This window comes from Anser brachyrhynchus (assembly GCF_964034855.1).
Source record: "Anser brachyrhynchus genome assembly, chromosome: 3".
NCBI classification, from domain to species: Eukaryota; Metazoa; Chordata; class Aves; order Anseriformes; family Anatidae; genus Anser; species Anser brachyrhynchus.
The window spans coordinates 73,787,034-74,075,391 of record NC_137696.1 but is presented as its reverse complement, the minus strand read 5'-3'; the positions used below and the strand labels follow the sequence as shown (position 1 = coordinate 74,075,391).

The following is a 288,358-nucleotide window of genomic DNA, read 5'->3' as shown; positions in this document are numbered from 1 at the left end:
ACAATGTACTGAACTCTCAGTTACCTGTGATGGGTAAGAAACAGTGACAAATGAAAAGCTAGCCCAAAACACTGCTCAGGAGACTATTAAACTTTCATCTTTCTCTTTGGAAACCAAAATACTGAACTTGGATGACTAGGTGGTTTCGCATTGTCGTTACTAATTTCTCAAAATTCTCTATACTCAAATGTGCAGAGAATATATCTTCATTGCAGTTCTTGAAACTTACACTAGCCTACCTGATATATCTCTACCAGCTAGTGCGAGGGGTTGGTATCAGTGTAGCCAAAACATCACAAAACTGCACAGGCTGCCTCTGTGATACAGTTCTTCAGCTTTCTCTGTGAGATTGGTAATGGATTCTAGTTTGCTACAGCTCTGGTAGTGGCACCTGAGTTATCTTGTAATGTAAAGCATGCTGTGTCATATCACCCAGATTGAAATCACACCTTTGACTGAAGCAATGAGCAACCATACAGAAAACAGCAATTTCCTAATTTCAAAAATCCTATTTGAAGCACTGGAACACTTCTCAACTGCCTTCATAGCCACAGAAATGTATTCATGTTAAGAGAGCACAGTAAATTTTAATTTTAGAAGGACAGAAGTTTAATTTTACTCATAAAATATAAAAGATAATAAAGTAATGGGTCAGATGTTTTTAGACCTAAGAAACAGCACCATTATGATTTAGATATCTGTCATAAGTTAACTACAAACCAATATTTGACACTCACACTATATTTAAATTACGTTCCTCTAAAGTACATTAAGAATTCAATGTTGAGAATGCAGTTATTCCACAGATCAGGCTAACGAAGGGCCAATGTAATAAACAATTTATAACTTTAAGTATGTTTCCCGCAATAATGTTCCAAAATCCATCCTAAATAAATCTTGTATAATATCTCATTATAACTCATAATTTAGCTGTATGAAGAATTAAAGAATTAAATTATGGTTATTCTCTAATACACTGGATGTTTTATCTTTGCCCTTAAGAATCATTTCATGGCATAATTGATTGCTGGAACCACATATCTTATCTCAAGGATGAATAAGAAAAACTTCACAAAATGATTTTAGAGCTTTGGGACTTGTAAGAGGACGTGATATGTATTTATCAGACCTTCAGAAACCACAAGTATAGAGAAATCTCTTATCACTGTATGAGGCAGGGATTAGCAAACACACTTCTTTTATTAGTATGACAACTGATTAGAGGAAACTCATAGCAACATTGCATGCTCCTGAAGTGGAGTGTGTGTATTCAGGAGTCAGACATGACCATGTATCACTGTGGTGTCAGGTTGAGGGATACTGTCAGGTCATCCTGAAGTTGTTTTATCCTAGCACTGACCATATACAGCAATCTGTGAAGTTACTGGGCTATACAGAACTATAGCTACAAGTGCGATGGGAAATGATCTTGGCATAAGAAGCCTTCCAGCTTTTGGCTAATTCAGTCAATTTGCCACTGAAAGCTAGCCTTGCCAAGCTAAATGAAAATGAGCTAGAATGTTTTAGACTTTAATATTAGCTTTGGTTAGGACTTTTTTTTTTTTTTTAAGGACATTTTTTTTTTCTTGGGAGGCCAGAAACATTTTATTAAACTTCAAAATATAAAAGCAAAAATGAAATGTCCATACAGACCTGAAAAGGATAACAGATCCTAAAAGCATATTTTTTCTCTGAATTTTCTGCTTCCTTCCTCATCTCTTTTATAGTTTCCTGACAAATTGTGTTAATTTACCCAATTCCTTCATCTACTTCTGCTAATATAGAGATGGCAATCCGAACGGGCCTTGCCTTCTGCTAATGCAAACTTAAGTTTCCTAAATTGTTAATGCAACCTAAAGTATTGTAAAACCTCTCAAAGATCATAGGAAAAGGGCAAATAAAGGTATATATGCTACAAATATAAAGGTAAATGTTTGCCAAAACAAAGCCTTTCACTGCAGAACTTCCAAAGGGAGAATATTGTCTTGTTTGTGAATGCACTCCAATGCACATCAATGGCATTTCAGGAATCACAAGTATTGTCCACACCAAAAGGCAGAAAGAACCCAATTAGAAACTGCTGTTTTCAAATGGCCATAGACATTTGATTGCAGCTACCCCAGCTGGCCAGCTGGTTGGAGTACTTGTACACATATCAACAGTGTACAAATACATAATTTAAAGGTTGTGCTGCCACCAGTGTTTGTTTTACAAGACTATATATTAAGGCAGAGGTCATCTTAAAGGCCACCAACAGTAATGAAGTTTAATCTCAGTTTTGGTCTCATGTTTGGCCCTCCAGGAATTTCTCTTCCCACCTCCCCTTCTTTCAGAGAAGGCTGCTGTGAAGTTTGTGATGTAGCAGCTGTCATACCTTATTTCTTCTAAATTCCAGTAGTATATTAATCAGACTAATATTAATTATATTAGTCATATTAATCAGTCATAATTTCAGGGGTCCCAAAGATTTACATTGAGCTATTTCTCATTAACACCATCTCATTAATGGGAAGCAAGGTACAATTTTTGTCAAGTTCTTCAGTTCTAGTGATATTCAAATCCAGAAATTGTCTTTGATTCATTTCTAGAATACTGAATGCTTCAAATGTGTATTTTAGTATTTTCTGTACTTCAATAAGGAAGGACTGAATTCTTCAGTAAAATGTAGCTGTGAAAATTAAAATGCCAAAGTACTTTTCACTGATTTCCCAGCTTTCTTATACTTATCATTTGTCATTTCTCATATTGGATTATTTATTTATTTATTTATGGATTTGTCATTCCTGAAAAGCTGAAGACTGGAAAATAGATTACATTGGTCTGCTGACAGTAAGTGTGAATAGAATGGAAGTCATTTTCACAGACCCCAGCTCAGCATTTTGTTCAAGCACAGTTCCTCCAAACAAACTTTTAAAGCAGGTGACTGAGGCAGGAGTCTGTTGCAGGCTGGAGAACACATCAGCCCAGATATTGACAGACTGAATAGAAGCCATGCAGCTTTCATAGAGAAATGCCAAACTGTATCTCTTGGAACAAGGTTGCACAACTCCCATGTGCAGCATTTTTACCTGCTCCAAGGTCCATTCACTACAAATAGGACTCATACTGAACACTGAGTTGCAGTGGCCATGGGAACACTGAGTGGACAGGAGACTACAAAACTTTTTAAATTAGTAAAATAAAAGCATATAGGACAGCTTAAGGAGCAAATCACTTGAATGAGTCATGTGCTTCTTTTCTATTCCATAAAGGCTAGGGAGGCCCTAATACTTACAGTTCAAAATACAGTTGCAGTGCTCCATAACGTTTTGAAGAATGAAGTATTTAAGAAAAGTGGATGTTCTGCCTTTCTGGTTGAACATTTTTAAGCTATCTTTTGTAATATAACATAAAATGATTTAGTTCTCAAAGAATAACTGAATTACATAAATAAAACATTACATAAAAGATGTCTGAGTACAATTTATGTGAAGTGAATTTCACAAGATCTGGACTATTGTAGAAAATTCAACTCACCTCTTCTTGATCCTTTTATTCTATCTAAACATAAGAATTTATATCAGTTCGAAAAATCTATTACTCTTTCTCATAACTGAATCCATTATTTTACCTCCATGATCCATCAAGTAAAAACAAGCGCAATACATAGCTCTAGCAGAACCTTGAACATAAAAGGCCTCAAGAATAGAATAAGTTAAACCCATCTTACCGTGCACTATAACCAGATATGATAACCTTGACATTTAATTTAAATCAAGTCATAGAAAAGACATCTGACTATAATTGCTATTGGTCATATAAATAAATACATGATTATAAAATGGATTGGACTTGGAAAGGTATAGTTTTGCGTGTTACATTGCCAATAGCACATTGAACTTTGTGATGGTTTATCACCCTTTGCTACCTTCGTCCTCCAGTCTTTCCTGGTAATGGATCCATCTGGCTGAAAAAATACGGAGAGAAAGAGCTGAGAATAAATAAATAAATAACAAAAAAAATAATATAAAAAAGCTTCTTTTTCCACATTACTCTTCATTTCCAGAGCTTTGCACATTACACTGCGTTGATGATTTTTTCTCTTATTTGTTCCCCTGCCATCCCAGGGGTGGTATTACAGCTTGAATTAGAGTGGCAACCTTTCACTAGTCCAACCAGGCCTGGCTTTAGGATCAGACAAAATAAGGAAACAAATGTAAATGTCTGGATTTAAGCCAGAAAGATGAACCAATGGATCTCATGGCAGCATATGTGGTTTTAAGCTTTGCCTCACTTCATTTATGGCTGGTGGCAAAAAAGACTCTACAAGGCACCACAATTTCTCAGGGCAATGCAGTGGAGAAAAATGATCATCCTGGCCCCACCACCTACCTGCCTTTTTTGCCTTTCCTTGATTTCTTCTTCTGCTAAGAAAAGAGGGTTGGCTGGTCACCAGGCACACATCAGTGAGGTGGAAATTTTGTTTAGGCTTAGAAAACAAAGGCTGGCTGCACTCCTTCACCTACACTATGTCACCTTGGGGAAGCCAAATATGCACATATTGCCTCTAAACTGGACAAAATAAACTAATTTATTTGATGTGGTGTATAGAATGAGACACACCAAAGTGACTTTACCTCCTGCTGTCAGCCAGTGCTGCTGCTTATCTCCCATCCTGGGCCAGCACATACTAGAGGCAGCTGGCAGACCCAAACTCCGTTAATAAGCTAGGGCTGTGCAAGCATGCAGAGAGACAGGAGGAGAGGAAAATGAGCAGGATGTAGCAGCAGGGGAAAATGCCTGCCAGCATCATCCCAGCATGCCAGGCTCTGTCACCTGGAGGCCACCACATGGGGGTGCCCGCTCCTTTCAGCTAAGCAAAGACACATCTTGAGGCCACACTTGGAAGTGTAAGTTTGAAACAACTAATTTCGTTTTACAACATGTATGTTATCACACATACACACTCTCAACAAAGAAGTTTGTCTCTCTCCTGGATACCTTTACAACAACAAACAGAAAACAAACAAACAAACAAGCTTCTGGGGTGCTTTATAGGAGAAACGTAGTTTTGGTGTACCATCTCAAGGAGCCCTTCTCTCTGTTTTGACTATAGGAGAAATTAGGGAGACAATCTGTCCAACTTGACTGGACGAACAGCTTTTCTGTTCCCTATATGCTGGTTTAGGCTAATGTTCATTGTGCAGGTGTACTTTCCTCAAAATTACTGGTTTTCCTTCAGTGGAGTGCTACAAAATCCTTTTTACTTCCACCTGAGGGCAGGAGCCAGCACAGAGAAGCTTGGACAAGTTGGTAAAATTTGAAATTCAGAAAATTTTCCCATTTCCCTATTGCTGTTGTAGTTTGTTTGTTTGGTATTATTTTCCTGGCAACTCACCTTGGGAAAAAAAAAAAAAAAAAAAAGTCTCCATTGAAACGCACTTCTGTCCTTTTCAAGGTTATATTTCTTTTATCAGCTTTTTTTTTTTTTTTGAATCATGCATGCTCAGCTTTTATTTGCAACATTCTTAATGTTTCCAGTCTGAAAAATCATCTTAGAAATACTGCTTGAACATCAAGATTGCAAGTTTGATGATGAGTTTGAATAACACCATTCCTATTCTGACTACATAACACATCTCTGTGGGATTTGCTAACCTCATATTGCAACAGTGCTAAACAGAGCTCCTGGCCAGAAGAGAGGTGCGTGGATTGATGGAGGTTTGATAACCGTAAATAATATCTCACTGGGGCCAGGAGCCAGTAGTTATCATTAGCCTAGAAACAAACAGGGGCGGTATTACAGCATGAGACTTTGCCTGGGACTCTCCCAGATCATTCCATGCCAATTCTTATCAGTATGGGTTTGGCAAAGCCATTTAACCTCTTCTTTCAGAGTGGTGATCACTTTCCAAAATCACATGGATGGTATGACAGCTAATTAATTACTGTTGTATTGTGCTTAACAAACGTAATTAGTATAAAGACAGCTACAAGGGAGAAACACTGCACAAAAAAAATGAAGGTGAACAGAGACGGAACACTAAAGAGGCTATAGGTGTGGTCAGACAGAAAGAGGAAGAATAAATAAGGAATAGAACTCTGAATAGACAGTGCATAAAAGATGTGCTTGAAAGAAATATATATATATATAATAATAAAAAGGTATGCTGCCTTCCAAAAGTAGAGGAGGGGAAAAGGAAATTAAAAATTAGAAGCAAGGCACTGAGATGAATGGATCTGAGATATCCAAAGAGAAGAAAAGATGATAAAGAAAAAAGGTAATAAAAACCACCCAGCCTTTAAAGTAATGAATCTTTTAATTTATTTATACCTTTTTTGATATTAGAGGAAAATGGTTGAAAACTCACACTGAGCTCATGCTATGTTAACACAGTAGAGCTCTTAATTCCTGGATTATGTTGTTAAATAATTAACTGATGAATCATAAGTAAATAATTGAAACTTGGTTCTCTAAACCTCACAACTGAGAACATTAAACTGTCACAGTTATATTAAATTTTAGCAAAACTGATATTGAAGTTAATTAGAAAATCTGGAAAAAACTTCTAAAATCTGTAGCTGTGAAGACTGCTAGCAGAAGCATCTGGGCCCCGTTTCCCTGTGGAACAAAATAAAAGGGATCATCAATTATTTAAATCTCCTACATTAATGTTAAATCTAGAGAAGATGGAAGCATGGATTTCTAGTTCTTCTGTGAAATACCTACACCTGCCCTGAGCCTTGTCCTGTTGGAGAAGGCTGTTGATGTATGCAGAAGGATAAGAAGTAGGGGGTCACACTGACATGCTAATGTAGTTTTGATTTCTTTTTAAAATATCCAGAATTCCTAAACTTTAAGAGCTATGAAACAAGTCCTTACACTTCAATAGACAATGATAGATCATAGGTTTCAAGACACTATTTAACATTCAAAACAAACAGCTTCAGGAATCTAATAATAATTGTGTTTATTCTTGTAAAAGAGGAACAGTATACAAACTAGAAAACATCACTCCTGCATCCACAGAACAAAATAATTCCTTTCCCCCCATGAACTTTTTTTTCTTTTTTTTTGTTTTTCCAATACAGCAAAAGCATGTGTACTTTGGGTCTAAGCAAGGCAATTAATCTGGATTCTGCCATCATCATGTTAATGGGATTTTTATTATTTTTTTGTTCCGTAAGAGAACTCTCAAAGCACAGATCCTGCTGTGCAGAGCGATCAAACTCCTCTACAAGCACAAACTGGTACAGTCCAAAAATCTGAGAAAAAGCAAATAATTATTCCCATAAAGAAATTATGAAATGCTGTAGTGTTACTGAGATTAATTTCTTTTTTTTTTTTCATTCTTGTGATCAGATATTTAAAAAATAAATAGAAGGCAGTTTGTATTTGAAAAGCCCCCACCCTTCCAGCTTCCTGATGCTTAGTCTTGCAAAACACTTGCCAGCAGCAAAATCTTGAAGTGTCTTTGAGTGCCAACACTGGCGTGACAATGTACCAGCCCTCCTTATCTTCACTTCATAACGTCTCACTCCACATCTGGTCTTAAATTAATTTCACAGCCACCCCTTCAGTCACATTCATCCACTTTTCCACATCAACCCCCACCTTGGGGTTCACTTGGCGTTGCCATAGGTGTTGGCACTGATGTCATTCTCTATGAAGCTCTCCAGCTGCCAGCACAAGCCCTGGAAGGTGGGCCTCTTGCTGGCCTCCTGGCTCCAGCACAGCATCATCATCTCATAGAGAGCCTGTGGGCAGGACCTGGGCTTAGGCAGTCTGTACCCCTTGTCCAGCATCTGGATCACCTGGTGTCCTGACAGGCCTGTTGATGGTTCAAGAAAGAAGGAATTCATCAGACTTCCAGGGTCTGTATAGGCACGTGTGGCGCCGCATGTCCCTGTCTCCTACCGAGATGAGAAAACGGGGTGCTTTCTCCAACTGCAGCCATGCTAAGGGCAGAGATGGGAGTGGGAAAGCACCATTCCACTGTAAAAGGACACAGAAACCAATGGAGGTGCCCTGATCAGCAGCTGAAAAGCACCTCCAGCACCTCCCAGGCTCCTCATCCCGACTGTTCCGATGCAAGGCATTTCAAATGGGTTTGTCTCGGTGGGAGGCTTCTCCTCCACCACCCGTACTTTGCTTAAATTATTTTGACATCTACTTTACTTAAGCTAAATCTAAGTTGTTCTGCTCTCAGCAGCTCCAAAACCTCCCAAGAAAATCTATCCTGCTTTTGAATTTTCCTTGCATTTGGAAAGTTTTCGATAACATCAACCCTAATTTTCCTCTGGTGCAGTTATCTTGTGGTATCCTGCTCTGTCACCGTGGGTCATGGAGAAGAAGCAATTCCCTTATCTTTGTTGTACCTTTTATGTATTAAGGCTATTGTCCAATTCCCTTTCAATTTTCTACTCTTTAAACTCAATCCTCAGTTGTGTAATCTTTACTTCTTTTTCTTAGATCTCTGAATGATGTCTCCTTTGTACGTTACCCGTTGCCACAATGGTTCAACATAACCTTATCTCTTAACTGATTACAGAGGACAAACTCCTGAAAGTAATATCAAGAAAGCAAATAACCACGGCAAAAAGACATTTTCTTCTGTAAAGTTAAAGGCAAACTATGCCTTTGCCAAGGTATAATGCTATGTATTTACTCAGACAATACCAAAAATCATGGTGCTATGTATCATTTCTACTTGAATAATTTATTTATGTATGTGTGTTTACATATGCACACATATACAGTTCATGTAAGAACAAGTTGAGGATTTGGAGAATTTTTGTTTGTTTGTTTGTTTGTTTTGTTTTTGTGTTTTTTTTTTTTTTTTCTTAAAGTGCTTTCACAGGACGGGAGGATGGGAATTAAAAAGCAAAATCAACTTTTCCTTTTACAGTAAGTACCAGTTTGGGACCCCATGAAATGTAATTTATGGTAAATGCACCAGCCCTCAGGTCTGTTGGGATGCAACATAACTTTTTTTGCTTCAGTCTTGCCCTTGTGTTCTCCTCACTAGCACAAAATGAATCACAGTCAGGCTTTTCATTGATATCTGTTGTTACTGGAGCCACAGGTCTTGAGCATTTCTCAGAGTGCTAGGTATATTGGCTGTTCTCATACCATTAAATGTACTTTTGTGGTTGGTGAAATTTTATTCCTAATACTTGTGATCCTTCTCTTTATGAAATCTTTCCACTGTGTAGTCAAATATGAGGGAATGTGGGAAAATCACCCTCATTCATTTTTTGGATGGCTTCTTCCTGAAGTACCTATGCAGTATTTCATCAACGATAGCGCATTCTTTTATGTGATATCCACACAAAAGAAAGGAAAAACAAGGCAGCAGGCAGGTGAGAGAATGAGACTGCACCTTCAGTACTGTGTTCAGTTTTGGGGCCCTCACTGCAAGAAGGACATTGAGGCCCTGGAGCAGTGTCCAGAGAAGGGCTATGATGCTGGTGAAGGGTCTTGAACACAACTCCTATGAGGAGTGGCTGAGCAAACAGGTTGTTTAGTCTGGAGAAGAGGACACTCAAGGGAAACCTTATTGCTCTCTAGAACTACCTGAAAGGAAGTTGTGGGGAGCTGGGGGTCGGCCTCTTCTTGCAGATAACTTGCAAGAGTTTGGGTTGGAAATTAGGAGAAATTTCTTCTCAGAAAGAGCGGTCAGGCATTGGGACGGGTTGCCCAGGAAAGTGGTGGCATCATTGTCCTGGGGGCCTTTAAGGAAAGGTTGGACCTGGTGCTTAGTGGGTAATATTGGTAGTATAGGGATGGTTGGACCAGATGATCTTGGAGGCCTTTTCCAACCTTAATGATTCTATGATTCTATAAAAAGCCTTCCCCTTTTCCACATTCCAGCAGCTGGCATCTTTGATCTGGTGCTGGAGGGAAATAGGCAGTTGGCTTCTGTGTATGTGAAATGCAGGTTGACTCCAGCAAGAGAAATCTTGAATGGCTGTTGATCACAGCCTTTGGAAAGCTTCCAGGGAGCCTGGGGCAGCCAGAAGGTCTGACCCACTAAATGGGCATCATCTGAACAGCTACCTTTCTGTATTTACAGTTCTAACCCTTTAACATGCCTGTAGTTTGGGCATTAAGCTTTTTAATGTGTCCTGGTTTCAGCTAGGATAGAGTTAATTTTCCTCCTAGTAGCTGGTATGGTGCTGTGTTTGGGATTTAGGATGAGAACAATATTGATAACATGCTGATTTTTAATTGTTGCAGAGCAGTGCTTACACTAAGCCAAGGACTTTTCAGCTTCTTGTTCTGACCTGCCAGAGGGCAGGCTGGGGGTGCAGCGGGAGCTGAGAGGGACTCAGGACAGCTGACCCAAACTGGCCAAAAGGATATTCCATACCATCTGACGTCTTGATGAACAATAAATACAGGGGGGCTGACCGGGGTGGGGGACCAGCTGCTCAGGGGTAGGCTGGGCATCAGTCAGCGGGTGGTGAGCAATTGCATTGTCCATCACTTGGTTTGTACACTTTATTATTATTATTATTATTATTATTATACTTTCTTTTCTGTCCTAATAAACTGTCTCTATCTCAACCCACGGGCTTTCATTTCTTTCTGATTCTCTCCCCCATCCCAGAGATGGAGGGGGTAGGGTGAGCGAATGGCTTCATGGTGCTTAGTTGCCAGCCATGTTAAACCACAACAATACGTCGTTCTAAAAGCAAGAAAACAACTAGAAATCATTCCTTAGGTAAAAATACTTACCTGCATATGGCATCTTTCCATAAGTCATTATTTCATAGACAAGTATTCCAAACGACCACACATCTGACTTAATGCTGAATTTGTTGTAGCAGATTGCCTCGGGGGCTGTCCACTTCACTGGAAGTTTTGTTTCAGGCCTGGTTTCACACATATTTCCATTTTCTACCTGTCATCAGTAAAACAAAGTAAGTCTGATTTAGGATCATCTTTAGCAAAGCACTTAAGCACCTGACCAAGCTAAGCTTGTGCTTAAACTTATCAAACGCTTGCCTTTCATGGTATTAAAGCATGCACTTACTGAAGTCTTTTGTTGAAGTGGGCTTTACAGTTGAGAAGTGCTACTGTTCATTGGAGGCCTTTCCAAAGCATTTATCATTTCAAGTGAGCACACAGCGTTGGAGTGGCTTGTGATTAATTATGACCTGCTACTGTGAGCTCTGAATCTGGTGTGCAAGATCTCAAAAATCTGTCAGAAGTGGCAGTGTAAGCATCCTGCTGACACTAGAGACCAAATGTCTCCATGTCAGGTCTTCAGTAAATAGAGAAGGGAAGAGCTAGAGCTAATGAATTCAGAACCTTTGTTCTGTGATTCATTGTAATGTTGAAGGGCCATTAACTTTGATAACAATTGCTTAAGAAGGTTTCAGGACTGAAGAACAAACTCCAAGTGATTCAAATTAACATTAGCTTACAGTGGCTGCAATTAATTCATGTGAAGTGAAGACGAAATACATATTAAAAAAAAGAAAAATTATTTGCTTGCAAATTTGAGTTAATTTTCCTTACCCATAGAAACATTTCCTTAAAGTTTTATAGCATGGACACCTAAACTTTGTGAACACTTATTCTCTCTTTAATTCCTAAATGTGGTTTAGCGTACATCACCCACACTCAAGCCTTGGTCAGGTTTTCCTCTTACAAATTCAGGCAAATGTATACAAGAATTTCTGTTGGTTTTTTGTTTGTTTGTTTAATTTAGAATGTATCTTTTTCATCTGTGATGTCCTAAAGCTTTGAACTATTGGTTCAAATGTCTTGTGTCTACATATCTATGTCTTGTATCTACACGTTGATATAATTGGCATTTTGACCATAATACTCATCTCTAGAAGCAAGAAATGATTTGATTACGCTAATTAACATTCTGTATTTCACTTCTCTCAGCTACTCATGTGGGATCTTTGCATGTGACCATCCTAGTACTTTGACTCAAGAGACAGAATATTCCTAAGAAAGTCTGCAAAAATGACTCTATAACAGAATATTTTAGTGAAGTTAAATTTTAACAAGCAATGTCAACAGCTGTAAATTATTACCCTTTTTAGTGAGAACAAAGGAGGAATACATATTATAAGCAATCTTCATTTAAAAACATATATTTTTCATGTTAAAGATGTTCAATCTGATCTTATATATAACTAGAAGAATTAAAATTAAGCAAAAAGCACTTTCAAAGCCCCTTGATACCATTGTCAAGCCATTATTTTACAGTTCAGTATATGTAATAAATCCAACTCTGTTATGAACTTCAATATGCTGCTTGAATTAAAAAGAAAAAGTAAATGAGAAGCAGAGGGCTTTCTTCTCTGTTTTTCTTTCTCATAAAAGCATAAATCAATAAAAGCAATAGTAAGACCTCAGAAATCATGGACTACATTTTGAATCCATAAAATATGTCAAATCAAGTCTTTCCAACCCTGTTCAGATCCTTTTTAGAGGTAAGAAATCTCATTTCTAATCCACAGCTCTTTCTAGGGTGACCTTGGTCAGCATTACTTGACATTCCATACCTTTCAAGGGTAGAGATAAAAAAAAAAAAAAAAAAAGAGAATGCAATGGCAATGAACTTAAAACTGCATCAGATTCAAACGTTTGAGAGTTCTCTTTATGAACTCCACAGTTAGTGGTGCAGAGGAATAAGATTATTTTATGATTGCTACCTACACTCCCAAGCATCACAGAGACAAAGGAGAAGTAAAAAAAGGAGAAAATAGCTGTGAATGCATTTTTATCTGCTTTTTCTTACAGGCTCAGGATAGTAATTCCTGCAATCTCTCTTCATGTGCCAGACACTAGTCTTGTGGATAAAGGCTGCAAAGCAAAGGTTTCCTTCCTTGGTGGCTGAGTGGGAAGCCATCTTCCCACCCCGCTGCCATCTTCAGACTAACACAAAGGCACAGGACAGCTTCTAACCTTGCATATGATAACACAAGTAGTGGGTACAAGGAAATGCATTAAGGATTCTTTTCTCTCTGGACTTGCTTTTTTGCCTGAACACACTAATTTAGAGGTTACAGGACATACCTTAGTTGATGTCTTCTGCCTTTTCCCCTAGAGCTGAAGTAGAGCCAATTTACCCTTTCACAACCCACCTTAAAAACTCTTGCAAGTCCAAAATCCGCCACTTTGTAAACACTGTGTTCACCAACAAGAACGTTTCTGGCTGCCAAATCCCGATGGATATAGTTCTGGGTTTCAAGGTAAGCCATCCCAGAAGCCACCTGAGCAGCCATGTCTACTTGTTGTTTCAAGAAGATTTTGGAGCCTGCATCCTCTATTTAAAAAGAAAAAGACAAAAGTAATATAATATTTGTGGTATTCAGATATAAATAGCAGTTGACTTAATTATATAGCCAACACAAATCAAGGCAACCATGCAATGCAATGAAGTAACAGACCAAACAAATGTCAGAGGTTAGTGAATGGCACTACTTTAAGTCACAGAGCTTGTTTCATGATAACCAAGTGACAATGACTGCCCCATCTTGTCGAAAACAGTAGATGCTAAATACAGCAGTTGTTCTAGGTCTAGAAGGATCCGGTGACATATTCTAAAGAAAAAGACATTTATCTACTGTTAGCAATGCAGATATTTGCCTTTCTGAAAAGTGCATAACCCATCCCAAAATGCAAGTAAGAGTTAATATCAGTACTCACTGGATGTAGCCAAAGATGACTAAAGAGGGAAAAGGACAAAATTAGCCCTGCTGCCTGTTCTCTGGTGATTCTTACTAGCAAATACACCACCTGCTGTCAAGTGTAACTCTCATTTTCATTTTACGGTCCACTTGACTGCTTCACACTGGTATCTCTGTTGCTGCTACTCAACAAAAGGACTCCTTGAGCTGCTTTCAAGCTTCCTGCTACTCTTGTAGAACTTTCTGAAGCAATGTTTAAGCCACTCCCACGGCGGTAAGATCAGCTAGTTTCAGAAATAGAGATTTGCTCTCAAAGATTGGCTGTTCAAATGAAGTAGCAAAATAACTTTGCACGGAACAGCTTGCCTCTACACATGAAGAAAAAGCCTCAGGTCCATGAAAACCTGCAGCCATAAATAGTAAGACAGGTACCAATAAGATGTTACTGGGGTATGACACGTTAGAATTCAAATCCAGGGACTTTATGGCATTTTGAGGACAGATAAACTCAGCATAGAATGTATACCCCTAGGTAATCTAGGTACGCCAAATCAGTGTTATAGTCAGGCATTGACACTCAAAGTCTGCAGCACTGAAACATATTTAGATGTCTGTAGCATCTAATACTCAGAATGATTTCAACTTTCTGTTTCAGAATTTTAACAATATCAAAAAGCTAAGTGTTTGCTGCTTCATGTATTGGCAGTTCTCCTTTCTCATTGAGGATGGTGACTCGTCTTCCTTACTGCCTCTGAGTTAAATAAAACGTTTTAGGCTGGCAGTTTTCTGTCACTTATTTTGAATTGATACACAGTGAAAGTGTCTTGGCATTGTTTTGCATAGCTTCCTCCAGTTCTGGCATTTTATCTGACCTACCCTTGCAGTCACCCCTTACAATAAGTGTGAAATTCCATTGTTTGCTAATCTATGCTGCACTCTCCTTGTCTTGAATTTTCTGTTCATCTGGATGTTCTGAGATGAATAGGTAAAAGAAATGAATTTTAAATGATTGTATTTGCTCTGTATATGTATTGTCCTACTTCCTTTTTGAGGCTAAACTCATTGGCATGATAATCTACTGCTGAGATTATTTATTTTTATTGTTGACTCAGAAATTCTTTTCCTCTCTCACACATATGTTTAATAGCTGCCTTGACCTTTAGAAAAGAAAGAGAAAATCAGTCTATGTGAAAATCTATGGCTTAACCATCAAGAAAATCTATCATCAGGCCACAGAATAATATAGTACTCAGAAGTTTTGCAGTTGTGATAACTGGCAGACATCAACATTTACTATTCATCTTACTGGACAAAAATAAATCCACAAATGAAGCTTACGCTGTATTTAACCAGAAAATAACTAAAGATGTACAAGTACCTGTATAGGTATGTGGGTTTTGGAAACTAGCTTATGTGACTCAGTTTAAAAACCCTCTCTTTGTGTTCTTTTTCACACTGCACCTTCACCTGAAGACTGTGAACTACCTCCTTGTTAATGCAGAGAAAGAGACCGACTTGAGCATGGGTTTGTCCTTGCTCTGTCAATGCTCCAGGCTGGCCTGATGCAAGCTTGCTCCAATTGACAGAACACAGCAATGTCACTGCAGAATGGATGACTCCTCATGTGTAATGAGCTGCGTAAGTGCAGAATAGGAGTCAGAGCTGCTAAATCGTTCTTGTGTTTTATTCCTTCTAGGACATACAGGTGCACCACATTAAAGGACAGGGACAAGATCCACCTCTATAAGTGGAGCTGCAGCAGAGGCTGACCTACTGCCTTTAGCATGTGGGCTGATGGACGGAAGGAGGCCACAACTGAACTCACTGTTGAAGTACTGCTACAGAGGTTTCCAGAACAGAGCCAGCTCCCATCTGTCTAAACCAGAGCAAGGTGGAAGAGTTTACAGCTGCATTATATTTGGGCATGCACATGTTTTAGTTTGTCTGAAAGTGTTATAAAGGAGGAAAAACTACAACAACAAAAAACAAAGTTAATATAACTTCCACATCCAAAACCAGGCACTACTTGTGAATTTACAAAACTTCCCCATGGCTTATTCTTTATCCTGTAAAGAAAAAGTAGCATTTTCATGCCCTTTCCTAGTAATATTTTTTGACATGACTATCCCCCTTATATGAAAAATTTATTAGAGGAAATATCAAAGACAGCTCAAGGTCTGCACCTTGTTCTAAGCAATCAATCACGATATCTCATTTAGGAAATATGGGCAAATATTCACATCAACAGAATCTTGACAATAAATAAATAAATACACAGCACTTTCACCAGTTGAGAGCATTTCCTTGGATATAATTCACCAAATTTCCAGACTGCGTCTCTGCCAGAAAAAGCCCCAGGTCTATCAGAAATGATAAAGGCATTCATACATTTATGATGATTTCATTCACATCCAATAACAAAGAAAAGTTTTTAGTTTCATTTTTGTTATACTGGTGGCAGCTCAGTAACTCTGCATAGCAGTGTTTATCAAGAAGTATCCCAAAGTACATTCACAGGGTACACAGGGAATTCATGTGCCCATCACAATTCAGTTGCTGTCATTATGGTGAAATGTGATAGTCACCATGCATAAAATATTAGGGCTTCTTAAAACGGAAAACACATACCAAACATTTCCAGAATTGGAATTTAACCAAGGAATGTTCTCCAGACTTTTCCTCTCTTCCAGTTTGCCATTTTTACTCATAACATACACAGAAACAGCAGCCTTTTGGAAATGTTTTCCTGGTTCTTGAAGTAGCTGAGTGTCAAGAATGCTTATCAGGAGCTATGCACTGACCTCCAACGGATAAAGATCACTTTCAGACAGAGAGCTCTACTCAAGCTTCAAATCTGTTTTCTTATTACTGTCACTAGTGGCAATGACTTCTCTGACCAATACCTATAAAAGCAGTTGAATCTCTGCCTCCACCTCTTAGTTCTGCTTATCTCCCTGTGCATAGGCCATCAGAAAAGGAGAGATACCAGCAGGTTTCCATTGGCCATTTTTACAGTTGTTTTGACAGCTGCCTGGAGACCAATGGACTTTGCATAGTCTCTTATGCGAGGCTGCAGGAATTAGTGCACAAATCAGGCTGTATACATGCAATGCCTACAAGGGCAGCTGCTGTGCATATGCTGGCAACTGATCTAAACATGGGCTGCAGTGCTGATATGTCCTGGACATATTGTATTCCTTGTACAAAGGGAGGAAAATTTTCACCTGTGCAATAGCTGTGATTCATCCTGGCTTTCTCAGAGCTATTTCTCTCATTCAATAAATGTTTTCATGCACAGCAATCATTTTCTGACATGCCAGGCTCTTTCAGTCAAATAAGCAGCAATCTGCACATAAAGGCGCCAAAGATGAGTATTTAAAGGAAATTTGTGCCTCGCAGCTTCTGACTACTAGCACTTAGTAATGCATGCAAACCTGTAGATGACCTGGCACAACTTCCTTTCAGCTTCTCTGGGGGCTTCCTAACTGGGCCATCCCTCTACTAGAGACTTCTTCAGCTGCAACTGTCCCTGGACCGAGCCTCACTTAAGAAACAGTTCCATAGAGAGGATGGGGGAAGAGGTGTATCACCTTAAATATTTTCCACAGTACTGCACAGGTCTTTGACTTACGGGCTGAAGGCAGAAGACATTTACTGAGATCTTGAAGATCTGTCTGAAGATTTTTAGGAGAAACTTCTTCTCAGAAAGACTGGTTAGGCATTGGAATGGGTTGGAGGTCTTTTCCAACCTTAACAATTCTATGATTCTAAGAGAACATCACAACCTTAGAGACATTTAGTATATCAGTCATCTCCTGAACTGAAAATGAGGAACAGCACTAGAACCAGGCATTTCTCAATAGCTGAGGTGAACTTACAGAGCAATCATTATGCTAATCTTTTCCAGGCTGTACAACTTTATTTTTAATTATTATTTGTCTTCAGAATAGCACTTCGAAGTGCTGCTGAGATAAAAGACCTGATGCAACAGGCAAGGGACAAATTCACAGTGAAAGACTATCCTTGCCTGATAATAGATTTTAAAGCTATTAAGTACATGCTGTGGAAATGCCTCCATTTTGTGTCAAATATGACGACTTGTCCTTTGGTATGCCTATATTTTTATTCTGTTGGTGTACATTCCCATCTAGTCATAGAACTGGTGGAAAAATACGTGTCATCATAAGGCAGGAACAAAACTGTAAATGTGATTCTTTCCTGCTTCTCAGATACTTTGGCATGTCAAATTTGTTCATAAACATCTTTCTTTCCTCTTTTCTCATCCCCAAATACAACAAATAAAGCAGCTTTTATATTAAACCAAGTGTTTTAACTCTATCTTTTATGTTAGTATATTTACTAAACTGAAAGCTGTGGCACCCCTTGAAATGAGTTTCTAGTTGTATGCTTACTTTGAAGGTATTCTAGAAGACTTCCATATTTCATAAGCTCTGTAATAATATAAATTGGGTCCTCCAAGGTACAAACAGCATAAAGCTGTATAAGCTTTGGATGTCTCAAGTTCTTCATTATTTGTGCTTCCCTCAGAAAGTCTTTTGGATCCATTGAACCTGAAACAACACCATATAACAAAACATAAGCTAAGGTTATTAAAGACCTTTCTACCAGCCTGGCAGTCTTAAGGCAATAACTGAGATTGTTTTCTGTCTCTCAAAGCACATTAGCATCTCAAATCTTCACAGTTCCCAGAGAAAACAGGCAGAGCAGCAGAAATAAACAGTTAATGAGTGAAATATGCCAGTTGCACAGGGATAGAGAACATATGTGTTCCAGACCCCAGGAATATAAAGGCTAAGATTAACCTCCCACAGGCCTCCCCTAGGCAGAAAAAAATGTGAAGCTAGAATGTAAACTGATATAATTTAAGCAAATAATTATGTTGCAACTTGTTAACAAAATACCTGGAAACTGAGGTAATAGTATCTAGATAATGAACATAGACTTTCCTACAAAAATTGTGCTACAATAAGAATATGTTGTGCTATCGTTATCAGCTTCAGCAATCAAACCCTGAAAGCACTGAAAACACTTTAGTATATAAGGAATGGATATGTGCATTTTATATACATAAATGCAAAAAACCTATTTATAATGTTTACATAATATATACATATAAATAAATACATATATTCTCAGAGTGAATATGCAACAGTAATTTTATACCACCTTAAATGTGTAAGTATCTTAACAGCTAATAATCCCAAATTTTTCTCATTATATAAGGTTATACTATCATCTCTAGTTCTATTCATATACACAGTGAGTCAATATATAAACTAAGCCAAAAAAAAAAAAAAAAAAAAAACAATGTAGAAACAGCACAGGGAGTGAAAGTCAGTGGCAAAGTTAGGATTACAGCTCATACTTTCTGAACAGGGCATTGATTAGGAAAAAAACATGCACAAATGATGAAAAGTTTTCTTTGTGGATGATTCAATAGTGATCAGATAATCTCAGAGGTTTGAGGATGATGGCAAATAACATGGATTTAACAATACTTGTAAAAACAAATGTGAAATTATCCAACTACTCAAATAGTTCCTTCCTCCCAAATCAAAATATTTTCATTAAGAAAATATTACACTGAGGTTTTTGAAAAAAAGCTACTCAAGTCTAATCTGTTCTATGCCATGTTTAAAAACAGCCTCTTTTCTTAGTGTAAGCAGAATAAGTCATTTGAGAAACCAAGCCTGCAAGAGTAAGAGTCTTTATTTTATTTTCTTTAACATTAGGTAACAGACAAGGTTCATTTGGGAGCTTGGCTCTGCTTCTAACATGGATGTTTAAATAGAGTGAAATGCTGTGACTATGCTAAATGTCTCAGCAATAAAACTCCACCAGAAAATCTGTTCTACAGAATGAACTAGTAAATCAGCCTGGACCACTTTACCCAACACCTAGCATGAATGCTACCACCTAAGCAGTGCTCCAACCTATTTCCCAAAACATAAAAATAATGTGCGGTTTTACATCCTTGCATCAATGTAATAGAAATGACTGAAAAATGTTGCTGATAAACATTGTGAAAAAAGCCACTTGACACTGCAACCTCTGAGAGCAAAGACTATTGCAAGGGACAGGTGCTCATACTGTTGTTCTAACACTTTGCTTGGCAATTCCACAGGGTCCAATTTGACAATATTTTATAGGATGCCATTAGGAGGGGTGGTGAAAGGCAATGGATTTCTATGCCATCAATAAATGGATAGCAGCCAATAATGCATCTCCTCAACTGGTACAGTGTATACCCATTCGTTTTTGTCACTGTCAGAGGAAAGTGGGGAACTGGACAAAAAGCAGATGACTCATAGATGGTCTTGATAGAGCAGAAATGATAACACTCAGGAGAAAAAAAAATATCTGTAATGATAACTTTACGTCCTTTTCCTATTTAGAGCAGCACAGTCTTTACAGTTTTATCTGACCTTTCCACAAATTCTTCTTTTCTAACAGTCAAAAAAAAAAAACAAAAAAAAAAACCTACAGTTATCTTTTTAGGGTTTGGGCTTACTTTGATACTGATTTAATACCGTGGTCCATTTGCTTTCTCTTTTCAAGATACATGCATTTGTTGTGGAAATCACCCTAAAGTCTAAAGAGAAGCTGTAAGTTATGAGGGATTGTTCATCTAAAGGTAAATGCATAAGCCTGACTAGTGATTTAGCATCATCGCCAACATTTGACATGTTGATCTTAAAAAGAATAAAGTATTTGCTAACTTGGGGTCTACCAAACCACCTTTCCTCTATGGATCATTATACAGGATTTCTTCACACCATAGAAAATGACAGTCTGATTTGTTTCCAACATCAAATTTTGCCTATAAGGAATCTCTCAGTTTAATCATGCTATAAACTTCTTCCTACAAATTGAACCCAAGCAACACGTTTTTCATATATGACAACTTCCAATAAAGTGATCAAGAGAGAAGTATTCTATTATGAATAACAGCAAGTTCTTCTTTACCCTGTTAATTAAAAATGTTAATAATAATAACAGTAATAATAACAAACCAGTGACAAGATCAATAAGTATTTTCTGCATAAAGAGTTTGTATAACCTTCATTTTTTTTAGTTTATATCTTTAAATAGCACAAGCAGTAAACAGCGACCAACCCTCCCCCTTATAGTGTAGTTAATGAATGAAATGGCTGCCAAAAAAAAAAAAAAAGTGGCTTTATCAATCTTTTGTCTAAGATTACATTTTAGCAATTCCATAAGCAAAGTAAAACTTGCCATCTCAAAACAAGACAATGTGCTTTCTACCAATCAAAGGAGCAAGAAAGAAGTTGCAGCATATTTCTCTGGGGAAGCTTATGGAAATGAAATAAGTAAAATATACGTCAAATGGAGTTTCAAATATTTTTTTTTTTTTAGTTTGTCATTCAATTATGTGTTTGTAATGAAGTAGTCATTTTCATCTGTAAATGGTAAACACAGTATGAACAGCAGATCAATGTAGGTTAGAAACAACTTGATCAAAAATCAACTATAACATAAGCTTTTACTCAAACAACATGTATCCTTTTGCAAGACACCAGTTTGTGAGTAGATTGATCAATACCTGAAGAAAATATGGGTTTGTTAATTTCTTTTTTGAACGAGAAATGTTTTGGTAAGACCAAAGTCCTTAAGAACCAAATGCTAGGATATTTTTATTTGGTGCAATCTATGATGTGTTTCTTTTCCAGAAATCACCTCTAATTTAAGGTTAATTAAAACAGGAACTTATTACTTTCTTTCTGAAAATATGTTGTTCTAGAATTGAGGAAGCTCCACATTACAAGGCAGACACTTGGTCAGTCATTTCTATCTGATTTCCACTGGCCTAAATGTAAGTGGTCTTTAAATATTTGATAAGCTCCTCTGGAGAGACTTTGTTGGCAACTTCTGATAAACCTTCAAAAATGACTTCAAAGTAACCTTGTACTTCAGAGCAACTTTGTCTTCTGTATAAGTTTATAAAGAGTGAATTTATGTAGAGAGTACACTGGGCGTTATTGTGATCTTCTGAAGAAGTTTATACATAATAAAGAAATAACATTAAAAAGTACAAGTTCTTACTAACACAAGAGACTAACTGTAAACTATTCACACTACCAGGAGAATATGATAGGTATCCAACAGCCCTCAAGCATGTTTTTCATCACATTCTAGTGAACTTACAAGTTAGTACAAGTTTATGTACTGAATTGTAAGTTATGTATTGTAAAGCTATGTACTAAACTAAATGGAATAAGTTTTCTTTGTTCAGGGAAATAGGGAAAATTTCCTGTGTGCAAAGCTTTTTACACTGCATATGCCTAAAGACATGACATACTGAAGAACTGAATATATTACAAAAACCTCTGATAACTACCGACCCAGAGACTATTTTGAGAATGCCTCCTAAACAAATCTTGCTTGGGAAGCTTCCATGCAAAGAGAGGAACTTGGGAGATACTTTACAATATGATAATGACAAGTGCATCTGTAAACTTGAACAGGCCATAAGGAACTTTCTCAGCTATGATTAATCGGTGATGATAGATGTCTTCTATATGTGCTGACAGTTGGAGAAGCAAACTAGCCCCGGGAACAGGTTCTAGAGAATCTATCACACTCAGCATAGGACAAAGTGCAAATCCCTGCTGTAATGATTTCCACTTAAATAGAAAAAACAATGTCTCAGTGAGAAAATAAAAACAGAAATATGAAATGGCATGGTTCAGGGACCTACAACAAGAGAGTGTTGTGCAGAGCCAAGAACAGAAATAGCAGTTGCTGGCTTCTAGACCATTTTCTTATCTCTGATTCCTACACATCTTTGATAGTTGTGGGTCAATAACTCGAAAGGCAGATAAGATGTTCCTTAAAGCAAAGATGTTCTTGTGTTTTGTTTTTTTCATTAACCCATCCATCACTATGTTTTTGCCCGCTAAAATGCCACAGATGTCTCAAAAGTAGAGTGAGTCAAACACCAATGAACAAATAAGACAATTATCTGAATGTAGGCATCACATTACTACAGTTTTTGCTTATAGCCATAGTGATCAACAGATGTATAGTTCTGTGCCTTCTAGCCTAGATGCCACACATTTTAGTCAGTTGTGGCCTAGAAATACTCGTGTTTTCAACTTTTATTCCCTGCTGAACTGTCTTCAGTGTGCTGCTGAAACACTTGAGCAACTCACTGCCAGAATCTTGAAGGAGGCTGCCATCAGCTCATGCAATGCAGTTCTTCAACATAGAATGGTTCATGATTATGCACCTGCATAATCAATATGGAAAATTTGTTCTTCATAGTGCAGTGGACAAACCTCCACTGCTCAATTTTTTCAGCTAAGCCTAATGTAATTGTGTTCTCAGTCACACCCCTGCAAAGTTACCAGCTAATATTGCCTTTTATATTAGGTTTACTGCATAAGAGAACTTTGTTTATAGACATCTGAAAATGTACTTAGAGGATTCTCCTCTGAAGAAGTATAATTTTCAATGTGAATGCTAATTTGTAAAAACATATAGGAAAATATTAAATCAAGAGTTACTGCATAATCAATCACAAAGCATGAGTATCCTGAGGGAGCACCAAAGTAGGAAAGCAGGAGCTCTTTGGCTGCTCTCCACCATATACCTGGGAATATATTCTGAACAGTGTGTTCAGCTCTTCTTGGCAGGAGACCCTTAAAAAAAAAAAAAAAAAAAAAAAAACAACTCCTGCTCCTCTGACATTTTTTATCAGGACCATGTCCTAGTTTAGATATGGTAGAATCCAATATAAACAATTGTTGCACAGAAGATCAAAGAAGGGGGGACATTAAACCCTTGCCTGTTTATGATTATTGCAGAAGGGATCTAGCAGCAATCATGGCTCATATGCTGCCTTACAACTGCTGGAGGCTCTTCTTCCTGTGCCATTCTCCACTGGATGTTTGGGGAAAAAGTAATAAGGTTCTACCTAATATTGCCAGAAACAATGAGGGAAGAAGAGGGAGAAGGGAAGAGGAAATAAGAGAAAGGAGACAAATAGGAGTAGGAGATGGAAGGACATGACCACCCATATACTCCACAAAGGAGGGTATTGTCCCAGGGGACAAAAATACTGTAGCTGAAACCGCTAAATATAACACCAGCAAGTGCTGAGGTGACACGGAAGGCTGGTACCAAAGGATCAAGATTTATGAATTTTAACATAATGATAGCCTGTCTCACACTGGTAAAAAAAGTTTAAGATAAAAAAAAAAATCTAAATATTGTTGTATTAATTAAAGACATTGAAGATATTGTACATGACTTGCTATTACTTTAATCAAAAGACTGTAGCATACAGATGAGACTTGTGACTCTTCCTGCAAGGTTAACAGAAATCTTGTACAAATTTAAGGATCACAGACTATTTTTTTGACATTGTGAATGGCTCCACAGTCCACCATTGGCTCTGAAAAAAAGTTTCTAAGAAGTCAGGGGGAAAAAAATGATACTGGATCAATAGATCTCATCTTCTGATGGTTTTAGTGAGGAAGTTCTGATTATTCTGTTTAGAGATGGACAAAAAACTGCTAGCAGAAACAGGAACTCGTTGAAAAAGGATGGTTCATTAAATCTGAAAACATCTCAGGTTGAGTTCTTTTTCCTGCAAAATCTACCTTATTGTCCAGGAGGCTTGTGTGTGGAGCCTTATCATCCATAGCCAGCGAACTGCAAACCCAGCCCCCTGAAGCTGGTTAAACCAGATACTCCATAGTCAGGAAGGCAATGGGGGTTTATCCCACCAGGTTCTTCAGAGAACAGTCATTTCCTGTGACCTCCTCAGGAACCCCAGTCCCCCTCCAGTTCTTGGTCAGAGGACTCAGAGGTTCATCACTGTGAGAGCTCAGAGGCTCCAACAGCTTAACATGTTTCTTAGTTTTGTCACTGTTGCAAAATCTGTGGAAATTACAAAATGCTGCTGGTAGCTGGATTCACCTCTTCCAACTTCAGACACTAGATCTGAGTTAGTTGTCCAGACTTTGCAATCAATTGAAATAAACATGCTTTAATAACATGTTATTCCCTGGTTCTAATGTAGATTTCTAATCTATAGTATGACTCATATGACATGTAAATACCTATTTCTTCCCACTAATTATTAAAGTCTGATACATCTAAGATGTTAGATGCCTAAAGATAGGGGAAAAAAAATGTAACTAGTATGCTAGACATTAATGCTTCTGAAAGGAACACTTGTGAATTTTCTAGTTCGTGTGCAATATCTGAAAAATTGGCTCTAGCTCCAGATTGGAATGGAAACAGATTTATGAGTATCCTAATTACTCATAAGCCAGAAATCACATATTTCCATCAAGTGAGAATTGGTTCAGGGAAAAGTCCATCATTGCTACCTCAACAGAATTCTGGGAGTTGAATTATTCTTACAGGTTGGAAGGCCATCTACCTAAATACAATCATCTTAAACCTTTTAGCAGCAATAGATAGAAATTAGAGAGGATCCAGAAAATCTATTTGAGAAAATTTTAAAGATGATTGCAAATTGTGATTGAAAATTGATTTAACTCAGTTTTTAAGTACCTCCAGAAAAGAAAGAAAAAAAAAAGAAAAAAAAAAAAGAAAAAAAAAAAAAGCATACAAGGAGGCCTTTATTTTATTAGAAGACATAACATACATTAAAGTGAAGACAGCAGGTAAACCCTGATGAGAAATTATGCCCACATTCTTACAGTCATTGTGATATATAATTGATGCAAACTGTCAAAGAGAGCAGAAGCAACTTCTGTCTGTACCGCCATCTCAGGACTGGAAGATGTCTAGTTATTATCTAGCCAAAAGCAAGCTGCGTTTTAATTAGATGTAAATAATCCATCAGGTGGGTGAAATCTAATGGCATATAATAGCAAAGTATTCAGATTATACATGATCTAGATTTATACTGCAAATTAAAGCTCAACAGGAAAACACTCAAACTAGCAGAAATCCCTTATGGCTATCAAGCCCATGAATCTATGATGTGCTGATTTGTATCATGCTCTTCAAAGTTGTTTGATATGTGATTATTTTACTTTATTAATCTGCTCTTTCCTGGAAATGAGGGCATGTTTCCATGTCACAATTACTCTTATTAACATATCCTTCCTAAATCTATGCCCTGATTTCCTTGGGAGAGAAACCTGGAAGGGGTTTCAACTGGGAAAGAGAGTGCCCAGGGTGGAAACTGGCCACTGCACCACTACATGTTCATAGGTTTTCCAGGCCAAACAGCAAGGTACTAGGACTGCAGGAGAAATTGTCTCATAAGCATAATTTATTCCTGTGATCCTTTGTATACTTGCACTTTCCCTGTGATTCTTAATTATGAATGTCCCTCGCTACTAACACCTTAGTGCTATCTGCACATGCCAGTGCCTTCTTTTGCTTTATTTCCTTGAAAAACTCTTTGTATATAACAGTTGTTGCAGCCACAAAAGGGAAAAAATAAAAAATAAAAGAGAGGGAGAAAGAAAGAGAGAGAGAGGGAAAAAAAAAAAAAGAGGGAGAGAGAGAAAGAAGGGAAAGAAAGAAAGGAAAGAAAGAAGGGAAAGAAGGGAAAGAAGGGAAGAAGGGAAGAAGGGAAGAAAGAAAGAAAGAAAGAAAGAAAGAAAGAAAGAAAGAAAGAAAGAAAGAAAGAAAGAAAGAAAGAAAGAAAGAAAGAAAGAAAGAAAGAAAGAAAGAAAGAAAGAAAGAAAGAAAGAAAGAAAGAAAGAAAGAAAGAAAGAAAGAAAGAAAGAAAGAAAGAAAGAAGGAAGGAAGGAAAGAAAGAGAAAGAAAGAAAGAAAGAAGGAAAGAAAGAAAGAAAGAGAAAGAAAGAAAGAAAGAAAGAAAGAAAGAGAAAGAAAGAAAAAGAAAGAAAGAAAGAAAGAAAGAAAGAAAGAAAGAAAGAAAGAAAGAAAGAAAGAGAAAGAAAGAAAGAAAGAAAGAAAGAAAGAAAGAAAGAAAGAAAGAAAGAAAGAAAGAGAAAGAAAGAAAAAGAAAGAAAGAAAGAAAGAAAGAAAGAAAGAAAGAAAGAAAGAAAGAAAGAAAGAAAGAAAGAAAGAAAGAAAAGAAAAAAGAAAGAAAGAAAGAAGGAAGGAAGGAAAGAAAAAAAGAGAAAGAAAGAAAGAAAGAAGGAAAGAAAGAAAGAAAGAGAAAGAAAGAAAGAAAGAAAGAAAGAAAGAAAGAAAGAAAGAAAGAAAGAAAGAAAGAAAGAAAGAAAGAAAAAGAAAGAAAGAAAGAAAGAAAGAAAGAAAGAGAAAGAAAGAAAGAAAGAAAGAAAGAAAGAAAGAAAGAAAAGAAAAAAGAAAGAAAGAAAGAAAGAAAGAGAGAGAGAGAAGGAAGAAAAGCAAGCTATTAAATTGCAGCTGTAACTTGGCATTAGTGTCCCATGAAAGTTTCATGTATTTCTGTGTAGTATTGCCAGTTCTGATTGAGTCCATTATTAAAACAAGTTTGTTTCATAGAGAACTGATAATATTCACTGTTCCCATTATACAGCAGGAGAAGCTGAAGTAGAGTTTTGAAATGAGTTATTAAAAGGAGATGAAATGATTAGGAGAGCTTCCCATTTTGCATATGCAATACCAGATAAATGTCAGCTGCACTTTCCTCCTAAAGAAAATAAGTAGAAATGTATGCACTGCAATTTGTGCAAAATCTAATTATTTTGTTTGATGAGAAACAAATCTTTTCCTAGAGTGCTAATTGCCTCATATTTTCTTGAAGAAGGAATAAGGCAATCTCTAAAAGAAAACTTAATGTCACGAGAAATTTAAGATTAGTCTTGTTCTTCATCCCAGTTTTAATTTCCTTCTTTAAATATTGTTGAAAATATTTCATGCTTTAGGAAGAATCCTTCAGTCTTTTGCAATAGAACAAATTTGTCCAGATGTTGCTTTAAATCATTAAAAGAAAGTAAACTATGATGGACAAATTAGAGTCTTGCCTTATGGAGAAGAAAGGCAAGTACTATACTGGATTGTTTAAACAGAGGTATAACATGTAAGAAATATGAAATAATTCCCTGTCTTTACACAACTGGACTTGTTCTCCCTTTCAGAGTCATATCTGGAAAAAAAAAATAATTAATAATAAAAAAAAAAAAAAACACCTAAAACATCTTATCTACACGAAGAATTCTGCTTGTACTTCAGGTAGAAAGATTCAGGTCAGATACAAGGAGAACCAGGGTTCAGACTTCTGGTTTCAGAAGTCATTAAAAATAGGCTGATGGATCCCTGTCACAAAAGGTGGATTGCTGGATTCTGTCTTAGGACAGAGAAATGGACAGAAAATTCAAGATGGTTTCTGTGTTTACTAGGCAGTATGGAAATGCATCAGTTCTCTGAAAATGTATGCTGTCTTTCACACAACTTACAGAAGAACTTTCGTCTGAACAGTTTTCCTACTTTGGGTAAGAGAAAGAAAAAGACAAGGTTCTTATTTGTTTTCAGTTTGCAAGTTCCAAAACAGAAATAATACTGTGATGGAAGATAGCCCTAAAATGCATGCTTAAATTCCTCCCTGTTCAGGAGACAATTCAACTAGGACTCAAGCATATTTAGTTGTTCTTCTGAACCAAACATATCAATCTGTTTTGTTTTCTGAAACAGGATCATTAATGCCCAACTTGAGTTTTTTCAGTTAATAACAACAAACTATAATGTTAGCTTTTTTAAAAATGTATATATCATCCAGGCTACCTTTCTTCTCTATGAGATTCTTGCCATCTGCTGGCAGATGTTTTATGTTGTCAACTTAAAATGCACAGATTTAGTTAATGAAAAATAATCAAGAAGAAGTATCAAAAGCTATTTTAGTCACAAGGTTATATTATATGCAAACATATTAATGTTGTATATTAAAACCTAAGAAGATTGATTCAATCATTATTGAGATTAAAGTACTTCTTAAATACAACAAGCTTAACACAGTACGTCTTCCAAAAGAGTCTCTATAATATAGCATGTAGTCACCAGGAACAATTCTAGCAATGACAAACCAGAATTAAATTGATTACTTCACCTACAGATGAAATGTAGACACTCAATTCTATACCAGCAACATTGTACAAAGGAGATGGCCTTGCTGGGGTTGCCTTTTATGTAATATAGATATTGAAAAAGAATTTGTCCAGCTCACACAGAAACAGAAACCTATATAAAATTGTCATTCAAAATACCAAAGACTATCTGGACCTTGAGTTTTACCAGCCTTCATGTCTAAGTGCAATGATTTTAAGGATGGTTTCATATACTGATAGGGTCCCTTTTTAATACCATTGAAAAAATAAAGCAGCAGCTTTGGCAGCATTTCACATTATTAAGAGCAATTCACATACCTGGTTTTAATGTTTTGATTGCCACAGGGGTAGTATCGTTCCACCGTCCTTCCCATACCTCACCAAACTGACCAGATCCTAATTTTTTAACGAATTTCAAAGAATTTCGGTCTATCTCCCACTGGTCAACAGTTTTATATGTCAAATCAAAAGTATTAGGAATTTGTACCTGGTAAAAGAATATAAATAATATGTTAATTTAGATTTCTCTTTTTTTTTTTTCAACTGAATATCCAAGTCATTGTTAACTACATCATGCTAAGTTGAATCTGATATGAATGTTCCCTGAGAGCACAAACATGATTAAATAAGCTGAGAACACAAAATAGAGCCCAGTTCTTGGCTGTTTTTTTGTTTGTTTGTTTGTTTTGTTTGTTTGTTTGTTGTTAGAAATAAGAAATATCCTAAAGAAAATATCCTGCCATTAAAAGTAAAATTTAGAAGTCATCCTCCTAGCAAGCTTTTTTGAACAGTGATGTATTGCTTGCCTGTACCTTGTGGTTTTGTCTCAGAAATTACTTATGCACAGCTGGAGTTATGAAGCTGGAGGTTTCATCATCATATACAATTACAAAAAGGTATTAAGAAATCACTATTGGTCATATTTTCTCCTCCAACTGCAATATGATTTGTTCAAAATGGCATGGTATTTTGTTATTAACATATCAGCCTCAAGAATGAAACTGTATTGCTACCCAAAGATTCCTGAAAATATGCAGATCATTACCATTTTGAAATGGTGGAAGCAGCTACGGGGTTAGTACTTTCTGACTGACACCTGACAAATTAGCTTACAAAAACTATGTTGCACACTGTACTATCCACACATACCTTTAAACATGGTTTTCCAAGCACCACGCAAAGGCCATCACTGTTCTTACTGTAATAGTAAACAAACTCATTCAGAGTTTTAAAAATTTTCTGTCTGCTTAGGAAAAAGCCTTCTTTATCCAGACTTCGGATCCTGTAGTGCTTCACAGATTCACCATCTAAAACTAAGAAGATTTAAATATATTAAGTTTCCAGGTATCACAGCAATAGTACAATACAACTTTTGATGAGCATAATGGATATTAGATTCCTAAAGGTATTTGTGAGGACCTTAAAATAAATTATTTTCAAAAATGCCAACTATCCAAAATCTCTTTCAAAACAAAGCCCACTGTTTAGATAGCTTAGCATATCCAGTCTATCAGTCTTAAACTTTTTTTTCTTTTTAGATTTGGAGATCCACCATATGGATCGACACAACAATACATAAGGACATTATCTGTGAGGCAGTACATGTTTTCCACGACATGAAATGTTTTCTGTGTATGTTTTTGTAGGACAACAAAAACAGCCAGGAACATTTAATTCAAAGTAATTTATTGATCCATTTTTAATATTCCATTTGTCAGTATAAACATTCCAAACAACAGCTTCTGAACTGGTAGACATGTTAGAGCAAATATATTGTCCATAAACCATGATTTTCTGGAAAGCACTCACATTTTCCATGGGTTTTATTGAGTTTTGTGTGTGCTTGGAATATGTAAAAGTAAAGACAATAATGCTTGGTTTTGAATAGCTGATGACTACCCTTTCCATTGAAATGTATTTTATTCTTATCTGTTCTTTTGTAATCAAAAAGACCTTCACCTCCTCACTTCCAGTAGGTTATTCAGGTGCATCTCATGACACTCAAAGTGTCCTTCCCTGTGACCATCAGAGCACTCCTTGACAGTGCCAGAAGGAAAGCTAGGCCCCTGCAAACAGGATCTAGACAGAGAAGCAGCAGCAGACCAGAGATGGAGAAAAATGCACTTACCTAATGCATTGGATAGGAAAATTGGTTTAAATCCTATCAATGCCTCAGCTGTTAGCTCTAACATTAACAGTGCCATAAAATGAACTTGGCTGCTAATGAGGAAGCCTGACCATATAAAACACAACTTAAAAAGGAAGATGTTTAAGTACTAGGATATATGTTTTGCATCTCAAACAGAAGATACATGCATCAGTGGAAGAAGGTTTTCTGATATGGGGAGATTCAGGTGGACAAATGCTCAGAGCTCAAGGAATGGTACCAACCTGTAATGAAATTAAGTGAGAAACAAGTATTTGAAAGTGTGGATAGGTTTTCTTTCTTTTTTTCCTTTTTTTTTTTTCCTGCTGTTTAGAGCTGGTGTGGGAGCAAGATGATGGGACACAGGCTGCTCAATTATTGTGGGGGCCACTGAGATTAAGAATCAAACCAAAACAGAAAACAGGAATCATCCAGTGAGTTTGAGGAATGGCCAGGGGGAGACACACTGGAGCAGGACTAAAAGTGAAGCATCACGTTTCGGAAAAAGACAGAAATAGCAATATGTAAAAACAGGAGAGAAAAATCAGAGACTGAAATTCCAGCAAACATATTTAATTTAGGTGTGTTGACTAGTGGCAATTCTTAGTTAAGTAATTAATTCAATGGAAATATCTGTCCATCCTATAAGCAGCCTCAGCCTTTTGTATTTGAATATCTAATTACTGACAAGCTTGTTATTGTTCCCCTCTGGAGTTATTGTTGCGGATAGATCCTTGATACTGTAACACTTCACGTGAATTTTGCTCTCTGCAACTTCCTGAGCAGGGGAAGCAGGGAGGGAGGTGCCAGCCTCTGCTCCCTGGTCACCGATGGCAGGACATGAGGCAACGGCAAAAAGCTGCACCAGGGGAGGGTCAGAGTGGGCGTTAGGGAAATCTTCTGTATTGTGAGGGTGGTCAGACACTGGAACAGGCTTCCTGGAGAGGTGGTTGATGCCCCATACCTATCAGCGTTCAAGAGGGGTTTGGACAATGCCCTCAATAACGTGCTGTAACTTTTGGTTAGCCCTGAAGTGGTCAGGCAGTTGGACTGCATGATCTTTGTAGGTCCCTTCCAACGGAACTATTCTACTCTATTTAGGCATTTAATTGTTGATCACATTAGTTAGAGTAAAAGAAGAATAGACAGACAGCTACATATTGCACATAGAAAAAAATATATTCCAAGTTATTGGTTGCTTGCAAATAACAAAGATTATATAAAGTATATTCCTCTCACCATTTTGCTAATAAAAAATAATAATAAAAAAAAAATCTTCTTAATTACTGTCATGTATGATTAAATATTTTTCTGCTGTACTGTGCGATTGTCACGGTAGGCCACCAGAGGGCATTTAGGAGCTGTTGAAAATATTAAGGGATTTTATTTCTGCCACATTTTTATAATATTTTTAGAGAGCTGAATTACTAGTTTACAATTCGGCATGAGGACCAGAAATGAGAATACTTGTAACTCCTGAGTTACAGGAGTTATATATACATATACATATATATAACTCCTGAGTATAAAGATAATTACATCAGGCTTTTCAGATAACATTCTTTTTATTTTAACACATTTAATTAGTATTTTCTTAATTATATGTATTTACATATAATTTACATTTAATGTATTTACATTTTTGTGATGCATGTTTCAAAAATGGTGCTAAAGGAAAATGAAGCAAAGAGTAATTCAGTAACAACAGACTGAAAATATATTGACCTTTTCAAAGTTTCAAGTAAAATGCATATGGACGAACGAATTGCTATTTATGATTCACTGAATAAAATGGCAGCAGGATGACTGTGTTAATCCAGTCTCAGTATTATATTAAAAGTGATAGTAGTTTGACTACCTGTTTTAATTATTAGCAGTATTATATTTATTTCTTACAATGCAGCTAATATTAAAGTAAGAGTTGGTTTGAAAGATGTGCTCAAATTTCTTAAAGGAGCCTTGTATGAAGCTTTATGGTTGCCAGTATATACGTCAGACCACACCAGTGCAAACTTCTGACCTTATGTTTTCTAAATCTGTGAGTAATGGTTACCTCAGTGTTCTGGACAGGATCCATTTTATACTGGATTTTTTAGATACCAAATACTTTATCACGGTTCATGGCATTCTGCTGTTATTTAGACTGCATTCCTCAATTTCACGTCATATTGTGACCCGCCAAACAGCGTTTGCCAATCAGTTGTTCTAACCTTCTTACCTCAACCAAGAAGTGAGACTTGAACAAGGAAATAATAAATGAGAAAAAGCAGTCTATCCACCACGCCTTATATCTGACCAAAAGGAAATTTCTAAAGACTGTGGAGGAAAACGATGGTTTATTCTACTGTATACTACTTTCATTGGCTTCTTATTCCTGTAAGGTAACGTTGCTTGTGTATGGTAACTTCATAGCTTTTTATTCCCTTTAGATGAGTCTGGGATGTTGTGCGGATAACTTGGAGAAAATTTCTGGTTTGACAGAACCTTTGCCTGTGATAAGCAAATGAGGGAAGGGTTGGTGCAGTGCTTGACTGGGGACTGTTCAGTTGCAATCTGGGGCTGAGCCTGGCTGCATGAGTGCTGCACAGCACAATTACAAAAGCTGCAGAGTGGTGCAACTCCTCTGCCCATGCATGACACAGAGCACGTGTTGCTCTGGGAAGATCTAGCTATAACCTTTTGGTGCTTTCAGTCTTCCCTAGGTCCTAGTCAGCCTGTTGAACAGGACAGGATTTCATCTTCAGCTTCACATAGCTTGAGAGCTATGGGGTTTGAAGACTGCAGTGGCTTTCTCCTCAACTTCCTTGCCCCCAAAAGAATCTCAGCTCCCTATTAGATTTCTTCATGATTTAGTTTAAGAGAAGCATTCTTCTCTTCCTGCTTCCCATCTTTGTAAGTCTGGGCCATGCAGAAATAAATTTTGCAACCCCAAGGATGAGAATAAAGTAATCTACAGCCCAGGGCAGCAAAACTAAATTTTATGGTGACAGTAGCAGAGTCAACATCCTCACCAAATGAGTCATGGAGACACTAGGCCATCATCACTGCCAGCATCCCAGCATCTCTCCTCCCAGCAGTCCTCCCCCAGCACTGACAGTGCAGAGCAGTAGGCAGGAAAGGAAAGCAGGAGCTAAAACAGCCCTGGAGTTCCCAGCCCTTACTTCCCCCCTGTCCTTCACCAGAAGACAAAAGAGACATTTTAGCAACAGGGCCACAGCCTGCCTTTCCCAACGCCAAAAGCAGTGCCCGGTCACCATGTCCCAGGTGGGGCCAGAAGGAAGGATGCTTTTTGGATCACTCTCACCAGCACAGACGTGTGCAGTGGCTGCCCCGAGAACAGTCTTCTGCTACAGCCATGATTTTGCCACTCCTATCAGTCTGCTGCCTTAAATGATTACCTATTTTTCCTAGGCCTAAAGCCAATCTGGACTAGTGGGAACCACACAATCTTTTTTTTTTTTTTGGGGAGAAAGAAAAAAAAATAAAAAGGAAGAGAACACAAACCATTTGCATTGTCATTTAATGCAATCAGTCTTTTAGATACCATTATTCAGTAAGGGGGGAAGTAGAGAGCCTCCTGCTATCATTGGCAATGACACTCAATTAAGCTGAGCACATCTAAATTATGGCTTTTAATTAAAAAGAGGCAATGTCTAAGATGGCACCAACATGTTTAAAATTTAATATATTTCACACCAGATGCTGGAGTCATCAACATAAAAATCTGTCTACAACATGTGCATTTTTAAAATGGGAAAACCTATTTTTAAAATGTCAAACACTTTAAAATGATAGCAACACATCTCAGTGCCCTATGTAGTTTGATATGCTTTCCATTTAACCATTTGCAGCTGAGAAAAACCTTTCTGAACACCACTTTTTATTTTTAATTTAAATATTCATTTGTCTTTTTTTACAGAATATGAATTTTCCCATCAAGGCAAGATAGAAGTGAAAAGTGTCCTTTTAAGGAATGGCAGGGCTTACTGCTTCCCTCTCCCTACCTCCCACTTTTCTTTTCCTTTTTTTTTTTTTTTTTTTATTATTCTAAAGAGATCCATTTCTCTCTCTCATTAACATTAAGTCTCTTTCACATTGCCCATATGAGTGTGGATATCAACCATGAAAGTCATAAAATTTAACAGTTTATGTGTGCCTGGGTAAAAATTTCTCTCCTTTTCTATTTCTTAAGCAAAATAAAACTAAAAAGGAAAAAAAAAAATGTTAGACTGGACAGTGAGTAACAAAACTTTCTGAAAGACCTTAATTCTGAAAGGCAGGTTATCACTTTTTAGCCATTATCATCATCTTCTCTGGAGTGAAACCAGAGAAGCAATAGCAAGTATAGCAAATCCAATCAATCCTACGGATGATGGGATTTTGGGGGTCTATTTTTTCTACACTGAAAAAGCTGGAAACAGAAATCAGAGTATATTCTAAATAGGAGATGGTTACTTCTCCAAGACATCCTAAAAGAAATAGTCCTGATTCACTGTTCCTCAAGAAAACATTGCTTTGCTTTGAGTGTTCCGTTACTCCTGATGGAACTCTCTCTCTCCAGGAGAGATTCAGAAAAAAAAATGTATTTTTCATAATATCTGGGGAACTAAACAACCTTCTTTCCAATTAATTCTCCCCACATTACAACCCACTTCAACATTTACATTAGAATGCACTAGATCTCTCAAAAGTAGACCTAAGTAATGAGACTATGGACATACAATATCCCGACCATTATGTGTACTCTTACATTGGACACAAAGAGCTTGCACAACACAAAACAGGCACCATTCAGTCAAGCCTGATCAGTAAGCAATAATAATATTTAGCTTATTCAAGATTAAGTAGCAAGTCGAGGCTAAATTAGATTCAAGCCTGGGAAGCTGCTAAAAAATCTAGCAGCAGCGGTAAATCATTTCATTAATACTCACTGTCTAAAGATTGTTTCAGAGTTTATTTTCCTTCTTTGCCTAAGAGAGCACAAATATTTAATAAATCTGAGATGGCACTTGCATACATGCATATATGCTCAGAGGTCAACCCACATTTGTGCTCAAAGGAGGGCTGGCTGCTGTAGCTGGAGCCTTGCCTCCACATATATAATGTTCTTCAGTTCTTCTGTCATCAAACAAACCAGCATGGAAGAAATCCAAATGGATGGTTGCATCTTGTTATAAGCCATCATCAAATCTCCTGTTCCCTATTAGGCTTATATACAAATCTGAAAAATAAAAAGTGTGCTACAAGCTTACTTAGTTTACTCAAATATATTAAATAAGAAATCATATAGTATCTACCCAGGATCTGGAAGGAAAACAATGAACAGCAGCAAGGATGATCTCATCCTGTCATGAATGCAGGACTAATGTCTATTTTCATTCTCTTTGACTTTTCTGTGGTACTTCATACTGTAAATAAGGTACTGCTGCCTTCATCTCAGAGATTTAGTCAGGAGGCAGGGTAAGGAATTAAGATTTTGAATCTTTTCTAGAAGGTTACTCTTGGGGAATAATAAAAAGAAATTGCATTTCCACACTTAGGTGCACAAACACAAGATTTTTCACTGATTTTTAGTAAGGTAACGTGTATTCAAGTGCCAGCTTTAAGCAGGTAATACAGGCATAGCTATCCTTTCCTGCATAACACCATACTGTTATCAGTCCAGCCCAGTCCTTGGATGAAATCAGTTCACTGATGAAGAACACTTGAAGGAAGCTGAAACCATGTAAGACAGGGATAAGTTGGCACATCATGGGAAAACATTTTTAAAAGTCTGTGGCTACAGTATGATCTTTGAATAAAAGGGTGTGCACACAGTGGGTCAGTTCTGTCACAGTTTGGGAGCAGTCTGACTCCTTGTTGATGTTAGTTTTCATATCAGTGTTTCTTAGCAAAAGCAAACTTCCTTGAGGGATAGCTGAAAACTGTGGAAGGAACTCTCCCAGAACAGTAAATATCATATTTATTTCATAAACTTCCCTGTATTTCACTCCATGGGCAACATATATTTCTGTGTCTTGGCAATAAAAAGTAACCTTCCCGTATTACAAGACAGTGCAAGTATATACATACCCTTTCTTTCTGATTCAGAAAGAGAAACCAAGAATGTCTCAGAAGTTCATTAAGTTGCTCGATTAATTTTTTAGTTATACTGAGAAGATGACTGACATGAACATCCAGGCAGAAGAGGATTCAATGTGAAAGCACTTGGTTATGCACAAGACACCTCTTCTTTTACTGACATAAATCCACACATGACGGCTTAAAGTTTATTCATAAACATCAAGATTCTTTACTGGCTTATAGAATTAAATACATAGAGAACATTAGGAAGTTTGGGTGTTGTCTCAGAGACATTACATTCTTGATGCACACTGGTATGACAGGTTTGAAAAAAATGTCCATGGAAAATAACCAATGAATAATCATGTGCATCTATTACGGCAAATGTCTAGGACACAAAAAGACGGCATATAAATGTATGCAAATAAATAAAATAATGATGTGCTTATTTGAGAACCTTTTGGATGCAAAGAATGGACTGAAAGTATATTTCAAAAGATCATCATCATTATAAATCTAACTTTTTACCAACACGTACAAGTAACTTTTCAATGAAATACAACTGATTCTGAAGAACAGCTTTGAATATCTTCCCATCACTTTCCCCTTACAACAAATAAGCATAAACCTGTGGTTGTATTCTAGCAGACACCTCACTTTCTTAAACTGCTGACATCTGCTAAGGTGCATTTAATTGCTATTTTGTGTACAAGTCAGCACCACAGTGAAGAGCAGTTAAGGTATTTTTGACATTTTTAACATGAAAATAGTTTCAAGACAACTGGAACACTAGAAGTACTAAGCACAAGAAAGTTAATTTGTGTTCTGATCATAATAATAAACAAACCCTATAAAATGAAAGTTAGTAAAAACCTAAATTACTCTTGCCAAGATTTCTTTATGTATCTCCTGGGTAATACATATTATCACAAACTTTAATTTAATTTTCATGTCCACTGCTTAATGAAAATGTAAATGACCAGACCCTGAGAAACATTTTAAACATAGTTTAAGATGAAAAGTTAGAATATACCTGAAAGGGAGTATTCGCCTTTTAGACTCTCGCTTTCTCGAATTAGGAAGGCTCCTGACTGGTTTCCAGGATACAACAGCTGTTTCTCGGCATCTGCTCGCTTGATTGGGCCAAAAAACCATCTAAACAAATAAAAATTATTAATTTTACCGGTCAGTGAAACATGCTAGAAAGACAATTTCAGTTTTACAAGCTTGCTGCATATTTACTAAAACATGTGTGATATGCTGATTAAAATTCCAATAACATGGAAAAAATATAAAAGAAAACCCTACAAACTACATGACAAAATTATTGTTATTAAATATTGCTTGCACATTTGAATGAAATCTGGATTCTATTGCTGATGGAAAGTCCTACTGATTTCAAGGCAATGAAAATTCAAAAGCAGCAGATTGGCTTTGTCTCAAGAAAAATTCACCAAGAAATTTTGCCAATGCTACCATAACAGAAACTGATGCTAAGTCAGTTGACATCATTTGAACAATGCAGAGGTACGGGTATGCACTAAATCCTGACATCTTAAAAGTCAAAAATCCCCAAAGCTACAGAAATGCAGTAGGGTTCCAAGAGGCCATCCATGCTAAGGCCTTCCGCATCCCACTTCCATTTTAGTATCTCAAATGAGTTATTGGCAATTTTGCAGCTTTGCTGCTGTTCAACAAACAGAACCAATATGTCTCTCAAGTCAGAGCAAACATCTGAACATCGATATTCTGTGAAAATCTACTCCTGGCTACTTCTCTTAAAATTAAAATATTTTCAAAACTTTTCCTCTGTCACTAATACTTGTAGTTTACAAAGTCTTGTCCAAACAATAGTTTTAGTTTCCTTCTCTAAGGGTACTAGTTCTCTCTCCTGCTGAATGTAAATTAAATTGAAATAAGAGTGAGATGAGTCAGCATTTTCAACTGGGATGGTGTTCAGCTTCTATCCACCAAACATACAAAGTACTTTCCAAGATTAGCTCTGCCCCTTATTTGAAGTAAATGTTGATAAACAGTTATCAAAGATGTGCCATATACTCGCAGGCAAACTCCTTTTAAATTAGTCAGAGATAAACTCATTATGCAAACTTTTAAGATAAGTTAGTGTATCACACGACATGTAAGTTGCCTACTCAGCTACTTGATTTGTCAATTACTAGTGAAAAGTACAGGAGGAGTCATCAACAAATTGCTTTAGTATCTATAATGCTTCCAATCATTAAGAGAAATGAAGAAAATAAATCAGAACATTGGGTGAAACCTTGGCTGAGCAAGCATGCAGAATGATCAATGTTTTTGTATGAATAAAGAGGAAATAAAAAGAGGTAAATACAGATGGTGCTAGCCTACACTAGTATCCTTTTTTAACAAAAGAAAATGAAACCCAGATAATCTAGACTGCATTCCTGTCTTCTGACTTGACATTGATTTGGGTAAAATAGGCCTTGGTAAATATTTGGCAAGTAAAGAAATCTAATTAAAAAGTTGGAATGTTCTAGTAATAATTTTAATTAGTAAGCTTATTAATTCAACTAATTTATTTAATTAATTCATTAAGTATGCTATAGAAAACAAAGCAATCAATAAACATTCAAATCCTTGACTGATGTTCTCATCAAAGGAATGAGAGGACAGAATACACTATAGTTAAACACTATTCAAATCCCAAAGAAAATTTATCTGCCGTAAAAAGCTAATTAGAACCTTTGTGAAATTTCTAAATACATATGCTTGAAAATAACATCTGAAAACTAGTAAACTATATGCTTTTAAAGAATTTGAACTGATATTCACTGAATCACAGAACAGCTGAGGTTGGAAGGGACCTCTGGAGGGTATCTGGTCCCCAACCCCCTGCTAGAGCAGGGTCACCCATAGCTGTTTCCCTAGGACCATGTCCAGGTGTTTTTTGAAGATCTCCAGGGATGTCTGGGCAACCTGTGTCACTCCTCAGTCACCCACAGAGCAAAGAAGTGCTTCCTGATCATCAGTCATCAGGACTGAGCATCTGATTCCAAGCAAATTCAGCAGTTAAAAAGATGCTGCTGGCAAAATAAGATAATTAGAACAAACAGTATTTGACAAGACAAGTGTAACTGAGGCAATTATTACAGAGGGAGAAAAGCAGACACATATTGTGTATTCCCTAATTTGCATGACTTCATATGATGTGACTAGTATATTTCAGAAAAATATCGTGAAGACTACTTTTAACAGCCTCCTAGTCCAATATGGGCTTCCTAGTCCAAAGTCATTGGGTTTGCAATAATAATTATATAGAGAAAAAAAAATCTCCTTAACCTCAAAGCAAATAAATTAATTTGCTATTCACTTTTTTTAACAAAAGCACATCTGAATTCAAAGTACTATTTTCATTATAAATGAAAGTTTAAACTCCTTTTAAAAGAGTGAAGGGCTTATTTCAATTACTAGTGATTGAGCTTATGCTTCAAAAGGCTTAATATTTTACTTCATCCAAAGGCATGTATTTTAGAAGAAAAAGTGCTCTAAGAGTAATAATGAATCAAAGTAACTGCTCACCATCAGATATAGTTCTGTGGGATAGGAAGGTCAGACCACAACACCCTCTCCTTAGTAAATCTATTTGTTTTTATAGCTCCAAGTTAAATGAAGGTTTTGAAATAGAACACTTGGAAAAACAGTTTATTTTTTTTACTTAGAAAAACTAAAACATCAAGCACCACCCCCTACCCAGGTTACCTAACCAGCAGTATCTCTGACATCTGTGTCTTCCGCTGACACTAGTCAGTTCAGGAGCTTGTTGAATCAGTGATTCATACACAGTTTTATTCTGAACTTCGGCTTGCAGCCAGATCATTTTGGGTCATGATTATCAATGCCAGATATGTGCATCATATGGCACAAATGAGTGCATTCAGACTTGGGCATAAATTTCTGTTTCTAGCAGGAGCTGTCTGGTTGTTGCCCTTCTGTCAGTGAGACCCAGGAGCACGCCATTTAATATCTTGGCCAGCACTGTGTTCAACATCCCATTCTTTCTCCATTTTCACTATAGGATGTCAGACCTGCTTTTGGGGGATTGTTTCTAGCAGCTTCCTCAGAAATCATTGTTGTTTCCACCATCATTCACAACTCACAGGAATACTTTCATTAACAATTGCAGGCTACTTCCAGGTCACTTCTGGCCACAGCATATAGGAAGACATTAGGGACAGAAAAGATGACCTTCACGTAGGTCCGTAACAAGCACTGTCTTTACTTGGTGCAGATGATGCCCCCATATGAGAATACCAGTGAGGTAAGTTGTGGTCATTCAGAGTGTAGTGATCCCATCTCTACTGGTGATCGATTCCACTGGTAGGTTTTTTAACCCACAGGATCACACATGGATCATAGCAGACTTGATAATGGGACATTTCCTGACTCTAATAGTATCACTACTAATACCTACACTCCTATTCTATAGCCCCTTTCTTCCAGAAAAATAAATTATAAAACTTCTTCAAGCTGAATGCTGGTGGTTATTCCTGACAGGCAAGTTCTTGAGAAATAACGATCGTATCACCTATGCTCACCCTTTCAGTCCAGCCTGAATCGAAACTGAGTCAAAAGGTCAGCTGAAGTTGATAGTGTTACTCAGCTCCACCACCTTCTTTGCTCAGATGCCCTCTGTCTTCCAGTGTGCAATGAACTGCTGCTCTCTAATTACCACAGCACCCATCTACCTGGCTCTGCTTAGTGTATCCGTATGCTTCGCTACATACAAATCAGTTTAAAAAAAAAAAAAAAAGTTCTACTTCTTCACTTCTTTTTTTTTTTTTTTATAACAGGAAGATATGACAAGAACTTTTAATCTGGAAAGTGGAAGAGAGGAAAAGTAACATGGTCCACGGGTATTGCATGCTGCATAGCCACAGGCAGAATCCCTAAAGCAGAAAAAGGTAAGAAGGCAAATGCCTGCAATGCTATATCCCTGGCAGAGTTTCCAGTGTCTGACAACATGCCTAGAAGAAGGTAAAACCCCAGTGGGAAAACAAAAAACACAAATATCCACATCCAAAAAAAGAGTATGCAAAGCAGGTTTTCTTACCTTCCATTCTGTTCACAGAATCACAGAATCATCTAGCTTGGAAGAGACCTCCAAGATCACCTAGTCCAACCTCTGACCTAACACTAACAAGTCCTCCACTAAACCATATCACTAAGCTCTACATCTAAACATCTTTTAAAGACCCCCAGGGATGGTGACTCAACCACTTCCCTGGGCAGCCTATTCCAATGCCTACCAACCCTTTCAGTAAAGAAGTTCTTCCTAATATCCAACCTAAATCTCCCCTGGCACAACTTTAGCCCATTCCCTCTCGCCCTACCACCGGCCACATGGGAGAATAGACCAATCCCCACCTTGCTACAGCCTCCTTTAAGGTACCTACAGAGAGCGATAAAGTCACCCCTGAGCCTCCTCTTCTCCAGGCTGAACAATCCCAGCTCCCTCAGCCGCTCCTCGTAAGACTTGCTCTGCAGACCCCTCACCAGCTTTGTTGCCCTTCTCTGGTCACGCTCAAGCACCTCCATGTCCTTCTTGTAGCAAGGGGCCCGAAACTGAACACAGCACTCGAGGTGTGGCCTCACCAGAGCCAAATATAGGGGGACAATCACTTCCCTAGCCCTGCTGGCCACAACGTTTCTTATACGAGCCAGGATGCTGTTGGCCTTCTTGGCCACCTGAACACGCTGCTGGCTCATATTCAGCCAACTATCAACCAGTACTCCCAGGTCCTTCTCTTCCAGGCAGCTTTCTAACCACTCATCTCCCAGCCTGTAGTGCTGCTTGGGGTTGTTGTGCCCCAGGTGCAGGACCTGGCACTTAGCCTTGTTGAACGTCATACAGTTGGCCTCAGCCCATCGCTCCAGCCTATCCAGATCCTCCTGCAGAGCCTTCCTACCCTCGAGCAGATTGACACATGCATCTAACTTGGTGTCGTCTGCAAACTTACTGAGGGTGCACTCGATCCCCTCATCCAGGTCATCGATAAAGATATTAAAGAGGACTGGCCCCAGTACTGAGCCCTGGGGGACTCCACTACTGACCGGCCTCCAACTGGATTTAACTCCATTCACCACAACTCTTTGGGCCTGGCCATCCAGCCAGTTTTTAACCCAATGAAGCGTACACCAGTCCAAGCCATGAGCAGCCAATTTCTTCAGGAGAATGTTGTGGGAAACGGTGTCAAAAGCCTTACTGAAGTCAAGGTAGACCACATCCACAGCCTTCCCCTCATCCACTAAGTGAGTCACTTTGTCATAGAAGGAGATCAGGTTCGTCAAGCAGGACCTGCCCTTCATAAACCCATGCTGACTGGGCCTGATCGCTTGATTGCCCTGCAAATGCCGCGAGATGACCCTCAAGATAATCTGCTCCATGAGCTTCCCTGGCACTGAGGTCAAACTATCAGGCCTATAGTTTCCCGGGTTTACCCTCCGGCCCTTCTTGTAGATGGGCGTCACATTTGCTAGCCGCCAGTCGACTGGGACCTCCCCTGACAGCCAGGACTGCTGATAAATGATGGAAAGGGGATTGGCCAGTTCTTCCACCAGTTCTCTTAGCGTCCTCGGCTGGATCCCATCCAGCCCCATCGACTTGCATACATCCAAGTGTTGTAGCAGGTCGCCAACCATTTCCTCGCAGATTATGAGGGCCACATTCTGCTCCCCATCCCCTTCCACCATCTCAAGGTACTGAGTATCCAGAGAACAACTGGTCTTGCCGCTAAAGACTGAGGCAAAGAAGGCATTAAGCACCTCAGCCTTTTCCTCATCTCTTGTCACTAAGTTTCCCGCCGCATCCAGTAAAGGATGGAGATTCTCCTTAGACCTCCTTTTCGTGTTTGTGTATTTATGAAAACATTTTCTGTTATCTTTAACAGCAGTAGCCAGATTGAGCTCCAGGTGAGCTTTGGCCTTTCTAATTTTGTCCCTGCACAGCCTTACAACATCCTTGTAGTCCTCCTGAGTGGCTCACCCTCTTTTCCAAAGGTCACAAACCTTCTTTGTTTTTCCTAAGCTCTAGCCACAACTCTCTGTTCAGCCAGGCTGGTCTTCTTCTGCATTAGGTTGTCTTTAGGCATGTGGGGACAGATCCCTCCTGAGCCATTAAGATTTCCTTCCTGAAGAGTGCCCAGCCTTCCTGGACTCCTCTGCCCTTCAGAACTGCCTCCCAAGGGACTCTGCCAACCAGTGTCCTGAACAGCTCAAAGTCTGCCCTCTGGAAGTCCAAGACAACAGTTTTACTGGTCCCCCTCCTGACTTCGCCAAGAATAGAGAACTCTACCATTTCGTGGTCACTCTGCCCAAGACAGCTCCCGACCACCACATCTCCCACCAGTCCTTCTCTGTTTGTGAACAGAAGGTCCAGCGGGGCACCTCCCCTGGTAGGCTCACTAACCAGCTGCGTCAGGACACTATCTTCCATGCTCTCCAGAAACCTCCTAGCCTGCTTTCTCTGGGCTGTATTGTATTTCCAGGATATGTCTGGGAAGCTGAAGTCCCCCACGAGAACAAGTGCTGGCTATTTCACAACTTCTGCCAGCTGCCTGCAGAATTCCTCATCTGTCTCCTCATCCTGGTTTGGCGGTCTATAACAGACCCCCACCAGGATGCTTGCCTTGTTGGACCTTCCTCTGATCCTAACCATAGGGACTCAACCTTATTATTCCCAGCCTCAAGTTCCACAACAACAAAACACTCTCTAATATAGAGAGCCACACCACCACTCCTTCTGTGCTACCTGTCCCTTCTGAAGAACCTATAGCCAGTCATTGCAGCACTCCAGTCATGAGAGTGGTCCCACCACATTTCAGTTGCTTACCATTAAAGCAATATCTCATCTTGATCATGTCTCTGCCTTCGGTGCAATGCATTCATTTGATGTAGAGAGAGCAGATTTGACAGAGGATCTCAACTGGGAACTACAGACTCCTTCCGTCTCCTGAAATTAACTCTATCCAACCCCCAAAACTCATCCCAAACAAAAGGATTACCAGCCCAGGTGAAAAAGCTCTCAGTGAAAATGTTTTTTGGCAGCCTACCACTCCTTGAGCAGTTCCTTTGCTTCCTACCCTTACACTGGTGCTCTATGCTTGGTCTCTCTTAAATCCCTAACCCTAATGCATACCATATGCATGGTACCAGCTTTATCCAAGACCTCCTGTCATAGCCTGTATGAAGAAGACATGAAGCAAATTTTTTTTTGCAGCCTCAACCACATCTAGCTGAGCCTTATCAAAGTCCCTGTACTGTCCCATTGCAACTAATGTTCTAGGATCTGTCTCACCTGACTCTAATGCAAGATGTGAGCTGAGCCTTAGCCAAAGATAAACAGTCATGGGCCAGACAAAACACTTCTTAGGAGACAAGTCCTTCTGCAGACTCGACTTTTCTCAAACAGACCTGTTCAGCTTTATTCAAACTGGAGCTCTAGAGTTTGTCACTCTGCTAACCTTAAAACTAATTCAATCTTAATGCTCACCCTAGACATGGTCTGAGGCTTAGCCCAAAGACCCCCAGTCATGGGCCACCACCCTGAAAAATCTCTCAGGGGACAAGTCTTTCTGCAGCTTCAATCTCCCTTAGCAGTCACAGTCACACTGGAGTTATAGGATTAATCTCACTCCTAATCCCAACCCTAGGCATGGACTGGCCTCTGTCAAAGAGCTTCAGTCACATCAAATGAATAAGCAGTCTGGAAACAAAGATTTGGCATATTCAACCATCCTTTGGTAGCCCCTTTCCACTGTCCCACCCACACTACAGCTCTGAGATTTGCTGCACTTTTAACCCAGTTCTAGACATGGGCTGAAACCCTCAGACTCCCTCATCCATGGACTAGGTGAGAAAACTCTCAAGGGAGAATTCATTTGGCAGTCTACCCCTCCTTCAGCAGCCCCTTGCAGCCCCACTAACACTGGGGGTAATGCATCCCCCCTAACCCTAACCTGGCCCTCAAGCACAGCCTTAGGCATGGGATAGCCCTATGTCTTATTTGAGTATTAGACAATGAACCCCAGGAATAAGCTTCAAAATACTTCTCAGAGAACATATTTATTAGGGAACTTGTCTTTCTAGAGGCTATCCCTGCCTTGAGCAGCCCCATAGCAGCCCCACTCATACTGGATCTCTGGGCTTTGTCTCTCCTACCTCTCACACTAGGCATGGGCCAAGTACCTCTGGAGAGGGACCCCCTGGCATGGGTCGGATGAAAATGTCCTAAGAAGACAAATCTTTCTGCAGCCTTCACCTTCTTTGAATGGCCCCTGTGCCACCTCCCTCCAACTCTAGCACTTGTCTTTCCCCTAATTCTACTGCTTGCTTTTGCATTGGAGGAACCACAGCCAAAGATCCTCCCAACCACATCTGAGGCGAAAAATTTGTTACTGGAGAATTTTTTTGGCAGCATAACCTCCCCCTGGGCAGCCCCTTTGCAAACCCATTCAATAGCAATTCTAAGCTCATAATTAAGGACTCAGTGTGCCATCCCCATATGAGATGTTACTAAGATCTTCATCACCAAGCCAAACACCAAGCCATCTTCCTTAACCTTCTTGGCAATTTCACCAGAACCTTCAATGTTCTTTGGTTAGCTGTACTGAAGACCAGAACAGAAAATGATGTGGAAGTTCAGACTACGGCACCCATTATCATTTAGGCTCATCAGAGTACAACTTCCCACTTTTTTCTCTACTTCACCTAGATTGAACATGCACAGGACCAAAGTCAGAATCATCTCCACATCTCATATCTGACATAGTTGAACGTGCTTTAATAACTAGCTGTGGCTGGGATAAGGTGGGATTATTTCAGTTTTTCATTCAAATCACAGGACTGGAGGTAAAATAAGGCTAAAGGCAGAGGTACGTGACATACTCTGAATTTTGTGAATGCCCAGCTAAAGGAGAAAATCCAGAGGGCTGAGTCAGAAGTAAGGTATAGCCACATATAGACATTGTGACTACTACAAGAGGAATGCGGAGGGGGAAAGGGGAGAAAAGATCATTGAGGACTACATGGCAAGCTCATTCAAAATGGGTGAAGACATAACAGAAAAAATAGCAGGAAATCAGTCATGTGAAACTGATTTTCAAAAACACTAAAGATGTTAAAATGGACAGCATGATCCTATCCTGGATTATCACTTCTCATTTGTCATAAATTCTTGCAACTGGGATTTACACTCTCATGTTAGGGTAAATCCCATGAGACCACTAACTACCAGGAACTGGTTTGTTGTGGTTCCTGTGGTTCTTGTCCTGGAGTCTCCATTACAAAAGAAATGATGGTGATGAACAGGTTAGCTGGCCCTCCAGTAGGTTAACTGTATTGTGTTAATTGTATCTGTAGTGCTAAACTATGAGGAGAATGAAAGATTTTCTGAACTAAGAAGAGCAAAGAATTACTGCAATTAGAGCAAAAGCCTTGGATGAAGATAAAGAAAAACAGCTATTATATACAGTGAAAACACATATCTCAGTTTCTTCTGTAATGCAGAAAGTTCATACAATAGCTAAAACAAATAAAGAAAAGCTTCAATGGTCTATAAATTTTATATTTTAAGTGCCTCAACATCTACATTCATAGAAAGCTGTAGCCGCAAAGTCAAGAACTCTGAAGTAAAGAGTTGGTAATATTAATATAGCTTTCCTGGCATCAATTCAGCCATTTTCAGGAAGACCCACTCTGATACCATCTTTAATTACATGGTCACATCTACTGCTTCCTACAGTGTGAATATGAGTGCTGCTCAATGAATAGTTACCCTGCTTTTTGTTTTGTCATCGCATAGATAGAGTTTATCTACTGTACATTTAGTCTCTGCTCTCAATACAAGTTATAAAATTACATGAATGGCTAATTTCCTAGAAGCCTCTATTATAGTGCTCATGATTATAATATCCAAATGCTTTACAAACATTCGTGAAGTTCTTTTTGTGGCACTTTTGTTTGTAAACTATTTTACAGTGGAGAAACAACACAGAAAGGGACTAAGGCAATAGGAGATCATCATAAATATTCTCTACTAATTTTGGACATCCAGCTTGAAAAGCCTAGGGCCTAACTTTCAGGGCATTTGGCATTGTACTATATGTAGTAGTTTATTCAGAGAACAATGTCTGTTAACTTCAGGAATTGTTTTACATAGGACAAGGAGAGATATGTGGAAAGCGAAAGAGAAAGAGAGACAGAGAGATCCTCTGGGGTCTTATTTAATTCCTTTCATCATATGACCATCCTGTGATCGCTGCCCTTACTCAGCACATGGAAACCTGAACAGGCTTGCATGTGCCACTGTTCCCTGCTGTTATCTGAGCAGGATAAACAGTGCAGCTGAGCCAGCTTTTAATCCATGCCAGGTTTGCAGTCTGTTGTGGATAAACATCAGCGCAGAAGCTGGGACAGAAGTCTACTAAGGGTACCCCCAGTGCGTTCTCTCTGTGCTGAGAAGGCTCCAAGCACTTGCTGGGCTTTCCCAGGATATCAAAAACATCTAGAGAGTGTTCTAATAACTAGTTCTAATAACTCTGCTTGGTTACAACATATAAAGGGCAATTTTATTTTCAAAGGCTTGGTCAGTTTGCACCATAGTTTTCTTAGATAGCATGTAAGACCTTAATGTAGAGTAGAGTAGAGTAGGGTAGAGTAGAGTAGAGTAGAGTAGAGTAGAGTAGAGTAGAGTAGAGTAGAGTAGAGTAGAGTAAATTCAGTTGGAAGGGACCTTCAAAGATCATCGAGTCTAACTGCGTGACCACTTCAGGGCTAACCAAAGAGGGGCATCAACCACCTCCCTAGGAAGTGCCTGTTGCAGTGTTTGTCCATCCTCATGGTACAGAAATTTTCCCTAACGCCCAGCCTGACCCTCCCCTGGTGCAGCTTTGTGCTGTTCCCTCATGTCCTGTCATCAGTGACCAGGGAGCAGAGGCCTGCACCCCCCTCCCCACTTCCCCTGCTCAGGGAGTTGCAGAGAGCAACGAGGTCGCCTCTCGGCCTCCTCTTCTCCAGAGCAGACAACCCAAGTGCCCTCAGCCTCTCCTCACAGGGCATGCCTTCACGCCCTGTTACAGGCTTTGTTGCCCTCCTCTGGATGGTTTCAAGGATCTTAACACCCTTTTTATGTTGTGGAGCCCAGAACCACTCATGATGTGCAAGGTGAGGCCGCACCAGCACTAAATATAACAGGAGCATCACCTCTTTTGACCGGCTGGCCGTGCTGTGCTTAATGCACCCCTCAGTGCCATTTGCCATCAGGCTGCCAGGGCATGCTGCTGGCTCATGCAGAGCCTGCTGTCACCAGCATCCCCAGTCCCTTTCTGCTGAGCTGCTCCCCAGGCACTCCTCTCCCAGCCTGTGCCTGTGTCTGGCACTACTCCAACCCAGGTGCAGAACGTGCACTGACCCAGCATTTTCCTTTGTTGAACTTCATGCCATTGCTCACTGCCCAGTACTTCAGCTTATGTAGATCCCTCTGCAGGGCTTCTTGTCCCTCCAGGGAGTCGACAGCACTTCCCAGTTTGGTATCATTGGCAGTATAGCTGTCTCTCCTATGAAATCTCAAGCCCTTCTTCCAAAGTACATACATGAAGGATTTCTCATACTGTTCTGAGTCATATTTTTGACTTTCAGGGAGGAAAAAGGTAGCCCATGCCTGGTATTAGCCCTGGAAAATTTACATCCAGTCATGTAAAGCCTGGAAAACTTGCAAGCAACTAAACAAGCCCTTCTGATAGAAAATATTAGGCTGTCTTAATTATAAGACTAATGAAGTAATACCATTTCCCCAAGAGCTGATATTTTAAGAAATTAGCAGACATTTCTGCAAAGATCACAGCCTTCCAAGATATAACACAGCTAAGAAACAGATGTGCTTTACAAGTGATGAACTGCATGTGTGAAGTGGAGCGTGGCAGAGGGGCACTAGCTGCTTCAATCTTCCCTTTAGAGTCTACAGTGAACCCAATGATGGAGATGGAAAAAAAAAAAAAAAAAACAGAAAAATATGTAGTCTAACTAAGCCATGATGATTAAAACTTGCAAAAGATTCCTTTCATAAGTGTGTTCAAAAACGTAAGCTTTCACAGACACGGCACAAGAATCTACACACTGAAAGATCCAGGATTATTCTAAGGCTTTCAGACCGACTGTGCAGAGGCTGGAAAACCTTAGGCTGTTTCAGCTTCTTTGGATGTAAGGCCCTTCTTCCTTTCTGCCTTCTACAGGCCTGCCTGGGATTGTTTTTAATACTATGTATTCCTCATTGTTATTTATCTTCAGATACTGAAGGATGCATGGTACAAGGACAAAATTTAAGAGGAAGGAATATAAAACAGTGTATAAGACAATGCAGGATGGACGGGGGAAGCGGGATATTAAGAATTCAAAGCAGAGAGAACCGTACAATACCATCAAGGAGATGGAAGAAGAGAAAGGAGAAAGTCAGAGCTAACAGACAGTGATGAAGAGAAGTTACAGACATGACAAAACTAAGGACTTCATTTCACGCCCAGGGACTATAGCCTGCTGCTGCCTGAGCTACTGTACCTGCTAATGAAATTCTGGTTTCCAGCTTCTGCTTTTGCAGGGCGCACATTTTTGGCAATGATTTCAGTCCTATTTGTGGATACAGTTTCACAGAGAATCTCTGTGAAAGCAGAGTTTCAGTGCTCTCTAAGCAGTGCTCTCTACAGATCTTTTCCCTTTCCCTTTCTTAACTTCATCATACTACTTGCACTTGTACTTGCCAAGAGAATACTTTACCATGCATTGTCATCGTATATTTATTGACTAGAGGTCACTGTTAAATTTACTGGTTTAATCCTTACTTCCCAAAGTACTGTCATAAACAAGATAATCAGAATAAGACTTTAAAAAATGTGTTGGTAACAACAGCCTTCTACAATCTGTATAAGGAAATCAATTAAAATCTTATCATGCTGCAGAAAGAATCTAATTTAGACAATATTGAAATAAAAATGCATTTAAAGTGTACCTATACAGTGACACAGCTCCGTTCTGATTACTTATTTGCCATAATCAGAAACTAGTGAAACTCCAAGTGAAACTAGAAATTCTGGTTTTCAGGGTTGATTACGTAAGGCAGCACGTTTAACCTTACACAACCACAATGCATTTGCTTCATATGTAAAGATCTGAGTCACGTATATCGCTTAGGTCCTTGTTGCTGAATAACTTATCAAAAGTTAAATGAAGACCATCTGCATGCACTGTATTGGACCGGGATCTCCTGAGTCTTTTCACAATGACAGCGGGTGGAGTAAGTTGTTTTTTCTTTCCACGTGGGAAAACACAGAACGTATGAATAGTTCTGAAAAACTAAAGGCTCATTTCCATGTTATACAACTGGCAGAGCTCTATTAAAACCAACAGTGCAGAATTATTTTGTATTACACAAGTATGTAGAAGTCTGCCTGTATGTGATGGTCTGTGGAGCAATGCAGTATAAGTCCCACTGTGCTTTCCACATTTTGAGATCAATGTTGTGATTTTTCTTTAATAAGCACAATGAGAAACACATGCTTTTGGAAAGTAACATATCCCATTTTCCTCTGAGCTTTTGGATAACATTTTGCTAATGTTCTTGTCAACAGATTATAGCTGATAGGTTGGCATTTTTCCATAAATACTAAATTTATGGTAGACTTGAGAGATTTTCACTGGTGAGATGGCAGAATGAAAGAGGTGATAACTGAAGAGATATAGATGGGGAAAAAAAAAAAAAGGAAATCAAATGAAGTTATACTTCTCTACTTCTGTATATATTTTCAAAACAAAATATTATAGCTTATGTTCTTATGTGGTAAATACACTCAAATTGAATAATTTTCATATTTAAAGTTGTTTCTTCTGTTTTCAAATGGAGTTTCTATCAAAGTATATAAACATTTATTTTTAATTTTGTTGAGAAAGTATTAAGTTATCTTGAAACAAGGTACAACTAAACAATACCCTATATTTTCTTCAGTTTAATTTCATACAAAATTAAAATGAAAGATTCATTATTTTTTTTTCTTAGGGGCAAAAATAAAGGTAAACAAATAAAATGAGAAACATTGCTGCTTCTTTCTTCAGGAGAAGGGAGCCATTTCCCCTTTTTCTCTTCCCATGTTGGTTTGGTTATAGATGTGAGCACTAAGACATAAGTGATACATTCATCCATGATCCAGAGCATCTTTAGTTAAAATGATGCAATTTGAACCTCATTCTGTAACATACTATAATCACTATTTTGCTGGAACATATACCATGCATAGATGCTTACTTAACATAATTTGAATAGCGTAACATAGTTACAACACAGGTAATCCTTTTGGAACTGAAAGTACATGAGCTACCATCAAAAGCGGGCAGAAACTTTGCTACTATTTATTTTTAGTGAGATAGGAAATTGCAGGTTATGAACAGAAAAAAAATTTATACTTCAAGATTCAGGGGCCAGATTCACCACATTTACGTTGTGTAGTACCTCCCAAAAATAAATAAATAAATAAATAAATAAAATATTAATTTCATTACCTGCTGAAAACCTGACTGTAACATTGAACAATAGCTTACCTTATATGAGCCCATTGACCACAATACAACCCTATTAAACGCGTGAAACATCCACCTACCCAGACAGATTGATCTCATGTATGCCTGAAAGGGTCCCCAGGTTGCACTAACAAATGACTGGGAAGCCCAGCTGAAGAAGCTGCAGGAGAATATTATTTTTGTTCATGTGAGAGAAGGGCAGCAGATGTGTCTTAAAGAAGGACCCTGGGCCCCTGAAGTCTGTTGTGTCTAAGAAATAGCTTTGTTTTGTGTTACTCCACGGTTTTTATTGGAAATAATAAGCTATGCCCTAAAGAAAAGGCCTGTCAGAGCTTTAGGGACTTTTACGGTAAGACACTGCGTGGGATTGTTTGGATAAGGTAATGTTCAACAGTGAGCGAGTGTGGTAAAATCCACCACAGAGATTGGCATTTCCTCTTACAGTACAGAACAAATTTATTGTCTTGTAAACATAAATAAAAAGATTAGTCAGGCATTAGTCTACAAGAGTCCATGACACATTGGGTTTACACCTTTTCAGTAAGTACTGCAATAGGGCATAACTGCATTGCCGCGTGATTCTGTTAAAAGAGTTTATGCATAGTATTATGTTGATTTTTCACTTCTTGATAATAACAGTTGATTGTGCTCAACAACGCGTTGTTGAATTTGCCCTGAGACTGACGTAGGGAGCAAACCAAAACAGAGACTGGAGCATGGTGCTCATGCCTCACATGGGGGAGCCCACAGGAAAGGTAGGTTCTTTCTCAGGGCAGCAGAAAATGGAGTGATCCAGAATATATTTCAAAGTCTGTGGATCAGGCATGTGCTCCAGGTTTCCCTGTGTTTTCATAGTTGATGGACCCCAGCAACCCTGCCAAAGGCTCTGTGGTGAACCCTGTCTATTAGTTAGTTATATACCTACAGGTGTCCTTCTGGCTGGGGCCTGCAGTTTGCACAGCAGCTTCTCTCCCCAGTCCTTGGCATGCCTCACCAGGGCCAACATGCTCAGGTGAATGGCACACTCAGGTGACATCCCCCAAGTGCAGGCTGATCAGAGAGGGGAGAGGGTCTGCCCCCACTCTGCCCCACATCCAAGTCCATTCAAATTTCCGAAGTGAACACCACCACACTCACACCCTCCATGCTGATAGCACTGCCCCTTTTTCCCCAAGGTTTCCACTGGGAAGGGTGCCACTTGGGGAAAGGCACAGATGCATCAAAAACAAACGTGGTGGCTCTGAGACGGAGCCTTCAAGACAACAAACCATCACCTTTGGGTCAATGATGGCTGGGAAGCAACTATTTCTCCTGTAGGGATAGTATTGCAAGGCCAAGTCCATGGGCTCTGCAAATCAGCATAGCTCACCCAATTCTAGCTTCATTGTACAATAGGAGCAAAAGATAATAAAATAGCAATCAAATCACAGCCTGATAGAATTAATTTGAGTTAATCTCCATAAATAAATCTCATCCAGAGATTATTCACTATTGAGTAATTCATTTCAACAGTTCCACACATTCTTCGGAATATTGTTCATCTGCATCTAACCTGCTCTGAAGCGCTTCTATATGTGAAAATAAATTGAAGATGAAAGCGATATATTACTTTTTTGCTGTGTTTTAATTATGTAAATCATTGGTATTTCTTCATTTTAAGTGTCTAAAGTCAATTAGTGTATCACAGTTTGTTACCAATGGTGGTTTTGTACCTGGGTAAGGACTTCATTGCATTTAAAACTTGTTTGAAAACACTTGTCTTTGTAGTAAATGAAAGGCTACCATCAGCTTTAATGGGAAGTGCTTTGGGCCTTTTTTTGCGAAATATAGCCATTCAATCACCTTAATAAAAAAATAAATAAAAATAAAAATAAAAAATAAAATGTGTTCCTCAGGCCCTATTTCAGCTGCATAGAGTTTTCAGAAGAGTATTGTAAAATCTTGCATCAATGTTAGTATCTCTACACATTTGTTAACGTATACCTGAACAAAAGTACTGATCTACTGTTAAAATGTACTTTAAAAGTAGCAAGAGCAATACTGTTCATAACATCTGGTGAACAAAATTGAAACCTTGAGGTAGCCTTAATGTTAACATGGTGCAAAGAGCACTACTAACATCAATTGATTTAACGTTAAGGGAAACTCAAAAGTACAAGAAATTTTTCAGTCATGTGTTCACTTAAACCATTACAGCTTCCAAAAGCACTGAATTGATTTTCTTGAGAAAATCGTTCCTGAAAAATTATTTTCTTCTCTTACAAGGAAATTCACTTCGGCTCAGAAGTAATATAGAAGCCCTCAGGAACAAAAAGCCCCACATGGCTGTACAGGATGCTAGTGTTTAAGATCTTTCCACTGCTTTTTGTGAAGAGCTCTCTTGGCACAGGCACATACTTCCTCAGCCTATTGCCAGAAGCAGACTTGTCTGAGCAGACTTGTGCCCTCTCTCAGGTCACCTTTCATGGGAGAATGACCTCCACTGTCTCACTCAGTCTCCAGGGGTAATCAGAAAAGGATTGTGCTGTCAGGAACTCTAAGATGACCACAAGCCAAGGGATATAAAATCACAGAATGGTTTGGGTTAGAAGGGACCTTAAAGATCATCTGGTTTCTATGGTCATCCTGGTCACCTTCCATTAGACCAAGTTGCTCAAAGTCCCATCCAACCTGACCTTGATTACATTGAGGGAGGGGGCATCCACAACTCCTCTGAGCAACCTGTTCCAGTATCTAACTTCACAGTAAAGAATTTCTTCCTTATATCTAACCTAAATCTATTCTCTTTTACTTTAAAAACATTACCCTAACATAGTGTCTCTTTCACATGGTCACAAATTTCTTAACAAAGCAGTCTTCCAGATTTTAGGGTAACCTTTTCAGGAAGACAGATGGGAAGGCTGACACACTAAAGACACCTTTGACTTCCAGAAGTAAGGCTAGCACATCTGTGAAAATCTGTGTGCACTATCATCACAAGACCCACACATACAGCTTATTTTGTAAGAGATCACAGCACCATGTCAGAAAGGTAGAAAATCTAACTGATTCATCTCTGTTAGAGACTGAGAATACATACACACTTCTAAACTTTTGGAAATCTGTCGGAGTTTGGGAAAAGCATAAAATAAAAGGAACATAGTCAAGGCTCTCTTTTTTGGAGTAAGGGTAAAGGAGGCTGTTAGGGAAGTTAGGGATGGCTGCCTCCTCCCTCAGCACTAGTCCACGGATGCACCTGCTGCTTTCCCATTTGCAGGTTCAACCAGTAGCAAAGTTGAGCACACATCCCAGACACATATACACATGGGAGGCATGGACATATGCAGAGGACACAGACATGGCCAGCCACTCAGATGGCCACAGACAAGGTGCTGCCTTCAACAGCCTCCTGGACCCCGGGTTTGTACCTCAACAACTGCAAAGTCTCAGTTTGCCCCCAGTTTCTTGATAGCCCATCAATTGGTGTGACTGACCAGGTTTGTTTCTGGCTGAGTCACTGTTAACATGAATCGGTCGTTTTTTATGTTGTTGTTGTCTCCCTCCATTTCCTTGTCATCCCAATTTGGCAAGGTGCTCAGTCAAATAATCTTACAGAAAAAAAATAAGCATTCCCGCACACTATATACCTTTATCAATCATTGCTGCTGACGAGATTTGTCATCACCACCTCCCTTATCAGGTGTGAGTCAGACTTGTATCTGTGTGTTCTTTATGGCTCCTTTGATCAGATACCCTTACAGGAGCAGAGACACTCCTGCATACCTTCAGAGAGGCTTCCACTAACTCAAATGATCAGTAGTTTCAAAAGGAAGAATGAGTTTTGTGAGTTCTCATCAGTTCTGAAATTTGGCATATATTAATTACCAAATGTAAGATTCAGATTTTTTTTTGTTCCTCTTCTGTTGTGGTCCATTTTGAAAAGGTGTGCCACAAAATTTCTTGTGTTACAAATAAAGAAAAATATTATTTATTTTTCAGGATACTAGCAATATATCTGCTTTAATGAGAGAAAGCTAAGGGAAAATGCTTACCAACATTATTGCAGATAAACCTATAACGTAAAAGATTATAGAGTAATCTGCAAAGAAATAATGAAAATGTCAATTAGTGCAATCCCATCTGAAACCATCCCTTAATTAATTCGCTGCTCCGTTTTTCCAGTTTTTATTGATTAAGATTAGCATACCAGCATGGATAAATGGAAAGTATTTTTATCTAGTTTAAGTGATAAATAAAAGCTATGGGTTCATGATCAATATTTCATATGATCTTCTGAAGAAACTGTTTCCAGATAAATTCTAAGCATGTTTGGAGAACTGAAAATTGCAAAGATGTCAATTTCCATTCTAATTTCCCGTTACTTTTATGGCTTTCCTAATGCAGTTTTGAGGTGCAAACCTGAATGTCATCGTTAGCTTCTTAACTAAGGATTTTAATCACTTTTTTTTTTGAGTTCTAATACAAGAAGTGTCCTCAAATATGCTCTATATAATGCTATTTGGAAAACACCGAATATTATTTTATCTCTTACATGTAGCAGTAAATATGTGATAATATTTTGTCTTTTTAAAATATGACCTAATATACTATGTTACTTCTTTGGTATTTGTATTTTGCTTGCATGACTTGGAATCATAGAATAAGTCGTAGAATGAAACACAGAATGGTTTGGGTTGGAAGGGACCTTGAAGATCATCTAGTTCCACCCCCCCTGCCATGGACAGGAATGCCACCCATGAGACTTGAAAAGGAACAAAATATTTTATTATGGGAAAACATATGAAACATAAGCAATCATATTTTTTCTATTAATCTGTTTTAAAGAAAATTGAGAGGTAAATTGTGTATTGTCTAACTTAGGCTATGGGAAGGCTGCATCTTTATTGTAACATTTGCAAGAAACACCACTTCTAAAGGATTTTGTTAGAAGATACCATCTATAAGATAATAACAGGATACATTCTGGTCTTACTTCTGCACCTTCAGTAGGATCTGAAATGAATTTAGCAGTAAATTGCTCACAGTTAAATAACTCACATCTGCAGCCCAGGTTGATTTGGGCGTTATGATAGATGGGAACAGGCAAGTGTGGTCTGTAAAGGAATAGGCAGGTGAATCTCGCAGGGACTGTGACAGCACTGCTATTTCTTTTTGTGCCTAATTAATTTTGAGTGTGTCTTGGTGTTTTTTGTTGTTGTTTTTTTTCAGTCACTCCTGACTGAACAATCAACAGTTGGAAAAAAAAAAAAAAAAAAAAGAGCTAAACCATTGTTTAGGAACGTAAAACTTTCTGTAGAGATGAGAAGGGTTTTTTGTTTGGTTGATTGGTTTTGGGGTTTTGCTTTTTTTTTTTTTTTTTTTTTTTTCTATAGCTTAGTCTTTGTCTCCAAACAGAAATAAAGAATTGTGCAGTGTCAACACCTATGCTTTTGCTAAATAGACTTGACAATAGTTCTGTAATTAGACATGGCAGTGATGTACCCTCTAACATTGCTTATACAACAGTTCCAGTCTCTGGTGAAGTACAAAGGGAACAGATCACAGAAAGTGGACAGGCCTGTGCACTTTTCATAAAATCCTTTCTGAAACAGAGTAGCTGGGCTAGAAGGGCCATTGGTTTGACCTCATAGGGTATTTTGTATGTTTTGTGACTTAATCTTTTCATTACAGTTATATTCCTACACACACAAGAAAAAGCCTCAAAGTCTTCTATAACCAACAGGGCTTTTCACTTGCTACAAAATAATTCTTCACAGAGATACCTGACCTAGTTTGTTTAAATCCAGCACAGCTTTAGGACTTCTTAGCCTGGCTGAGCTGCTGGATACTATTCTCTTCTAAACCTGTTCAGAGATGACTGAGCTCTGCACGGATCTGTATTGTGCTACGCAGAGAGCCATCAAAGACAGCTATTGCAGAAATAGTAACTATTGTACAATACCTGGCCAATGTTTTTGCCAACATCGCTCCCAAACAACTAATCTAGGTTAGCACACACAACCCATATTTCTATTGAATCTGAAGAAAAAACATCAGACAGGACTGTTAAGTTATTCTGACCAGAATGTTGTCTTTGTTTTTCAAAGATGTGCCATAAAGGCCATTTCGGTTTCATGGTGTCATAAAAAAAAATCTAAGTGCCCATGTCTGAAGTCTTTAAGGATATTGTTTCTGGTTGTGACATCATTCATTGTCAAGTCTTTCACTACATGGTAATGGAAACTACTGCTTAGAAATTATTATATTACAACTTACATACTGATTCCATATAAAGTTGAGAAAGGAAAGAATTTCTTCATTTCTCAGAGTTTGAATAAATAATGTTATATATCTAGAAAACCACATTGCCAGGTGACCTAAATTAGAAGTTTGCATAAACTGCTCATCTGTGATGCCAGAATTCCTTCCACCTTTCTGAGCAGCGATACACATTTTCTGGATTATACATGGACATGTAAATACTGCTGGCACTTGACAAAGTCTGACATTTTGCATAGTTCCGTAAACCATCTCCTTCACTTTATCACTGAATATTTAAGAAATGAGCAGAGCTGAAGAAAATGTTTGGGATGTGCTTGAAGATAGCATGGCAATGTTGAGACAAGACTAATGAAGTTAATTAAGTAAATTTAGGGTCTTGTTTTAGCATTCAATAATTTAAATTCAGGAAAGGCATTCAAAAACACTCATGGCAATTCAAAAATCTGGCTAGGTACTTCAGATGCCATGAACAGAAGGTGAAAGAATGTGATCAAACGCATGATTTGGCTTTGCACCACACACCCTCCCTGTATCACCCAGCTATTTTACATGGTCTTAAAAGTATCAGGCTTATAAACTGTCCGTATGCGTGCACACAAAAGTTCATGCATTAAGTATATTCAAATACATACATAAAGTAAATAAAAAAATCCTCCATCTCTTTCAGTTATGAGTTCATATACAGCCTTTTCAGTGATTTACAGTAAATATATATATTGGCAATAAAGAATCCTTTTCTACCAAAATTGGTTAAAAATAGCTTTCATATGTAATGCGACAGGTTCCAGGAACATGAGAAATATAAACCATCCATGCTAGCTAATGAACGGTTATTACAAGCCCATTTCAGTACAAGGGTTACTGCTAGTTCTGGTGGTGTCCTCAAGAGTTTGTGCTGTAATACAGAAAGAAATTACCAGAGTGGGAGAGCGCTGAAACCACAGTGGATCAAATTCAGATTTCTGAGGTATTCAGCAGAATTTAAGGTTTCACTTTTGAAAGAGCTGCTAGCCATTGTGGCTCTAAATGCCACTTTGCAAAATGACCCACAGGAACAAAAGGAACCCCATAAGCCTGAATGTTCAAACAGTCTGAAACAGTTTGGCACAGTGAACAATTTCTTACTCGTGTATAGTAACTCAGACTCAGTCAATGCATGAAATAGTTAAAGCTGAGTCAGGCCACAGAAAGGAACAAAAATAATCTGCGAGTCACTTCTGCTTTCAAAGAGTTGTACAGAAAGCTCATTATGGAATTGACTGGTGAGATTTTGTTGATTAGGTCTGGGGCTTGGTTTCCAGCAGCTGGAAAACACCTACCCCAGAAACCTCTCTGAAATAAAGAACGTTTCTGAAACTAGTAAAAGTTACAAGTAATTGCAGTGCTCTTGTTTATCCTAATCAGCTAGGAGTTTGTGTGGATTTACTTCCCTCAGCACAGCAGTACTGCGTCAATAATGTTGGGAGGAACATATGAAATGAACTTGACTTTCGATAAACAGCCAACAAGTCCATCAGGATGGCAGACGAGAACCCCCTCTAAGTACACTCTACCTTTCCTCTAGAAAAGAATTCACGTCACTCCAACAGTTTTGTTTTCTTTTTTAATCATTATTTTTGTTTCATGAAAATTTACTGTCCAGCTGGCCATATTTGTTGTCCATAACAATTTGCACTATGTCGCTTTCTTGTTTAGTTAAAACAAGTGGCAATAATAAAATAAGGGCAGGTGAATGTGTTACTATGGTTCCTGTTTATAGCACAGAATAGCAGGCACAGAGCAAGCACAGGGAACGTAAGGTCACACTCCTTGCCAAGGAAATTTATATATTTATTCCTATTTTGGTGTTAGTCAAATTGTTCTTTCTGATCATGCTCTGCTAAAAATGCAAGGCAAATCATATGACTGTACCTCCAGCTGCATTTTTCACTTCCCTTGTGCTAAATGTTATGTGCCTAGACCCAGGAAAAAAGAAAAAGCATTTCCAAATCATTGGATGCACCAGATGTGACCTCATTCAAACTTGCTTAAAAATGAAAAAACGGTTTGGATTGTCATTTTGCCTGCTATCTATGATACAGAGAGAAGAAAAGAACTAAGCATTCTTATAAATGCTAATTTATCATCAGCATAGCCTGAATCTGCCTTTTTTTCAGACCATGTATGGAGCACTGCAGGTGCTAGAAAAAATCAGTAATGAGAGGAAAGCAACACAGTAAGGAAATCTCATTTTTATCACTTCTGCTTCAATATTCTGATAACCAAGAATACATGAAAATGCTCTTTGTTATAAGCAGTATCAAACTTTTTTTTTCTTTTTTTTTTTTTTACAAGGCTGGAGATACCGTATTTTCTTTCTTCCCTTTCAGTTATTAATCCATCTTACTAGCACTACCTCAGTTATACTATATGGAGTCCAAGAAACCTCCAGGAAGAAAAGCTTATTTAAATGAGGACAAGAAAGCAAAGTTCCTCACTTTTCTGTCTTATTTCATTTTACTTCTTACCAAGGAAAATTTCAAAAAAAAAAAGCCTTTCTCCCTGAAAAAATCCGCAGACACTTCAGCAAAGAGACAAAACAGTCTGCTGTGGCACTTGCAGGGAATAAATAATCACCCAGCATTATCTCGTGCCAGGATGAACAATACAGAACCAGACGGACTTAGCAATCCCTAACTGGCTCTACAATACAGACCACGTCAAAATGTTGATTAGAAAGGATTATATATATTTTGTTGTTAATAATCTTGATGGCTACAGGCAAAACTAAAATGATTAGAAAACAAAATTCAACAGTTCTGCATGCAGCTTTCAAGCATATATTGGCTAAACTTCCATAGTGACCCTGTCTTCTCTAAGATATTACATAATTTATAGAATATTTCATGTCCTTATATCCCTTTACTTAAGTGAATTTATGGGGTATCCATGCACGCATTGAGAATCAATGTTTTTTTGAAAGTTTATTTACAAGCATGCTGAAATCAGCTGTTAAAGAATATGGCCAGTTTGTTTTATTTCCAAGTCTTACTAAGACTCGTGTGATGAATTGAAGATTGGAAAAATTATAATAATAGCTTTTTAAAGAACCTTTTGTTATAAGCCAATTTCAGATGCTAAAGGCCTTTTGAGGACTTCCCCTTCTTGAGCTCTAGGTGTGATGAAGACACACCACTAAATGAATGCTTGTTATTGTCTGTCAATGGGTGTCTTTGCCTCACTTTCTTACGGATATTAGTTTACAAATTCGAGACTCAAAAACAGCAAAAAAAAATCACTAATTTCACAAATTCCTATACGTGCATGAGACAGTGACCCAGGCATTTACATAATCATGAAAATCTGTTGATCTAGTAAGTTGGAAATACTTTCTAGAAATAAACTAAAACATCCATTCTCTCTGCAGACATACAGAAGCTAGATGGTGCTAGAGAATGTACATTTATATGTGGCACAGATTGCAAGTCTTCCATTCTTTATCAGTTCTGTGCTGGAAACATGAAGTACTGGTAAAAAAAATGGAAGGATACAATAAAAACTTTTCCAATTTCCACAAATATGTACGTTATGGCCATAAGCAATTGGCCAACACCAAAGGAGAGAGTTAATTAAAATCAAAATGGAAAGATGAAAGAAGTTAAATTTAAATTTCAGGCAGAGAATGTGATTAAAACATTGAATTTTAATTAAAGAGACGATATAATAATTTTTTCATCTTCCTTCTTTTACTTTAGGGAAAGCAAGTTAAGTGTTATCTCTTTAAAACTCCATCACTGCTGCTGCTCTTGTTGTTTCAGCAGGATAATAGAGGTGTGAAATATACAGGGTGGGTGAAATGGAAGTCTTGGAGGAAACTGTAGCAAGAAATATTCCAACCAGATACAAGGGGAAAAATCATCACCATCAGATTGAAAAGCTTGACTGTAAATAGCCCTAAGCAGACTGGTCAAACTTTATTTTTGCCTTGAGTTGGGGCAACTGGTTCGAATGTCCTTCTGAGGCCTTTTCCAACCTGAGTTTTTTTATGACTATAGAAAAGGGTGTCTGTGTGACCTGACAAGGAGCAGATTTGTACTCTTTTCATTGAAGGTCACTAAGGCCAATGGACTAGGAAGGAAATTTGAGAAAAGATGGCATATTTATCCAGAAGTGTTTTGGTATGAAATTAAAAACTTGTCAAACATTTTGGAGGAATGACTTCATCTGAGAGCTGTAAGAGCTCTCCTTGTCCACTGTTCTACAAATCTGGGGGAAATAAAAACAATTTAAAACAAACAAAAAAAATTTTGCCAAAAATAAAAAATTAGTCATGATTAATAAAGGGAAAAAGTTATTAAAAAAAAAAGTATAAGGAAATAAATTTAATTCTACTACAAGAAAAAAAAACATTATGCTGAAATGCACTTTATCAAAGTTAACTACGCAACTGATGCTGAATATATAGAAAGATAAGAGGAAGCTTAAGAGCTGAGACGATTTTGTAACTGAGAAAAATTACTTGCAAAGTATTAATAGAAAGCAGCAATCTTAGATGACTTGTAATAAGACTACTTCTTGAAAGAGAGCAAAGGCCAAGATGATTTGAATTAGAGTCTACCACCTTTTCTCTTGTGTTCAGAAAATGTTTTTCCTGCAGATTAATTTCTGCAACTGGAAGAATTCTTTTGAACACAACCATTGAAAATGTTGTTTGCCTGAATACAGAAATAGCAACAGCTGGTCAGATTCTGGAAATTAAGGTCTTCAGGTTAGAGAGGAATCTCTTAGTTGCCCTATGTCAGATACCTTACAGCTGATAAAAGACTGGTATAACCATATCTGAGCCGGTGTTCTTAGCCCTGGGCAGTACAGTGGGTAGATCATATTGGAGATGTTTCAGGTCCAGATGAGATTTAACTGAAAAGCTGCAATATCATTCCTCTAAAATCAAAATGAATTCACAGACTACCACCATTTCTGCTGTCTCTTTCCACACTGATAATTTTTGCCAAGACACACTTCAGGAACAGCAGTCAGTGTTATTTCAGCAGAATATGCTGCCTATGATTGAAGCACAAAAAAGTAACTCTGCATCCTGGCCTGACACAGACCCTAATCATCCTCACTAGGGATCCGAGTAACTGATTTCATGTGATGTCTGCTCCAGTTCTGAATGGTAAACAAAATCAGACATGTTTTGAAGGGGCAGAAGAACATGACCTGCATAGTTAAACTCTGTGAAACTAAGAAATTCAGTCTGCTCCTTTGCTATATCCACACCTATGCCTTTTGCAGTACTTTAGTTAAATTTGTACTGAGTAGTGATTTGCTTACAGAGGAGAAAAAAAAAATAGAGAAAACCACAATAAATCTTATCTGTTAGAGACTCGTCCATCACCTGTAACAAAATTTGAAAGTGTAAAGGTAGCTTCCAGGACTCTAATTGACAACTCTGCAACTGGTTAGGCTGAAGGCTATTTGGGGTGGGAGTGATACCTTCTTACAATCTGGAAAGCATCTGACCCACAATAATTGTTATATGAATAACAATAATGAACCATCACAGTGATAACCAGCCTGATATTGCCAGATGCTTCTTCAGTAGATCATGGGGGTATATCAGAGAGGGAAATGATTTAAACCACACAGAATCCTCAACACTCTGCCTTTCATAACTGATTTTCTTTCACCTTTTCCTCACGCACACTGACTAGCAGTATCGCTGGTAGGACCGCTGGAGGTTCACTGTTGAGGTTACTACTCAGTGAGAAGCAGTGCCATAACTGCCTGCTCCAAACCCACTTAGCCCAAAAGAAAAGGGACGGTGGCACGCGTTACATGGCTACTCACGGCTCAGCTTCAATGCTCTGGTCAGCAGCTATGTAGTTGGCAGGGACGTAGCCCTGGAGCTTGCGGCCAGGAGAGACTGACCCTGGCGGCAGGAGGAGCCTAGCATACCACCAGCCCTCGTGAGATGCATCCAGCACTTCAAGCTTTTCCCCGGCTTGAAAGCTCAAGTCTTCCTCTGTGCGAGCCTCATAGCTGAAGAGTGCCACAAAGTTACAAATGTTCACCAGATGCTGGCCAGGCAGCGGAGGTAAGGGCTTGCTTTTTTTCTCACTCTCTTTGGCTTCCTTGCTTGTCTGGTTGTCAGTGTATATCACAGCAAGGTTGGGAATAGTTTGGCCGATTTTGTCTTCCTTTTCATCTTCCTTCACTGAGAATAAGCAAGGGATACAGGGCTTCAAACAGGTGCAGTACTTCCGACAAATGTTTCCCATCCTGTTTCCTTGTGCCTTTCTCTGCTTCGTCTCTTTTGCTTTTCCCAGTTGCAATACCCTTAGACCAAATTTTGCCCCATCAGTATTTCAGAGCTTTGCAGGATTTCTTTCCATCTTCCTCCTTTGGCACAAAATCAAACAGCTCTTGGCACAGCTGGAAGCTCCTCTCTGAGCCCCACTGAGAGTTCATTCCAGGCGGCTCCTGATTCAGGAGTGAAACCTGAGTATCCAAGTGCGAGAGCAGATGTGGAGGGAATTTTTCACTTCCTCCTCGGAACAGGAAAGCAGCACAGAAACTGCCTCTGGGCTGAACTCTTGGGACAGCGGGAGAGAGTGAGTCCTCCTCTCCAATAGCAAAAAAATAAAAATAAAAAATTTCAGGAAACCTAATCCGGAGCAGGGGGAGTATTCTCAGTTCTTACTGCTCACGGTGGGGTTTTCTCATCTCAAACTGTCATATGATTAGCAGTGAACCTTGGTAAAATTTATCTTGGCAATGATTAACTGAGCTGACCTGCCCGTTTCCTCAGCCTCCGACGTGAACAGCCTGATTATTTCTTTTTATTTCCTGGTCTGCATTGGCTTCTGTTCACAGGGGAAGCCTCTGTCTGCCCAGAGCCAGCAGACGCCCTCACCTGGAGCACACCTGCTGCTTCTGCACTCTTACACACCCAGTTTTTTGTTTTTGTTTTTGTTTTTGTTTTTGTTTTTGTTTTTGTTTTTAAGCTGCTTTTAGCACTTCTTTTAAGAAAGAAAGAAACTACTTCAGTCCTTATTCTGCATTTTAAGGAAATAAAGTCTCTTGCCAAGGAATTGCTCTAGGTGGTTGGTTAATTATACCAACAAAGTATAAAATTATTTTTTTTTTCCAGCCGGAGAGCAAGCCAATGGAAACTAATCTAGCCACTATGTTCCCTTTTCCAAAGCACCCATAAACTGGTATGCAGACAGAGCATAGAAGTCTGGGTACTGCTGTGGCAAAGCAGCCTGGGGAGCCATCTGCCACATCCCATCAGTGCAGCCCTAGCTTTATAACAGCTGGAAATCACCAGCCTCAGGGACACGTAATGCTAAGCATGAGCAGGAAGCACAGGAGATAGCCTGGCTGTACCACACGGTGGCATTTCAGTAACAGGCAAGCTGTTAGAGATAAGAGGTCAAACAAAACCCACTCATGGACGCAAAACTTCCGGGTGATAAAGAAACTGGCTCCCATTATTTTATTTTCTTTTTTTTTTTTTGGGGGGGGGGGGAGGTGCGTAGGGGTGTCACGAATAAATGATATCTTCCTAAACCATTCACACATGTGTATCAGCTCCATTTAGAGTTCCTGATTTCTGTTGCTTTAAAATAATAATAATAATAATAATAATAATAATAATAATAATAATAATAAATAAACACACAAACCAAAACCACTTTTTTTCACTATGTCTCTCGGCCTGTCCTTTTAATGATGAGACCAGTGGCACAGGCAGAAGTTGAGTGATGCAGTGGGGACTGCTGGATGACTGAAAGAAGTCTCCACTGAAAGCTTATCAGGTGCATCTCCATTGAAGAGGGATGGGGAACTGCTTTCTCACTCCTCTTCCATAATGGTGCAAAGGAAACTGAATAAAGAAGAAAGGACCATACATAATAAGTGATCACTAAACCTAATAATCTGTAGTGAACTCTTTGGGCCTGATGGAAAAAAAAGAAAAAAAAAGCATATTAGTTTTGCAAATTATGAAAATTGTATTTAGTTATGAAGTATGACAGGAGATGATTTTTCCCCACAGCAAGTATTAATCACTACCCAGATCAATAAGAACACAGATATCCAAGAGATATTTACTTTCCTTAAGTCTGATGGACAATAACCAAAGATAGGAAAGGCGTGTGTTGAAAAAGAAACTATCTTCATTAGTCTTGTTTCAAGAATTACCTACATTTAGAGAAGCCAGGAAATAACAGAAAAGATGTATTAAATCATCTCTGTTTCTTCAGTTAGCACATTTGACAGATTTTCCTGTAATGTTTCATGGTTCTGACAACATGGGCATTAATCTGACAAAGATTTGCACACACATTTATTGGGCAGAACAGTTTCGTCATTACAATGGAGATACCTACATGTACAGAAACAATCTCATGCACTGCTCTTTTCACGATTAATACAGTCAAGTACTGGATACACACACATTAGAAATCACATTGTGTTCACCAAGATCACTTATATAAATATATATAACCATGGAAGAATGGGGCTTAAACCTACAAACATTTGTGTGTATATATATGTATATATCTTATCTCAATCACTAGCATTAAATTAACCTTCTCTCCCAATTTATGGCCCTTTACAAGACCAAGAAGACTTTTGCTGAAAGAGATCACTAACTGTAAATCAGATTACTTTCTTCCCAACCAACTCTTCAGGATCGGTTCTATTTATGAAATGGGTAGTCTCTTATAAATCGCCACGGGATTCATTAATCAGAATCAAACCCCTGGAAAGAGAGAGTGAGAGAGAGAATAATGGGGCTTCTGAGAATTGCTGACCCAGCCTCAGAGCTGTGTGGGGCAGGGCTATGCTTCACTACCTACATATGGGCTGAGCTTTGGTGGCCACACTGGAGCGCTGGCTGTGCAAATGTCTTTGTTCGCACCCTCACGATTTTACTGAGGATTCTCTGCATTTCTGAAAATAAAGCAATACTTTTCATGCTTTAGAGACTATATATCACAGGTGAGAAAAAAATGTATATATAATAAAAATGTTCTTGCTGGTTTTACTGAAAAAAGTAAAATCTGAAAAATCCCATAATCCTAATTTTCATGGTCACAGTTTAGAACAAGAGGATAATCATGTATATTCAGCAGCTTTTCAATATAAACTATTGCCTAAGTCCTTTGCACTGGTATTACATATAGTTTAACAGAATAATCTTTGCAGCACCTATTTCTGGGTATAATTTATTTCTTTTGCTTTGCATACCACTATATTTTCTTTTTTGCAAAAGAAGGCCAAACAGATCTGTATTGCTTACTGGTTCTCTGTATATTTACTTAATTTATTTTGGAAGCTGACTGTCAAGACAAAAATTGTCTAAATAAATAAGCTACTGGCTGTAAAGTGACTGTGAAAGACTTAATGAGATATGTTGATGAATTTTATTAGCAGAAATGCTTTGAGAAGGACACAAGAGTCTCACCTTATTCTTATAACCAACAATAACTACAGAGAAAGATGAATATATTATGACCAGAGATGGAACATTTACAGTTTGGATACCAAAATTTAGAATTCTGGTCCCCATATTAATATAAAAAATAATTAATATTATAAGTAGTTTCTTGAAATATGCAACACCTTAAAACAAAGATGGATCGTTTACAATCTGTGTATGAAAGGATCACATAAATTTCAATCAAGCAGTACATTTCCCCATCAAACTATATAACTCCCTATTAATGTTAAAGAAGATTTCCTTGTTCTCTAAAGAAAAAAGTCCACACTAATGCTGTAAGTTTGAGGATGACAGATATCTGGAGTTACTTTTTTATATTCTGTAAGTTGCTTACAAAGCCCCATGTAAGTGAGACTCTCGCAAGGAGTCTCACCCTTGCATAAAAGATTCATTTGCAGTCCTCCAAATCCATTAAATCAAATTCTAATTAACTTAAGTCAATACTCTTTAGGCCTTGTTTATTCTACATAACAGTCATGATTAAACACTGTAGTGAAACATATTTCTCTTAGTCGCCTGAATGGACAGAAAAATAATGTGCTAATATGATGTGTTTTAGTAAGCCTAGTGCAAACCTAACCTGAACCACATTAATGGAAGTGCTCTTGGAACAAGGTACTGCTCTGCATGGATTAAGTTATCAGACAGTTGTATTAAATAAGTACAGATCGGACTTGAATCCATGACATTTCCAAAGTCTCCTTTTGATAGAATTTTTATTTCTATTCCATGGTTTCAAAAACTATTTTGTATAAGTTTTCATTACAGATATTTCTATGTTTATTGAATTGTATGTGCTCTGTAAGGAACTATTGGTAGAATACATATTACCTTGCAGATTTAGAAAAAAATAACCCTCCTGAAACTCATAAATATGCAGCTCCATATTTTAGAGACAGGCAGTGAACATCACTGAGTACCAGGCTTTGGTACCGATGATACATGATGTTTAACACAATTCCCCTATGCCATGCAGAGAAGAATTACAGTCAGAATTGTACTCTCTCCTGTGGAAAATGAATATTCCAAGGCAATATCAACCAACAGTTTTGTTAAGAAATATGAATAGATTCAAATAAGAAATTGAAAAAGAGAGTGTTTTGTCCTATTAATAATACAAGATCATAACAGGAACACATATTTCTTTCTGAAATTGTTTCAAATTCTGTAAACAGAAAAAACTCCACATGGAAAACCAAAGAATTAAGATATAAAATGCAAAAGTCATAATTAAATAATGTATGAAACTGTTCATAGCATCACTTTCTACATGGTATAATCTTTTTCTAGTCATTAATTATGCTGTTACATTAATATGTATTAATCTCAATATTTGTCATAATGCCATAATGTATGTCTCTTAGAAAAACTTTCTAATGCATGATGATAAAGCAAGTTGAATTTTCCAGCAAAGTGAAATATTAAAATAACATGAACTTTAAAGAAATCAGATGAATAGCTAATGCATACTGCTCTGAATCTATGCTTGGGAAAGAATTTAAATTATTAAATATTTTAAAGTAGTGCTGTTTTGTGTGTGTGGTTTTTTTTTTAAAGCAACAAATAGAAATGAAGCACAGTGATTTTTTATTACAGCTGTCTTTTTAGCAACATTCCTTTCCATTTACCACCACTTGGTAGCTTTTTCATAATCCTTTTAATCGGCACGTCCATTTTGTTTCTGTAATTTGCAAATTGCCGTTCTTTTCAATGAAAATAAATCACGTGTGTAATCTTACTCTTGACAAAATTGTTTACTTTTATTGATTAATCATGTTCCTGGTTTTGTATATTATCTCAAACCATAGATCTACAAAGATATAGAGTTATATTTGAGTCTGTATTTTTGAACCTTAAATCTTTTGCATTTCTAATGAGAAAACTGGCTATTTGTTTTCATAAGACTGATCTGGTAATCCATCTCTACTCCAGAAACCATTAAAAGTACATTTTCAAGTGCTTTGGTGATGAGGGTTGCTTATTTATTAGTCGAATTGCGGCCTAAAACAGGCTACATCTGACAACAAATGAACACAGAGCAATAAGACTCTGTCAAAGAGTGACAAAATAGAGACTTTCTCTGTTTGTTCAATCAGATTTCACTCTGTTTAAACGTAAAGCGAGTGTTGCCATTATCTTAAATGGGACCAGACCTGAGCCATTATTTTTCATTTTATTCTACATTATTTTAAATGATATACAGTCTACAGTGTTAAAAATTTAAGTTAATTTGGTTTCTTTGAAGCAGCCTTTCTGAATAAATCCACATTGTAGCTTTCGAAGGCATGAAAAATACAATACTTTCCAAATCTGTCTCTGGGTGGGAAAAAATATGTTAAGTGAATGACAAAGAACTATCAGTGAATATGTCTTTACCATTCTTTAAAGTAAATGTATTCCAAAACTGATCCTGTTATGGTCAGTTTTTAAATAAAGAAGTGTATATATTTATGGTAATTTTATCATGAGTTTAGATCATTTCTGACATAACTCTATCAATGTCTGTATGCTATGCCACAGATGACTTATGAGCATGACTTACCATCTTCATCTTTAGATATTGGAACTGCATCAAGAGAAACAGAGAAGTCCAAAGACGGATGGATGGAAAGGAATAGTGTATCAAAGTACTGCACACATCATTTCACCTGTGAATGAGAACGTGTTTTTTTTTTTTCCAAAAATAAAATCAGCAGCCTCTCCTGACCTCTGCAAGTGAGAAAGGCAGTGCCTTATATTCAGCTAAAAATTACCATTAGAATATATTCTTATACCACATAAAGGAACACAACTTCTACATTACTTTAAATGACTGAAATATTAAATGTAAACATAAAAGTAAAATACTAGCTATTAATTTTTCTTTTATTATTCCTGCTAGATAAACTGCACTTATCCTTCCACACTACTGTAGATCGTGCATACACTGGGATTTTATACAGCTAAAATCTCTCTCCAGGAAAAGGGCTGAGTCTATAAGAAGTTCCTATGGTTTTCCAGAATGAACCCTGTGCACCATCCATCCACCTTCCACACTAGATCAGAGTACCTCAGAAACCTCAGGATGTGCACCTATATCTTTTTATATAAAAAGGGCAAGCAGAAAAGAAGTTTATAATCCTGTTTTGTTTTTGTTTTGTTTTTGTTTTGTTTTTTTACTTCAAATCGATGTTGGGAGGCAGCAGCCAGGGCATTTGTTAGACTCAGAAAACAATCCTAAACACCATAGTCATTGGCCAAAGACACAATTGATTTGAAAGTGGTTATCTTAACTATCCATTTTAAGAAGCAGAGGTACAAACTGAAGGTCTATGAATGACAACATTTAGGAGATCCATTTCTGCATGTGATCCAGTATAAGAAACCTTAAAATTGATTTCATTTTCTTGGTGTGTTTTGTTGTTGTTGTTTTTTCATATTCTGAAGTCAGTGACAATATTCTCATTGGTTAAAGTTCATCTTTTACTCTTACTTCATGTATCATCATTTTTTGTAACAGGTTTTGACTTATGTTTAGAATAGTCTTTTAGTAAAAGTAAAGATATAGTATGTGAAGTTATTTCTCTGCTATGTTTGGGCCTTAAAGGCCTCAGTCTGGTCTCAGTTTTCTGTTTGCTCAAAATATAAAGTTTTGCAAATATAACGATACAATTTGAAAAAAAAATCTTACTTCTTTCCTTTTGTTTCTGCATTCTTCTCTCCCTCTCTCCTTATATCTTCTTTATATATTTTCCTACCTTTTCTCTCTCTGCAGTATTCTGTCTTTGACAGGTGTGTAGTAAGATGCTGTACAAAAGACATTACCCAGCATGGAAGACATTGTTTCTGTAAGCTTAAGGAAAGGGAATAGGAAGTAAGCATCCCTAGTGATGCTCACTTTTAGCACTTGCATTACAGGTGTTTGTTGCTGTAGACAAAACAATTTACCTTCTGAGATAAAACTTCCCGAATTCGTATTTGTCTCTCTTTGTTTGCAGAGCTTTAAACATTATCAGAATTCCCCCTCTCTCTGAGAATAGCATGAGGCTCAACACAACGTAGGTAAATCTGAACTTAATTTTTTCCTCATTTCCTGTGAGATGACACAGACTTACATAAAATCAGACTAAAAATAATTTAAAAGTCACATCAATATAATGGAATCTTTTTGAGACTTAGTGTATACTTACTTTTAAAATATACTCTTCTAGATCCTTTACTTAGCCTTCTTATCAACATCCAACATACCTTTTTATCCTTTTATCAGATCATTACTAGACACCCTCTAGAGGCAGAAGCAGAACAGTAAATATCAAATTCAATTTATATTCAAAAAAAGCTCTTACATTTGAGATTTATAAGCATTACTATCAGCATTTTGTTATTACAGCTCCAAGGAACATCACTCTCAGTGTCCAGTATGAACATCACTCTTAGTGTCCAGTAATGAACACATGCAGAAGAAAATCTTTCTTAAAAAGATCAACCGCTCCTTAATAAAGATAACTTATTAATAAAAATAAAATAAAAATAAAAAAGAAGAAAAAAAGACCTTCCTACTCATCACAGTGATAGGTTAGAGTTTAATCTTGAAAAGCTTAATGTGGTGATGGTTGCAATGAATTAACTAACTTGTGTATTATTTTACACAGACTGCTCGGTTAAATTACTGTGGGTTCCTTACTACAACTCTAGTAAGTACTAAACTGGAGAAATGTGTTTAGTTTTTCATTTTGTGTTCCAGAGGAGAAAAAAAAAAAAAAAACGGACCAATTTGACAATGAATAAATATCATCCACTTTGAGAATGAAAGATACAAAACCCCTCGGCCTTTAAAGGCCTCAAAGAACTAGACAAAAAGAGATTGTAGGAAAACATATACTAACAGTCTTTAGGTAGAGGAAAGGTTGGTGCACAATTATATGGTTCTCATATCTGTTAGGAATAGGACAAGATGTAACAAAAAAGGTGCAATAGAGCAAGAGAGACTTAATTTTTACACCGATGGAATGGGGAAGAAAACATAGTGTTCTGTGTGTAAGGATTGTTAAAGGCTGGAAGAAATTGTCTCAGTGGCTCTTTGCTCCTTTTTAAGAAGTTAGACAATTGACTATTAGGGATGTTTGTAGTTTGATTGATCCTGCACCAAGGCAAGAAGATGACTGTTTTTAGGTCTTTCCTAGTTCTATTATCTTTAAATCTGTAATTTACAGTTGTGGCATTTCCCACTGGCTGTTCAATCGCTCTGTCCTTTGATGCAGGCTGTGAAATGCATCAGATTTTTCTTTTATGCAATCAGGAGCAAAAATATCAGGCTTGAACCACATGTCTGCAATGTACTTGAACAATTTAAAAATACTCAGGATGTCTGAACTAGACTTTGTCCAATTTCACTCATGAAAAAAATGAAGCCATAAGAGATTAAGCCATCTGCACATGACTACACCATGAATGAAAGGGAAATGAGCTCAGAGAACTTAGAAGTTCTACTCCGAATTTTATGCTTAAAACTGCAAAAAAATAAAAGAATGGTATGTTGCAACAAAACATAGAAGAAATAGGACAATGTCCCACATATCATAGCAGCTGCATAGTCATGTTGCCATAAAGTACATACTTTGGAAGCATAGTTGCTAAAAACTGTATATTTTCAGTACAATTTCTTTTGACTAAATGTAGCATCCATCCAGCTCAAAAAGAAAAATCTTTCTAAGTATCTCTGGACAACTACTCAGAGTTTTCAAGAATATAGTCACTAAGAGTATTGCAATCAGTCTTGGCTATTAATCACCCTGACAAAATTATTGATTTTCATTTCCTTCTTTCATGTTGCGTGGGAACCGTCTAAGTTAGATTACAAGATCTGAGAGGGGGCATAAGGACAATAAGCAGGCTTTTGATGATCCCCAATGTACACAGAAAGATTCTGAGCACCTGGTGGATTACTGTCTGTTTAACCTTTTAATAAACCCATGGTTTTAGTTTTAGGAATCTTGTTTCTTTAGAAGCACCAGTCTCACTTCCAGTAAGACAAAGAATGTAACCAGTGTAGTACTGAGATGCCGGATGTAATCAGATGTCCCACCTGAAGCAGGATGCTAGAGAATGTATGTACTCGATTCCACTGAAAAAGTTAAAGTGCCCATATTTTGTGCAATATAAAAAGACTACTAAGCAATCCAATAAACAGTAAAGCTTCTGAAAACACTAGAATTCAATCAAATCTCAAGCCCTGATCAGTAGTCAAGTATATTCCCCAGGCTTCTCTGTCTGGCACCCCATGTGTCACAAAGGCCTTGGAAATAAGGTAGCCTTTTGCTAAGCATTTAAAGGTCTGCTAAAGAAATACAAATAATTAGTGACTGCTTTTCAAAACAAATGCATTCTTGACAGTTTTCTTTTTCTTAGACAACCAGGACATCCTTGAAATGAATTAGTGTTGTTAGATCTATGTCTATTAACACATCACTCTAAAAAACAGTCAGAGGCCTGCTTCTAGACTATTCCTCCAATGGAATCCTCTTTGTTTTGACTTACTCTACTCCAAAAGTATATCTTGCAGCCACAATTATGGAATATTTTTCACTTTCGTGTAAGAATACGTTACTTGTCTAAAATAAAAGTGCCTCATTTGTTCAAATTGTTGTTTACTTTTGCGTATCACTGTTGTGAACCCTTCCACAGTATGAGAGGTCCTTTGCTTTTTTTAATTAAACTTTTATAACCCTTACATAAACAGGCAATTGGCTGCATATACTTAGGGGGAAAAAAGAAACAAACAACTGACAAACCCAGCTTACACAGCTCTGGGAAAGTAAAACCTAAGTTTGAGGAAAGTAAAGGAGACCCATGTGACGATCATTAAAAGTTAATGGCAGCGACGTCCCATTGCATTGTACTGCTGCCCCCTTACGGACAAAAAAAAATGAAATGTCGGAGTCTGCTCACAGGCCTAAAATTGTGTGAGGTGAGCTTTAATTTTAGGAATTTTGGTATGGTTCTCATGCCTTTATGTATGCCACTGGAGTCGGCCTGGTTCGTTTCACGCTCTGGGGCATGTTATGCCCCTGCCCTCTAAAACTACAAAATGGTGGGAGCCCCATCTGTGCTGAAAGCAGGAAGAGGCACGATGAAAGCCAAAATGCCCTCTGCACGTTCAAAAGTACCAGGCACATCAGGTCACATCTCACACATGTCCCTGCCCGTCACCACTAGTGAGGGCCCACCAGCCCCAGCCTGGGCTGCACTCAGCTGCAGGCCAACCAGCTAAGTCTCCTTGGGTGGGTCAGGATGGGATGTTCCACTGTTTGGCTTGGATCTGTGTCTTTTCCCAATGGATCATTAGCACATATTTAGAATATAAAAGTAATTACTGTAATAAAATAAATTAACCATGGAGAAACCTGAAGTATGGGTTAGGACCTAGTAGCCCTAAAGCTCAGCCTTGCTTATGTGGACATCCCATGGTACCATCAAACTTCAGAGATGAAAAAGTAATCTGAAAAGATACTGTTAACAGATTAAGATAGTTCAATTATTTGGGGGGATTTAATTAAAGGCAGCTCCATTCTGGTTCTGGGAAAGGTGCTGGTGTGCTCTGTCAAGACATTTAATAGACTCATCTGAAAGGAAGAAATTGTGAGACAAAGCAAGTCTTTTTAGGAAACAGAAAAAGAAATAAACCTTGGGGGTTGTGAGCTAAAAGTAAACTGTGCTGGAAGATTCCTGTTATCAGGTTGGTGCTGTGAATGCTGAAGATGAAAGTGATATTTTTTCATTTGTCCTTTTCTTTTCCCAGAAATGAAAACCAATTCTCTTCACCAACATCTTCTATATTTTCTGTTGTCATCATTCTAATTTAATCTTCAGCTTCAAGTATCTGAAATTTAACATGCTGAATTGTTCCATTTGTGAGTTCTGTTCCTCACAGTAAGACACTTAAGACTAAATTTGATTAGTGCTTTTGTGTTGTAAATTCCAATATACTTTCTCATTACTAATATAATTGTGCAGTACTCACAAAATCTGGATGTTTGTGATTGCTTTTAGTTGATAATGAGTACAGCGATCAATGAATATATGATTTTCATTACCTATCCAATTGTTTCAATACTACTGTGTGTTAAGAGTGTTTGGAGGTAAATTTTCATATAAAACGTTTTATAGGCATGGCAAGCTACATTATAAATTTAGAAAGCTATGATCTAAACAAAATTTTGTAAGCTGCATGGGGCTTTTTTTTTTTTTTTAATCCTTCTGGAATAGGAGAATTCCCATAGTGGATTGTATTATTATAATTTTCAAGTCAGGCAAACCTTGAGTTAATGTGAGGGTAGTGTGACACGCTTGTGGATGAACATTTGAACATACTGAAGTCAATACAAATTTGTCACCATTGGCTTCAGTGGAGCAGGAATTTGCTCTGTATTTCCTAAAGTGAGCAGCTTTTTGAAGAAAAATTACCTTGTACTCAGAGTTCTCAAGGTGCTGCTTCATCTTGATGGCTGTGATCACTGTTGTGTGCAAAATACTGGATGAACCTCTCTTTCCATATGCTCAGGTTTCACACCTTCATACCTGTTAATTTAGGGAATTAATACATACATGTAAATGCATACGCATGTATGTATTAGAGTATATATGTATATATATTTAACATAAATAAGTATGTATCATTATGTATATATACTGAATTATATATATATAATATACGGAGTATTTGTAATATATGGAGTATATATATACACATACACATCACCACTAGAAAGTATATTAATGTTTGTGAAAGACTCTGAGTTCCTTTGAAAGAGGCTGTTATACTGAGGTCTGAGGTAAAATTATGCAATCCTTGTCTTTCTTCTCTGCCTCTCAAAATGTTCATCTTGCCCAACTATTATCATTAGTGAATTTTATTTCTAATTTCCATTTTCCTGTCTAGTCTATTTCCTACCTGAGCATAGGAAACTGAATTTTGATATATAGATACATTGTATCTCACTCAACTATTTGAATGTATTTGCAAAAGCCTTTTGCTTTGGAATAATAATAATAATAATAATAATAATAATAATAATAATAATAATAATAATATCATTGAGCTGTCCTGCCAAATATATATATATATGTATCATAATTTGATATAATCAAAACATAATATTGGACTTCTATTTTCAAATCTCTGCACTCTTGCTATGGTTATGCACCCCAGCCTACCCAACCTGCAAAGGAAATGTTTCATTAAAATTTCTCTCACTTCAAATAGTTTTTAAATTCTACTTGTAGCCATACAGAAAATAAAAAATAAAAAAATAAAAATTGAGATTTTCTTGCAGTAGACTGAACTAGAATTTTTCCTCTTTTGTGACTCAGAACAGCATTTTGATGACATCGTTGGTCTAAAGAGAGAAAAGAATTATAGACAGGAATGAGGATCTGTGAACAAAACTCAAGCCCAGCTATTTAAGCATCCGGAGCCTTGGCCTCATGTAGGCAGTATATCCAAGTTCAGCCACAGAGAACAGAATTAAGTTTATGCCACTTTCACCTGTTTATTTTCTCCAAACGTGGGATTTCCTTACAGAGAGCACCTTCTATACAAAATTGCAATAGTCATATTTGTTGGGAAGGTCATAACACCATTTTGACTGTTACCTGGAGGTAGACTACATTGTTATAGTGTTTTTGTTTGTTTCTTTTTGATTGCCAAAGTTGCCAAGAAATACGATGGTAACAATTCACAAGTTTGTTGTTTTGTTTTGTTTTGTTTTGTTTCTCCTCAGAGCTGAGTGTTTACTGGCTAGTGTTGCTTATACCCTGCCGGGATGCCGGTGAAGAAGCAGTCTGCCTGTTTGCCTTCTAGCAGTGCCCTTAGGGCCCGGCGCTGCCTGGCCGCAGACCAATGTGCCCTAACTCCTGCTGTAGCACCCTGCTGCTCACCAGCTCTCAGCCGAAACCCCTCTAACAGACTTGTGCTGGCAGTCCTGACCAGCTGTAGCTACCACCGGCCCCAGCAGGAGCTCCCATGTTTATTTCCAACCCTCGGAGTCTCGGCGGGAAACGCATTTTTAAAACCCGGGCGCCTAAACACGCCTCCGGGACAAGGGCCCCGCCTCCGCCTTTCCGCACCCGTCCCTGCTGTCGGGGGTTGCCGGGGGGGGGCGACCGCCCCGAGGCCAAGCCCCATCCAGGTGAAAGTGGCCGGGCCGAGCCGCACCGAGCCGGGCCGAGCCGGGCTGGGCTGAACCGAGCCGGGCTGAGCCGAGCCGAGCCGGGGCGGGGCGGGGCGGGGATGGGGCGGGGTGCTGCGGCCGCACCGCCCCGCGCCGCAGGAAGCAACGCCCGTGCCCCTTCTTCCTCCTCCTCCTCCTCCTCCTCCTCCTCCCGCGGTGGTGGCGGCGGCGGCTCGGCGATGCAGCAGCACTTCTCCCTGGCCGACTGCGAGGTGGTGGGCTTCGACCTGGACCACACGCTCTGCCGCTACCACCTCCCGCAGAGCGAGCGGGTGAGTGCGGCTCGGCTCGGCGCGGCTCGGTGCGCCTCGGCCCGGCCTGGGAGCCCGAGCGAAAAGGCGAGCCGCGGCGCGCGGGGCCGGGGGAGCCCCGCTGCGGGCAGGGGGAGCCCCGCAGTGCCGGTGGAGGTGTTCCCGGGGAGAGCTGGAGGGAGAACGGGCAGGGAAGCGCCGGGCTGGCTGGTTGGCCGCCTCCTCCGCAGGCCTGTGCCTGAGGGAGGAGGACACAGCCGCGTCTTGTGCCATGGAAGCGGTGCCTCTTAAGAGCCCTCCTGCCCGCCGCGGTGCTGACTTGAGGCTAGAGCCCCCCGGCTGAGTCCAGAGATGCCGCAGACAGAGTCAGCGGCGCTCGGCACTTCGGACAGGCGACCTTGGCAAACTTTCTCCTGCTTACAACAAAAGGGCGAGCCTGGGGACGCTCAGCATCCCTGCCTGAGCGCCGTTAACCCGTACAGAGCGGGCCCCATCTGGCCTTGGAGGGTTCCTCCACTGAGGCCTCCTCCTCCGTTGACGTCTCTGTTGATTTTGCCACCCAGCTGTCCCGGCTCATGGGTTTTCATGGTGTCCTTCTGCTCAAGCCCGTTTCATTTGCCTCCCTTCACCTGCCGTACGTTTTGCCCCGCACAGGACTAAACTTACACATTAGTGGCAGGATCCATCAGAGCATGATAGAGAAGCAAATGCTGATGAGGTGCTGCGTTTTCTAAATAGCTGGGGTTTGGTGCATCTTGATTTGAAAAACCGCTTCACTTCCTAGGGCGGTTTGACCTCCCATGGAGAGGCATCTTTCCTGACAAAAAGCACCCATTCATTTTAGTTCACTCTTCATCTTCTCACAACACAGAGACGCTGCCTGATGCATGCACGCTGCATGCTTCCTTATCGAAGAGAAACAAAAACTTAAAAATTCTGGCAGGCACAGCTGAAGATGCAGTTAGTTCTTAGTCTTTCTGTGCCAGTCTTTGTGTTGGTCTTTCTCTGGCATTATTCATACTCATTCCAAGAGCAGCTTTTGTAATTGAGTTGTATTAAATGGCTGAATGTTGTGTTAGGCTTTAACAGTGTTCTTTCCAAACTTAAAAATAATTTACTTTGTATTTACAGTTTCCTTCAGGATATGTTCCATCAGGCATGTTTAAAATGCCCACTCTCTGTAGTTGTTTATAGGTTCAGAAGCCACTTGTTGAGTCATGAATGGTGACATTTAAAAAATAAAAAAGGTTGGGGAGGGGGAAGTAGTGACTAGCCTTAGGTGCTTACTCTCTTGATTTCCCAACAGTCTTGAAGCACTGGGGAAGTAAGGTAGGAATACCTCACACTTGGCTATGCTAAAAAAAAAAAAAAAATTGCACCAAAACTACTGTGTGAGCATCTTGAGCTGTTTGCCTGCCAGCCAGATATAACCTTGGGCACTGATATGGCAGTGGGGCAGGGCCCCTAGGTCACTGATTTGCCTTTGCTTAGGAGGCACTGAAACTCAGGTCTTTCTGCTTTCTAGGGAACAGTATCTTTGGTCTCAATAAAAATAATTAATGCCTTTTTTTTCATCTTTAGCTAATATATGATAGTTTTGCCCAGTATCTGGTAACGGAGAAGGGTTACGATAAAGGCTTGCTCACTCTAACTCCAGAAAGCTTAGACTTCTGGTAAGTATGTTGAACATAACAGAATCTGCATTCGTAACTTCCTTTATGCTATAACTTTTACAAAGCTTGGAAACAGCTTCTCTAATTATAACAACTGTCTAATAATCAAGCCCAATAGGTAATTCCAAAATTACAGTTTTAAATGCTTGTTGGAGCAACTGTTTCCCATGAGATACTTCTAACGTAAAGAGACAACTGAGTATCTAAGCTTGCTTTGTTCTTCTAGCTGTCTCCACGCAAGCTTTGTGGTCAGACTGACTTATTTTGTATACCCCCTTTGTTTTCTACCTGCAATTCAATGGGTAAATCCAGTGACCATCAGAATTTATTCATATCTTCTTTTCCTCTTGATGGATGCTGTTTTTGTTTGTGTAAGGCAGAATAGTCCCAACAGTCTTTGAGAAAATGAGGGAAAGTGACATGCTGGGAAGAAACACTGTAGGAGTGGCACTGTAGGCACGAAGCTGTAATGTTAAAGATTGAAATGCACTTTCCTGGTCTGAGTTCCGTGACCTCTGAGTAGGAACATTTATCTCCAGTATTTCTACTCTTACAGGTTGTTATCCACAGCAAGGGTGTGGGGATTTGAAGGCCAGGTTATCTTGTGGTTTTTTGTTTGTTTATTTTTCCCCTTAGGAGAAGCACAGGTGTTTTTTAATTGTTCTTACATTTCAGTATGTTATTGGACAGTTTCCAAACAGGTCTGATTTCAACTTTCAAGTGATAAGGAGGGTATCTGTATTTCTCATATTTTGAGGGCTCTGAAGCATGAAGATACCTGTATCTCAGCCTTAGTCCCTTATTGGAGCTGGGGATCTGTTAGTGTGGACCTGCAAGCCCATGGTATTGGTTGCAGCATGTTGGTGCTACTCACACAGGTGTAATCTGTGAAAGGCTGCAGACTGCTTGCTTTGTTCACGGCATCTCTTTTGTGTGCCTTGTAACACAGAATGAAGACGGAATTACTTTTCCATTCTTTTTTTTCTCTTTTTTTTATTCATTATTACACTAGGTAATGAACTCTGATCTCATCTTCCAAACAATCTAAGCTAACATAAATTCATTTTTTTTCTGTAAGGTACTAGGAGAGTTAGGAATTCTTGTGGTACAGCTCTCCTACAGTGTGTACCCTTTACCCTGTAGTGAGTGCTGGCTAGCATGGCAATGCCTCTGCTCCACATGCTCCTTGGATATTCAGTTGCCTCATTGAGAATGATCTACCCCCCTCTCCCTTAATATTAGTGTTACCCACCTGGTAATAGTAAGCAGAGGAATTGCAACCAAAAAGAAAATAAATAAATAAATATATATATATATACGCACACAGATATAGACGCATATCTTCAATAGGAGAAGTGACTTAAATGTCACATTTCTTAGTTGTATATGTTTGGACCTTAACCCTCCAGCTGTATCTATACGAATAGTCACGCTAAAGTCGTGGAACGATGGAATTGGATTTATTTAGTAGGAATTTGCTATGTAAGTGAAATCCATCCCTCACTGTAACGATATGTATTTGCATATATAGATCATTGTTTAAACATGTAAGTATTTGAAGGGTTCTGATTTTTGCTGCTTTTAAGTACCATTATTGTATGGCTTCTATATCAGAATAGTGAAATGCAATTACAGAGGGACATTCCTCTGAAAACATTAATTGCTTGTTTCTTAAAATACAATTATTTTTAGTTGTAAAGGTTTGGTTTTGGACCTTGAAGATGGAAATTTCCTGAAACTTGCAGAAGATGGAACGGTTTTGAGGTAGTACTGACTCATTTTTATCGATAAACAAACACTAACATTTTATCCTCTTCTTGAAAGCCATCTCTCAGTTTTGTTAAACATTTAAAATATTGATTTCAGCATACATTTACTTGTGTAAAAATTTAAATACTCTTGGGTAATTTGATGCTCAGTTTCTCTTAATGTTATATACTTAGCATTTTCCTAATATATCCATGTTAGCTGCTAGGAATAATATGTCACTTTTAATAAACGTCTAAGACTGAGTGCATTCTGATTTTGAAACTAAATTCGCTTTTTCAGTGGCTACCAATATACTCTGTCCAATTCTGCTAAGATCCAGGGTAAGGTGTTTCTTGAATTCTGAGTAACCTGACTCAGCTGGTGCGAATGACTAATGTTAATGACAGCACTATTATCTTTGTACCATACACATTCAAAATTCTTGCAAGTTTGTAACATGACTTAAATAGCCTTAGGTAAATTAAACACAAACTGACACATTCAGTTTCAAAATTGTCTTTTTTTCCTCTAAAAGCTAATTTCTCCCTTCAGTCATCACTTCAGTACATCCTTAGTTCTTCTCTCCTTTTTTTTTTTAACATAAGACTGCTATTTTAAATCATAAATTTGAAAAGTAAATATATCTGGAGTATGTCAAACCCAGTCTTCTTTCTCCCTTATTTTTTTTCCAAAAGGAAAATCTATATAGTTTAATACTAAAAATAGACGATACTTTTTTTGGTAGCATTTAGTAGAAGAAGCTTGAAGATGCTAGGGAAAACCAGACTTCACTGAAGTGGTTGAAGGTGCCCTTGCCCATAGCAGGGGGTGGGAATTAGGTGATCTTTAAAGGTCCTTTCTGACCCAAACCATTGTATGGTTCTGTGAAATAGGAGAAAAAATAACCTCGAGTCTGTGCTTTGTACTCAGAAATTCATGTAGCAGAACCATGAATTTCAAAGGACTACATGTAGAATTCAAGAGCAGAGGATATATGACAGTAAAGGGTGGAGTGGTACAAGATTACTTACCCTATCATTGTGGGCATTTCCTTTGAAACAGGGATCTGTACATTCTTTCGGGCCACAGTTTCATGATCAAGCTTGTTGATCTTTAATTCCTGAAAAGGCTCGTGCGTACATCTGTATAACATAGCCGCTTTCAGGGCTCAAGCTAGCATTTTTCATAGTCCTGCCCTGCATTCTGTGAATGTTACCAGGCTTCAGAATAGCGTATAGGCTTTCTGCTCTGTGTTTTATTGTGCAGTGTATATTGATAGTTCAAGAATAATGTCCTCACACAATTGAGAACATTCGAGCAACACAGAGTGATTGTGTTAGGAGGTGAGGCACAGCAGCCATGCCCTCAGCCAACCAGACCTTTGTGAAGTAGGGCTTTTATTGAGGATTGTAATGTATATGATAAAAGCTTAGGTCCTAGGAAACTTCTAATTGGTAAATCAAGTTGTTTCTAAGTGAAGATCAAGTCACATGCACCTCAGTATTCAACTGTGATTCATTTCTATGCTCTAGAAGTACTCTGAATGTTTTTAACCTTTTTTCTTTTCCATGCTAATGCATCAAATAGGGCAAGCCATGGCACTAGGAGCATGACATCTGAGGAGATCCTGGAGATTTATGGAAGAAGGGAATGGAAGCATTTTAGTGCAGTCAGTGGAATGCTTTCCCGCTCAGGTAGCTATACCTTAGAATGTCCTGGTCTTTGAAATTGCTCTGGCCCTTTCAATGTTTCATAGTGTTAGTTGTAGTACAAGTATTTAAAAATACTTGAGCTGAGAATTCCTGGAATAGGTGAGTGTTTTGCACAAGGGTTGTTTTTATATTTTTAAGTTCTAATACTTAAATGTAGCTGAACTTAGATTTAGGTTGCCAGCGATAAGACAAATAACAAATGAGTTGACAATACAGGCATGTTTTGACTGCAGAGTTGGGCACATTGTTTCTTGATGAAGTAGTTAGGTTGGTAGTCTCAACCTTATTTAGGATATATTTGGCAAATCTTAAGTTTTTCTTGATTGTTGACTCATTGCCATCATATTACTGGATATTACTGGAGGCCTAGGTGAAAGTGCAATGAACAGAGTAGATATGGAAGCACAACCACTCCTCCTGTGGTGGAGGTTTCGTGGTTTTAAGGTGGAACCACGTTGTGAAGGCATTGTGATTAGGCTTTCATTTTTGCTAGCCACGCTGTGCTTTCTCTCCAATTTACTTTGATCTTAGCAATTGCAAATAATGCACCTAAAGACAAAATGTTCGATTGATTTACATAATCCTGTTTAATAGAGATGCTTTGCTGTCATAAATTTGTTTGTCATCCTTATTCTAAACTACAAGTAATCTTTTGCGATGAGGGAGAAGAGAGGTACATCTGTTTTATGACCAAAGGAAGCCTTTCTTACTCATTGAGAAGTGCAGTTCATCTCTCTTGTGACTATCAATCCGTGTTTTGCTGACTTCTTGTGTATGTAAGAGACAGCACAGACAAGGTCATGAATACAAAAATAAATAAATAAATAAACTGCCTGTTAAGTCGTTTTACTCCAGGAAAAGAGTTGTTGAACGTGACCTCAGTCTGGAAGGAACATTCGCACACACCTGACTTTTAGTTCTGTTTTGGGCTGTCACAGAATAATGTGGGCATGCTTCCCATTGGGTTAAGGTGCTGTCTTTAGCATGTGTGCACAAAGGACAAGACTGTAAGACCTGTCCAAATGATTCTGAAACAACATCTTAAACTTTGTGTTTCTAATGCTGGGGAAATTGGTATTTTGGAAGAGCTGAGTGTTACTGCCTTGACTTTTAAGACTCATGGTTCTTCCCCATCTCTTCCACAATAACTTTTTAAAATAAATTTTAAGGTTCTAAAAATCTCACTGCCTTGGTGTAAGTTAATACCTGTCAGCTGCCAGTTGTGAGAATCAGAAGTAGAAATATGGTTCTTACTTCTGATCCTGCAAATAAAAGCTAACGTATGGCCTTAAGTTGGGACATAGATGATGCTTATTACTAGTGAAAGCCAAGTAAATGTTATTTAAATGTGTTTTTATTTCCAATTAAACTATACAATATGGATTTAAAAAGTAGAGATGATTTTGTGTTTTTGTTTGTTTTTCAGGTAAATACTATTTGTATGATAATTACTTTGACCTACCAGGAGCCCTCCTGTGTGCAAGGGTGGTGGACAGTTTAGATCAGGTAAGAACTGGACTGTTTGAAATCAAGTATTCCATTATGTCTCTTTCTCTGCCTAACTTGTGTGCATTCAGTAATGCATGCAAGTAATATACTCAACAAATTTAAGGTCTTTAGCTTTTTTCTTATATGGAATTTTTCATGCCAGACTTGCACTGTATTAAAGTTGTTTCCCATTGTTTCCCAAGTTACTTGTGACCTACTTGGTGTGGTCCTAATAAATGTACTTCCACCAGAGGGCACAAACAACTAGGATAAGAATAAATGAGTACTTTTCTCTTAAGTTTATTGTGATAATCAGAATATTGTTCTTAACATCTCATTTAGTTGTACTTGATGATACTTGAATTAAATCTAATGTATAATGTGGTTTGCTAACTTGCAAGAAATGCCAAAGTTGAAAGTTTGATTCCATCCTTCTTAAACTTGTTTTTGTATCCTAAATATATCGACCTGTGTACGTAGATGTAAATAAACCTATGGAATACTATGTTGTTGTTTTTTTTTTTAGTTTTTTAAATCATCCTCTAAGTGATACGTTAAATTTGCAAGGTAGAAAGTGCAATTGCTTTGACCTTTTTCAGTGCTTTTCAGATATGCAGTACATCCTAAATCCTGCCTTTGATGTTTGATGTCAGTTAATTCAGATGTGTTAAAGAAGGATTGAAATCTTAACCTGGGGACAGCTGAGTGTAGGAGAAGGCTAAAATATCTAGGGCTAAATATCTTAGCATTGCTGAAGTACTGACAAAATTTTCTGTCTGAAGATACCAAAGTGTTGCAGCACTAAAAGTTGCAGACACTGAAAATTGTCTATGGACTGGAAGTCAGAGCTGTGAGATGGGTATCTGCAATCCCTTTAGGTACCACCTGACTTGATGTTTTAGGCTGCACTCCAAAATCACATGCTGAGCAGGTTGCTGCTTAAGTCCAAGTGCTGCATGAAGAGTTACTGAAAACTAACTTACTGGCAAACACCGAAGACAAGTGTGTCATAAGACTTTTAATTTTGTGCTCGATTGATCTCCTTCCCTTACTGTTCACAGTTTTAGAATCCTCTCTCAGATGTGACATTTTGTATTATATTCCTTTACATTACAGTTAGTTTAGACTTGGCACAAGCTGTTTATTGAGAGAGAGAGAGAGGATGGTGCTAAAGCATATCACAGCACGTGTAACTGGACGTGCAAGCATCGCTAGTTTAGAAGCTGGGACATTGACCTTGGATCACTGGCATCTTCAGCCCCAGAGAATTAAACCCATGCCCTGTTTCTTCACAGAGCTGCCAAAATTAGGTTAAGCATCCTCTTTTTCAGTTTCTTGAGTATTTCACTTTTAGGTTTCAATTCACCCAGCTCATGTCTAAACCCATTTTGGTGTGCCGCACTACGCTGTTATGGTTGAATCTGCTTTTGATGGGTCCACAGCCAGAACTACTGTGTATTTTCAGGCAAATGAGAGAAGCTTCTTGGTGTTTTAGATCTTTGCATTGAAGCTCTTCAGAAAATACTTCTTTGACTGATACTTCTGCTAATGAAATTACATATGATGATCACTTCCCAAGTCATGGTGGACTGCATGGGGATGTTCATGCTTTTCTCTTTGCTTTCTGGGAATTGGTCTGTTTTCATGCATGTCTCATGCAGTAGCTGTGGATTTGCAAGGGGCTAGTTAGTCAGTCATTTCAGTCTTCTCTAATGCTAGCTGTTTTGAAGGAAGCATACCCACTTTTAAAATAGTATCCATTTGTCCTCAGAGCAACACTCTGAGGAACTGTTAGCTCGTTGCATTGATTTTTAAAAGAAACAAATGCAGCAACAAAAACAACACAAAAAACAAGGCATAAGTCATCCATATGGAGTATGAGGGGTCCCGACAGTTGAATCTGTCCAAAGGCTGGTGCTAGTATGGGCTGGTGGATGGAGTACCAGAAGGGTACACAGCTTGGAGTAATGACCTTGGTTAGCAGCTAGCTGAAAGTTGACACACACAGAACCATTTCTCTATATCAGTCATTTTTACGTATTTCTCCAGTAGTTTACTAGAAGAATGATTTTTTTTATAAAAAAGAAAAGCTAAAAGCAACAAAACTATCTTTCCTGTTCTTAACCCCTAAAGCTGAAGGATCACAAGCAGACTACTATAGTGCTTGTCAGTCACATACAAAAGCCCTCGCTTGTGCAGCTTGTGAAATTAAGGGCAAGACTGTTCCTCTTGAAGCCTCCATGGAAGATTAGGCCTGAAATAGCAGTTCACTACAAGCAGATTACATGTCTTTGGATGGAAATGTTTATTTTCAGTTTCTAAAAGTTTCCATCTCTAGAAAATGCCTTCTGTGTTTGGGTCATTATTCAGGTATTGGTGCGGAGCTGGGCTGACAGGTTTAGGACACAGAGGGCGATGCCATAAAATCTGTCAACGGTTGCATCAAGACTTATGCTAAACTATGTGTGGAAAGCCTTTAACAACACTACAGAAATACTTTCCACGGTGTACAAACTCAAACTATGCCACCTCCTTTACTGCTGCCCTGTACCTTGTAACTGAGCACCTCTTACAGGCTCAGTAAGTAATCCTCTGCCCTGTAGTGTGCCTGACTGCGTAACTACACCTATGTTTAACTCAGCACTCCTAAGGTGTATAGTGCTCGAGTCCTAGAGCAGTCTGAGCTGGTTGAGAAGCTGTTTCTCTCCCTTGGTGAGGCACTGGAAGGGCAGCTGAGGTCAGCAGGAGCACTTCCGTGCCCAGGCAGCTTTCTAGGAATCACGAGAGACTGCTCACACTGCAAATCGCTTTTCTCTCTCCCTCTGCCAAAGCAAGGGTTTGGCACAATGTAGCTTAGTGCTGCTGAGCCTGGCTTCTGCATAAGTATTTTATATGATGTTTGGGGTGGAGTTATTGGCAGAAGACCATTGCCACTAAGTTATAGTGAAGGCTTTTGCCAATTGTAATGGTGGAAGGTGATGTGAGTGCCAGACTGTGGATAATGTCAACCTGCTAATTAAGTACAGTACCTGCAGCTCTAGGCATTTATTTTCCCCAACAAGTCAGCAGGAGATGGGTCATTCATTAAGTTGCTGTTCTATCTAAGGTTTCTGTTTGCTGTAAGGTTTTAGACGTCCTTACAAGTAAAAATCTTTTCACCTTTGACATCCCCACACATACGTATATCCTTTGGAAGTAGGGAGATGACCTGCCTGCCATTACCCAGAGTTCACAGTCAAGCTGAGTTCTGAGTCCTGAACCTTACTGTCTAGGACTGCTATACTTCATTTTCAAAATACTTTTATTTATTAGTGGCGTTCCTGTTATTTTTTTCAATATGAAAGCTTTAAATGGCTGATACTTGATAAAGTGACTAGATTCCTTTGATACTTACAGCACGATGGTCAGAAAAAATATGACTTCTGGAAGGACATGGTTGCTGCTATCCAGCATAATTATAAAATAACAGCTTTTAAAGGTAAGTAGGTTCACTGAAAGCTTACAGTAATAGCTGAAAATATTATATGTGCTTGACAGAACAAATAACGTTTGCAAGTACACTGTAGGCTATTCAACATAGTTTTTACTTTTCAGGCTTTATAAATGGTTGTATGCTTATCCTGCTATCATTGCTATTACTATTTAGTTTAGCTGGAGCTGATTCCATTTATTTTTTTTTTAAATAACACTTGTGATGTACTACCTCACTGAATTCAGAGGAAAAGCAGCTGGTATAGCAATGTGGGCATCCTTGGACTGTATTTTGATTCTAGTTGTGGTGTTCTTGTATTTATGAATAAAATAAAAAATGCACTGGAGAAAAAAGTAACTAATATTTGATTAATTTTTTGATACATTTTCTTTAGGCCATTAGTTTTTATTAGAATTCCTTATGTAGTAAGTTGAGACAAAAGTGGGGAGATTGTCATCCTAGTTTTAAACCTTCTTGGAATTGTGTTATTCTGTTACAAATTTACTAGAAATTGCAGAGGATAATATTTTAATAATAAAAATTACTTATTTAAGTAATAGTCTTCCTTCACCCAAAGCCAACCTTATTCTACTGTAATATAAATTAGAATTGGGAAACGTCTTGGCTACTCTTCAACTAGAAATATTTTTCTTCCTTTCACAGACATAACCTATGAGTAATTAATCATTTGAGACTAAAGGTTAAGCATCCTCTGTGTGCATACAACTAATGAAAATTATTTTTAAATTTTTTGTTAAAAAAAAAAAGGCAGCATGGTTCAGAACTCTATAATTTTGCTGACAATATTACTGATAAAATTACCTCTGACACAACATTCATTAGGCACAGGTTAAGACATTCTTAAAATTTAGCTTTTGTTCACCAGTACTTTGTTGTACTACTTGCCAAAGCAGTCAGTTTTATCATTTTCTTTCAAACATAGTTGAAAAAAATCCCCTCAGAGGTTCCAAACAAAAACAGAAATGATGTCAGAATATATGTTGTAAAAGACAGCTAGGTAATCCTAAAATGCTTTTGTGTTTTTTTGCTACTGCTATGTTTTCTTTGAAGCTTAGTGTTTTTGGTAGTTAAAAATTCCTTTAAGATATCACTCATCTATGAAATAAATGTATTTTTGTGTTTTCTGCTGATATTAAACCAATTCTAATAAACTGTAACTAACTTGTGGCATTTTTATTTTTTTCAAATCCTGAAAGTTGCTCATTTTAAAAGATGTGAACAATGCAGTTTGGTTTAAAAAGAAAAAAATTACAAGTTCTTTGGAAATTAATTAGATAAAACAATTTAAAGCCTGATATTTAAAATCATATAAAGAATTGATATTTTTATGCAAGTGTCTGCTTGTGTGTACGTATGTACCTACCTAATGTACCTATTTGTATATCTAAGTATGAAATCTGCATCCAAGCAGATGTGTGACATGACTTGATGCTTTCTAACTCACATCAGAATAGGTACTTAATTTAATAAACTCAATTCACTGTTATAAAAGTCATGAGGCACGTGCACAACAGCAATAAAATAGAAGACAAGGTAGTAAATGATAGGCATAATTTTGGGGGTGACAGGGGAGCAGAATAGGGCTTTGTAAAGTCATAAGTAAAACAATGCAGATTGTACACTGTAGTTAAACATTTCAATATATGGTAGTGCTAAGGTCTGTCATGCATCATTTTGAAAGGCCTTATAGTGGTCTTATTTTCCATTTACTAACATGGTCCAGTGGATGAAGCACTGAGCTGGGATTTAGAAGAATTAGATGTTATTTCTTCCTGCACAACTTAACTGTGATATTCCCATGGAGGATCTCTTTGCTTCAGGTCCCGCTTCTGTGAAATGGAAATAATAGTACTAATTTTCTGTCGCAAGTTCATGCCAAAGAGATTTTTTTCCTTGAGTGCAAGCTTAACATAACTTCCTGAGGAAACTCTTAAAGCTGGCTCTAGCCCAACTTCTGCATACCAGGAAGCCCCGCGCTCTTTCTCAACCCAGGACCTGGCCCAAAAACCACAGTCCCTTGACTGAACTCCATGCCCTTGGTGCCTTGCAAAGGTTTTAACCCTTTAGAAAGAGAGTGCTCATTTACAGTTAGTCAAGGTAAACTTTCTAAAGCAAACTTAAGTGGTCAGCTGGGAGACGTAAAGTTCCCAAGCTGAAATGCCATCTTAGTAGTGCCATTGTCAGTGACGGAGCAGAACGACTGACCATTTTGTTTTTTTGAAATTTGTGTTTGCAAGTCACTTTGCCTCTGGTTTGTTGTCACTATGCCCTTGTTTATCTATGTCCCTTCTCTTTATCACATGATTTCTTTGATCATTAGTCAGGTGTCCGGTGGATTTCACTTTTCATTGTCTTAGCCATGGTAATTGCCTTAGATAATTGTCCGACTATATTTTGTTTTGATAGCTCTTTTGGATAGCCATGATTATCCTGACTTATGAAAGGTGTTAACCCACTCTTTTACTTATTCATAAAGATTTGAAGAACTGAGGCAGAAGGAACCTAAGAGAGTTCCAAAATATCCATGTATTATTTGGACCTTCGTTTATGAAGTAGAGCAATTTTAAAGGAAAATTCATGTGATGATATATTTTCCATTGTATAAATATGTAAAATTTCAGATTGTTATTTTGACAGAAAAAATGATTTTTGCGGAAGGAAACTGCCTGCTATAACTTCTTAAAGCAGAACTTTTTTAAATGTGTTCCAGTAAAGGCTTATTTCTCTCTTGCATGATTGTCTTTCCCCGTCATTTCCCTGCCACTACTGGTAACTATAACATCTAAGGTAATCTAGTGAGAATGATACATTTGTGATGATTTCAATCAATTCATAAGACCATATTTCCTTTTAGAAGTAAAAAATATGATGCCGAATATAGCATCCAAGCCCTCATAAATTGCCTGTAAAAAGTCTTGATGGGATATGCTCTCAGGTTTCAAGGGTGCAGCTGAGAAATTTGTCATTGCTTAAAAAATAAAAAAATCAGAGAAAGTCCTACACTTAAAACCTGCTTTTTAACAATTTGCATTTTTCTTAATGTAAATGATCAGTATTTTGAAGTGGCATGCTTGTGTATGGGAAATGTAACTTTGAGACGGGAAGCTCTGGATCTTTACAAAATACTGTCCTCTCCCCAAACACACGCACTCATGTACACATGGAGGTTTTTGATCACAAGTTTACGATATAATCCTTTTGTCTTTGTGGAAAATAATTGGTCTAGGTGTCTGTGATATCTGCATTATATCCTTCAGAAACAACAAACAAAAAGATGCTTTTCTGAAAAAAAAAAAAGAGTCCTCCAAAATTCTGAAATGTTAGGATTCCTAATGGTGTGTAGTCCAATAAAGAGAGATCATAATTAGTCACGATTGTGAAAATGGCAACAAAGATATAAGCAAATAAGCTGGTTGTGTGTTTGTGCTGGGCTTTGTGGGTAAATACAGAAAAGACATGGTTAGACACAAAATACTCACACGATAAGAACTACTAAAACTTGTATCCAAAATATTTTTGAGGCCTTTGGAAGACAGTTTTGTACTACTACAGGCTCTCCCATTTTCATTTTAACCTCATGTTACATTTTGTTTCCTCTAATGCACCTGCTCTGGAAAAAGACATATTTTAGAAAGAGCTTTACCTTTATCTTTTTACCTTTTTATCTCTTTATCTTTAGAAAGATATGTTTTTAGAAAGAGCTTTGGTAGGCAGCAAATGTTCATGTGGAAAAGGTATTAAAGCAGTGCTACAAGACAAATGCAAAGAACTCTGTAGTAAAGAGCTACCTGTTTGCCCAGACTTCAGGGTGCTGTGATTTGACTGTTCTGTTTGAGCTGCATGGCCATCAACCACGTTTCTGTCTGATTGTTTCTACCTCTTCCAAAGCCCAATATTTACAGAAGATGTAATTATTTTGCAATAGACTTCCTTTCTCCCATGAAGTGCAATTAAACAGATTTAACTTATTTGAAACACGCATCTTATGATAAATACTAGTTACAATTAGTTTATCTTTCCTTGTAATGATTAGGAATCTTAAATACTTTCTCAAAGTTCACTCTAAACTGTGAGTCCAGAGCTAAATCTATAAACTGTGATTGTATCACAATTTGATGAGTTATCTCCAACTCTTTGTTGCTGAGTTGTTTTTTTAATGGCTTAATGTCTGGACAATTGCAAAAAGCCTTCAAAAAACAAGCCTGAAGTATGCAGTTGTAGACTTGCATGAAGTTCTTTGGGCTCATTTGAGGAACGAAGAGTTTAAAGCAAAAAAAAAAAACTGATTTAAAATGGATTGACAATAAAGATTAATGAACAATACTTTTAAGAATACTATTTAGGCCCAGTTTCTTGTGCAAAGTCTGGCTAGTTGGAATCACAGGACAGTTGCTGAGCACCAAGCATCTCCAATTTTAAACATGTGCTTTGGCCAGAAACTGTCCAAAGATCCGGTACCTAGTTCTTCTATTTGTTTCCAAAACAGAAGTTGCCCAATCGGTTGAATGCAGAAAAAAAGAGGTATTTCTGAGGAGACCTATAACTAGTAGTTGATCTAAAACAGAACGGTGGAAAGATAAGGATAGACAATTCACTCAAGTGTATTGAGTTTTAGTTTGGTTTGAAAGAATCACAGAATTGTAGGGGTTGGAAGGGACCACAAGAGGTCATCGGGTCCAACCCCCCTGCCAAAGCAGGTTCCATAGAGCAGGTTGCCCAGGTAGGCAAGCTGTGGTACTCTCCACTGTATTATTTCCATACAGACAAGTATATGTAATGTTTATAATAATAGCAACCATTTACTTGCCTAAGTCTAGTTGGCTGCTAAAATAAGCAGATCTCAAGTTACTCCCCCCAGTCCCCTTACATGCTTACTATTTTACCAAAGTATAGCCTAAGCCAGTCTTCCTTATCCAGCAACACATAATAAAGGGAGCAAAAACAATTCTGCAGAGTTACTTTCTTAGAAGTTCTTTACAGCCTCCATTAGTTTTGCTAATGATGTATCAGCCAAAGGTGCCCTTGCTGTTTTTATTAATCCCAAGATATTTTCAAGTACTTAGGAAATTGCTGTTTTCAAATGTATATAACAAGCAATGGTTTTGCTTTCATGAAGAAACAATATCACAAAACTTCAAAAATACGCCTATGTACTTTTAGCTCAAGTGATTAAAAACATCTGTTTAACAAAATGCTAAAAATAATAGTTCAAGAGTTGATAAGCTTTGGATGTATATGACACTTAAAACATTCAAATGGGAACTGTTACTTGAAGAAATGTGTAATCAAACTATTATAACTTGATAATTTATAAGCACTGATGTTATTGAGCTAGCTTATATTATGCCCTTAAATTTTCATAGAGCCATAACAGACTAATATAATAACTAACATTTGAGAGACGTGAGTGTATGTATGGTAAATATGATTATGTCCCTTGAAAAATTACAGGGATTATCTGATACATTTACCATGTAAGTAAAATAAATTTCCAAGACTATTGTGTTTAAAAAAAAAAAATGCAAAGATTGTCTCTAGTTTAGGTGTGGTTAACTGTTCTGATTTTGTTGGTCTGTGTGCATGTGAAGATATGTCCTTTATCTTCTGGATTTGGTGGTAGTTGTTTTACTGTACTCTTGATTGTTGTAGTTTTACAGAATGTTAATTAGGAGCTTAAAAAATATTGAACTAGTTTTTTGCTGCAGATCACAACATATACGTCAAAAAAACCTGAGTTCCCACCTGAAGGGAGGGAACAAAGAATATGGAGCCAGGCTCTTTCTGGTGGTGCTCAGTGCCAGGACCAGAGGCAATGGGCACAAACAGGATCACAAGAGGTTCTGTCTGAGCATCAGGAAGCACTTCTTTACTGTGACGCTGTGCAAATGACACAGCACTGGAACAGACTGCCCATAGAGGTTGTGGATTCTCTTTCCTTGGGAGATCTTCAGACGCCTCCTGGGCAAGCAGCTCTAGGTGTCCCTGCTTGAGCAGGGGGCGGGTGGACCAGATGACCTCCAGAGGTCCCTTCCAACCTTAACAATTCTGTCATCCTGTTATTTCTAGATTTTAAATCTGGTCGCTTTTTCCTGTTATGAAAGACACTATATTTTCTGTAACAGGTTATTATTTGTCAATCTGTCTTTCTTCGAGGTAGGTTTCCTTAATTTAGTTCAGCTTTTCCTATTAAATTGTGACATATTATGCACTGTATTAGGGTTATGTTTCCTTTACTCCTTTTTGATAGCTTGAAGATGATAGATAGCAGACTAATGATGAAGTATATTATCTAGCTAAAATGATTATATTGTATCTGAGACTGTTTACTTTGAATAATACCTTCAGTTAATTAAAGTATAGCCAAGTGTGATCTAGTGTCCTGGAATGGCTACTTCACCTTTACAAGAAATGATAGAAGTTCTGACCTTTTCCCTCTCCACTTTCTCTCCCCACCCCTCTTCCCCCCCCCCCCCCCCCCCCTTAAGGAAGAAAGACAGACAGGTCCATTATATTAATTCATAAAGTTTTAATGTTGCATTTGGTTGGACAAATAATCATTGTTTTGGAACAAATTTCCTATGACAATTCTCTAGAAACAAACAATATTATTCTACTAGGTTTGAACCAATCTCTTCCACCTTCTCACTCCCTCTTCAGTTTTTGTTGCAAAATTGAAGTTGCATGACCTGCTAAGGACATCAGATCAGTACCCAGTTAAAATGGACTGAAGGAGAGAGTGTCAGGACAGTGTAAGTGGGATGTTGTTAGATCTGAGCAAATAGGAAACCTGAGAAAGAAGAGTGAACATAGTCAGAGGAATAGAGGCCATTGGATTCTGAATTTGGCAGCTGGAGCCATACTTGATCATTCTCCATGAGATCGATGACAGCACTGCCAGAGGCCTGGTCAAGGTATCCTTTCTGGTATTCATCATAAGTGTACATGATGGGGGAACCATTTTTGTAGAGTGCAACCCAAACATTTGTTCCTTTTGCATGTACGTGGTAGGAGAAGTAGTACAGTCCAGGGGTCCTGCAGGTGAAGATTCCTGTTCTGGGGTCATAGTGTTGCTGCCTATTGTACAAGATTTTGTCAAATTTGATAGGGACTGTTGCCCCAGGGTAAGCTTTTGAGAGAATGACACTGAAGGCAGACACTGGCATTCCTGTGAGAGCTTGGTTTACTCCTGCTTTCATGAAAGACATTCCTGATAGTTCTCGAGACTCTCCTGCTTTAACATAGCCTTCTGGCATCTGTGGGATTACGGCTTGGCCAGGGGGACCAGGAGGACCTGGGGGACCTGGCAAACCAGGCTCTCCATTGTTGCCTTTAGGCCCAGGGGGTCCAGGTGGTCCCATGGGTCCACTTAAGCCTTTTGTAGCAATACCTGCTGGGCCTGGCAGTCCTGGTGCTCCTGGCTCACCTTTAGCACCAGGGGCTCCTGGCATGCCAGGGGGACCGATGGGGCCTCTGATCCCAGGAATTCCTGAAGGTCCTCTGGGTCCTGGTTCACCATTGATGCCTGGCAGTCCCTTAACTCCTTGTGGGCCCATTGGACCGGGCAGGCCAGGTAGCCCAGCATGGCCAGTGTCACCTTTTGGACCTGGGAGACCCGGGTGTCCCTTAGGACCAGCAAGACCTGGCTCACCTGGGTATCCTGGTTTTCCATCTAATCCTGGTAAACCTTTTTCACCCTTGGCTCCTGGGAATCCTGCAGGGCCTGCAGGGCCCATGTCACCTTTGGGTCCGGGTAGGCCGTTCTCACCAGGCAAGCCTTTGAGTCCTTGGGGGCCCATGTTCCCTGGTGACCCAGCAGGACCTGGTTCTCCTGGCACGCCAGCTGGGCCTTGATCTCCTTTAGGTCCTGGAAGGCCAGGAGGTCCTTCAGGCCCTCTGTGTCCCTTCATTCCTGGCAATCCTGGCTTTCCAAATCCTGGAAGACCTGGGGATCCAGGCAAGCCTGCAGGTCCAGGGTGTCCTTTGGCTCCAGGGATGCCTGCTGCTCCTGGTGGTCCCATTGGGCCAGGCTTGCCGATGCCAGCTTCTCCAGGTTCTCCTGGCGGACCCTGTGGACCTGGGATACCAGTTGCTCCACGTGCACCGGGCAGACCTCTGTCACCTTTCATACCTGGTTGACCTGGAAGACCATTTTCTCCAGGCTTCCCTATCCCAGCAGGACCTGGGAGGCCTTGAGGTCCCTGCGGGCCCGGAAGACCCCTGTTACCTGGGCGGCCTGGAACACCAAACCCACTTTCTCCCTTTTGTCCGTTTATACCAGGAATACCTGGCTCTCCCTTCTCACCAGGGAGGCCCCGTGGACCTTGAGCTCCTGGAGGTCCTTGTGGTCCTGGCTTGCCAGGGACAGACAGTCCTGCAGGGCCAGGAATGCCGGGGGGTCCTTGTGGCCCTCTTGCTCCTGGGAGCCCAACAGGTCCAGCTTCTCCTTTTTCACCATTTAATCCTTTCTCTCCTGGCTTCCCTGGTAGACCTGGCATTCCTGGCTTTCCAACAGCAGAGAATCCAGGTGGTCCTGGGGGACCAGGGGGACCTTGGGGTCCAGGACTTCCAAACCCTGGTTTTCCTGCAGGACCTGGTTGTCCTCTTGGTCCAATAGGGCCTGGGGGACCGGGAGGTCCTTGTTCACCTCTTATCTGTACACCTGCATGAGAGAGGAAAACAGGTCAACTAGGGAACCTACAACATTTCATGGAATTACTTAGCATGGAAAAGACCTTACAAATTTGCAGACTTGGAGCATGGTGATGAAATGTGTGAAAGATTAACTTTGTTTGGGCCTCACAGAAATCAAGTTTCTGACCTCACAGTTGGTCACTCAGAGCCCCAGCCAACTTTCACAGTGAAAGTGACTTGAGGCTCTCATATGGCTATGTAACAAGTGCAAATGTGTTGGAGTAGTAATATGAGCTATGAAGCCTCTAGAAATTTTTTCTTGAATACATTTAGGCTCAAATTGCTTAAAAGATGCTGCTCGAGTGGATGCAGAGTATTAAGGAATAAAGAAAGCAGGTAGCTGATTTAGCAAGTTAAGACTTGCATTTTGATGATGACTGAAAATGGAGGACGCTTCCTGTACAAATGTAGTTTTTCTAAAACTAGTTGGTGCTATGTTTAAGTAGTCAGATTTCTGGCTGTTCCTCCTTATCTCTGAAAGTGAGCCATCACTCTGCCTTTTTTTTTTTTGTAAACATATGAATGTTATGTTTTCAAATACTATCATTTTACAGAATTTTGTTTGCAGTAGTAATTTCACACTGTGACAAGATAACAACTGATATTTTGTCTTACTGAAGTCAGAATTCCAGCATTGTTTGCTCTTTTTTTTAAATGATCTATTTTTCTTAGTTATCATGACAGCAGGTGGAGCCACTTAACCAAATGTCACAAATAGAGGAATAAACAAGCTCAATACTCAGTTTTCTGTGTACTTTGGGGAAACTCCTAGCTTCCCATTGGAATTAGGATTCTGGTTTGTGGGATATTACTGAGAAGATTAACATGGATATTGTAAGACTACTTCACTATTTTGCAGCAACTGGTAGCATTGCAGAACAAAATACCATAGTTATGATAAATGTTATATATATATATATATGTAAGTGTATATATACATATAAAAATAAGTTTGAACATTTTAGGATAACCTACAGTAAAGGCTTATTAATTTAGGCACTGCTGAATAGTCAGACTTAATTCTAAGATTATTCTCAACTGGAACTTCTCAAAAAGATTTCAAAGGAATGATGTAATGGATTAAAGATAATAGTCCTAGTCCTAATATTAAGTCCTAGTATATTTAGAAAATGATAACATTAAACACACACACAAAAGGAAAGTATGTTCTGACTGGTAAGCTGTCAAGAAAGATTTCTAAAACTGTTGTACAATTTCATCAAATTTGGTAAAGCTTTTATAGGTTTTAACTCCCAAAAGAATTGCTTTCTGGAATTTTATTCAATATTGCATTTGTCTGCTAAGCTAAAATTAAAGAAAATGTTATTTGGCTTTTGGGGTCTGGTAGGTGCCTAGACAAAATGTCTTTTACAGATCTGGCATTTTTAATCAGGTGACAGAAAATCTTTTGGAATTTTTATTTATTAATTTGTTTAAAGTAAGAGTAGAGAGTATAGACTGAAAGTATCAGGTACTAATTCTGCATTGAAACTATGTTCTTTTAAACACTACATTCTAATAAAGAAGTGGAATCATGTTGAATTAATATTAAATAAAAATATTGAAGCAATATTAATATTAAAATAATTAATATTGACACAATTTCAAGTTCTGTAAATTACTCCCTCACCTTGACTACCTCATACTACATGGTTTTATCTTGCTGTGCACGTAGCAGGGTTTCTCTGTAGCTACACTTGTTGCATAGCAGGCCCTCACTCACACTGAACCAGATTCTAGACTGAATTTGTATACTGAAGTTGCTTGTGCCCAGCAGGAAAACGCCTCTGAGAATTACAAACGCAGTGCTACTCTGATGTTGGGACAGAGTGGCTAGGATGTGGAACCTGCCACCTACGGAAATGAATGTAGGAATTCCATCCCATGTTTTCTGTTAGATGCTACTGCATGATAGCACCTAACAGGTGTTGTCGTGGGTCACCTGTTTAGACCTAGACTGAAATTTTAGTTCCAGTGTGCTTTCTGGCAAAGCTATACAAAACAAATTTACTGGTATCTAAATCTCTTGCTATGTGCTACTTGCATAAGGAAAAACTCACTAGATAATACAGTCAGAGAGATCAATTTGGTTCTATAGTCTCTCCTATTTAATTCTTCCGTTTTCATCTCAGATTAGGAAACAATGATTCTGTAACACAGCCCTCTTAAATCTCTTCTAAAAATTCTCTGTGGGATGCTTGTTTTCCAGCCTGAAGAGTAGAAAGAGTTGTCCAGCCCTCCATTTTTATACTTGTTCCCAAAAAAAATGAAGATATGTCAAACAACTGGAATCCCAAGTCTGTAAAATTGTAGGCTATTCCTGCTTTTGAGGTGTAGTATATAATATTTGCTTTCTTTCCTAAATAGACAGCATTTTACACTTTTCACAGGTCTATATAAACATTCTTGTTCTAAATAAGAAGTTTCACACACATTAGATTCTCTGTGAATAAGTACATAAAAGTGAAAAGTTTGTGCAGGACAATTCATTTTTCTCCTCCCTTTCATCACATTTTTTGTCTATGCTGCTCCTTCCTTTTTTTCCTTAATTTGCTCTTTTTTTTTTTTTTCCCCTGAAGTACTGTAGAAGATAACCAAGTAAATAGTGTACTTCACTTAAGAATAATATGATACTCAATAAAATCACGGAAAAACACTGAAGAATTACTGAGGGGAGAAGGAGGAAATGAAACTGTAACCTCATGGGAATGCCAGCTAGCAAGCCCTCAGTATCTGTTCATGTACCTAAATTCAATCTGAGAGTACCAGTAGGATTCCAGAAGGTCCTTGTGCTGAAGGCAAGGGATGAAACTGTAATATTATTTTGGTACAGCCCAGAAGAACGTTTTGGAGGGTAAGTTTCCCAGTCATGCTGCTTTCACTCGGTTCTCACTGTAGAGCATTCTCAGAGCACACGAGCTGGAGCCAGTTTGGATGAGAGCAGGACTGCATCTTTGGACTTGCTGTGTGCTGCTCATGAGTGTCCAGTCCATAGGACAGGACTAGAGCTACTCTGAAGTGAATCTTGCTCATGAGGATAATGCAAATACTATGTCCTGAGCAACAACTTTTCTGTTCTCCAGGTCTGCTTCTGCTATGCTATTTTCCAATTCCATAGCCTAAAATGTTCTTTTTCTGGTGAGGAGAAGCTTATTTGCAAATCTGTTTTTCGGAGTCCCTCATTCAGATTCCTCATTTCTGCCCAAGTGTGATTATTACAGCTAAAAGTAGGTGAAAGACAGCAAAAGTGAAAACTGTTCTAAATAGCCTGCTGATGTCCAAAAAGAAAAAAAGTATTGCTCTTCTGGGGAGAGAGGGATATTTACAGGGAGGGTTCAGTGCTCTCAAATTTAATGATAGTAACTTTGAATAGAGAGTACTGATTGTATTCTGGGGGGCTGTTCATCAAATATAACCAGCACCTAGGAAGTCAGAAGTTTTGGTATGTAGTTTTTGCAAGATTTAAAAAGGCTTTGGCATAAGGATGGAAAAAATAAAAGAGAACTCTGGTAGTTTTAAAACCTTAAATGTCACCACCCATTTGATTTCAGTGGACAGAAAAGGTAACAAGAAATAAGTTATCACCAAGTGTATGTATAACATTGCAATTATATATTGCATATTCAGTCTGCTCTAAGACTGGTTTATGAAGAGAACTTTTTATAGTAAAGCTAGAATTGTTTTGTTGTTAGAAGAGATAAGTCTGACCAAATACAAGCTTAAATCACATATGAAAAACAAATATAGAGAGGTTTATATTCTATTTTTTTACAAATATATAGACAGATTTATTTTGCCTTTCCAGGCCTTAAGCAGGTCTGCATTTGGTAATATGCATCAAATGTATGTTTAAATTTTGCATTTTGCATAGAGGTATCATGACAGTAGTACAAAAGTTCTGAATATTGTAGATGTCAGATCATTGTTAGGAAGCTTGGCATTGAACCAAGACACTTAAGGATTATTGGCTTGTGTGCATAATTATGCAGACAGTTGTGTTACAACTGAAAATCAGATCTGTAGCTGCAGTTTTGTTTCTGCTTAGTATCCTTTCAGCAATTATTGTGTAACAAAAAAAAAAAAAATCAGACAACTGTACATCTTTATCAGCAGGAGGCAGCTGCCAGTGCCACTGCCAGTTTTCTGCAGTGATGATCTTATTAAATTAAACCTAAACTGTTAGTGAAAGTTGAATACCAATAGTATAAACAGAGAACTTTTGTTCATGTATTGACCCACTAGAAATAATTTTCTTTTAGTTGATCATCAAAAAATAGTAGGCTTACCTTGACTCTTTACATTGAATGGTAGAAAATGTGGCCCCTTGATGCTGGATTGTTTCTGATATCGCTCAGAAAAATATCCATCACTCCCATGGACTATGTTTAGGCAAAACAGCAGCAGTAAGGATATTTGTAAATGCATGTTTCCAGGTCAGTTCTGTGTTAGAAAGGGGAGAAAGAGTTGTTTTAAATAGAAGTTGATCGGTGTCTTCTGAATTAAAAAAAAAATGAATTTTCTTAAGCTGTTGGTGTTAAAAGTATCATTATTTTGTGATTACTTTCTCCTGCTTTCACTGTCTGTGAAAAGTTCTCTAAGGAAAAGGGAATCAGTATTGCTAACTAAAGATTTTGAGTTCTTGTGTGTCTGTATGAGATATACAAGAGAGAGCTTAGAGGCAGTGGTCTCACTTTTATAAAGAGAATAATTTTAAATAGGTGTCATCTTATTTAAAACCACTGTCTTCAGAAACAGTGATTGTTCTCCTAATTACACCAGGACCCCAAAACAAAGTTCAGGAGTTGCATATATCACAACTCCTGGAATGAAGAAGCGTTTTCAGTGGCTATTACAGACATCGCACCATAACCTTATCGCTTCTCTCTAATGCTACAGCAAATGAAATATGAAGTCCTGGCTCCTTTCAGCATCAATGGCTAAAATCTCATATTGCTTTGTTTGAAAGCAAGTTTTTATCTGTCACCTTTCAAATACCTCCAGTGGCAGTAAGGAAGCTGTCCCTGTCCCTTAACTATCCACCCACTTCCCTCACCAGCCAGAAAGCAAGTATCCTGTAGAAGTTAGCATCAAAACCAAACAGAATAGAATGAAATGAAATGAAATGAAATGAAATGAAATGAAATGATAGCATACCAAAATGTTGTGGAGCTCCAACGCAGGGCAGTAGAGTTGCAAATCCTCCTCTAGTGAGGAGTTCTTCTGCCACTGGTGAGTGAGCAGAAGCTGATGATTTCAGGTGTCACCCTTGAGTATTTATACGATTTTCCCCCTAGTTGGGTGACTGCTGGACATAAGCTCCTCCCCCAAAATCAGTAAGCAGTAATTATCTGTGTGTATATGTGTGTTTTTTAGGGGTGGGGGAATCTATTTTGGGTAGACATTTTAGATCCTGTTAAGCCTTTTTTTTTTTTTCTTCACCTTCTCTTCCTTCTCTTGGATTTCTTATTGTTAATGAAATTTTATTGCTTATAGTTTGTATTATCTAAAATTTTGGGTCCCTTCTGTCTTTAGAAGTGAGAAAGGTAACACTGGAAAAAATCATGAACTTGTAAGTAAGGTTGATGATTCTAGGTGCTTCATTTGTATTTTTGTGTGAATGTTTTAAAGAAAGAATTATATATTTTGAACTTTGATGAGCTGTTACCTTCAGGAGTAACTCCACTGAAGTTTAGAGACTACTTATGTGAGTAGCTGTTCACTGACATACAAATGGAGAGCTTACAGTCAGTTAAAATGTTAAGTTGGGAGTTGTGTGTGAACCTTAAGATTACTTTTAACCAGTTATTGGTTTTGGAGATTATTATCTTCAGATCGTATATCTAGACTTACAGCTGTTCTGATGCTGGAGGTACAATATCACCTATTCAGTGTATGCTGCAAGTAATGTTTTTGTGTTATGGATTCTTGAAATGTAAGCCTACAATGAGAAGTTTGTCATATTCATTTGTGACAAACATATTGCAATCCATACTGCTAAAATTTGCAAGTGTTATCAAGGCTGATGTTTGGGGCTGGTGGGACTTTTTTGATCTGTTCTGTACTGAGCAGGTTTTTTTTATTTTTTATTTATTTGCTCAATCAAATGTGTTTATTGCTTTATTTTTACTAGATGTATGTTGTTCCTATTAAATGATTACACCAATAAATTTAAGTGATCACTGTTTTAGTGTTGGTGGCTCAAAATCGATTACAAGTTTTTTTAGTTTTTTTTTTTCCTTGAGGTTATAGATTAGTTCTAGCCTTTAAGACATTTTGTTAAACTGATCTTGCTTAACAGACTGTATCCACACATTGTGATTTCTTTCTGAATAAATAATGGAATAGTACAGTGTTTCAGCATCACTTTTATTAGTGCTCAGTACTGGACAGTCAGTAATTTTTAGTTCTTGAATTGTTTGTGAAACATCATTTAAGAGCAGAAATGAGAGACAAGAAATAAACCTTTCTTGTTTGGGATGAAATTGTACAACTAAATATATAGTGCACTTTTTGCCTTTATCTAATATTCTCGGGAAAAATACCTATGTCTAAGTTACCTATGTGTTAATATTTCTTTGCCAGTTGCAGACTTCACTTAACATTGTTACATTGAGTTCAGTCTTGTGGGAGTTAGATTTTTGGACATGTTTAAAATTCTTAGTTTCTCTTCCACTAAAGATTAGTGGAAAAAAAAAAAAAAGATAAAGGCTATCTGTGCTTTTACTAAAGGAAGCTGGGCATGTGCTATAAATTACTGTCTTGATGAAGTGAGCATGTAAAGTTGTGTTTATTATTCAAGTTAATTTGTCATTTGTAGAAGCTGTCTGGAGAGCCCTCTGGTGAGGTACAAGTCATATCTATACAGAGGAATGTATATGCACCCATGTCCTAATAGACACGGTAGAAATACTGTAACTAAGTAAGGGGATTCGCATACTGTACTACAGGAATACTAATAAATAACCTGTGTTACTGTGAGTTCTCATGCATGGTAGGTGCAGCAGGGAGATCTGTTACCTTTCCAGCCAGTAGACTGAGCTAGTGGCCCTGAACTGTGCAGCTATCTTGTGGAATGACAGGTTAACATGGGCTGAATTCTACCTGCTTTGTGTCTTTGTTTAATTCCACATGCTACCAATGACAACTTTTTTGGCTTTTATGTATTGTGGCAAATATCCTAGAACACAAGTTACTGTACTGAAAGAGACCAATGGACCATCAAGTCTATTCTGTTTACGATTGTGCTAATACATTTGCTTACTAGAGGGCTGTATTAAAGTTGGGATTTAAAGACTACTGCAATAATTTATTTAATGTATTGTCGAACAGTTCTTCTAGCCTTCTTCTTCCTAGCTATCCTCTAAATAACATCAAATTCAATTTCTGTAAATAAACGCTTTCCTCTGAAGAAGTCTTCAGACTGCTTTCCCCATTAAAATTGTGTGCCCAATCTGGTCAGTGGTTTTCTGAGAATATTTGCATGTCTGAGATGACATTTCTACTCCCTGTATGTGCATTCAGTTCCTTTTAATTTTTTAAAGAAGGAAGCTCTATCCTCAAGTTGTTTGTGTAACATCTCAAGCTGCTTCGTTTAAGGGTTTGTCTCTATACATTCAAATGAGAATCCAGCCATCCACTTTTGATAGAAAGAGCAAATGTATGGGCGTAGAGTTTATTTCCTCTGTGAAGGAAAACAACTCCAAACCCCATTTTTTGGTTCGCATAAATCCAAAAATAATTTCTGATTTAAAGCATTTAAATATATAGCCCTTAGTGGGAAGTGTGGTTGTTGCTAATTTGACAATGTTTGGCTAAGTTAGGAACAGCAGGCAACAGTTCTGTGCACACACAATTTCATGCTAATTTCTAGCCTAATTCATAAATACCCCCAAAGCAGACACACTTATGGTACAAAAGCACCAATAATGTCCACTCCTATTTGTCCAGCAGCCTCACTTCCTGCCTTGGCTCCTTAGGGGCAGGGAGGTGAATAATCTCTGTGTCTGTATGTACATAGGGATGGTTACAGGGTCAAAAGGTATATACAGGCAAAACTGTTGTCCTTATGTTTAGCCTGAGCTCCACCCTATTGTGCTATCTTATGCTGCTACTTTGGTTTGAGGTTTTGTTTTTTTGTGGTTGTGGGAAGTTGAGGTAGAATTGGAGTTTGCTCCTGTTGTATGTTTTCACTGATGCTGTGGCTGTTGCCTATTAGTAGAGCGCTAACATGCCTTTAGCTCTCAGGCATGTGTGCGAAGGTTGGCTTTGGTGTATGTTTGCATGTGCAAAAATATGTGCAGTAGGCATACTTGTGTATACCTATTTACAGTAACAGCACATATTTTGGAAAGGTTATTTTCATACCTGTTTGCAAGGTATTAAAATTCAGTTGCTTTTGTTTTGTAGCTATGCACTTGGAAAGTTGCCTTTCCCATGTAGGCGTCTTCACTCCCGCTTCTTCCCCTTGTCCCACTGTCCTAACAGTCAGGATTAACAGTGGGACATGTTTATCCATCGCGCCATTCCAGGACTTGCTTTTAGTTTTGTACTGGCATCCTCAGTCCATGTAGAAGTAGCCATTGTAGTATTCCTTCAAGATTGGACTTCAACTATTTCATTACTAAACTTAACTGCAGTAAAAAGCCTCCAGATAGAATTACTGTGGACTACGTGAAGTAGATACTGGAATTGCAGTCCTTAATGCTGTTTGCAGCAGTCTGCTCTATTTCAGCGTGTTTCCTGGCTGAATGTTGTTTACTCGTCAGTAAGTGCGTATGCTTTCCAAAAAGACCTGTTTCTTACTTCTACAGAGCCAATGGAAACACAGGCATAAGTGGTACAGAAGTGACACCCTGCTTTGGGAGATGGGAACTGACTTTTACCACTACCCTGCAAGTTACTCAAATGGTGACTTGAATGAGTCCACAGTAAGCAAGTGCTTACAGGGAAGGAGTGTGGAACATCTTAATTAAGCATAAACTGCAGTAAAACTACCAACCACTCCCTTTCACACACACCTATACACAGCCTTAAAAAATTAAAATTAAAAAAAAAAAATTGGAGAGAGCAAAACTCAGAGAAAGGCTGGCTAGTTTTCTCCAATAAGTGGGAATTGGCTAAGTGTGTTCCTGATGCTGAGGATTTTCAGTGTGAATATGCTTAGATTTATTGTTTTGACTTCGACGATATGATCTTGATTTTGCATCATCTAAGTACAAAGCATGTGCTTAAATACTTTCAATGAACTGTGACTTCTTGAAAGCAATAATTCACAGCTTTAACTCTGAATTTGTCTTATTTTTAATAATTCATTGTCAGCCTTAATCCTAATTATTTTGTAGTTTATAATTACTTTTTCTGTTAAAATATGGTCCCCAAGGAACCAGGGGTGCTTAACTCCTTTTGTTTGGCCAAATAATCTCTGCTCTGAAGAAAGAGGCAAGAATGTATCAGTGGAAGATTTTTCCTGTAGATTAAAGACTAATCTGAAAACTTTGGAGTAACTTTTTATTGATAATGTAAAATCTCAACACTGTTAAGAGCATTATTTTGGTTCTTATGGCTCAGTATCTATAACTAATGCTCTCTGTTGTAAGTCAGTTCCAATTTTGTTATCTAACTGAAATAAACTTGGAAGAGTCTACCATAGTCTGTGGTAAATTTTCCTGTATAAAAGTGCATATTCCCAAAACTTGTGGAAGCTATGGTTTTGCACTGGCCTCTAGTAAGTTGTAGCACCACCTCCGAGGAAGAAATTCTCCAATTGTAAGTTCTGTTATGAGAGGCAGTCCGGGATTCCTAAGGGGAATTCGGAAGCCTGCCATGAAATTAAGAGTAATTAGGTTTCCCAGTTTGTGGTGCACTTTATGACACTCTGGATACCACTAAATCATCTCAGCTCCATGCATTAAGACTGTCCAACTCTCTTTTTTTCCGTCACGCAGTGCTGAACAATCCACACGTTCCTGTGGTAACAGCCAGGTGAGCTGTAAATGGATGTGCAGAGGAACAAAATGTTCTGTTGCACCTTTTTTAATGGGGAAAACGAATACAGAAGTTTTTCAGCTCCTCACTGAGCACAGTCAAACACACCCAAAGAAGTAGGCAGCAGGATAATTTGTGAATTCGATAGCTGTGGGAAGGCTGTTTTTTACTTCTGTTTTTCATGTGTGGCTTTTTGTTTTGTTTGTAATCATTGCTACTTTTTATGTGCATGGAGGCTACTTTCTGTTCCAACGCTAGACACTTGGACTGCATAGGATTAGACAACATCTTGGTGAAGAATTTGTTTACCTTGCTAGTTGCAAAGTAAGTTGGATTTCTTCTGAGTATCAAAATGCATGTCTTTTGTAGTTAATAGATGCTTGATTGAGGGAATCTGCAGGACTGGGTAGTCCTATCTGTATTCATACTTTGAGATATAATAAATAATTCTCTTCAAATCAAACAAAACAAACTGTGTTACCCCTACGGTTCCGTATTCGTCTTTTTATATACATAAAGCCCTTATACTTTTAACAGTTGTAATTGTGGTTGAAAAAATGTCCTGCTTTTAAGTAGTAATGGAAAGATGGTCTGTAATTATTCTGGCACTGCAAGACTGTCTGCTGACATTTATGTTCAGTCCAGGTAACTGTTGATCACAAGAGCCATATTTAGTATAGCGGTATATTTAAATAGATGACACCCAGTTAAATATTTGGAGTTGCATTCTGATGAGTTAACCTGCAGAGGCACTGAGTAGCCAAGCTGAAACATCAGGAAGTTCCACATAGTCTGACATGTATTGCAGTTTATATATTCCTCAAATTCAGATAATATTGATGAATGCTTTTTAACCACACTGTAATGTTTCTGTTGCATTGTGCTTCTATAAAACTAAGAAAATCTTCCACTATCTTTGAGAATTAATAATACAAGAGTAAAATGTACCAAACAGCAGTACTGGTGTTAGGAAAGATATTTCCAGTACCTTGGCTATGCTGCTGGCCTGGCCTTTTTTATTCTTTACTCCCCTTCCTTTGAAAGTAAAATCAAGAAGTATTGATCAAATTAATGCATTAATTTGAAACTCATACCAGAGGCCTTGCTTTAAATAAAAACGGACTAGTTTTCAAGATTTAAAAAAAAAAAAAAAAAAGAGTGCTGTTTATCTATGTTAATACTAATATTTTTTCTTCCACGGTTGTATTTCTGATGAAATGCAGTAAATGTTTATACGGAGATTTTAAAATTTTGGATTTTCAGTAGATTTGTTTAAAAACGTAATCATTTTAAATTGGAAATACCAAGACTTGCATCTTCCTGACAAGAGGGGAAGAACAGATGAAAAATCCAGTTAACTTTGTGCACGTTTTTAGAAAAATAATGAGTCAGAGGGCCTGAGCACTAGATAATCTAAGCAAATATGAGAATTTGGCTTTGAATTTTGAGGAGGGGATTCTACAAAACTATTTCTGAAGCTGTTTAAATATGGACAAGTGAAGAGGCTTCCAGCTGCTTTTACCTGCAGATGCTCATTTTCAGTATTCTCTGATGCTGACTCTCAGTTGTATTAATATGAAGTTTTTCTGTAAGCTGAATTAGTAAGAATTTGATTTGGGGTAAAATGTAGTCAAACTTTCCTAGGAGTGCTGGAAGGAGGGAGGCTTGTTTTCCATAAGTCCAAGTCATTTTACAGGATGTGTTAAATGATTTAAAACACATAAAATGTGTACTTGCTCTTGAAATATTACAGCGTATTCTTTTTTTTTTTGTAAGTTCTTGATGATTCTATTGTTTTAGTTTAATTTTTCAGCCTACTGTTGCCAAATCTGATACACAACAGCAGAAACTGTATTCACATAAAAGCACAAAATTGCTAAATAGTCATGGTGTATTTTGTTTGTTTTCTTGTTTTTGGGGGGGGTGGGGAAGAAGCATTTGTTTTATTTAATTTATAATCTATTTTTCTCTGATTTTTATTAGAGTGTTTAGTATCTTGTCCTACCTCTGTGTCTGCTGGACCTGAGGTTTCTTTCAGAGTCCCCCGGACCAAAGTGAATAAAGTAGAAACACTGGTAAAAAATAAAATAAAATAAAATAAAATAAAATAAAATAAAATAAAATAAAATAAAATAAAATAAAATAAAATAAAATAAAGGTGGGAACCACTCCTATTTTCCCAAAGGTGAACAAGTTCAAGCAGCTTCCTCAGGTATCCCATAATTAGTGGGAATCTTCCAAACAGTTGGTGAAAAATAGGTATAAGAACTACTTTTTCAAGCATACCCACTAGAGCAGGTAGTCAGCCTGCTGAATAATCCCATTCATTGACCTTACTACCTGCTGTGGTTTGGACAGTTGGCACAGAGTTGTTTTTAAACTTTCATGTTTAAAAACATGTGCCAAAGGTGGAAAAAAATGCAGACTTTTACAGCTAAGACAAATAAAAGTTGTTTGACTTCAATATAAAAATAAGAGATTTGTTTGTGTTTTGTTTTTTTTTTTAACAATGTTAAGCATTTTAAATATTACTGTTTCCTTTTCATTTATTTAAATGGAAACATAGGAAAGCTCTGTTTGTGGGTGCACACAAACTTTAAAGAATATATTGCTTATGCAAAATAAGCTCAGGTGCATGGACCCTAATTGTTCTTTGTGATTAATAATAGGACTGTGTGTAGTTTCAGTAAGCTTAGACTGGATTTTTACAAGCATTATGTTGCCATCAAGGAGAGTCATAATTATCTGCTTGTAATAAAGAGTTGATAAAGTGGTTGCTTTTAATGTTAGGGAAAACACATCAGGGCTGCAAAGTTTTATAGGTGACGCTTTCCACATTACCTGAGTAAAGTCCCCAGGGTTTAATGTCCCTTGCATTTTATAGGAGAAAGATGGAATTGAAAAGCTCAACTTTTTGAAGTACTTTAACCAGTAGGCTCTCACATTCAAAGGTTTGAGGACTGGATGATAATTACATAAAAGTGGTTCTTATGTGGAGGTAAGGAGCAGGTAAGTGCTTCCCCAACTAGTGAAATCAGTCCAGATACCAGGGACAGACAGACAGGGACTCCTGAACTCGGGATAGGCAGCCTGACCAAAGCTGGTTTCCGAAGATGATAGTTTCTGATGCTGCTGTTGCTGCGGTAAGTGGTGGAAAAACAAAACCAAAAACTGAATTCTTGCTGGAGGTGAAGTTAGAAGACTTCTGTACCCACTGATGGTGAGATGTAAGCAAGTAATGAGTGCTTGAATTATATGTTGTTAAAGTGTTCTAATGTGAATATGTTTAAGCATTAATGGATTTACCGAAGATTGGTGAAGTTGCAAAGCAAGGAACTGAATCCACAAATCCCATGTCACCATCTGATTTGTTAACCAACAAACCATTTTATTCTGTGTTGTCTGTGACAGACAGTTTTTGTTCTTGAAACAGCTTCTCTGGCAGTAGCTTGGCTAGGGATGTAGGTGGCGGTAAAGTTTTTGGGACTGTCTTTGTTGAGCAGCTCATGGTCCATAAGCAAGGAGGAGGCTGCTCTGCTGTCAGCAGCTGCTGCCAATGTCATGTGCTACTGCAGAAGACTTCTGAGCATTTCACCACACTAGGTGAATACGTAGATGAACCTACGTAGTACATACGATCGGGATATACAAATGGTGTTTGCGTACAACTGATTTGGAGATTAAACTACATTAAGTGTAGGTGCCTTAATCTGGGCCTGAATCCCATCCTTTCTGGCTATTTGCAGGCTGTTGGGCCTTAGTGCTGAAAAGCTGTAGTAGTTTTACTCTGCTTAGCAGTCTGGCCGCAACCTGTGTTGAGCTGCTACAAAATCAGGGGGAAAGGCATGGCAAATGCTTTATGGTCAGCTTGTGCTCTGCTCCAAGCTGGTATGGGAACAGGCAATCTCTGGCTACAGAGATTACAAACAATAGTTTGAGATTGTATACTGTGCAATTTGCGGTTAGGAATACTCCTTTTGCTATATATTATACTGTTGTGACTGATATCTCAAACTCACTATATTTTGAGTGTGAAACTGCTATAGTTTGATTTCATTTTATGCTTGTTGCTGAATGGATTTAGTAGGTCTTTGCAGCTCTTGAAAGTAAACTTCAGAAGTATGTTGTGCAAATTGCAGGAGTTCTACACCTCTGGTTAGAACTTTAAAAAAAAACAACTAACTATCGTAGCTATAGCACTGAAACATAGGAGAGTGAGAATTGATCAAGATTATCCTGAAGATGTAAATATCTGAGGATGCTCTGGGAATCCCTCTTATTGTAGCCAACTCCAAATTTCATGGCGTTTCTTACAGATTGACCTCAGCCAGAAATGAAGAGGGGTGTGACTTAAACAAGTGGCTGTCTTCCCTAGCACATATTCTAAACTATCCAAATGGTGCAAAGATATGGCCACCCACAAGCTGTCGATTCCGGTTGGAAAGCTAGTATTGCTGCCTGTCTGCAGAGGAAGAAATGTCATGATGACCAGGAAAGATTTTTAAGCTGTATAGAAAATGAGGGAGGATGTATATAAACCCTGAGAGCTCTGTGACACCTTGCTGTGTTACTCTATGTTATTTTTCAGCAGAAATAATAGAAGTGAAGAAAAAACAAGGAAAATGTGGGATCTGCAAAGCTAGGGCTAAAATGAATGCTGTTACAGGAGGTGTTATGTATATCTTGCTTGATACATTTTATTCATGCTAGGTTCATCATGTCATTTATCATTAAATCTGGTAGCGTCAATTCAGCATTGCTTTGTTGCCATTGTGTGGCTTATTAGGTTATGCAGTTCTGCACTAGCAGCAAAGCAACACTTTGTCTTTATATTTGCAATCTCATTCTGCATGTTATCTTTTTTTAAAGGTACTTCACGTTTTTTGCATAATTGAGAAATAGAGTTAAGTTACAGGAATGAGATTTCGAATTTGGTTTTTGGATTGAAACCCTTTCATTTACCAGGTCGAAATACTTATATACAAAGCTAAGTACCTTTAAACTCTCTCCCTTTTTTCATAACCTAAAATAACACTGTTTGTCAGTTGAAATATTAGGTCACCAAGAACGCATGTTAGGTCATTGAGAGAGCTTATTGTTTCAGAAAATAAACCTCCTGTGTAACCTATGGTGGGATGTATTTGCTTACCTAAGTATTAGTAAATAAAAGTAAAGTTAAAATTAGTAGCATTTTTTTTCCTGGTTCCTTTTTATACACGTCTAAATCTAGAGCATTTCTGGTATGTCCTGTGTGCATAAGTTGTAGTGGGTTTCAGAGCTGGATTCTACCTTGGGCTGCTGATGACCGCAGGATGTTTATGTGAACTGTGCTGCTTCTGGCAGACTTCTTTCTTACAGGCCTTCAGGCAGTACTTTATTCCTGAGACATTCATGTAATTTAGAACTGGTTTTTGTTTGTTTGTTTGTGCACCAAGAGTTTACAGGTACTTTAAGGGAAAATATATTTAAGGTAGTCATGCAGTGAGTTCCAACACTACTGAAAAACTGGGAGCTAGCAGGCTGGCAGGAGCACGGGCAGAATTTCTTTGACATGCGAAATAACCTCTGAACAACATTAAAAACTATTTACTAATAGTATACAATAGCTTTAATACCTTTTCCAGTTGCTGGGAATCAAAAGTGCTAAATAAAGATCAGACAAACTTTTGCATTTGCAAATGAATGTCAATTTCACAAATGTAGTGGACATGGTTCTGTCATGTTCTTTCTAGAACTGCTTTGGAATATTTAAGCTTATTCTGGATCATTTAGGTGCAGAGAGAAAGATCTCCCTGTAAAGACTCATTTTGTCTAAGAAAACAATCCTTGGTTTCTACAGAATTTGATTAGAAGCTGTTGCAATGATGTTACCTATGAGTCAGCCACTGAGGAATAAATGATCTGGCCCATCCAGACTTTACCAGCTCCTTGTACCCCTTTAGCACAGCACTTTCCTCTGCTAATGCATTTATGTCATGTGGCAGTCCTCTTCTGTTGTACATGGAAGGCACGTAAGAAGCATCTCTTAAGTTTCTGTTCTAGTGCTTGGAGAACAAAGCAAACGAGGTTATACTCTGCGACTGCCTTTTCCAAAAGAAACAGTCTCTCTCTCTTTTGGGGAGTGATCCATTAAATGTCTGAGTAGCTGTGAGGTCTCAGGGGCTGCCTTACAAGACATGTGGCTGCCAAACTCTAGTTAGTCTGTACTATGCCTATACAATCTGAAATTTGTAATAGTTGTACAGAATTTCATCACAGTGGCAGAAGTGATATTTTGCACATTAGAGCAATGTGTAACAAATTCCAGATCAAAGCAAAAAAAAAGGGGGGACTTGGAGCTGCTTTGCAAAATGGATGTACAGAACTAGGGCAGAAATTTTACTCCTAATATTTTCATTAAGGAATGGACTAACCATTTTAAATGAACCTTTCTGAAAAAAAGTATAAGCTTGTGGTTGGAATGGTGAAAATTTGCCAATGTTCTAATTGTCTGTAAACAAAATCTTGAGGAAACTTCACACTTCCCATTAGAAATGAAGCAAATGGTGTTATAACATCTGGTAGCTATTTTAATGGTTATGCTATTTTCCCTTATACTTCTACAATTAAGGGCACCTGTTTTTTGTTGTTTCTTGTTTGTTTGTGTTTGAAGCAAGCTATCTTTACTTTATCTACTTTTTATTAAAGACATAATATTTAATATTATTATAAAGATCTGTTTAATCTTAAAAAAAGTGTTTTTGAAAGTGCTTTGTATAAAGATTATAAATTGCTATGAATTAAATCTTCACAAGAGAAAGAATGCAAATGTTTTGCATGTACCCTCTTTAATTCCATAAGTCAAAGCTTGATCATTTGTCATCTCTGCTTTCTCTCTCTTTACTGATATTTACTTTCCTCTGAGAATCTAAACTAGTGCTTTGGAAAAGTTTTTCACAAGTCCATCAGCTTCAGGCTTCCTGTGAGGCTTTCTTCTCTTTTTCATCCCAATCATTTATGAATTTTACATCTGGAGAACTTTTTGAAGATGAGTATTGGAATGTTCCTGGGACTTTTGGAAAAAAAAAATGTTTTTCACCTTTGAAGTACAAAAACAATGACAAAGTTGTTCAGAACTTCAGAACTCAGAACTGTGGTGTGGTTGTGGGTTTTTTTTGTTTGTTTGTTGGTTGTTTTTTTTTAATTGTGTTTTCCCAAGATCTGGCATTTATTTTCGTTAGTCTGGTACAAAATGTCTGCTCTGGATTTTACTTGTTGTCTTTCAATGTTAGGATTTAAGATGCTTTCTATATTCTATATATTCTATATTTCTTTCTGTATTCTCTGTATTTTGGAGCTGATTGGACTATTAATTCTGTGTACTATATATATTTCAGAACAATCTGTAGAGGACTGTAAATATGGTTAGAGTTATCAATATCTCGTAGGGAGCATCCCTGCGAGGGGGAAATACGGTCTTGCCACAATGTGTAAGACCATATTTCAGAAGTGTTCTGTTATACAAAGTAATTTAAATGACATTTAACAGGTATATAAATGTGTGCCATCATTCTGTGATCCATGCTGATTCTTCACCTATTCCCTTTGGAAGCATGAAGGGACACACTGCAATGATAGAAGATTCTGATATACCCTACAGCAACAAAGGGATTTGTTCATTTGTTTTGCTTTGTGGGTTTTTTAAGTAGAATATAATTAGTATAAACAATGTGTATAAGCATTTTAAGAATACCCTTCTTTGCTGTTCCTCTACTTTACTGCTGATTTTTTGACAGCCTGTCACTTCCTGAATGGTGCTTTCCAAAGCTGACAAAAAGCAAAATGGCAAACTGTAAAGAAACAGCTTTCAGTCTATCCTCTTTCCAGCAGTATGTCAGAATGTGGTTTTACTCCCTTTAGTGCTGCAGGATTTCTTCCCTGAAGATTCTTTGGGCTGGTATATGTACATGTAGATGGCCTAGACTCTTATATTTTAACTAGAAATGTGAATGCTACACATTTCACATAAAATATGTACTCAATACTTTTTATAAGTGAAGTATTTTACAAATATTTTTTTACAAATGAAGGCTTGTCTCTGTATTTCAGTAATTCTTTCTTGTCTCTGCATTTTAGTAATTCTTTCTAATTTTTTGCTGTCTGCTTCTCTATGCTTCATCATACTATTTACTGTGTTCTATCTATGCCATTTAACATAGCATGAGTGAAAAAAATTTGCTCCTTATATCTGCTCTTCAAACTCCTGCATTATCAGGAGTTCCTTTAAGCCAAACAGCATGAGTAGGGTGAGTGACTTTTTCTGAAAAACAAGGCCCAGACAGAGAAGGAAATAATTTTTTTTAAGCTGTCTGAAAGGCTTCAGATAACAAGAAACTGCAACATAATATAGTATATTCTTGCTGTAAATTGTCTGACTCTGTTGACATAGAATTGCTACTTTTAAATAGAAAAAATTAACGAGCATCTGATTTTGATCTTATTTCAGTCTACTTAAACATCCATTCAAAAATACTATATCCAAAAGTCAATATTTAGCATTAGACCACAGAAGATGCTGGTTTGCCTGTTGACTTACTTTAGAATGTGTTCCTATAAAAATACAACCGGAGACAAAAGCCAACAAACATAAAACTTCAGAAGGAATCACTACCTACTTCTGGTGAAAGCTTTGTATTTTCTAATTTTGTTACTATAATTTCCCCTCGTGCTCAGTGAGACCAGAATTTTCAGTCTGTTTGGTCTTAAATAGCACCTTTCCATTCAGCAGAGCAGAAGGTCATTTCAGTTTGAGTGCTAGTCTGGATGTATTGGATAGAAGTCAAGTTTTATGTTTCTCACTCTTTTTACTTGTAGGCATACAAAAAAAAAAAAAAAAAAAAAAAAGCCTTCTTCTTGGCTCTGAGCTCTGAGAACCTGCAGAGTGACTCAGGCTTGTGATTAAATGTTTCTGTTGTGATGGCAGCCCAAGAATGCTATCTGCTCAGTCAGGTCAGCTTTGGAATTGAGGGCATTTTTCTTTTGTTTATGCCCATGAACTTGACAGGAGCTTCTTCCAGCGGGGGGGGAAAAAAAAAAAAAAAAAGGATGTTTTTATTGTATGCCACTCGTTTCAGGTTTCTTCTTGCTGGTGCTCTGTCACTTGTTTTCTTCAACCAGGTTTAAACTTGGCGAGAGTGAAGAGCCTTCTTGCTGTGAGAAATCACTACCAGGTTTCACAGTAATTCTCTAGAGTCTTGGCATGTGTCTCCAGCTTAATCTCTGTTGTGCAAAACATAATTTTAAATATCTTCAGCGGATAAAGCCAGACTGGGAAATTGTAATAATCCATTCCGACTGTCATAACACAAGCCAAAAAGCTTGTCCAGTAGCTTCTTTTTCTGCCTGAAGCTTGTGTTTTTGTATTTTAAATTAGAGCATATCTTTAAAGACATAACATCCCAGCTCTGACTGAGCTATGCATTGCTCTGGTTGCTTCACATACTTCTGTTCACTCTCAGGAGGAGAATTCCTACTTATCACTTCAGGGAGCTCCCTTTAGATTAGTTGTCATCATATCTTTCAGATGCTTGGCAGGAGTTTTCTTTTTTTCCTTTTAATGTGAATTTGGTATTAGAGTATTGTGCAATGCCATTGTAATATGCATGTAAAAATGAACTTTGCAAAACTATACCGCCTTGTTTTGATTTGGGAGACTCAGGAATTGTTGTGGCTGACTACCTCAGAGCTTAGTTTAGAAGGTTACACCATCTTCAGAGAAGGCAGTGAGGTTGGAGCTCTTCTTCCCCATACTACCCTGGGTGGACATGCTGGGTCCTGCACTTGGGGCACAACAACCCCATGAAATTGTACAGGCTGAGGGAAGAGTGGCTGGAAAGCTGCCCGGCATAAAGGGACTTGGGGGTGGATATTGGTCTATAGCTGGGTGAATACAAGCCAGCAGTGTACTCAGGTGGCCAAGAAGGCCAACAGCATCCTGGCTTGTATCAGAAAAAACAGAACTAGGGAAGTGATTGAAGTGTACTTGACTCTGGTGAGGCTGCACTTTGAATACTGTGTTCGGTTTTGGGCCCCTCACTACCAGAAGGACATTGAGATGCTGGAGCATGTCCAGAGAAGAGTTGTGAAGCTGGTGAGGGGTCTATAGAACAAGACTTCTGAGGAAGCTGGGGTTGTTTAGCTTAGAGGAGGCTCAGTGGAGACACTTACCACACTCTACAATTGCCTTAGAGGAGGCTATAGTGAGGTGGAGTTTAGGCTCTCCTCCCAAACACCAAGTGATGAGGGGGGGTGGCCTCAAATTGTGCCAAGGGAGGTTTAGGTTGGATATTGAGAGAAATTTCTTCTTGTGTTGTGTAGCATTGGAATAGGCTGCCCAGGGAAATGGTTGAATCACCATCCATGGAGATTTTCAAGAAACGTGTGGATGTAGAACTTAGTAGCGTGGTTTAGTGGTGTGCTTTAGTACTAGGTTAAAGGTTGGACTAGATGATCTTAGAGGTCTTCTCCAACCTGAATGATTCTATGATTCTATGCCAGTCTGCTCCTCACGGTGTACATACTACGAGAACTGCGGCTTCTTCATTCTTTAGCAGCCATGCTGCCAAGACCCCCACCTACCTGTAGCCTTTGTAATGCTTGTACCTGAGTTTCCTGTTCCACTGTGGGCTGGTACGAGGTCAGCTGTACACCCCTGTCCCACAAGAGTATGGCACATCACAACCTCAATTGGAAAGGAGAATTTGCCTCTCCACAGTTAAAAAACCACTTTCCTCCATATGCGTATTCCAGGACTTGGTTTCTGTAGGGAAGGTGCAATCTTCTACCTCAGATCTGCTTCTAGAACTTCCTCAGGATTTAGCTTCCATGTGTGGTTTCTTTCTGGTGGCCCCAGGCCATAGGAAGATTTAGGTCCATGGCTGTTTCTATCTGGAGAATTGGCCACTCATTGAATTGTACACCAAATGGTGCAAAAGATTGCAATGCTCTGTGTTTTACTAGTTAGATTACATCAAAAAATGCATAAACCAGAAAAAATGGTATGAGTTAATTAAAAGAATTTACATAGCCAACTTTTACATAACTCTTAGGATACTTTCTTCACAGGAAATTACTATTCCAAGTGTTTCCTTCTTCCTTTTTTTTTTAAAAAAATCTTGACGAGGAGCCATACGGCAAAATACCAAGTCACAGAAAAGTGTTCCTTCTCTTTAACAGATCATACTTCAGGTTTTACATGTTAAAGTATGTAAATTTTTACTGTATAATTTGTTTAGGAATTCATGTCTTATAACGTATGATTTTCTAAAGCTATGTTTGGGGAATTGTAAAGCACTTTTATTTCTCTATTGCTTTATTAAAAATCAACAACAACAAAAAAAACTATTATGAAAACTTTTATTTTTCATCTGCTGTATTCCATGTGTATCTCTCTTAGCTGCTTGGGGTCAAACTCAAAACACTAAGGCTAATATATCGCCTTCATAGAAGTAAGAAGGCTTTGATATAACCTAAAAGCATGGGAGTAGCTGTCTGCTGCTTTTCCTTGGCGTTTCTGCTTTTCCTATATTTATTGAACTATAGTAGGTTGTCAGGTTTCCAGTTTGTCTAGTTAACGGATGACTTCACGGTCTATACATTTTTAGATAATTGCTTTTTTGTCAGATGGCTTCATCTTTTTTGCTTAGTTTCTTGTCATTTAGAATGTTATCCTATGGTCAATAATCTGTAGCTGTTTTTATGAACAAATGTGCAGAATGGTTAAGTGGATCATTATATACCATGTTGTTGAAGGTAGAGGCCTGCATGTAAGGACTGCAACTTAGAATTGATTTCAGCAGGCTGGCAGTGCCTGAATACCTTTAAGGATGTTTTTCTTTATTCGTAGGCTGCTTGAAGATATGTTTTAGCCTGAGGCAGATTTCACAAACACCTGCCCAGCATTTTATCTTATCTGTTTCACTAGGAGCTGTGTTATTAATTTTGGGCAGCGGAAATTTTATAATGTCTTCTAGCACATGCTTGGATTGTAGGCTTGTTGATATATGTTACACGTAAAATCATTTTTATCCTTTGTTAATTATGATACAATTCAGTTAGGCATGAACATCAGTTCTGTACTTGCCAGTCAGAATGAGCAATTGTCAGGTTTCAGAAGAATCTTACAAAAACAGCTATCATGTGCTCTCCCTGAAAAGGTACTATGCTGGTAAAATTGGAGCTTTTATCTCCCTTTCTGTGGACAGGGGAGTATTTTAAATACGTACACAATTTGGTCATATAGACTTCAATGTGATTAAATATTGTTTCAGTCCCAGTTTCTTTAATTCCCTGCCTCCATTGTTGAGTTTTCTAAATGCTGATGAGTCAGTTTGAACTTTACCCGATGATATTTTTTGGTCCTTGTCTGTTGGTTGATGATGTCTGTTGGATAATTTTCCTGTCCTTTTGCAAGTAACTTGTATTTTGCGCGACTGGCTTACTGAAGCATCCGAGTCAGTAAAAACAGAAGAAATGCCCAGTGGGGCTGAGCTGTGCTCCTCTTAGCCCACTGTCCTGTCTCCGACATCAAGACCAGATATATTTCAGGAAAGCACACAAACCTGGAAATGTTACGTGCAGACTGAAGCAAGCTGTTGAGGTAAAATATAAAACTTCATTTAACCCTTCTGTTGATTACTGATGGACTCAGATAAGGTTGACCTTACTGAACCAGACTTGAAGGTTTGTGTTTACACAATCATTTCAACTCACTTCTCCCACCACTTTCAGTTAGGAGAAGACAGAAACTAATCAGTTAAGTATTGTAAGCTGTGTTGTTGCATAGTGTCGTTTATGGTTTCATTTCTATATTTTCACTTTTAAGTTCAGAAATGCTCGCACTTCACTGCTGGATTGAAGACCTTTTTGAAGTCTGAGGCCTAAACTCTTAAATTTTATGTTAATTCCCAAGTGAAGCATCAGATGGTTCATTCATTATGTGAGGTGGAGTAATGAATATATACTTTTCTAGTCTTACTGTCCTTTGGTGTCTTTTCTCATGCCCATCTTTTCTTACCTTGTTCCTTTCCTTCCTTTCCCTCTGCTACTGCTACATTCTTCCCTCCTGTTTCTCATCTGAAGCCTGCTTCTTTCTTAGTCTCAGATCCTTTTTTTTTTTCCAGCAAATTGTGCCTCTTGATTTCTCCTATTTAGAAGTCCTTCCTCTCTCTTGTGCTGCTGTTCAATTGAAAATTCCCACATTTTCTTTTTTATAAGCCAAATAAGAACTTGCTTATGCATGACATATCTTTCATTATATATCTCATAAAGCTTCTAAATAAATGTCCTATAAATACTTAGTTTTGGTCATCATGTGTCCCAATGTCTGCGTGTCCCACACAGGATGAAAGTAGCTGTCTGATTGACCACCTTGTGTCACTGGCAGGATCAGGAGAGACCCCCTGCTATTGGGAAGAGACTTCCTCTCGCAGTCTGCTATTTGACCTATTTCACACAATCCGTTTTACCTTTCTGAAGGAACCTCATTTTTCTTAGTTTATTAGTTTCAATATGTTTTTTTCTCTCTCTCATATGCTGCTTTAAAAATTAGTTGAGTGGTTCCATTTTCATACCTTTCTGTTGATCAGTTTTTTAATTCTTCCTGCTTGTTTGGACATGATCTGGATACTCTGTCTTTTAGATACAACATATGGTGTGCTACTAATATTTACATGTATATATCTGCATATACTTTATATAAGTGTACAAATTGGATAATAGAATTGCACAAATAAACTTAAAAAATAATCTTATTTATGAAAGGTGTCTTTTGTGTATATGGAGATAGAAAATTTTCTAGCATCATCTTCTCTTCAGCGTTTGTTCCCAGCACCATTTTCAGACCACATATGAAAATCATAAATGAAGTTTTTATTACAAAAAATTCGTAAGTTTTGAAGGAGTGATGTAAAAAAAATGAATCCAGACAAATTTATAAAATTATATAGAAAGTATATAACCACGTATTTCTAATATTTGATTTCAACTAGCTCCTTACATAGACATTCATCTTCTCTACTAATTGACATCTAAGAGAGGTCTGCCAATGCCAGGCAAGCTATAGCAAAATATAGTAAATATGCTATTTAGAATATTCATCTGCAAACTCAAAAGAAAGAGGAGCATCATTCTTTTATTATTGAAGGAGTAATATTCTTTGAACTGTTCTTGAGACTTTACTCTTAGTTGTGTCAAAGTCTTTGCTTTTTCAAGTGTTTTTGTTTTTTTTTTCTTTTTCACCAAACAAAAAAAGGCAAATAATCTCCCATGGATAACCACAGCTGCATAAGAAGCCAAAACTGTTCTCAAAAAATATTTTTTTTCCCTTGCAGGACATCTTGCTTAATTATATATTTGGTCCAATATTAGAAAACAGAGTAAAACAGTTTTAAGCAATGTAATCATCTTATGAGAAATCTTAATTAATGCTTTTAAGTATAAATCTTTATTTAATTAATTTCTTATGCCTCTAAAGAGAGTTGTTCCCAAAAGCAAAATTAGAAGTAGTTTCAAAATTATTTCAGGCTCTATACACTAAAACTTGTCTAATGTACAAATGATGGGAAGCAAAATGACAGACTTTACTGTTCACCAGAGAAGATGTCTAGACTGACCCCATGCATTTGTAAGTAGAGTTTGTTGGATCCTGACTTTGTCCGTGTTGACAAAAGTCCTGCCCTAGTCAAAGGTTTTCTATTAGAATAGTCTGCTAAAATAGTCTGAAGTGTGTCATTCAAGGTGGAAAATGAATTTAAACAGGAAAGGCTAAGGTAGAAATAAAGCTGTGGTAGCAAATATGAGTCAACAAAGGAATGCTGTCAAGACTGGCAGGCCGAAAGCCTACATGACCTACCTGAGGTATTTCAGTATTTTCAAGACAGATGCTTGACTGAACTTGCATCTGGCGAGTTCTGAGTCACCAAAACAGCTTTTATTTATTTATTTATCTATTTATTTATTTATTTATTGCTAGAGGAGTGAGTATAAAACCCTTTCTGTGACTTGCCAAACACACAAATAAATTTGGGACACTGATTTCTGTTTTGAGACTGTGGTAGCAGGTTGTACTTTTCCTCTGACTGTCGTTATTAACTCTTCACGAGTGCTATATCACATTATCTGGTGCTAATTTTCAGTTGACCCTAGTAGGTTTGTTGGGCTTCCATTTGAGTTACTGGGAGGTTGCCTCTTCTCCAGCAGTTGCAGCTTTATGAGAGGATGCTCCTCAGCATATATCATGCCTCTGGCCAGCTGCACGAAGCATATCCTGCCTTTTGATGCTTGGGCCTCAGAGCACATGGGGACATATTTATACAGTTGGCACCTGACAAACTTCTGCAGAAGTTAAACGGGTCTTGACTAGAAGCTACGTGAGTGGTGCAATGCCTGGGCATGGAGAAATGCCTTAGCCAGGGGACATCCATGCTAGTGCAGCCAAACTGCTTGCAGATTGCCACTGCTGTGTATGCAGCCAGCTCAGGCTGTACGCAGAGTCTGCTTGCACCTGCCTGTGTAGATATTTCTGCTGTGTTCAAGAGCTCGTATAGAACTGCCAGTTCTGGTCGTGTAAAAATAAATTATCAAATTACAGCAAAAAGAAATAGTGGTACTGTTACAGAATCTGTGAAGAGTGGAAAAAGAATGCTGCTGGAGAGGGAAAAGAACTTTTGCACCAAAATATTTCCATCTGCATGCCAGAGCATACAAAACTGAAAATTGGCAGGAACCTCCTCCACGCTGCAGTTTTCAGTTGGATGCTTAGTGGAAAGCAGCTTTGGATCTGGATGAGCGAGGAGGCTGGAAATACTATTGTGTGTACTTAGGATTTTGGACTGAAGACCTTCTTAATACTGAGCTGAGAAATATGGTAGTTTGTATATGACAAATGCTAATGTTTGCAGTAAATATGAGTTATCTACTAAGTAGTAGGAAGCGGCAGAAACTAATAAGTACAAAGTATTGAATCTGGAGAGGATAAGCCTCGGTATCTGTTACACTGCGTTCCTAGAACTTCACTTGGTGATTGAGTGATTTTAAAGAAAGTAGAAGATAAATATTTCCACACCCATTGGAAAAGCAGATATTTTCCTTTTAGCAAAGAACATCTGTTGTAGTTAAACTTATATGTGAAATACTGTTTCTGAGAAATTGAAGCTACTACAGTTTTTACAAACAGGGCTGAAAAGTCTGAGAGTCCTTATGAATAAAGGCTCCTCATCTATATGGAAAATGAACACTTTCTTTGTATCAGCAGTGATTTTACCATAACCTCCATAGAATTATAAATAAATAAATAAATAAATATCACAGCTTCACCCCAAGAAAAATGCGAGAGCTTTTGTCTTTCCTCATTTTAAATAGATGTCGTTTATGTTCTGGAAGTGTAGGTATATCAAAAGCCCTGCTCTACACACTAGACAATGTGAATAGCTAAATATTTGTGTAAGTGACATTAGGTAGCATTAGTCTTTGTCTCCCAAAAAGGCTAGTTCAGATAATAGTATAAGAGCTACTTTCTTTAGCTCAAAAGTTGACTCATGCTTTTATTTACTGAGTCAGCTGAATGAGTTCTGTTTACAGCACACGAGCAGCCCCATATAATCACACAGACCACTCACGTGATTCAGAGAACAATTATCTTTTTGGTTAGTATGATCATGTTTTTTTTTCCCTCCGTGAAGCAGGTTGAGTTACAGAAGACAGCTTAATTTCTTTTAAAAACATTTGATGGTGTGCTGATAGAAGCAACACTATGGGGCTGATTTAAGGCAGGAGGAGCCTCCCAACATGTACTAGGAGGAGTAGTACCTACTGCTACATCAGCCAACATTATTATAAAGTACAAATTTTGGTACTCAAATGAGAATTTGATGAGGAAAAAAAAATCAAGCCAATCAGTCCTGAAGGTTTTATTTTTACTTCTTCTAACTGTTCCAGTAAGATAAATAGGTATAGATACACATTTTAAAAATGATTGAACAGAAAATACTATAAATATGCCTTCTTTGAGGATGAACCACAGCTTTCATACTTGCAATGTTGGCTAAATAGGATTTTTATACTAGCCAGACTTAATTCAGTGGAGTATGGATTTGCCCAAAGTAGGCATTAATTTGTTTTTAAAAAAGGAGGTGTCCAAGTTGTTCAGTGCTAATACCTAGTTCAGTCACTGTGCTATTTTTTTTTTCTGAAAATAATTTCCAGTTCAGCTATGCATAATTTTCACCTTCTCATGGATTCCAGAAGAGCATAATTTACCTTGCTAGTAATACAAAGTTAGCAATTAAGTCTTATGCCTTGAAAGAGCAGCGGAAGCAGTTATATGCACAATATGATAGTTCAAGGAAGATAAAAAAGCCTGATGAAGTGAGCTCTTAGAAAATGGCATTAAATTCCTCAGTAACTACATTTCTTATGTCCTCCACAAATGGAAAGAAATCTTAACATTCTAAAATCTGTTTGTTTGTTGTTGTTTTTTTTTGAAAAAGCATTTTTTATTCAAACAGATGTTTTGTTGGGAAAGCTTTTTGAGGTCTTTGTCTCTGAAACCCTGTTTCATCAAAATATTCATCAAAATATTATTGTGAAATGCCAGGAAGTTTGTGGCTCAGTTTCATTATGTTTCGTATGTTATTTGCTCTTATTGAAAGAAAATTGAATATATGCATGTGCGTGTATGTGACATAAAGGTATTTTGAGAAAAGAGGGCAACCTTCAACCTGGAAAAGATGACAGAAGATTAACAAATATTTTCCCATCACTAATTTAGCCATTCCAACTTTGTTATATATGGTCAGCTTGTAAATCTGTCTTTCCAAACTGGCCTTTTCCCATGAAACCCAACATGTTTACTTTGGCTACAGAAGCTTTGCAGAGACATGGTAGGAGAGGTGGACGGTGCCAAGTTAGTTGAAAAGTACATTAAAATATTTTAAAGTGAGTGAGTAAAAACAGTGCTACTTATTTATTTCAACTCAAAGTATTAAAATATGTAACTGCTGTCTGTGGTAGTATAGAAAGAGTGTTTTTTCTAGGTGAGAATGTAAGATGCCACTGGGAGATGGCTGTTGATTATTTGTAGCCTTACAAGAAATATATTATTTTCTGTTATAAGTAGAACTATTTGAACTTGCCCTCATCTATAAACCTATTTTGTTTACTTAGCAGTTGCTGGGAAAAAAAAAAAAAAAAAAAACAGGAAAAATCATATTAACACTGAGGATGGAGAAAATTATTTAAATTAATATTAGTGGTTCGAGTTTAGCCTGAGAGTATACTGCTGTTTCCAAGCTGGAATGCAGTTGTTCATTTTATTATCTTTTTTGGTTTGCCTGAGGACTGAAGTCCACAAATTACGGCAGCTCAACTGATCTGCAAACAGCTTTCGATTTCTAATGCTTAATGCATAGTATGATATTTCTTCATTCTTTTTCGAGTTTCAAATTAGATTTTAAAAAATCATGTGAAAAACACAGAAATATGTGATTTCCACAAAACATCTTATATAAAGGAATAGTACATGTGTCTTTACGTGAAATTTACTAACAAAATTTGGCCCTTCTATTTCTCCTTCCATTGTCCTTTCTACATTTCCTAAATCATTTTTGTTTGCCTAATTTGGTTCCAAATGTAATTTTTCATTATTCACAACATATTTTATTATAGCTATTTTTTAAAATATGCGTTTATTTTCCTGTATGCAATAATATTTCTATATGGTAGAACATAATTACATATGTAATTATTACATTGTCTGTACAGCTCATTGTACATTTGTGTTTAAGGATAAAATGGAAATGAGCTCTCATAATCTGGTTGACTACGTAGAAGTAAATGAAAATAGCACCTTGCTGCAGTTGTTTGTTGAGTCCTTCTATTTTATTATTTTAAATTTGAGAAGTCTACTATCTTGCATTCATTTAATTGTCTAATATTTGTATGTAATGGACAAGAGATGTAATATTTTATTGAAAACAGAAGGATTAACCCAGTCTTGGATGGTTTTCCAGAACAGCAAGAGCAATGTGGTTGTGAGAGATAATAAATGTGTGAAATTTTGCATCAAGCTGCGTGATTGTAACGATAACATTTCTCTGTGTAACTTTCTGAACAATTTTATATTCAATTCCTTATTTCGGTAGGACAGCGGAGCTGTACAAAGGCACTTGATGGAGTGAGAACTCCATCACTGAAAATAGCTCTTTTGCTCATCACAGCACATAACAGGCATTCTGTTGGAGCAGCTTCAGCACCCTCCAGTAGCATTTGTATGTTTATATTTCACATAAAACTTATTCATTCTGTTCCTTTGTATTATGCTTTATCATAGTAGTAAGAGAAATGAATAGAGAAGACCTGGTCTTACTAAGTGACAAACAGGTGACAGTTTTCTTCCTGCATTCAGACTAGAAATCGCTCAGAAGGAAAAAGTGTTTTTAAAGAACAAAAAAGGACACATAACAGAGTGCTAGAAATGTTCTTACATTTCTATTTAAAACTAAAGGTGTCTCTGAGTAATTCCCACAGATGTAAACATTATGGTTACCTTGTAAGCTTTAAAAACTTGGCCTACAATTTCACATGTTTTACTACAAGAATTTAAGTGTGCAGTTTAGCACAGAAAATGTCATCTGCATGGGACAGGAGAGACCAGTTGAAGAATTTAGCCCTTGTTTGTTGGAGTACCAGAGTCTTGCTCTTTTATTTCCCAATAGTGCCTACTTTTATGAGTAATTCTAGTTCAATTTAGATGTTACCTTATTTTTCTTTGTAATATAATGCTACTTCCTAGTTTAGTTACTTTCAAGATAGTCTTTGGCCTAACAAGTGATTGGAATAAACCTAAGAAAATTGTAACAGTACGAGACATTTTTACAAAAGTTAACATCTAAAATGCCAAGAGAAGAACTTTATTCCAAATTTAACATGTCTCTTATTTTTAAGCTATGACTTTAAATGATTTCACAGGTGTTACACAACATCTTTATCAACTGCATGTTTTTGTACCTCCTAAATTGGATCCCCAACATTTCTGCAAGACAGGTGCTTATTCGTTACTCTTTTTTCCCCAAAAATGTCATAGCCATTGACATTGTTTATGTATATTCCCAGGGAAAACTACTTAATTTTATAAGTAATGTGTGCTATTGTGATCTGCTAATTCACAGCATCCCAGGGACAGAAGGATAAGCCACCAGCATGGGTATAGCATCCAAAGCACAATTGTATTCTCATGTAGCTGTTTCTGTGCTTTAATTTTGTGACACACAAGATAATGAATTACTTTGCAGCAAAACAGTAGTGTGTGAATATGTGCTTAGTAGCCTGTGGCAAATGTGAAATTATATGAGTAACTATAGCGTTTATCTTTATGGTCTAAGTCAGTGTTTCACAGCTGAGCCCATCAAATGTGCTGCTGCCACCAAAAGGTCTTCTTTGCCCTGGCTCTGTCCTCTTCTCCCCATCCTGTGCTCTTCTCCTTCCCCTGTGCCTTGTGTGGTAACTGTCAGGTTCTTCTTAGATAGTTAAAATTGAGATAGCTTTAACTGAGATAGCTAAAACTGACCAAATTTGTTCGCTGGTTTAGTTTTCTTCCATTTTAGACAGTTAAAGAATGTCACAGAGGGTTTCATCAGCATTGGATGGAAGGAGCGAGGAGAACAGATCCATGAATCATTTGTCGTGTTTATATCTTACATAATTCAAGTATGAAAGTGCCTGAAGTTAAAGTAATTCTGAATCCCCTCACTTTTCATGAAGTATTTTAATTAATTTTTAATTTCTGCCTTTAAACCCATTATATGTGTTTTATTGCAAACTTGTTACCATTTTCCTGTCCTCAACAAAAATGCTGTTTCAAGGGAAATGGAATGAGACCACCATACAGAAATGTTTGTCATATAATAAACATCATAGGAAGAAATGAAAAATGGAGCATAAAGGTGACAGAAAGAAAATTGTCATGTATTGGCAACAGCTAAGTGAAGTAGAAAGAAGCATGAGGGAGCAGGAAAGTGTGCAAGAAGAAAAAGAGAGAGCAATACAAAAGGAGACAGAGTGGAATGCTGGAAATTTGTTCCCATTGTTCAAAAAAACAGCACAACTTTGCATATGCCAAACAGAAGAGCAATATCTGTGTTTTCACTGAAACACAGGCAATGTGATCAAATCTATTTAAAACTTCTGGCTGTAGATGATTCCATAAAGAAACTGTCATAAGAATGTCATGACGTACTTTGTCGAACAGATGTTCCAGCAGACTTGCAATAGTCCTAAGCAGATGCTTGGGAAAGAGGAGGAACAGCAAGGCATAGAGAATAGTTCTAAAAGATGAAAAGATCAAAAGCCTTTTCAATTTGGTTTTAATTTCATGTTTCTTGGGATTTCAGTCACCGCATTTGAATATTTGGAGTTGACGATACTTGTGTGCTAAATGCACCTATCATGCTGTCTTCTTTTTAGATCCTGATAAAAACTCATTTTTCTGCTAACTCTTGGTTACCAGATTGGTTATTAGATAGACAAGATAATCATTAGGTAATGGATATTTAAATATAGATGCTTTATCTCAATGCGATTTAGATACTGTTAGATTCTAAATATCTAAATGGGTGCCTAATAGTATAAAGGTGTTATTAAATGTCCCAGTTAAAATGTGAATGAAATTGATTTAATTGAATGTGAACAAAAGAAGAAAAAAAAAAAAAAAAAGGAAAGGAAAGGAAAGGCGCTGCTCAAGATAATGCCCCAAACAGACTACAACCACTGCATGTGATGCTTCCTTGGAAACACTAAGCCATCGTCTAACGTACAGATGAGTCACATTATTCCTTGGAAACACTAAGCCATCGTCTAACATACAGATGAGTCACATTATTCTCATTTTGATTCTGCTTTAGAGTTGATCATTGCATGCAGTTTTGCTCTCCATGGCCAATTTTGATTTTTAAGGGATCCAGTGTGTACAGCCTATCTTTCTTCATTTATTACCTTCACATTTACATCATTACTGGGAAAGACAACCTCTGTTATTCAAAGAATCCATGCATTATTTGTTGCTGGGTAGGGAGCTGTGAAGAGTGGCACTTCTGAAACATTACTCCCCAAAATTACTTCCTGAGACTTAAACAGATTCTGTCTTAACGGATCGCTGGTACAGGCCCAAGGTGTGTCTTTCTGCAAAAGGCAGACATTCTTAGTTAAATTTAGTTAAATATCAAGACATTTCTCCCAACATTATTTTATGTTTTTTCTTTGTGTAAATTGCTGAATAGATTTTTTTTTTCTCTACTATTTCCTCCGAACCAGTAGGCACTGGTGTTTTATTTATTCTGTGTTTTCCACTTGTAAAGCATTAAGTCTTACAGACAGATAAACACTGAGCTAAAAGATAACCTTCGTATGATTTAGCCAAATTTTTGTTCCTCTATTTCATGTTCAGGAACTATTTTCAACTGATTTATCTTTTATTCAAGTTGTGTTATTTGTCTTTTCCCATGTTTCACAAACAATATTCAGTATCTCAGAATTGCTGCTGAAGTTGAGTTGTTTTACACCAAAAGCACAATCTACATAGCTGATATTTTTCATGGAAGAACTTAAATGTGTGATTTCATGATTATTCTTGATGAAACTGATCACTTCTTTCTTCAATGTGAAAGCTGACAGTCTCAGAGTAGCTGGCTACATGTGTGCAGTACCCGTGGTACTTCTACCCAGAGGCATCATTTCTGAAAGTGCTTCCTCTCTCCAGTGTGAGTGGAGGACTGTATCATAGCTGATGCGGGCCAGCCATGCAACACAGACGGCATAACAGAGGTACTACTGCAGTATTTTCAAGTTTATTTTTGCTTTCAATAAAAATTTTCCAGTTTTTCAGTAGCATAATTTCTCATACCCCTACTGCCAAGGCACTCAAAAAGTACTCTAGTAGAAGGAATGTTTAAAGTGATTCTTTGTCTTTCAAGAAGGATGGTACTTATAAAAGGTTCGTAAGTAACATTTCCCTGAATTGTGTAGTGAATGAATATGAGAGTGGGCTTTCCAAATTACAATAAAATTTTGGAGATGAATAATTAAACTGTTGCAACCGATGGCGAGGATAATGGAACGAGTCCTTTCAGAGCATAAAATGTTGAAGAAAAATCACCATTAAGTCAGTGATGACAGCAGTGAATCTGAACGAATTATCTGAATTGGTTTGGTAAACACTTATCCCTTTTCTCATCCCCCAAATAATTAACAACCATTTCCATCCTTAATCTTAATTAAATTTGGGGAAGTCAAATGTATCAAATCTTTAATTATGAAATATATTTATGCTTTGAACTTGACTCAGAAAATGACTTAATGCAAAAATAAATAGCTCTAATGCTATTTCTTGGAAAGCATTCAAAATGAAAATTAAGCACTTGGAGCCACTGATGTGATTGGTAACTAATAATGTACTGCCTTGTGAAAATTGCACATGAGGCATTGATAAGTGATTCATAACTGAAAGATCAGGCTGAGTCCACTGGAAAATAGTCATAAAGAGGAAGAGGCTGGTGATCTGTAATCTCCCATATGTTTGCAGAAAACCACTGAGCTTGAAAAGAAGCTGAAAAGCAATTCTGGTGCTGGAGGAGCCAAGAATAAGGTTCTTTGCTGTCAGAGTTAAACTCAGTGAAAGTTCAGGCTGTCTCCGGTGCAAGATTTGCTTACCACATTAGACAATCCAGAGCAGATCACATACATGAGATATAAAGGTAATTCAGTAAAGCAGCTATGGTAGTTTGATATTGCTAATTCCTTTATGCTGTAAGTGATCTGCAAATTACTTGACAGGCTTTTGAAATGTCACCAATATGGTAATTGTAGGCTATGCCTGTATTAGTAAATTGACCTGTGCCAGACACCTGGAAGTCTGTTGTCTACACTGGTAAGTTGTTAAACTTTCCTTGTCATTCTTTTGGCCCAAACAAGTTGTCATGCTCCCAGGTAATCCGTAAGCACACTTTTAGAGTTACAGAATTTGGCAGGATAGCAAATTTCCCAGCAGGCATTTGAATATAGGCTTTTAACCTTTTTTCTTTTTTAGTACTGACTACTGTGGCTATGACCAGACTGTGCCAATTGGCCTCAAGGTCAGAAGGCAATGGTGCTCTGCAGTTTACTAACCATAGAAATAGAGGGGGAAGTACCAAAACGCAACAGGATGTTCTGGAAGCTGTGAAAAATACATGGACACCAAACAGCAAGTGCTTTAACAGAAAATGTTTTCTAAAAAAACGTGTTCATAGCAAAACAATATTTGATACAATTAACTTAATTTGCTGATTCTTAAATGAAGATCCATATAAGGTACATTTATTATGCCAATCCACCCCATAAATGTCTTAAACAACATTGTTAATTATGTCTGTAAATAATAGCTTTAACTAAACTGAGGTAATGGCTTGAAGTAAGTAGTAGTGCATAGCAAATAAGCCCTGGTGGAATAGAAAGATAAATAAAAATCTTAAGATTTAACTTACATGTGCACTTAAACACTTTGGAGATCTTTAAGGCTGTGAATGGAAGATATGCTGAATCTTTAAAAATTGCATTCAGTAACTGACTGTTAGGGGAAATTAAAGCCAAATCAGCAACAGCTGTGTATAGGGAAAACAATATTGTTTGGTACATTTCTCTCTCCCTCCATCTTACATTATTAAAGATATTCTCCTTTGATTTATACCACAAAATAATTTAGCCCAAGATTATTAACTTGCATACTTTTCTTTCTGCAAGCTGCTTTTAAAAGGCAAAATTATCAATTTGCATGGCAAGCCATGCTGAACTTCTACCAACCACAAAGTCTTAAGTCTTTAATTTTAGGAAGGCTACATGATCTACCAGAGAAAATTTTCTGGCACATTCATTTTAAAATGAAGGAAGGGGCTTCTGCACTTTCTAACAGGCTGCTTGGATCTTCTGCACAAATACAAATTTTGCTGTTACATTTGAAAGTATTATTGGCTTCCTTACATGAAAAAAAATGTGTTTAAAAGTAAGAGGCTTTTAATTCTTAATAGTTTGGGGAGACAATACAATTTAGGCATAAAGGAAGGATATTTTCTTTGTTGTGCTTTCCATCTCTCTCTGATTTTAATACTGCTTCTGTTGGTAGGGGGTGTGGGGCTAAGCTCTCTCACAAATCCCCCTGGACTGGTGGATGGGACCACTTGAGTGATGGCAAATTGTGATGGGGTGGCGTTTATGTGTTTCTAGGAAGGGACTTCAGGGTATCATTGCCTGTCTCTCATACAATAGCAGTGCATCTCTGAGTTCTTGATAACAGCAACCAAGCACAGCTGGCCAAGGGGCCATACATCATGCTGAAAAGCTTCAAAGGAAGAGCAGAGCAATTCTGCTGCCAACTGCCGGTGTGTGACACAAGTGGGAGAACAAGGGGTAGTCTCATGGTCAGTATGCAGATCTCTGCAGGTGACAACTACTTGCAGCAGACCGCCTGGATCATCCGTGTCATAGATGGTCCCTAAGACCATGTTGGGGTGCAGGATGAACCATTTGAATAGACCCTCCCTAGAGAGGTGGTGATCCATTACAGAGTTTGTAGTATCAATCCAACTGCAAGTGGTCACAAACATTAAGATTCAGTCTTGAGCCCTGAATCAGGTTAGATGCATGTGTCTAACTTTAGAAGTGCTGATCATTTTCTCCAAGTGTCTTCACTGATTTTATTTTGTTATATAGAAGTGGAAACACAAAAAAGAAAAAAAAATATTGAGCACAGTAAGTCCAGTGTTAGGAGCTACAAGGCTGGACTGAGAGAAGGTGAATTTTGATATGAGCAGATTTTAGGTGCAGCAGGGGGTAAGAAGGAGTGGATCAGGGAAAGAATAATTATGGGGGAGTACTTGGGTGACACAAGCTTAAGTAGGAGAATTTGATGGTAAAAGGATTGGAAAGAAATTGGAAGTAGAGGGGAAAAACAAGATGTTTTGGGGGAGCATTGTGGATGAGGGAAAGCTTTAAGAATCTCATTTTCCTTAAGCAAAGGTAACAAACGAAAGTAGCACTCGTGTTCTCTCCTTGATTCTCTACTTCCACGCTCTTCTTGTGTAGAAAGGCTGTGGAAAATAAGCAAAAGCTGCAGTTGTGACAGCCTTTATGCTTTTGTTTTACGCACTCATTTTGGAGCACGTTCACATGCAAGTGTCCTGGTGTTTCCATGCAAGACCAAGGGTACATCTTAGAAAACCTTATGGCAAAAGTGGTAGTAGAACTGGTTAAAATGCTTTTAAGTAAATATGCTAGAGATATAACATGGTATAAAAGATCATAATGTAAAATAATATAATAAAAATAACAGTATTATAGTCCACAAGTTGAGTAGGTGCGAAGTACTTTTGAAAATATTGAGCAAACTGTAGTTCTTTGAAGTCATCACCATGTATCATTTAATTTTGGGTATGCAGGAAGTATGTGGGAAAGATAAACCCATGCCTGCACTTCACAATATGAGCTGTAACATAAGGCATGAAGATAAGGTGACAGAAGAAGTTGTGTTGGTAGCTTCCTAAGCCAAATTTGGGCCCTCCTGTAGAAATGTATAACATGGAAACTCTCTAATAAAGATTTTTTATTATTATTTTTTTAGATTGACTTTGAAAATGTTAAAAATTTGTCCATGTCTGTAGAGTGGAGCTATAGCAGTTGGCATGGTGAGGGTCATCTGGAATCTGCATTGAAAGTTTATTTTTGTCTGTTCAAACATTCGGCAAGTATTCGAATATTAAACTCCACAAGTTTTTAGGTTAGATAAAGTCCATAAGACAGTTTGTTGATGAGGAACACAAAGTTCAAAGTAGGATTTTCAGGTACAATTTATTCATTAAAAGTTACTGGGTTTTCATAGACTGTAAAAATAATAATAAAAAGAAAATCTGAAGCACAAAAACCTTTTCTCCCCTTTTTGGCCAAAACCCAGCCAAATCAATTTAGAGGAAATCCTGGAAGGTAACAAAAAGGGAAAAATGACAACAACAACAACAACAACAACAACAACAAAGAAGTGGTATGCCAGGTATCAGTTCAAATCGTGTTTAAAGTAAAAAATAAAGACAGTTTTCAATGCAGCCTCAATTTTAATGCTGTGATAAGCGGCTTCCAAAAAAACACATTCATTTTTGTAAGCTATTCTTCCACTTTTTTCATGTAGCAGCATTTCCAAAGCATTTAAACAATAAAAGCAACCATCAAAACAGATAAAAGAAATAAATATAAAAAGGTATTTGTTTTAAGCCTAATTTTTCATTACATTTGTGCAATACACTTTTTTGTTAAGCTCAAGCAGTTTTGCAAACTGCTACTGTAAGTGTTACAAGGCTGCTCTGGATTATTTTCAACAGGACTTTTAAACACAGTAAATATTCATTGTTAGTAATCTGTTAAATGATCAGGCTAGTAAAAATATAACGTGATTTATCTGGAAGACAAGTAGTAGTACTTTTTTTGAATTGGCTTAACAAGTAGAACAAAATCTCCTGTTTAAAATGCATCCCTTTGGAAACGAGCTAATTAACAGCAGAAATAGTTTTCTGATTTTGTACATTACGTGAAAGAATATGAAAAGCATTTGAAGGCATCACTAAATCGTTCTGCAATTCCAGCACTGAATGTAGCATGAGTGGAATACTTATTGCTATTTTAACATTTGTATCGTTTCCCGAGACTTGAATGGAATGTCTTTTTCCAACTTGCAGTAATGTTTATTACTCAATTTTTCAATGCATACTAGCATAATCATAAAATCTAAGCAAAAACCAGCATATTTTATGAAGCATCTTGTTTGATGTAATAAACTTAGTTATTTTTCTCTTTAGAAAAGACTGTGTTGGATTTCCTTCTTTAAAAATAATATTGCTGGGGGAGGGTTGTCACTGCTATGTATTTTAATCATGGATCTAGTAGTAACTTTACAGTGTCCAGCTACAGGAATTCATGTTTGTCCTACCTTTCAGTTGAATGAAGGCTGTCCCTCGATAGAGGGAGTGTCTGCTTGCCAGCTGTCACCGATAGTCACTGCTTTCTTAACTCAGAGGTGCTCCTCTTGCAGCAGGCATGGTTCACAGGAGTGCTCAGCAAGCATTTCAGAAGAGTTAAAATGAGGCAGCCCTCTAATTCAAAAACCCTTTTTTGGTGGCTTTTGGACTTTATAACTTATTGAAAAGCTGAGCTGAATCATATGTTGGCTACTGAATGACGGGTCTGCCTTCTGATTCAGTTCCAGGAGAAAGTAATTTTTTGTTTTCCAGCAGAAAATGGCTCTGTATGAGAGGTGGAAGGGGACTGGGGATCTTACTCATTTAACCTCTGTGTTATTGTTTCTCTCTACTAAAGAGGAGTGTGAAATTTATTTGACATGTCTCTTTAACGTCACAGGCTTCTTAGAGAGTAGAAAACAAATTCTTTTATGTTCTGTAATTAATAAAAAATGGACAAAAAGTTATGGCATTTTCCTATGTGTGTTATTCTATTCATATCCTTGAAGCAAAACTCAGATTTCAGAAAGGGGCAATAAGCCTCGTAGAGGAGCTTACAAATTCTTTCATTTTTCTACTTCTGTGAATGTCCTACACGTACACCAGTCAGATAGAACATCTATGTGTTTTTTTTCTTTTTATTTTTCCCTGTTAAGGAGTGATAGGTAAATCCAAACTATTAGTGTCTTGGCTGGAATCCAGAGGTATAATCTCAAATCAAATATTTTCTTCTTTTCACCTTTCCATTTCCACTCCTGAATCTATTCAAATATTTGATTTGGGTGATTTGAATATTCCATCTTTTAAACACTTCTTTCATGCCTATCGTAGTCCTATACCACACTTTCAAAGATGACTATGTTGTGCTTCATTGAATCCCTATTTTAGCTTGTTTTCTTGTTTTATCTTGTTGGATTTATCTTGTTGATATCTCATATGCTGATACTTATATTCAGCATAAACAGTTCTCTGTTATAGAAGGAAGGAAAATTTGCTCTTGGATTATTTTCAGTCTCTGCCATGGCCCTGAAAGAAAGAAACAAAGATTAGAAAATTAAGTATAAATCTTGAAGATGAGAGTGACGGGTGTGTATCCCTTGGTTGGCATGTAAGTCTTTTTTACAGTCGCTTTTTCATTATGACATTTCTCTGAGGTCAGACTTGTATCTACACTCTTGAGTGGTTCTTACACACCATTATAGTTACAGTATTATGTTATTTCAAAATGATATGTCAGAAGTTACATGCTTCTGTCAGTTTATACAGATAACCTTAATTATCATGTTCCCTGCACCTTACTTTAAAAGACATCTTAAAACATTTTCAAAATCTAGTGCAAAATACCTCAGAATTTATATATCAACATTATAACCTGCTCCATGGCCTTGACTTTTCTGTAAAATGATGTAGGAAATACTTTTTATTCTCATTCTTCTCTGCATGCAGCCAAAGTCTTGCAAGACTAAATTGTCTAGATGTTTTTGATCCTGCTACAAGGAATATATTCTTTGAGAGCTGCTTGTCTGCCTGATTTCTATTTAATATAAGTCCATCCACAGTAAGGAGGAGCAGGTTTCCAAGGTGACAATAATTTCATTCAAATTGCAAGTCAGTTGCTAAACCTGAAATGAAAATCACTTGGTTGAAAATTGTGGTTTAATGCAATAAAGAGGACTAAGTGGGAATGCCAGCTCTGCAGAATTGCTGCTCTGGAGGCAGCGACTGCATTCATTTCTGTGGCATTTTTGGCAATGGCTTTGGGAGAGACTGAATTGCAGAACTTCTCCCGATTTCAAGGCTGTCACCAACTCTGCCAGATAGAAAACAATCTGCCTATCAGGACAGAAATGTAAATAAATGTGCAGTGTAGAAGAAAAAAAAATGTTAAAAATGCTAAGGTTTCAAATGTGACACATGGAAGTGAGGAATGCTAGACTTCTGCTCACGCGCAACCTTTTTCACTTCCACCATGCATAGACACGATGAAAATACATGCTTATTTGCCAGAAGTCCCTACAGGATGTAGGCATGCATTGGCTGATGGTTGTTGCTACATGAGTACTGCAGATGTGGAATATGTGGGATAAAGTAGGGAAGTGAAGGAGGGAAAAAGCACTCATGAACCTGGTCAAGCAATACAGGAGTGCTGGCGTTGGTTTCAGACACATAGTTCATATGCAAAGGGTAGAAAAGCTTACAATGTCACTGAAGTCAATGGCAAAGCTCCTATAGGCTTTCCTGTGCAGGATCAGATTCCAGACTTCCTCCACCCATCTCTTCACAGGTGATCGTTCATTTTGTGCTGTTCTTTTTACCACCCTTCAGGCACAAAGGGCTTGAAATGCAAAAGGTCAGAACAGAGTGATGTAATATAAGTCAATAGGTTTTCTGTTTGTAAATAAATTTAGAAGAAACAAAAAGGCTCCAAGAAAAGGTGCATCCAGAATCAGTGGATATACCTGCCACAGCATCTCCCTACTTCAGGGAACTGGGGATCCTTGTAGTAGGTGGATAATAAAATACCAGTATTTCATAGGAATCTGATAAATGTTTATAAATATTTGTAAAACTCTCAGATGGTGAGAAGGTAGGTGGTAATACTGGCAGTCATAAGAAAGCCAACATTAATAGAGTTGTGTGTAAAGTATTTATGCCAGTATATAAAAGGCTTATAGAAATAGGGTGTTGAGCGTGGCATCTGAAAAGGTGAAAATGAAGCTGCATGGTTATAAGGTAGAAGGAATACAACACTGTATTTTTGGCACTTCAGTCATAGTTGTTTGTTTCACTTAATGGATGCATGACTTTCTTGTTATGATAGATCTGACAATGAATGTAACATTTCCTAACCAATACTTATTGGGTTGGCCCTTTAACATGAACCTCCTTAAAATATCCCTTTAAATTCACAGTTTAGGAGCACAGTATCTGCAGTCAAGAGTGTTAAGTGCTGCAGAACTGTTAAGACAGGAATTGACTGTATGTCAGCTGTCAATGTCCTTAAAAGACTTGCTGCATCTGTGAGCTGGAATTCAAGTCTTAGTCAGTTCTGATTTTTTTTTTTTATATTTTTTTTTAGTTAAATGAAATTCCCTTTGCCTTTCACATGTCACTGCTGGGTAGTTAACTTGGCTGGCATGAGGACGAGATGAACCATAGTTCTTCTGCAACAAATCATTCTGTCTTTCCCTCACCCGTCTTATTTCCCCCATCCTACTTTGCCATATCTGTTTCCTTGCAGATTTCCACCCCAGTTTTCTTCAGGATTTGGTCATTTCTGGTGTTTTCTTCCTCTCCAGATTACCAAGGTAACTGAGAAGCTCTGCTCTCAGCTATGCTTGTGGCATGATGCTGCTTCTCTGCTGCAGGAAGGAATGACAGGCGAGGTTCTGCTCATACTGAGGAGGCTTAGACCAGGGTGTGCTGAGTTTCTACACAGGAATAATGAATTCATCCAGCTGGCACAGAACTGCTGTGTGGGAATGGAAAAGGCACAGGAAAGATGGAATCTTTGGAGAATTTAGCTGCATAAATCCATAATGCAATTTTCAGAAGTGTGTGTTTCAGATTGTCACTGAAACAAAGATGGAGCACTTCAACACCAGGAGACAGCCTGTTCTGTTACATAATTTTAAGGACCTATACGACAAAAGAAAAAGTAAGAGTTTCTTATTAATATGATTTTTAGGTTAATTCTTCTGACTATTTGTGTGAGATTAGAACATTGTTATGTTCTTTGCATTCATGGCAGTGGTTACGCCATTTTGCTGAAATACTTTAAAATGTTTTAAAAAGGTAAAGAAATTGATCATGACATGACCATCTGGCCTGGAAAGTCCTGATTAGCTGGTAAGTTTAGGATTCTGGAATGGAAATGCCAACCCACCCTACCTGTAGGTGTGATGCGTTAGCTAAATATTCATCCTTTTCATGCCTTTTTCACAGCAAATAAAGCCCCTGAAGGGCAGATGTTTTTTAAAAGATTTTAAAACAAGATCTTGTAATCTTGTTCTGATTGTAAGCCAACATTTAGATTGTTGTCTTGAATTACTCATCACTGCAATACTAGATAAAAGCTCCAAAATCAAAACATTGATACAAACTGACTTTGTTGCAGTAAATCCAGCATACAAATGTATTTTAGCAATCACAATTACATTACTTTTCTAATTTAGAATAAATTAAAGATAATTAAATCATGTTGATGTGTAGTCACATTTCTTGTTTTTCCTCAAGAATGCATAATACAAATTTCTGCAAATAAATTACAGGGCAGTATAAAACACTGCAATTGACTTCTGAGGTACTTTGTTACTAGATACCTTGCTTTTCTCTTCGTTAATGGCATTAAATCATAAAACTGTATTCAGCTTTCAATTACATGAACATATTTAGTGTAGCTTGTGTTTTTTTTTTCCCCAAATGAAACATGAGTGCACATTATCCAGTTCTGCTCTAGTGAAACAAACAAAACAACGTGTAGGATTTTAGCTGCTAAGGAGGAAGAACCTGAGGCCAAATGCTTAACTGAAATTGAGATGTTGTAGAAGTGTTGTAGAGGTGTTGTAGAAGCATAGCTTCCTTTAGCTATTGAGTATGTAATTCTTACAGGAAACAGAGTTTTCTGTAAGCATTACGCAAGCAAAGGATTAAAGTGATATACCATAATCTGGGTCAAACTGGATGATTTAGGAGACTGATTATGAACAAAAATCTTATGATTGTTGTTCCTAATTTGAATTCATCTTTTGGGTAGCCACTGAAAACGCTTATGATCTAGTAAGAGTTACTAGCTCTTAATACATGTGACATGAGTCTTATTTCAGGTTCTTATTAGAAGCCTTAGCCTTACAATAGGTACAGCCTAATAGACAGAATCATTTTCTTTTCGCTATGGGAAAAAAGTCCTTTTCCCTAAAAGCATCTTAATGGGAAAGTTTCCATTTCTCAGTGGTTGTATTGCTGATGGTACAGAGCTAATACCAGAAGCAAATTACACAGTGAAGAAGAAAGTAAATTGACAAATATTTAGCCTATCCTACAAAAATCAAGTGCATACCTTAAGCAAGAAGCTAAACAACTTAAAATAAAAGTAAGGTCTCACAGTTTCTTCATGGTTGGTTAGGCAGGCAGGCAACCACTTGCTCGCTTCCCTCCCTTTAAAAAATAAAATAAAATAAAACAAAAACAAAATAAAATAAAATAAAAACCTAGAGGGTGGCCTACTTTTCTGCTCCTCTTATCTACAGATGATGGGGAACAGCTGGGAAAGTTCACAGCTGGGACATAACTGCAATTCTTCAGTCACTTTATAAGGGTCCTGGGTTATCTTCTATTATCAGTTATAGTAGTTTTGTTTCCTTGAGGGGTAAGGATTTAGGGGCCTCTGCATCAGTCATTCCCTAACTGTTTTGATATCAAAGTTGTCTTTTTCTGCTCCAGGGATATATCTGTAAAGTTTTTAGTCTTTCTAAGACAGATTTCCTTGACCTTCAGGCTATGATGCAGTCTTTAGTTTGGATTATAAAATAGGCAAGAATACAAATAATTGCTTATGAAACATAGAGGTGAAAATGTGTCTAACCTGCTAGTATCTTTTCTGGTTGTTGTTTTACTGTTTTGTTTTGTTTGCTTGTTTTCGTTTTGTTTTTGTCCTTTAATAACTGCCTGAAAGTAAGGAACTCCAAAATGAAAATACTAATTTATTCTGAAAGCAATTTTTCTTTATTTGCTAAGGAAAATGTGACTTTCTGAACTTTCTGAATCCAGATAATTAAAATAACACATATAATATGTATATTTAATCCTGATGTGTGTTGTGCCTTTTGTTAGCAAATAGTGTTTTCACTGTTGCATGCTTTTTCTACTGTTTTGTTTCAAGGTGATTTAAAATTAAGAAAAAAAATTATCTGGTATGTAGGTGACTTTAAGGGTTTTTCTCATGGTGGCATTAAATGTGATAAGGAATTTAAACATAGTGTATTTTTAATTTAAAATAGTTCAATTATTTTTAGTGGTGGATTAGATTTATTTCTGGTTGTGTATGAGGTGATGTTCTAAAATCCAGGTCCTTGGCAGCAGTGGATTGCAAGTGACTGGAATAAATTTCCAGTAGTTAGTTTTTATAACTTTCAGTACTGGTTGGTGTTTTTTGTTTGTTTTTTAACAAATTACTCTTCTTCCATTTAATACAAAAACTGATACTTGGATTTTCTTTTCAACAGACAGTTGTGCAAGTATCTAACATTTCCATATGAAGCAATAGTTTTAGAATGACATAGGTGTGTGGTGATTTGGGATTGTAGATTGCAAGAATTTCTTTTCACTGAACAAAAAAAACCTTAGGGACAATCAGTAGAATCAAGGGGGAGGAGGGATTGTTTAATTTTGAACTTGCATTTTGCTGCTGGAACTCAGTGTAGTTAGTGAAATCAGCAGTTGTTCTGTGGAATTGTGTAACTGTATAGGAATCTATATGGGATTATTGTAACAGTCCTAGCAGACCTGATGACTACGTAAGTTGCTGTAGGTTAGGACAAACTACAAATATAGTTAGGCAATAGTGCACTTAATAACCTTGTTCTTATTAGAATGGGAAAACATCTTCCAGAAAATCTTGTTCACATAGCAGCTTAGTTTTAAAATGTAAGGATATAACTTTAACACAAAAATACAATGATGCTCAGAATTAAACTTGAAATAGTATCTGTTCACACTTGTCTTCCCTGAAATTGCTGCAAAGGAATATTGCACACACCATATATCTCGTACATTGTGCTCCATTTAGGGATCGATTTTCAAGATCAAATTTGGAATTTCCTTCTTGTGGATTATACTGGATCCTGCATTGCCTAGCGTTAGGTATTTTTTAAGTTGCAGTTTAAAAACAAAAAAAAAAAATTGTAGGTTTCTGAGTTATATGTTTTTAAAAGGTCACTGAGTTTTACTAGGTGTTGATATTACAAAACTTAAGAGTTGTCTGTCTTATAATTCTAGAAAAATATTTTTTCTTGTAAACAGTAAATATACAGATATGCAGAAATCATCATTGTTTTGAGATCCAAACCATGTTACATCACTCTCCTTGAGAGCCATCTAAATAATGCAAGTGGTGGAGTTTTGGTCCTATAGAAGTTTTCATCTAGGTTTGTTTGTTTTACTTCTTATATTGTGCAAAATCTTGAATTTTCCCACTGACAATGGAGTTTTAGAGTTTCTGATATGAAAGTCAGCGACAATGCTTTGAGTCTGTAAATAGCACGATAAGGATATATTTCTATTTTAACTGCAGTTTAAGGGTTTCATTTGGTCACAGCTACTTATGAGACAACTTATGAATTAATTTCCATCCTATGTACAGCGTAGTGCCGTAAGAATTCTTCCTGACATCCAAGTGGGTAGAAAGCCTTTCTGTAATTCATAAACCCATGTAGAAAGCCTTTCTGTAATCCATAAACCCACATTTTAAATATCTCATTGCTTTCTCAGTTGATGCTTGTAGTTTTGATGTTGGTTAACCCTTTGTTTATAGGTTCTTCCTCATATCTTGTTTTATAGGCCCATATCTACCTTAAAACTAGACATATTTCTATAATGGCTGCTGCCTAGAGTGTAAGTGATTCCCAAGGAAACTAGAACAAAGCAAAACAGCCCAACTGGTCATGTGTTCTGCAGATGCCAGAATCCCTCATTCTTCTCCTTTCTCTGAGACACTGCTCTTGCTTGAGCTCCCCCTCATCCCCCCAGCAGAAGACAGGTAGAATCCAGATGGGGCACAGAAGCCCCGTGATATCAGTTATATAATGTGGGCTACTTGGGTATCTATTCCACTCAACAAAGATATCATAGAATTATAGAATGGTTTGGGTTGGAAGCGGCCTTAAAGCCCATCGAGTTCCAACCCCCCTGCCATGGGCAGGGACACTTCCCACCAGACCAGGTTACCCAAAGTCCCATCCAACCTGGTCTTGAACACCTCCAGGGATGGGGCATCCACAGCTTCTCTGGGTGGCCTGTGCCAGGGCCTCACCACATTCTCAGTAAAGAATTTCTTCCTTACATCTAATCTAAATCTACACTTTGTAGTTTACAAAATCTACACTTGTAGTTTAAAACTGTTACTCTTTGTCCTATCTCCACGCTCCCTGACAAAGAGTACCTCCCCAGCTTTCCTGTAGGCCCCATTTAGGCATTGGAAGGCCTAAAAATAAGGTCTTCCCAGAGCCTTCTCTTCTTCAGGCTGAAAAGCCCAATCTTCTCAATGGAGACACAGGATCAACACCAATGGTATATCAGTTTTGATTAGTAACTTTGAATACTACTAACATACAAATTGTATTTATTCTTCTCTGTGCACATATATGCAGTTTTCTCTGTGTTGCCTCTGCTAGTACTTAACCATGCATAATTCATACCCCATTAGTTGTAAATGCTCTGTCCTAAGTCGGTATGCTCCAAGACATGCCTTGCACAACAGCAGAAAAATAGATAGGGTTGTATCTTCAGCCTTGACTTGTACAGTCAAGATTCTTTAAGTAACAATTCAGAGATTTGCTGAGGATTCCCACTTCCTTGGCTTTCTCTTCACCTAAGCGGAACATAAATTTGGTAACCATTGTACAAAGCCTTACTAGATTTTAACAGGAGGTCCATATGGTAGTTCTGTAACTCGCTGTTACTGTTTCACTCATTTAATTATGATACTGGTAAAAACACAACATGGGACAAAAATCTTTTTAATCCAAAAGGAATTATCATTTTTCTATTTCCAAACAGGTTATTGGAATAAAATCTTAAGTCCACAATCTTTACTCAATTTTAGGTAATTAGTTCAACTAGATATTTCATTCTGATACTTAAATGTTTTTCAACAGACTAGCATCAACAGAGAACTTAGGTATTACACTGCATGTAATTTTGAGACTGTCTTTTTCTGAAGGTTCTTCTAGAAAACAGAAAAAATACTGCTTTATGGAAAATTATTAAAATAAGGATGTCTTTGTCCTATGCTTTATTCAGTAATTCATTTCAGGCAAGCTTTTATGGTTTGCAAAAAATAACAACATTTATAGCTGCTTTTTTTTTTCCTGAAGAAAAAAATTACTTCTTGATGTTTTACAGTAACTTTATCCCAAAGTTGACATTTATTTCTAACATCTTGGAAAGCCATGAAACAAATACCATATTGTTTTGTTAAACTTTTGAATTGTGATATATATATTTTTGGTTTTGCATTCTTTTTGTTTCAGTGGAGAGAGAATCTTTTCTTTTACATGAAATTTAAAATGTTGTTTTTTTTAAAAAAAAAAAAAACAAGATGCTTTAATGTGCTGTTCTGTGGAAAAGAGAAACGGGTGTTTTTCAACAGTGGAAGAATTTGTGGCCTCTTAGAAGATCTGGCTGCAATTTTGTCTTCATCTTCACTTTCTTACATATAACTGAGACTTGTTTCATCCATACACTTGAAGACTACAATCCCATTCACCCATCAGATATAGTTCTCCGTTATCTGTGTTCTGATTTCACAGTCATCTGTCTTCAGACAAGAACCAAGCTATGAATGCCAAGATCAATTATAACTTAGAAAAATATTTGATGTCCTTAGAGACTCCTAGATCTTTTTAAAATGATTGAAGCAGGCTAAAGCCTGGGAGCAGGCTAAAGGTGCTTATTAAAGCTTTCTACTATCTAAAAATGCAGAGTAATTCTGAAAAGGTAAATAGAGCTGAGGGAGGACAGTGTTGCATTTAGGAATGAAAGAATGTACAGTGAGGTGATAATGGATATCCAAAATGAGCAAAATAAAAGAAATGCACTCAGCTTTGTGTCAGCATTGAATTACTTTTCAGCATTTTCAGCAATTAAATGATGGAAGTTAAAAGTTTGAGAGAGTGATAAGGCAAAATGTTTCCTACTGTCATATTTGCTTAAAGAAAAAATCCTTCTTAAAAAGTTTAATACTTAGTGGAAATCTTTCCAGTCATTAAAAAACACCTGCCAAATGTACTTTGGGAACTTGCCCTGATATTTGTTGTTGTTTCATTATTACAGCTGCTGATGCTGCTCTTGGGGGGAGCAGGAGTAAAAGCATATATTTAAAGCTCATTAGGAAAATCTTTGTAATGAATACTACTCTTAACATTCTGGACCTTATTCCCATGGATATAGAGTGGCTCCTACTGTAGCCTATTAACTATTGATTAATGAAAATACTGAGCTGGCACTTGTAAGTATGATAAACCTTTAACAGGCAAATGGACAAAAGCTAGAAGAGCAAGCTTGTCATCTCAGGAGAAAGATCTGGGCATCTGTTGAGTCTGCTGAGCATCTTCTAACTATGGCAATAAATACTTCCAGCCCAGTGCCTGTTACCAGGCAGGCTTCCACAGAATACTTGGCACATTCAGAAAATAGGTCCATTAACATTCATAAGAAAACTAGGAATTTCAGTGAAAAAGTTCACAGAAATACACAGAGGTTAACAGGAAGAAAGAAAAGTGCTTGGAGTTCTGAAAATGAATTTGTTGACAGTAAAGAGATTTAGAGCTAAGGCTTCTTTCTTGTTCCCTTAATTTATCACATGGTATCAAAGTATTGTAAAACTAATTAGAAAAGACAGATGGAAGGTAATGACGACATATGGTTCATATATGGTCAAACTACTGCATATTTTTCAATATATTTGTATTAAAAATATTGAAGCTATCTTGTTCTGAATGCATAGAAAAAATGAAGACATCAACACTTGGAGTGATTTTTCTGCTCTTCTAATCTCTAGCTTTGCTTCAAAAGTTAACCTTAAAACCACATTCACTTAGCATGTTACAATTAGTCTTCAATGTATACCATTAGTTCTGATGCAGTTTCTCTATGCAATATATATTTCCTCACAGCTAATTAACTCATTAACACAGCTAGTTAACAAAGAGAGACCAGACTGTCTAAATAGCTTTATATATCACTGTTGGATAAGATTGCCCCTAATGCAAGACCCTTGTGTTTTGTACACAAGAGAATGACACTAAAACTTCATGTAAAGGAACAAATCAAGTTCTCACTGAATTCAGTCACTATCTCTTCAGTCATTACCATGTTCACATTTGATATCTTTAACCATTTTTTCAAATTAGTCTGTGGAAATTCAGTCTTCCTGTATACTGACTTTATTTTATTTTTTGAGACAATCTTATGCCCTACTTCGCAGTGGTTTTAGTTGTATGCAGATGCCATGTTTCTATACAATTTTGGCATTTGATCACAATTCTATTATACTTGTCCTTGTCTTGACATATTTTCAGGTTGGCAAAGCAATCCTGTATGATGCTATTTAATTCTCCTATCTTTAAATATTCATCTTGACTTTCTAAGAAAACACATTCTGAGTTTATGTGAACACAAAAAGAAAGCTTGTGTGTGTCACAAGATAAATTGAAGACTTTTGGGAAATTGCAAAGGAGTTTTACAAGCTCAGATATAATTAAATTCCTAAAAAGCTTCGTTAGAATCAGTAACTGGATGAAAGTAAGAGATCTGTTTTACTACCTTTTATGTAGGCGTTTATGTTTAGCAAATTCTAGAAAGAATTCTGTGAGAGAGAGACCATATGAGCTTCAGCTAAAATTCAGTCAGCCTGTCCAATACGTGAACCATTAGGGTAATCAAATGCCCTTATTTTGATTATACGAGCAAAATTATACAGTATGTATGGAGCAGGGTGGGAAAGGGAACATAAGGGGTACGTAATGACAATTGTCTGAGTATGGGAAAAAAAAAGGTTTCTTGCATGAAACTGATACTTCAGGCCATAGTTAGAGCTAATAGGCCATGTGCCTATAGCTGCAATATAGCTCTGACTATACAGAATTAGTGCATCTCAGCACAATGCCAGCCATATCCCTGATAAAGGGAGAAATTAAATTTATGGACCTAATTTTTTAATGACCGAATGGAAATTGTGCAATAGTACAGCTAAAATAATTTTAAGATATATACATGATCTTTGAAATATTACTTCCAGTTTGTTGGTAATCTATCAGAAATTAATCATATTTTGAAAACTATGTGTGTCTTAAGGCTGAGGTTAGTAGAACTGTTTAATGGACTGGAAACCCATTTCGTGCTTATTTTTGTGAAAATTAGGTAACAAACTCTACTTGCTGGCCTTGGAAAATTTAATATCTTCTAATTGCATCTAGTAATTGTTACATCAGTAGGCTTAACTCAATGGTTTCTCATTTAAGAAGACTATCTGTAAACAGTGTAATTGGTATCTCTGAATTGACTGGACTGTTTTAAGACAGCACAGAAAAATCAAAGGGTATAGCTGTATGTTTAGTTTTGCAGAAAGCTTGTTGTGTGACTTCGAAATAACCACTTTTCATTTTTGCATTTCCCCTACAAAATTTAGATAATGTGTGTTTGCTTCAGATGACTTTTCAAAGATGAATGAAAGAAAAGGTGATTTATCAAGTGTGAAATATTCATTTTTTTCTATTTAGTTAACTGCCTCCTTTTTCTTGGGTGAGGTAATGTAAGGTTGATAATGAAGAGTTTTCATTTAACAATTTTAATTTTTCATGTCCATTTATTTTACAGTTCTAATATGTTTGTCATTAAGTGCTTGTTTCAACATATGATACCCATATGATACTACAAGAAGATGCATTTATAAATGTAGAGTCAGTTCATAGCTACTTAGTATCACTATAATTATGATTGGCATATGGAAAAACAGCAAAGTGAGGTTTTGAAGTCCTAGGGGAGGAAATAACATCTGATTATTCAGTTGTTGCCTCATAGTGAGCTGATTTAAACTGGACATACTATATAACCGTCTGGTGGCTATGTGCTGGGGTTTGTAAATTTGATTTTTGGATGAAATTTTCCAGGTTTCCAAATTCAGATTTAGATAAAGACATCATTAATGAAGTAGATTTATTGAATGATAAATTTAAAATATTATATTTTATATGAAATTTTAAAAACATAACTACTCTAACAAATTCAAGTTACAATATTTATTTTAATTATGATATATGTTAATTTACTAATTATTAAATTTTTTTAGTAGCATGCATATGCAAAAAGCTCAAAGAAAAAACAAAGGGTCTTCAGTAAAAGTTGATGTGCTTAATTTCTCCAAATAAAAAAAAATAATATAAAAAAATGCATTTGATCAGATTTCAAGAGGAGGCTCATCTGTATTAAACCAGACCATTGCTCAAATCACTCTTTTTCGATTCTTTCTGGAAAAAAATAAAAAAAAAAATGCATAAATGTTTTATATGATTAGATTAACATGCTCCCATAAAGAAAAGCATTAGCTTTTGGTTCAGACACTTCTGTTACTGTCATCAGAATTGACAAATATGTTATTTCCGTCTGAAAACCTGTGTAAATATACTAAGATACACTGGAAAAATATATGAAGAGCTTAGGAGAATTTTTTTTAATTTTATTTTTTTCCCCAAGGCATTTCAACCCAACTACAGTTAGGAATTTAGCTTTTTAAGTCTTTCGGGCAAACAGAAAACTAGCACAATGAGTACAGCCTCTTCTTTTAAGGCCCTGCATCATAAAATCTATTTCATAAAACTGTCTAGATTGCTTTTAAAACTAGCCAGGTTTCTAGCCTCCATTAACTCTTTTAGAAGGTACTTCCAAAACCTCACTATTCTGATGGTTAAGAAAATTTTCAGCCTAAATCTGTTCATGGCAATCTTATAGCCTGTTGTTCTTACATGTTTTTAAGATTAAACAAGCCTTCTCCCTTGCAGGGAAGCCTAGTGACATGATGTATTTAACTATTCACATGATTCTTGCTCCTACAGTGTTTGGGGGTTTGTTTTCTGTTGCAAAGCTATCTGTTTTCATAGAATCATAGAATGGTTGGGGTTGGAAGGGATCTTTAAAAATCATCTAGTTCCAAACACCCTGGCATGGGCAGGGACACTTCCCACTAGATCAGGTCACTCAAATCCCCATGCAGCCAGACTTTGAACACTTCCAAAGACGAGACATCCAGAACTTCTATGGGCATCCTGCGTTCCACTGTCTCACCACTCTCATCATAAAAACTTTTATCTTTATGTACAATCTAAATTACCTTATTTCAGTTTAAAACTGTCACTGTAGGCCGTGGTAAAATATCTTTCTCCATCTTTCTTCCAATTACCTTCTGTATATTGGAAGGCCTCTATAAGGTGTCCCCAGGGCCTTCTCTTCTTTGGGCTAAACAACCTTAACTCTCCTAACCTTTCTTCGTAGGAGAGGTGTTCAAGCCCTCTGATGATTCTCACAACCCTCCTCTGGACCTACTCTAACAGATCCATATGTCTTGTGTTGGGCATCCCAGACCGGGATGCACTATCCCAGATGGGGTCTCTCTAAAGCAGAGTAGATGGGGAGAATCACCTGCTGGCTAGGTGATCCTTTGACCTGCTGTCCATGCTTCTTTTTATTCAGCCCAGGATGCAATTGGCTTTCAGTGCTGCAAGTGCACATTGCCAGTCCGTACCCAATTATTAATCCACCAGTATCCCCAAGTCCTCCTCTGCAGGGCTGTTCTCGATCAATCCTTATCAACCCCTACCTTAGGGGTGAAATCACAAAGTTAAATAATCAACAAGATGAATGCCAAGACTAATCCATGAGGAAAACTGTTGGAGTAACCTGTTTTCAGCCCAGAGTTTCCCCTTTTAACACAGTTCATTGGCATTTCATCTGCAACAGTAACTTTAGTCAGCACCTTTGGGCTCTTTTTCTAATCTTCCTTCTCTCTAGTTTACCTAATAATCTCCATCGTGACACCTTATCAAATGTTCTGCTGAAGTTCAGATAAAATCTAATCTCCCTGTGCAGTTCTTTTGTCTGGAAAATCAGCTATCCTATCAAAGGAAAAAAATCAGGCTAGTCTGACATGACCTACCTTTACTAAAGCCATGTTCCATTTTATTCTATTGTCTGTTTACCTCCAAGCTGTTACTTATTCTTTCCCTCAAATTTTATCTTAAGCTTAGCACAAAGCCTTAGGTGTGAGAAGAGTTTGAAGTCATTTTTTATTCTCTGGTGTGGGTACAAATCCTGTTATGATTTGAGCTTGTTTTGTAGCTTTACCAAAGTAACATCTTCATTGAAAATCCTTTTTATTGGATCTGTTATTAGACGGCTGTTTTTCAGAGTTCTGAGATGAAAACAGACGTGTAAGTAGAATCAAGCTGTTTAAGCTTTGCTTGTGCATTGACTATGATTATAGGTATGTTCTTATCTCAGCAACTCTGTCTTCCCTGAACGTGTTCATTTAATTTGGGGATCGCGATGATTTCTACTATGGTATTACTACTTCTTCCCTAGAGCATTTTTTTCCACTCGATGAAAAAGTTGTTGGTGTTTGCTTGTGTTACCATTTTTTCAAGGAGTGATTTGTTTTTTCATCTTGACAATTCTTCCTTTTCCCAATTATTTTAGGCTCTCAGCTTTTCAGATGTAGTTATTTGTCTGCTTGGATGTGGAGACATTATGAAATAGGATTTATCTTTCCTTGAGATTCAGGTTCCAATTAATATGTGAGTATTGGATATAGAGAAATTCAGGTGTCCTCTGTGGACATGTTGGTCTTCTTAGCAATTTTTTGCTGGAGAGGACTGTTATTTTGAAATGCATCTCAAGGGAGCTCTTGAAAAGGTGTTTGGAAGTCTTCCCTCTCTGCTGAGGAGCTTATTTTAGAGGTAAAATAAATAGCTATGCACGTTAAATCAAAGCTTATTTTCAGTAACTGCATTATTACTTAAGTAAAAAGAAAAAGGCTGTGATATTAGTGACCGAACAACTTCCTCAAAACATTTTAACTAATATATAAACATACCATTTTGAGTCATTAAAAGGTAATGCTAAGAGACATTTTACAAATGAAATGTAAGAAAATATTGCAGTGGCATTACATCACTCAGTGAAAATTGCAGAATTATTGTTATATAAGTTTTCCAGAAGGATGTGGAAAGGAAAAAAAGATCAATTATCTGTAGACATATGCCTCATACAGTGGTTGTTGCTGTCCCATGACTGTATGGGCCTTTTTACTGTCTAGATTTAGAAGTGCTTTTTGGAGTCCAACATGTTGGCCCTCTTGCTTTAGAGGAAAGGAGAAACACAACTAATTATTGTCATTTTGGACCACGGTTGCTTTGTTTGCTCCTTCATTTTTTTTCCTCTGAATTAATTGGACCATGGTCCTAGCAACCTAGTTCAATAAACAAGGGAGTATAGTTACAAAGAATACCACAATTGAATATTTTCATTTGAAATCAAAACACCTCTCCATCAAGCACACCTGGATGCATATACATATATGTATATATATGTATTTCTTGTATAAAGTGGGAAGAAAGAGAATTATGTAGCTAGTTTATTCAAATGTTTAGCCAATGAGGTTTTGGAAAGTTGCTAATAAAATAAAGGCCAATATTCTTTGCAAATATGAAAGGAGGGTGTTATGTGTCCCATCAGGAATACTCTGCACTATTTGCTGAATGCAAAAGGGTTTGTGTGACAATCGGAGGTCACTGGGAGAGCCTTTTCAAAAATAACCCTGGTGGCAGCTTCTTAAACCTGATCATGGAATGAAGGAGAAACTCATGTTGTTACCCCTTGGATATTGATGCAATACCCTGATATTTAGGATTAGAATCAGCTAGGGATTAGAATCAGCTAGTGACCCTGTTTGTTTGTTTTTCAATTCAGCTTAGTTACAGAGTTTTTTGAGAAAAGTGAATGCAACTAAAAGGAATAAAACTACATATCATTGTTTAGCTTAAGGCTTTATTTTGTCTCTGTGTCCTCTGGTACAGCTTGTATTCATAATAAGGCCTCTCGTTTTCCCAAATTCTTGGTATTTCCAGAAGACAGTTGAGGTTTGAGGGTGTCTTTTCTACCTACATAGTCAAAATGCACCTTTAACGAAAGAGAGGAAAAAGAGAATGGAAAGGAGAGATCATATTCAGACAGTCTTACGCCCTTAGTCATTTGGTGTTCATTAATCCAGTTCATTCTTGCCTGACCATTGTTTACTGTCTCCTGTTTTAGAGATGTTTGTGTTTAATTGGCATACCTTAACAAATCTCATCTGTCCAGACTGACTGAATTTCATTTGGATGAACACTGGACATCGACAATTAGGCATCTGTTGTCTAGATACCTTTTGTAAGCAAAGGAAAGACACAGATATTTGTAGCGTGTGACTCACATGATCTATTTTAGACATCTGTGTACACTAGGATGGGAGGAACAGTGAACTAGAAACACCCATTGGTGTCCACCAACTATAAAAGGAGCCTTGCCATCCTGCACAGATTTAGGGACTGTCAGCCTCTGAAGTTAGGTGGGGTGACTGCTATCCATAATGACCATTCTTGTACTAGGCTAGGTTTTTGCCAAAAAAAAGTAGTATTCTCCCCTTCTCATGGAGAAGGGAAATTTCCATGCCCCAGAGAGAAACTTCTCATTCTCACTGCTCACCACATAATTGCAGTGTCACCTAGCTGGGATTGTATGTGCTTCTCATGGGAGAGCTCTTGTGTAGGACCCATCACGGTGTAGGACTCATCAGTGTTGGCACTAACTGCTTTGGGAGCTTCTGACTCTTTATACAACACTATAATGAATGTAATGAATGCAATGAAAGCTGCCGTGGAAGAACTGTTGGGCAGACAAGCTCCCAGTGCTGCTTACCTCTGCAATCTCATATGTTTTAAGGACTTTGCCAGAATTTTTCTTGCACACACAGGTATTACTGTAGCAGAGGAAAACAGACTATGTTAATCAATATGGAAGTCCAAAGAAAGCAAAGCTTTCATGGAGTCAGTGTTTTCAGCAAGTAGAAACTATTGTAGCTGTTATAAAATTGGTGTAATTGTATACAATGGTAAAAGGGTACATTTAGAAACATGTTTAGCGTCTGAGCATCTTCAATCACGTTCGTTTGAATATTGAACTTGAATACGTGTACTTTTGGATTCAATGGTGAACTGAAGCCAGCTTAGTGCTCCTAATGCCTCATCCAGAGCACCACATGACATAAAGCACTTGTGTAGTGTAAATCACTTGCTGATAAGATTTCTTTCCTGAAATATCATCAGATTAACTTCGTCCTGGCAGGCTTTCTTTGAGGTCTCTGCCTTTCAAACTTTAGAAAGGATCAGGTATTCAATCTGCATTTAGCATAAAAACAGCACAAAGTCATAACATTGGCATAAAGAGCTTACTATGGTGTGCATTGGGAAATGGGAAAATGATATGGTTATTCCCACACCTGACCTGGTGCAAAAGTGTGTGATCTGCTAGACCACATACCTGATACAAATGTCTGTGGAGCATAGGTTTTATCCTGTTATTCTTCTGTGACTTTACCAGCCTGTTCTAAGGAGGATGAAGAAAAAGGATTGGTACAGGAAAAGAGCAAAACACCTAGTGAAGTTAAGAAGATAAATGTGCTTGTACTGCAACTGCAGTAGTTCTTCTGACTGGAGGGAAAAGTGAATATTGTTCTAGGTCCTGGGAAGAGTGACATCAAGGGAACATTTTTATAGCAATCAAAAACATAATATACGTATATATATATTTTAGGAAGACAGCACTGTTGGTGTTCGATTTATTCATTTCTAGTTCTAGATTTCCTAGCAGCAAAGAAAAATAAAGAAGTAGGGGTATTGAGCCATTAGTTGTGCCTGTATTTGTTGTTCAAACAATATTCCATATTTTTGTTTCTATAGATTTATTAATTAAAACCAGCAATATTTCTCAATATCCTAGCTGTTCCTCTGCATTACAAAGCACACTAGGGCTTTGGTTCTGAAAACTAAAATATAGCAAGCTGCTAATGGAGTTTTATATTTGTGCTCCCAAGATATTTAAATGAAGTCTTGAGGGAAACCACAATCCCTGGCTAGAATCATCCTTGCTATTAAAGCTGACCTGGACAGGACTTGCTTTCATGCCACACTTAAATTGTCCAGAGAAAAGAATCTCTGTGGGAGACATCACACATTCTTCTTGCCTCTGACCAGCGTAGCAGAGTCACTGTGCCTTAGTCATTAGTAGGGAGAGAAGGAAACCAATACTTCCCAGTTCTGGAAAAGAAAACCGTTCAAGAAAAAATTCTTACTAGATCCTACAGACTAATAATGAAAGGTCTGTTTGATTGCCAACAACTTTTTCCTGACCTCATGAACTGGAAAAAGAAATTGTGTTCTCCTTGGGTAAGTCTTGTAAGTGAATTGTTTCAGGATTTCTTGGGATGAATGAAAACTTAAAAGGTGATTTGTTTGCTGTTTTTAAATATATTTATTATTCATTCATTCAGAACTCTTCAGTTTGCTAATTATTTAACCTGAGCAGAAGCAATTAGTTGCCAGTGAAACATTAGCAGTTAACTTTCTGTGATGTTCCCTCTGCAGAGTTAGCATCTGTGTTGAGCTATTGTTCCCAATCACCACCTGGACCTGCCTCAGTCTCTGTATAAATAAATCAGAGAAGCTGGTGTGGAAAAGTTGAATAGTATAAATGCTCCCCTTCCTAAAATAATAAATGTTATTTACAAACATTTTTATATTAAATAGGTACTTTAAGGTACTTCTCCTTGGATTTACGTAGTTTGAAGTTAGCAAAGCAGCTTTACAAGCCCAAAGCAGAGATTTGCTAAATATAAACTTGCTTGCTAAATATAAACTTGTTTCCTAATATAAACCTGGACTGAATGTTTATGGTCAAATGTATAAAGTTCTTCAAAACTGGGTGTATAGTGGTAGTGTTATACAAACTTTTAAAGGTTAAAAATGAAGGAATATTGATGAGATCTGGGATCTAATTCTGATATGGGATCTGAATCTAAGGATATTTATATCCCTCTCTGTGCTGTGCCAGCTATGTTGTAACTGTAATTAAATTTTGAGGTAAAGAGATTAACTTCTTAATAAATAAATAAGTAGATCAGAAGAGTTAGAAAAGGACAAGAGAAGAAAAGGAGCCAAAACCTGTATGCAGTTTAAGTAGGCTGAAATAAGCAAATTTTACATCTTTTTCCATTAACAACAGATAAGTAGCTGCTAAAATATCAGGTGATATTTAATACAGGTGATAATTAATTTTTCTGACAAAACTAAAACCAAAAAATGATACATGATCATGTGCTATTTGGGGGGACTTATAGGAGTCAAAGAAAAATCTGTCGGGAAGCTAGATAACTCCTTTAACACAGAAATATCACTCTGGTAGCTTACATCAGTCTTTAGAAGGAGGCTCGAACTGTCTTGCTGGTAAATTTGGAAACAGTGTGAAGTTTTGCCACAGTCACTGGGGATACAGAATGCATCCTCTTTCCAGCATGAAAGCCAGTATATGACATTAATGTGTATTTCAGAGGAAACTTAACTCCCAAATGGCTGGAGGATAATGGCCAGCTGACTGCATAGAAAGCAAGAGAAACAAAAACCCAGGTGGTGAACACCACTGGTGAAATCCTTTAAGTCTCCTATGTTTTTGCACTAACTACTCGTCTTATAGAGCAAAACCAAACAGGAAAGATCTCAGACCTGTTGGACTGCCAACTATTTAGTGGTCTCTGGGAGGCTGACAGTTGAACTGCGAGACCTGTGTGGTATGCGAGACTGCTGGAAAGGGTTGTTTCAAGAAGGGAGCCGGTGACAGCACTGCTGGAGCTCAGTCGCATGTGTAGGTGCCAGGCAGTCTCTTCTGTAGGGCTTAAAAAGGGCAAGTGAAGTGATCCGACATCTAATAAGTTTATCTACTGAGGTCAGGTGAAGTACAAACTCCCTAATTATAGTGACCTCTCTACCCCTCACCAGGAGGGAATAACGCTGTGTAGAGTTTATGAAATTAGTTATGTTTCTTTCGTTCAAACCCTCTCCAGTCTTTAAAAGCTCCACAGACTCTGCAAACCAATTTTGTGGCAGAGTTGTGCTGTTTATAAACTATAATCACAAAATCATTTCTTTGAGAAAAAGGTGCATTAGAAAAAGCTTCATTGCCAGACTGTCCACTCAGAGGAAGTCGTTGTGGCGTTCATGGCCTCTCTTTGGGTTTGGGTTGCTGAAAGGAGGCTGGCTGTGAGCCTTCTCACCCCAAAGTGCCACTGGGTCAAATCTGTGAGTAAACATAAGCTCCAGTTGGATAAGGTAAATATCAGTGATCCAAAGAAAATGAAAACATAAGTGGCTTCCCATAGAAACTGCTGAACTCTCATAACCTCCCTAAATACCTGGGAACCCCAGATCTTGGTACTTCAGGTGAAAAGATGCAGCCAGGATGAAGGAGTACCATGCTAGTCATGGTAGCTGAAACATCACAGTCTCTGGACAACAAGAGTCATATACTGTAGGTTTTATGTGCTGCAAAGCAAAGTTCAGCATTTCAAAATAGTTATAAGAGCAGCTCTGTAAGAAAAAAGATCAGTGCAGTGTTTCACAGCACAGTATGACCTCAACAACAGACCTTCAAGTCACAAAATAATGTGAAGGAGACAGAGCGATGTCGTTTGTGGACAGAATCAAAGAAACTGTGACTTGTGTTCACTCTGGATTACTTAAAATCTCATTTCAGAGCCTCCCTAATTTTTAAGCAGCTGCAAGGGCAGTGTAGCAACTGAGCAGTTATGAGCAGAGAAACAATGCAGCCATGAGGTGTGTATGCATGATTTTGGAGAACAGATTATAAGTCATGCTACACACCTGGGGATGAGCACCTGAAGGTTTCTATCATACAGGCAAGTTTCTTGGCAAGTGTGACATTTCCCATGCATGTGTTCGTCTCCTGTACTATCCCTGTCATGGGGGGTGCTTGCACCCCAGCAACACTCACATTGCCAGATACCAGGACAGTTTCCCTCTTTCAGCCTATACTTTGGAAACAGGAAGATACCATGGTTTCAGATGTTAGAAATCTTCCTAATGCTACATGAGATAGTTAGAGACAATAAGGGATTTCCTAATTATTTTTTTGGTATTATTATTATTTGATTGACTTCTAACTGACAGATACAGCTGCAGGGTATCTTGCAAAGTACTGTCTTTTAGTCATTCTTTTTGTGTGGTCCATGTACCCAGTTCTTTGCTTCTTGCCATGAATATGATGATCTGGGATGATTAGTACCTTTCTCCCATGTGATCATAAAGTACTTGAAGACAATGTAATATGAGTCACTTTACTACAATACTGATTTGAGAGGCTCTAAGAAATATTTCATCAATTCTGCTTTCTGCTCATTTTGGTGCTCCCTCATCAGAAACCATACTCAAGAGGTAGCTCTTTGTCCCTTCTTCCTCTCTTTCCCAGTCTTGGCCCTATAGCAGCTTCTTCTCTTCCTCATTTCTGACACAGAGTGTTCTTGCATTGAAAACAGACTCCAAAAGCACCACAAACTTTTTTCCCTGTTTGAAACAGCCTTTCCTGTATGTACTGCGTACAATGAGTTACTTGCTAACAGGTTGGACCTGGCACCACTCACCCTATAGAGCACAGAGGAATAAGATGATGTGCACATCAGACCCTTGGTCCTACAAGACTGTAAGCACACCAGAGTAAATTTTCTTCAAGTACTTTTGGTTTGTTTAAGAAAAGGTCAAATTAGATAAAAGCTTTACTTCTAAATTGACAGAACTCAGATAATCCTTATTTAAGAATTTGGACATAACAGGGGTCAACAGCAGACTGATTAGTTTAACATAACTACATTGTTTTTCCTTAAAGTCTCCAAGCTATTAAGGGTTGCTTTTGACACTTAGCCACTAAATATGTTGCTCATATAGTTTTATCTTTTGAGTATGAAACATCAGAATTATTCACTATTTTCATTCTAATTCTTCTGTAGTTTTATCAGGTCAGGCCAACAGCAAAACATGAAGATTCATAATACAAGTATAGGGATTTTAACATATTTGTGATCATTAAAGATGTCCCAGTCTGCTACACTTTGTGAAACATTTGGTTTCTTGTAATAGATTATTTAGATTCTGAATCATATAGTTGCAGTACTCCACGTTATTAGATGCCATTTGATTGCTTGAAAGTATGTATTACTTCAAGCCTATCCTTGGTTAAAAATTTGCCATGTATTGGATTTGGTACGTGTTGATGATGAAGCATCTATAAAAATATATTCATTTTTCTAAAAAGACACTTTTGGCCTGTATCCTATAAACATGTTAGTTTAGATAGATAGTTACAGTTGATTAATTGGTGCAACTGTAGTGAAACGTTTCACAAGTGCAGGGCTATGTCTTCGGGGGTCTGTACTGCATGTTCTTAGATGATGACAAGTACAAAATAGAAGGTTTGGGGGAGCATTGGGGGAGCTGTACTGTTTTTATTCTCACGAGCAAAGTGGAGTCCTCAAAGTAGAAATTGTCATGTGTGGCATCTTAAATTAATCAACTGTAGATAAATTGGTGGGAAATGAGTACATGATATTTCTTCAACATAGAAACAACAAAATTTATAATGTACTCTTCAGGCTCTCAAAGGCCTCTCTCTCTGAGGCCTCTAAGCCGTAATTAATCCCGATGAGATTTGGTATTTAAAAACTGTGTGTGTTTTAGGTTTAACCTTATTTAGTTAGGTGGAGCGATTCTTATCTCAAGTACCTAATTAAACATGCTTGGGCTATAAAGAAAATAAATGGTATTTGATGATGATGATGTAAGTACATTTTACTTGAAATCCTTGTGAGTTCAGTACCAAATGGAGGCAGAAGTTTGGTATTATACTAGTAGTGGATCACCCTCAAAGATGGAGGTTGTTTTCTAAAGAGCAAAGTGTTTCCTGATGTACATCACTCATCTTTCACTGTAACTGCAGTATCAGTACTGTGATGGATGTGCAATGTTTCCCTGTGATCTGCTGCCACGGGAATATTTCTCTATGTGAACTATGAGGACACCTCTGAAAGATTTTCATCATATGTCAAGAGAAACTCTAAGGGAAATGCCAGCAGGAGACAGTGAGAGGCTATATAAAATATTAGCAAGCTTTATTTTTTAGGCATATATATGACATAGTCAATTAAGCAGATGAATAGTCTTTTCTATATAGCAACAATTACATCTGTTTTCTGTGGATACTAGAGACTCCAGGAAAGAGCTTTTGACCATCTAATTCCAGCAAACAAAGATTACTTTTTGTGTTATATATAAACCTGTTTCTTTGTGCCTATAAATTAATTTTGATGAAAATTGAACATACCCTGACATATCATTTTTTTTGTAAATGTGGAAGGAATTTAATTATTGTTTGGGAAAGAGAACTGTGGTTTAAAATCTGTCATAAATTTCAGGAGGGAAAATGAATTAAAATGAAAATGCTGCATTGTAAATAAAAACTGATGGCCACAAGTAGTCTGAAAAGTTCAGAAAGCTGAAAAATTTTCCATGAGGAGAAATTGTACTAATGATAATGGAAAGACTACACATGACTGTAGAGGTCTGTGGGTCACTCAGGAGCAGAGCACCACCAGCAACAGGACAGCAGTCATGATGGTTGTCCCTTGGGATAGGACCTGAGCGTGTACTGGGTGACAATGTCTTATGGACGAATCTGGGCCCAAGGTAGTGACATGTAGGGATTTTTATCACTGCTAAATCTTAAACAGCATTAAAGATACAGTCATACATAGTCTCCTGGTCAATCCTTAAGGATAGCTGAACAGTTTTGATTCCTGGTTCCTCAGCAGCAAGGTCATTTCTGTTTCTGATCCAGGTTCTGTAGACATGAATCATCAGAGAGACAACTGATTTGAAGAGCTGCTTCTTTTGGGCCTTTTCTAAGATTAGTCCTTAATGGAAGACTAAAGTATGTAGTATAGTTGTGGAGTGTTTGTTTGTTTGTTTTCTGAAGTAACTCAGACCATTGCATAGCTGGGTTTGACTTTGATCATTTCTCCGGCTTTTTTTAACCATCTTCTAAGGACGGAGGTGTGACTTACAAATGAATCTAGGACTTTGTGCTGTGAAGGAGGAGTGTGAGTTGATTTTTAAAAACTGTAGTATTGAAGTAGTCTATTCTAGATGAAGATTACAAGGCTGTTAATTTTTTATCCTATAGTCAGTAACAGAAGATTTTTTGTGTGTGTAAAAATCTGCAGCTGTCCAGTTGCAGTACATCTTAACTTTTTGTGTTGTTTCATGTCTTCTTTTACGTATTTCCTCTCAAGCTGAAGGGCTTTGCTTCACTAGAGTATCCTTAGCTGTTGCAGGTAGTCTGACTAAACTCTTTTGCATCCTACTCAATTCTGAAATACTATTATTGGCGGGGAGAGTCTGTCATTCTCTCCTCTGAGAAACTTGCTCCCTCTGGTGGTTCATTAGAGACAGTGCTTGGTGAAAAACAACTCACGGAGAAAAAAAATGAATACAGGCTTATAATCACATCATAGTAATGAGGCTTTTTCATCACTCTTTACAAGATTTGTAAAATGATTATAAAATCTTATTATATAATATAATTTTGTTCCATCAATATTTTCGCAGAAACACTCATCATGTCATTGCAGTAAATACAAAGAGCAATGCTTATACCTTCCTATATGGTTCTGAATCCTTCTAGAAGTCAATCCCATCTTCGCTATAAGTAATCCTTCCATACCAGTATTATTGTATTGTATTTCTAGCTCTTTTGCTTACAGAATTAAAAGAAAAAAGGTGTCATTCTCATTTTGGAAACTTTGTGTTAGAAACATAGCTTGTGGGGAGGGGGTCGTTCATTTTTTATTTGTTTGTTTTTTATAGGTAACAGAAAGTTACTTGTGTCTGTCAAGCTAGAAAAAAAAAAGAAAAAGAAAAAAAAAGGCATGTAAATATGTTCTCCTAACTGAAATTATTCCCAGAATATTTCTAGAGTACCTATTTTGGGAATATAAATTATCCTTGGTTCTGGACTGGACTTAGTATACCAGATTGTGAAGAGGGGAGAGCTTTCTGCATACATCTAACTTGGGGTATTTCAAGGGTTTATTCCTACTCTTGCTGAAACTGATATTACAAATCCCTTTTAGAAGGATCAGGAACAGGCCATCATGAACAGGTAGTGTGGATAGCAATGCAGGTGATACAGAATACTTGAGAAAGCAGGAGCTTCACAGATGCCTGAGAAAGTCAGAAGGAATATAATGACAGAGATTAGCATAGAAGAGAGATTACAATCCATGTTACAAGCTTTCTCACAACAAAAGAACTGTCTGAAATTAGCAGTTTTAGTAGATTATTACATACTTTAAATGCTGTCTCATTGAGATCAGAAAAGTTTCCTTACTGAAAACATTATTGTTGAATAATGAAGTTGAAATTTCTCTTTAGCTTTGTGTTATTGCCATAATTCATAACATGATTGCCAGAATACTAACAATTTCTGTAAAAACAAATTCCTCTTTCATTTATCAGTGTAAGACATGTTATGGTCCTTCAGTTCTCACCTGCTACACAAGAACTTGATATTTCATATTACAACTTTATTGGGGGATAAAAAAGTCTCTGTCATGGCAGAAGGCTTTGAATAAGCCAGTTTTCATTTCTGGTTATGAGCTGTAGTGATGAAGTTCTGCAGTATTAAAATTGAGATACGAGCTTACAACTCAAATAAGGTTGACTTGGGAACAAATGAGACACATTGTGTAGACAAACTTTGTATGTACCAATTGAAATGTTTCTTGTGTGCCTAAGATTGTAAGTCACTCAGACAAGCTGCTTATTGTGCTGTGGGGAAATACTGTAAACTCTTTGGTTTAGTTCTCTTCATAAGCCAGAGTGCTTTTCCCAGTCTGGGAGACCCACAATCGAATCTGTATCCATTTTGTTTGGCTTAACTGCAGGGCACTTAAAGAAGCTGGAAATAAGAGTTTAAACTTCCCAGATGAGTACTGTGAAAGGTGTTTTTAGATCGGCATTTTACATGGGGCATGTTCCTGGCCTTGCAAATGGCTTTAAAAGTTACAGCCTGTCAGGTGAGATGTAGTGACTGATTGCATATGTGATTGGTTAACCTGTCCCCACTGTGAAATAAAATGTTAGCCTAAACGAGGGAGGAAAGAAAGCAGGTGTGCAGCTACAAGTTTTCAGCTGCCAGATGGCAACTGCTTAAATTTACTCATTTGATCACTTGGAATCATTTGCAATACACCCTTAGAAATTAAAATGAGGGCAGGAGTAAGAACAAAATCAGGTTGTGTCTTTGGAGTGTATAAAACTTCAGTAACTGATGCTCAGGCTCTCTTATCATATCTAAGAGGATAAAATCATTGAAGACCTTTATTCCTCTGAAGTCAGTATTAATTTTGCCATGGGAATATGAACAAATCCTTAAGAGGCATGCTTCTACCAATCTATAAAATATCTTTTAATAATACACAGGTATGTTCAAGCACCAGTGGATACACAGATTTCAAAGTGTATAGAAAGAACCAGAAGTTACTCAGACAGCCTGCTGCATATTGATTTTGTTTCTCCATAGCACTTAGAATGATAGAATCACAGAATGGCTCAGGTTGGAAGGAACCTTAAAGATCATTTAGTTCCATCCCCCCTGCCATAGGCAAGGATGCCACCCACTAGATCAGGTTGCTCAGGGCCTAATCTAACCTGGTCTTGAACGCCTCCAGGGATGGGGCATGCAGAGCCTCTCTGGGCAACCCGTGCCAGTGCCTCGCTACACTCCGAGTGAAGAATTTCCTCCTAACCTCTAATCTAAATCTCCCCTCTTTTAGGTTAAAACTATTCCCTCTTGTCCTGTCACTATCTACCCAAATACAGAGTCCCTCTCCATCCTTTTTATAAGCCCCCTTTAAGTACTGAAAGGCCACAGTGAGGTCTCCTTGGAGCCTTCTCCAGGCTGAACATCTCCAGCTCTCTCAGCCTTTCTTCATGGGAGAGGTACTCCAGCCCTCTGATCAACTTTGTGGTCCTCCTCTGGACCTGCTCTAACATTTCCACATCCTTCTTGTGCTGGGGACCCCAGAACTGGATTCAGTACTCCAAGAGAGGCCTCACAAGGGCAGAGCAGAGGGGCATAATCCCCTCCCTCGACCTGCTGGCCACCCCTCTGTTGATGCAGCCCAGGATGCAGTTGGCCTTCTGGGCTGCAAGCACGCACTGCTGGCTCATGTTGAGCTTTTTGTCCACTAGAACTCGTGAGTCTTTCCCTGCAGGGCTGCTCTCAATGAGTAAAAATTCCAAGAAATTTTTTATTATATCCTTTCTGTATGTTTCCATTCATAACAGTGTCTGATGCTCTACTCATATTTTTAACAATGCATTTCTGTAAATAAATGATTATATTCTATAAATGCAGTCACATTACTGATTTAATGAACAGCACTATAATCACTGAGAACGCAACTTTGGCATCCAAATAACTACTGACATCAAGGCAACTCAAAGGTGACTAATTTTTCCAGTCATATTGCAATTAACCTAAATATTGACTGTTCTGCCAGTCCTGCCTGTATCAAATCTGTCCAAAGCAGTCAGTTCTTGAATTGATTTCATTTGTTCTCACTTATAAGTATATATTTTTTTCCTCTAGACTATCATGTATTTTTCTACTTGATTATCTTGTCGTTGCTACCGATCTTACATGCTGCTCTGTTTTATGTCCTAGAACAGTTTTTATTGTCTGCTTATGATATCCTTGTCACGGGGAGACATGGATTTGACAGGTGGACCACTTGGTGGGCAAGGAATTGGCTGAATGGTTGCACTCAAAGAGTTGCAGTCAACGGCTCAATGTCCAAGTGGAGATCAATAATGAGTGGTGTTCCTCAGGAGTCAGTGCTGTTTAAGATCTTTGTTGGTATGTTAGGTGTATGCCCATATTTTGAAAAAAATAAATAAAAAAAAAGTGTAATAGCACAGATTACAGGCTAACAAGCAAACTGTACGATCACAATTTACACACCCAGCTTTGGCAATTGAGTACTTCATGCAACTGAAGAACCACACAACTTACTCTCTATGATTTTTACAGAACCGCAGAATCACAGAATGGTTGAGGTTGGAAGGGAGCTCTGGGGGTCATCTAAGCCTACCCCCCTGCTCAAGCAGGGACATCTACAGCTGTTTGCACGGGACCATGCCAGGCAGCTTTGGAAGATCCCTAATGAGGAAGATCTCTAACTTATTTGTGACTTTCCAAAATGCTTATCCTATCTACTAGTCTGACTCTGTCCCTACTGAGGTGTCCATCTCATGGCAGGGTGTTCTTGAATGACTTTCATATGTTCTTATACAGGTATACTTAAATACCTTCTATTACAGTAACTCTTTGCTGCCTATAGGGACTTGGAATTCCCTGCAGCAAGACTCAGGTATGAAAATTATCTCTTTTTACAACTAAATGTATTTTTGTCTTTTTTCTGTATTCCTTTTTCTGTTACTGGCAACAATACTTTTTAAATAATTTTTACATATGGAAAGACCATAATTTGATACCAATGTATAGAAATTATATGAGCACATAAGATATGATAGTCATTTCTCTGAAGATTCTTAAAGATGTTATGTATACACAAACCTGACATTTTCCAATTTCATTAAGTTACTGATTCATTCTATCCACTAGCCTGTAAACTTGTAGTTATAATGATATAATGACATTTTCCCTAGAAAATGTGCAACTGCATCTTATACTCACATATGTAATACGTGCACATATGGATTTTGTTATATAGCAGCCTTTACCAGTGAATACACCAGTGAATAGGGGCAATTTCCTGAAAGATCTTCATGTAAGGATAGCTGGTGTAGTATTATTAGACAGAGTTATGTCTTTGATGCTCTAAGGGTTTCTGATTTCTGACAATTTCCACATTCATAAAGGCAAAAGAAAAATCTTATTTCTATTTCTTTTTGCTTGTCCTGAGTCTTTATGCAGCAGGAAAAATCCTTTTAAAAAGCATTTGCAACATAGCCACTATTGCTGATATAATTTAAGATTTGTCCTGATAGGAGCTTTATAATTATAAAAATAGAGGGTTCTTTGTTTCCTGTGTCACTATAAACAGTGATTTTTTTCCATGCTTATATCTTCTGGTAGAAAGTGGGTAATAAAGAAAGACCATATACCACATGATATTAACACAGGAATGTGACAGTAATGTTCAGATGTCAGTCTAAAAAATATGGGAACAAGGATTAAAACATTAAGTCTAATTATTGCAGAATGTATTTTTGCAGAGCTGTTTGCAAACTGTGCTATCCGTGTGTCTTTGCCTTCAGCGTGAATGGTAATTTAAAGCCGGAAGCTGAAACAGTACTCTTTACATATCTGTTTTCTTGGGACTTAAATATCAGTCCTGCCGTTTGGAAAATAAAAGAGCTGCTTGTGTGGGATCTGGTTTCTTTCACATATATTCAGGAAAGAGTTTTTTTATTGTATGGAAGCTGCATCTACAAACAGTTTGGACATACTGTATGTATAAATGCAAATTGTTCCTACAGTCTTTCCCTTCCATAAATTCTTGGTATTGCTGGCTAAGCGCCACGTACATGGGACGTGAGCAGCAGAACTTTCTTCCTTGCAGCCTAGTGAGGATTGGATTGATAACTAGAGTTCTGCCTTCTGTTTTTTTTTTCTCATTGAGGAAGTGTTTTGCTGAGGGTGTAGCAGGAGGGGAAGCAAAGTGGAGCAGGGCTGTTGGTGGAAGCCCACTGATGGGGCGGGGGGGGGGGGCCTGCTCTGCACCCCACTACCCAGGAGCCCAGCAGGAGGTTGCCCAGGAGGGGCCACTGCTGTAACAACTGGTATGGGTTCCCAGCCACCCTCTCTATGATGGGACAGAGTATGAGCCACATCCTCTGGCCTCTTCTGTTATCCCTGCTGCATGGGGCACTGAGGTATCAGCGTTATTCCTGGCTGCTGCCTGAGGATGTGAGCAAGGAAAAGGCTCCTTCTTGTCAACACAAGGAAATGCAGAAAGGAGCCCTGAGCTATTGAGCATTGTCCCTGTGCAAATAAGACCATCCTGAGATCAGCCAGCTGTTGTTTGCTGCTCAGGGGGCACCGTGCATTTCTCAGCACTACTATAGCTCTGATATTAATATACGTATTTTCAAAACAAGTACATTAGTCCTCATCTTTTGTGACTGGGGTTTTCAAATGTAAGCAGTTTGGGATCGTTGGCTTGCAAAAAAGAATCATGTCCAACAATAAAACAGATGTATGGTATGCTGTCATAGTGGATGAACCACAAGCAGATACGTTACCAAATGAGTAAAGACATGTTTTTTCACGCATTATGTTCCATAAAAAGATATATGTATGACTTCAAGAAACCTGAAAGATTGATCCCTGTGAAGTCTGCATTAACAGAAACATTGACAGCATTTCAACAGTACTGTGAGAGATATTCTGTAGCAACTTAAATATTTTTATCAAGAATATAAATTGCCTTAAATTTCCAGATTTTCCTCCTACTGGCTGCAAGCATCCTTACAGAAACGGCCTCAGAAATCCAAGAGTTCTCACTTGATAGAGCCTGTACACCTCAAATAACATGAAATGGCAAAGAGGTCTGTCCAGATACCCACAATCTAACCAGCTTATATTACCATCCACTGGTGCAAGAGATCACTTTTAAAACCAGAGCACCCTTGGACATACATCCAAATGTATCTTCCAAAAAGTTTGTATTTCACTGCCTAATTGCAGATGTAGCTGCATTAATGTGCGAATTTCTTCATGCTTGCATGCTGGATTGCTATCAAGATGAATGACCCATGCTAGCATCCCTGCAACTCTTTCATAAAAACAAAATTTGAATAAAAGTTGAGGTATTTCTTACAAGAAAATGGCAGTGTAACTGGCTGTGAGAGTGCACAATTTTGCATTAACAATTAATTTCCGATCAGAATAAGAAAAAAGAAGAGGTTAAACATAGCAGGTGTCTTTATTCATACACTGATGTGGCACATGAGAGTAATGACATGTTCATGTCATTACTTTTTCTGCCAGATTTAGGTTGTAATTTTGGACTGAGTTTTCCAGTGGGTGAGCTTGAAATACAGAGCCAGACACTAATTCCAGGTTTGATAATTAGGACACCCATAAGCAGAGAGGTATTGTAAAGTTTGTGTCCCTGTTGCTATATGGAGAGGGTCAGATAACTGAGATTAAAGCACAAAAACAAAATCATGTCAGCACCAGGATTCAGCGGACTGGAACCGTGTTCCAGCAAGGCAGAGACAGTGCTTCTGCCTGGCTTGCAAAACAGGCTTGTGCACAGTAAGTGACTGCTAGTCTGCGTGCACGTGTTTCCCCCTTACTTCTTTTTCTTTTTTTAAGGGCTTCTGTATCATCCAGATGTGGAATAGGGAAAAATCTGGAATGCTAGAGAAACTCAGGAGCTAAAAACAATAGTTTCTTGAACAATTCTGTTTACAGAAACTCTTCTCTTCCTCATGCTCACTCCTGGAATTAATTTGGGCTAGCCACCATTCACTTGGGATCTATTTTACATTAAGTGATATTTACAAGTTTACTTTTCATCTGTTGGCCCTTGTTTGGATAATGTTAATACAGATGAAGATTCAAGCCATGAGAGAAAAGAATGCAGGATCACAAATAGAGCACGTGGAAGATTTTTCTTCATAATTTTTAAATACAGATTTCCCTGGGCTCTAACATCCAAAATGCTTGTAGATGGGCTGACCAGCAAGGACCTTCTCAACAGTGCTTTAGGTATAATTTTAAAAATTTCTGCTTTTCCATCATCCTTAATATGGTCTCAACACAAATTTATGGGATGAACTTTGCATCCCAATTAGTTAATTTGGTTTTGCAATTTTTTTAACATATTTTATGAGACTGTACCTCTTGTTGAATTTCTAGAAAGGAAGTTGTTTTTTTCTTCTCTCTCTTCTCTCAGTCAGATAACAGTATAATAAGAATAAACAGGATTTGTGCTCAAAAGAAGGGCACTTGAAATTCAGTGTTCTCCTCTCTTCCTGTGGCAGGATAGCTGGTACAAATGGGAGAGGGATGGTCTGCAATGGAAGTAGCCTGAAGTCAGCAGTTTGTCTCTCTTTTGTGTTGATAAATTCACCAGTGTGGACCCCTAGCTTGTATATTGTTTGTTCGGTGAAAACTGTGGTATTAATAGCAAGAAGTCAAAAGCTGTATTGCTGCTCCTTGTTAAGTTCATTCTCCTTACAGCATACAAACAAATTTTGTTTCTCACATAATCATAGACATCATTATCTGTAGGTGAGGTGGATAAATATGAACACTCATACCGTTCATTAAAGCAATGGGTGGACATGGGGGTGCAGATTCACGTGTAATATGTAAGAATTTTTTTAAGAAATAATGAAGAAACTACAGAAGATAGCTTCTGTTTGCCTCACCGCTACCAATGGGATGGGTTCAGAATGCCCCTTCTAACAGGTAAATTGTCCAGCCTCTTTATAATGACCTGCACTTAATGAAGATCATAAAACCCCCTAGGCAGTTTTCCCAGTGCGTCAATACCCTTAAAATTAGAAACTTTCTTATCATTTCTAATCTAATCTTGCTTGCAGAGACATAAGCTTACTGCTTCCTGACTCATTGACTTCGGTCTCAGGGGACAGATTATTCCCTTTTCTTTTCTTTTTTCTTCCCCCAGGCAGCTTTTTACATGCTTGAAGACTGGTATTATTTCTCACTCAGCTTTGTCTTTAAGCTGTCAAATCATCCTGTCTTTTCCACTGAGCCTCCCGCACCCGCAGCTGTGACCTCTGATGGATGCTCTTTGCAGATCATTGCTATCTGGCAATGTTCTCCTCCCGACATCCATGTTTTGATCATTCTTGATAGCAGAGGGACTGCAGTAGCTCCCGGTGAGGGTACTGCTCCCTGCCTAGCAACAGTAACCCCTACAGCAGCACTCCTTCACCGCTGTCCCTCGGCCCTGCCGGGCTCGGCGCCTGGTGGGGCCATCGGCTCGTTGTCCTCGGGCTTCGCTGGAGGCCGTGGGCCCCTGTCGCTAGATGGCACCAGCTGCACGCTGGACCGGAGAAAAAACACCGACAGGACGAGTTTCCACTCGGGGAAGTTGGTCCCTCTTGCCAGAAACATATGGATGAACTATTTGTGTGATAAACATGTATGTATGTAGGTAGGTTTTGTTTCCAGAAGCTGTTCAGGCTTCTTAGAGACAAATAAATATCTTTTTACCACTTCTCACTGCGGTGTCTATGTATAACATGACTGTTCTCATAGTTCTCTGGGTCTCCTCCTAGTAGCCTTTCTTGGTACAGCTTCTTGTCAACATTTCTTTAATATGCAAGTACTGGAAATAATGTTTAGATGTCCCACCTAGGGACTGGTTTTATGAAGCACTGCAGGCATAATCCATGAACCATACTTGGTATATTCGTGATTTGAGGGGAGATCTGTATTAATAGTATAGCTAGTGAAAGAACCCAGGCAATAAGAGTTTCATTATACGGAACAAAATGTCATAGTAGGCTTAATGGAAGAGGGTGGTACATCACCTACGGTAGAAGGTGTTATCAAACTGTGCAAGTTGGAGAAACCATGAGATCACAGCACACAAGATATGTAACAATTTTTTTTTGGTATATAGGCACATCTTATAGATGAGAGGTGAGTGACCTGTTGCAGTCTTCCTTATTGTCAGACTCTTCTGTATTGTCTTTTATTTTCTGATATGGTTTAAAATGCCTCCTTTTAAGATTTACTTCTTCCCCATACCCCACTCTTTTGGTACTTGTTGCTTACAGGTTCTTGTTGTCCATCTGGTTGTTGCTGAAGTGTAGATGTGGCATCTGTACAGGAATGTTAGGTAACCAGCAAAACTTGAGTCTACGTACAGCTCTTGGTCTGTCTGGACCCATTTGAAGAGTTTGCAGTTATAGACTACGTGGTTGAAATTAATACCATTTCTTATCGTTAGTGTGAAGTTTCATGGGAGACAAGAAAATATTGCCAATTTTCAGAAAAATATGTTTTTTTTTCAACATGTAAACATATGTGTGTGTGTGTGCAGGGTGTATACAGTGTGTATGTATGTAGATGTACATATATATGAGCTATGTGGTACTGCTGCTTGCAGTAAAAATATTTAGGAGAAATTCAACTCCGTTCTTACTATGATAAATGCCTGTCGCATTCAAAGCTTCAAAAAATATTTGAGTTTCTCCCCAGAGCCATTTTCATTTGAGAGCTACAAAAAAGGTAATACGATAACCTGTAACGTCTTCTTGGTGTAGCTGGACAGTTGAGTAGGACTTTCAGTTTGTTTGTCAGCGACCCGTACTTTCATTATAAAATATCTGTAGTCTGTACTGTATTTCGTCATTATGCACTTCATTTCAACATCAATTGTAACAGCATGTTTCAGCCAAGCAAATGGATTCAAGTAAGCCCCATCAGCTTTATTAAAAAAAATATATTCTGATACTTGACTTCCCGTCAAATTAGGTGCCAGCATTTCTTTTTGACCACAGCAACATCCTAAACAGATCCCATTTCCCACCTTCTTATCTGTATCTTGCACTATTCAGTTAAATAAAACCATTTCCTCCTTCTGTCCTAAAATGTTTTGCATATTTTCATGATGTGTTTACAAGGGAATGTATTTTAAAGGTGTGTGAGTTGACCCTAGGTATAGTCTAACAGACATAAAGTCTGTCCTAACTGAAACCAGGACGTATGCAAAGTTTGTTGGAAAAAAATGTATTTGGTGCAAATAGTTATTGTGTGTTTTGTATAGATCTACAAAAATAATCTTAAACATATTGCAATGGGAAGGAGCAATTTTATATGACAAATGCATAAGGATCAGTAGCTTCATCATCCTGACTAAGCAGCATAGGCTAAGATAGGGATTTCTGGAATATTTAAGATAATTTCCCACTGGTAGGTTGTCTCCCAGGAAATATTAACACTATGGCAATATTTCTATAGCAAATGACCCATATAAAGCTTTAACAGGAAGAGAAAAAGATGGATTTTGTGGCTTTGCGTAATCACTGTATGACCTGTCTTTTACTTCTGAGAATAGGTAAGCGTGAAACCAATAAGAAGGCATTCTGAACCATGGAACAAAATCAGATTTTTCTACCTGTAGAATACTCACTTTTGAAGACATTCACACATTGCTGTAGGGATTATGGTATCATGGAGAATCAGACAGATTTTACTGAATATGCTTCTCCAACAAAGGGTAGTTGCCTTTGCGTGGATTTAGTACTCACCCAGTGGACTGCAAGAGTATTATTAAACAAGAATTGTTATCAAATGCATTTATCTCATACAGGTTGATAAATCTGATCTGTTACATTGCAAACTAGTGTGGCAATGTAAAGTAAGGAAGTGAATTATTTTGAGAGAGATAATTTCCTCTCAAATTTAACAAGGGATCCTGTTCTGTCTCCAAGGTATATCCTTCCTGCTTTGTATTGTACTGTGGAAACATTGCTGTGTTGGTGTAAATATTAACATATAACCAGGAGGAAAAGAAAAAACAACCAAAGAAATGCATACAAAACCATGGAAGGTCATTCAAACTATATATGTAGTCACCTTTCAAACAAATAACATGCATTAGCGTTCCTCATGAAGTCAGGCTACAAATTCTGCCATGTACCATGTAATTCTGATGACTTTTTTTATTTGTACTGTTAGTAAAAAAAAAAAAAAAAGTGAAGTGTTGTTATCTGTTACTAAAGGAAGGGATCTGCAAGCATGGGATGAGACAGGAAATCTACTCTGCAAGCAAGACAAGGACTGCAGGGTGTGGCTAAGCCTGGCAATGGGAGAGCAAAGTAAAAGTGGTCTGGGCTGGTCTCAGCCATTTGAAAACTCTAATAAGAACTGATAACATAGGAAAATAGTCTGGCTTTCTCTTCCAGTGTCTATGGACCTCAACAAGAGACAAGAATAACTAGATTAAAAAAAATAATAATAAAAAATCATTTGACTGTGGTATTGCACTCCTAGGAGGCTTGGCCATTCTGAAGCAAGGTCACTGAATCCTGCTAACTGGGGTAGCTACAGTGGCAATGGAGCCTGCCCACTGCCAACAGCTCACAACAGCCCTTTCTTCTCATGTGGCCCATTGCCAGCAAGTCATGCAGTTTAGCTGGGTCATGGACGGTACTTGGGAGATGAGGGGCAGGACTAGAAAGCAAGAGGGTGAAGATTAGGGGCAGGTTGAGTGGGGTTGCTATCTTCTTTGTGACAGGAAATGGTAGTTTTTAAGCATGCTTAAGAGGCTTCAGGAAAAACATAGCATATTTTCAAGAAAAGATCCAGTCTCACCTTGAAGCTGACTTTGGCTATGGCAAGCCCTCAAAGCTGCAGCTTTGCTGTTTGGTGCTGGCTGTCGTAGGTCTTCGGTCTGTGGTGAACCGCAGATAGTGGACCGGGGAGGGGAGGGATGGTGTTCAGCTAAGAGATGATAGAGAAACAACAACATCTAATCTTGAAACTCTGTCTTCTATTTAAATATAGCTAAGGGTCATGTGCTGTTTCTGGCAGCCTTTGACACAGGAATCTCACCTCACATGAGGATGGGAAGGAACATAGTGGTGCCCCCTCGATATATCAGCCAAGAAGTAACAACAGCTGCTCTTGGCTTCCTTAGGAGAATTTCTAGTCATTCAGCCTCCTTTTAGTTTGAAACCTATCTTTAGCTCCCAAAGCATTTTAATTTTTGCAGTAAGTTTCTCATAGGCCACAGGAGTAGAAAATGAGTAGAAGAGGAAGTGACCCATGAAATGTTTGAAGAGATGGTGTTTTGTGTGAGTTCTACTGAAGTGTTTTGCTCAGTATATTAAATATTTATATAGCCCTGCAGTCACTATTAATCCAAGTAGTCATGTTTTCCCTAGCCCACCATGGATTCTTACCTTATAGTCGCCCCCTTGAAATTAATCAAGGTGAACATATGGAGTTGTCACCACTGGAAAATAGTTTATTATTTTAGCAAACAAAATATTTTAGCAATTCTATTTCTGTCTGACCAGAGTTGGATGTTGCTAAAAATATTGGGAAGGTTGATATTACATGACCTGTAAACATTTGCTTTTGCAACTACACAGGTAAAAGAAGCAAATCAAGAATCAGACTGTATTTCCACTGGTAATATGTGATTTCTAAAAAACTGAAGTGTGAAATGCAAAGAGTTTATTTTGTGATCATAAAAATCCTTACTTTTCTGAGAACATCAGAGGAAGAGTTTTCTGTTTAATTTGATGTGGCGTACTGATGCATGTTCTTTGGGAACGCATTATTAATAGACTACAACTTGTCCTTTTAGTACTAGTCTATTTTTCATTTCCTAGCTCCTCTCTTCCGTCTGATTTCTGTCATTTTTTCCCTTCTCTTTCCCTTTCTGTACCACTTGAACATCCAAGAGTGGTTTGAAAGATACTCTCTTTTGTAAGTAGCCATTCATATGTCCAGGCATACAAGTTAATTCTTAGCTTTGACGAGCATGGGTTCATCATACTCCAAGTTCAGTCTTGTGATGGGCAGCAACCCACCTCTATATGATTCTGAATTCCTGGTCTCTGATGGCCAACCCAGACATATTCCTTCTTTTCCCCTCCGTCTTCATTGAAACACTACTTTTCTCTTTTTCTCACTTGAGTTTGGTATCATAATACTAGTATCTCCATTGACTCCAAATTCAGTACCGTCTTTTCACCTCTGCTCCTAGTTAACTAAGAGGTGTAAATAGCTAGTATTCTTCCTATCTGAACTGGACCGGGTTGCTTTAACTCTTTGGCCTGTTAAGGAAATGCACAGTCTCAGGTAAGGAATTGAGACAATTGCACGGCACAATAAAATACAGATTATTTTACATCTGTCACATTTCTTTTGTGCTCTTATGATACTTCCCTCCTATCTTCCAGGACTTGCATCCTTTTATTCTGTTTTTAAACATCGCTGTCTTCTGGGGGAAAGAGAGGGATGATTGATCTCTTCCTGTTGCTCCCTGTTCTTGCAATCTGCCTGAGCCCAGGCCTCCAGAATATAACCACATCTTACCCCATTATCCCAGCTTTACACTTTACTCTGCTTTCTTATCTTGGTTTATGCTAACATTTCCTTCCCTCTGTCTCTCGTTTCATTTCTGCTGCTCCTCCTACTTCATCTTAAGTGAAAGGAAGTGAAGAGGACTTGTCTAATGGTATTTTAAGCATCATCTCTTTTCTCCTCTATTTGCTTACATTAGTTGAAATGTAAATTCTCTTGCAAATTCTTCTGTAATGAGGGTTGTTTTCTTGTGTATCTGTTGAACCTCATGTTAGTTGTTGGAAATGTTTATTTAGACAAGAAAAGAAGCCAACAGCAATAGTCAAAGAAGTGTATTTCTGCTCACTCTAAAAAACACTGGAAAAACAATATAAAACATAGTGGAAAGCAGTATACAGTGAATATAGTTGTCTGCATCACCATTTATAGAAGATTTTATTTCAACTCCACTCTGTTTATCAAATAAACAACTGTTACGTACAAGGCTGCATTCAGACTATAGTTAGGAAAGAGGTGTAAGTTGTTACTCACTTCAGAGTTGCAGAGAATCTGACTATGGATATTGATAGCTAAGCTATCAAATTGCCCTTGAATTTAAAAGAGAGAAAAGTCACATTCCCAAATACTACTTCCATTGTAAGAAAAGGTTAGTTATAAAAACCACTAAATACAAGCTACAAATTGGCAGCTGAAAGTTTATTTTTCTTGGCTGAATTCTAGGGATTTTTTTCAGCTTCATACCTCTCTGCTTAGCTAAATCATATAAATAGTGGTTAAATTCTTTTATATTCAATCAAGTAGCTGCCCATTAGAAGCAGTGACAATCCCCCAAAATACACTGTGCTTCTGTGTTTTAATTCTGGAATGAAACCTTGCCAGAAACGTACTTCTTAAACGTTTGTCTCTTTTATAATCCAAATAACAGTTAAGAGATGAAAACTGCATTGTCCCAGACGTGGAGCCCAAAGGAGTCAAGAGCCAGTGGGGTGTAAACTGATCCTGCCAAAGAGAAGCGTTGTAATAAAGAGCACAAGAGAAATCAAAAACTGTGTTTCCCCAAATAGATGTATTATATTGGAACATCAAACTGTAGGCTTCAATAATGTAATTTTGTGACTGTATTAGAGGAGGACAGTTGGATTAAAGAGTGCATTAATTGTCTGTGCTGTGCTGGAGGACTTCTGCCAGTCCCTGCAACCACTGTGCAAGTTCTTTCTGAGTTTGGTCTGGGGGTTTACATTTCCAGCTGTATACAATTCCCATCACGCTTATTATCACAGCTGTATTACAAGCAGTTAAGCTATATGGCAAGAAGGTGCAAAGAACATCTTGATCAATCAACAGTGTCAGATTAGACAAGAAAAAACAAACCTCAAACTAGAAACTAAAAGAAATTATGGTAATACACATAGCGGAAGTTATATTACTTTGAAAACATGACATGAAGTAGATCTGATAAGAAGCTCTGAAGCAATTTCTGGCCATGTTTTAATATGTGGCAGCTTAGACAACTTTTTAATTGTTTATATTTCTGTCTTCTGCTTAAAAATGAAATATATTTTCTGAACGGATATATAATGGACTGCAAAGACAATTACTATTTTTGAAAGCATATTTGGAAGATGGTTATAAATCCCTGCAGAGGCTAATTGCTAATTTGTTATCCTAGGCTGTATTTCAGAGAATTCACATAGACTCAAAGTTGTTTAACAACAAGAATGGAAATTGAAAAACTGCATTTGTTCCATGGCAACATAGTGCAGACATCAATAAATTACAAAGTAGTACATAAAATGCATAGGCATTTTCTTCCTGCTCCATGTCATTAGATTAAGTTTTCTTTAAAAAGCCCAATCGGATGAATATATTGATTGTGATGTTGATTATTACGGTCCTCTTGATTCCATTTTTGTTATGGTGTTGTGTTTTTTTTGTTTTATTTTGTTTTCTACATTTTGAGAAAGTGTTTACACAGCCAAAGAGCCGGAGATTACTAGTATAGACTTTGGTATACATACCATATCTGAAAATTATATAGAGACGCTTGAGGTAAAAACTGGGACATTTGTTTTGTTATTGTTGTTTTGCTTTCACTGATTTGTGAGCATGCATTAATACATGCCAATATCCATATAACTACATATTAAGTGGTATTCATAAAATAGATAAAAATTGAGAGATTTTATTTTAGACACTTTGCAGATAGCGAGTGGTCAGTTGTAGATCTGATGGTCACCGTAAGTCCCCTATTTTGATATAGTGAACTTGAGGGCCACCAAAGCTTCTCTAAAGGGTGCTCATAGTTCCACTTTTAAAGAGTATTTTGAAACTTGGATGGTCTACAAGAATTACTGCAGGCTAGAGACATTACTTATTTCTCAAGAATGGTGCTTGTCTGAAGAATTACTTTTCTGCTTTTAAGAACGAGAGTTGTATGAGAGTAGCACAAAACCACACTCATTAGCACTAACTTACTTTCTCCTCTCCTGTGTTGGCTCCAGTAAAATTACTTCTTTTCTGATTGCTTACTAACTTTGTGTTCAGTAGAGTTTTCTTATTAATTTTATGGTTTGATGATGCTTTATAAAAATAAAGTACAACATATGCCATAGTGGTAGCATTTCCTTAGAAAAATATGCTTCATTTCTCACTGTCAAATCATTCCATTTGATTGTGAGGGCCTAACATGATGCTCTTTCTCTATCGTGCTTAGACGTTCACAACTCTTTTTGGCAACAGGGTTCCTCTGGCTCTGTTGTCCTCCTCAACAACAGCTCTTGGCTTCAGATAATAAGCAAGATTTTCAGCTTTTTTTCCATCTGGATTTCAATAAAATCTTGCAAGCTTTGGTGCAAGATTATAAGTCTATACTCAACCAAACAGTATTCACCAGACTCAATAGTATGTTAGGAATTAAGTTAAACTCTACTTTCCTGACCCAAGTCGACCTAATTACAGTACAGTGTGCTTTAATGAGGGTTCTTTCAAAGTATCCGTGCCTCATACAGCAAAGAGCTGGAGGCAAACTTCAGATCCCCGTGTCAAGAACTGATTCATTGCCTGCCTGCAATTAACAATTGGGCTTAAGGATCTGGATAGAAAACTAGAATAAGACTCTTTCACCTCATATATTGAATCCAGAGTTGTTGACCTTTTACACTTCAGATGTAACTAAAAAAAACAAATATCACAGATTTATCAGGCAGCAAATACTTCACAGAGTATGGAGAAAGAACACAGTGTTGTTTAAATTTACTCAAAGTCTGTAAATTAGATATACATCAAAGAAGAGTCCACTCAGAGTGGGAGGATAAGGAAAAAACAACAGAGGGTGTCCAGCAGTAAAGTTTATATCTTTTTTACCTTAGGGTAAAAAGAATGATAGATAACTACATATATAAATGAATGTTAACATCTTTCTTTAAATGTTTGAGCCTGTGATAGCCAATGCCAAGCCTACTTTGTGTGTATCCCCATTCATTCTTGTGTAATGTGCATTTTAAACAAAAAAGGAGAGAAAGAAGAAAAATTGTCATAGCATAGCACATGAAATACAATTATTAATGATATTTCTGGGGAAAAAAATGCATTTTCTGTAATTAAAAACTATATTGCTCACCCCAAACAATATTTGCATTCCAGGAAAGAGGGTCAAAAAACACCACAGGAAACTGTCCTTGGTAAATCTGCTTTGTTTAATAAATTAATAAATTAATTAATTAATTAAAAAAAAAAAAACATTGCTCTTGGCTAGCTCTCAAGATAAATGTCATGGCATCCTGTAATTCTATCTGCAAGGACATGCTTATATCCCCCTGGTAAGGGCTGTTACACGTCCTGACCTAAATACTATGAAGAACTGAAAACGTGACCTGGTTAGAAGCTGATAGATTTTGGTTGAGGGATTTTCCTCCGATCTAGCAGTCTACTCTGCAGCTTTTGGAAGGGAATCTGTCAAGTCACAGTACAGAGTAAGACATTTTTGCCTCCTGTCTAGCTGTAGTGATAACAGCCAATTTAAAACTTCTTCTGGGAGACTTTTTTCCTGCTATCTTTAGATGTTTGAATGTGTAACTCATGAAATAGTATTACGTTTAACACTTGGTATATTTCTTTCAGTCTCTCTTTGATACTACTGTTTCAACCATACATGTTCTCTCTTTCATTAAATAGTTGAAGTTCAAGTGGTTTAAATCGTATTTTTTCAAACTTGAGAATAGCATTACTCACATACCAGAAGGCTAAGTAATGTCTGGGATTTATTAAATCGTTCAGCAAAGTTGACCACAGACAGTTGCATATAGAACAAATGCTGGAAAAAAATAATCTTGTGTTGGTGATGTTCATTACACTATAGCACATGCAGACTGCGAGCCACACACTTGGTATCATTTCTATCTATATAATTACTATATTTCTTTTCAGACCTTTGACTAGCTTGACATTTTGGTTACAAAGGGTTTGAGCACAGAGGAAATACATAGTCTTAGGTCGTAGGAATGATGCAAAAAAAAGGTAACTAATGTTAATTTGACAACTTGGTAGAGCAGCTATGGGTTATACCAAGGTATATCTTTATTTGACGTGATATTAATGAACAGGCACCTTTTACTGCCAACTTAGTCTTATTACATACTTTTTAAAATCTTACATTCCCGGTGTATTTGCAAAATTCTGTTTCTGCTATGTTTAGCAAAAGGAGCATTACTGATGTTGGAAAATGTACCATTTTTTTTTCTTTGCATTTGTTCCTAGTATTCCACATACCCGTGAGTTTTGCCAGCTTGTTTTATCAGCCTTTCACAGATAAAATACTAGTTGTGAAAACTGCAAGAATGTTAACATGAATATTATTCATCAGACAATGCTAAAATAAGAAGTAACTGAATAGATGTTCTTGGGGATTTTGTATCCTTACAATTTTCTGAACAAACATTAAACTTATTTTAAAATCACAAACTTGCTATCCAAAATTTGAGCAAAGGCAACAGAAAGTCATTATTTGTTATGTAAGATATCACCTGTAACTTAGGCATTATTTACTCTTGTAAGTAAAAGAACATCAAATAAAATAAGTGTGAAAATTCCGTAATAGAAAAGCCATTACCAACTTATTTCTGCTACAACATATCCTTTTGGTTTCATTGTTTTTTGTTTATATTGAGTTACAACCCAGGGAAATTTTTAAACTTTGCTTTGCCTTTTTAAATCCTATTGTTTGCACATAAAAGGATATTTGTTGTGTGGATTAAGTGGTTTATGAGCAGGATTGGTTAATACATAATTTTGTTCTATTTTTTAGAAGAATGTGGGATGTATTTCCCAGAAGTGAAAAATCATCCAGACAAATACTTACAAAGATGTCCCGAGTCTGTAAAAAAGTGGCTAAAACAACTGAAGAGTGCTGGGAAGATTCTGCTATTAATTACCAGTTCTCACAGTGACTATTGCAGGCTCCTGTGTGAATATATTATTGGGTAAGTGAAATGTCCTTTTCAATTTATATTAGACAGACATCAACTGGAGATAAGGCTGAGATATAGGGAATTTAATTTGACTTTGTTTATGTGTAGTAAATCACTTGGATATGAGGTTTCTGTTGGGTCTGTCTCTAGACAGAGTGTAACAGCTACTCAATACAAACCAGTTCATTTCTGAGCCTGTGAGCTGTATCTGACCCACAACACACTTACATCCTACATCTTTTCTGGGCATCATAATGGGTTTAAAGATGTCAGGGAATATCTTTCAGGCCAACACATAATTGAGGACATCATCTGAATCCCAGTTTTATCATACATTTTTGCTACATTGTCTGTGCCTCTCCAGTCATGAGCTTAAGTAGTAGCAATATTCCAGTTCCTTGCATTCAATGTGCACAGAAAACCTTACAAATATTTCTTCCTAACAATGTTTTCCACATGATGTTTGTGCATGAGGAATGTGTATTTGCAGATCACAGCAGAAGAGATAAAACTTGGCAATTGGTTGAGACTTGCAGTTGCTGATGACAATTACTTTTCATCTGTAATTTTAAGAACATGACCGGTCAAGCAGAATTCAGTGAAATGCAGCCAGAACTACCACTTACACCCCTAGAAAGGAATTAATCAGTGATGCTAATAGCTAGGTGGGTGACATGGTGAGACTATTCAATAAGCGAATCAAAGGAACAAAGTACTGCAATGTGAGCCAACCTTGGCTCTCCGGATATGCAGGAGAACAGCAAAGTGAATACAGCAGCACAGTAAGAAAACCACGGGTAAGGTGAAAATCAGAGCAACCTCCCAGAACCAGTCCCACCAGTATCACCTCTCTTTTGTACTATCTGGGCTAAATGCTAAATGGAGCATCAACTGTGTGAGTTCTCACTGCCTTGCACATAAATTTTACATGCTCATTTGAGTGTGAAATCTATCTCCTTTCTAAAAGCAATTCTCCTTTAAGTAAGATGTTTGTGAATCAACTTTTTAATGTAGATGTAGTGGGTTTTTGAATGAAAATTTGATATAAAACTAAAATCATTGGCCACATGTTATGATTTTGGATTTCTTTTCCTTGGTGAATTATGTTTCAGCAGTTTTAAGGCATCTGTAGTGATCCTGCTAGTAGGCAGTAAGAAAGGTAGTAGAGAGGGTTGGTTGCCATTCAAAAGACAGAAGAGATGTTCCGCTAAAAACATGTCAGATCACTTTGTCTCTTTCCTCATGAGTGTAGAATATTCTACAGTGTTTACTACCATCATGTTTTTCAATGACTCATGCAAAATAGTTTCCAAAACACATCTTCTGGAGGATTGAGTACTCCGCTGTCCATTAGATCTTACTGAAGTGTTGTTTTTTTCTTCCTGAAAATAATTCTGAACTTTTTATTCTTCTTGTTTATTCAATGCCTCTTGTATCAAATGATGAGAATCTACCGTCCCTTGCTGCTTTTTCTGATACTGGAATATAGCCTAGATTCATGTCAGTTATCTATTCCCTCAACCTTAATTTTGCCAGAGTAACTGCATTTTATTTCTTACGGCAACCCTTATGAATTTCTTCCATGTACTCCTTTATTGCATTTCTTTCCCTACTTCTTTTCAATTAATCAATATTATAATATTACCTCCAAAAAATAAAGATAAACATGAAAAGTGGAGATGCATGTGAATTTTCAACCTCTTCCCATATCTTCCATATCTTGGAACTGTTAACTTTTTTGCAGTTTCTTGAAAAAGTTCCCCTTTGGCTAAGAAATTTCTGTCCACATAAAATCAGCAGTGGGAATTACTTGCTTAAGTGTATCACTTACTGTTTAAAGAGCAAAGTATCCCAGTTGCTTTCATCTGACCAAGTTGTCCTTAAACTGAAAGCCATTTTGGTAAGGAACAGGAAGTGTAGGTGAAAATCTGGTTTTGAGATAAAATAAGAACTGTTTCCCAGCCAGATCATACATATACTGCTGGGATCTGTGTATAAGGTATGCAAGCCTACTGAAGCAAGTGCAAGTTCATTCATGCAAGTAGCAATATCGTGGTGTGACTTTTACGGCTTACCTACAATAAAAACATTTGTCAATTTAGTTGAATGTTAAAGTGTTATCAGGGGCACACCTAAAGGTAAGTCTATTTATAGGCACTGAAGCAAAGTGTCATTTCACCTTTTCATCAATGTTAGCCATTAAAAAGCCAAGAATTTTTAAAGCTAGGGATTTTGATTCCCTCTGTGGTTAGTGGAGAGAAAACATTGGGCATCATCCTTAACAATTCATTCTGTATCATAAAATAATGTCTGAAATAAGTAGGATGAATTGCCTTCTAAGAGAGTGGATTGTTCCCCATTAGCTCTGTCTGTGGTATTGACCATTAGCAGTGAATTCAGCATGCTACTTTTAGATAGCTTTATGTGAGTTATGTGAGATACATCCTACTCTTTGACTATTACTGTAACCACAGGCCACCATTCCAATCACAAACAGTAACTGGAACAAATTTTGTCATGAATAATGTTACATAGTAATGTGAAAACAGGTGTATGTACTCATAAAATCAGTAGTTTTGCACATGAAATTTAGTAAGATTCAAAAACGGCCACAGATAACATCTCTCCCCACAAAACATTTTTTTCTTCAACAAATCAAGAAAAAGTTAACCAAATCTTGTGAAAGACTGTAATTTCTGTTTCAATTTTTTTACAAAAAGAACTACTTTTGTTCCCACAAGTCTTCATCGTACTTCTGAAATGTTGGCCTTATTTTGAAAGTTCAACCTTAATTTACCTGTGGAAACATTGTTTGTGCCATATGTTAATGAAAAGCTTACTTCTGTTGATGCTTCTCACTTAAGCACAAAAGCTATGTCTGTTTTTTCTGCTTCTGGAATCCTCCAAATAGTTTGGTACTCTTTATCTTAAAAAGAAAGAAAATTAAACACTAAAATTTCACTGGAGGAAGGAAATACAAAGACATTTTAGGGCTGAAATGTAATTTAGAGAATAAAATAAAAATTTGTAAGTAACCTCACAGGGAGACCATTCTTGATTTTAGTTATCTCAGTCTCATGGAAAATTGTAGATTATTTGAAAATGGCACAGTTAGCTAGTTTTTTTCCAATAAACTTCTTCTACTGTTGATAGTATTTTAGTGCTTCTATTTATCCAGGACTTGCCATCTGTGAATTCTGTGTTCCTTGCAAGAGTATACATCATTTTTTATATGTTATAGGTAATACAGTCACCCAAGCAAAGAAACATTTCTACTAAAGTAAAATACATGTCACAAACTGAAAACGTTTGCATTTTCCAATATTAAAAAAATAATCACGCTTTAGGCAACATTTGCCTGATTTTATATTTTAGTAACTTCAAAACCTGTTGATAGGCATTATTTTTATTATTTCTTGCTATAGCTCCCAGATAGATGATGTAATAAATGAGGTCAAAGAGAATAGGTCTTAGAATAAAGAAGACCTTTCCTAGAATAGGAATAACTGGCACCTCAAGAAATAGTTCATCTCATGGTAGGATAGATGGCATGAAATTGAGTATAGAACACAAAGCTATAGAAAGTCAGACTTCATTGCTTGACATATGAAGATATGCAGACATATCTTCTCAGAACAATATGATTGCTATTAAAGGCGGTTAGGTAGAAAGCTCATGAGTACTGAATGAGCAATGAAGCTTTATGGGTTTATACAACAGATACAGATAGCAGATTAAATATTCTTCTGTATGTGGTATCTTTAGTTGTTCTGACCTCTCTATATCCAGGATAAAGCTTTTATATGAGCACTGAACTTTTCTGTGAGGGGACAAAAGGAGCTTTAACTTCCCACGGGCTCCCCAGAGCAAGGGAAGGAGAAGAAAAAAGGCAGAAAAAAAAAGTCCCCTTTTCCCAGAAGGACAGAAGAAATGCTCTTTGATCCCTGGTGGCCTTGGTGTTTCTCAGGGTTGAGATGTAGAGCCTTTAAGAGCTTTCTGCTCAAACTGGCAGAGAGTAAGGATTAGCCTCCAGAAACTTCAATTCTTCACAGTTTCAACTGGGAGAATATTTCAATAAGGCAAATCAACAAGAAGGCCTGTATTGCTCCACGGATGGAAGATGGAAGCCGTATCAGAGAAAATACTCCATTAAACAAAGTTCTTAGATGGAGGGGTGAGGCCAAAATCACCTAGGGCTCAGCACACTGCTCCAAGCAGGTCCTGCAAGAATTAGCTGTGGTTGTTACAGTCTCAAAAGTTCAGAGTTCAACAGAAGAGAGATGAGAAATTTTCAGTCTAGGCGCCCTTTCCATTACAGATAACTCCTTTCAATTCAAAAAACTGTTTCCCTCTCACAATCAGAAATCAGTGGTTAAAAAAACTGTAGGACACTGCTGGAAATGGAAAGAGAGGGCAGAAATGGTGTAATTAGGATTTTTAGTAGTATATGGAATCCCTAAATCCAGATTTAGAAAAATAAATTTCTAAGAAATTCCCTTTGTAAGTAAATCACTTGACTTCGTATATTCATGCTTTATAAAGAAAATCCCTTATTTACCCCCTTCTGTGTATCTATACGTATGCTGCCACCTGAGACCAAACTATGTCATCTGTTACATTTTGTCCTGATATTTCAAAACTCCCTGGTCCAAGAAACTTCTTTTTACAAATAATTAATGATCCTGAAGGTACAGTATTGTGGGTTCTCAGTCCAGCTGTCCTTTCAGTTTAAACTACATCAGTACAGAAGAGCAGTAGTGACACTGAAGAAGAAAAAAAAAAAAAAAGTGTCAGAAGAAGATTCCTTACTGATTTTATTTTTTTAGTTATTTTCTTAAGTCTTAAAGTATATTTAGTGGCATCTTAGCTAATTTAATTTCCTTTGATTTCTAGGAACGATTTTGAAGAGTATTTTGACATTGTGATCACAAATGCTTTGAAACCTGGTTTCTTCTCCCATACCCCAAACCAAAGACCTTTCCGAACTCTTGGTAAGTAGCAGTCATGATTCCCTTCTCATCTGCTTACATCTATCAAAAAAAAAAAAAAAAAAAGTGAGAGGACAGAACCGGACTAATCACCTGGACAACATATTTTGAAAACGTGTCTCAGTAATCCAGCTAGCAACTTTTGAACCTGTTGGCTTGTTTCAGTAAATTTAATGGACAGGCAAGAAATTTTCTGTGCAAACAAGGCCAGAAGAGAGGAAAAAGCAGTGAAAATTCAAACGGATTCTACACAAGACTCTTCTAGAGATAGTAGTAAAAAGTATTCTTAAGACTGAAGAGCACAGAGAAATTAAGAATTACAATGAAAAGGCAGAGCTGTGACTAATTTAAAATGGTATTGAGGCTCAGATATTGCATTATTAATGAAAACTTAAGAATCATTTTCTTTATTGTGCTGACAAGATCATACTCAGAAAATCAAGTTTAGTTCTGGTAAAAAACGTACCAAAAACATTTCAAGAATTTAAAGGAAGTTCAAAGATCAGTACAAATAAAATTGCAAGGTTAGAGGAAATGATTTATGATGGAAACCTGACAGTATTAAATGTGTATTTTGGCTAAATCACAACAGAGTAGGCAAAAAGGAAGTGCCCCTGTACTCAATTTAATTAAAACATTCTGAAGCATTTGGCATGTTTGAGAACCTAATGCTGTCCATTAGGTAATTAAGGTTGTAACAAAAGACATTTACAAGAACAGAATGTTTTGAACTACAAATAACAATAGAAACATGGCTGAAAACATTTATTTTTTCCACATTTTAGTAAATATCCCGATGATTAAAAGGTACCTGAAAATGAATCTTATATCCAAAATAGCATAAGTCAGCATATATTGAACTGTGTTTTAGTGTTTTATGACAGGAAAATCAGCTATTCCAGCCCAAAATAAATTTTGCCTGTGGAACCTTTATAGTAAAAGTAAAACAAGCAGTGGAAATATATATTGAAACTGCATTTTAATGTTTCATCTATTTATATAGGAAAGTAAGTAAGATAAATGTTAAATGTAATTTTTAAAGTCTTAGTACAACTAGGAAATTGCAAGTTGACGATTTCAGAATAAATAAACTCAGGAGGGAAATTGAAAATATTCCTATGAAATGAGAATAAAAAGTAAAAACATAAAGTGTGAAAAACGGTCGGTTCTGTAAACGTTTTATTTAATTTCATAGAATGCAAACTGAAAATAAGGCATAACCCACTTTAGATATTTTTAAACAATCTTATTAGCCTCATTTCCTAAGGAGATCCTGCTGTGTCTCTCTGTCAGTAATCCAGCTAGCAACTTTTGAACCTGTTGGCCAGTTTCAGTAAATTTAATAGACAGGCAAAAAGTTTTCTATGCAAACATAGTTAGAAGAGAGGAAAAAGTCTCCATTAAGAAATATTGTATAGAATTAGCTTCATCACGTTATTAGATTATAAGTACCAATTTTCATGAAGCTGTTTCTTTCTTATGCATTCAAACAGGAACGGCATTCCCTAGAGACCTCTTACTAACTTGCTTGTTTTCATTCACTTTGTATTTTAACATTGCAAAGAGGCTCAAGTGAGGGTTGGTCACTCTGTGTGTATTTTGCAAAATTACTGCAAAATAAAGTGCAGCTTCAGTTCTGGAGACCTGACTATATAAAAAGATAAGTGATAGATATCTAAACATATCCAAGACAATTATCATATAAATAATTACTATTAATTTGTTAGTGGGCATCTTTTTAATAAACTTGTACCCGGTGGATAGTAAATGGTTCCTTCTGAAAGACCAACCTGAACATTCAAAGCAAAGAATTATGCATATAGGACAGGCTTTTGGAGACACAGTTTGAAATAGTGAAGAGCTTATTTAAGAGTATGTGAAGTTTTAACCACCAAAATAGGAATAACCATATGAGAAAATTACCAAAATAATAATATGTTTTTATAATGTATCTTTTGTTGCTCTCCCTCTGTGTTCCTTGCAACAAACCTACAGCTTCAGGACAGGCATTGATAACTTCACACAGTTGCAACAGATGCCAAGAAACACAATTCATTTCTAAAATAGTGCATGGGGGAGTTTCTGATATATTTTTTTTTTTGAGCTGGATTTCCAGTTTCCAGAATTTCTGATGTGTTGCTTCATATCAGAACTACTGAAAATTCCAAATTTCAGCTAGCTTCTTTCTTTTGCCACTGTGGCTTAAAGAAAATAGCCATTGTGCTTCGGACCCTCTCTTTTCTTAGATCATCGGACGTAATTTACAGGAAGGGAAACAAAACTAACCCATTTTTTCTTTGAAACAGGAAAAAAAAATATAGGTGGACATATTTTCTTAAACCACAAAGGGTAAAACGTCTTTAGGAAATTAGGACCAAAAAAACCTTCAGTAAGTGAAATAAAGTTTGTTCTGTGGATAAGTTTGTTGTGGAAAATCAAGTGAAATAACTTCAGTGGCTGAACTGCTTATCAATCCTATTCATTTCTCTAGGGCTAAGTTTAAGCTGTGTTCTTCCATCCATCAGTGCATCTGAGTTAGAACAAATTCCTAACAATACACCTAGCTAGGTTTGCCCTTATATTCCAAGGGAAATGTGTTTAAAATGTATTTAAGGCAAAAAATATGGAATGTGTTCTTAATTTCAAACACCTCAGGTGCTGTATTGTGAGCTGGAGCTGAATTTTATTAACACATAAAAGGATTTTTGCTGCAGATTTACTAAGAGAAAGTCTTTGAAGTTTACTGAAGAGAAGGATAAATTCTTTTCAGTGCATAATTTCAAAAAGGTGACTGTGTTCAGTAAACATTTGAAACAGGACAACGTGACAAAGAAGTCATTTTCTAAAAGTGAGAGATCAGATAACTGTTGTGCAGAAATGTTTTTTTTTTTTCAATTGGCAAGTAGTTTTAAAACTAACCCATTTAGAACAACGAAAAATTATTTTAATTGTACAATTAAAAATGCATCACTACTTTATTTGAGTTTCAAAGCATGCATCATTTAAAGAAACCAAAACACAGTTTGAATTCATAAAAGAATCTTGTGACTGCTTTTTATTAAACTGAGACATTGAAAAGCACAATATTTAATTATTTATTTTACACAGTTATCTTTCAAAGTGCCATACTGTTAAATGGAAGAACAGTGTATCTTTCTATCTTGTAGAATAGCTACATTTATTTTTACCTGGTAAAACCGTTTTTATAGTTAGGTGTAGCTTATGTAGCAAAGCACATATTTTATGAGAACAGTGCTAAACAAAAATCTCTACTGCCATAATACAAATACTCCATAATTTATCTCAGGCACTTGTTATTCATAAGGTTACATTTTCTTTTACAGAGGGGAATTATTTAAATAAATCTTGAAAATGCTAATAACATTTCAAGCTATTAGATTTAAGGATCTGGTTGACAATGTTTGTGTAAATCCCATGTTGAGAGTACTAGTTCTGATCATTGCCAAATATATTTTTTGGAATGCAGAGTTAAAATAGAAATGCTAAAGATAGCCCTAATTTCCTTGAGTCCTTTAAGTCTGTAGGTACAGTGTATTCTCTCTTGGTACTAAATAAAACTTTCACATCTTTCATTTCCAGCTCAGGAACAGTTGCTGTCTACTTTGATCTATTTTTCTGATAAATTAAAATTGCATTGTAGATTGTTATGTGCTCAGTGTCTAAATTTACAATGCATATTTAAGAGTTTATGTGCTGATATATGTTCATATATGTGTGCACATATATGCATCTTCTTTGCTTGAGCCAAAGATCCTGTGTGTGGAGTGGTAGTGGATGCAATTTTTCTGAGGCTCTGTGACTTTGTCCAATGCCCAGAGAAGCAAACCCACTTTCCTTCTCCTGCAGAGGGTCTCATGTTTTCAAAGCCCACTTTCAGTTACACTTCTAGGCTGGCTGCCTTATTCCTGCACTCAAATTCCTGTCCTGCTTGTGGTGCCTCTCCTATATGATGTAGTCTCAAATTCAGGAAAGTCTTTTTCAGTCCTCCAGTTTTTTTCCAATTCTCTTGTAACTGCCATTTTAACAACTCACTACTTAAGCTTTTTTCCTCCCTCAGTGATTCTTTTCAATCCTTTTAAAGTCTACTACAGTGGTATGCTATGATCTGAAAAGATCAATTAGAAAAGAAAATGAGGGGACAGGATATAAAATGACGTACTTGTGTGAAGACAGTCTTTGATTATTAGGGTCTGCAAGACTTCATAAGAAAGAGGTGATCCCATGTCTGCATTTTAAGTTTTCTTCTGTGACATCTGGACTTGATTACTGCCAAAGATGGGATACAGAAGTGGGTGGAGAATTGAGGCTGTGCTTATATAGCTATTTTTATGCATTTATATTCTAAGGCCTTTTAGGCCCAAGGAGTGGGATCTGGAAGGGAGTGGCTTCATTCCCTGGACATTGAATGTGTAAGACATATAACTTCTTTCTGGGTTGTTCTTTTTATTTGAAACTTCTGTCTTCACAGGCAGAAGAGTACCAAAGTACTTCCCAGTAAATATTTTTAAATACCCTTAGAAAAACTTTAATATATATATAAAAAAGGTGGAAATTTTGAAATAGATGCATTCCACTGTTAAAAGAGAATATACCTTTTAGTCTTGCATCATTCACTTATTTAAAGAACATATATGCCATCTCCAGAAAATTATGACATTTTCAATGAAATCACTTTGAATTGAGTATACAGTATAGCTCAGTTGTTATAATTCCTATGTAATAAGTGTCTCAGTTGCTACCTCTACAACAAAGGCTTCTTTGAAAACAAAAATATATATCTATTTTTAATTTCCTTTTACCTTTAGCCTTAGAGGTTAAAACTCCATAAAGCTTACCTATTCTTTCTGGCCATATTAATTGTTCTAATCATCTCTCTTCACCAATCTTAGAAGCACAGAATCAGCCACACCAGGAGATGTGGTTGCTTCCAACCCAAAGGCCCTGAAGGCTTGGGAAGCCTTCTGCAGGGAAGTCCACAAAGGGCCACTTTTCCTGCTTCTCAGAAGATACAAACAAAATAACACCACCATCAGCAGAGGAGAGTTGTGTAAACCACTCCCTTGTTGAATCCTGGTGTTCCTTTATTTAATGCATCTGTGCTTGCTGCCATATTTATTTTTTTTTTTTTGGACATGTTGCCTCTTCGTATCAGCCTGCCTGGAAATACTGTATAACGTGAGGCTACATAATAATGCGCATTTGCTGAGAGCTTGTGACAGAATGGTGTATGAAGGCTGTACTGGCTGTGGGCTGCATTAATCAGAAGGAATAAAGTCCATAAATGTTTTCCATATGACTTCTAAAATGAGTGCCTTCATATTGTTAAAACATCCCCCAGTGCCATATAGTCCGTGAAAGCAATGCAATGCTTTTCATGGAGATCTTGTTTAGCAATTCTATGTAGCGTATTGCCACTGTTTGTCATGTATTTTCTGGATATTTAGAAAAGGAGAAGGAAATTTATAACTAATAAATGACATATGTTTATACTCTAGTTTTCAAAACTAGATCTTTTTTTACCTCATAACATCAGGAAGTTAAGATCAAGGCTGTCCTTATTCTGTAATACCAGTAACAGGTTCTGTATCTCACTGGTGGTTGGGGATCCATTGTGTAAGAGAAAAAGTATCTGGTTCTATACCCAAGTCACCAATGAAAAATTATTTCCTATTCATGACTAGAGATTATCCATCATTTCTGGAGGAAGTGAAATTTCTTTGTAACCATGTAAGTGGTGTAGCTGATGAAAGGCTTTAAATAGAAAATTTTTCATATTCAGTAATAGATCCTGATCATTTTTATTTTTTTATTTTGAAAACTATAAGGATTATCAAAGATTATAAGGATTATTAGGGGCTATAAGGATTATTATGTTACAGACAAACATTGAAAAGGACATTGTTTGTTACCTAGTGATTATTAGGGGCTATAAGGATTATTATGTTACAGACAAACATTGAAAAGGACATTGTTACCTAGTGATTTATCAATTAATCTTCATAAAGTTTGCTAGGTAGTACTTATATATAGTTTGAAATCAACAGTTTGGGAATAATTTGAGAATAGAGAGCTGATCGTTTCCTATTGTATCATCAACATGTTTGTATTTAAGCCATATGATTGGTAAAACAGGAGGCTGTAGCAAAGGACCTCTTCTCTAACAGTTAAATTTTATTTCATGTTTGCTAAACATAGTCTTAGCTGACAATAACAGTCTGGATTTTGCTTCGTACATATTCAGTACTGTGGTCTCTGTGAAAGTATCACAAACAGATGCAAAAAAAAGCAAAATAAAGTTGGGCAAGTGCATACATGCATCCTTTTGGGAAGTAGAGTCATGATAAAATCATGGACAGACACAATTCATTTTTAACAGCTGGTAGCAAAACCAGCTTTCTTCCTTGACATAAAGCTTTGTTCTGATAGCTTTCAAAGTCCTTGTCTACCCCATTTGATGGTCATTGACTCATAAAAACTCGTGTTCAGAACATTTTGGTTCCATTGCAGAGAAATCAAATTAGAAATTGAGGAAGCAAATTTTTATTACTAACTGGAAGTTTATCATATAACCATAGAATATCCTGTATTGGAAGGGACCCACGAGGATCACTGAGTCCAACTCCTAACGACTCCTATCATTATAGCCCTGTTATTAAATGATGTGAGGGGCAAGTCTGCAGTTTGTATTTGTATATGTATCCACTTTTACAATGATGTTGTTAAACTGGTGTAATTTCTGTAAGTTGCCACCCTGTAGTAGTCAGATTGCATGGTAGCCAAAGAACAAGTAAGCCAAATTCTCAATGACCATACCTCCTTTTTGGTAATCTGAACAGAGAGGTCATTTCTTTCTGCTAAGGGGAAGGAGGGGTTTTGTTTTGTTTGTTTCTTGGAATGGGCTTTTCTGGTATTTGCTTCAGAAGTGGTGGGAGAACAGATTCTCATTGTGCCATTTATATATACTCACCGATCATAAGCTGGAGGTTTTGTGGCCAAGTTCAGTTTCTGTTTCTACAAGGACAGCACAGTTTAGTGTAAACTGGGAGTATGGGCCAAGTGCTGGGATTTCAGGGGCTGGCCCCCTAACTGGCATGGGAGGTACATGGCTATCAGCTGAGCCAGCTGTTGGAAAGTGGGCTGGATGCTGTCTCTTGAGCTCCTTTGGTTGATGCCTCAACTATATTAGCCAGAAGATCTACGAAGCTATTTCTTCAACATTAGTCTGTTTTCCAAAAATATTGAGGCTTATGCAATCACATGACATGTATCCATAGGAATTTCTCCCCGTCCCCAACTGCAGGCCTCTATCAGCAACACAGTTTCAGCCACATTTGAGTATGGCTTAGTATTCTCAGAAATATTACAGATTCTACAGACTAGAGAGGGTGTATGGTCTGTCTGTCCCAGATCAAGGAAAGGGTACGGTGTAAACTGATTCCTCATCAGATAGCTAAGTATCAACACAGGAGAGTCTGGCTACAGATGACCTAGCTACTGGAAAAGCATCCATGAGACACTGAACCCTATTGACATTCAGCAAATCCAACTGCAAGAACACAACTTCAGATGAAACTAGGCCCCATTATATCCACTATTGTTCACAAACAACTCCTTTTTTATTTAAAAATAAAAAATTAAGTAGTCTTTGAAATAGGGCATCTGTTTGTTTTTGAAGATGAAAGCTGAACCGTAGATACATTCCCCAATGCCTATCCTTATTTAAAAGAAAAAAATTGAAGTAAATGTCTCAAGCCAAGTTCTTTATATGTTTGCCTAGTGTTCAAAGTACCACAGAGGATAAAAGAAATAAGAAGTTATTCATCCAAAAATCAAAACACTGAAAACTGCAAAATGCTTCTGTGTAAAGACAGCAGGGGTTGCTTCAGCTGATTACCTTTGATATTAAATACTGTGTTTCGCACTAGACTGATAAAAATATTATGGAAAGCTATTTCAAAGAAAGCTAAAGCTTTCAAAAGCTGCATATAAACAATATTCCTTTTGTTAAAACTGGAAAACATGTTTAGCATAATTGCCAAGTAGTCCAAAACAGAATTCTTTGTCTATGGAACGAGCATTTCATTTTCAAAAGGAGCTGCAGTAACTAACTAACACTATTGCAAAACCCTAGTTATTGATTGTATTACATTGTATTTAAGGCTTGGATAAAACTCAAAACACTGTTGTTTAAGGTATTGTGCAAGCACATGATAAGAGTCACTCTCTGTCTTCAAGATATTCATGGGCAAAAGAGATAAACAATTGTCAGAAAACCAAAAATACTAGCTTTTCTATTAGAGCCAAGAAACTGAAACAAAAAGATTGAATGACTTACCCATAATCTTATCTCTGGCAGATCTGCATATTTAACTAAGATCTCTAATGTCCTAATCCAGAAGCAATGAAGAATTGTAAACTATGTTTGCATAAGGACTCAATGAGAGTCTTGACTGTGAAAATCCTTTTAGCTCTTTCCAAAGATTCATAATGGGGAAGTTAAGATAACAGAATTGCAATTAATTCTTCTGGATTTACTTTTTGTGGTTCAGTGATATATCCTTTATAAGTTTAAGGAGTTGGACCTACTAACTTGATGTGGTCTACACTGACATTTTTCAAATAATACAATAATTATTCAGTAATTATTTCAAGTTATCAAAAGCAGCAGGCTAGAACAGGTCTTTGTGTTAGAAGACAGTTCTATACCAATGATTTCATAAAATTGGTTATTGGTTATCAGAACATGCTTATGTTTAATTTTAATGGAAGAAACTTTCTTCATAGACAAGTATGTCAAACCTTGCTGATCTGGTGAATTTTGAGTTTATATTAAGTTTTCCAAGCCTGTATAGTTAGAAAAAGTTTACTAAAGAACCTATTTCTGGGAAATATATCGCAAAATCTGTAAGTCATGATGATGCTTTAAATGTGGTTGCTATACATCACCATTTAAAAATAACAGTTGTTTTAACAACATACAGTAGTTATATAAACTACAAATACAGTTAATAACAGTAGTTATATTGAAATATTTCAACACATATACCATGTGGTAAGGAGGTCATTAGAAGTCAGGATTGATAGAAAATTCTTAATCATAATTTTGAAGTCACTTTCTGTTTTTGTTTATTTCAGGATATTAGCAGAGAATGGAACTAGAGTTTGATCTGGATTGCACCAGCAGTATTGGGAAAATAAGTCATGAAAGCTGCCATGCTTAGGAAACCCAATTCATCCAAAATTTCATGTTTTTTTTTTTACAGCAATAAGACAGCCTAAGGCCTATCAGCCCTATCCTCTCTATGTAGTGAATTCCCACAGAACTTGAATTGTCATATCCTAGCCTGTATTTTTAAAACCAAAGCCAAAATACCTAAATGACCAGTTCATATTTCAAACAAAACTGTGTTCAGCATACAGACTTCTGTGGCTTAAGGGAATTCTCCTCCAACACATGAAAATATTATTAAGGGGAGATGATCTTTTCTTCCATAGTCTCTGAGAAAACATAGCCAAAAGCAAGATATAGAAGCAAAGTAGTCAGCACTCAATACAGATCACATTTATAGTGTGATAATACTCTAACATAAAGTGTGATGCTGAAAAAGATTTGGCATTTATTGAAGTTTTCTTAAGGAATGTGAAGACCCAATACTATTTGGAAGAAAAAAAAAAAAAGGCAAATGAATATCTTCCATACATGAGCAGGGCTTGCAGAAGGAACTCTTTTTGCAGAATTAGTAGGATCATTTCTGAAATGATAACTTCAGTTCTCATTGTTACACTTGCATAAAAATACTGAAAGTTTGAAAGGGCTGACTAAGGGATTACATCTGAGGGAGACGTAAACTTCCTTAATTTGATTCACTGAAGAGAATATTAAGATGTAGTATTAATGATCCGTTGGCTTGTGGCACATTTACATCAGACACATGGGAGCTCAGGCAAGGATAATATAATACCTGAAGAATATATAACAATTATTTATATACATATTTCAATACTCAGAATAGAAACTCTAGAATATAACTTTTTTTTTCAAATATTCCTTCTGGTTATACAAAATATTTATTTTCATCTTCATTCTGTTTCTAAGCACACATAAGAGCATCTGTCCAGGACTGGGGAGTGAAGTCAGAACTAAATTGGAGATCTGATAGGACTGAAAGGAACATTAGGGAAACAAAACATGTGCAAGTCAACTGCTATTTTGGGATTAAGAGAACATATATTTCCTTTTGATCTGTTTCCTGCATTTTCAGTATAAGATGGTTATACAAATACATTTTATTTCGTCCATGAAATGGAAAAGGTCCCAGTGGAAAGCTTATTAACTCATACAGATGATTATCAGACTCAACTTCTGTTTACAAATAGGATATTACTCCATTGTTGTCTTAGTAGGCTTCTCTTCTTGCTAGATAGTATTCAGAAACAAATTCTTGCCATTTAGTTGCAAGCCTCTCCCTTAAGCAAAAGCTTGACAGACAACTATGTTGTAAGGGTGATTTCCTAGGTCAAAAATCGCAGAGGTCTATTTTGGGTAAAAAATAAATAAATAAATAAATAATAAAAAAGGAGCAATAAATAAGTACCAGGAATGGTTATAGAAACCATTGTATATGGAAACTACCCTAGCTAGCTATCATTTTTTGATATTACTCAGCTTACTATCATTATAGGTAATGAAGAGCTAGCCAACACGGTCAGTGGAGAGCTGTACAATGGCCCAAAAGGAAGTGCCTATGCTCTACTCTATAGGATACATTGGCCCCATTGGCTTCATAGTGCAATCTGGAGTGGCTCTGCTTCATATCATAGGCCCATTGATGTTTCTGCATCTGGAGCTGAATGACAGCCATGGTGCACTTGTTGCCTGAGCATAAGCCCTCAGGGCTAATTAAGAGCCCCAGGGAACACAAGCGCAGGTCTTGCACAGGAGATATGCAAGACCCATGGCCTCTCAGCTTGCAACTGGACTAAGGTGCTGGGACACCATAAGGCATCTCAAATGTCACCAGGCATCAGTATTTTAGCAGCTGAATTGAACCAGGCTACCTCCTGAGTAGGAAGCTGTGATCTGTGCTGGTCTACTTCCATGCCTACAGCTAAGGTCTGGCTGCTTGCAGGATGGATCAGTACAGGTTTGTAAAATTTACTAATGTACTAAGACTCAGTGCAAAGCTGTGTGAATTTGGTTGGTGCACATTTAGCTGCTTGAACTTCACATAATAGTCCTTAAACCACTGTCAAATTCCACAATGAATTTTTTGGAAGAAAAAAAAAATTCTACATCATTGGTAGATTTACCAATACAACTTTGCAGGGAAAAAATATCCTTTGCCATAGATTATATATGTGTAAACAATAAGTGAGGAAAGTTGTGTTTTTTCTTTATTTTTGTTCTCTGTGTAATTATTTTCATCTTAGACAAAGCGCCTGGTAAAGAGTTACATTGTGATTTGATTTTTCATTAATTTGGAAATTAGGATTGAGGCAGTTTGTAGTAGAGCAAAAATGAAGAGTTGTGTATGGTACATTCCTGTCAGATTGGGAGCTGGCAACCATTGCAGAAAGCTTCCCTTCAGCATAGTTTCCATGAATCTGTATGTGCTGGTTTTCATTAAGAAACTTTAGAGTTCTCTTGTGTGTTCTCCCAAAATGTCAAGCTTTTATTAAGGTTAGTTTGTAGAATTGTTTTTCACAGAAAGCACATGTTGCTTTCTGTACTGCAGGCATCAGATCTGCTATTGGAAGCAAATAGTGAAAGGAGCTGGTTAGGAAGACCTGGAAAAGAGCTGAGAACACTAAGGGGAATCGTGAGGAAAGCCTGCACGGAGATGTGGTGTGCTTTGACACTGAACCCCTGCCTTGGTTTCCCAGTTTCTAAATCCTGAGGCTTACTTAATGTTTATGGAGCACTTGGGAGAAGCACTTGCAAAGTGGTAAGTGGCATAGGAGAGCTGCAATAAATAACAGGTGTGGACTTACTGTGCACAGGGGACATCTTAGGTGGGTAGGGAACTAACTAGCTCTGCAGCAGCTCTGCCTCTCCCACCCAGTACAGGGCAAATAAAACATCAGAGAACACAAAGCCTGGACGTTTCTTGGCTGACAGTCAATCACGGGACATTGTATTGGTCAGTAGCAAGCCCTCTGCAGCTGATGTTCAAAAGGGAATTATCTCATACAAACTGAAAGCTCAGGAAAAGGTAAAAGTGATGTACCGTATTCTTCTTTGCTCTCTTTGTTCTTCAGTCTTCTTTATTGTTCACGTAGGACTCCAGATGTTTTAAACTTAAATATGTATGTTGCATGTTTTTCTAGGTAGAGTTAGCAACCACAGGACTTTTTCTCTTCATCAGTAAACACATTCATTCTGAACTGATTCTTATCTGCTGCAAAATGAATTTATATATTGTTGCTGTCCACAGATCCCAGGTGTCTGAGATACTGCCAGACTAATGCTGAGCATTCCAAGATGATTATTTTTTCTGGAATAATAGTAGCAAGAGATTTTATCTGTGAAATTCCTACATATGGAGATCTGGCTTAATGCTCTTGATTCTGAGAAACAAGGTAAATTGCATGTTCACTTAGACACTGAGTGGTTTTGCAAACCACACAAAGTGCATAGATAAGGAACTGCAGAATTATAGGAAATGTCTTGGGGATCATTTTCTTTCACTTCTTCAAAAAACCAACACTACAAATCTTTCATGTCAATCTTCCCATCAAAGCTTAAGTTTTCTTTCCCAGAAAGTAATAGTTTCCTTTCTTCCTCACCATCTCCAGCCCAGTTATGTTGTTCTGAGATTTACAGTGACTGTTTGACACATAAAAGTTTTACCACTTTCTTAGAACATTAATTTCCTAATGTTTTTCAATTAGTTTATTAAATAAAAAGTTACACTATAACTCAACAGATTTAATAGTTTTTAGGAACAGAGTTTCTTGTTGTTCACTGTGATGTTCCCTGACACCTCAGATACACATCTAGCCCTGGAGCAGGCCTGAATAAGCATCTGAAATCTCTGCCAGTTGTTCTAATCTTGCCAACTTCTTTGCCCGTCCTGTGAATCCATCCAATGGCTTGTGTCCACAGGGCCATGAAATTGTCCCCAGACCTCAAGACTGACCTTGCCATCACCTCTCCATGTCTTTCATGTGCACATATACCTGGTCCTTCCCTTCTGCTCAGCTTCTATCAGAGGTCATAAGTCTCAACAGAGATGTCAGCATGCATGCCTTATATAGACAGGTGGAAGGATATATTTTTTAATTTCTCTGGCCCCCAGGAGAAGTTTTCTCACTGTCTCTCATCTCAGCACTCATGGTCTGAGCAACATCATATTCCAGTTACTTGTTCTTTTATCCTGAGTCTGTATAACTCCAGTTCCACCTCTCTCATCTTCATCTCACTCTCCCCTCCTAAACTACTTGGATGGCTATTGTTACCATTTCATGGACGTTAATATATTTACATTCATAGTGCTTCTGATGTATGGGAGCTTTAAAGCTCCTATTTACATACAAAGCACTCAGGGTCCTGGATGAAATCTGTGGCAGAACCCTCTGTCCCAAGAGCCAGAGTAACCCAGACCAAAGCATTGCTGCAGCATCCTTTCCTCATGCAGCCAACCCTGATCCCCCCAAAATGTTTTTCTCCCAGCAGCTCCCTCCCTGCCAAGGTCCCAGGGGTGAGCACCCTTCCAGAGGACATCCTCAGGGCACAGCTTCCCCACGCCTCTCTGAAAGGCAAGTGCTTGAGGAGCTGTGCTTGCTCGCCTTGCTCTGCTGCTGGCCTTCACACCAGCACACCAGTGGTCTAGAGGGGTTTCCTACTTTACTTTCTCCTTTTTCTCCTGCGTATCTGGAGTTTGGTGTAGTGCCACCTAATTGCTCACCAGTGCAATTCACATAACTTCCAAATACTTTTCTTCAATGCTTTCATATAAGGAAATAAAGACTGCTGAAGGCTTTCTGTGATGGACCCTAATGTGTGTATTTCTCACAACAAGAGTGCACTGCACAAAACCAAATTTTTAAAGTTTTTTTTTTTTTTTCTCCAGAAGGAATAATAATAATGTCAAATACAGTATAGAATATATTAAAAGGATCTAAGGGTCCTCCTTAAGAGGACCTTAATCCTTAAGATTGCAAAATCACCATTGGGATTCACTGATGATGAATCAAAGGTACGTCTCCACAGCAAGATTCTCTGAAGCTAAAATCGATGTTAGGTCCTGAACAATCTTTTAATACTCCTTGAACTTTTTCATAAGCAAAGAGAACCAAACTGTAGGGCAAAAAATGTATCAAAAAAAAAACAACCTCTATTTACTGTTGAACAAGACCACCCACTGTGTTTGTTTTGATGATTTGTTCTTTTCTGGTATGTTTGGCATCTTATCATATTTATAATTTTAAACTATCAGTGGCAGTTTCCATATTTACTAAAACAGGCCTTGACTATTTAGTGCCATTATATTCCAAATTATATATATTTTTAATTATTACTTGAAGTGCTAAGTATTGTTAATAACAAAAATGTTCACAATTTAGTATCTATATGTGAATCAAATGCCAGTGTAATCATGTCACTGACACAGCCATATTCAAATAGTTTTAATATTGGTGTGGTTTTGAAGTGTAATCTAATGTAATGTACTGCTTCTCTTGTACAATGTACTAGGAAGTCAAGGATCAACAGGAGCCAGAACCCCACTCTCAGCAGCCACAGATGGTAGGGTTTGCTTCAATTAAAAAAAAAAAAAATCTAAGACATCCAGTTTTGTTTAGAAATATTGGGAATGTGCGTAGTTCATAAATTCTAAATAGCAGGATGCCTGTGAAGCCCTGAGACAGCAAGTCAAGCAATTTTTATGTTGTCTTTTCTTTTCTTTTTTCTTTTCTTTTCTTTTTTCTCTTCTCTTCTCTTCTCTTCTCTTCTCTTCTCTTCTCTTCTCTTCTCTTCTCTTCTCTTCTCTTCTCTTCTCTTCTCTTCTCTTCTCTTCTCTTCTCTTCTCTTCTCTTCTCTTCTCTTCTCTTCTCTTCTCTTCTCTTCTCTTCTCTTCTCTTCTCTTCTCTTCTCTTCTTCTCTTCTCTCTTCTCCTTTCCTTCTCCTTTCCTTTTCATTTCCTTTTCCTTTCCTCTTCCTCTTCCTCTTCCTCTTCCTCTTCCTCTTCCTCTTCCTCTTCCTCTTCCTCTTCCTCTTCCTCTTCCTCTTCCTCTTCCTCTTCCTCTTCCTCTTCCTCTTCCTCTTCCCCTCCCCTCCCCTCCCCTCCCCTCCCCTCCCCTCCCCTTCTCAAGGAAAAAAATCTTTAATAAGAGGGATGGACAGGAATTATTTGCGAACCAGTTCCACATCTTCCTGTCACTGCCAGTGAAGCAGGCAAAGCACAGCTGGGCCCTCAGCCCCTGCCCAGCATTAGGAGGTGCCCAGCCCAGGCTCCCAGCCCTGCACTGCAGGAAGGCGCTCGCCACCCGCCCTGACCTCTCCAGCAGCACTGGGCAAAGGCAGCTGTCCTGGGCTTGGGTGGGGTTGTTCTCTTCTAACAGCTGAGTCAGGGGACGGGCTGAGCCAGGTTTTAATAACCACTATCTGCAGCTATTGTATGCTTGGACGGACACTAACAGCCAGAAGGCTGTGTGGATACTTTTTATTCCCCAAATTAAATGGAAGGTTTTGCTGTTTCTTTTCTAGTACAAAATGCATGTGGTAGTTGAAATAAATTTTAGGAAATATTTTAATAAAATGTATATTCAAAGATACATCATTTTGCTTTTTCCATAGTTTATGACTTCTAGATAAACAGTTCAGCAGAAAAAGATAAGTTGATTTAAGTAATACAATTGTCACAAAAACATGTATTAGAACATGATGCTAAGTCAAATTTGAAGTGTTAGAGAAGAGCATAATAATCTTCATTCTCAGGAGTTATACTGTATCTCCTAATGGAGAAGACAGAGACTTACTCTTTCTGCTGAGATACATGTTGCAGAACTTGTGCAATGCATAACACTGTTATTTCCCTCTGCAAAGCTGCCTCCTATTCACTTCCGTGTTCATCTCCATTCTGTTTCACTGCTTTAAATGTAGGCAATTATTTGTTCCCTCTCATTCCTTCTCCCCTAAAGGGGAGAGGTACGTGTTACTTTAGACATCGAAATGACACAATCTCTAAAATCTTATAAATTTAGTAAGCAACAAATGTAAGTATGGAGAGCAAAACAAGTGCAGCTAAGACACTTTCTAGGTGAACAAGCAGCGTGTCCCTAGGACAGGGAAATAGCAAATTCCTGCATTGAGAACTTATGCAATGAGGAATTTGTCTTCACTTTCTATGTCTCAGTTATATACCTCCTTCTGTGTTTCCCAGCTTACATAGATGATTTATATTCTGTGCTGGAATAAACTATACATACCCAGGACTGATACTGCTGCTCTTCCTTACAACTTTTCATGCTAAGGAGGGTGATGGCATGCAACCCATGTGCTCCACTTTTTTACATGTATTTATGTGTAAACATATATGTATATATATGTATATATATGTATAAATGGATATATATATATATAGCTTCACAACTTCAACATCAAATAATCTAGATAGTGGATAAGAACTGAAAAAGTGCATTGTCTAGTTAATCCTTTCTACAAGGTAACTTATATGAACAAGCCCTGCAGATGTCTTCTAACATTTCTGAACAGATTAAGAAAATGGTTTTGCCTTCTTAACGATTAGGAAGAAGGGAGGGGTTTGTTTGTTTGTTTGTTTGTTTTATTATTTTATTTCAAATTTTACTTATGAAATTTTGAATTTTGAGTTAGTCTTTAAAGGTTGATGTAAAACTGGATTTTTTGCCCCATCAGAGGTAGCTGATATTTGAAAAGCTGGAATTTGAAAAAGAATTAATTAATAAAAATAAAGTAAGGATTTTAGGTAATAGGAAAAAAAAATGGAGCTCTCATATAAACTATAACTCAACTTTGCCATATTAGTTTTTAATAATATATCATAAATGACTAATACATGTGCTATACATTTTTAAAAAGTGAGTTAATGAAAATGTCTATTCTGAATTCTGAGCAAATGTGTATGTGCAATAACTATGCATGCTCTTGTCTACTTCACAATCATTATGGTATTTGAATTTAGGGAAATTAGGAAATTAAAATCAAAGGCTCCTTGCAGCAGCTGTATGGAGATATGCTTGTTCAGAATGAAATTGTCTATTCACTTTACATAATAAGGTTTATACCTGAAATACTAAGAGATGTATATATTAAAAACAAAATTTAAAAAAAAAAATAACTTGCCATAACTGAGGATTAAAGAACTTTCTTTCCTTCTTTCTTTCTTTCTTACTTTCTTACTTACTTTCAGTGTCAGAGCTTGAGGTAAATGATGGCAGGAAGTTTTTCCCCACCACACTGCAGTGCTGATTTTCAGTGCAGAAGAGCAAATTCCAGTGAGTCTTATTTCAGTAGGTGTTGCTAGAGAGACTTAGAAGGTTACAGTCAGCTGCATGATGGCAGCCTGCTCGATGCAAGGAAGTTGTGTGCATTCACAGTTGTGTGCATTCACAGGTTAGGTCACAGCATCTGGCTGGTGGCCCTCATCTCATCTATGCTTCCCTCCAGTGCTTCCCTTTTCCTGAAAACTTCAAGGAATGTTTGTCTGGCCATCTTACCCAAAAAGCTGAGCTTTTCCCATAGTACTTAGCCATTATTACAACCTAATGCTGTCAGCCACAACATCTTCCTGAGAGGAACGGTGCTCTCTGCCCAGCAAGCCACACAGCTCTGCATTTACAGATGCAGTCCAAAATAGGCCAAAACAGCCTCTTGTCACTGCTCAGGTTAAACCACTCTGGTTTAGATTAGCACGATTTCAAAAGTAATGAACTCTTCTGGAAGATAACCCAAGAAGAGCCTCTTAGCAGCTGAACAGGGCCAAAAGGATCCTTTGTCTTTCTGGCAGAGCTGCAAGCTCTGTGTGACTCCGCAATGTCCCTGGGGCAGCCCTTCCTCAGACAGAAACCTCTCAGTCTGCAAATTCTCCACGGCTGGAGCTGCCTCTTTCTGAACACAAGCATGGTAGAAAAAAAGCTTGATTAGTTAAAACTCCTATTTCCTAAAAATTAGTTCAGTTCATACTGACTGTACGATGGACAGCCAGTACTTCAGTAAAAAAAAAGGGGATTTTACAAATGTCAAATTTTTGTACAGCAGCGAAGCAGAACCTGGTAAGAAAAGTTATAGACAGTTGCTTGAACTGAACTAACTGTATGTTCTTGAAATGATAATGTGCTTTGTTTTGATTTCTCAATTACCGTTCCTCTCCTGGCTTATTTGAATTTGAAATGGTTTCTGGAAAGGTTTGTCTCTCTCCATAATTATATGCCCTCTAGGAGGACTAGAATATTAATATTGATAGAGACGTCTGGGGACATTTGTCTGGATATTGGAAGCTCCTCGTTTATGAGGCTCTGGAGTCTGCTTACAAAACTAATGAGGTCCAGAATGCAACAGTTCTGGGGAGGGAATTCATTTCTTATCTTTTCATTTGCCCCCCCCCCCCCCCCCCAGATCCCAGTTAAAAACAAACAAACAAACAACAAAACAAAAACAAAACAAAAAAAAAGCTTACAAAATATATGCAAGGAAGAAATGAAATTCAGTATTTTTGTCCCTCTTACCCTTCCAAAATAGAAGTTCCTTGAGTTATAAATACATTTAATAAAATTATAGAAAAGGCTTCACCAAATCCATGCATGAACTATATCTAGAAATGAACTTACAGATGAATCATTTACCAAAAATAATGAAAAGAAGGCCTTGCTTGTATTTCATCATTTCAATGTTTTAAACAGAAATGCTTTGTTCATTAGCCAGACTATTCCTGGGAAGGTATAAAATTAATGCTTTGACAGATTTGAAAACAAATTGCTAAATCTGTAGTGATATGTTATTTTCAGTTCCTGTAGGACAGTAATAAAAACTTCCTAAAGAAACTTACTTGCTAACTGCTATAAAGGAAATAGTGATTTTCTTGCAAACAAGTAAAACTTCAGTCTACATATCCTAATGCTTGGCACAATTAATCTTTAGCAGCAGTGCTGATTTCAATCAAAATAAAGAGGTTTAGTGGAGCTAAAACTGTAAAACATTTTTAAAATTCATTTCTCTAAGAAGTTTGTGGCTCTTATATGCCCAGGACACTTTCAAAGTTCACTGTATCTTTCACTTTGGTCTTATTAGGCCTTATAAATGAGCACAAACACACAAGTCCATCGTGAGAAAATGAAGCATTAGTAATTAGATAAGTAGTACTTATGCATTATTATGAAATAGGTATGGGGTTTTTGTTTGTGTGTGTGTGTGTTTTCCACAGGATGGTGTCCATACTTTCCTCTCTTTGTTTATGGTGTTCCTTTGGAATATTGCCAGCTTTAACTAATACTGTTATTTAGTTCTCTGCAAGAATGAGTACGTATATTTTGGGGTTACTGAGCAAAAGAAGGTTATATCACTGGCTACATAAAATTAAAAAAAAATAATCCAATAATCCAATCCACTGCAAAGAAGGCAGAATGGTGCAAGGGCAGGAAGGGGAACTGATCTTCAGGCTCAGCACTTTCTGAAAAATAAGGTACAACAGCCAAAAATGGATACAGGCAAAATCACTAGTCACTTTGGAAGCCTTAACCTTTTATTTCATCACCTCATCATGGGAATAATGTGTTGCTTATCACTTTCCTGCAGCCATCCAGTCAGATAGGAGACTAGCAAGCACTGGTGCGTGTGCAGGACAGATGGATCTCAAGCTGCTTCCAGGGCACAGAAGTATTTCAAGGACGGCAAAACACACAATGATACCTGCATGAATCCTGACTAGCAGCTAATCCTCTCGTCTGGGGCATTTCCAAGGGAAGGACAGACAATTCCAGAGTCTCAGTAGCTGCTGGATCTCCCCATGAAAAGGGAAAAGAGCAGTGAAATTTCAGCAATTCATTAAAAATCTTTTTCAGTATAGTGGATGTCTGGGCATGATTTTTTGCCTCCATCTCATCTCAGTTCTTACAGTAGAGAGGAAATGGGTTTTAAGCAATATACTCCAGTTTGTCAGAGGCATACTCCAAGAAGCAAGAGCTGCATAACTGCTGTGCCTTACCAGCGGAGGAGCATCAAAGTGTTCACCTGCTGCTCCAATGCCCCACCTGTGCCCCTGGACCACCACAGTTATGTCAAATAGCACAAAGCAGTGTGGGCACTGCTTCCCCTGGCACATCCCAGCACCCTGACAGCAGGCGTGCATGCAGGAGCGAGGTTGCCTCCATCCAAGCAGAGGCAAGGGGTTAGCCCCACTGAGGCATTAGCAGTGCTGCTTTGGTGAGGGCTGCTCTGGTGCTATTGCACATTATCCATCACCTGTTAGGCTCATTCGAGATGTAGTCTTGCCTCCATCAAGATCATGAATACTTACTTTCTTCATGGGGGACATGGTCTGTAGGGGAACTTATCCTGTCTCATTACCCTTACCACTGGAAGAAGCCCCAGGGGGATTTTACTTAGGCAGGTCCATTCTGTCTCACCTGTAAAACGATGTGGTTTCCTGCCCCAAGTCACTTGCTGAAAAAGAGGCCTTGTATTTCTGAAGTGAACTCGAAATGCCATCTAGGATCAGACTGTGCTTGCAAGCCAGGCTGGAACAAAAACAAGCTTTTATATTAATGTCCTCGGGGCCTAAAATGACATTATTTTAAATTACAGGGAGGCATATGACAGTTGTGGGTCATAATATCTATTTGTTTTACAATAGCCCCTTGAGGTTGTAACCAGGGCTTTGGTAAACACGTACTCACATCTGTGCTAAGTGCCTACACATAGTGATAGGCCCATCGTTAGGAGGAGGCAAGAGCAGGTATATAGAGAAGTGGCAACGTTTTTATTCTACTGCACAGCTCAAAGGATCAAAAAATACCAGTAACCCTAATAAGCCTAACTAGGTTTGTACAAGAATTGGCAGTAACAAGACTATCAGGAGAAAGATAGGAAGGAAGAGAAACGGACTACCGGGGAGCTGCACACAGACTGCAGTTGAGCCATAGCACATCTGAGGCTGGCATCACCCACAGGCAATTGGAATTTGTGTCTTACCGCAGCGCCTGCCCGGCCACGTCAGTGCGAGGTCTCCTCGGGCACTCTGGCGAGTCACCAGCAGGTTCTCGGCCCGGCATGTGACTAACACGCATTGTGTGGCCACACAACTTAAACAACAGTGCAGGATGGTGGTCCTGCGGGTGCTGAGCTGGTGAAAATCAACCTCAGTGCAGGCTCTGACCCTGGCCTAACTCTCTGTCTGGACATAACCTCAAGAGCTCACATGTTCAGGCCTCCATCTGGGCAGGTGTGACCAGTAAACAGATAGCAAAGCACGCCACAGTAAGCAAGCATGTGCAGTCTTTCCGAATAAACCATTCTGCTCCAAAGTAAATTACCATCAGTCGTCATCTGAATGGGAATAAGCTTCACTGATTACTTTTTGCATATTTGTGTAGAATGGAACCAGATGTTCCTCGGCCCATGTTATAAACCTGCAACTCACGGTTAAGAAAATTATGAAAAGAAGGATACTGAGTTGTGTTAGTGAGTTAGTTTATCTGAAAAACTGTATCTGCTTATGAATTACATTTCTGAATCAGAGCACATTTCCTAAGCTGTTAGACACAGCAATATGCAAATGGCCATTCCAGCAATACTAATACTGCCCCGGCATGAGTCAAGGTTTTGTTGTTATTGTTACAAAGGAACAGTAATTGCCCCTCAGGAAAATTGCTCTGAATCACTGCTGAGGTTTGGGTGAGTGTGTTAATAGAATCCTTTTCTGGTTTTAATAATTTTAATTTTACTTGCTTGATGCTTTTGCATTTCTTGTTGTGGCATGCTTTTAGTCTGCAGCCAGGAATCCAGGCTGCAGTGATATATTAGACTTCAGAAGGAAGCAAGTTGCTCTATCTAAATCATCTGAGAAATTCTTTCTGGTTATCCAGTCTGTTTGAAATTGTCAGGACATCTCTCTCTCTGCCCAAGTTGTAAGACCTGAAGCATTAGCATCCCAGCCTGTATATGTGTGGCTTCCTGTTGGAGTAATATTTATAGCACTTCTGACCTTTGAATGAACTTCCAAGAATCAATAACAGCAAGATAGAAGGAAGGTCAGCAGCAGTTTTCCTCTTGTGTGAGTGCAGCCAAAATTATGCTCAGAATATCTAAGATACATTAGAAGGTCTCATAATCACGTTTATGCAGAATTATTTCAGGACATAGCTGGATTTCTTTAGCACTGTCATGTAGCCACTATTGCAAGGAAATAATACAATGCCAGAATTAATTGTGGCATTAATGGTTTTTAAGCTGTGATGTATTTTTCTTCACATGGCAGACCTACCACAAGAGGCCTTAACAGTCAGTGCTAAAGAATAATTTTCTTGACTATATTTTGCCACAGGGAAAGTGGAACTGGATTAGAAACCTTTCTTATTAGTGTCTTGCTGCAACTGAAACACCATTGAGGTGTACACTTTTTCCCACTTTAGATTATATAAATAAAACTGACAGTCACCACACATTTGAACTAGCTGTATGAACACGAGCAGCCGTATGAGATAGTTCAAGACGCAAGGTTTGCCTGATCCATTATCTCAATAACCTTACATCTGAAATATAAAGGAGCTTTCCTAATTCATCAGCTGTCTGAAGCTCCTTCCAAAATCAAGGTGTTCCTGTAATTAATTAAACATCTTGATGCTGTTTGCTGCCTCCATGTATAGAGGAAGAAACCAAGCCTTGAAATTTCCCATAATTTCACTGCCTGAAAATGAAGTTCTAGCTTAATTAAGTCTTTTACTTCTACAGAGCTGGAACCTCTAGAAAGTATTTCTTGCACTTTTTTGCCTACCAAGGAAGCCTGGCCAGCTAGCTGAGATTATAGATATAAATTAGAAGCCTGACTTCAGGATGCATCGAGTTAAGTGAGATGAATCCCATTGCTAGGGGTGACAGTAATGAGTCTCACAGAGCGAGAGGTCTTTTACCTTGTAATTAGAGTGAATTTTTTCAGTCAGGGCTGCCCCTCATGCCTTTCCTTAGAAGCAGCAAAGCAGAGTCTTGATCTTTGCTGGAGACACCTGGTGCTACTGTAACACATAGGGCTCATATTTGCAATTATAATATTGTTATTCTAAAAATCCTTTTATTAATACCTCCATTGTTCTCTACAATTTCCTGACTGAATGAATGAAGAGTTCATTGTCATAGACAGCGATAGCTTCAGAAATCTTGGCAAATTTCAAGAAAGTTTTTGTAGCAGCTCAAAAATGTTGTTTTGAGAAGTGCTCTTTTTCTATGTCCATGCTGTTTGAAAATTATGTCTACTTATTCAGTCAGCCTTAAAAATATGTCTAAAAATGTAGAGAAAATAAAACAAACTTTCTGGACTTTGACAACTTCAGTTTGATCAAAAGTTGTTTGATCAAAAGTAATTTAAAGGCCAGGAAATGTCAAATGGAGGAGGTTTCTTTTCATGGATGTTATTATACTTACTGTCATTAGGTTTCTGAAGGAAAAATAAAGGAAAAGATGATTCCACACAAGTTTTATGTGAATTGCTAGTTTTAACTTCTTTTTTTTTTCTAGTTTCTTTGTTTTTTCCTAGTTTATAAAACACCCTTAATATAGAATTGTTTTATCTGAGAATAAATCCTGTGATTATTCCAATTCTTAGATGTATAATACTAAAGGATGGTAGACTGCCTGTATCTCTTCCCTTCTTTTTCCTTATTTTTTTTTCTCCTTCAAAAGGAGCAATGTATCATGTTCATCTTAAGTGCACTTAAACATAAAGCCATCTTGTCATTTCACTGTTCTTCCAAAATCTACATTTCAGTTTTCAGAAATCTCTGAGTGAAGTTTGTTCTCTCTGTCTCAGTCTTCTCCCTAACATATCTGAAGTACTTTGAAAAATTCTGTAAAACAGGGGAAATGATGTCCTTGATATCCTGCCTAAGCCAGAGCAAAGTACTGTATTGGTTTCTAACCAATAAAATAGATATATTTGATTGAGACTGAATAACAGAATCACCCTTTCATTTAACCACATTGACAGACAAAAGACATTAATATTAACATTTCTGATTAAATTTGTATCATTTATCATTTCACTAAGGCTAGTATATGGGCTCCAGCAAGAAGCTGGTAAGAGTAGATCTGACAATAGCACATGGATCTGGATGAGTAATAACGTTACGTGGGCACCAGGACAGATACAGCTGCTTTGGGGCACAGTTAGCGGACAGCCTGGGAGTTTCATATCCTAATGATTCTTCCTGTTTGCTGACAGTTGCCATTTTGGATATATGGGAAGTTTACATCACCAGCAGTAATACTGTTCACTTCCCCAAAACTGGATGATAACTGGAACTGCTCATTGCATGTGCTGACCTAAGGCTGATTAATTCCCAAACGAACTACCTCGTCCTGTTTCATTGAATTTATGTCAGTGTTTAAAAGTAGAAACTAATTTTCCTGTAGGGAAAAGTACATGCTGTTATTGTCCGTCCTATCTCATGTTTCTCCTTAGCTCTTCAGCAGCTCCTCCATCAGTTTGCTCTGTGTAATTTTCTACCTTCACTGCTGTAGTACTTGGGAAGCAAAGCCCATGGCTTTGATTCCTCAGCTCTTCTGTAGCGCTTGCAGATGAGGCTCAGCTGCTTCTTTACTCAAACATGTCTGCCTACCCTTTTTATTTCCTACTTGCTGAACAGATAGCATGCAAGGTCACATCTTAAGTGCCACTTTGTATACAAGCCATCCCCATCTACCAAACATCACAACTGAACCCACAGCCAGTACCAGAACTTGAACCTCTCACCAGACACTGGAGCTGTTTTCATGTCAAAATAGACTATGTTCTCCAAGCTGTGCACGGGCAGCTTCTTGCACATCTTACAAATTCAGAAGCATGTGCTGCTCTCACTAACAGCAGGCAATTTTGCTTGTTGGTTCCAGAGAATGACGAGGAGCAGGAGGCTCTGTTGTCACTGGACAAGCCGGGTTGGTATTCCCAAGGTAATGCTATCCATCTTTATGAACTACTGAAGAAGATGACTGGCAAACTGGATCCCAAGGTATGTTAAAAGTGAGATTAAATCTTTGTGAAAATACCCTGTTTCAGTATAAAAGTCACCAGATGATCTTGTTTTACTGTTAATGATGTGTTAAGTCACAAATTTTTGTTCTGCATACACTGGTGTGGAGCAATTCCATTATGCATCAAAACTGACTGTTCTGTTCTGCTTCATTACTAATGATTACAGCAATGGCCTATCAATGCACAGTGTGAGCTTACTGCACACATTCCCCGCTGCATAATATTTCCTGCCTTGTTCATGGTGAAAAGTTCTGCGTGCACTCCCTGTACTAAGAGAAGTACTCGCTTCTTTTAGTAGTCCCTATACTAAAAGAAGGGTATGCAGTTGCTGCTTATTTAGATGCGTGACAAAAGCTGCACGCGTTATATACTGCAGCTAAAGTTGCCTGTTTCTTCATCATCTTCCAGTTAACCAACTATTCCTCAATTATTTAGTAATGATGGGCCCTGTTCTAGAGTCCAAAATATCATACTATTCCTGATGAGTTAAAAGTTTTAAAAATTGCAGTCCAAAACTGGAAGGAGTATGTAAGTCTTTTTATTGATAAACATAAACTTTCTAGCTAAGATGCTTTATTCTGGGTGCATGGTCATGCATTTCTGCAGTTCTGTGGAGAATCAGATTATCATCACAAAATCAATCTCCTTGAGGAAATCGATCAAATAAATGAAAAGGTGGCCTCAGTGAAAAGTGGGATCATATTATTTTAATTACAGCTCTGGATGGATGAAAAGGCCACTGAAGGTGGTGGGTCCCCAGTTTCCATAGTGGTTAGACTACCAACTGGGTACAGAAAAGTTCTGAATCACCAAGAGGCTCTGTGTTCTCCCTTGTCTCCAAAGTCATCCAAAATGCATTCCAGTTGCTCTGTGCATTTTCTTTTTAGTCTTTTCCACTGCTTTCTGGCAGGCTACTTCTGTCAGTCAAAAATCTCAGTGCTGTCCTGTGTGCTAGTCCCAAATGGGCACCCCTGAAGGGTCAGAGCAAGGAGGGGATGCGGAATCATTCTTTTCCTTACTGAACTGATTGAAGATAAAACTCCAAACTATGACATTGACAAGATCTGTGTTTGTCATGGCCAACTGTAAACACAGAGGAATTTTTATTAGGTTGTTTTAAAGCTCTTGTTCTCTCTCTGTGAGATACGGTTTGCTTGTGTTTTCCTCATATACAAAGACCTTTTAATTTGCTGCTTCCCTCACAGGTTGTTTATTTTGGTGACAGCATGCACTCAGATATTTTCCCAGCTCATCACTATAGCAACTGGGAAACTGTCTTCATCTTAGAGGAGCTTCTAGGGGACAAAGTTATGGTGCCTGCAGAGACCGAATCTGAGCCCTTGGAGAAAAAAGGAAAATATGAGGTAAGGGTTCCTTGCAGATATTTCCTAGAACAGAAGAAAGCAAGTTACAGAAAAGCCTCCTGCATCCTGTACTGAGCATGAGGCTGCTTATCTCACCAGGCTGCTGGCAGCATCCCTCATAGACATATGCTCCTGGCCACCATCCTGTACCAGCTCAGTATTGTATGGGTGCCACAGAGCCTTCATTACCCTGAGATAACTCGCACATCTTAGAAAAAGATCTGTACATATGGTCCCTTATTCATAAAACAGTCTTCTATCCAGTAACAAGAACCTGCCCTGTGTCCTACAAGGAGAAGTTTCACAGGAGCTTATCAGGTGCTGCACTTGATCTCCACTGAGTTCATGATATTTCCCTGCATGTCACTGCAGTAATTTTTACTAGGTTGTTTTAAAGCTCTTTTTCTCTGTCTGAAATACAGTTTACTTGTGTTTTCTGTATAAACAAAGAACTTTTCATTTGCTGCTTTTTTTTTCATTTTTTAATTTGCTGCATAGGCTATTTATTTTGATGACAGCTGCACTCAGATAAGAGGAACTGTTCCTAAGACTGGTCAAATGAGAACTACCGACAGTTACCTCAGATAAATAATAAAATTTCCAGGTGGCTCACAGCTGAGAAGCAGACTCTTAGCATTACTGCTAGTCTTTAATTGTCCCTCGGTGAAATGTTACTACAGTTTATCCTTCTGTCCACTGCTGAAGAACAAAGTAGGTAAGGAATGGCACTCAGATGGCAAAGTTGTACCTCCAGTGTGTCATGCTGAAGAACTATAATCTAGTTCCAGTTTCAGCACAGGACCTCTGCAAACCTGCACCCAGATAACAAGAATAAGGAAATACATTCACTGAAATTATCTGCTTCTTAGTTAGACATATCTAATATTTTCCCCCACTATCCTGATTTCTAAACAAAGGACATTTAACTTAGTAAAATAAGGAAATGTAGTCATTAATGTTCAGCCTTTTTCCTGAAGTGTTGGGGGGGAAGAAAAAGTGAAGTCTCTTATCAAGAAAAATGTGTTCTTCAGTAAAAAAAAAAAAGGGGGGGGGGGGGAGGAACAATGAGTAGAAGTGCTACAGAGGTTAATATAATTCATTTTAATTAATTTATGTAGTAAAAATAACTCATTATCCTCCTAAAATCTTTTTTTTTCTCTGACTGGAGACTCAAGTATATGGCAGCTTTCAACATACATCTCTGTAAGCTTTAGCTTATTTTTTTTAAGTCAACCATTGGTTCTAAAGTGTGTTCAATATATGCTTTTGAAACATATATGTTTAAACAAGCAGACAGCACAGGTTTATTTTCCTGGAAAGCAAGAGTTATTGAGTGATGTGTTTCTAAGCCCTTGGTGATGATTTGTTTTTATCTTGTTGCGATACCTCTGGCTGACTCCTCACAAGATCCATCTTCTCTATCACTGCAGTTACCAACCAGGAAATTGAAAATTTTAGACAGGTGTTTGACATTTCACTAAAGCTGTAGCAGTCGTGATAACAGATGGCAGCATCTCAGGGACATACCACCTCTACCATACAAAACCCCTGGTCAGTTTACATCCGCTGCCAGTGACAGCGGGTAAGCAAGGGAGAAATGAATTGTGTTGATTAAAGAAATCTGAACCAAGGGGGCCGTGGTAGGTCAGTGGTGTTATTTCATTACCATGCTGCTCACTGGAGTCTGAACAACAGGTCACATCCATATCTCTGCAGTTGACTGGCCGCTACTAACTTAACTGGACTAGTTCAAAGAGACTCCCTTTACAAGCCCAGGAAAGTTTTATTTTCATTCCCCTAATCAACTTCTCCCATTAACCCTTTGGTTAGGAAGGGAGGAAAGCCAACTCAAAGGACTGGACAAAGTCAGGTATTGTTTGAAAATTAGACAGTAGCAAACTAGATTTAGTATTGTTCATTAGCCTTCTCATTCATTTCTCAAAAACACACACTACTGCAGATTTTGTGTGCCATGCTGTGTGTGCAGAGAGGGACTAAAAATTTAATTCAAGACACAATCCTCCCTTCTATCATTCTTCACAAAATATTATTAAATAAATGGAGTATTGCCTCTAATTTGCAATTGCATTTTTCAGAAAGAAATAACAAAAAAACTGTTTTCAGTTGCATGGTTGGTATTTCATCACTAACAGAGAGGGGGAAGAAAACAACCCCCTTGCACACAGACTGGGAGCCTAGTAATTTCCATTTTCATTAACAGTTTTGGTCTTTTCCACTTCAGTTAAATGCCTGATATAAGCCAGATACACACAACTGTGAAATTATGGAAACAACTACAGTTCTTTTGAGTGTATGAGTCATAACCAAATGAGCAAGAGAATTGCAGACTAAAAACTATTCATGCAATTATCGTCTCCTAAGTGAATTGCAGCATGCAAGGAAAAAACAAAAAACAAAACAAAACAAAAAAAACCCAAGCATTGTGTTGAAACTAGATTCCCCCCAGATTTGGGGGTTTGCTTGCTTGGCTGGAGGCTTTGTTTTTTCCTTCTGTTCATTAAATGTGTGATCAATTTCATCAATGAAAACTCTAAGAAAAGCTGGATTTCATCCCAGGATTTCGAGGGAAATCATTGCAGAGGAGATAGTCAGCATGTAAAAAACTGGGGTTATAGGAATGAATGGAGTAAAATGAGAAGAAGACATTGGCAGATATAGACAATATTTCTGCAGTTAGAAGGCAAACCCAATTTGTACAGTATTGCCTAGCAGCTGTCAGGGAGGTCAGGTCCTTGAGCCCCTGTACTTCCAGGACTCCTCTGAGTGACCTCAGCCAAGGGCCGATTGCTCTGGGCCTCTTGGCTCTGTTCATCTCTTTACTCCTGTTTATCTTCAACACAAATCTAATGGTACTTTCAGGAACAACCGAATGGGCTGCTGTGAAGCCCACCCAGTTAAAGCAATGCCCTTAAAGCAATGTCCTTAGCGCAGCATGGCTGTGTTGCTCAGGTACATCTGTTTTTTGTGGGCCTTACCAGCACAGCTGTGCTGGTGGAAACACATCAAATACTTGCCATTATACAGGCAAAACTTCATTTTGAACATTGTTTTTACTAGCACTAAGAGTCAGTGGTGGTTTTATTACCTTGGCACAAAGCACACAGCCATCGGTGCCACCCATTATCGGGATACAGTTTATGGTAATGCAGTAAAGTAATCCTAGTGCACCCCGCTTGGTACAAAAACACTGGCATAGATGGCAAATCACCACTTAAATAATGCCTTAAAAAAATACTAAATATACACTGCTTTTCAGCTTGATTTTCACTCCTATCTCGCTTATATCTTTTTTTCTTTCCCCTCTTCACCAAACAGAGTAAAACTTCAGAGCTCAGCTCCCTGCCCACTTCAATTTTCTATAGGCCATTTGTAAGCTGGCAAATCAGTATTTCTCAAGGGTCCCATTAGCTGAAACTGTCTGGTCTGTTAACAGGCCCTATTTGTCTGCAGTTAATAAAGTAAAGGTGATAGTAAGTATCCCAGGTGCTTTAATTTAGTGGAAAGCTTTGGGTCTTGTGCAACAGTTGCACTGTCATTATTCTCTGAAGTCTAGACATAGCCTTTGAGGTTCTGTACCCTGATCTGATACAATCAACATCTAAACTCCTCCTGCTGTCTGACCAGTATACTTAAGAGCAAAACCACATCTTTAGGGGTTTTACATATGAAAGAAGGGGGTGCACAGCACTTCTCAGGACTTGCCACCCTACAAGGAAAGCAAACTCCATGTTGAGGGACTACAGGAGTGGCTGGGGGACCTTCCGGAGCTCATCGGCCCTGCTGTTGAACGTGTATCTCCAGGTTTATGGGGAGCAGGGATATTACCAGGGACTTATGCCTGATTTTGCAGATATATAGACGTTGTGGCACATTGTCTTGCCTTCAATGTGGGTTATGTGTGCTGCAGGTGAGATATGGACATCTTCTAGGCAGCAGTTATAATGACAAAGGGATTGACAGCAAACGCTTCTTAAGTATATGGGACAAGTTTTGACAACTTTTATCAGATTTGAGATGAGGATGTAGCCTTGCTACCAAACCATCTCATGTGGAAATAAGCCAGCAGCAAGACATCAGGAGTTCTCTATCAGGGGACTTGATGACAGTGCTCATGTCTGTGCTTGGTTTTGTTAAGGGCATGAGTTATAAATAATATATTTATCTTCCTCCTCCTTAAAAAGTAAGAAATTCCTACTCTAAAAATCACATCTCAGAAGGAAAAAAAAAATTTTAATTTCCTCTGACTGTGATTGTAATTGCCTTTTGAACCAATCACTGATTTCAAAAAGCAAAAGCCTCATATTTTTTTTGTCTTGTCAATAAACAAGACCCTTTCTTTTGTACAAATGTTTGTGTGGGTCAGTATTGGGTTTTGGTGTTTGCTTTTTTTTAATTAATCACCTAAATGTGTCATCCAGCTGGCAAATGATTTTAATTCAGCATAGCATCTACATTTGACTATAACTTATGTGAAGTCCTGGGATTTGCATGGCAAGATAAGATTTGAAAAAAAAAAAATGTTATGTTGCTCCTAAGTGAGAAAGAAAAAGAACACAGTTCCTGAAGAGCAATCAAACTGATGTTTTTGAAATTAAAGATATGTTTTTTTCCAAGCTTTTCCAAACTTCTTTACTTACATCAGAAGACAGAAAACACTACCTATATTTGTCCAAATCACTTTCCCCCTCTTACCCCCCCCAGCTATGCTTAGAGGAAAGACTATTACCCAAAATCACTGAAAAAATTGTTCTGTTTACTGACATTTTTTTTCTTTTTTTTTTTTTCTGTCTGGATCAACAGCTTTGTTGTGATCAAAAGTCACGGATGCCTGTCATAAATACAAATTATTCCAGCACTTTCTCAAAACTATTAAGAGAGGGGTTAAATGGAAAATAAAGTACAAAAGTTCACGAATCTGGAGGCACACACTAGGATATCTGTTCTTTGCTTTGCTATCCTGAAAATGACTTTACACACAAATGACTTTAACAGATTTTCTGCAGTGTGGTTTGCAGTTTTGTTTTCCATTTTTTAATCTCTCTGTAGAGGCCTCCTGGAGCTTTTTCTGGCTGCTCATGGCAATATATAGCGGGTTTCAAAATGAACTGCAAAAACAAAATTGATTTTCCCAATGCTGCTTTAACACTCTCTTTCAAACATAATGAGTCTGAAGTTGTTTACTGAAAACATACAGGAAAAAAATCCATTTTTCATAGTTTGTGAGGGAACTGAATGTCTCTCCATGGATCCTGTGACTCTGTTCTCATTCACCAGCTCAGAAACATATAAAAGACCACGGGTAAAATACTACTACATTCTTCACAATTCTTCCATCTACCATTCAGCATCCTGTAGAGTCACTCATTTCTGTTGGAAAGAGTTCCCAACTGTACTGGGCTGCTCAGGTGCTCCAGCAGAGAAAGGCGGCAAGCTAGTTATGCCATCTGATACAGAAAAAAAAAAAAAAAAAAAAAAAAAAAGAAAGAAAGAAAAAAGAAGGAAAAAAAAAAAAGATTTCTAAGGGACAAATATTCACCAAAAGGTGACTTTCATGCCCTAGGGAATCCATAAATTATGTAAACCTGAGTTTGAGGCCTTATAGGAGTAGGATTGTTATTGTTCTGTTTTACAGTGTTTTTAAGCCACATTGCTCCTGATACAGATTTCCCAGAAAATGAGCGAAATACTACGGACTTCTTAAAGTAATGCTTGTGGTTGGATAGACAAGGAAGATTTTTTTGTACATTTACATATTTACTTATTTTTATTTCAGGGACGTCAGCCTAAAGCTCCCTACCCTATATCTAAACAGTGGGGCTCTTTCTTCATGGACAGATTGCCAGGCCTGGAAAATGCAGAGGAAACCTTAGTTCGCACATGGTCCTGTAAATGCATTAGCACTTACAGTACTATCGCAATCCCTAGTCTTGAATCAATAGCAGGTAAGTTGAATCAATAGCAGGTAAAGAAGACTTTTTTTTCCCTAGTGGACATGTGGTATTCATAGTAACTTTGTCATACCATTGATTTATTTTTGAGATTACATGTATCCAAAGTAGATTCAAAAATACTCTGTTCCTGTCACACAACAAGTAACAGACATGTCTGTCAATTACTTTGATGTTTACACTTTTAATAGTTTTCTGCTACAATATTTTTTTGTTGTTTGTGTCTGCAAATATTAGTGTCTGCTTAATTAGAAACAGGATGCAATATTTAACAGACTGTAGAAGAGTTCTTGAATTTGGATTTCAGGAATTCAGGATTTCCCCCCAGTATTTTGTGCTTTCTCCTTTTAGTGGTGAGCTACATTTGGAAACAAATACAGGCAAAATTACTTGTGTTGTTTTAGACTTCAAAATGTGTTTCTCTTTGATCTGGCTCATTATCCTTCCTTATCAGCTCCCTTACCCCATTACAGTTGAAATGGAGATGAACAAACACAAGAATGTAATGAAGCCAAGAATGCCTAGGACTGTGCTTCTCTCTCTCTCTCTCTCTCTCTCTCATGTGTTGTGTTTGAAACTGCATCATAATGGACAGAGATTGAGCCTGAAATCTACTCCTTATCTGGAAAAAAAAGGCCATTACAAGCAATGCCTTGTTCCCCAAAAAAATCAGGTAATTGAGAAATGAAATTAGTTCAGACTTTCTACCTTTTTCCATCAAGGTTGTGCCAAAGGTGCAGTTATGACTAATCTTCTGGGTTTTGCTACTGTTTATCCCTGAAGGGGCTATGCACTAGTTTGTACGGTTTGTAGCAATAGCTGTAGCAGTAATACTGCAATTAGCTTTGCAACTGCAGTACGAATCAGTTGAGGACGAAGAGGTGGTGAAGATCTTACATTTATTTATTCTCAATCTATTATTTTTCCTTACTGAACTTTGATACACGATATCTAAAGGAATAAACAAATTATAAAATGAATGAGGTGCTTAGCTCTGTGAAGACGACAGCAATTGTTTAGTTTACTAACCCCTCCGCTCAGCATCTGTAGCCTACTGCATGCACAAGACCAGTGAATACAAAGTTCTTCTGAGGGAACATTTCAGACTTGCCAAGCAGTTATTTCTGTAAGAAAATATGTGATAAACCTGTTCCTTGCAACCACACTCTAAATATCTCAGTATATTATAAGGATATCTCAAAACAGAAAACTCATACAGTGCCACAATTTATATATGCTTCTGATATTTACTGTGTTGCAGTCTGTATTTCAGCCTAGAGGTACAAAGCCCAAATATAACAAGGGAAATTGCCAGAAGAGAGGTAACTTCTGTAAAACTCCTTTCTAATATTATTTTTTTCCAGAGCCCTTCTGTAGTTTGCTTTGAAAGTGTTGGCCTAGAGGAAATATGTGGGTTAGCTATGTTCTGTGAAAATCCTCCTTCCCACCAGCTAAACCATAGCTCATTCTGCACAGCTAGCAAATACTGTAGACCACAAGCTTATCAAGAAGTTCCCAGCTACAAATGAAAGTGTGAGAACATTAGTCATATATGTGAAAATTATTGACTGAAGTTCAGGAACAGCATAGCTGTCTGTTCCTTCTCATTTTATCAGCTGTGGAGCCCCTGCAAAGCTTGTTCCTCCATCAGGAAGGATGCTGTGTGCCTTCTCACACTGCCTCTGACTGGCACTGGGGCAAGGACCAGTGTCTGAGAAACTTATACCCCAAAGCTAAAGGACAGCAAATGGAGAACTAACATTTTAACTTGCAGCTATGTGCCTGAAAACAACCTCAAAGCTGAATGTACAAGAACATCTATGGTATCTTACAGAGAGAGGTATTTCTTGTTTGTTTGTGCTAAACGCAGATGTTCATTATTATGGATGTTGAGGCATTCCTGACTCTTCTCAAATACCTTGTTTCACTCCTGTCACAGCAAGCAGTTAGAGCCCCCGCTTTGCCAAGCCCTGAAGTTTTTGGCTGCAGCTTTAAGTCAAAGCTTAGCTGCAGCTATTTTGGAAAAACTAGCTAGAAGAGATTCAAACGGGTTATGTGAGTTTGATGTGCCCCAGCTTTTCCTTTCCTATTCATGCATTTTAATCACCAGCAGAGGACTTCCCTCCGCCAAGCTGCACAAACACAGACCCTTCCTCAATATCCTTTGAGCTCAAACGTGCAGCTGCACTGTCCATACGGGTTGAGCTTTTGGCTGACAGGTGGGCAAGCAGCTGCTTTGCTCCTGGAGATGTTCAGCAACCTTGTTCGAGTTGTGGGCTCACTGCTGCTTCACTGTTAGCAATGTCCAACCTGAGCTCTGGATGTCCATACAAGCAGTAGGCTGGGCTACGTACAAATAAGTATCCTAACAGAGTGTGAGCTGAAGTAGTCTTTGGTGAAAGCCAAACAATTGCTGCTAGGATAACTTTAAAATACACTTGACTCTTGTTCGGATGCAATATGTATCCGTACTTAAGGAACAGCCGGATTTACTTCTCCAGACAAACTTAATTGAAAAATATTATTCAAAAAAATAATCAACATTATTCAAAAGAAGTAAATACTAGTGGTGTTTTACAAAAATCACTGAGTTTTCATCAAAAATCATATGAGAATTCTTTTGAAAGAATTATCAGAAATTAATTTGAGTTACTAAAGCTCTTTGAGCTTGTTTCAATTTTTTTTAGATACAGGAAGTATGTTAAAAATATATAAAAATAAGCTGTATATCTGGACTGAGAAATTGCAATAGAAACAACTTTTAGAGTTCTCTTTCTTCACCAGCCTCTTGTGAGTTTGGTGCAGATGCCTTCTAATGGTTTCACCTAAAGAATTTACACATGTAACTAAAGGGAACAACTTGATACTTACCAAAGAGCATTGTAGGAAAAGGGCTCCCCAGGGAATGCTGCTGTTGCAGTTTTTGACCATTCAAAGTATAAAATAACAGAGCATATACACTAACTGTGTGTGTAATTAGCAAAGCGACAGCTTGGTGAAAAAAATAATCCAGTTCATTCTTCATTAGCTTTCTGTGCTGAATAAATGTAGTTATTCTTCTACATGTTTGTCCTCATCTTTAATTGAAAATTCAGTATCTGACCCAAAAGGGGGTCGCATTCAAAGATGTATCAGAAATTCTGAAATCTGATCACATATCTACCAAGCAAAATATTAGTAGGATTGCAGATTACTGCATCACAGCTTGTCATCAAAGCAACCCTGACAGACATTGAAAAGGAATTGGCATTTTCCTTGGGCATGAAAAACAACATTTTCTTTATCATTAAAATTGCCTAAAGGACAGAAAGAGTCTTCTATAATAAGTTCTGTGTACTTTCCTCAGTTTGGAAAGGGAACCAGATAGAGGTAAAATAAAACTCTTCATTTAAATTGTTATTACCTTGACATTAAGATGATATTTAAAAAGTTTAACAGCAGCACTATCACTATATTGTTGTAATAGTAAGAGGAAATGAGCTAAGTTGAAAGTTTTCTGAATATTTCATAGTTCGTTTATGACCTAATTCTCCTTCCCACTTTCAGTAAGCAGGAAGATTTTTCTCAAGAATTTGAAAGCTGAGGAACTCAAAAGCAGGAAGGTTTTTCTCAAGAATTTGAAAACTGAGGGATTCATGATTATATTGACAGAACATGGTTAATAAAATATTAGAAGCCAACGCTCCTACTCCTGTTCTCAATGCCTCATTCACAAGTCCATCTGTTTCTTCACTTTTCTGCTATTGAATCTCTCCTTGTTTACAGCTCCCTCACAGTTTTTGACCATTTTCAAGCACAATGATATTGTAAACCAAATTTTCCAAACCAGGATCCATTACCATGGGAATGTTACATTTTAGCTCACAGATGGAAATTGAAAGGTGTAAAGGTATGTCTGGAAAAAAAAAATTTAGTATAAACTATTTAGTATAAACAACAGCATCTAATATACTATCCTCAATTTCAGAAAGTTTGATTTGAATCAGGTAGAGGCAGGTGCCCTTATCTGTCATACCTGCATAACCCGAATGGTACCTTCAAGGAGCAGGTGACTGCTACTCTGTGGCCTTTTCATCAAAAATGTCTGTGCGTATGTGCTTATGTGCTTCCAGATGTCTGTGTACATATGTCCTGTGTCGTGTAGATATTCCAACATTAACCGCAGAAGATCCTTCTGATTTACGAAGGATATCAAATACAAATCATATTTTAGCTACTGAGCAAGTTTTTGTAGAAAAAGTCAGTAAAATCCCAGTATAGACAGTGCTATAATTTCAGACTGATATTTGATTAGCGATTGTGTGATCCCAAGAATTATATGCGTATTTCAAGCTTTTACTTTGAATTTTTTCATGGTTGGAAATTTTTTTTTAAAGTCCCACTTCACAAAATTCTACAATGAGTAACTGTTGAGCTTTAGAGTTTATGAGGGAATTCTGGTAAGTTTGTTTTATCCTTTGTTGCAAAGAAAAGCTTGAGAAAGTGGGTCCTAAATCCTGGTAAGGAGAACCCAAGTAAAACTTTTTTTTTTGAATTTCATGATTGTTAACCTAAGTTCCTGAACTTGTCTCATAACCTCTGAACGGTGAGGTTTGTCATTAAAAAATTACTGCAAGCAAGAACTGAAGATTGAGCAACGTGGCAGTTCAAATCAGTTGCATTTCAAAGAATTAGTGCAAAAGTAAATGTCTCATGGACACAGTTCTTCACACTTTGGAGATGTGATAACCAAGCTTATGTTGCACATGAGGATAAATCATTTCTTTAAGTTTTGTGAGCCATATGAAATCTTATCATATCTTGCCCATAGGGGTACGTAAGTTTTTCTTTATGCCTTATTGCTATTTCAATTGGATAATGAAAGAGAAAAATCTCTGCTTTAATTTGCCAAAGCTGTCTCTTTAAAGAAGCCTATGGACCCATGCCCTGCCTCCTTGTGCAGGAGTTTGAGTCATCAGTCTGCTTGCCGTATAAATATAATGCTGAAATTGCCAGTGAACCATAGCAAAGGAGTTCATGTTTCTGCTTAGAGTTGCAAATTATCTGCACGATGGAAAGCAGAAGGCAGCTGTGGCTGGGACACTGGAGCTGGCAAAGTGTGTGTCGCAGATACATGGTTCTGCCCATCGCACGCTGGCTGCAAGTTGCATTCAGCTCACATTTTTAATGGTCAATGTCCTTGAGTAATTTATTATTACTACGGAAGTCAGGAATTTAAGCATGCAACCATGTATAACTTATATATCCTGAGCGTTACCATTTGTAATCATTACTGACACAAAACCAAAAAAAAAAAAAAATCACCCATATTATAATACATTAGTTGTATGTTTTGTCATTGAAATTATGTCATTTAATGTCAAACCTAGCTCCTATTAAAATTAAATTAGTATTTCCTGTAATCAGAGGGATAATTATATACTCTTACTTATTCAAATAATACAATAATGGCATAAAATTTACTTAAACATATGAATGTATCTATATTACAAATTACATGTTAATTATCAGTAACCTTTCATACCTAATGCCATAACTTACAACCATGCTTTTACTTATCAGTTTCAAGTAAGAATGTATCTATGCTGTATCTTAGAGATTTTAACAAAATACTTTGAGGATTCAAACTTCCTTTGAGGCTTAGCTGCTCTAAGGATCATTTGCTATTAAAAGACCCAAAGATCATTTTTATAACAACACTTTTTATGAAAGAAGTGCATTTTAAAAAAAATGTTAGACATATAACAGCACAATTTCTGTTGTTTTTTTTTCTTCTGGTTCTGGTGTTTTGACACAAGTGAAAAAATTGGTAGCAAAGATAATTTACTAGAGAGAAGAGACGTACTAGCAGCATCTTGCTCTGAGTCTGTGTGTAAATTGAAAAACATCAGATAATTTAAATCTGATTCAGCTTTTCCAGGAAACTAGTTTCAGTGTTCTCAATTTAAGAGACAAACACTCAACGCAACAGACAAATATAATGCATTTATTTTTTCTGCAGCAAAATATAACCAAAATCAACAATAAACTGCATTTCAACCATAACAAATTATTATTCAGTAAATCAGAGATAGTTTTTAGAAAGTCTTCTGGACCCAGCATTCCCCAAAGGTTCTGAGAACAGCTTTCACAAAGGAATTAATCAAATTTCTTGGTAGTAATTTTAAACATTGAAAGGACAATTTTCACCGTATTACAATTTGGTCAGCCCTTCCTTGCTCTCCCAGAAAGGTGTGTTGACTTGTGCCCTGAAGGCTGTGTCAAGTCATGCAGAACCCAAAAAATTACTTCCTAGCCAATAACTGACAGAAATGTTCCTGCAATCCCTATTCTGCTCCATGAGATGTCAAAGCACAGCCACCTCTAAAAGATTAAAGGGAAAACTCATGAGCAACTCATTAAGAAAGGGGGAACCACTCAGTCATTTCTACTTTTAAATTATCCTTCAACTCAAGCAGCATAATTTCATTTGCAGGCTGACATTAAAGCTATAATTGGGTCTTGACTAGATCGCAGGCTTATGGGGTGGTTTTAGGTTGCTTCTTTAAAAACACAGATGGTAATACAAAGTGTTGCTAATTTTTGAGTGTGGAAAACAGTGCAAATAGCTACCAAGTATTTGAAAGACTGCTTTGACTAGAATGGAATTTTACATGACCTGCAATCTCACATATATATTAGAAAAAGAAAAATGTTGCTGGAAACCTTTATGTACCCTGGATTGTTGCCTAACCTATTCCCTCTGGATTAAGATGGAAATACATTGAAAAGAACAATGTAGGCTTTGTCTTCACTGCTTAAAAAGCTTAATGTGTGTATTTGTTTGGCTTTTTACCTTTAGGAAAGCAATGTTTTTCACCCATCCTGAGGGAAAAAAAAAATAGGGAAAGAAACCATTTGTTTTACAGGAGAGGGAAACATGAGAATGTTAATCCAAATACAGACAGTGAGGTTGATCACAGCATTTGCCTCAAAATGAAAGTACATTGGCTTATCATCACCACATTTTATCTTCATATAGCTCTCATGCCTTTACAGTCTTAAAATGCAACTTAGTTCTTTTCCTTCATCAAAAATGCCTGTACTGTCAAACAATTGCTTGTTTTCAGGCTACCTTCTTTGGCTTACCACAGAAGCCCTTACCACCTGCCGTACGTCCAGGATGAGTCGTTCAAACAAATTATTTAAGTGAACTTTTTAGGAAAAGACTAACACCTGCTAGTGGGATCTTGGTGTTCTCTTAGGGTTTTTTTAGATTGTCTCCATCTAGGTAGTTAAGAATATTATAGTCTAATATTTTGATCACTTCCAGATCAAACAAAGAACTACACAGGACTATTCTGTCAAAGGATCTCCAAAACTAACCGTTTAAACTAAAACAAACAATGGCAAAGGAATTTCTAAGGTTTTTCTTCCCTGCAGACTTTACCAGGCTCAGATGCAAGTTCAGTGCATGCTGTGCGCACATCAGTTTTGCTCAAGCAGGGGTCAACGTCCCTCAGCCATAAGGTTGACCCAAACATAAATCGTTACTCCTCAGAAGACTGCAGTCAAACTACATGCCACAAGCAATCACAACAGTCAAGGTGGGAAGGTCTTTCCAGCACCATGTTGCTGATTTCTCCCCAACACTCTGCCAGTGAGGCTTCTGCTTCACATTTCCCAGCAGCTGGCCACCAGTAATTTCTCCAGGTTCACTATCTTCCACATTAGATGAGACAAAACAGCAACCAGGAATAACCCTGGGTAGCAGCACAGCTCTTCTTTAGGCCAAGGGCGTGCTATAAATGTCCTCTGACAGAGCAGCAGGCATGGTCTTCAACCAGTGCACCTGTGTTGGCAAAAACTCTTAAATGGGGGCAAGTAAAGCAGCAAATCTGCACTTTCACTAATATCAGTATTAGTCTTTATTCGTAGATGCTCAGGAATAAACTGCACTGGCTCACATAGCCCTTTGCAAGTGCCTGCTATTTCCAAACTCAGCAGTTTTATCACCTTCCTTCTCCAGAGCATGCCTCTGCTGCCAGCCCTCCCATTTCCCAAAGATGCGCAGAGATGCTCTCCCTCCTACTCTTCCTCTTCCTCCTCTCTAACTGTTCAGTCACAGAGCACGCAAACAGCAGCAGTGACTTTCATGTAACTGGTAGAAGGAATTCTGACTTCAGGATTGGGGGAGCGTTATGTTAATACAGCAAACATCTGATCTCCTGTTTAGGAAAATCAGCCTTGGAAATTTTGCTAAAAATAGCTGCTATCTGATAAATATAATTGTGACCTTGTTTTTTTTTCTTTTTGTTACTAGTACACTCCCTCCCTCACATACTCAGGTCTTGCTGCAAGTGCTGTTTTGATTATTATAAAATACAAATAGGTCAAGAGATAGAAATACTTAATATTTTTAAAAAGACCTTATACCTGTTACAGTTTACCTATAGGTAAACTGTACCTATAGGTAAACTGTAGGTATATACCTATAGGTATAGGGTGGCAAGTCACAGAGTAGTTTACTTGACAGCACAACCAAACTGTTCAGTTCACCTGCAGCAGTTGTGCTTATTCCTCTGTTAAGAAATTATTTTAGAAATTATTATCAATAAGAAAAAAGTATTTTCCTTTTTCTTCAACAGCAATTTTAAAATACAATAAAATTTTTATGGCAAAGCTTCTAAGCTAGTGCAAATTACTGGAATTCCTGTAAAAGCAAGAGAATTAATACTGGTTGATGATGTGCGCCTATAGCTATACCATCTGCATGCTGAGCCATGTCGTCGAGCTCTGTGTTCTCTTTTACATTTGCCGCCATTAAGCAGTTTAAAGATTTTTAAAGTTAAAACTCCGGTATCGCTGAAGAGGTTTTTGTTTTCCTTCCTGTGTCTTTTCCTTGGTAACAATCAGGAGAACATATCTGGACTCAGTTAAGAATACAATCCTCCTGTTTACTATGAGGTTTCTGCAGCGTTTGGCTCCAGCCCTGCTGACTGACCTCCAAGAAGAGAGGGGAGTGGGGAGTTCTGCAGGGCTTCGCACACGTCACGGGGACGCTGCTATGGTGTCATGATTAAAAAATGTTGCTCTCCTTTTGCTGGTCAATATTGCGAAATGCTTGATGACATTTCTTCTGTGTGTTTTGGGAGAAATCTGTTTCAGTCTTGGACTGTGCTTTTAATTGGAAAAAATATCTTCCACCTAAAGAGCTTAGTTGAGATTATATTTGTTTCATGTATTATTTGTTCAAGGAAATCTCAAAAAAAAAGATTAGACGTGAGTACTGAGTTTATCAAGCAGGCCTATGTCTGGATTAGATTATAGTTGTCTTCCAGTCAGTTACTCAAATATTTTCCTGATCACTCATCTAGAATATTACATTTTCCCTTCTTCTTGTGGTTTCCTCTTCCTTCCTTGTGGCTACAACTCTAATTTTTCTTCCAATAAAAGCTTTTGGCTTTCAATCATTGGCTTACACTAACCAAATAGCACACAGACACTGAGACGTTGTCAACTTAATAAGTATGAAATAAATCTATCCATATCACCTAGGTACATGTGTGAATATGGATATGCATAAGCATCAGAGCACAGTGTTGTTGTAATTGATGTCACTTAATAGCTGGATCTTAATAATTCGAATACAGCATCTTAGTAACTGGAATTGGCCTGGCAGTGGTTACTGTTCAAACGTCATCATTGACATTTTATTTACACCAGGGCTGCTGGAGTCCTGCAAGCAAGGTAGGGCTGGGCAAGAGTCCTTTGGTGACCTTCTGTGGTCAGGCTAGGCATGCAACCCATGAACGCTGCCCAAGCCATTGGAAAACACTAGGAGCTCTGCCTGAAGGTTGCAAAGGCAACCAACCAGTGTTCATCATTCACTTGCACTCAGGCTCTGGAGTGGGAGCAAAGAAATTCAGGAGGCTACATCTAGTAACTAAAATTGCTGTAGATATAGAAAGAAACATAGACCTTGAGAACCTCCATGTGTGGCTTTTAGGAAGCTTGGCTCCAAAAGTGAGTATCCTATTTGTCTTAGGAACAAAATGTGGCTTGTGGAATTACCAACATATGACAGAAAATTTCCAGGATTTATGTCCCCACCCAGTCTCTTTGGGTAAAGTCAGTTAGTTCTTTCTTCCAACCTCAATCTGTTTAGTTTGTTTGGGTTTGATTTTTGTTTTCCTAGGTGAGCAGCAATAGTAGATGAATTCTGTGCTGATTCCATTATCAATGTAGGTTAGCACTGATCAGAGCCCCACTGTATGTAAGAGAGGACTGGGTATGTGGCCCCTTCCTAATTTACAACTCTCCCTCAGGGCTGGATAAGAAGGGGGTGCCAAAGTGTAAAGGTCTGCCAAGACAGCAGCAGTTGTGAGTATGTATGGTAGCAGAACCTGAAGAAATTTACTGGCAAAACCACTAGAAAATCAGTCATTTTGGAAATAAGCACCTGTTTGTTTGGGGCTTTGTTTGTTTGTTTGTTTGTTTGTTGTTGTTTTGTTGTTGTTGTTGTTGTTTTAACTGAGATTTGTTTTATTATCAAATGCTGTTTTGTTTTGTTTTTGTATTAAGCTGTGGCCTACGCATGCCTTTCAGTTTAGCAAAACTGAGATGCTCAATTCTTCTCAGTGTCATCAGTGATAATATAAAATAAAACTCGATACAAATTGAATTGCAAAATACAAACGTCCAGGAGGCAAACTCAAGACCTTTACTGTAGTTCCTTGTTGATGAGCCAGTACTGCTGGAACTAGTGTTACGATTGCCACTTACGTCCAGAGAAGTTGGACTGAGCTTTCATGTACAATTCACGTGAGACCTTTGCCTTCCAAGGCAACAGCAATTTATTTGCAGTTGCAGAGTTTTCGAATAACTTACTTTAAAAGAGCTTACAGAACTCTTTACCAATGACATTTTCTGGATTTTTCATAAATTTTCCATATCCCCAGTAAAATTCCTCTTTTTTCTTTCCCTGTCTACTTGTCTTTCTTCCTCACTGTGTTTTATTTATAGCCACTAGGACTCCAAGTACATATTTCTGGATCAGTCTATGGCTTTTTCATAAATATATCACACTGAAATAAAGCAATAGTATGAAGTGTTCCATACTCAGGGGCAAAACAGGTGCAGCAGATGCAGCAAATGAAATAACTGACAAAAACAAACCTGGAAGTACAGGAAGATTTCCCTACGTTTGTGACATAAAATCTGCTTAAAGGGTGAAGAATAGTATCAGTTTTATGCTTCACATAACTTTCAGTGATGCCTTAGACAACGTTGTTGAATATGGATACCTTCCATTCATTTTCCAAAATCATCTTCCTCAGACAAAAACAATATTTAAATGGACAGACTGGGTTTTGAATATGTAAAAATGTGATTATTCTCTGTTGGGGTCTTGTGCATTGTATATATAATTTATTCAGTGTTTAAGCTGATTGTTTAAAGCTAGTTTACCATGACATATCAACAAAATTACCATTTTGATCCAATTTGTTCCTTTCTTAGATTTAGATTAGATATAAGAAAGAAATCCTTTACTCAGAGAGTGGTGAGGCACTGGCACAGGTTGCCCAGAGAGGTTGTGGATGCCCCATCCCTGGAGGTGTTCAAAGCCAGGTTGGACGAGGCCCTGGGCAGCCTGATCTAGTGGGTGGCATCCCTGCCCATGGCAGGGGGGTTGGAACTAAATGGTCTTTAAGGTCCCTTCCAACCCAAACCATTCTGTGATTCTGTGATTCTTCAACATAAGCAAACCTGCAGCTCATCTGGCCCATTTATGGTGCTCTGCTTAAACTACTCTTGAGAGACTCCAGACTGCTAGTGTAAAAAGATAGTGAAAGCCTTTTTAAGAGAATAATTGTATGGCATTTATTTTTTATACAGACTCAGCAGTTGGTAACATCACTGGGCCCTCAGTAGGCTAGAAAACATCTGCCTGTTCTGTTGTGCTCAGAAAGGGCTCTAGAGAATCCCTTGACTAAGACAAATGAGATAATGTACTTCTTTGACAAGTTGAAGTAACCCACTTAATAAAGCGTAATTCACTTGCAATCAACTCTCCTCCCATTCCTACTTTATTCCAGACAGAATCTGATATATCAGCTGAATCTAAATACTGATTTATTTGCTTTAGCTGTGTTTAATATGGTCTTAAAGTTGCAGATCTGGATGCTGACCTGGTGTCTGCATTGAGTTGCTGGTGAAACAGAGCTAAACTTCCTGTTGTTTCTGCCGAAACTGCTAAGATTGTATTTTTCTGTTTCACAAAAGCAGCTTAGTGCAAAAAAACTTATAGCATGTAGTAACTGGATACCATCAGCCCAAATGTATTCCAAATAACAAATAACAAAAAAACAAAAACCAACCAACCAAAAAATGATCAGTCTTAGCAAGGAGCTATGCTTTTTTTTTTTTTTTTTTTTTTTTCATTTACTAGGAGGGTAACTGTTGAATATAGTTAAATAAAGTTTTATTTGTGTGTGTATGTGTGTCTTTTAATTTGGTTTCTTGAGCTTTGAATAAGAGGTAAGTATGAAAAGTATCAGTTTCCTGGCTATAAAGGGAAGAGGGGGAGGTCACTGCTGGCAGTAAAGACTTTAAAAAAAAAAAATAAAAAAGCTACAGAAAAGAAAGCTTTGACTGTTCAGAACTGTTTAAATACATTCAGTGTTTTTTTTATGGACTGGAAGTGATGAGTATGCTGAGTTACAAGTGCACATTTCTAGGAACATTTGACACAAAATGATGGTGTTAACAGTGGATGGCAAGAAAGTCCAAGAGTGGGTGCCTTTTGGGAATCTTGCTACAATAGTCAAACACATACACACACAAAATAAAAATAAAAAATAAAAAAATAAAAAGGTTTAAATGTAGCCCTCATGAGTAGACTGCTGAGATAAAAGAGAAGGTAACTTGAAGAACTTGAAACTGTTTTAGTGGGAAAATTCCATCTAGGCTAATGAAGAATTTTGTTTAATTTTTAAGCATTGGTCTAATCATTTTAATCATTTTCTATGACTAACATTATTTCAGCAATGAAGGAGATGAATATCCTTTACTGCAGTTGAGTAAACTCTGAAAGTCTTTGGACAGCTGAAGATGTCAAATAAATATGTAATCATGCAATCTGATTGAGTTCTAATACCAGTAAGCAAAGAGCTCAAGGGCTTAAGAAACACTGCTGTTCACTCTAGGCTTATTTTTTATGTGATATGGACTGTGCTGCTAATCAGATGTGGTATATTTCTATCTTTCAGATTTACCACTGGATTATAGATTTACACGATTTTCCTCAAATAGCTCAGGAACTGCTGGGTACTATCCAAGCCCTCCAAGAGCCCTGCTGACAAGTGAGGAGTCAGTGACTATGAAATAGGTTGTTGGCTTTTCTTAAATAACCCTGTGGTCCTTTCTTAACTGCTATCAAGTGCTCATTGGTGAAAATGGTGTTTGATGCTTCATAAAATGGAATGATGGATTAAAGCAGACTGCTGTGTAGACTTGTGTTTCCCTTGTTTCTCTAATCCAGCTGGGACAGGTGAGCAATGCCTACTTCACTGTAAATCCCCTTACCACCACTACCTTTCAACACAGTTACTGGCTTTTTCCATGCACTGCCCAAATGCTTTAAGAGAAATATTCTGTTAATAACTTGTCCCAAGTTACATTCTAAATTTTCAAGGATATTTTCTGTGCTATGGCTATTCAAGGTGGTGTTGTTGCTGCTGTAAGTCCCAGGAAAGACATGAAATTAGACCCTCAACCATATCCCATTAAGAGTTACACTGGAGAGCCCAGGTTATCACAGTAGATCAATGTTTTGCAAGCTCTGATGAATTTATTTTCTCGCTATCTGAATAAAGAAGAAAAGTACTGTGACTGTTCTTGGAGGTGTGGAAATACCGAGGCCCGAAGAGAAAGACGCATCGTAGCCGAAAAGAGACTTGAATGGAATTTTGGCAGCTAAATACAGAATTATAGTCCTGAAAACCTTGGGCTCATGCTCTGTATTCCTGAAAGTGCCTAACCACTTTTTCAGCAGTAATATTCTCTACATGACTCCTCCTTCTCTAGCCTCCAGTACCTCAATGTCAGAGCTGTTCTGCAGAATAAGGGAAACCCATGTACAGTACCCTTTTCAGCTGGAGTGGCCTCAAACCCACATTTTCCACCTTTCTGGAAAACTCTTCCAGGAGTAGGAAGGATAGAGCACCAAGCTGCCTCCATCTGCCTTTGCTAAGTGCAGCCTAAGCCCAGAAGAGAAGAGAGACTCAAGGCGTAGGCTGAATATGTGTTTTCTTATCAGCTCATTTAGACAAGCAGGCATCCTGTTCTCTGTGGATTCACTCCAAAGACATGGTTCTCCAACGTCTTGATCAGGGAACCTTTGGCATGTAGCAGAGGCTGACCAGTGCAAAAATATGTCCAACACATTTGCTTAGTCAGCAGTTTGGTCCAGGAAAACTAAGGTGGCAAAATTTTGAATTCATTTCCCTCCAAGTTTAAAGAACAATGCACAGAAACTTTTTTCTTTGCTTCAAGAAAAGCCCACAATAAGATGTTACTTTCTTAGGCCCATAAAATTCTCAGAATGTATTTGACTTGTAGTAACTCCTAACTTGTGTCATCAAAGGTCACTATTTTTGCAGCTTCACCAGTTAAAGTATTTTGTATCAGGAGCAGACACAAACACCATTCTGCCTCATTTCAGAGATACCAGTCTTTGTATCCATATATTTTCCTACCTTTGTTTCACTTATATAGGGATGTTGTTTTAAAATTCCTGCATACTTATGAGTGATATGCAACTTTTCCAGTCTAACAGTTAGCATTGTTTTTCAAAAGGGAAAAATAAAACAGATGGGAAAGAAAAATTGAGCAAAATTTTCTTTAAACAAGGTGGGTGAGGAAGGAAAATGAAAGTGTCATTCCTCCTCATAAACAATAGGCTGAAAATGTTTGACTTAAGAAAGTAACAATAAGTAAAACGCTTGTGTTTATTTTGAAATATTTCAATTAGCATCAACATCTTGGGCCACAAATCTGTCTCAACATAAGGGTATGATTTGCACAGAGCAGAGAAAGACTCAGATTAAAATCTCAGATCCCTGATTATAGCATCATTTGAAGTTCTGACCTGAATCAAGTAATCCTTTGCAAATAATTTCTAACCAGGTTGCAGTCCAAACCAATATTGTGTAGCCTTATGCTTTTGTTGTTCTGAATTTGAAATTGATTTTTAGAGGTTGTTTTTTTTTCCTTTTTTTTTTTTAAGAAAATTAATTAAAATTTAATGCCTAACAAAAATGAAAACCAGCTAAGTCCCTGATTCCTGGCATCTCACTTTTTTTTTTTTTTTAGTAGAAAGGTGACAGATTCTAAGTCTGAACACAAACCTTACTAGCAAAAATAAATATTCAGATTTAGCTGTGCAGTGGCAGAACCCACTTCTGTCCAATGCTGTCACTTGCCATTTATATTTCCTGCCAGAAGGATCACTCACTAACAGAGAAAGAAGTTAACAACAAACAGCTACTGTAAGCATAACTCCATGTGTCTGAGGTTGCAGAAAGAGTTAGGAAAAATTGTTGAAGTGTTTGCCAAAAAAAAAAAAATCAGAGTTCCTATGAAATCAGTACTTAAGGACTCTTATTAAAGACTCTTATTAAAGAGTCTCAGAAGATATTACAGGTCTTATTATAAAGCCCTCCAAAATGAATCAGAACAGTTTTGTTTAGGTTGAATGAAAAGGTTTCATAAAGCCAGACAATTTTTCTGGTCTTTGCAAAAATATTTGTCGTCCCAGTATTTTTGACTCAGCCACCAGCTTGAAAAGTTGCCACGTGCTCAGCAGTGCTGATGGAGCCTGGCTGCCTGAGCAACTGCAGGAGTGGAGGCCAGCAACGGAGGACGTCCAGGAGGGCCACTGGTGCTGCAGCGACTGGGCAGCTCTTGGGAATGGATCCGGCACGGAGACCAGCGAGAAGAAATGCTGACGGCAGAAAATCGGTAGAGCTGGCCACATTGATCAAGACACTGCAAAGACATGACCTTTGCTTCTTTCTCTCTTTTTTTTTTTTTTCTTTTTCAATTTGAAGACTTGAAAATCTCATACATATTATCTTGGATTCTGCTGAGAGAGGCCATTGACAGAAAGATGGCTGAAGTGCCTGCAAAAGTATCTTAATTCCTGGCAGGGAGCTATAAAGTTGAAAAGATTCATTAAACACAACATGTCTGTTTATATAGCCCTGAAAGACAGTTTGGCATAAACCTGAAATGACTAACAATTCTCTTTTGGCATCTGCTTTTGGTACATGTTGTAACTTTAAAATAAAGAGAATTTATTTCTGGGGAAAAAAAAATATATATATATGTGTGTGTGTTTTCTGAATTTACTTTACAGCTGAACAGCAGAAAGAAAAAAAGGGGGACTAGGTCATTCTAAATCAGTGCAAGGAGAGGTCAGTGCTGCAGCCTCCAACAAAGCCAAACTTGACCTACTCAAAATAACAGATAAATAAATCAAACAAAACCTGGTATAAATTAATACCTTTAATAAAGTAATACCTTTAGTACCTATAGGAAACTTTTGCTTTGATAGAGAGCAGAGTCCACTGTAAGCATTTCCTGAACAGGACTTGATCCTGGAAAATAAAGGCTTCTTAATCCCCAGCGAGTAAAAGTTAAACAAACAAATGCAGATAGCTTATCTCTGTGGTAGACCCAGGGCACTGCTAGACACGGGCCTCGCCGAGGCTGCTGGAGGCTCTTTACCTTGGCTGAGTCCCACAGCTGCCCGAAGCCCAAGGCAGCAGTACTGGAGCAATTCCTCTGGGAATTCCTAGTAAAATCTCTTTGCTTGGGTAAGTCGTGCTTGAGATAACCACACTGATGGTAGGCACCAGAAAGCAGCAATCCTAAAACTGATTTAAACCTGCAAGTAGCAACTAGATGTTGCCCTGGTGGGCATGACAGCTAGAGAACTAACCTACCTGGGGAAATACCATTAAACAGGGACATGATAACACAAAAAGAGGGGTTCTGACACAGGCATGCAGTGGGCAGGTCTTCTGGGGTGAGGAAGGACTCCGTCTGTCAGATCTGGCCACAACCAGGTTGCAGACCATGCTACCCTCAGTAAAGGCTGAGTTGCCACATACCACAACCGAGACTGCTCTAATTCAAAACCATTCACTTCTGTTTTCCTGTGAAACGTCATTCTCCTGCAGAAGACTAGGTTTTCTTCCCAGGAGTCCTAATCTAACCTGAGGGAGGTGTGGGGTAGGGCCAACACCTATTGCCCTATCAAAACAAATTGTTTCCAGCCTGGCATTGGAGGGGTTCTCTTTCCTACGGTTGTACAGTCACATTTTCTAACTGTGTGGAATAATATAAATTAGTAATCATCCTTTCTTACTATCAATGTGATTCTACATTCCTCACAGTGGCGTTGTTTGAAAAGTGCTTGGCTGTGACTTGTCCAATCACATACCAAGTAAATATTGTAGCTTCAGCTTTTAAGTCTTTCCTCCTGGGGCCAAACATACATTAAATCATATCAAGTCAGATGGCAGCAGAGTGTAAGAACATATAGATTTCTATGGAGGTGCCAACAGTCATAACATAATGGATGACCTTCAATGTCAATGTTTTTTTGCCACCACAGAGAACAAAAATACAGTAAATGTAAAGCGTGCTTTTGTACACAATATTGATGTTTTATAGCAGAGAAAGTTCCTCAGAAAGTAAGGTTTAGAAATAAGGACAGTACTATGCAAAAATGGTGATAATGCTGCAGCCACAGACAACCTTTTTGGTTATTAGCAACCACCCAAGAACCACCCCTTCCAGCAGCCACGCAGGCCCCCAGGAAAAGGCTCAATCCCGTTACCAGTCCTGTTTCCTGGAACTCTGTTTTCTGCAGTTCATAGTAAGCGCAACATCAAACCTCCACAGTGACTCACAGGAGAGAAAAAAATGTACAAAAAAAAAAAAAAAAAGAAAGGAGGTTGTCTTCAGAAAGATTTCAGTGAAAGGAACAAATCTTGCTTTTCCGTAACTATTATAAGTAGAAATGCTTACTTGAAATCTGAGCATGGATGAGGGCCAAAATAAGATGGAATCCAGGAAGTTAAACAGACTTGGAGATGTCCAGCTTGAAAAGCTTGCCAACACCTTTACAGGGCAAAAACTGGGGATTCCTGTGTGCAGGTCAATGGACTAGTGTTGTGGCCAGCGTGACTAGTCATTTTCTTGAATGTAGAATGAAGGTCTAAGGGAAATCTTTTCAGGATGAGCTGGGTACCCACAGCAGTTCTCTGACAAGCATGGCAAGACCACAGAGGTTTTGAAGCTGACCAGATGTCACAGTTCACAGAAGGGCAAACATCTGAATCACCGCGTCTAACTTCTGCCCCCACTGTAGCTAAACCGATTTAATCAAAACTGTGCTAAAAGTCCCTCGTGCTTCCCACTCACACTGCCAGAGCTCACACGTCGTTCTCTCACACATGGCTATAACAGCTTTTAAATACTTGCACTGAGGTGAGAAACCGTCTGAGCCACTTCAAAACCATGTTATGCCTTCCATCCTTTTGCAAATTAGACGGTGCAAGGCACAAAATGGCAGCGGCACAAGTAGAATAGCAGGCTGTGCACCCACCACAGATCAGATGGCCCAGACAGAGACAGTTCCCTCAGACAGGAAGGCATTTATATTTCCAGTTGACTACTAAATGTTGAGTGGTTGTATAAAACACTCAATTTGATCTTCTCCTCTTAAAAGGTTGAAGAACTTACGGTCCTTTTAAGAGTGAAGAAAACAATCACAAAATATCTTACACTGTATACAGGATGGAAAAAAAAAAACAGGAAAAAAAAAAAAGAGATATTCTTGTCCAAAATTTGTGAGTGGTATCCTGAGGGTATCTTTTGGGAAAACAAAACAAGTCCATTAACATTCAGTAGGGCTTGTTATGTCACAACACAAATGCAACTCTGAAAACTGTGACTCCATGTGCTTAATAAATTTATATTTAAAATATCAACTTTTAAAGGCTCCACCAGCACTGAAGAATAAAAGTATCTAGGTGAATATAGTAACTCTTTTCTTGCCATATCTCAAAATAGTTCCTGAGAATTGCAGTTTTCTTGCACCACAGTTCCCTGGGGCCTCAGGCCCACATTAAGAATTCAAGTGGGTGCTGAGCAATCTACAAATTATATTAGTCCGGAGAAAGAAGATGACACCATAAATTTTGTGAAAATGATGTTATGAAATGGAGAGAAAACAACTGTTTGTCTTATACTGCACAACGCTTTAGAAACACCTACTGGAGGGCTGCTATTGAAGCAGCTGCAACAGTGTTGGAAACCAAGAGCAGCAGAAAACTTTTATGCCCGTTTTCTCCCTCAAAGCTGTCCAGAGAAAGGGTATGAATGCCCACTCATATATACATATAAACTGACAGCAAATAAGGGCAAGGACTCCATGACCAGAGAACCCAGAACCCAAGGAATTCAGGGAATTATCTGCATTTCATAGGAGCGGGGGAGGGGTTGTTTCTACTTTTTTGTTGTTGTTTTTTATGTCAGTTAAATAAACTCATCACTTTTAGGCAGCAAGCAGGAAAATCTCTAGATCAGTAGTAACAAAAAAAAAAGTAAACAGAAAACAATTGTGTGAATTTCAGAAAACAGATTTGATAACAACCATTAATATGACTGTAATTAAGGTGATATTAAAATTACTGTAAAAAGCATGTGTATGTATATATATATATGTATGCATATATAGTTGTTGGGCTCCATTATTATGTTTTTTGTTATTATTAGTAGCATTATCTGTAAATAGAGTTCCTGAAATGAGTTTCTAGTGCCTGTGTTTGTGTTTGTTTTTGATCCAATATCCCACCTTGGAGTCTTGGCGGTTACTGGCTCGCAGCAAACCAAAGTGAGATGATTATGAAGAGAAATGGAGATTCAGCAACCGTTCAACTGCAATCTCTAAGCCACACCTTTTTCGTTGACACATCTCTAGCGTCAGGAGGAAGAGAGAGACATGGGAGAATGAAACGCAAGTTCTGGGGCTCGGAGGGAAAGTAGGCAACTTTTAAGAATTTTTATGAATTCCTGCAGTTGTTTAGTTGTCTGCTTGGCTTTCCACATATCGGGTGACTCCATAAAATAGGTGGATTCAAGCTTTAAAAATTCCATTCATTGAAAACAGTGTGTCACAAATGGAAAACATTATTGCAACATATCTGGCATCCAGAGAGGGAGAATGTGGCTGTCGGCTCTAAGGGAGGACTGATGAAGCCTGTCTGTTGAAGGTTTCTCTCGGTATGAGCATTAATGGTTTGCTCTCCCCTGGGGATACTGCTCAGTTTATAACACCGCAGAAATTTGGAAGGAAAGATGTTGACATGTTGAGAGAGATCAACATATTTGAGAACATAAAGTAACAACAAGTTCGGCTGAATGAAAAGTCATATGGTGCTGGGTCCCCCCACTCCAGCCTGTTCTAATTGTCATAAGAGAAAAGGAAGGGGCAAGTGCTAAAGGAGCAGGACAGTGAGGGAATGTGGCAGCTGCTAGGTGGAGATAAACCTAAATACAGTTGATGTCTACAGCAATGCAAATGTGGTAAAACTGATATTGTCCTACAGTCACCATAATAGACTCTGCTGCTGTAAGACAGACACCAGATGATAGATCTTATTTTTATTGCAAAGAGGTCTTCTCTGGTGTTTCACAATAAGCATCTGTGTACCTGCTTTATGGCTGCTATCTGCCAGAGATGTCTGAGGACCATGGGTCTGTCTCCGCTCACCAGTGTGTTACCTCTCCTTGCTGAGGTAACAGGTGTTGCATCTCCCCATTCACTAAGAAATCTGAAGGAATTTTTTCTGATCTGACTGTCTGCTGGCCTCAGGCTAAACCCGTCTGAACACATGGTGAGAGCTAGAAAGAGGGAAAGAAAGGAAATGTAAAGCAGAGAAAGATGTTCCATTTACATACAAAGAAGAGCTGTTTAGGAAACACAGCTGGTGCCTTCCCCTTCCAGCTACAGCACTGGTACTTTGGACATGTAAAGGAGTAAAAGATATCTGTGGGACAGAGAGAAGCATTTCCAGTGTGTAGATGTAGCAGAAGACGGAGGAAGGAGAAGCATTTATTGGTATTCTTCCAATCCCATGACTGTACCTGGCACCTGATAGACCCTAAGAAGCACCTGGCTAGATGTTCCTGTGAAAGAAATTGCTTTGCACCACACTACGTGCGCCGTAACCAGAAAGGTATCTTAGCAAGCTTAGAAAAGATTTCCAGATTTCCAATTCTTTCTGATTCTCAGGGCTGATTTCAGGCCACTCCTTTCAATTACTTAGTTTTGGACCTGTGTCTATTTCTGCCCATTGCCTGCACAGCGAGCCAGAGCCCCAAATCCCCGAGTAGTAAATGGTATGAATCACGCAATACTCTCATAAACTTGAAGGACATAGTAGTAACAACTAAAACTGTCTGGTCCACACCCTGCCTGGAAAAGAGGACATAGCCAACATTTCCCCACATGAGTCTGCAATTAGGATAAGTTTTGAAAATTAGAGCTCCCTTCATGTGGCACTAATACAGTCCAGGGGGAACCACTGGGCCGAGCAGCCCAGACCAAGGAGGGCAGGGTGAGCATTGTGCAAGGATGCAGATTTGCAGTTCTGCAGTTCAGCGACAAGAAGAGGCTGGCCTAATGCTCTTGTACTAAAGATTTCAGCTCACAAAGCTGAGCTCAGAAATCATCACATCTGGACATGAGAGCTGAAGGGAACACAAGGGTTACAGTTATAAGAAAATCAATTGTTTTGGGGAATTAGTGAAAGAATCTGGAGAATTTTGTATTTTTCTCTCTTTTCATTTGAAGAGTTTTGTCACTTAATAAGAAAAGTAGAAGTGTCTCTCACATGGAAATTAGGGACGGAACACTTCACACAGAATAGGACTTCATAGAGAGGGAGGTACTTGAAAAAAAGAAAAAAAAGAAAAATAAAAGGAGAAGAATTGCTGTTGCATAGGCTTGGAAGGAAGAAAGATAAAAATGGCCAAGACTGTGTATGTGAAACAGACAGAAAGACATACAGCTTCCCTCTGTAAGCTAGCATCTTCAGTCCTAAAGAAAAGCACAACATCCCCACATTTTCACAACTAAGTAAGAACCAAAGGCTTTAAAATGTACAAATCATCAGCAGGCATTTCATGTCTCCTTCAGGAAGGGTGGGCCCTCCATCACTGGCTTCATGTCACCCTGCTGTCTCCCTTTCTCACTGCCGTAGCACAGCACTGAGGGTTGCTGCCCCTTCACCTCCTCCTGGTCCAGCTGGGCAGCGCAGCAGTGAAATAAAGTGCTCCTTCCTTGTCTGCACCTAGCACCCTTCTCTCTGGTCTCTAAGCCAGCTGTCCACAGGGCCATCTTGGAAACTGTCACTTCTCAAACATTATTTACTCTGAGGGGGAAAAAAGGATAGATGTCAAGATCACTGCTGGACTTTTGGAAGATATACATTTCAGGCTTACGCGTCTAAGACAGTGACTTCTCTGTGTGTTCACTAAAAAAACTGTCATTCCTGGAATGGGGCTACCTCTCCCATGTACATTTGGCTCATTTTCAAGGCACCAGGCATTTCCTGTTCCTAGTAACATTGCTTGTCATAAAGGCCAAGGAAAAATAAATAAAGAGCATGTGACGTATGAGCAGAACAGTCTCTGACCTGAAGGGTTTTCAAACAATTTCCATGGAACATGCACTGCAGAACTAGCCAAGTCAATGGTCTTCAAATCCAAAAGGTAAACATAACTCCTCTCCTAAATCCTTTCTGGAGCAATGCCACCTGAAATGTCAATTTGCTATATGTTTCACTGTTGCATGATGTAACTTCAGGAAATGATAGCTACAAAATTTATTAATCTCAGTGGGATTTTTCTGAGAAGAAAAGGAGAAGGAGAAGGAGAAGGAGAAGGAGAAGGAGAAGGAGAAGGAGAAGGAGAAGGAGAAGGAGAAGGAGAAAGGAATAAATAATAAAGGCTTCTGATATTTGAGAGCAGAGACAGAATGAGAGACTTCAGGGACAGAAGTACCATGAGAGTGAAAATCGTATGATGATATGTTACTGAGTCAGTCATTTAAACCAACTTTAGTGTTGGTGGTAAGAATAAGCAGCTCAGGGGCATGATTCATCATGTCCTAAAGAAGACGTCCTAAACAGGTCAGACGAATTCTGTTCTGAAAGTACTTACTTTTCTCTGAAGTTATAAAGGGAGTCTGATGAGACTACATCAGAGGTGGTTTATTGGCCAACCATAGAACAAAAGCGCACGACACATTTAATGTTTAAGGAAGGGTTAGGTATATACCAGCCAGAATTTCTGCTCCAGAAGCTTTATTTTTTAATTGTTTTACAATCATTTAATTACCATTGCTCCATACATATACCATTTAATCATTTTCTCCTTTCTGCCCTCAGCAACAAATTCACTGGTATGTGACAAGGCTGGCACACTAAATAGAGACGCTCAGCCTTAGCAGAGCAGGTTATAGCCATTGCTATAGAAGTGAAGGGCATAGGAAGATCAGAGAGGAGACACAAACGTGCCTATGCAAGTTGCACTTTGAACATAATCATACAGAGCAGGACTGGAAAGGACCTTGCAGGTCATGTGGTCATGACCTTGCTCTTAAAGGCAAGCTCCATCAGACTTTCTAGAACTGAACTATTCCTGTTAAGTACATGTTTAACTGTTCTTAAAAAGCCTTCGGCAACAGCGATGCCATTTATTACTGTTAGTTTAACTTTTATTTACACTTAGAGATACTTTTTTTGTTGTTTTTCCCATTTAACTTAAATTTCTCTTACAGCAACATACATGCTGCTCCCAGAGTGTGTGGATAAGAGATTATTCTCTTCAGCAGCTTTTATGTAGCTGAAGGCTGTTGTCATATCTTCCTCCAGTCAGATTGTCATCCTTAGGCTATTTTTTTCAGTCTTCCCATGTACATAATGCTTGCTAGACCTGGGATCTTTCTCATTTCTCTCCTCTCTCCACATGGTCCATATCTTAAATACAGTGTGGTGGCTGAAACAGGATACAGTTGTCCAGCTAAGACTTTATTTGCTTAGGGTAGAAGGATTTTTTTCCTGAGTCTTATAAATAATTTTTCTGTTTATACACAAATGAATGGAAAATTCACGAATTCTTAAGAAATGCTGCAATAAACCTTTCCTGATTGTAGGGGTGATGGTGAAGTAAACAGCATCTGCAGGATGTAAAAAGAAAATTATTAGTGGCAATGCTGAAATTAAACTAGAAAGGAAATATCTTGCTCTCTTTTTACACAAGCCCCATCTTACACAAGGAGACATAAGGCAGAGGCTCCACATCAGAGCAGGTCCCAAGCATATCCCAACACATCCTCTATGAGAAATAAACCTGACTGCACAGCCTACGTGGGACCCACAGTGTGCTTTGCCCAGGTACTCAGTTGTGACAAAGCAGCACAGTGCAGTTTCTCTGAAATGCAAATAGGCACAACCACAGACTAAGGCCAGGATTTCAAATTATGCTGTTCAGAAGTGCAAGGTCTAATTCTGTATTACTCAGCATCAGATACTCAGTGCATTTAAATACCTTATGATGCAGTTGTACAACCAGTATGTAGACACCTCCCTCCTCATCATTTTAGACATCCTGATGATTTTGGAAATTCCAGTAGAATTTCCCTCTGAGCCACATCTGATGGGGTTTGCAGCTCTCCTCATGCTCATGCATGTCAAAACATCGATATTTTACAACCGCAGTATCAATGCAATATAGCACAATACTATTCAAATAGGTGTTTAGAAACATATCTTCTAATGATTAATCTAGTGTTTGCATGACTGAAACCGAAGCACTTTGTGCTTTTAGGCATGTCATTACTGGTAAAACATAAGGCTTCATTCCAGGCTCTGGCACTGCTCTGAGTTTGCAGAGACTGCTGGTGGATCCCTATTCCTTACGCTACGACCATCAATAGATAATGCTGGGAAATACAACAGAAGAATTAAAAATAAATGTATTTTTTTTGTTTTGCCTAGTTTCTACAAGTTTGCTAATCTTTATAGAACAGCAGGAAATCACACTGCAGTAAACCATGAAGATCCTGTTTAAAATCCTCCTCAGAAAATGCAGTTTAACGTTGTCAGAGCAGGGGAACTGAGCACTTATAGGCCACCGAGTGACTCAGTAGCACCAGTAAGCTGACTTAAAATAAAGAACAAGCTTTGGGAAATCTAAACCTCAGGTACCTGGACTGCGTCCCAACCCGTATCACATGTAAATATTTTTATTTTGATCCCAGTCCAATAGTCTGAAGATGACAAAGCATGCTCAGTTTTCTGAAGCCAACGAACATTTGAAATCCTTTGTTTCATACTTTTTCCTGGTTACAGTGACCAAGAAAGCAAAGACAACTGTTCCAAAGGATCATTTGTTTTGTTGTCTTTTGCATTACTTTCCTAGATATCTTCAAAAAAAAAAAAAATGTCTGGATGATTGGCTTGAAGGGTCCCGGCGTTTCGCATTTCTGCTTTACACGGGAAACATTTATATAAATAGCCCCACCATACTTAGGGGAGCAGATTAGCAAATTGCCGTTTTGTTCGCTGCCTTGTGGGAACTTTCCCATGGGGGGTCCCAGCGCGCAGCACGGTAAGAGCCGGGTGTCGGCTGGATCATCCCGGATGGTTTCATCAATCTCTGCGCAAAACCGCACCGCCGACACTCGGTGTCGGGGGGCGGGCGCGTATTTCCTTTTTATTTATTTATTTATTTATATATATGTACTTTGCTTTTCGCTGACGGCTCTCCCCACCTCGGTCCCGCTGGGGGGGGGGGGGGGGGGGGGGCCGGAGGAGGCCGGGGGCTCCCCGAGCCCGGCGGGGGCACAGCGGGGCTGCGGCGCTGCCACGGCGTGAGGGGCCGCCGGGGGGACGAGGAGGAGGAGGAGGAAGAGGAGGAGGAGGAGGACGGGGAGAGGTAAGGAAGGCGGGCGGAGGGCGGGGAGGAGGGGGTGGAGCGGGAGGGGGGAGCCACTTTCTTCCTGAGTTGAAAAACGCACCCCCCTCCCATTCCCCCCCCCCCCCCCCCCTTGGCCCCCGGGGGAGAAACCGTGGCTGAGGAGGCTGAACAGAGCTGAGCCGAGCCGGGCCGGGGTGAGTGCGTCCAGGTCCCCGTCCCGGTGCCGTCCTGGGGAGCAGCGGCTTCACCTGCCCGTGCCCCCCCGGGGCACCGCCGATGAGTTGAGCCCCCAGCCGCGCTCCCGTGGAAGGTAGGCGGTGGCACCCGTGTCTGGCGCCTGGGGAAGCCGAGGGGCAGGAAAAGGGGGATTTGCCCCGTGCGACTTCCTGCCGCTTTCCTCCTCCTCCTTCTTCTTCTTTCTTTATTTTTCATTTATTTATTTTTATTTTGCTGGGGAAGTCGCTGCTGTAACTCGCGGTGCCCAGCCGGCCTTGTGCAGGGGGGCGCCCGCACTCGGTGCCCCTCCGCCGGCTCTCAGGTTGACATCGGTGCATGCAGCCGCTTCGCTGACCTCCAAAAAATGTAAAGCTGCGAGGTTTTCCTGCTTCTTTTTTTCCAAGCTGGAGCTGCTGCCTTCTTGGACGTGAGCAGTGACAGCGTAAGAAGTGGCTACAGCTGTGAATGAAATAGAGGAAATGTTGCTCAAGGAGCTGGGGGGTTTTGGTCACCCTGAGAAAACCAGTTGCAGCTTAACGCTAAAGTTTTAATGTAGCCTAAACAAAGGCAACGCAAATCTCCGCTAAAAATTGCCACATCACGTTTATCTTGCCAGCAATTATTGTAACTCAGCGCAGTATTTCAAGAAGGGAACAATGCAGCTGAAGGGCAGCAGTGGGAATCAATAATTCAGATTGTGCTTATTGCTCTGAAAGACTCTTGCTGGGTAGCCTTGGGCAAGTCGCCCCACCTCTCCACGTCTCTGCTTCCTCCCTCGTAAAACAGATAAATGCACTCGCCCGCTTCACGGAGGTGTTGAGAGGCTTAATGAATTTCTTTCAGAACCACTTGGAGATCCTTGGGTGCATTTTTTTTCTACAGAAGCGCTAAATATTGTTCCAACTAGGAATTCTTTTATTGTGTGTCACTGCTTATATGTGTTTCTTTTGTGACCTACATTGGTTAAAGATTTTAAAGGAAGTCAGCAAAGACAAGTTCTGCATTGGGATTTTCCCAACTGTAAACTTCACTAGCAAGCAAAACTAAAATACACTGATCGTAGGCAGTTTCATTGGGAAAGAACTGTTAGTGCTTTAACAAAATACTATTTTATTTTCTTATTCAATATAAGAGTTTGGTTTTGTTGCTTAAAGTATTGGAATACTTATCATAATCTTGCATTGCCATGAGAGGAAAAAAAAAAAAGAGTGCTGTTATTTGATACAAGAGCAAGATAGGAGAATAGTTTATAAACATATCTGTATCCTGTGCCATGGATACAGGCCTCAGAAGACACTGGGTGCTGGTTTGTCATTCCATAGCCATGTACAATCTCTTCCAAAACCAGTACTTCGGTCACAGAATATACAGAAGAAATAATTGGCTTCTTATGGTAAAAGCTGAGAGATTTTAGTTGCCCAAGGGAGCTCAGCTGTTATCACAGTTTATTTTACATGCTCTAACTAGGTATTTAGTGCATTTCTGTATCATAGCGGAGAGGAAAATGTGTTTAATTACCAGGCTGAATGTTAGGTTTGATTTTCATAGGTTGAATGCAGTTACAATAAAGTAAAGAGGAGTAGCCGAAAGCTAGTTTAGAGTGGTGGTTCTGTTTTGGTACTTCTTAAAGGCTCATCTCAAACGCTGTGTGCTCCATTTCTCATTCTCAAGTACTCAAACAGCAAGCACATACACTTTTTCAAAAAAGTTGTTCTGTTTTTTTCTCCAAATAAAAAAGCCTGGATCAGTGGTGGTAGAAAGTCTTTTCCATCAACAGGTAGCTGTTGAGCTGTGGATGAACATAGCCATCTGATTTGCTGGTGGAGAAATCCATCACGTCCATCAGTACCTGGCAGTCTGAGCAGTGAGAGCGGAGATCAGATGAGGATGTCAATGAGTCTGTACAACTCAAGTGTCCCTTCTCATGGAAGTGATTGCATTTAGTTAAAACTGAGTCACATTCCTAGGACTGCGTTTGGAAACTTGCACATCTGGCACCCACAACATACTCTAGAAACAAGCAGAAAAGTTTAGTTACTACTGCTATTGTTCCTGGACATTTTGAAACAAATAAAGCCTTTTTTTTTTTTTCCCCTCTGCGCAGATTAAAAATGTAAACAAGGAAACAGCTTTCTGTAACCATCGTTTCCTGGTTTAGACTTGATAATCCGAGTCAGGAGAGTAGAAGAGAATGTCTTTTTACTTACCAAGTTGTATTGGCAAATATATTTCAGCCACAAGTTTGTCCTGACTGTTTGCACTTTCCTTGCTGTTTCCATTCAGCTGATCTAGATAAAAGAGCTGAACTTCAGTCCCCTGAAGTTACTACAACATGGTGCCAATTTGTGTTCACAACTGCAGCCACGTATTTATTATAAATAGGCTTAATATTTGATTGAAAGCCTTTCCTTTGAGCTGCTTCTCTGTTTGGGTGGATAAGCCTTGTACCAAAGCATGGAGGAACATGGTCCAGGGATGATGTCCCAGATGTGCTCAGGGCGCGACTTCTTCACTATAATCAGGAGGTCAAGTTTCTGCTCACCTATACAAGGATTCATTCACTCCACAGGTTCAAAACTTCCTCTTGCAAAACCCATGGTATGTGTCTGTCAGCACAGCTAAGCACGATGCGGATATGGTGAGGTGTGAAGTTGCTTCATTAGCAAAAACCCCAAACCCTTGTACACTGCACTTTTTCCAGACTCAGTTATTTGCTCAGGATGGGAACAGAGCAGAGCCTGCATTAAAACCTGTCAGGAAAAATTAAATTTTGCTGATGTGACATGGGTCCTTTCTCACTAGTGCTTGGTCATCAGAAGTTTAGCAGAAGCAAGGTGTTGTTAACATAGTCCTGACCTCTGAGATCTGGTCATTTTTGGGATCACATGAAGGACAGAGCACTGGAAATAGCTTCTCCCGTCAGATGCTGACATCACCCTTTCATCTGTTGTTGGGGCACAGTCAGGTGTTAAAGCCCAGGCACAGTAAGGCCATTATTTATTAAGCCTGAAATTACCTTTGCTTGGTCTTTTTCCGCCCACCTTGCTTAGACTCATAGAGTGTACAACAGAGATTGGCAACAGCCTTATTCAGAACAGACAATGAATCGCAGGGACTCTGGTTGTTTTACTCAGGTAGGTATTGTATTTCAGTAGCAGGTAGGCTTAATTTTAACATTAGAGTTCTTCTACTACAGTTGTCCTGGTTTATGTTCTTGCTTTTTTTGTTGTTGTTGCCTTTTCTCAGAAATAGTAAATATGCTGAATGTTTGATGGAAACTGTGTGTGCCATCATAAGTGTTCTAATGAAGTAGCTGTTTAGAGCTATTAAAGTATTCCTAAAAGTTGTTTGAAAAAAAATCTGTGGCTGTCCTATCATTTTAAAGCTTTTTAATCAGATCATTGTGACTGTGGTGCATTACATTTTTCTACTGATGCAGTCTATAAGGTCTCAGTTGCTCTGCGAGAGCCCTGCCTGCACAGCTCAAGGTCAGAAATGAGACTACACAATTCTAAATTTCAAGATTAGCCTATTAAGTTTATGGTTGTGTTGAAGCCTACTCAAGCAACTTGGTAATCCCAACTGAGTAGCTAAGTTTCGCAGGAGTAGCATAACCTTTATCTGTATCTGCATTTGAGGCTTCTTTCCATGAAAATGTACTTGGCACTTCATAGCAGGGCTGTTCTTGGCGACAGTAAGACAGTAATCACCCTGAAGGAGCCCCATGACAATATATTTGATGGTCTCTCTGACTTTGTACCTTGGAAAAAGTCAGGTGCATCTGATAATAAAGAACAGCATATTGATCTGTGAGATGTGGCTATCAGGTAGGGTGGTGCAGTTAAGGTCCACAAACACAGAGGCATTCGTTTTGCAATCTTTTCATGTTCGTGAGTTGACTAACATAAATGTCTTTGGTCTTTGCTGGTGCTTCTATGTGCTGTCAGTATACATTAACATAAATGAAAAGTAAAAATTATTATAGTTTTGTGTGCTAGACTGAGTCATTACCCGGGTATGGAAACAGTTAAAATGCGCTTTGATTCCATAGCAAGTGAAGGATGTGTTGCACGATACATTCCCATTTGTTTGTATGACATCCTGCAGAAATGCTTTACGGATATAAATACTTACTTGATATCTTCAGCTGCTGAAGTGTGTAGATAGGTGTAGATACGCAGAGAGAAAGAACTGGTTTTACAAAACTGCATCTGGGACATTCATCTCCATTCATTCATGTCCAGCATCTTGGAGGCAATTGAATGAAGGTCCGTTATCACAATAAGCAGGAAAGTTTAAAACTGTTCATTGTACACGGTGGAGGTGAACAATAAGCCAGGGGACTTAAAACTTTTACAGATATTTGGAGGAGTAAAGACCGAGATTAATAAAGAAGCATTAGTTGGAAAAGAGGATAGAAACTAAGGTCAGAGATGGAAACACCAGCATCAGTATCAGAAGTCTCTGGTGCTGTAATCGGTCACCTGAAATGTGAGGGAAGCTCCATGGTGTGCAACAGTTTGGGTAGGCTGGATTAATCAAAAAGAGGAACTTCATTTTGACAGCAGTAAAGTTGCCTCTCCCGATTTACACGTATGATTAATTTTTTTCTGTCCTTTATTTGCACCTCCTGCCTATTGGCAGTCATGCTCCGAACGTTTTGCAGCTTTTACTGTGCGCTGTAATTCTGCTTGATCCATGCGTAGATCACAGTAACCTCAAATAATCTCTTCCTTTGCCTACTTCCCGTTGTGAGACACTGTTTCGCTTTTAGCTGGTGGGCTGCCTTCACTGGAATCCTTCTGCATGGTTTCTGATATCCTGAACCCAAGTGTTTACACACTTCCAGACAGCTGAATGGGTCTGCTTGCATGGGCCAGAAATAGCTGTACTTCGTAGCAGCTGCCAGATTAATTGTCTTTCACCACCCAAATTGTTACAGGAACTTTTGTTCTGTTTTTCTGCACTATTACAACAATAGTCCTAGTCCCTAAAAGCATCCTACATTCTGTAACAGTTTAGCAGAGGGACGAGTGGTTTGCAGATTGACCTCTGGGACTTCAGTGGGTGGGATAGTGGAGTTAATATTTTCTTTTGGCCTATAGGAAGATTCTCAAACTTTCTTTCTTTAGCGCTAGCTTCTGTGAAAGCTATTTTTAATTATCTAAATGGCGTTTTACAAATTATTTCATCTTGGGGTAAGATAAAAAGTTGCTCTAAAGGGGATCTTTCAGTGGTAATTCAAAGTTTTATGTCTTTGATGGTAAAAGTGACTGAGCTTTCATTTCATCCACTGAGTGTGGATGCCTTAACAGGCATGTCTGTACTAGTTGGGAATGAGTGCCTTTATGGTTCTGTATATCAAAATTACTTTCTTATTCATTCTACATGGTGAAGTGTATGGAATAAAAGATCCCAGTAAGAGTTAAGAATAGTAATATTAGTGCAACCAAAACATTATTGAGAAAGCATTTGTGTGGTGGAATAAACTATAAAATAGCAGAGAATTCCAAATTCCCAGGCTATGGTTTGGGCATGCAGACAATTTAAATCTTGTCTTCACTTGAGGCAGAGAAAAGGTTATGCATTCAGTGTGTGTATGTTAATTTATATATGTGGTAGTAAAATAGACAAGTAAGATTTTAAATGAAAGGAATAAGCAGATGAAGTTTCCACAGCAGATAACTTACATATCCTACTGTAAACTTATAAAAATATTTTGTAGTTACTGTTCTGTCTGTAGCACAGTGTAGTATGAGTGTAAGCCATTGTTCTCAAAGAATGATACTCACACAGCTCTTTACTGTGCTAAATAGATCCATTGAATTTTGCACTTAGATGGAAGGACAGGCACAAGTTTAAATCTTGACTGACATGATGTCATATATTGATAATTAGTTTAGGAACTGGTTCTTTCTGGTTGTCTTTATGATTTTCACAGTACAGCTGGTATTCAGATATGAGCTGATGTGAAGCTTATTTTAAGGTATTTCAGATCATTTTAGAACAAGTGCGAAACAAACGCATGGGTACCTGAGCTATACATTCTTTATTGTAGATTTGATTCAGAATCATATTTGAGACTTCAGTATATAAGCTTTTAAATACTTTTGACATTATGTAATTGCAATGTAGCATATTTCTCATAGTGGAAAAAATCAGAGGAAGAAGTGAAGTAATGTCCCCTGGTGGTTAAGGTCATAATAGGTATTTTCAAGTTGTAAGCAGTGATTCTACACCTTCCTGGCATTTTCACTGGAGAGACAGATAGAAACTGGTTTTATCCAACTACTCAGGAGGAGGCTGGAGGAAGGACTCCCAACTGCTCTTGTCCTGGAACATGAGTTTCTCCTGCACCGGTGTCCAGCCCAGCTGCTTTGAAAGGGACTTGGAGTACTTGCTGATGTGGGAACTGCATAGCTTGGGAGTTTGGACACCAGATTTGTTGTGATTGCTGCAGCACAAAGTTTATACTTTTCTTGGTCCCGCTGTGCTGCCTAATTTTGTGCTCAGATTTTTCTATGAGTAAGTAGGAACTGAATGGCAGCATACAGGAATTGGTTTCTATTGACCCTTTCACTCTGTGTTTTCATGGAGTTAGTCTGCATTGTTTTGTCCTTAAATGTTATTGGATTCAGTAGGTGACTTGGTTGCTCTCTTGTTTTTTAATACGTTTGCAAAATATTCCGATCAGTGGTAAAACTGACAAAATAACTCAATTGCTATAAGCACTGTGGTTTTGAAACATCACTGCTTATAACTGATAAACTCAGTTTTATAGATGCTGGTCCTCCGCCATGAGGTAGAGGAGGGCCCAGGGCCTCCGTGGGAGTAGGTGAGGCAAGAGCTCTGTGCTGTGACAGTCGTTCCCGGTGGGACTGAGTGGACAGGTGTGGTTTGTACATGTCCCAGCCCTGGCTCTGGGGAAGTGCTCTCATACAGAAACCTGAATAATCCATGGTGTTGCGATGCCTTCTGTTGGAAATTTTAATCACCAGCAATCCCAAATACTACCTTTTCTGGTGTTGGATGTACAAGTTGATGAGACCACCATTTGAGGGGTGACGCATGGACTGGTCTCAGAGATGGTACCAGAGACACCTGTGACTTCTTTCTTCTAGGAAGTGATAAAAGTGTTGCCCCAGCAAAAATCATGCACAAAGTATAGTGCTCTTCAGAACTGATACCACAGAAAACCATGGTTCTCCAAATGGCTTATTTTTTTTTAGTGCTCCACAAGAAGATCAGATTGCTTCGAGGATGGCTGTGCTGGCTGGTGGTCCCAACCAAGCTGTTCCTTCTCCACTCCCCCTTCTCCTGCTCCAACCTTCTCGCTGCTGGAGCTGTCTTTCATTGCACAAGTAGCTGGAGTAAACAGGGCCTAGGTTTTCCTTTAAACAGTGTTTATTTGGTGAACCTACTGTGTATATACCAATGTCCAGTTCAATTAGTAGCATTAGTTTAACAATTCCTTTTTTTTTCTCCAGTCGAACATCCACTCTTTAATGCAGATGGGGAGAACTGAAATAGTTAAGATTTAGTCTGTTTTTTTTTTCTAGAATAAATGGTGTTCTTTACTGTTAGTTTCTGCTCGCAATGGAGTGGAAATCATGCCAAATGCTCTTTCAGTCTAGGACTGAGTGACAACCTTTCAAAGCACATGGTATATTAACATTTTCTTCTGTGGGCAAGCATCCTTCACTCTCCTTATATTTAATACTTTATCAGGTTGCGGTTTCCAAACTGAATAAAAAACCAGTTTCAGAAAAGGTTGAGTTGCTTGGTAAAGTTTTTCTTGGAAGATGCAGTTGGTAATGATGTCGTGTAATATGAGAACAAGAAATTCTTTTAACTTAAAAAAAAAAAAAAAAAAAGTAGTATTGTGAGTGAGATTTAAGTGATCAGAAAGCCCAAGCTCCTTTACTTCTGTGCCCCATGTATTGAACAAACTTGTTGCAGTTTCGCTCACAACTGGTAAATTGGAGTTTATGTGGCAGTTATCTATCCATGTTTGGATTCACCTAAGCTATGGAGATAATTGGATTTCATATGTATGTTTCCAAACAGTGCTGTATTTTTCTTCAGGTTTTAGTATGCAAGTTAGTTAACTAAGGAAACATCAAAATATGGTGTTCGACACACAAAGTATGCATTCTACTTTGGTGGTTTGGGGTTATTCCACCCTCCTGGTACATTTATACTATTGTAATGAATTTTAGATAGTCCCTAAATGTTACTGGTTTTGGTCAGATCCTCCTGTTGAAGGTGCTTTGGTTCTTTTGCAGTCTGTAGCCTCTCCCACCTACTAACTTTTGAAGTAGTTTTGGAGATGTCTTATAAACCAGTTTAGCTTCTAAACAACTACAGAAGTGAGGAAGAATGAACATACCCCGTAGCCCTTTGGAGTTGCTGGGACCAGTCAGTAAGTCAGTGCAGTGTGTGGTCAGGTCTGGTTCTAGTCAGGGAAGTCCTAAATCGAGTGTGCGGTTCAAGGCAGTTTAGTTTCTTGTAATCCCTTTGGGACTGGTTTGTCTGGGCTGCCTGTAAACACGTAGTCTGTATTTCCTTGCTATCTGGGTGATAGTGGGCATCCACACTTCTATTATGTTTGTAGCTTTGTGATTCTTATTATTAATTTTCCTGGTCCTGCTCTTAAGGACATGACAGCTGAGAAAACGTAGAAATCTGTCTCTCCTCACCCTCTGTAGCATCACTGGGGCCGTACTCATGCCATCCTGGGTCCTCACCTCGGTCATTCCCTCCATGTGGTTGTAGCTGGTGCCTCCACAGAGGTTTGCATGGGAAGGAAGGTGGACTCCTTATTAGCTACCTTCTCCAGCCACCAGTCTTGTGGTGCTGAACCCTGCAAAGTTGTATATCAGGGCTCACTGGCCTTACCAAATTGCTGCCACCATGGGCTGTTGTCTTTATATCATAGGAAGGACATTGGTATGATTTGACCATGAATTAGTAAGAATGACGTTGTAGTCTTGCTTTTGTCACTCTTTATTGACTTTTCCATACCCTCATTCTGTATATGCTGTATATGCTGGTTATGAATATATGATATACCCATTTTCCAGTTATCCTATTTTTAGGCCAAACACTGTGGTTTGGTGGTTGCCTCTAATATACAAGGTAAAAAAAATAATAAGGTATTGTGTTTTAAACATGATGTGTTGGTCTGGCAGCTTTTTAGCTCCTTCATTTCTAAATACACTGTTGTATGATTTCATTATTTACAGATGAGGATACCAATGGGCTAGAGTCTGTTTGGATAAACTACAGTGCATGTTTCTTTGTGTGTGCATATGTGGTGAGAGGATATGTAGACATAGTAAAAGTATTACCAACTAAACCACTCTTTGATCTGTGTAATGTGTCCTGTAATGGTTGGTTTATATCCAAAAAAGGGCAAAACTTACCTGCAAAATGCATTAGCATGCTGTGAAAATGTCATCTTCCATTACTCTCTGTTAAAGCAATTATGCTATGCACTGTAATGCAAAAAAGTAGGCAGTTATAGAGTACAATATTATTTTTACCCTAAGAAGGAATGCACGAGAAAAGATGTACTTCTTGGCTAAAATTACTTTCTCCCAAATTAATTTTAGGAGCTGAACATGGACAACTAGAGGGTCTGTGTACCTAGTGGTTGTTGAGGGACCCAGTCCAACAAGGTTATCTTGTTGTTTGTGCATGTATTAATGACATTGTATAATCAGGATGTGGGTCCCTAAATAAGGTTTCAGCAGCCTAAGTTTCTGTTAGGAAATTTTGGCATCTATATGTTCAGAGCAATGGGGAGAAATAAAAGGTTGCTTTGTACTTCAGCTTCTTAAGAGTTTTATTACTGAATCCTATGAAACAAGTTTTCCATGGAAAAAAGATTTCGTTATTGTTTTTAGGTTTTCTTTCTTTCTGTCTATTTCTCTTTTTAATAATTGAAAACTACTGCTCATTATTTACATAAAACTGTCTCTCTTGGGTCTGCTTTCTGTAACCTTTCCCCTGTGAAGAATTTAAGGAATTTGCTGGCTTTCCTCAGGGGGATCCTGGCCATGTTTTATCTGAGACTTCAGGCTAGATAGTTGGTATTTCTTTCGAAGTAGCTTACTATGTTTAAATACTTGCATTTAACCTCAGTATAGATTTGTCATTTGAGCACATTTTGAGAAGCTGTGTATGTAGGAAAAAATGTACTTTAACCTTCAGCCTTCTTGGTAGCTGGCAGTAAATCTCCAAATGCAAAATGGTGAGCCCCTTAGGAAAAAAAAATAATACAAAATACCTAAATGCCCTAGAGGCTAGATATTTCAGCTGTTTTTCTAAGGTTTGGCCTGTTTCTTTTTCTCTTTTCTTTTTGTCATGTTGGATATTATTATTATTATTGAGGTGATAGTGGTTTTGTTTTTTTTTTTGAGACTGTGGGGGTTTTTGTTTTTTCCTTTTTTTTTTAAGTAAGGACGTGTCAGAACTGGAGGCCCTGAGCACAGTATAAAATGACCCCTGCGCAAACTCCAGCATTCCACATCCTTCATTCTCCAGCTGTTAACATCAGCCAATGCAGCACGCAGGCTTGGCTGCTGCTAGCACCATCTCAGTGGCTGTCTCCACGCCTCCTTCCTTCCCTCCCTGCTTTCTCTGCTTGCCAGTACAGTCAGCAGTGCTTTGAATTAGACACTGCTGCAATTACTTGAAATCTTGGTGAGTTCAGAGCACCAGAGATGTCAGTGTGTTCATTTGCCTTGTATCAGCTACTGGAGGGAAAGACATGGGAGGGAGAGGCTTTCTGCAAAGCATACAGGTTTTCCTTTAGGATAAATTGCTCAGTAGGTGTTTTGTCTGGATGATTCATATAGAAATGATTTGAAAGCCAGTTGGACAATCCATTATTATTATTTTTTAAGTCTAGATGGAATCATATTTCCTAGAAAGCATCCTTAATTCTATTGCCTCACAGATTATTTTTCTGACTCCTTCACATCTGTCTTCCGTAGGATATTTCAAAGATGGTTTGGCTCCCACTGGGGCTTGGAGATCTGATGCCACAATGAGGACTCACACACGAGGAGCCCCAAGTGTGTTTTTCATACACACAATTTGCTTCGCCTTTGCCTTCGGAGCCAGGGAGAACCCAGATGCAATGGTTCCTTTTGTCAACGCCAACTACGACAGCTACCCCATGCTCTACTTTTCCAAGGCAGATGTGGAGGGTCTGCGTCTCCAGGCAGCCACCACGCACCGGCACATTGCAGCTCGGCTGATCGAGGCAGTGCAAACAATGCTCTCCAATCCCCTGGAGTACCTGCCTCCCTGGGACCCGAAGGAGTTCAGCGCTCGGTGGAATGAAATTTACGGCAACAATCTTGGGGCCCTGGCGATGTTCTGCGTGCTCTACCCTGACAACATTGAGGCCATCGGCATGGCCAAGGATTACATGGAGAGGATGGCAGCTCAGCCTAGTTGGTAGATTTTTGTCTTTTCTTTTTTTTTTAAATTGCTGTTCTTACTGTATATACTGCTTGCAGCTGAAAGAGTGAGTTGGATGTGTGAATGACTTAAATTATTTCAGTTGACATTCACTTTGACAGTAACTAACTTGCTGAATGCATTTACCCTCATCTGGACCAGTGGTGCCACACAGCTTTTGACCCTCACTGTAACTGTCCTGTTGTAAATTGATGCTAAAAGAAGGGGCAGGGCCCTTTGTGTGCCATCCCAACTGCTATAATGTTTAAAAAATAAAAATAAAAAGTCACAAACCACCACAGATCAGAAGCCAGAGTTTCACATCTGATTTGTAGTGAGAAATGCTGAAAGTGCTTTTCTTCTTTTCTTTTTTTCCAGACTTGTACATTTCCTTTGGAAAGAAAGAATTCAGGAAAGGTATCATTAAGTGTAGGTACAAGTGACTCTGAGTTTCCTCAGTCAAGTCTTTTATGAATGCTCTAACATCTGTCTGAGCTTCAAAACGTCCAGCATACAGCTAGATAAAAGCATAACACAATGGGTGAACAATTGGCTGGCAGGTAGGGCTTAAAGGGTTATGGTAAATGGGGCTGCATCAGGCTGGTGGCCAGTCACCAGTGGGATCCCCCAGGGCTCCATTTAAGGGCCAGTTCTTTTCAATGTTTTTATAAATGATTTGGATGTAGGACTAGAAGGTGTTTTTGAGTAAGTTTGTTGATGATACTAAACTGGGAGGAGTTGTTGACTCTGAGGGTGGAAAGGCCTTGCAGAGAGATCTGGACAGATTGAAGAGCTGGGCAATCACCAACTACATGAAGTTTAACAAGAGCAAGTTGCCAGGTCCTGCACTTGGGACAGGGCAACCCTGGCTATACGTACAGACTGGGTGACGAGATGCTGGAGAGCAGCCCTGCAGAGAGGCATCTGGGGGTTGTGGTTGATAGCAAGTTGAATATGAGCCAGCAGTGTGCCCTGGCAGCCAGGAGGGCCAACCGTATCCTGGGATGCATCAAGCACGGCATTGGTAGTCGGTCGAGGGAAGTGATTGTCCTGCTCTACTCTGTACTGGTGCGGCCTCACCTCGAGTACTGTGTGCAGTTCTGGGCACCATAGTACAAAAAGGATGTAAAACTGTTGGAGAGTGTCCAGAGAAGGGCTACAAAGATGGTGAAGGGCCTAGAGGGGAAGATGCATGAGGAGCGGCTGAGGTCACTTGGTCTGTTCAGCCTGGAAGATAGGAGGCTGAGGGGAGGCCTCATGGCGGCCTGCAGCTCCCTCACGAGGGGAGCAGAGGGGCAGGCGCTGAGCTCTGCTCTCTGGTGACCAGCGACAGGACCCGAGGGAATGGTGTCAAGCTGCGACAGGGGAGGCTCAAGCTGGATATCAGGAAAAGGTTCTTCACCCAGAGAGTAGTTGGGTACTGGAACAGGCTCCCTGGGGACGTAGTCATGGCACCAAGCCTGTCAGAGTTTAAGAAGCATTTGGACTATGCTCTCAGTCATATGGTCTGAATTCTGATTTTTGTGTAGACCTGTGTGGAGCCAGGAGTTGGACTTGATGATCCTTGTGGGTCCCTTCCAACTCAGGATATTCTATGATTCAGGCTTGCATCTCTGCTTTGCCGCACAGTTCTTCTCCTTAAGACTCACTAGGATATGATAAAAATAGTTGTCTATGTAAATACTTTAATACAACTGTTTGAGTATCTGGCATTTTGATGGCCTGGATAAACTTCACTTGGATGTGAGTTGTTATACATGAGTTACTCTGTCCTTGCCCACACTCTCTCTACAGCAGCAGAAGTTAATGTTCTCTCTGTATGAGTGAGTCTAGCAATTGAAACCCCAAAGTTTCTCTCCTTCTCCTCACCTTCCTTTTTCATTCCTACCAGCAATTTATCTTCTTCCCCCCTCCCCTCAGGCAGCTGCATTTCTCCTACCCACTACCAGCAGCTGCTACTTCATGCACCTTGCTGACTGTGCCCCAGGTTTGCTGCCACTGTGAGGAGGTCAGAGGATGGAAGTAGGGGTTTTGCTGGAACAGGGGCTTCTGCCCATGACAGTTACCTGTAGCTAGAAAGGGACACCATATCCCTCCAGCAGTGGCAGCTGCTGTCCTACAGCTCTGTGGTGGCAGCAGCTCACCAGAAGTCCGAGTCAGATTTCAAGTCAGCACAGGAGGAAGCATTAGCTGTTCAAGCAGTATTCGTTGCTCAGACCACTACTCCCTACCATCTCTGGGGAAAGATCAACTAGGAATGTCCTCTAAATGGCTTCCAGCCATGGTCCTTCATGGGAAATATGCCGGATTGAGCTAGCATAACTTGGGATCTGTATCATCCTGATAGGCATTATTTAAAAGGTGTCATAGTGTTGTGGTTCTCCTGTACCACGTATTAAGTTGTTGAATGCTACAGAAATTCACGGGCTAGAAGAAAAGTGATAGGAGGGAGAAGGGTTGCAGTAGGCTTAAATTGCTTTTATGTTAAGGAAGAGAGGACACATGAGAGTTACGAAGAAAAGTGGTGGCACAAAAGGATGTTGTTTGGTTCCAAAATTTTCCAAAATTGAAAATTGCAATCCAAAATTGATGCATAGCAATACAAACCCTCAGTCTTACCTTCATTTCTCCATATAGCCTGGGAAGCAACCTGTAGAACTGCCTTTCCCCTGGCACGCCGGCAGACTGACAGCTGTCCACAGGTGAATCCCAGAATGTGTGACCATCTCCAGTAGGATGTACAGACAGCTCCAAACTCATCACCTTCCTCCCTAGTTTCATTGCTCACACTCACTGTGGGTAGTGGAAATATGTAGCTACACGGCCATCTGTCACTGTTTTAGTTGAATAAGATGCAGACATGTTGTTCAGCAAGCAATAAAGGTCTAATCAAGGTTCTGTGTGTAGACAATAGGGCCGGGGTGAACTGCCCTCTGTATAACCTCCAAACATGTCTAGCAGTCAGCTTTTCAAATGTTGTAACAGAAACAGGGACCTGTTTTCCAATCATGTTTCTCCCCATTGAACTTATGGCTGAAAATGCTGTCAACATGGAGTTCACACTATCTCCATCATTGATGGTAGTCATGTATCACAGAATCACAGAATGGGTGAGGTTGGAAGGGACTTCTGAAGATGCTCTAGTCCAACCCCCTTGCCGAGCAGGCCCACCTAGAGCACATTGCACAGGAAGGCATCCAGGCGGGTTTTGAATATCTCCTGAGAAGGAGACTCCACAGCCTCTCTGGGCAACCTGTGCCAGTGCTCTGTCACCCTCTCGGTAAAGAAGTGTTTTCTCATATTCAGCTGGAACCTCCTGTGTTTCAGTTTGTGCCCGTTGCGTCTCATCCTGTCGCTGGGCATAACTGAAAAGAGACTGGCTCCATCCTCTTGACACCCTCCCCTCAGATATTTATACACATTAATGAGGTCTCCCCTCAGTCTTCTCTTTTCCAGGCTAAACAGGTCCAGTTTTCTCAGCCTGTCCTCATACGACAGGTGCTGCAGTCCTCTAATCATCTTCGTAGCCCTCCTCTGAACTCACTCTGGTAGTTCTATGTCCCTCTTGTACTGAGGAGCCCAGAACTGTACATTCCTGTCCCTTGTCCAGTGGTGGTTTTCAGGAAAATTGTAAGTGTGTAACATCCCTGAGCCATGTGTTGCTATGTCTGGCTTTGCTCAAATAGGTCAACAGGTTCAGAAGCTGAAGGAGTGGACAGACAGATTTCATAAATCTGTTCTTCCCAAGCAATGCAATTTAAAAAGTGCTAGGGAAACATTTTACTACACACACTTCTCCACTTAAGATAAAACTAGGAGAACAAATACTGCACTTACGAGAGCTTTTGCATGATCGCTACTAGCAGGCAATTAGAAGTTCTGGAGATAAGTCCTGAATAAGACTGGCTGTGAACATTTCTTGCAGTGTTGCAGAAATGGAACTATTAAAAAAATTGTTCAGTCTATTTAGTCATGCTTAGTTCCTCTCAGACTTTGGGGAAAAAATTATTCTGGCTGATAAATTAAGGCTATTGTCCTTACTAAATGATTTGAGGTAAACATGCTCTTAACAGGAGGGTGGAAGTAAGGACGTGTTTTCATGATGCTCAGGTTTAGAGCCTTGAATGCTGTGAAACTCATCTGCCAAAACCGCTTATGCCAGCAGTAAAGAGGGTTTGTCTGGAGATGTATCGGTAAAATAAGTAAGTCTGGAGAAACCTTTTTCTTCTGATACTTCTATAATGTAGGTGCCTAGAGTGCCATGTAAATTGCTCTAAAAATTACTTTTTATCTCTGAGGAATAATCAACATGTGTTAGCAAGTTAGATCTGGCTCTCATATACATTACTTCTTGGCAGCTTGATCCTTTCAAGAATATAATCTGGATTTGTTTTTGACTTTTGCTGAAATGGCGTTGACTATAAAATAACTCTGGATTTTGAAAAAAAAAATGTTGAATGAGTTTCCTCTAATTTTCATAACAATCATAAATAAAATTTAAACCTTGCTAGAAAACAAAAGTGTATTTTGGTAGCGTGTGCAGTAGTTGGATAGATCACTGGTTATTTGTCCAAGAATGTCAAGAGATCAAGGAGACTGACATTCTTAAATCTCATCTTTATGTTAGTGAGTGTAGTCCAAATATAGTTCAATATTATCATGACACAAATAATATAAAGTTTACTGATAATTGATGCATGCTTTGAACAGGCATGTAATTAAGCACTTAGGTCTTTTGTCTACTACTGTGATAGTCAGTATATATCACATAATAAAAGACACCCTTAATTGAATTCCCATCCGTGTAGGCTAACAGAGCTTGAGCTGTTTGTCATAACAACCGCTGTTGATAGTCATGCTGCTCATAACAGAGCATCCATAATTGCTACATCCTGGAGTAGGTTTACATTTTAAAATAAACAAAGGGTCAATGGCTAATAGCTAACTATAATAATCATCTAAATAATATGGGAACAGACTATGTTTTGAAGGTTAGCAAGAGCAGGGAAATGTAGTGCATTAATGTTTCAATGAAAATAGATGAATTTTTCCTGTTAAAAATTAAAACCTGGTGTTAAATAACTTGCTTGGTCTTCCTGTGATTCAATAACTAAATGCTGTCTAAAAACTTGTCTTTATTTAAGCCATATTATCTTATTTTACAGAGAGCAGAAGATATAGATCAGTTTTCTGGCATTTTATCTCCGACTTGCCTCTTGAACACTCCCTACCAGACACGCATTATTGGCCGAGGGGATCTGCACTAGTGATTTTTTCCATATGCCGTCTTGGCCTCTTCCAGCACTGAGTAAAGGGATGTAATTAGAGTCACAGTCACACATCATGCAGAAATAAGAGTCCAGTCAGATTTTGTATTTTGGACAAAGCAGTGAAAAAGTTTCATCTTTACTAAGCGTGTTATACAAACAAATACCTCAGAAGCTCACAAATTCTGCACCCTTTTCACAGAGGTATTTCCTTCTTTAGAGTTTCTAGACAAGGGATTTCTGTGTTTTGTTTTTTTTGGGGGGCACATAGTTCACACACCATTTTTTGAACACAAGTATGTTACCAATGTACAGTAAGGTGTAGGATTTGACAGCAAGCCTGACTTCATGGGGTTTCACATTGGAGATAATTGCTGTCAAGCACATGCAAACATTCCAAGGAAATAGCAGTGAGGAAATAAAAACTAATAGGAGGCTTCGGCATAACAACTTTTTGGCCCTCCCAGTATTTCTTGTTAACCAGCAATCCTGTAGCCTTCTGTTAGTCCATGTTTATTGAAAGTATCGGAGTATGCCATAGGACTCTTGCTGATAGTGTCCAGATAGTGCTCAGTGTAGAACAACATGAATTGTAAAGTAAAAGATACACAAATACAAATACTTAAATGTGTAGATAAATGTACAAATAAAATCCATTCACATGTGCTAAGTTGAAATCGAGTGAGGCTCTATGCTGACAACACAAATTTAGCACATCTGTTTGAGTCCTAATAATAACCATCAGGCACATTCAAAGAATTCTGAGAAAGGTTTTATAAGACTGTAGAATAGAAATTAGTATATAAGAAGCCTGGAGGAGGATGCTGAGATAGTCTCGTACAGGGAGGAAGAAAATGTAGGGTAGGAGGATTAATTTGATATCTGGAATATTTATTATTTTAGTAAGTGAAATATCAAACCCTCATGTTGTTTTTTTTATCTTTTTCATGTGTAGCATTTAAAAACAGAAATTGTACATGTCTGTGAAATTGACTTGTGAATTGTGGATGTCTGGCTAGCTGAAGTTTGAAGAGTTTCTTCTACATTTTCTATTTTAACGTATGGTTCCAGCTAGGTTTTCTAGGAGATAAATTGTTACTGAAGTTCTGTGGTGACTACAGGGAGCTCACATGCCTGATAGAAAAATCCTCTGCAATGAGAGCTAGAGGTAATCTAGAAATAATAACATAACTACATTTCTGTGTTTGCTTTATGTGGTACTGAGAGCTACCAAACCAGATTTGGTTCTTGTTTATTAATTTGTCAGCGTAGAAGGATCATGGTTGACACTAAGAAAGAGCCAAGTTTGAAAGGGACTGTCTTATGATCAAAGACAAAACTGATCGAAAATGATTTGAAAGCAGCTTTAGAAGCTTTAGAATGATGGTTATAAGCCCATAGGGAAACATGGAGAAAGAGAGGATAGACAGTAGCTGAAAGTTTCTAAAGGAGTAAAATTGTAGTTGCCTCCTCAGCACCTAAGTGGTACAACCCTACTTTTATAATAAGCTTTTAGACAACATTTTTCAGAAGTATTATATGTTGTCATTTTTTTTCTGGTATAAATTTAAACGTTTATATCTAAGCACCACTTGTCTGCTTATGAACTGAGCTGAAATAAGCATGAGTGGGTCTCAGTGACTCCTGTTGAAACATGGCTGATAAAGGGATAGGAGCAAACTTGTTATGTTTTACCTTAGACACAGGAAATATAAATCATCAGTTTTTCAAGGACTTAAAAAAAAAAAAAAAGCTCTTAGTATTTTTATGGTTGCAAATGGCTGAGCACTTGAATTGTACAGATAGTATGGCTTTTGCTCTGGTGGCAACCAGAAAAATGTTGGAACCGTGAAAGCTGAGATATTGTTTTAGATGGAAGAGAATTTTTCATGGATTTTCTTTCAAAAAAAAAAATGGACAACATTGTTCCGATAGTGAACAAAGTATTCAACTTAAGCACAAGAAAATATTTTGTTTTAGAGACTTTCTAAGAAAAATACTGGACATTGAGTCTAGTTTATAAAACAAATGCTGGTGGTCTCATTTCCCTTGATGGTTATGCTTCCTCTTGGTATGTATGCTTCCTCTGTTCAAGAAAGAATATTTCCTTTGCCTGATTGAAGGTTTAAAGCTGTATCACCTACTCCCAGAAGTGGGTCAGAACAATAGCAAGGTTATCTGGAGTTCCAGGGTGTTGATGTTGATGTTGACGTTGGCATTGGCAAGTCTGTACAGTTATGCAGTTGGCCTCAGGACTGAGAGCTCAGTTGGCACTATTACATGCCACATTTGCATCCACGCTTGACATTTAGCATGCATTAAGCTCAACCATGCTGTTACCTAGCTACTATGCCTAAGATAGGTTACATCTAAATGTACTAAAGGGATGTCCTTGGACTAATTTTCAGCTGTAAGCCTTCTGAATAGAGCCCTTATTCATTTGCCTTTGCATCTACCTAATGCGAGTGAGAGTTCCAGAACTGTGAACTGGTTTCTGCCATGCTTCCTCCAATCATTAGCTTAATCTGCCCTCAACCTCCAAGTTATTCTGCAGTAAGTAATTTGTCATGGGGAAGTTTGGAGCATTAAGCTTCAGGATGTGGATTACTTGCGTAATATATGTGTCAGGATGTGCTTAGTGCTTCATTTTGCAATCAGGTATGCCATGTTATTTATTGATATGGAGGCTGGAGATCAGATATCACAATACCCAGAAGGGTATTGTGTTTCTCAAGTTAGAGCATGTTATTTTCCTATTTACTTCAATTTGTTTTTAAGAATTGGATATAAAGTGAAGGAAGGCTGATTCTAAATATCCCATAGGCCATGATCAAGGACCTCACTTTAAGTGGGAGAATTGCTTGTCTTAAATCCGGCCTTGAACTGGACAGACAGTATATTTTTTTTCCTCTTGGCTTACACTTCTTAGAGAAATTATAATACTTATGGTTTTGATAATGCAGTAGTTATTAGTAGAGAGAAATGAGGGAATAATGCAAAAAACAATTTCTACTGAAAGAAAAGACATTAGCAACTTTAGTGGTATTGTCAAGAAGTGGTGAGGTTGTGGTAATCTTACCACAATTTTTCTTGGTGTTGTTTTTGTTTCAAGAAGACAGGACATTGATTTTTAATTCCTGTGCAAAAAGGTGATATGTATGCCATTAATCTTGGACAGTGCAGTGAACTCATGGTGGTTCTTGACAGCATAAACTGATGACTGAAGAACTGAACCATAATCACCTTCAGGTTCATTGTTCATTATAGAAGGTGGCAAATCTAATACACACACAACCTAACGCTATGCTAAAGTATTCAAAACATGTAGGAAAACCCCATTACTTACATAAAACCTTATCTGTGATCCCTTCATTTCTCTACAGTTTCCTTGTGGAGGATCTACATCAAAGTCAATGTTTAAAATAAAGTAACAAAAATATTTTAAACAAAAAAAGTTAAAGTTTTGGGTTGGAATTAGATAATCTTTAAGGTCCCTTCCAACTTGAGCCATTCTATGATTCTATGAAAGAGAACTAAACAGAGCAACCCAGGCATGTGTTTGTAACTAAGTAGTTGTTCTGCACTAAAGAATCCATTGTAGACTTTTTTATTTACTCTGGATCTCTGGATTTTTATTTTTATTTTTTTTTTATTTTTAACATCTGATACCTTTAAAAGACAGGAGAGGCTGGCAACAGCACTAAAATAAAGATCGCCTGCTGCCCTCAGACACAGTTAATTGTTAAGCTGAGGTTCGTACTGGCTGATGTTTTTTTAGTCTAGGTAGGATTAGAAAAGAGCCGTTTTCAGCATGTTTTCACCCATCTTTACTTGTATTAATACAAACAACTTTAATATTTCAGAACAGAGTAGTTCATAATAGCCTTGAAAACCTTTGTCACAGACCATGCTCATTGCAGGCCTGTGGTACCATGCTTTCCCACGGCTTATCAGCCAGGCAGTTTACCACATCTGACACTAGCGATCTATTTGAAATATGAGAGCACAATTTAGATACAAAAAGTGTTTAATGCTTAATACTTGACCGTTCTTGAGAATCATTTTACACATTGTTTAGTGTACATTGCTTGATTCCACTGAAATGAAGTTAATGGAGGCACACTGATTTATATCAGCTAAATCGCTGTTACTTACAAGGGAAGTTCATTTTAAGAACAGATGTTGGCTGTAAGCTTTGTATGTTTAGAAATAAGTGTATTTAAATCATCATGTTTGGTTTTCCCTGTTACTTGCATGCATCTCCTGTTAAATTTTTTTTACTTACTATACAGAATTGCAATTTGATGGAAGTAATTACAAAATTACTTCGTCTAAACCTGAGGGGGTTAACTATAACAATGTGTAGGCTTATGAAGCCCAGCAGGAGGTGATTTTTTGTTTGTTTGTTTTTTCCCACTGAAAGATTTGATTTTTCTTTTTGCTGAAGAAGTCAACTTAAATGCAGTCATAACTGATCAGCTTATCCTTTCCTGTGCAGATCATTTTCTATTTTATCTGAAATGTTGCCATGGACATTAATGCACAATCTTATGCTATAGAATTTGATGCTGGGGTGTGCTCAAAACCAAATACAAAGTTAGCAAATATCAAGCCAAATAACAAGGAAATTTACAATAAATCAGTCCTATTGTCAAATCCCATTTCAGATGAAGTCGATAAAGATCATTAAATGGCTTTTAACACATTCTAGTTAGCAGTTTATATGTTGTTATAAGGATACTGAAATCTAAATTTAATGTTTTAAATCAAATTATCTCGCTATTCTTTCCTTCCCCTAATGTATAGCTTAGCCTCAAGCACATGCTAATTGTTCTATTCTAAGGTCTTTAAAGTCATATTTCCTGTTCCCATTTGAACTCTGATCTATGAATGTGCAAAGGTTTGGTGAAAAGCAAAATTAAAAGTACTTTGCAAATTTGGGTTCATGATATAGCTGGTCAGAGATAAGGGTGTTACATATATCCAGCATAGAATAGAATTTCATTTTTACATATATGTCTAATTACATTTTAAGAGTTTTTCCAATTATATCCAAAGATGAAAAAGCAGAAATCATAGAATCATAGAATCAATTGAGATTGACAAATGACCTGTTAACTGAGATTTTCAATTTTTGTGCCTCTATGACATGGTGTAAATATACCTGGCGACTAGGAAGACTTGCTTGCCTAGTTCAGTTATGTTTTATTCTAGTTCATCTGGAAGTATGGAAATAACAAGCACCTAGGTAAAGCATGTAAGTGTTTTGGCCTACAGGTCTGTAATTTTTTTTCCCACAACAATTAACCCAAAACATAAATATGAAATTTTACTGTACCTGGCTGGAAGCCTTTGTTGATGAGTTCAGAGTTTGAACCAGAAGCAAAATGACAGATAAATTTTCCCAACAGCAGACACCAAGAATGTAATGTGGTTATGGAGAAGATGAAAAGTAAATTTTGAGAACTTTTTTCCTGATGCTTTGGCTGATGTTACCACAGCTTTAGCTGTCTTAATATTGTTCACAGCCTTGTTCACAATAAAATCATCTAGCCTAGTAAAAATCCTGGTTCAAAAAAAAGCCACATTTTGCTGTTCAGGTAATACTGAATGAGTTCCTGTATTTAATTTAAAATCCTTGAGATAATGATTTCATTTAAGAAAAGAAAAAATGAATGTATAACTTCACCCAGCAGAAGATGGGATTGAAACTGAAAGAAGGTTTCCTGTGCAATGTGCGCCAGGTGACCCTGCTTGGCAGGGGAATTGGTCTAGATGATCTCAAGAGGTGCCTTCCAACCTCAACCGTTCTGTGATTCTGTGAAGGTGAACACTTAAATTGTTGGAAACTCAGCTAATCAAAAAGCCTGTGGAGGTTTTTCTTACATACAGTTATGAATCTGCCAAGGTCATTTGAGTTCTTCCAATGGAGTTAGATGTATTGAAATAAAAGTTAAGGGTTATGTTTCTCACTTGTAGACCATGTGTTTTACCATAGTTGCACTGCACTAGGCTGATATTCATAATTTCTGGTTCATTTATGTATTTTGAATGCAAATAAGTGCTCCTAAAGTTGAATGAGGAGTTTTTTGTTTGTTTGTTTGGGGGGGGGGGTGTTGTTTGTTTAAGATCTTGTTAATTTGGTATTTACCTGTTCACACTTCTGCTTATACAAATCCAGGAAGAAACTGTATTTATAGAATCACAGAACAGCTGCAAGGTACACATCTTCAGGGGTACAACACAGTTTCCACTGATTACTGTAGGACACTATCTTATCTCAACAATTTAAAATAATTTAAAATTAATTTCTGTAGTAGAAAATTTTTTGTAAAGTGTGTGAATGAAGAGAACAACCATGAAAGTAACTGGTAATTGTTAAGCTTATCAAGTTTTTTCTTTTTTTTTCTTTTTTTTTTCCACTGTGTATTCCTTCACATTTTCCTTTTATGTAGGACTGTAACCTGAAACTATTCTTTGTACTGAAAAACTAAAGTCTTTATTAGCCTATATATGCTTGACTTAAGAGAAATATTTGTTCTGTGCTGCCTCTGCCTTTGTTATAAATTTTTTTTGGTAAAAATTTACTGTTTTGCTAAGTTCATTGTAATTATTTCATACAAGCAGGTAGTTCCTAGAAAACATCTTTGAGTTATGGCATCATTTTACTTATTTTATGTTAAATGCTGTTTTTTTTAATGATATGAAGTATGTTAATTTGAGCTGTAGTCATGAAAGTAATTTTCATTATCTCTACTTCTATCCTTCCATGTGTTTGTGAAATTAAGAAATAGCATTGTGAGTTATTGTATTGTTGCTTTAAAGACAGCTTCAGTCCCATTGTCATCATTTAGTAATTTGTTAACATTCAACTGCTTTGGAAAAGAAAAAAGATTCTTACAGATTTTTGGAAGAGTATAAACTATGGGATATTACTTTCTCACAAAAATGCTGTGAATCTTTTTTCAGATACATAGATTCCGTTTCTGTGCAATAAATATTCTGCATACCTATTTCTCTTAGCAAAACCCAGAATATTGCAAGCCCTGCTTTAGTATTTAAAGATATAATCTTTCTAATATAATTAAGGAAGTTTGAAGCTTACTATTGTCCATACTTAGGAGAGACTAAAATGGTCTCAGAGGCATGGTAAGTAGCTTACTACTGTGTCAAATTCAGCATGAGTTGCCTAACTTCAGAGATGTTAAGTCATACACACCTCACAGTATGGCAATGTAGAAAAATAAATAGGTGAAACTTAATTAATTGGCATCTTTCTTTATTGACAGGCTAGTGAAGGATGCCCCATGGGATGAGGTCCCTCTTGCTCACTCCTTAGTTGGCTTTGCCACTGCTTATGACTTCTTGTACAGCTATCTTAGCAAGACTCAACAGGAGAGATTTCTTGAGGTAATTGCCAATGCCTCGGGATATATGTACGAAACATCATACAGACGTGGATGGGGTTTCCAGTACCTCCATAACCACCAGCCTACCAACTGTGTGGCCCTGCTGGCTGGAAGCCTGGTTCTGATGAATCAAGGTATGTGCTAAATCAGGAATGCTTTTCTACAATGCATCAACTCACTGCACTTTCTGCATTAAGCGCTCAGCATCTATGGCAGCCAACTGTGAAGGTTTACTGCTTTGTGTGCTTTGAGAGCTCAGCTGTATTGCGTTTGCTTGTGTGCTGCTTAGAAAAATGCAATTTGCAGAATAGAACAAAAGTCTGTGGGCAGATGTACAAGGTATAATATGTATGTGTTATAGCTGGGTATATAAATGTAGCTATCCAACTGTTTTTGGATTTCTTACCTCACTGTTGGTAATAATTAACACTTCACTCATGTGTAGTGTTGCCAGTCCAGTTTTTCAGGGCAGATTATCAGTTCAGAGCTTGTTCTAATGCCTGTGGGCAGTCTGCCATTGCTCCCTCAGAGCTATGCACTTGGTCTCCTTGCACAATGCATTGAGAAGGTCAGTACTCAGAAACACCCTACGCTCTGAGCTGGGAGCCAGGCAATAGGATCAGCTGGCATTTTGACCAGGACTTCTGCCCTGTCTCCCCTGAGATGGTTGCAAAGCTGTACCTTGATCCACTCACAGACCACAGCTCCAGACCTTTCTTTTCAGCATCCTTTGCTAAGCAGAGGAGCAGGACTTTACCTTTTTTCCCTTTAAGCGATGCTCTTGCAAGCCACAGCGTTCCTCTGAGATTTCTGTGCCAGGTACCATCTCCCCCTTTGATTTGGGAACTTAAACCCATCCTACGCAGTCTCCAGATGAATACTCTCACCAGTTGCTTTTGCCTGCTCTACATGCTCTTTTGCCTCTCCTGCTGTTTAAGTGATGCAGACTGTACAGGACAGTGCAAGTCATGGAGTCAGAGGGAAAGAGCAGGTGAGAAATCCTGGCTTTAAAACCCAATGGTACTTTGGCTGAGAAGTAGAAATCATGGAGCCAGCTCCTGCTTATAAGAATGTGTCAGTATTTTATCAAGTTTTTATTTGTTATGTGCTAGACGTATTTTGACACCTGATGGAAGTACTTGATGCAAATCAAGGAAAATCTAGTTTCTGGATGCTGATGGTATTGCCAAGCTGTTCAGCCCTATAAAATATATATAAAAAATATAAATATATATTTAATAAATATATATGTTTTTATATATAAATATAAATATTTATATTTATATATATTTTATATTTTATTTTTATATTTATATATATATAAAATATATATATAAAAATATATAAAATAAACAAGGGCATATCTGCACACTGTTGGGCTTTCAGACACGCAAAGAATGTGTTTCAAAAAAAATGTGGCACCTACTGTGTTCGAGGGGGCTCATCTTTTTGTTAAGAACTTTTCATAACAAATGCATTCACTAATGTGCGTATGCTAAAAAGCAGGAAGGGTATACATAGAAATTATTCCCTTTCCTCCTATCTCACTGTCCACAAATTGAAGACTAAGATTACCATGTTTATTCAGTGGGTTTTGTTAAACTCTTCATAATTCCATCCTTCCCTGATCCTCCGTTATTGCAAAAAGCTGGCAGTTTACAAGATGACTCTGCTTTTCATTAGAGTATAGACAGAAGTATGCTTCGTGCCAAACAATGATAACATCAGTTAGGTAATATTTGTTTCACCAAACTTCATATTTTTGGGAAAAAAAATAAAATGTAAATTCAGTAACACTTGAGCAATTTAGAAATAGTGCAGATATTTCAAACGAAAACAGTTCAAAACATCCAGACTGTATATTTCTAAATGAAACATCAATTGCAGCTTTATTTTTTTAAATGGAAATTTAAATGAAGTTTCTTTTTTGGTCTAAAATGATTTTTTTGAAATGTTTTCTTAAAAATTCTTATTCTGAGATGAAATACTTTCTTAAGGAGAAAAAAAAAGGGTGGGGGTGGAAGGAGATAGGGAGTAAATAAGTTCTTTCTGTATCAGATTCAAAGCAATTGTAAATAGCGTATCCCAGTGTAGACCTTTTTCCCAAAAGGTTTGAATGCCACCTAATAATTTTAAGCACTGTACTCAGCTAATCAAGTAGGCAGAGGCTAAATAGCCAGCTTAAAGACATGTAAACATTGACATAGGACTGAAAAATGAAACTAATTGAATTAAATTCTAGGCACCCACGTATATTAAAGCTTTTGCAGTTAAAATAAACACTCAAATATTCTGAAAAGAGTCTTGTGTAAGGCCTAAATTGATAAATATCCTGCTAACTGTAGGTGAGGTTCATTCTGTTTTATTGTGTAGCCTGACATAGTGTTGAGTCTCTTCCATTTTTCGTTCTTATGTGTTATTTCATTAAGGTACTAGAACTACAGTATATAGTTCTATATAGGTAGTATATAGGTAACTAGAACTATAAGGTCATAGCATCAAGTAAGTAAACAGGAGTGAAGTAGGCAGAAGTAAGTAGTGCTGCCTGCCCTCCTGCTCAGGCCTTCCCAATCATATTTCTCCTTTCAGCCAGTGGATAAAATACCATGTTAGAATCAGGTTGTCTGTTTAACTTAGACATTGCAATTTTTTCCGCTCTGTTAACTAAGCAGGATTTGGCAGTCTTGACTGCTAGGAAGTCTGAATTGCTCATCACTCTGCTGAGCATAAATACAGTAATTGTGGCAATAAAGTGAAATATTCGTGGTAGCGGGTTTGAATGTAGCTCATACTCCCTCAGCCTGGCATGTGTGCTTCATTCATCAGGTACCGCTACACCAAGTAATGGGATATAACATGTGCGAGCTGTCCTAAAATTGTGCTCTGCTGTATGGTGGAAATAAGTCTGGTTAAATCTGTGTCCAGACACTTAGAGTTGCGTAGACATGCAAGGCAATTGTTCTCTGTTTAGTCCTACCTCTCCAGCCAGTGAATCTGAAAGAGAGTAAGACAAGGCATGGAGCCTTTCAGCTGCTGGGATCCACATGCTGCCTTCCAAACACGCATCCTTCTGCAATATGTAGATGCAGCTGAGGCTCTTGTGCCTATGCTTGCCCCTTGGTGAAGGCAGACAAGTCATGAGAAGGGCTTCGGGCAACCTCTTTCCAGCTCTTGATTTTCATAGAGCAGACCAAAATAATAAGATCTCTGGAATTCTCTTCCTTAGAAGAAATATAACTGATAAAGACTTGTATTTGTGGATGCTGGACCTTAGCTTAGTTAACTTCATTCTGGAATTGAGGAATCTGCATTTGGAATTAAACATGCAAATCTTTCCCAAAAGAATTTCTATTTTAGATAATCCTTTAGATTGTGCAACACATTGAAAATGTAAGTTGAATCACAGAATGTCTTAAAATAGAGCATGTCTTAATAGAATATCAGTTAAGTGCAGTTCAAGTGTCAACTTTTTTGTAAACTCTGAGAATCTTTTATCACACTGGTGATCATTCCAGTGAAAAATGACTGAACAGAATATTTACTTTATGGAGCCCTCTAGTGGGGACTGTAAATTTGTTTTCCTACCACTTTAATTTGAAATGCAATAAATAGTCTTGATGTGACTCTTCCCTTTTTGCATGTTCTGAATGCATTAAGGAAATTTTCACTTTAAGGTGGAAAGCATAATCCCACATTATTAGCAAAAAGGTGTTTTATAGTTTTTTTTTATTTCTTTTTTTTTTTTTTCCCACTCCTGTAACTTTGCTTTATTGTGTTTAAGTGTAGTGTTTTATTTTTCACCCTGGAAATACAGGAGTTCCCCAGTAATAGGTCATCTTTTAGAGCTCTGGCAGTTTTCCTTGTGGATTCATAGCTGTGAAGGATCCCACTGTGGAATACAGGTGACATCATCTATGATCTCTAGTGTCGTAACCAGATTTGCTAACATCTTTTTCTTTCAGGTTACCTTCAGGAAGCTTACCTGTGGACCAAGCAAGTGTTGGCAATCATGGAGAAGTCAGTGGTCCTGCTGCAGGAGGTCACAGATGGCTCCCTCTATGAAGGGGTGGCTTATGGCAGCTACACAACCAGATCGTTGTTTCAGTACATGTTTCTTGTCCAAAGGCACTTTGATATCAATCACTTCAGCCACCCCTGGCTCAAGCAGCACTTTGCATTTATGTACAGGACTGTCCTGCCAGGTAGGTCATTTGGACCAATGAAGATGGATCTTCTAATTCTCAAAGAAATTTCATACATCAAGTAGACCATTTTTAATTAGCATTGTACTTGGATATTTAAAATAACCTTTTCCCTGGATTTTACCTTCATCATGCACGGAAACAGTGATATCATTTTTTATCACTGCTTATTGAACACCGTTGTTTATTAAACTTTGGCTTTTAAAATCAGTCCAAAGAAAGGAACATTATTTGGGAGAAAACAAACAAACAAAAAAAACAGTACTTCAGAATTTGATTTCTGGTTTTCAGAGTTTGAAGTTCAGCTGTTGGGGGGGGTTTCTGTTAGAAAAATAACATTCTTTGAGATTCTTACTGATTTTCTTTTTGGGAAAGGAAAAAAAAATGATCACACTAAAATATTGGGTGAAAGGAGTAGCAAATCGTAAAGCCAGGGTAAAAGTATCAAGGAAGTCTGGGGAAGTTTTACTTGATCCCCAGTTTTCCATCAAACATTGAAATCCATTCATATAACCATTTTTTCAAAATATTTTTCATGTGGAAAATGTAAATGACTTAACTAATAGGTTTTTCAGTGCAGTCCAAGGGTACATGAATCATTTTCTTTTGTCAATGTGAGAATTAAAGAGAAATATCAGACATCACTGATGGGTCTATTTTGCAGACTTTTTAGTATTTCTGTTTTCATGCTGAATCTCTCCAGTGTTTCAGTGTGTTTCAGCATCTCTGGTATGAAATCCTAGTTGTGGCTAAAAGATGGAGATCTACAAATATGAAAACAGTTATAACCTAATAAACACTGCCAACTACTTGTAGGTTTCAGAAGAGATTTAGTTTTGGGTAGCCTTGCAAGTTTTCAGTGATGGTTTTGTGTTGCTTCTTTGTAGGACAGTTCATTAGGAACTTATATTGTTCGAAGTCCTCTTAAAAAAAGATAGTGGAATAACTTTACTGGGCATTAGAAAGCCCAGATATAGCTTTGTGTGTAAGAGGGGATGAGTGCAGCTTTGGCATGCCAGCACAGATGTGTAAGGAATTGCATTAAATCCATGTGATACCTTAGGCATTTGCTGAGGAGAGGTTCAAAAAAAGCAAAGTGAACTCATTTTAGCTGTTTCAGGGTGAAACTGGTTTTTGTTTTTGTTTTTCCTTGAGGGAGTCTCTCTTTTGTTTTTTGGAGAGTTTGGATTGACATAGGAAAAGCAAAAGTTGTAAAGAGAGAGTTATCTTTGCAAGATTTGAATGAGGAGGAAAAGTGGATGGGATATTGCTTTAAAAAGCAATTTAAAATTTAAATGCTTTACATTTTTGTAGTACTTTGTAGCTCATAGCCGAAGAAGAAAGGTGACTATTTAAGTTATCTACAGCAGAAGGAAACAGCTCTTGTGTAACGTGCCTATGGCTCATTTATAAGTAGGTGTATGAACATCTGAAAAGGCTGCTTCTGTTTGTGTTTTTACTGCTTGGTTTCATCATCATTTATTCTTTCTCACATTCCTTTTAATTTTTTCCCAAGGGTTTCAGAGAACTGTGGCCATTGCAGACTCCAACTACAACTGGTTCTATGGGCCAGAGAGCCAGCTGGTGTTTCTTGACAAATTTGTCATGCGCAACGGCAGCGGGAACTGGTTGGCAGAGCAGATCAGAAGGAACCGGGTGGTGGAGGGCCCGGGGACTCCATCCAAAGGGCAGAGGTGGTGCACGCTCCACACTGAATTTCTCTGGTATGAAAGGGAATGAGTGGGCTTGGAAGGGACCAGACAGCTGCTTGCCATTTGTGATAAGCTGTTATCTTTAGATTAGCATTGTAGAAGCAGAGATTGTGCTGGCCATGTGCAGCCCTGAGTTTTTAGGCTCACAAGAACTTCACGTGGCGAAGATATTCAGAATGTGTTGCTACAGGCAACACTTTTGTCTCATCCTATGTGTGCTCTACGTTTTCCTTCCATTGTCTGTTGTTTTATAGAATACATGCATTTCCAAAAGAACTGAAAATTTCTCTGAGTATATTTTTTGGCTTATTTGATCTATTCTGATGATTAATCCTGTTTTTTGGTGTTTTGTTTTTTTTTAATAATTAGGCAAATATTTAAAGCATAGATTTCTTTAAAAAACTATAGGCAATGTAAAAGATAATGAATGCTATTAATTGTATGTGCATACGAATTTGCAAATTATATTTAGAAAAAACATCATGATAGATGACTACATCTATATCTTCCTTGTAATTTACACCTCTGCTAACTTATATGTCAGTCTACAAAAGCTAAGAAATGAGAAGATCCAAGATACACATATAAATTTATATATAAATTCCCTCAGTCTGTAGAGAGAAGAAATACATTTGAGGAGTCAGTATAGCTGTATTTCTCTCTCTTACAAGAAAAGTATTATTAAATATATTGCTTTGCATTTATGATACACACATTAAAATGCATGTTTACTAGGCTCCAAGCACCCTTTAGCAAAATGCTAAAAAATGTTATTTGCAAAATGCAGAATCTTTCCTCTACAGCCACATTCACACATTTTCTTCTCCTGTTTCTCCATGGAAAACTTGGTAATTTATAATTAATATACTTAAAATTTCTTTTTGATGCTGAAGGGAGGCATGTTTTTAAGAGCAAGTGAGTCAAAACAACAAAAAGCTCTGAATATCCCAATATCTGCTTTTTCCTTGTGCTGCTGTTTTGCTCCTTTGATGAGCACATCCACTTGCATTAGAGTGTCCAGAAAGAGGTCTGCTTTTAGGGGGATCTCCATCAAGGACCAGTAGCTATAGAGCAAACTCCTGAGCTCTGCAGGTTAGGGGCTGATCAGAACTACGTGAAGCCGTATGCAGCACATGAGCCAGGGTTGTCTAGGGCCTGACTGAGACTCCTGATTATTCGTAAAGAATAGTTCGGATGAGGAACCATCTAACAGAAGTATTACTATACTTAATGATGGTTTCATTTATTTTGGTTAAACAATACCAGAAAGTTGGGTTTTGTTTTCATGCCTGTTGTTGTTGTTTTTCCTGCCTTTTTTGTTGTTGTTTTAACTGATGTAAATCAAATTAAACAAAAATTATAAATACTGTAATCTTTTCAGGAATTAAAACCTCTTTTTTAAAACAGACTTCTTATATCTTGGAATTTATACAAGAAAGCTGTAAAATTTTTCTTCAACATAGCGGGAGAAAGAAAATAGCATATACTAAGTGATATAAATCATAAAAAAAAAATCATTTAAAAAAATTTTTTTATTAATTTTTAGTTTATTACTAATTCTTTTTGTTCCTATAGTCATCAGTTTTGAGGAAACAGGTTCTCTGTTTTTCTTGGTTAAGTAGTCAGCAGGTAGGTGCAACTGTTGCTGTCACATGCAAATAGTGCCTACAGCCTTTCTAATGTGATTTTTAAAATATTTGTATTGCAGTCAGTAGCTTTATGATATAAAATGTAACGTGGCTTGTTTGAGGAAAGTTCATGGTGGTCTTATATTTGGACTGCAGAAGGATTGTTTGTTCTAAATGTAGAGCAGGTGCTTTCAGTTATTATTCTATAAAAATAATACAACATTAATTTGACTCCTACAAATTTGCATGGAGATTAGTATGATAAATAGCATTACAACTATATGCTTATTTTGTTCAGGAAGGATACCTGTGGACTTTATATCATTAGGTTGCTCCTTGATATAAGTATTGAATTGTGTTTTGAGTTTTCTATGGGTACTGATGAAATGAGTCAAGTGATTTTTAAATCCATTTTTCTCATCTTTTTGGCAGGTATGATGCAAGTTTGCGCTCTGTACCTCCACCAGACTTCGGGGTTCCAAAGCTGCATTACTTTGAGGACTGGGGAGTGGTAACCTATGGAAGTGCTTTGCCAGCTGAAATCAACAGGCCTTTCCTTTCCTTCAAGTCAGGAAAGCTGGGAGGACGTGCAATATATGATATTGTTCATAAGAACAAGTACAAAGAGTGGATCAAGGGATGGAGGAACTTTAATGCTGGTCATGAACACCCGGACCAGAACTCCTTTACTTTTGCTCCCAATGGTGTACCTTTCATAACAGAAGCTCTGTATGGGCCAAAATATACTTTTTTTAATAATGTGTTGATGTTTTCCCCTGCTGTGTCCAAGAGCTGCTTCTCCCCATGGGAAGGGCAGATTACAGAGGATTGTTCTTCAAAGTGGCTTAAATATAAACATGACTTGGCTGGTGACTGTCAGGGACGAGTGGTTGCTGCCATGGAGAGAAGCGGGGTGGTTTTTATCAGGGGAGAAGGAGTGGGTGCATACAATCCTAAACTGAAGCTGAGAAAATTGCAAAGAAACCTCATACTTCTCCATCCTCAGCTTCTGTTGGTGGTGGACCAAATCCACTTAGAAGATGACAGCCCCTTGGAGGCAGCAACCAGTTTCTTCCACAATGTGGATGTGCCTTTTGAAGAAACAGTTGTTGATGAGGTCCATGGAGCATTTATTAGACACCGTGATGGGATATATAAGATGTACTGGATGGATGATACTGGCCACAGTGAGAAAGCTACCATTGCCTCAAGGATGTATCCCCGGGGCTACCCTTACAACGGAACGAACTACGTGAATGTAACAACCCTCTTGCGGCACCCCGTCACGAGAGCCATTTACCTGTTCATTGGGCCCTCCATTGACGTGCAGAGCTTCACGGTCCGCGGAGACTCTCGGCAGCTGGATGTTTTTGTTACCACCAGTGAGCACGCCTATGCAATTTACCTGTGGACTGTTGAGGAAGGGCCCCGCTCTGCCTTTGCACAGGTTATTGCAGACCGCCAGAAAATTGTCTTTGACCGAGCCTCTGCCATTAGGAGCTCTGCAGTGCCAGAAGTGAAGGACTACGTAGGGATTGTGGAGAGGAACCTGCAGCATTTTAAGCCAGTTTTCCAGCAGCTGGAGAAGCAGATACTGTCTCGTGTACGAAACACAGCTAGCTTTAGGAAGACTGCTGAGCGCCTGTTGAGGTTTTCAGATAAAAGACAGACAGAGGAGGCCATTGACAGAATATTTGCAATCTCACAGAGGCAGCAACAGCAGCGTGGCAGAGCAAAGAAAAATAGAAAGGTAGCCAAAGGCTACAAATTTGTTGATGCTGTTCCTGACATTTTTGCACAAATTGAGGTAAATGAAAGAAAAGTGCGTCAAAAGGCACAGACTCAAGCACAAAAAGAGTTGCCTGTAGATGAAGATGAGGAAATGAAAGATCTTTTGGATTTTGCAGATATCACTTATGTGAAGCACAAAACTGGAGTGTCAATCAAAGGCCGATCAGGGCTGGCACAGATGGTGACAACTGCTCGAAGTAGCGCCCCATCAATATCAGCCTCTTATACCCGCCTCTTTCTCATTCTCAACATTGCTATTTTTTTTGTCATGTTAGCAATGCAGCTCACGTATTTTCAGAAGGCCAAAAGACTGCATGGCCAAAGATGTCTGTATGCAATACTTTTAGTAGACAGCTGTATATTATTGTGGCTGTATTCTTCCTGTTCTCAGTCACAATGTTAGCAGAAGATCTCTATTAGTCGACCAGTTTATGGTCATATATGTCTATGCAAAAGCATTAACCCTAATAGGGCCAAAGTTTATGTTCTTTTTTTTCTGAAACATTCCAAAAACAGCTGGGGAAAGATTGGTTTCAGACCAGAAAGGATTGACAAATAAGGCAGGCAATGAATTTCTCAGAAAATTAAGTACTTAATAAGTACTCCTCCTTTGAGTTTTGAGTTGGGCCTCACATCTGAGGGAATATTATGCTTTGTTCATCAGAGTTCAGTAATGTAAAGTTGTAATTAATTTTTGGTGAGAAGAGCCCTCTTAAGAGATTTGTTTCTAAGGGCTTCCTTTTTATACGGAATTGGATTTGAATTTAGTGACTTTTCATTCCAAGCTGCTATGGATGTCTGTGGACATGCTCTTAAGAAAAGGACATTTGAACACAAGTATGCAGGGCAGATCTTAGCAGTAGATTTCACTTCCCTCTGCCAGACCAAAGAATACTTCAATGTGGGACACTCCTGTATAATTATTTCAGACCCTTTTATCATGTCATCTCTTCCATGCTTTACAATCTGGCACGGTAGGAGATGGGAATCCTGTCAGTACTTACCAAGTGAGCGGCACAATGCTTAGTGGGCAGTAGCAGAAGGCTGTTTCAAAGTATAAAGGAACACAATTCTCAGGAAAAAAAAAAAAAAAGGCATTTTTTCTTTCAGTCAAGTTTAGACTGCAGAAAGATGAATGCTGTAGTGTCTGTCCTCAGTTTTACAAGGCAGGGTTTCACAAAAGTTTTCCATAGTTTCAAGTGCATCTTAGCAGGGAAATAATGCCCTATATCAGTGCTCTTCCATATGCAATTGTAAAAATGCAAAAAAATAATAAAAATAAAAAATAAAAAACACAAAGCAATCCTGTGGTAACCTCAGCAATTGCCAGTATGGAAAAAAAAAAAGGTATTAAGGAAGTATTTAATGTCTTTTTTCTGTTCACATGGCTAGAAACAGAGGACAGTTAAAATTGCGTACACTCCACAATAAAGCACCGTCAAGAGTTCTGCAAGCTCTTGGTGGCCCCTGGGTCAATTATTTGGGGATTAGTGGTAAATGGAATCATGTGGTTTATGACAAAAATAAGTTTGACATCTCCACATATGTCCCCTTCTGTTAATTAAACTGATTTAAAAAAATCATAGCCCTTTGAGAGAAGGAAAACTCTATGGAATTGGGGCATATCTGTACGTCTTTACAGAAAAACAATTTTTCCAGTACATTTGCTAAATAAAAACATTATAATTGTCTCTGTGGAAAAGATGTTTTTCTTTGATTAAAATACTTTTCCTGGTAATTGCAGTAAAGACTTTGTTCGACCATGAAACTTTATTTCATTTTCTTTGCGCCCATTTAAGTATCTATTATCTACATTGCTATTTTTAAACCTTCTGTGATTTTATATATTGAAATGTGTTGAGCTTTTCTTGTCTAACATCTTCAGTGAATAGGTCAGAATATTTTCAGTAGGTTCCAGATACTGAGCCAGTTCTGAGCACTGTATTCACATACAGAAGCCCTGCTACAGTCTCCAATGCCTAGATTTAGCCAACAAAATTTGATATTTAGTCTGGACAAAGATGTAGGACTCCAGTTAATTTCTGTTCTGTCTGTAGTCAGTGGAGAGAGCCTTCGGATTGCTAGTCTACCTAAGACCTGAAACACCTTCAAGACACCTTTCCCTACTAATTGAAAACGGCATGTAAAGTGGTTAATCACATATTTCAAATCACCCAGTTAATTGCTTAAGGTGAAGGAAGTTGAATATGGGGAATGTCGCTCCATATAGTTCCATGTTGGACAGATTGGAAATTAGGAAAAATTTCTTCTCAGAATGAGCGGTCAGGCATTGAAACGGGTTGCCTGGGGAGGTGGTGGAGTCACCAGCCCTGGGGGTGTTTAAGGAAAGGTTGGGCTGCTTAGGGACATGGTTTAGTGGGTGATATTGGTGGTAGGAGGACGGTTGAACTAAGTATCTTAAGAGATCTTTCCCAAACGTTATGGTTCTATGTTTGTGGTAGTGCTATTTATAGGCAATGACGGAATGAAGGGAAATGAAATGTACTAGTCCATCCTCCTGAGTGGAAGACCAGGTCTATTTCAGCATAAGTGGGAATCTGAGGGTTGTTCCAGCTTGTGCTCGGTTTGCACCTGATACCTCTTTCTAAAAGATTTATGAGTTACCTGAGTATGAGTGTTGTTACTGGCCACTCTGATTCAACTTACACAGATATGATTTTTAGTCAGATAGGGCAGGTAAGCTTTGCTTCAACAAGTGATGAAGCCCATAATTGTTGTGTATATATTTCAGACATGAAAACAATCTCTTAGCTATTCCTTTCCAGACCAAAGCCCCTTAAAGGTGCCTCTCCAATGGCCATGTAAGTTTTGTTTCCATTCTTCACTTCCATTCTTCTCCCATCTTTTGTGTCTCATTCTGTAACAAAGATCATCATTTGTTGTAATGGAATTTGAAGCAAATGAAAGAACAGATGTTTCTATGATGTCAGAAACCATGAACTTGGGTTGCGGGCTAGAAGTGTCTGTGTCACGAGCCAGGAAGAAACAATTCATGCCTTCAGAGGGCGACATGCACTGAAAAATTTGCCTGTGCATTACCAGGAAGTGTAATGAGGAGGAGCCAGGCACATGGGATCAGCCCAGCTAGCCCTACTGTCTGGTGGGAGTGCGGAAGAGGTGTCCTTAACAGGACCGTAAGGTTGTCCTTAAGGTTGGTGCCCTTAACACTTGATGACATAAGAGAGGTTGCTGTGCTTGCCTTTGGGTCCTTGGTCTGAAATGTAAGACAGAAGCAATCACAGTGACCTCTATGTCCCTGGCAGAGGCACTTATCACAAGTTCGCTTGGACTGGTTGTAATGAACAACAAAATGTCATTGAATGGTATCCAGTAGCAAAGTTATCTTTCACTTTCTATTTTAAATGGAGTCACACTACTGAAGTGTTTCCCGCACATGCCTCTGCTCCCATTGCTGGACTCCCTCTTTTTGATTTCTGAAAATGTTAATTTCTGCGTCTCTGATCACAGGAAAAAATGGCTATTCTATAACTGTGTGTATATAGAGGGATTCCTGTATTCTTAAGAGACCCTTCTGACTTCTCTCAATTTTTGTTCAATACTTGCTGGTCTATCACATGCATTTGTTTTAAGGTTGTAGTCTAAATTATTCTGAAGTTAGTTCTATGGGAATTCAGCTCACCAGTAGCTGTGTATATGTTTGAGGGCAGAATCTGGTTCTTAGATTTTTACGTGATTTTTGAGATAACTAAAAACCGAGTGCGTATGTTATATGCATCATTGTGACCAAACGAAACAAAGGAAATGGAGCACATTACCTCATTTCTTAAAACTTGTAAGATCAAAGTTGATGCTGAAGTATTATAGTCTGAAATGTATCAGATTCTTCTGTTGGCCTATGTATTTTCCACTAATGAACAGTTTTTTCTTAGTGTTTGAAAGCAGGTAATATTTGGAAAATAGCTGTATTTCTGCACCAGGAGGCCATTACAATAACATTTATTGGGTCTGTAAAAATCTTAGTTGGAATCAATTATTTGGAATCTTACTTTTGTCTAACTTTAATCCCTTTCCTCTGTCTACTCCATTAAAATTCAGCAGGATAACTTTAAGCCAGTTAAGTCAGACTTGGCTAATGAATACAAGATTTTATTTTCTGTCCTTCTACAGTGGATGACTCCAGGAGTACCCTGCAGCAGGAGGCCCATGTAGTCCACTGCAGGATATGTCCATACTGTCCTCAGTACACAGCCTGTTTTCTAAATGAGTTAAACCTTGAAACAAATAATGTCAAAGCACTTCAAAGAAAATAAAAAAAAAACAGCATCAGTTTTTCTCCTGATAATAACTAATACAGATGAGTGATTAATTTAACTTTTTGCTTGCCTTGGTTACTACTGTAGTCAACAGAAAAACTAGTAACTTCATAAGAATTCACATTTTATCTTCACTTTTCAATGAATCTGAACATGACTGCAGTAGCCATGAGATACTAAGCAGTACATGAATTCATATATACAGGGCCGTATCCTCTCTGCTTTAGTTCACTTCAACAAAAATAGCAAGAAAACAACAGAAATTATTCAGGCTTTGTGGCAGTGATGTTATTGTGGTAATGGAATTAAGCAGCTAATTTCCACAGATTTGTTCTTACTCAAATGTCCAAAAGGCAGGAAAAAAAAAAGCAGGAGAGATGCTGTTGTCGTGCATATAACAGTGCTCTCCCCAAGAATGCCTGCAATGCTACCAAAGTTATTGTGGTAATCCTCATTATACTAAAAGACAAATGGTGGGATCCTAATAGTCCACCTGGGTCTTGGTGGTGCTGTGAAAACTGTGTTTTTTCTCATCTGTTCTCAGGTAAGCTTTAACTTTTTTGTGATAAATTATTTAAAATTCCATGTAAAATGAGTCAATGGGTTATATCTTTAGAAAAATATAAGAATATATACTCTAGATCTTTTAACAGAAATAGTCTTTAGGGTAACTTTACTCTTGGAACTGGCTTGAATTCATAATTCTAAGAGAGCGTTTCTTGCTTTGAAAGATACTGTTTGAATGAAGGACAAGTGATTAAGCAATGCCTGTTGGATAGCTAGATAGATATAAAACTGCCAGCTTTTTAGAACTTGAGTTACTGACAGTTGGGATATCCAGAACAAAAAAGATGTACAAGCTCAATAGGAAATTTTTATCATCACCCTATACCGTGGCTATTTGGTGCTAAGAATATTCTGTTTATTTGTCCTAATTCCTTGTGTCGCTTGACCTGCAAGCCACTGTGTTGCCTTCGGTTCTTACCAAAACAAACACAAAGAGGATCTGTGAATTTAAAGAGAACAGCTTCAGCTCTTCCTTGGCAGTTAGTAGGAGCATAGTTTTGTGCTCAACAGCTGATCTGCAAAAAGGCACCCTGGATTTTACCCTCTGCTCTAACTGTGACTCACGTAACTCATTTACCAGGCCAGCAAATTGGTTAATACTACAACATTTAAAAGGATACTGCAGTCTTCAAAGTTTTAAATACAGAATGTCTGATGTTTGAAAAGGGATGAGTGGATAACCATTTTAGGATTGCTTACTTTGGCTTAAAAACCATCAGAAAGCAAGCAGTCTTACTCTTCTAGCAACCTGAGCTGAAGAATTTAACTAGCACAAATCAAATTCATTGCTTGCATTCGATAGCATGCTGTGGATAATATAACTGTTACGGATTTAATCTTTTAATCCTGTTGCTTCCATTCTACACAGTGCTGATCCTCATGATTAGTCTTAATCCCTGGCAAAAAGAAACACAAATTCATGGTGTTTCTCCAACATTAACATACATTTGTTCGCTAGTTGAAAGGCATTCTGCAAGCAAAATTGGGAGGTGGAATGATTCTAAAATCATGAATGTAAAATGACTGGTTTTATACTTTGTCTTCAGAGAGGTTGCAACACAGCAAGCTGGGAATGCTGCTCTTACTCAGCAGCTTACTCTCATGCTTCTGTAACAGTAAGTTATATAAAATCAGCCTGCTGCAAAGGAGAGTAGGTGCTCAGCATATGCATATCTTTTTCTCCCTAAAGAACAGGATCATTGGGAGTAGCTGAACTCTTCAGGACATGCTAAGGAAGGCTAGGTCATTTTATGACCTAGCCAAGATGCTGAAGTAGTTACAGTAGGCCTTAACTGATAATTATGGTTTAGAACTAGTTCGCTTTTCTTGTGCTTGTCTTCTGTTACGTGGCCTAACCCTTTTCCAAATAATGTAACTGTATTCCTGTGTTTACTAAGTTTGTTGGGTAGTGAAGGTGACTATGACTGACCTATTGGCAATGATTGGACACCTCTTCCCCAGTCAGTAGTGAATAGTATGCAATAGTTTAGCCTTAAAATGTCATATATCTTACTCTGCCTCAAGGGGCCAGGGCTCTATAGGATACTCCTCCAACCCAGCTGCATGAGAATCTGACTATGAAAGCAGAAGTGGTAAGTGGTGAAAAACAGTCTTGTAAATCTCATGAAGTTTCCTCTGGTGGACCTAACTGCAGGCTGTTAGCAATGGGAAAATGGACAGAGGACCAGAGTCCTTGAGAGGGCAATTAAATAACGGTGGCTTTATGTAAGGTACAGAAATACAGAAGACATTCAGTAATGCTATAAAATACTCACAGCTGCAAACACCTTGCACATAAAATGACAGTGGTGATGATGAAGTATTTCAGCATTACAGAATAAATGGGGGCAGACTCAGAGACTTGCAAAGTTACTGCCAACATAAAATCTAGGCAGCTGGGAAGGTTCTCCCCTTATGTCTCATCTACCATTCTTTCATTTTTAATCATATTTTCCTATTAATGAATAAATCTCTGCTAGCTACAATATTTTAGATTCTCTGAAGCGTCAGGACAGCCTGACAAAACGACTAGCTGCTTATAACAGGGAAGTACTGAAAGCGCCCCCAAGCGCTGCTGAGTGCAATGGAGTTCACCCTTTAATGCATGCCAGATATAGCCACCATACAGTCTGACTGAGCTGGTACATTTCTGGCAAGTGAAATTGAGTATTTTGAAGGTATGGGATGAGATCAGTTAGAAAAACTATAGTCTTCTAAACTTACGAAGAAGAAATAACAGCATCCTTTAACAGGAAGATCAAGTCTTCTCTTTAAGGGTCTGGAGGTGGTGGCATTTCTTTGCATATTGTGAAGACCATCCGAGTCTTTCAAACACCTGTTTTCTGCCTTGTGAAAGATATGTGATGATTTCACAACCCCCCAAACAAGGTAAAATGTGTCTTGTATTTCAGATGAATGTGAACCTACTGCGTCAGCCAAATATAGCTATTTGATGCTATTCTAATAATATCTGGGCTTAGATCTGTCAGAGACACAGAATTTTTGTCATTTTCAATTTTTTAGTTCTGTGTTGAATCCTCAAAATTAAAATAATTAAAAAATAAATTGTCTTCTAGACCAAGGGGAATTCAGTAGGTTGTTTGTTTGTTTTTTCATTTATATCTTTCTCACTTGATTGCCCCCAGAGAAGCCTCTGAACCTACTGGCATAACTACAATAGGTAGCTATGTGTGGGAAACTTTGAATGGGATAGGGTCTCATCTCTTGCACTGCCTTTCTGTTAGAAAAAATCTCTTTACGTAATACAATTTGGGCAGCAAAGGGGCCCAAAATGGGAAACTGAAGGCAAGGGAAACGGACATACTACCATGAACTGAAGAACCATTAATTAAATTGGGTAAAATAGTTAATTAGTTCAAGTGTACAAAGAGGGGGAAGGATTAATTGAATGAAAAATTACGGATTTTTGTAACACTTTTTTTGTAGCATATAAAACATATTTTATAGCATATAATCAGACAGCATTAGGCCACACACATTGGAAGAGCGGAACAGGATGAAATCTCAGCTGTTCAGCAGTACCAAGATAGCACGATGCGATGGCATAATGTGAAGACAGCAAAGACATGAGGAATAAAGGACATACATATGAGACTATAAAAATGTTTAGGTTTTAATGTGCTCATAATTGCAAAAGTAGTTTTATGGCATATCATTTTACATAGTAAGGGAAAAAGACTGAGCTTTGTTTTCTTGGAGCTGACTAGTTGGCTGCTCAGGGTGAATTACCTGACTACAAATGAGCTAACTCTATAATCTGCACACTAGGGCCTCTTGATTTCTCCATAAAACCTGACAACTTCTACCTTTCTAATCCTATGAAAATATCATATATTTTCTTACAAGCTCAGCAAATATTCCACGGATCACGGCCAGTACTTACAGTACTGCACAGACTGGCTTACAGCGTATATAGACTGTAGGTTAATGTAGGCTGAACAATAAAGCCCTCAGGCAGCTGGTTGCTCTAGGCCACGTGATTTGGTTACAGGAAGTTCACTGTCCAGAAACGAGACTCTGTGAACCTGTGGTGTTAAAAGAGCAGCAGGAAATAACAGCAAGAGAAACCTGGTGCAATGGCTTGTGTGACAGCACCACAGCTCACCCCCTAGGGCCTCCTTCAGAACTGTGCTTGGTTTTGCCATCCTGGTTCCTGCCTACCCACTAAAATTCTTTTTCAGCCAAAAACTGCTAATAAATGTAATGTCTTAAAATACCAGAATGTCTTAAAATACCAGAATAATGTACACAAATGCTTGTAAGCTGTACATGCACAGACACAGTGCTACCTCTCAGGCTGCTGCTCAGCTAAGTATTAGTATTATTAATGATTTATGTGGTGCCACTGAGCTGCATGACAGTTCACAAACAAGTAAGGCTGGTTCAGTCATAAAGCCAGAGTAACTTCCTCAGTTTCACAAACCGAGGTAATGGGCCTCCAGGGGAGGTCAGTCCACCTGGAGGGTAGGTGCAGAGCTGTGTGCAGACAAGACTCCCACTAGTTAAGCATTAATTTCACCTGGAAAGAGACAAAAAGTATTACAAGAATTTTCCTAGAATAAAAAGACTTTTCCATCTGTCTTTCTTAACTGGGAAGTGAGAAATACAATGCTTTCTTTTGAAGAAACAAGTCGTTATAAAAATAAAACCTATTGGCAGTGCTGTGGTGTTCAAGCTCTATTGTGTCCATGGCTTTTAAGGTTAATAAAGTGAAGAGGAAGTTGAGCTTGATAAGACTAATAACAGAAATCTGGGACAGGATGGACCTTCACAGGAGCAGCTAGGAAAGAATGATTTGCAAAAACAAAAGCAATCTTTTGCTAGACCAAAAAAATAGTAAATGTCCTGCAAGAATAAATAAATAAATGACCTATTGCAAGGATTTACTAAGATGAATATAACAAAATGAACTATTGGCAAAACCCTTCAGCATGCATGAACACACACACTTGCTGTATTCAAGACCAATACTATACATTTGATACAACTGCAGAACTAGTTGGACTACAGCTTTTTCCACCCAGAAAATGTCTGAGGAAAGGACAGAATTTAAAACATTAAGGTGAAACTTGATAAAACGTTCTTTTCATCTGACTTCTTCATTTTAATAAAGCATATATCAAAATGGAAATGTTTCAAATTACAAAAATCACCAGTTTGTTCTGAAAATATCTGGTTTCTTTTTCTTTCTAGCCTTTCTTCTATCCCCCTTGGAAGGCATGAAATTTAACGTGAATCAATGCAAAAACAACCGTTAAATTGGAATTCTGCATTCTTTAACGGAAAACTTTCTGACCGATTGCCAGCTAATGCTTTACAGCTGTTTGTGGAGAGACAAGTGTTAATTTAGAGAGCAAGAAATAGCTACCCTGGGAGAACAATGCACTGACAGAACCGGATGCTAACAACAGCCTGATCAGGGGGCTCCGTGCTCCTTCTGTCTCTCCAGCTTCTCCACCGTGGGTCTTCTCCAGCCCCCCAGATTCCCGAGGCTGCCCATACCCCCTGGGGAGCCATCACTGCCTCAGCCTCACAACTTGACTCATAGCACAGGCATTCCCTTCCTTCCAGCCCGGGTGGTCTCTCCTCTCCCACCTCTTTCTGCAGTGTTTACTGGAAACATTTTGCTCAGAGGGGAGGGTTAATCCTTTTTCACATGGAGCTCCCTTCCCTTTTCCCAGGAAGCTTGCTTCTGAACTCATATTTTATTACAGAGAAACAAAAGAGCTAAAATTAGACATAGAAAGTGAAGTAGCAGGGTTCCTTGGCTGTTGTCTTTACCATGCATGAACTTTATCTGCTTCTGATTTCAGGCTTCCTTGTTCAATTGGTGGTTCTCAGATGCAGCTGTGTCCCTGCCACCACGAGGAGGACAGTACCTCCACAGCGATTTCACCTCCATGCTCCAACCCAATGCACAAATCTCTCAGAGCGTGCAAAATCCTGCCTGGGAGGGTGGTGAACACAAAGCTGATAAGCTCCGTTCACTGCCATTAGCTCCTGTCTCCACCATAAAGCCAAACACAGCCTGACTGCCAATTGCAGGAGACACAGACAAGCGTCCCATGTAATACAGGGCTGTCTGAATGGGGGTAGGAGAAGCAACCACAGTGAACACCTGGCAGCGGAAGTGGAGAAACATCACCAAAGCACTGATCTATTAGGAACAAGGAAAATATTTTCACTGTTGTCTCCTCTACATTGTTGCTGAAAGATATGGAAAGGGTCTGGGTTCATTTGTGAGGGGGTTATCCTGTGAATCAACTTTAAGAAGTTGTCTATAGGAGGTGATAAGAGGTACCTTTTTGCTGGTTGTGTGGTTCAAATGGCCATCTGTCTGACTTTTTTGATTTTCTTTATGTTTTTGTTTTGCAGTGCTTAGGGCATTAAAGTGGCTGTGGCAGCAGCCCAGGCACTGCAAAAGTGTCACCTTCAGTGTGGTGGGAGGAAATCCAGAGCTGCCATTATTTTCTTTCATCCCAACACATCCAACACTGGTCCAGACACAATGAATTCTGGTTTTGAGGTACACTATCCATTGTCTCCAACTGGAGGTAGCTACTAATAAACCCATCCATGGTTTTACCCATGTAGGGGCAGACATTAGTTCTTACAATTTATGTAGAGGATATTCATG

General features: G+C 38.1%; 3 protein-coding genes and 1 long non-coding RNA gene across 14 annotated transcripts; 2 read left to right on the top strand and 2 right to left on the bottom strand.

Moving 5' to 3' along the window:
- Positions 1-6,055: 6,055 nt before the first annotated feature.
- Positions 6,056-66,205, bottom strand: FRK (fyn related Src family tyrosine kinase). Of its 2 annotated transcripts, XM_080586592.1 has the most exons (9): positions 64,566-66,205; positions 37,909-38,030; positions 29,816-29,979; positions 28,985-29,153; positions 18,051-18,209; positions 13,093-13,274; positions 10,721-10,886; positions 7,595-7,811; positions 6,056-6,601 (listed from the first exon to the last, which is right to left on the bottom strand). In XM_080586592.1, exons 1-8 carry the CDS (start codon positions 64,994-64,996, stop codon positions 7,603-7,605), a joined length of 1,602 nt encoding a protein of 533 aa, XP_080442718.1. In that variant the 5' UTR covers positions 64,997-66,205; the 3' UTR covers positions 6,056-6,601; positions 7,595-7,602. The 2 variants fall into 2 exon arrangements, with proteins under 2 accessions (XP_080442718.1, XP_080442717.1); XM_080586591.1 differs by lacking the exon at positions 6,056-6,601 and having other exon boundaries at positions 6,934-7,811.
- On the top strand, positions 30,790-50,893 carry LOC308192709. Its single transcript, XR_013949037.1, has 3 exons — positions 30,790-33,193; positions 41,708-41,818; positions 50,199-50,893. It is a non-coding gene; the product is annotated as an uncharacterized lncRNA (long non-coding RNA).
- An 11,459-nt stretch (positions 66,206-77,664) lies between the features above and the next one.
- LOC308192863 (dermatan-sulfate epimerase) lies at positions 77,665-279,076 on the top strand. 7 transcript variants are annotated; one of them, XM_080586857.1, is made up of 17 exons: positions 77,665-78,709; positions 80,270-80,361; positions 82,054-82,125; positions 83,698-83,804; positions 85,249-85,328; positions 88,707-88,788; positions 179,881-180,055; positions 184,937-185,034; positions 210,128-210,246; positions 211,475-211,633; positions 217,428-217,596; positions 230,853-230,945; positions 254,859-255,327; positions 267,887-268,140; positions 271,969-272,208; positions 273,725-273,932; positions 275,981-279,076. In XM_080586857.1, exons 1-17 carry the CDS (start codon positions 78,230-78,232, stop codon positions 277,740-277,742), a joined length of 4,659 nt encoding a protein of 1,552 aa, XP_080442983.1. In that variant the 5' UTR covers positions 77,665-78,229; the 3' UTR covers positions 277,743-279,076. The 7 variants fall into 7 exon arrangements, with proteins under 7 accessions (XP_080442983.1, XP_080442977.1, XP_080442980.1 ...); XM_080586851.1 differs by lacking the exons at positions 77,665-78,709; positions 80,270-80,361; positions 82,054-82,125; ... (7 more) ...; positions 217,428-217,596; positions 230,853-230,945 and adding an exon at positions 242,910-243,333; XM_080586854.1 differs by lacking the exons at positions 77,665-78,709; positions 80,270-80,361; positions 82,054-82,125; ... (7 more) ...; positions 217,428-217,596; positions 230,853-230,945 and adding an exon at positions 243,380-243,660.
- Positions 89,464-178,527, bottom strand: COL10A1 (collagen type X alpha 1 chain). 4 transcript variants are annotated; one of them, XM_080586859.1, is made up of 6 exons: positions 154,591-164,550; positions 153,267-154,559; positions 140,647-152,489; positions 135,515-136,568; positions 101,781-101,934; positions 89,464-97,462 (listed from the first exon to the last, which is right to left on the bottom strand). In XM_080586859.1, exons 5-6 carry the CDS (start codon positions 101,917-101,919, stop codon positions 95,568-95,570), a joined length of 2,034 nt encoding a protein of 677 aa, XP_080442985.1. In that variant the 5' UTR covers positions 101,920-101,934; positions 135,515-136,568; positions 140,647-152,489; positions 153,267-154,559; positions 154,591-164,550; the 3' UTR covers positions 89,464-95,567. The 4 variants fall into 4 exon arrangements, 3 of the variants coding, with proteins under 3 accessions (XP_080442985.1, XP_080442986.1, XP_080442984.1); XM_080586860.1 differs by lacking the exons at positions 140,647-152,489; positions 154,591-164,550 and adding an exon at positions 172,857-178,527 and having other exon boundaries at positions 153,267-153,327; XM_080586858.1 differs by lacking the exons at positions 135,515-136,568; positions 140,647-152,489; positions 153,267-154,559; positions 154,591-164,550 and adding an exon at positions 102,649-107,796.
- Positions 279,077-288,358: the final 9,282 nt, after the last annotated feature.

Coding starts and splice junctions, on each gene's coding strand:
- FRK (XM_080586592.1), bottom strand. CDS start 64,996: ATGGGAAACATTTGTCGGAAGTACTGCACCTGTTTGAAGCCCTGTATC. Junction 38,031..64,565: donor CAGAGCATTGAAGCTGAGCC/GTGAGTAGCCAT, acceptor TTATTTGTTTAG/ATGGTTTTTTGGCCCAATCA. Junction 7,812..10,720: donor TGGAAAGATGCCATATGCAG/GTAAGTATTTTT, acceptor AACCATCAACAG/GCCTGTCAGGACACCAGGTG.
- LOC308192863 (XM_080586857.1), top strand. CDS start 78,230: ATGTTTATTTCCAACCCTCGGAGTCTCGGCGGGAAACGCATTTTTAAA. Junction 82,126..83,697: donor GAAGATGGAACGGTTTTGAG/GTAGTACTGACT, acceptor TGCATCAAATAG/GGCAAGCCATGGCACTAGGA. Junction 255,328..267,886: donor ATGGCAGCTCAGCCTAGTTG/GTAGATTTTTGT, acceptor CTTTATTGACAG/GCTAGTGAAGGATGCCCCAT.
- COL10A1 (XM_080586860.1), bottom strand. CDS start 101,919: ATGCATTTACAAATATCCTTACTGCTGCTGTTTTGCCTAAACATAGTC. Junction 97,463..101,780: donor ATTCAATGTAAAGAGTCAAG/GTAAGCCTACTA, acceptor TCTCTCATGCAG/GTGTACAGATAAGAGGTGAA.